Source organism: Ammodytes marinus, assembly GCF_949987685.1.
Source record: "Ammodytes marinus genome assembly, chromosome: 10".
Classification (NCBI taxonomy): Eukaryota; Metazoa; Chordata; class Actinopteri; order Uranoscopiformes; family Ammodytidae; genus Ammodytes; species Ammodytes marinus.
In genome coordinates this window covers 27,437,701-27,673,678 of record NC_137214.1, presented here as the reverse complement: position 1 = coordinate 27,673,678, position 235,978 = coordinate 27,437,701, and the positions used below count along the sequence as shown (strand labels likewise).

Sequence of the window (235,978 nt, the reverse complement as noted above, 5' to 3'; positions counted from 1 at the left end):
CGATGTCTAGTATAATTTGGTTGAGTTTGCATTTGTATTCCTACTGCTACAACCATGTAGTGACTATGTATTCCATTTACAGTAGCAATTGACTAACTGATTTCTATTGTTTATCCATTTTAAACTGTTTATTAATTCATTTTAAGCAGTTTGTTCATCTATGTTTATTCATTACTTTTAGCTAACATATTTAAATGGTTTATTCATTTTCTACTAAAGGCTTGGACTGCAATAAAGCAAAGCTTCACCTAAAATCCTGTACTATTACATATTTTATGTTCAACCAGCTTTGATCAGTGTATCTCAATGCTTCGTATCCACAGTGTACAACTGAACATGTACATTTTTAAAAACCCTTCATTATTGATGTGGAGCTCAGTGATTCCCAACCCAGGCATTCTAAGTAATAAAGAGAAACACAATGTACTAACAACTTAAAAGAACATCTCAACAATAAGGAAGGAAAATACAAGACTGGCTATGATCACATATTTATGAAACTGATTTTTAACCGATCTTAGCACATCAGATATTAACTTGACACAACCCCCGTGGTGAGAAGCATTCCAGCCCTCAGTCTTTGGAGTGCATTCATCGGACTACTCTTTCTGAAACACGAGTTGCCTTTGTAGCTACATCTAAAATATAATATGTTTAAGTAATGGATAAAGAAATTAAATAGTTTGGCCAAAATTATTGCAAAATGACAGCAATCTTTTAGCTTATACCTTGTTAATTCAGCTCACTACCTTTTTTCAAATTGTATTTCTTTAATTAAACCCACCGGCTTACACAGGAATCTCAGTTTCACATTAATAAGACCTTCATATCCCAAAATATTTAGAAAATAATAATTTTAATTTATTCAGCATTTGATTATGTTCCATAAATGTCTTTTAACACTTCCTGGAACAGTCACAGCTGTGAAAAAAGTATTAAAGTTCATTATCTTTTATAGAGACTGTCCTGATACAGATGAAACAGTCTGTGGGTCTGACGTAGGTTCATGATTGCTTTCTTCAAGGCAGGATGGGAAACAGGTCCAACAAACGTTATAGATTCCCAGAGAAAGATCTATGAGAGGCTAATTGTATGAACTGAGAGAACAATGAAGATTTTATAAAAGGCTGTTTAGTGCAAAGGATGTTGTGCAAAGAAAGGGAGATTGCTAAACCAAATTAGCAGTATAATATGGCCATGCAAACAGCTGATCAGAAAGTAAGAAGACTAAAAGGAAAAGTTTGGCATTTTTGGAAATGCTCATTTGCTCTCTGGTCTAGAATTAGATGAGAAGATCAATAACTCTTTCATGTGTGTGAAGTCAGAGCCAGCAGCTGTTTAGCTTAGCAAGCAAAAAGAAATATCTGGCACGTTCCCCTCTTAAACTGGAAAATCTAGTTGTACACAAATTTGCAAGTCAGACCTTTGATATCCTTTAGGATTATAAAGTCACAAATTTAGAAGCAAAAAAAGAAAATTGGCAAAATTGGTATTTTTTTTTGTCAAGGAGCCATGTAGCATCTGTGTTTTACGCCTGCAGTGGACCACCTGATCAAATTCAACTTTGCAATGGGATTTAGCAAAAAGAAAATACTTTGATTTTAGCTCAGACTCACATATTATCATAAGTGTGGCTCAAAGCGGTTTTATAAGGAAAGTTTGCACATGCGCTTCAAGGTAAGCACAACTCGTTAGAAAAAATAATCCCTCTCTCCTTAATTGAACTGAGTTAATGTTGAAGTAGAAACTCATCACATTGAATGCACACATTTAAAGCTATAGTGTGTAACTTTTTCATATTAATGAATGGCGGTTACAATCAAGCCATTGCCAAATGATTGACACAAAGATGATGAAGCCTATCAGCTTCACAAAACTCTATCTGGTTTTCTCAGTATGGCAGCGTTTACAAACTGGTGTCCCCCCCCCCCCCCCCCCCCTCGGACACTGGTGCAGGAGTTAAGAAGATTCCGAAGAAATGTTGTAGTAGTAGTTGATTCTACTGCTAGGAAAAAACTGGACGTACAGCAGGAGGCATAACATTCATGCACAATCAACGAAAGGCTTACCTCGTGTAGATGCGCCGACATTGTTGTTGTAATTACTCAGAATTACTTATGGGGGCAAAATAAGGTACTCACTATAGCTTTATAAACGGGGTCTGATTTTACTGCAGCCTATGTGTTCGAAATGATTCATAAAGAATAAGAAATGCAGCAGAGATTGAAGCAACAGTTTGGGTGTCATTTGAACATCTTGAGCTATTTCTGTGCACAACAGGGAAAAAATGATTATGACAGAAAAAGTGTTACAGACAAAAAGTAGTGAACAGGCACTACATGACTACAAAGGGGGATATGTGACATTAGACGTGTAGCTATTCACCCAGATGTGTGGAGGGTGTAACAACACACACCCCATGCTCTCAGCTGCGGTGTATATCTCCTGTTATCCTGGTCAGATCCATCATATTTCTGTCTCAACCTACTTCCTGATGTCATCTTCAGCCGAAGGGTCGCTAGGTGATGGATGACTCCTCTACACTCTCCTGTCCTCCCTTCCCTTGGGCTCTGGCTCTTCACACTATCCCCACCATTTTTCTTTAATTCTCTCCCTCTTGCTGTCCCTCTCTCTCTCTCTTTCTCTCTCTCTCTCTCTTCCTCTTTATCTGTCTCTCTCTGTCTCTCTTTATCTCTTTCCCTCCCTCTCTTTCTCCTCAGTAACCGGTAAAAATAGAGCGTCATAAATCATACATCTTCTTCTCTCAAACAAGCGCGTATCAGCCAGAGAAATACATGTCGAGAGGGCTACAGTTTAGTTCAGTTTAATAAGGTCCCCATTCACTTCTTAGTAAACATCAATATATGATATCAAAGTTGGGTGTCTTGAAAAGCTTCTAAAAAAAATCGGATTGAAAATAAGTGTTCATGAATGAATATTCTCAAGTTTCACACTGTCTAGTATAGTCAGCATATATAAATAGTGTTCTACAGTTCTATTTCTTGAGTAAATAAATACAATTTTCAATTTTTATGAAAATATATTTGATCACTTTCTGAAATACCGTACTTTTCGGCCTTCAAGCCGCGACTTTTTCCCCCGTTTTTCGACCTTGTTATTACACAGCACGGTATATATTCTGTAGCTACTAGGGATGGGCGTTAGTAATCGAGTACTCGAGTACTCCTCGTTTCAAATGATCTCGATTGGTGGATGAGGAAAATCGTTTTTTTTTTTTTTTTAGTGTTTTGTAGTCTGTAGGCCGGCCGGCGGGCCGCCCCTATTTTAAAATGTTATATATGTGTACAAAACGGCACAAAACGGATATAAAGTTTAACAAAATTAAATATTTTGATCCAAGTTAAATAAACTAAGCGTTGTGTCAAACAGAAACCGCAAATAACTGCCACCTCCGTGCAGCGCAGCCAGTGTGTGGTCTCCACAGCACCGCGGAGCTGAATGCGGTGCTGGAAAACTTGGAAAGTCACGTAAAGAAGCCAGGTTGACTTCGGGCACATTCGAGCAAACGACATTTAAGAAGCCTTTATTATGGAATATAGGATTGAGATTCAAAAGCCGACCGGTGTAATGTTCCGTTAACGAGGAATTAGTCGCGGTAATTAGTCACGGACAGGAGTGAGCATTCCGCGGTTGGATATACTACTAGCCTACTTCTACTGCTTTGGTGAGTTATTTAGCCTATCTATGTGTTTAAATTGTAGGACAATAATTTTATTGTATTTGCTGCCCTTCTTATTTTAAATGTCTATTTTGATTGTTAGCCAACTACAGCCCATGCTTTTTTTCTCTCTCTTTTTTCTCTCTCCACCGCAGACCTACTCGATCGCTTTAAATTGTGGCCCGCTTATTTAATTACTTTCAGTTAGGAAAATGTGTTTTAAACTTGTGGAAATAAATCCTTAATATCATATGGCAACTGTGACTGTTTGACATAAGCATTGAGCGCTTTATTGCGGTCAACCGTTGTTCTGTAGACAGATGCGTTGCGTTCTAAAAATAGAAAAAAGTTTAACGAGGAATCGATTGATCCTCGAGGAATGCAAGCGATCACACGAGTAGCGAAAACACTCGTGCCCATCCCTAATAGCTACTATTGCACAAAATGGTAACAGGTTATGCAAATATGCAACTTGTTTGTTGAAATGTTAATATATGGGAGCTTCCTCAAGCAGCCATCTCTTTCCCGACAATCCCCTCTGTGCACAAACTCTTACATATGGTAATTAAACATTATAACACCTGCGGCTTATTGTCCAGTGCGGCATATAGTACGGAAAGTACGGTACTTAACTTATGTAATGAATTCCATGCCACTATTTCTCGATAATGCATTGTCCTTTGTATTTAACTAGTTCTACCGGGAAGCAACAGAAAACTATTCTCTGATGGCTGAGGGGTGAATGAGAGAGAGAGCGAGAGAGAAAGAGAGAGAGAGAGAGAGAGAGAAAGAGAGAGAGAGAGAGAGAGAGAGAGTGAGAGCGAGAGAGAGAGAGAAAGAGAGAGAAGGATTGTTGAGAATGACATGTGGAGAGATGGAACTGAATGACATCATCAAACTCCAGGAGAACGGTGGGAGGTTGTCATGGGGGATAGATAGTAGCTGCGGGGATCTTGGCTGGATCTCTCTGCCTCTCTGAACATTGGTTGATTCACACCGGAGTCGCACCGCACGGAGGAAATTAACGTTAACATGCCAGAGAGCAGAGGGCTAGTGAAGGAGAGTGGCCATCTTTAAGACAGCAAAGTAACATGTTGTGAGTCCACAGAGAAAAGGAGAAGACTGTCCCTGTGTTCCAATCCCCATACTTCCCTGATATTTTCTATGGTATAGAAAAATATTTAGGATGTCCAAATTCTTGTGGTCAGATGCAGCATGCTTAATATACCCAACTGCCTATACTACATCCGGTAGGGATTTTTAAGTGTGGAAATCAGCAACTTTTTGGGCGATTATGACCCATAATCCCCTGCGCATCAGAAGTGATGCGACGGATATGTAAGCAAGAGGCAAGTTCTAGGTGTGATGATACGATGAAATAAGTACGTAAAAGTATGTACCAATTGTAAGCCTACTGTATCTAACTATATTATTTATTTATTTATTATGAAAATATGTAGTATGTAGAAAAGATAAAAGAATGAGTATGCGATCTGGAACGCAGCCTTTGTTTTGAGAGGTGGGGAAGGGCACAAATACAGGGGGTTTGTGGGTCCTAAGTGAGACAAATATGTTCGATTAGAATCCCATTTCTTGCATTTCTATGTACACATAGGGACTATAGTGGAACATATCCAGGAAGTAATAAAGTTGGTCTTCATGATACATTTTGCCAGAAAGAATAGCACTAAAGTATAGGTATGTATAAGAGAAAGCTTTCTAACTAATGAATGTTAACATGCCAGGGATGTAGAGTGGTCATTTTTAACCCAGCAGAATAACATGTTGCTAGGCCACGGAGAAGAGAAAAGATGTCTCTCTCTCTCTCTCTCTCTCTCTCTCTCGCTAACCTTCTCTCACTCTGTCCCTCTGTCCCTCTCTCTCTCTTTGTCTGTCTCTCTCTCTCTCTCTCTCTCTATCTCTCTCTCACACCTCCAGAACTCTAGACTCGACCCGTTTGTCACGCTCAGTAACTGTTGGTCTCTCACTGGAGGGGAGGTGAGAGCAACCAACCAAGCACGGCTACAGCTCTAACAAGCACATTTAACCACAGAACAACACATAGGTTGTGTTCAAAACCGCCTCCTAACATAAGAATCATATATGACATCAACTTGAGAATGTGGTGCTTAGAAGGTGAGTTTTGTCTTACTAATCTTGATGTATTTTCCTTTGTTTTTACTATCTCTTAAAAGCAATTTCTAATGTCTAATCTTGATGTATTTTTATGCCCCTGTATAGCACTTTGAATTGCCTTGTGTCTGAATTGTGCTATAGGCCTATAAATAAACGGCCTTCCCTTGCCTTACCATACCTACTTAACCACCCCAGAATGCATTGCATCTCTTCAGAGTATTGTTCATAGATCCATTATGTTCCTGTCAAGTGTCAATGAAAGAACGCTCAAGGTTTTCACTCACCGCTACATGTTGACGACTCGAAGACAAGCTAGAACCAGACAACTGTTTAAGTGAACAAGTCAAACACACTTTACCATTTAGCATTTGCCCCAGTAAAAATGTCTATGGTGCCATTACCAGTATATAAACACATTCACATTCAAGTTGTAGCAACTTCTCATTGTAGACAGTATATTTGGTCAATTGCTATACCATATACTCAACAATAAATGAACAACACAGCACCAGCTGTACCTATGACAACAATACATTCCACATCACAAAAGTGTTGCACAGATACTGACTGTGGTAAAACACCATGAAACTATGTTGCACAATCTCTAAATCTCTAATCTCTAAAAAGGATTTGTTTCATTGAAATGAATACATGCAACCATTTTTCACTGTCTAGGATTTCTGACTTGGGCGCCCCCTTCTGGTGATGACGAAAATGACTCGACATCACATTAACAGATGCGAGTACTTCAGGCTTAGTGGTGACTGATTTGACCACAGATCTCCAAATGACGGAATGGAATATACATTTATTGTGATTCAGTGACTGGACAATCTACAGTGAAACATGAAAAAACACCGCAGTAGTCCTTTAATCCCTCAGTTTATTCACAGGACTCTCTGAAGTGGTTATATTGAGGTGAAGTAATCAGGTGTTGTCTAATTATGGGCCAGCTCCCATTTCTCCTGAGACAAAATTAGCCTTTAGGGAAACGATGCGTCTGCCCCTTCAATGACACCGGTGACTGAGCAAGGAGTGTGTGTGTGTGTGTGTGAGTGAGATTACATTCAAACACACACACACACACACACACACTCACACACTTGTCACAGTGCTGAACAATACAATAGCGAAGCAGCTTTCATCCCATTTAGTGGAACCAGAGTCAGAGCCCAAAATACAGTCTGAAGTCTAAAGTAATCTGTGGAGGCTGGAACTGCAGACTTAAGGGACAAACTGCAGGTGAATAGGGTAACACGTTTTCGTATAACTGCTTCTTCAGAAATGCTTGAATAAATATGCCAATTTGGTAATATTAAGTGCAATGATATAAACAAATAAACAACAAAATGTATCTTAAATCAAACAATAAACAATATATGAAAGAAGCCTTATGTCATAACCTTCAGAATAGTGCTTGGAATGATTAAGTTGATGTAATTGCTTGTCAAGTTGAGATTTTTGGTTCAGAGTATTAAGAAAAAATAATGTTTAGATATTGGCAGTTTAAGATGGTTGTATAGGAGAAAAATACGCAAAAAAGCAGTGTCTAGTAAATGGAAGAATACATGTTATGGAAGCAAAACAGCCAAAAATCTCCCAAAATTGACCAGAACTTGAAAAAAATATGTTTTTGCCTGCAGGTTCTCACCTTAAATAAGCCCACACAGGACTTATTAATTCTGGATAAAGATTTATCTCTCTCTCTCTCTCTCACTCACACACACACACACACACACACACACACAGCAATTTCCCCAAAGGCAGCGCCTCATGCATATACAACCACGCCCTCATGCTGTAGAGTAAGTGAGGTCAACCTGTGTGTTAATAAATTATGGGTTCTGAGTGGAAACCTGCTCACCGCGGGGATTCGGGGTGTGAGAGTGAAAAGTTCAGCAGAAGCAAAATCACCATCCAAGCTCCTGCTCTCTCTCTCTCTCGCTCTCTCTATCTATCCCTGCCTCTCTCTGCCTCTCTCTTTCTCCTGCTCTCTCTCTCTCCCCCTCTCTCCATCTCTCCATTTTTCATGAGGCCTTCTCCCTCACTTCACATGTGGGCTACGAATAAAGTTGACGGTTTTATCGGCGTAGTTGAAACACCCACACATAGCAGGTCAACACTGCCGAGGAGTGAGAGACTAGAGAGGTGTGCTCTCTGTCTGGCTTCCAGAGAAAATACAAGCTTCTCTCTCCTGTCCATTGCTTTAATGCATCCCATCTCCAGTCACTTAGACTGTGGGGGAATGCTCGCTGCGAAATAACGTGTTGTAGGTCAGTTGTAGCGGCGTCTAGTTGAGTGTGTGTGAATTTTTATTACAAGGTGAGGTGAAGAAAGGTAGCCTGGAACACTTATCGTCAAATACAAACCTATCCTACCCAGCCCTCACTCAGTAAAAGCATTTGAACCGCATTTGAACTTTGTAAGAATGTGATATTTCTGTCATTTAAGGGTTCCACCACGATGTTAGCCACACACCACATCGTAAAATGTTTGCTTTTATATTAATTTCAATGAGACCGCTGTGTTGGCAATGCGATGGTGCTGACAAAGAGTAATACAATCTGGAAATATATCACTCGACTAAAGGTTCCTCTTAAAGGTGCAGTATGTAACAGAGGTGTATTTTGGTGGCAACGATAGGGGGAAAAGTTACAGAGTGCAATGCTCCATTTCAACCCCTCCAGTTCAGAGAATTTACTGAAGCTATATACGGTGGCCTTCAAGGACAAGAAACTAGTTACTAAAGATGGCATCATCCACCACTGCCTCAAGTCTTTCCACAATATGAAGTGATGAGGTGAAGATGTACTGTATGTATCTATTTTATAGTACTTCTTCTTCCAACAGGTGCATTTCTCCAGGACACCCACTATGTTTGAAAACACATAAGGCCGTTAAGTTTGTCCTTTCTGTGCTACTGTAGAAACATGGCGGTGCAACATGGCAGCACGCCATGCTCCAATGTTGATATAAAACACCAATCCTCAGGTAAAAAAAACAGCAATGCCTTCTACAAACTGAACCTTTAATAAGACATGCTCCCATAGACAAATAATTAGTGAACTTTTGGTAGGAATCTTTGAGACTTTAACTACACTTTCCTGGAAGTTTACTCACATTAGTTTATGTCGCTAAACTTTCTTTCCGTCGAAATACACTCAAACTGTCCAACTGCAAAAGGGATGTTATAAAATTCTGGATGAAAAGATAAATATTGAGCATCACACAAGAAAATTAATTGCACTGCAGTGTGTTGCCGCAGTCTACAGTCTAGTGGTGTAATTTTGTACTTAACAAAAGGTGATGAGACAGCGTTGGAATAATGACCCTTTTTTATTTCCAAACACAATGCATCACTGAGCGCGTTTCTACCGCATGACTGTGTGTAAAGGAGCTCGTCCGTACCTATGGGAACAGAGCTGAGCGGTGCAGTAATTTTGGTTTAGTTCAAACTCGATTAAACTTTATTGTCTGTCGACTCGCATTCAACGAAACATAGCCTTGTCATTCTAAAATAGTGCAACCTGTTAAAAAGCTATTAGGTCCAATAAAAATGAAAAGGCCAAAGAGGGATATCAGTGGATTATGTGTGTGTGGGAAGTCAGCAATCCTTTGTCCGTCTTTTCAGCCAGAGAAGGGGGATGTAATGCTCATGTTATATTGGCTAAAGAACACGCAAATACTTAATTAGCTATTGTAGCCGGTAAACAACCTTGAAACACACAATTCAGTTCTTTTCACACACACATGAGTTTGCCCAAGAACGAAGAAGGAAAAATACTGGACAAAAAAATTGAGTACAAACTCACTCAAGCTGGACTTCCTTCAGGGGATATTTTAATTGTCTCTCCAATGTAGCCCCTTGTATTTGTTTTAGGGAGAGAGTCTATACAGTCTGATACCCACTCACTGAGTGTGAAATAGGGCTGCACAATTAAATCGAAATATAATCAAAATCACCGTATGACCTATTGCCTTTTTTCAGAATCGCAGGAAGGTGCAGTATTTATTAAATGTGACTAAATACCATTTTAGATGGACTATGGCCTTTCCTGCCTATACGTCATATTCTACAAACTTAAGAAAGCATCGTTGTTGTTGTTGTTTGTACAGAATCCTGAAAAATCCCACTGAAATCATTTGAATATGTTTTCCAAAGAAAATGGGAATAATCATGTAAAATGTATCATTCCCTCTAATATCTAAAATCATATCGCAATGTAAATATCAGTCACAAGAATCTAAATAAGTAAAATTTTCTAAATCGTGTGTGTGCGTGTGTGTGTGTGTGTGTGTGTGTGTGTATGTGTGCATGTGTGTGTGTGTGTGTGTGCGTTTGTGCTTGTACTCACCAGTGCAGTGAGGCGTGTGCGTGCGTTCACCGCGTGCTTCAGAGCCAGTTTGATCATAGCAGGCAGCCTGAGCACCACAGCCTCCATGTCCTGCTCTCCTCTCATGCCGCCCGCCAGCCTCCCCAACCCGTCTACGTAGCTCCTCCAGTGGGGCTGCACCTCGGCCGCGCCCCCTAGACATCCACCCATCACCGCCTGACAGAAGCCCTTACAGGCGGGGGGTCCCAACATGCCTTGGCAGTGTGGGCAGTACCATAACCTTAACAGGGCTTTGCTACAGTCCCGGTTAGGCCTAAGGTGGTCGGTTGTGTTGATCACTTCGATTCCTAAGTTTAGTGCTTGGAGAAAGACCCTAGTGGCCAAAAGCGAACGGGACAGATGGGTCATCATGAGTTTGGGATACGGCCCGAAAGCTCCCGAATCTTTCCAGGCCCCTCTGACACACTCCTCGGACACAGAGGAGGCGCTACCCCCTCCCAGAAGGCGGCGGTAGGCCAGGGGGAAGAGGCGGCCGTACAGCAGGGTCACCATATGGTCCACGCTGGAGTCTGATCCCAGGATGTAGAGGGACATGTCCAGGAAGAGCTGTCCCACGGAGCTCTGAGCCGCCCCGCCCAGACCAGGGAACTCTGCCTTCAGCATGGACAGAGTGGAGTTACGGCCATGACGCAGCACCAGGTCAAAGGCCTCTGCAACAAAGAGCAAAGAAGAATGAATATTTTGTTTATCTGTCTGGATATTTACATGACCCTTCCCACATTGAATTATACAAACACATTAAAGTGGCTATGAGGATCTTCTGGTTTTGTTGATTGTATAAAACAAAAGCGGAAATGTTTGTACGAAAAATAGCGTTTTTTTCACTGATGGTCTCGTTTGAGGATTGAGAGAGGAACAACTGAAGAGTCAGTTGAGGTGATAGTTGGGCAACCTTTCCAAGAGCTACTGCATTGCATTCAGCAGGTGATAATATCCATCTGTAATCACACCAACTATGCTGAACTGTCAAATAATAGGAAGCAATTTAGTTAAAAAAACACGAAACATGGATGGATGATTAGCCCCACATGGTGGACTAAACATCAATCCACCAGCACAGAGCAGCACAGTCAAAGGCCTCTGCAAGAAAAGCAAAGAAGAATATGATTGAATAAATATTTTATTTTCATGTCTGGTAACTGGAAGTGACTGCACGGTTGTAGCACTTTAACACACTGTGCCACATCAGACTTTTAACCTATTCTTGATTGTTGTCATTTTGATCTGTGGTACAGTAAAGGGCTGGGGGGAACCATATGATGTTTTATTTATATACGCAAATGCACAAGAAAATGACAACTGAATGAATCTTGAGTCGTACACTTAACCCATTCGACAGTCTTTTCAGTAAATTATACTTCAATTAATTTTCACAAATGTAATATTTTTTATATATACAATAAGTTCTTCTCAGTTTTGTCTTTTGGCAGATTTCTTTCCATTAGTTTTTTGAAAATAATTTTGTAGAAAGTCCACATTCTATTAGGAAATACAATTCTGTATTTCAGATGCCTATTCAGTACTAATAGAGGAGAGAGGAATAATAAAAAGAGTCAAACGAGGTGATAGTTATAGGCAACCTTTCAGAGAGCTATTGCGTTGCATTCAGCAGGTGATGATATGCCTCTGTAATCACAACAACTACGCCGAGCTGTCAAAAAATATGAAGCAATTTAGTTCAAAAACACTCAACACTCAAAGAGACGCAAACATCCAACCCATCGCTAACGATCACAGTCAGGGGAATCTTCCCACGCACTGCACTCTAGTTCACTTCTCCCAGTGTTTCTACATCTGTTATTTTCTCTAATGGGACTGCTCACACACACACACACACACACACACACACACACACACACACACACGTTTGTACAGCTATACTTGTGAGGACCTAAACATAATTATATCCTGAACCTTAAAACCTTGTCTCAACCCTCAACCAGCCCTTTAAAGGCCCGTCCCGAAGTGAGAAAAATCCTCACTCAAAACTCAAATTGGTTCTCACGAAAAAGTTGTAGAAGTACACACGTACACACACACACACACACACATAGGGACCCAATAAAAGGCAATTATTTGGGATATAAAGAGAGCAAATCTTCAGCAACACTTAAAAAGAATTGGGGTTTGACCTTTCAACACAGCTAAAGAGCAGACTACTAAAAAAGCAGAATACTTTCTTTTACTTTTTTAAAAATGTAAATAGGCCCTTTAACAGAGCGTTTTAATCTAATACATTAGTTAACATGGAGAAACGCCGCTGTGGGGATGTCAGCAGGAGGGGAGGGCTGCGTGGACGATTTGAGGAGTGAAAATAATCGTCTGCGTTTCAAGGCGCACACACAGTGAAGTCTTATCAACAAGGTGGCACAAGACGCCAGCGCTCTATCATCGACCCGCTAGCTAGCAGCAATGAGTGGGTCACCCCGACAACAGAGGGGATTTAAAGCTCCATTACTGAACTTAGCAGGGGTGCTGAGAGTCAGTGAAATGAAGCCTTAGACAGGCGATACCAAAAATCCCATTTATAGCGCCGCTAGTCCACTACATCACTTTGTTAGAGAGTGATAGCTATAACTGCTTTGTGGGGGGGAGGGGGAGGGGGGAGGGGGCTCTGGGGGAAAATCACTGGTTTAGGAGACATTAAGGGGGACGTTATTATTATTATTCTCGCACTACAGAAAGATAGCCATTTCATTTTTTGTTATTTGATTTTTCCCGCTTGGATGGTTTAATTTCTTTTTTCTCTTCATGCTTCTCTGAGGTCGACTGAGGCGCCGGGTTTATTCGGACGGCGCTGAGAAACGATGTGACGGCTGTGTCTCTTCTGTGCAGAACGAATAATGTTTTTCTAATGTTTTTTTCTGTGTGGCAATTTCCTCGCCCATAAAAGGAGGTCCCTGTGAAAATATGAAAATATCTGAGCAAAAGGAAATGAACATCAGTCCCTCTCTTAGAATAGCTGCTGCTGCTTGTGAGCATTATTCACAAACTGTTTTATTTAAATTACAAGATTTATAAGAAAAAATAACTTTATTCAGTTGATTTGAACTAGGGTTTTTACTGCTACAGCCTTGGTCTGATGTGACCACATGCTGCTAACCAAATAAATATATTACCGACTGTAATTTACATTACTGAGTCTCTTACATTGATGTTACAGTTATAGGCAATTCAAATCAATAAATAGCAGCAGGAGGGCATGGACATACACACGTTCATTCAGTTTGGTGGGAATTGAGGTGAAGGCAAGGCAAGTTTATTTATATAGCTCAGTTCAGACACAAGGCCATTCAAAGTGCTTTACAGGGGCAAGATTAAAATACATCAAGTATAAAAATACACATTAGAAAAGCAAATTAAAAATATGAATAGACACATCTGTGCGAGCTGAAACTCTTTCAACTTGAGAGAAAATTGCAATTCATGACCCGAGTGATGTTTTGCAGTAACACTCTACAGACCTACTAATCTGTTCTATCTATTCTGAACTCACCTTGAAATAAATCTGCTTTTCATGTTCAGTCACTTTATTATGTAAAGTGCTCATGCATTTATTTAAAGTGCTTTTTCTTTGTCTTCCAACAGGTGCATTTCCCCAGGACGCCCAAACCTGCAAGGCCGTTAAGTTTGTCCATTCCGTGCTACTACAAACATGCTGGTGCCCTCGCTCCTACGTAGATTCATAGGCCTCATGCTCATTCTAAGGAAAAAAACTAACTAAAATTACTTTTTCACGCTACTATACATTAATCGAAACGTCCTTATGAATATTATATTCCAAAAACGCCAAGTCCCATTACACACTGCACCTTTAAATGATAATGCATTTAAATCAACTATCAAATCTTGGGACAGTAGACCAAACTGGATCTACTATTAACCTTTGATCCCAACATGGGGCCACATTGGCTGCCTCTATAAAGTCTCGCTCTAAGCAAGTGATTTATCCCAGAACTACATCAGTGGTAAACATTAGCAGGCCGCAGAGGCTATAAATATGAATTAGTGTGTGTGTGTGTGTGTGTGTGTGTGTGTGTGTGTGTGTGTGTGTGTGTGTGTGTGTGTGTGTGTGTGTGTGAGTGTGTGCGTGTGCGTGTGCGTGTGTGTGTGTGTTAGTATGATGGAACAGGGTGGGAAAACAGCATGCTAGCTTGGGGATAGAGTTGCTGGGTGGATAGAGGTTGAGGAAAACATTTGAGGCTGTTACTGATCGAAAGTAAAAGGTGGAGTCAGTGATTTTGGAGAATGCTTGTTGTCAAAATCAATTTTTGTCAATATCAGTGAGTATCTCCTCATGATGCGCTACCTGTCTGTACTCTGTGTGCGCTGAAAAGAAATACAGTGTTAATACACAGCCCAGGCTCTGTAAACTAGCAGGCCTATGACAACTAAAGGGGTCCCACTAATAGCTAGTAACATACCCATTTACAGAGCCTAGGCTGTTTAATAACACTGCATTTGTTTCCAGAGCACACACAGTACGCGGATCATGAGGAGATATTCACTGATTTTGACAACAAGCATTCTCCAGAATCGCTGACTGCACCTTTAAAAGCATAGAGCAAATGCACCACCTCAAGGCCATACAGTATATTTGCTTTCTCCTTTTTCTTGGTTTTCTGTAAAAGCCTCTTCAATCAAACTGTGTAATTCAGCTGCTACCTGTAGTATCTCTTACACCACAAAGACGAGAGCCACTTTGTAACAGTAAAAGGAAAGACTAGAGGGCTCTCAGTAAATGCATTTCAACGGCTCTAATGTAAGTAGCAGGGGTCATGGTTAGAACCGTCGGGAGCCCATTTCGAGCGCTTTCTTTCATCGGTAAAAAGCTTGTGCGTAGGATCAAGTATCATCTAATGGAGGAGAGAGGGGCAGTACGTCAACGACCCTGTGACATCCAAGCACACATTACTGGATAGCAGCCCACAGAAAAACATACCGGGTCACGCTTAAAATTAGTAATAGCATTTATTTTGTCTGTGTCACATGGATGGAGGCATGCGGGCTGGCTGCTAGCTGCCTCCCCCGAGACGGAAGGCTTTTTGCAGACACTTCAACACGGACGGAAATGTCTCCTTTGCCTCTTTCCACCTATTTCACCAGCCAGATCATGTTTACTCTAAAGGGTTTTGGGGCATATCAGATTCACAGAGAGAAAGAGAGAAATATGGATATCCACTTAATAAGTCCAATATTCAACAGGCTCTCAATGAGAATAGTAGATGGAATAGTGGATTTTGTTACATCCTGAACGCTTTTTTTTATAATACCAACTTTTTTTGCATGTCACGTCTAGGGCTGTGCAATCTGTCATTTAATTTTATGCAATATTGTTTATTTTGTTGTGTCGTAAATCACACTCTTTGGTTGTATTTTTCATAATTTGGACAACAATTGCGTTTTTTTTACCATGTTGTCATTTTGGGCCTATGTTTATTTTATTTTCAGATTATCATGAATGTGAGCTTTATTTTGTATAGCTAAAACTGGTAAATGTGGTATTTTATACACCAAAATTTATGTTAGACCCATAGATTGTATATAATATGGATGTAGTATCCGTGCTGACCTCAGTTATTCACATGGCATCCAATAATCCTGGTTAAAGCGTGTCGCCATCTTGTGAGATTTTTACTCCGCCTCACGTCGGGCGGAGGGAGATACGCCCATCGAGCTGACGTATACCTCCGAGGCAAAGTGAGGGAAAACGGGCGGAGAGCTGTCACTCAAGAGATCGCGCCAATACATTTTAACCTCCAAAAGAATAAAAACTAGCCTACTAGAAAAAAATTCACCCCCCTCAGTGTTGTCTTTCAGATATTAACTAAACATACAGACTAGAATGGTTTTGTGGACCAGGCTGTAAATAGGTTTAATAAGACTTTGAAAACGGCCTGTCTAACAAGTGAGTCAAAGAAAATTTGCTCAGTCTTGGTACCACCCCCAGTGGCCACCGGAAGGTACTACAATTTTGGTCACTTCCTTATTGGATGCTGGTAAAAATCTGAGGTTTGGGGCTTGGTTACACCATGTTTTATTTGTTTTCTTATACAGTTGAAAAGGGCTTCCATTTTAACCTTTCCATGTGTCATGGTATACAAAATAATTATTCTTATCAATTTACAGAAAATGTGCCGTATCGTGATATGTATCGGTATATAAGATCTCTGGTCATATCACCCAGCCCTAATCACATCATTAATCAAAGCCTCCAACTAAACTGTGATCAAACCCCCCCGATTTCAGTTAGTTTAAGGTATGAAAAAAATTCGAATAAATCTGTGTCAAAGTTTGGTCACTTACTTCTGACACCTTAATGCTCTCCCAGTGACTCCAGCTCCGACATAAAACAGACTTCAGACTTTTCACATAATCTATGAACGGCCCGTCGAGTGAGAACATATTTGATGTTCATGAGGCCGTCCGTCTGGGTGTTACATAAGTCAAACTCCGAGGCTTCAGAACGCTCCAGACTGATTGAGTGACCGCTGACTGTGGTTTGACACACACACACACACACACACGCTGGGAAGACAGACATGTGCCGTACGACCTCATCAATCAGAGGCACACACACCTATTATCCCCAGCAGAGGAAAAACATCAATAAATTACCGGGCCAATGAGACTAATCCATCCCAGGTTGATGGCGTGTCACCTCTAGCCGCCATGGAGACCGATAGAGATGCTTTCTGCCACCTGGTCCCAGTGACATAAAGGTATTCAGGCAGGAGGGAGGGACGATCACAAAGACACATGACAGTACTGGGTGTAAAAACCTTATATCTCTAAAGTGTGATTTTGATGTAAGCAAGAGAAAGAGCCATATTTTTTAGGTTTCTGACTTTGGAATTTAGACTTTTTGGGGTGAATTCCATTAATATTATTCACTGATTTTGACCGAAAGTTAATTTTTCAACAAGCATTCTCCATAATCGCTGATTCCATCTCCAAAGAACGTTTGTAAAATGTTTACACAAACCGCGGCGAGAACGTCTGGATGTTTCGGCGAGTGGCCTGGACAAGCCGTCCCCGAAACGTTGATCCCTGACTTACTAGTTGACTGCTGGCTATGATCCAGGCTTTTGGATAGCCGTTTACGGAGCTGCAGCTGTGTATACACTACACAACAGACAGATGGTGAGTAGACATTAACTCTTTTTTGATAAAATCAGCTAAATGTGCCTTTAAGCCAACATTGGTCAAAAAGTATCTTGATGAATTTGCATTAAAAACCTGCAAATCCCTAAAATCTGGCGCTATAAGGTTTCCACATGAGCACAGGCTGACACATGCACAAACCTCCCAGCAGGCTTTGCATTCATTGACTGTAAACAATATGCTGTTTTCCCAGACACACTTCACTCTGATAAACCCACTAAACGACCTGTTGCAGGTAACAAGAGAGCGGCGCGTAAAGGTGGGGTCAATTGAGTCCGGTTGTCGCAGCCACGAGGTTAGGGCGGGGCAGAGCAAGGAGTGTGTGTAGGAGTGTGTGTGTGTGTGTGTGTGTGTGTGTGTGTGTGTGTGTGTGTGTGTGTGTGTGTGTATGGGGGGTGGGCTGATTCCAGGAACAAAGCAGACAGACAGGATGCTGGTAAGGCCGCGATAGCATCAGCAGCCGACCGTGAGGGCCAATGGACAGCGGGGCAGAAATGAGACACGTATCGGGTTACTCCATCTGCTAGAGAGCAAACACACACACACACACACACACACACACACACACACGCATACACAATGCATACACACACACGTACACAAAGCAATCACACAGCGCGCAGCAGTGGCCAGGTGGGCGAACATTTGGCAAACCGTAGTGGGAGGGCAAGGTGTGAGTCAGGTGCAAGGACTAGGGCCACACACCCACACACACAAACACACAGATACACACGCACACACACAAACACACACACCCACACCCACACACACACACACAGATACACAAACACACACACAAATACACGGTAGCAGATTTTCCCTCTCATTCATTACCTGCCTCCCTGTGAGTTTCTGGAAAATGTTTCCCCGCCGCTAGACGAAATAAGAAACAATAAGAATTCATCTTCTCGTCTTATTACCGCCGTCTGCTCCCCGTAAACAAATTAACCAAAGATGGAGTTCTGTTACTCTCACACAGGGAGTCTGTCATATTTTGAAACTACAAATACTTTGGTGTATTTTGAATTGATGGGTTTTGAAATGAAAAACGGTGCACAAGGTATAAGTTAATTTTTCAGAGTTTAGTTTAGTTTAATAACTGACTATATACAATAGCGTTCTTTTTGCAGATGGTCTCATTTACTGTTACAGGTCATTTACAATCATCAGGTTAAAATGTTTTAAATTATAAATTTACGAGGTTCCATATTTGAAACATTTAAAAGTTTCTCATAGTCTCTTTAATTTATATTGTATATTAAAATACATCCTCTCATTGTCAGTGATTGTAAAATTGTAAAGAATGTAAGATCTCCCATCCACTTCTGTCTTAATGAAAGCCAAGAAGCCCTGGACATGCACACAGACCGATATTCTGCCAGACTGTTTCATCCGCCTCAATACTCCTGTCTTTCTCCATTGACTTACATTGATCTCCGGGCGCTGCTGCCTTCACTAAAGGTCAAAGTTTGATCGTGCTCCGTTTCAGGGACACTGTGTACATACAGTACGTACGGCAGGAGAGAGGACAATAATCACATTGAGTTTGGAAACATCGTGCATTTACTAACTTGTATTTGACATTTTTGGAAAAGCTTTCTTTTTTAACAGTGAATTTCTTGGAATTCTTAAATATAGTACTTCCTCTGTAAAACAAAAAAAAAAAAATAACACATGACCTGGTTCAAGGGCTTGACCTGACTAAAAAACACATTATCTTGTAAAAAGTTGTTCAGATTATTTTCGTATTTTTTTTAAAAACTATATTTTAACTGCAGTCAGAATTGAACTACTTGCACATATTACACACCTCACCCTACATTAGTGAGGTTGGGAAGGACATGAGGGCCAAAATGAACTTGAAAACCCCAGTACAGAGCCGTAGGGGAGGTGGAGTGGGTTGGAGTGGGTCGGCGAACTGTTGCCAGAACGTGTGGAGAGAGAGAGAGAGAAGCATTCATCGCGCTTTAGGCTTTGAAGCTTTGAAGCCGCATTCAAAGGCAGCAGAGAGTCAAGCTGCCAGGGCTGTGGGACACACCGCACACCTCTCGCCAAAACTCTGCCACGGGTTCAGAGGGATTGGACACCCCAATCAAAAGCTGGACCACGCACATGAAATACACATACAGTAGTTACATGTTATGACTCTGAGGACTAGTACTAGTTATAAGTTAAAGGCTATTCCATTTATTTATCTATTTATTTATTTTTGCAACCAAACCACCCAGTGCAACACTGTGTTTTATTTTCTATATGTTTTTTTTTCTATAATTTTTGGACATCATATAAGGTCAAAAAATAACATAAGAACTTCAGCAGCGTTCTCCTTTAATGGTATCCGCTGAGTGTGGTCTGCGATAGACCAAGTATGCATGTGACATTTAGTTTAATATCTATTTTGTCAACGTGTTCGTGGTTAACTTAGACTGACCAAGCGAAAGATATTACCCTGAATCAAAATGCATTGGTATTTAAACATGTATGGTACACTCTGTTCGGTAAAAGTGGCTCATCCTTGTCAATTCACACACCGATTCAAACCTCAGAGTTGCAATATCTTTGAAAGGCTATTCCAATAATAATGGATTCATTCCCGGCACACAAGCCAAGAGGACATATGAACACTTTAATCAGACAGACACACACACACACACACACACACACACACACACACACACACACACACACACACACACACACACACACATATTACGCTCTTGTTGCTCTCCAGGGTTGTGATTTGAGGACAGAGATAAAAAGCCCTCGGCCGTGTCTCTAGAGTGGAGAAAGTTTGAGTGGAGATGAGAGAGGTCAGCTCGAGTATTCCACTCCAAAAATTCAAGCCTCCGAGCAACATTAACCCAATATGCATCGCTAAGTAGATCCTGTGGTTTTAAGATGAATACACTCTCTCCCACTCATTCTGCCCCTAGTCTATCCTTCAATGCCTGCTACAAATCATACCCATGCACCGGCGTAATCATGCATACATCGACAAAATGCCAAGTGAAAGTGAACTTAGTAAGATTTCTAGAAATAAGATGCAATATTTATGCCTTCCAAGATTGAATATACCTTGAAATTGGCCAGGATAACTCATTTTGAGGCATATTTTACTAGTATTATGAAGTGTTATGGATCATAATAAGCCTGGTATGCTCAAAATCAGTATTCTTCCCCCGGACTTGTCAATGTCTTTCTCTTCATTTCAAGTGTAATTTCACTTATTCTAAGTAATACATTAGTGGCACTGTTCTAGATTGAAGATAATCACCTACTTGAAACAAGATTATTAAGTGATATTTTAGCATTTTGCAAGATGAGATATATGTTGAAGTTAGCTAGAATACTCATATTGAGCATTTGTCACTATAATTGGAAGAGTTTTTGTGTCATGGTAAGCCAGCCTTGTAATTCAAGTGTATTTAACTTATAAGTTCACTAAAATGTTGTGCTTGTTGTAAGGTGATTGTGTCTTATATTAAGTGTTGTGAGGTAGTTTGAGTAAAAATTAGACCATAATATACTTGGTAGGATTTAGAATTTTTCGCAGTGTACCACCAGCTCGTTTTTTTTTTAGACAGAAACAAATGTTATGGGAGCTAAATTTGCTTTGAAATGTCATAAAGAACTCAATATTAAAAGGGAAATGATATTCTTTTTCTTTTTGAAGTCGGGCTCATGGACATAAAAGAGCGATGGACTGAGCTGGAGTGAACTTATGCAAAGGGGGAAAATCAGCGAGGGGGTACGGAGTGTTTTTGAAGTTTTGGAGCCAGATGGGTGCACAGTGTGAGGCACGAGGAAGTGTGAGGGATGGAGGGAAACAGCAATGGAGAGAGAGGGATGGATGGAGGGAAAGAGGGAGGGATGGAGGGATGAGTGGACGGACAGCTGCTGCCAAATGCTGCATGCCTATTTACATTGGAAGTTGGAGGTCAGAACTGGGAGTGACGTCACCTTTGAGTTGCCTGTCAAAAAAATTGATTCTTCGTTTGTAGCCACCTGACATTTTTTTTAAGTATGATGCGTTCCAGACAAGTCGAATATAGAAAATTGTCCAGTTTGTAGTTTCATATTTCTGACCTCAAAGTCTTCCAAGACTTCCAAGTGCGACTGAAACGCAGCATTAAATATGATCCTGGAGCTGCAGAGTCGTTACAAGACCAAAACACTTTTGTTGGATAAAAGAAAAAATCTGTTAAAACTATCAAGTCAGATTTTTCTCCCCTGTGTCGAGGCTCCGGTGCTCAACAATGTTGTTTAAGCCAAAGTGACCTCAGAATATCTGAGGTTAATGTTAAAACACAAGTTTCATTACACTCATTAAGTCTCACTCTACCCCCTCGATGGTTGCCTCTGTGTGTGTGTGTGTGTGTGTGTGTGTGTGTGTGTGTGTGTGTGTGTGTGTGTGTGTGTGTGTGTGCGTGTGTGTGTGTGCATGTGTGTGTGCAGGGTTGAGATGAGAGCAAAAACCACCTTCCTTCCTAATTAATACAAGATGAATTTAATAAAAGATTATAAAGGCCAGTGCCTCGCTGTTTAAATAATTCATTGTGAGTTCTATAGTGACCCTTTTCTTTTATAATGAAGAACAGTATGTGAGATGAACTGGGAATGTACCGCTACATATCTGTACTGCAAGAATACTGGGAGATGACTTCTCCTTGTCATGAGATCAAATAGAATGTGTGTGTGTGTGTGTGTGTGTGTGTGTGTGTGTGTGTGTGTGTGTGTGTGTGTGTGTGTGTGTGTGTGTGTGTGTGTGTGTGTGTGTGTGTGTGTGTGTGGGTGCATCATGCGTGTGCCTGTATGTGTGTGTGTTTCCGCGTCTAGTGTGCATGTGTGTTTTTATGTGTGCGTGAGTACATTGTGTGTGTGGGTGCATCATGCGTGTGCCTGTATGTGTGTGTGTTTCCGCGTCTAGTGTGCGTGTGTGTGTTTATGTGTGCGTAAGTACATTGTGTGTGTGTGTGTGTGTGTGTGTGTGTGTGTGTGTGTGTTGCTGTGTGATTGGGTTTGTAATTGACTGCCCGATTCCATGAGGGGTTGAAGGACATCAATGACAGTTTCATTTCAGAGCCGCAGTATAAAACAGCCGCAGTGTTTACTGGATCCCTTCCTTGAGACAAAATGGGCTCAAAACATTGAATCAGTGTGTGTGTGTGTGTGTGTGTGTGAGAGAGAGAGAATGAGAGAGAGAGAGAAAGAGAGAGAAAGAGAGCGAGAGAGAGTAATGGACCACTGTTTGGTACCATGGAAAGAAAGGTATACAAATTAACAAACCATTTTTCTATGCAGGAAATATTTCAACTTTATGAAAGAGAAGACTGGAAGGATGGATGGCCTCGGGGAGAAATGAAATGCCGATGGGAAAATGAAAACGCAGAGATTTTTACCAGCAGCAGTTCAAAAGAAACGGTGGAGGACGAAGCTTTAAAGTAACCTTAGCAGTAGCTTTGAAATAATAGAAAATGGTGGACCATTCTGTTCGCCAAAAAAAATGCAGCGTGCAGTTTTATTGGAATAATGTCATTTAGTGGGAAGGTATCCGGACTGAATTGCAAGGCCAGGAGGGCACAGGGGTCAGAGGAAAGAAGAAAAGATCAGCGGAAAATAAATGAAATAGTCCCAAGGCCGCTATAAAGAGGGATTGATTTATGCTGATTTAGAAACTGTTTGACAGATCGACTGAGAACACTCAGTAAAAATTGGAAAGACACAAAGCCGAGAGCTGTGGAGTTGTGGAGGAAAAGGAGGCAGCTGTCTCGGGATATGACTTTGTTTCGATTCGATTCAGGGGCTTGCGATCGATATGAGACGATGTAATATGCCCATTTAACACAACCTGTTACATTTATATATAAAAAACAGCTAAAATATGAATTTTATTTTTGAGATGTTCCATCTTTTAAAATGAGAAGCAATCCATTATTTTAGTGTAAAGTAGTGTTATGCACAGATGTGCAGGGAGATTGTCGAAAAAAGCATACTGTACATAAAAAATGGCGATATACATCAATGTTGGGGCGTTGCATCTATACAGTTCGATATTTCACCAATAAATTGATATATGGATCTATATTGATGGGCGGATGAAAACACTCAGTTAACCTTGGAAAGTAACAAGGGTAAAGCTGTGCAATGCTGGAAAAAGTATTCAACCCCAGTTCAAAAGTATAGATACTCCTGGTCAAATATGACTCAAATACAAGTATTTCCTTTTATAAATACTTGAGTATTCAAAAGTACAGAATGTAGATTACGGTAGGACTCGAACAAGGGGATCAAATTGAGGAGTGAAGTGACAAATATTTCGCACAAATTATGATATTATAAAATGACATCGTATAAACCTACACATTTTTGGAGTATTCAAAATGTACTTAAAAGTTCTACAAGGAACTTTCAGTTTGTGTCCATTGTAGCCGCCCTTTTGGACAAAAGCGGTAGTGTTGTTCCTGGGTGAGCGTACCCAGACAAAGGCATTAAGAAAAACTTAAGAAATGCATGATTAAACGAGGAAAAATATGACTGTTTAACAAATATTGAAAAGTTCCTTGCAGCTTTAATTCAGTACTCAAGTAAATGTACTGTGCTACTGTCCACCACTGGTAAAGGCACAGAGCAGAGAGCTTTGGACTTTGTGAGAAGGAGGCAGCTGTCTCAAAGAATATTAAAAAATATTGTGAAATGGCAACAAGTGAAAAAAAGGATAAAAGACAGCCGAGCTAGCCGGGCTTCAGAAGATGACAGAGAATGAATCAGTGTTCTGCTGTTTAAAGTGTAAACTGAAAGAATCCCTGCAACAAAGAGGGAAGAACCAGCTAACACAGCCATTCACAAAACCCTCATTTAATATTTATAAAATCATTCGTCACTTATACGCCTCTTCACGGGGGCGAATTAAGTGAATCTAAAGTGGAGTTAACAGAACATATTTGGCAGTATACTACCTTCTGACAGCCCCATCAGCCCGCTACTGATCCTGTCTTCTCTCTCATGATCACACACACTATATTCCCTGTACCTTTCTCTTCTTACCCGCGTGTATATCTTGTATCTTTCAACTCTGTATATCAAGGCGTTTTTCAACTTTGGGGTAAAGGTGACGCAACACTGAAGTTTAGGGTGAAATGTACAAGTTAAAAAGAAGTTTCTGTGGCCATAAATGTTCTATAAAAGTCATCAAACAGACAATGATAAAAACTGCAAGAGAAAGTGTTTGACAATTTAACAAAGTGAATGGTGTTTTTTTTAAGGGGGAGAAACAAACCTCACACGTGATAATTATTCAAGAAACCAGACACAAAATGATGAGATTCTGCTCAGCCGTGTCTGCTGCAGACGTGGCAATGACCAACAGAAACTGAAAATATGAGGCGCTCGTGGTGTAGTGGTTTTTTTTGGAACCTTGACAGAGTAGGTACCAAAAAAGAAGGAACCACCAGGTACTGTTACATAGTCGAAAACTAAAAAATGTAGTAGAGTCGGTGCTATGTAATGGAAAAACGATATGACAACGTCTTCCATTGCAATGCCTAATAGGCCTTTCACACCGCCGCAAAATCGGCGCTAGTTCTGGGCTTGTTCGGAGTTAGAGCCAGTGTTTTGGTTTCACACCGCCAGAGAGCCTGCTCCGGGCCGTAAAAACCGGGGGAACTCATACCCCAGGATTGAGCAGGGTTTGATAAGAACTGCTTGCGCCAGCGGCTGGGGGAGGGATTATCCTGACCAACCAGAGCAACTCAAACCTCATGCCCGCCATATTTAAAAACACCGCTACTACGAGACGTAAACATAACATAATTACCGAACGTAGCGATCAAATTGACCGGCGAGAATACGCTATATGGGTCCTGTTTGCTTAAGAAAGCAAAGCGAGAGCCAACAATTGTAAAAATAAGACGTATTCGCCGCTGTTGTTGAGCTTAAAGCTAGCGGTAGCTTTAGCGTTAGCCACAAGAGCAGCGGCGTCGGGTGACGTACACACACGTTTACAGTGACGTCATGACGTTGCTCTCTTGCCGGCTCCATTGCTGTCTCCAGTCGATGTGAAACCAACCGGTTCATAACTGGGATAAGGCTGTAACCAGTTTTGAACTGACCCCAGCACCAGCCTGGAACTGACTCTTGGTTCATTTTGGTGTGAAAGGCCTATTAGATGTGAGTTTTAGTTGTGAACCAATGTGAAGAATTTCTCTACCAAGTTGACCTTGGGAACATGCATTTTCAGTCAAGACTGAGGCATAATATACTTATATATTTTCATCTTCAAGAGCAACGGCAACCGTACTGATAGTGATATATGAAATGACACTGCAGTGGCCAGATACACAACTCCACTGGGACGCTCATGCAGCTCTGCTCAATGCTGCATTTTAAAGTGGGCACCTGTTTTTGCTAAACCAATGGTATACAGCATGTGTGTGTGTGTGTGTGTGTGTGTGTGTGTGTGTGTGTGTGTGTGTGTGTGTGTGTGTGTGTGTGTGTGTGTGTGTGTGTGTGTGTGTGTAATGACATGTTGTAAGAGCATAAAGTAAATAAGTGGCAGTACAAACTCCCTTTACGTGAAAATATGATGGTTTTAAGGTCATAACATAAAATGAAATCCTATCATTAAAACGTCGTCCTCTAGCTATACCTCCTGGAGTGCAATGTCACCAATTATACATCTCATGTGAAATTAATGGTGTTTATCAAATAAAATTGAGAGCCATAAAAACATTTACAACTGTTTGACTCTCTGTAATACGAAATTGTGATCACAAGCAGTGACCATTGGGATCAATTATTCTGAGTCATCTGAAGCTAAAATCAACAAATTGGCTTCGGTTGCCATGGCGGCATGTTATTGTTGGACGCAACGGAACAAAGTATTTATTTTTTCCAACACTGTTTTACTACGCCGTACTAAAATATTGATATGGCACCATCCCCATTAAACTGTTTTAACAACGTCCCAGGAGTCTTCTGCTACTAGCAACACAGATGTCCTGGGATTTGTAGGATTATGTTAGTTAATGAAACAGAAGAGAGAAACAATAAATCTTTTAGACAGAAATTCAGATCAATGTCTGATTAACAAAAGAAATGACTTTGCCTGCCAATAAAGCCCCGTCAATCTGGAAGCACATTTTCCGTGGCACAGTGTCAAAGGGAAATTAATAATGATTAAGCAGCGAATTTACACTGATCAAGGCAGTGGAAGCTCTGTACACAAGCATGACTGGCATCAAAATCAATCAGCTAAACTAACACAGCCGAGATCCCCCATGTTGGATTATTTTGAGATCTGAAAAATGCATTTGGCTCAGTGGCCTATACCTCCACCAAGCACAAATATAATTTTTCAAACAGACATAAAAAGAAATATGGCTAAAGCCTTCTTTCATAGGACATTGAAATTACTGCTGTAATTTACCGCAACATTGCATCTCCTGAAAATTGTTATTACAGCGCGTTGGCACACATAAGCTCTCCCTTTTAATATTGTGTAACGTGATGAAGGAATGAAGGAATTCATTTGGAAAGACATCAAGGGAATCCAGCACATTGTATAACTAAGGGCAGCTAAAGAGGATCAGGATTAGGTAAACAAAAGCAAAAACCCCATACGACGATAGCAGGGAATTTGAGACGTAGGCTATACTTGGAACAGTGTGAAACAGGCTCACACATGAAGATATTAACCACCTATGTAGGAGCCATGTTTTTGATGTGTGTTTAAATCTAATATTACTCCGAGCATTAGTAGGTGTTTGGGAAGAGGCTGACCACAGAAATGATAGTCCATGCCAGTAATCACATGTGTTGTTTACAACTCCGGAAAAAAAATTAAGAGACCACTCTGGATTTTTCTTGAATCTTCATCTCTACATTACTTATTGAAAATGCTCTTAATGACAGAAAATGTATTGAAATTTGGTAGAAATGTTGTCAGTTGTTCATATTATAAAACCAAAATGTACATTCTACTCAAACATATGCCTATAAAAAGTAAAATGAGAGACACTGAACATTTGGAGTGGCCTCTTAATTGTTTCCAGAGCTGTATGTTACTCTGGCAAACAATCAAGACAACAGCATATGGATGTTTTGGTTAAACATTGTGTCTGCGGTCTCTCTTTCACTCGCTTCCTAAACAGTGCTGGCACGCGCTAAGAAAAGATCTTTAGGACAGCAGGTGCCAGTGTCGTAACAACAATATTCCGCTTATGTCCAAAGGGCGAAAAACCTCCTCATTGTCACTTTTCATTGTAATTTTGTGAATAAGCATCCGCCACATCCGTCCATAATTGCATTAGTTTGCATCAAGCAGCACTAGATTTGTTTCCCTTGTTCGTCTGTCTGCCTTTGTTTTTTCTTTTTCCCTTTGTAACTTGGGATCACAGTAGAAAACAGAATTCACTGAAAAACAACAATAATGATCTTCCCTTTCTTTTCCCCACAGAACTCAAACTTCCTGGCCTGCGAGTTACAACACTTCTCCTGCTGTCAGATCACTACAATACAGCGGAGTCTCTCGTGTTTGCTCACAACAGATGAGTTTCCCGAACCTTGTTTACTTCACAGAGTGTGTTGGTAAATAACTCCCTAATTAAATGATGCTGCAAAAGAGTTTGGCACTTCTCAACCTGCGCTAGCTTTACTATAAATAGGTGAGAGTTAAAGAAAAAAGGGGTTATTGTACATGATGGAGAAAGGGTGGGAGATAGAGAGTAGAAAAAGCCCTCTCGGAGCGGCTTTGTTGTTTGTGTGAGAGTGGAGATGAAAGACAAAACGCCTACGCTGCTTGAATGGCTCAGACACACCTCACCCGCCCCTACTCACCTCTTTCTACCCCACGCCACACACACACACACACCATCCACACACCTTTCTCTTCTTCAATGCCTCCTTTTCTCGCGTCTCTCTCATCCAGCAAGTTGAAAGGGACTGTCTTGTTTGCCCCACACTCACACACATGATGCCAGTTTGGTGTTGTGTTGTGTGAGGTGTGAGCTTCAGTCACCATCAGAACATAAAATGAGACACACATGAAGGGCACAAATGGGGCTCGGGATAACTCACAAAAACAGCGTGACAAGTTCCTGGTTTTGAAGGCCGACACACACACGCACGCACTCACTCCGATGGTTAAAAACTTGAATTGATCCTCACACGCACACACACCCTTGATGCACAGTTTGTCTGTCTTCTCCATCTGTCTGTATTCTCTCCTTTTTGTCTCCATTAATTAGAGCTGTTCTAACCTTCGCGGCTGCCCTCCCCTTCCACACTCCCCGGCCTTCATCCATCTACTGTGAAAAAGACATCTGTGAAAGAATAAAAAATGATTGTGGGCTGTATTTTGTCTTTTCTGGTTAGGGGGGGGAACAATGGAGACAGTCCCTTTGCTGCGCTACGTTAGGTTATTTATCTCCAGGTATAAAGATGTGCCTCATCCCTTACTTCCTTACTTCCCTTCTACCTTTCCTAATAATCTTATTCTCACACTGCAGGCCCCGGTGCTCCTCCCTAGAGAGCCGCCTCAGAAATCCATATATTACAATCTGGACCTTTGGAAAAACCAGCGAAACGGTAGCAACACGTTTACATTTTTAATCACGGGCCTTGGTCAGTCGGGACGTGGCTTTTTCCGCTCCCCTTCTCCCACTACTTTTCTCTCACCTTCACTTCTACTCTCTCTCTCTTTGTCTCTCTCCCACTCTCTCTCTCTCTCTCCCTCTCTCTCTGTTTCTCTCTCTCTCTCTCTACTCTCTCGTACTCTAACTCGCCCACGCACCCTTTCCCAAAGTCACAGTGATGAATGGGGCGATCGCTGCCGTCTCTGTGCCCACCAGCGAGAGGCAGAGGCCGGACTAACACGGCCCAGACGCTCCCAGGGATAGCAGGCGCGGAGGAGAGTAATTAATCCAGTGTAGGATGGGGAGGCAGGACATATACTGTGAGCTTTAGGACATAGTGTGTGTGTGTGTGTGTGTGGGTGTGTGTGTGTGTGTGTGTGTGTGTGTGGGTGTGTTTATGTGTGTGTATGTGTGTCGGAAACACCAGATAGAGTTCTTATCTTCTTGAACTGAGGTGATGTGTTTCGGATCACAAGGTTAGGTCAACGTGTGTGCACCTGTGTGTGTGTGTGTGTGTGTGTGTGTGTGTGTGTATGTGTGTGTGTGTGTGTGTGTGTGTGTGTGTGTGTGTGTGTGTGTGTGTTTGCGCGTGTGTGTGTGGGTGTTTGCGCGTGTGTGTGTGTGTGTGGGTGTGTGTGTATGTGTGTGTGTGTGTGTGTGTGTGTGTGTGTGTTTGCGCGTGTGTGTGTGTGTGTGTTTGCGCGTGTGTGTGTGTGTGGGTGTGTGTGTATGTGTGTGTGTGTGTGTGTGTGTGTGTGTTTGCGCGTGTGTGTGTGTGGGTGTGTGTGTATGTGTGTGTGGGTAGATGGACTCCTTAAATAAACACCACATGGGTACAGACAGGAGCAGCCAGAGGCAGCACAATACAAGACTGTCCTTGAACTCAAGGGTCAGACACACTAAAACAGTCACCTTCTCTCTCACACACACACACACACACACAAACCACAATGAATTCTTACATCAGTGGTGTCTGGAGAACGAGGCTGGGGGGTGAGTGCCTTTTCAAAACAGTAAAGTGGGTGTGAGTGTGAGCCATTATTTCACGTCTTTTGTTTGAGTAAATGCTTTGTCTCTACAGCACTATACACTCAGAATAATCAATAAACTCTAATTGTCTTCGGAAGGCAGGGAAGGGACTCAGCTACTACATTAAAATGGCTTCCACATCTCCTAGACAACTAGGATTCAAATGAAAGATGTGTGAAGGGGTTGTTATAGATAAACAGGTGTGCTCTCCGTCAGATCGCCATGTTAATTGGGCCGATCCATTCCCTGCCTCTTGACGTGTGTAATGTTTCGGGGGATGAGCGATTAGTGCAGCATGGGGCGAACGTAGACAAGCGCCCGGCCGGTTCCTTCTGGTCTGTGACGTCTAACCAGAGGGCTACAGCGCCACGCATCATTAGTCCTGGCCCGGCCCGCATACCAATCACACGTCCCCAAAGCCTAATGGGATAACTGAGGGGGAAATGGGAGGAAATGGGCTCACACACACACACACACACACACACACACACACACACACACACAGACACACACACACACGGACACAGACACAGACACAGACACACAGAGACACTGACACACACACATTCTTGTACTACTATCTTTGTGAGGACACCCATTGACATAATGCATTCCCTAGCCCTTTACCCCAACTTGGACCATCAGAAATAAACGCCTATCCCGGACCCTCACACCCACCCTAACCTTAACCTAATTCTAACATGAACCTTAAAACCAAATCATAACCCTCAGACAGGCCTTTGAAGGAGTGTGGACCGGGAAAAATGTATACACTTTCCAAAAATGCCCTCATTCCAATGGTCAAAAGCCATCAAAAGTCCTCACAAAGATGGCTATACAAGAACACACACACACACACACGCGCGTACGCACACGCGCACACACACACACACACACACACACACACACGCACACACACACACACACACACACACACACACACACACACACACACAATGCTGTAGAGCTGCTTTGAGAGTGTATTCTCTCCCGGGTTTTTGTGAGTGTGTTTTAATGGACAAGGCCCGAGCAATTATGGCACAAATGAAGCTGGATAGGAAATGTGTCAACCTTCCGGGATTGAATGGAATGCGGCCGAGAAATATTGGATTTTTTGCAGCAAACAAAAAAACACGTTGAGGGTGTGTGAGTGCACAGGGAGGGGGAGGGGCACTGACCATACACACACACAGGCTTTGAGGAGACTGGAAACTGTGATAGGATGCTTCTGTGTACAAGTTTTCATAATTTCTCTGGTACACAGCAGCCAGTGAAGACTTTTATCTAAAGTTTAGAAAATTTTAAAACAGGACAGTAAGCCCTGAACAGTACAGTCGGTTTGGTTCGCTATGGTTTGGTCCGGAAAGTAACCGTAACGATTCTGTCAACCAATCAACGGACTGCACTGTGTGTAGCTCCACCCACTTCGGACCCTTTAGGACGGCTTGGTATACCCAATCGAAAGGGTGACAAAAATAGGTATCGTACCGTTATTCTGGTACCCTTCCTATCTTTTGACGGTTGAAACTCAAATAAATGCTTGCCATACCAAACCAAACTGTACCGCTACCGTGGAAACAAGGCTTTAGACACATTGACGCTTTGAGCTATAGGCTAACAAGCTCACAATGAAATTGCTTACATGCTGTTTAACAAGCATAATGTTTTACTTATTTAGTATTCTAACATTTGCTAATTAGCACTAAATAGAGTGCAGATGAGGATAATGTGTATAGTCTAGATACTAGAGGAAAACTCAGGGGATCCCCAAAGAAAAGCCACAAGGATAGATACGTCATATGGAACAAAAAATGTCTGCAAAAGAGTTTTACGTTTTTCTGGAGCGCCCTCCTTGTCTCAGTACACACACACACACACACACAAATGACAGGAGAGGACCCTCCTGAATCCAGGTAGAAGTGTCGCGCTGCAGCCCTCAGAAACGTGACCCATTTTTGAGGGAAAGGAGGAGCAATCAGCAGCACAGCCGAGGGGTGCCAGAGAAAGCCAGCACACACACACGCACACAGCACACACACTCACACACAAACACACTCTTAGACACACACACACACACACACACACACACACACACTGTCACGCTCTCTCTCGCACACACACACACACACACAGTCCCATAGGACAGACAGCTATTACAGCACAGGAAATACAATCATCCAGCAGCCTAGAGGCTAAATGTAAGATTCTGCAACAGCGCAGAAGGAGGAGTCAGGTACTTCTTAACTCCCACCGGCTCATACTGTAAATGTGTTTGAGCTGCTTGAAGATTTGATCAAAGATCTTTGTCCACCAATCAAGGACAATCGTTGACGCACAGAAAGGTATAATAGCAGAATTTGGGTTACTTTTCTTCATGGTTTAACAGATTGAAAGCTAACGTATGTAACTTCTGTCGCCCCATGAGGAATTCTGAGTAACAACAACACTGTCAGCGCATCTACATGAGGTATCCTTCGGTGATCGCACATGGATTTTGTTCCCGCTGTACGTCCATGTTTTTGTGTCAACTCCTTTGGCGATGGCTTGAATGTAACCGACATTCATTTATATGAAAAAAGTTACACACTATAGCTTTAACTGGAGATTATGAGACAATTTAAAGTAGCAAGTGTGTAGCTGCTGGTTTCCAGTACGGGAGGAACCAAGGGAGTGGAAAGAGGGAGAGGAGAAACGAGAGATGAGTGGAGATGAGAGTTCACGACAGAGACGAGGGAGTCGACTGACAGATATGGAAATCTAGTCAGGAGGGAGACACAAAGAGATACCAACTTTTCCTTCAATTCTTCTTTGTATTTACCCTTCAAAAAATGAGAGAGTATGAGGCCTAATAAAACATTTATCATTCCAGGAAGGCTCTTTAATGTCGATGACACTGAAAGGTTGAAAGGAGGGATAGAGAGATGAAGAGAGGGAGAGAGAGAGAGAGAGAGAGAGAGGGTGTGTAGCGTAGCTCAGTGTGGTTGGTGTGACGGGTTTCGGGGAAGCAGAGGACAGATATCAGAGGCAAAAGGTGTGAAAGCAAATAAGTGAAAGGTGAGTGCAGGAGTTTGAAGGGGTGAATTATAGCCGTTTAAGCGAGTCTGGAAACGAAAAGCAAATCTGACAAAGAACTGAATGCAGGAAAAAAATGACTGTGAGACAGGATTAAAGGAGAAATTCTTGGTAAATTCAGTCCTAGACATTGGACAATATACAAATTTAATTCCATTATTATTGATTCTCCTGGTAAGAATATTTGCATTCATGATATTATCCTGATAATAATTAAAATATTATTCTGTAATCTCCTAAAATGGCTCTAACACATATTGGAATACTTTTTTCCCCTCTTACTATGCGAGTCAATATCTGACCACTCTCTGCATGTATACATCTTTATATGAATGAAATTAGTGTGAATAACTTGTGGTACCCATTTCCCCCTTTTTTCTTTTGATTTTTTCTTTTTTTTGTCAGTTAATTTGTTGTTGTTTGTTCAGTTAAAAAAATGCGATTGTAATACATTTTTATTCTGATGATACAGATGCAACAGATGCGTTGACTTGCTTTCCATAAAATGAAGCCTATATTAAAGGGGTAGTTCAGGATTTTAGACATAGGGCCTTATTCCCAAGTTAGCCTTGGTGTTCTTTATCAGTGGAGACAGTTTTCAACACATTTAATTCAGTCCTTATAGTTGCAGAGTGCGCTCGTGCTAAGCTAGCGCACGGCATCGGGGGGGATATCTAGCTTGCAACTAAAACAGTCTTACCCACTCCACAGTACACCCGAGGCCAATCAATTATAACGCCAGACTATCGATGTAAATGTCTGTGTTGATAGAATAATTTTAGAAATAAAACCAACCTCGCATATTGCATTTTGAGGGACTTTATTCCTTGTAGGCTGCGGCAGCGGCGGACTAATACCTAGGTTACAGGCTCTATAATAGTTTGTTTACCTGCTGCTGCCCGTACCTGTACGAGCCGGAATACACTGATGAAGAATTGAGAGGGATGCTCAAAGGGCAGAAAGAGAAAGAGCGTCTGTAGAGACAGCCCCCGCTGGAGCTGCAGCAGAGAACCGGGACAGAATGACGGTAGACTGGTGGCAGTGCAGTTTCAGTTTCTGTCCCACGCTGCTCTGTTTACTTTCTGCTGTAGTGATTCGGTTACACAGCAAAGTAAAAGTCCGCTGCTGCTAAGAAAGTAGTCCCTCAAAATGCGATAATTCATGCGATGCGAGGTTGGTTTTATTTCTAAAATTATTCTATCAACACAGACATTTACATCGATAGTCTGGCGTTATAATTGATTGGCCTCGGGTGTACTGTGGAGTGGGTAAGACTGTTTTAGTAGCAGGCTAGGTATTCCCCCGATGCCGTGCGCTAGCTTAGCACGAGCGCACTCTGCAACTAGAAGGACTGAATTAAATGTGTTGAAAACTGTCTCCAATGATAAAGAACACCAAGGCTAATTTGGGAATAAGGCCCTATGTCTAAAATCCTGAACTACCCCTTTAAATTATAGTGAGTAATAATTACAGTGAGAATAACACATCATATTCAGACAGTGTATAGCAGGGGTGGCCAACCCGCGGCTCACGAGCCGCATGCGGCTCTTTGCCCAGCTTCTTGCGGCTCTTCAGTTCATATCAAATTATGTAATTATAATTTTTTTTTTTTTTTTTTTTAATACTTTTTTTTTGTGTGGGCCTATGTGTGTGCATGTTCGCAAACGTTTCATGCGGCTCTTACGTTCGTTTTACATGTTGTCTATTATTTCATTTTTTATTTTATTAATGTGTAGGCCCTATGTGTATGCCTGTTCGCAAATGTTTAATTGAGGACGCAACATAACGTTCGCAAACGTTTGGTGCGGACTCAACATAAAACTGCCCGCTCAGCTTGGAGGGAGGTTTTCCGTGAGTAAACTATTTGTGTCAAGTTCGCTCCGAAACAGAGTGGGAGAGTTAATATTTTTTGTTGAACGTTATGCCAAGCCATTCTGCCTTATATGCCAGGTGTCATTTGCGCATTTCAAGGCTTCAAATCTTCAGCGCCACTTCAGCTCTCTCCATGCTAAAAGTAAGTCCCACAAAGCAACATGCATAGTAAGAGAAAAACGCTATTTTAAATTGTTATATTTTTGTTTGTGGACTTGGTTGAACTGAGAGTTTGTGTGTGAGGCAGTGCACACAATGTTCATTGTTGAAAATGACTGCCCTGTCATCTTTAGTCCAGTCCTGTCATTATCACAGGGGCGGCCTTAACGATCTGGGGGCCCGTTTCAAGTCATAGTGTGGGGCCCCCCTTTTTTTTTTTTTTTAAATAAATAATGCTTGTGCATGCATGTGCAAGCTCCCCGCGAAAATAAAAACGCCCTCCCCCCCCCCCCCCTGAAATCTTACTGGCCACCCCAGTGCCCCCCCCCCCCCCCCCCCAGTTCAAATGTTATTTTTTATTTTAATTTTATTTTTTTAATTACATTTTTTTCCTGATATGTATCCTAGTTCAGAGATGATATGTATTTTTTTTTCTTTCTTAACTTTTTTTGATAGGTAGTTGCCAAGTTCATCACACAAACACTCCAATCCACTGATATGAGATCAGTTTGCAATTTTCAATTACTAAATTAATGGTAGGACTGTGGCCACTAGAACTGGTCTCTGGTCAGCAAAGGTCTTGAAAACAGCATAAGTGTGCTTGTGACATGCGTGCCACCCATGCATGTGTATGGGCACGTGTCCCAGCAGATTTTTGAAATCTGAATAAAAAAATTAAAGTTTGTAGTTAGCGAGTGTAACATGTTCTTAGCAAGGGCAGACTTTCATAAATAAAGGTTTATTTTTTTAGCAAGATATTTGGTCAAAAGCTAGTGGTCATCCGTCCCTCTGTCCAGTTGTTAGGCATCTGGCTGCTGGCAAGTTATGTTGTCTTGCTAATTTTACTATTCATCTGAGCTGAAATAAATATTGACTTTTTCCTTTATTATCTTCGCGAGAATGCACCAGAATGCTTAGATTACATGTTAAAAACACAAAAAAATCTTCTGGGGGGGATGCCCCCAGACCCCCCTTCAGGGGTTTAGTTTTCTGACAAACATTACAATGGATACTAACATGATTTGGGCATTTGGGATTATAAATCATCTTTGAATTGGTTGTACAGCATATCACATGCTATTCATTCAGGTGTGTGATGGCCACCCCACTCTAACTCTGTGGCCCACCTTGGCCACCCCCAGTCAAAATTTCCTGGAATCGCCACTGTGTGTACCCGTGTGTACGATGTGGCTCTTTGCAGTAACACAGTAAAAAATGTGGCTCTTTGGCTCTGACTGGTTGGCCACCCCTGGTGTATAGCTACATAATAAAATATATATTATTCAGATGTCTTTCCCCTTTGACATAAATAAGAAGGAACACAAGCACTGACATAGAAATACTCAATCTGATATTCACCCAAATAAGTCTGCTTTCAGTTGCAGAAACGTCAGGATGATAAGCGAGGAAAAAAACTCAGCTTTTTCCGCCCCTATTTGTTTGTATCACTATCTACAAAATCAGCAATTGTCAGATATCTGTCTCTCTACTTTATAGTTCTGAAAATGCGCAGTTGTATTTCACAAAGAGTGCTTGAAAGAGTGTGAGATTATGATAGGGATATTTGTGCGTTCTGTTTTTGTAGTGCTTTCTCTGAAATATGTGTCTGAAGTGATATGTGAGAGGAGGAGATGGAGCCTACACTGACAAATTGAGACAAATAGATGAAAGTGAGGAAGAGAAAACAGATGGAAGAATGTGTAAATAAACATCATGGCTACGTGAGGAATTACTCGACTAGATTTGATTTACAGGTTTACTTCTTCCCACTCCTTTTCGAGGTAGTTTGTAATTCAAATGCTAAAGTGTTTGTCAATTAAGGACTGCATAGTGCTTTCTATTTGTGTAGAATTGTATTTTTTTTTTTTTACATTTTCAAAATGAAAATGAATCAATTCAAATCAAATCAGGCTTCATGATTGGTTGTGTTGGCAACACTTGATCATCAACAGCAGCAAAGACAATAATCAATCCTGATTGGATGCTGTTCTTACTGCAAGTGTACATACAAACTGCCACCTACATAGAATAAAATGAGTTTCCTTAGCAGCCGTAATAATGCTATCTGAACCTCCCCATCATGTTTAAGGATTATTGATGTCAATTTCTGCACACTATAAACAAGATAAAGCATACCCTTTCATTTTACTGTACTAAATAGTAATACTAACGCATGCTGGTTTCCATACTACAAAATGTAATTGGATGTTTTAGGGCACCTGGATATTTTTGGCATACTGCATGTATTGGGATATCCTAAGTATTTTTTCAGGGACACTAAATAGTATGGTATAGTATGGGTATTGGAACACTGGTTGTGAACGTATCACTTCTTCTACAGTAGGCTACGTGTATTATTCACTACTAAAAGATGAATATACAGGTACAGTACACACACACACACACACACACACACACACACACAGAAAACATCAACATCCATTTGTCAGTCATGACAGGCGCTGTGGTGTGTGTCACCATTGATTGGCAGGCTGAAGGCAGCAGCTTGGTGGACATGTTTCCATGTTTCAAACTGTGAGGTATATTTTAAATGGGTCAACAAGAAGAATTCAGGCAAAATATCAAAACCCGTGACATAAAGAAAAAAATCCAAGACACTATTTTGAAAAAAAAAAAGTCAAATACGAAATGTAAAAAAAATTACAAAAAAAGTTACATTGGAAAGCGTACAGGTTGGGCTCGAATTACAATGGAAAGCAACCCTGATGACTAACGTAGTAAAAGGAGTTAAAACTGTGCGTCCCTATTGGAATCAGCGTGGGAAATGCCACATATTACTGGGCAAGTCTGCTAATACAAGTGCTTTCATCAGTGGGTCATGCTCATCACCATTATTTTACCTCACTCTTTTTTTTAAGATTATTTTTTCGGCATTTTCAAGCTTTATTTGTGGAGACAGAGCGAGAGGGGGGATGACCTGCAGTGAAGGTCCACGGGTCGTACTTGAACCCTCGACCACTGCGAAGGCCGAAGCCAATACGGTAAGCCCTCTATCCCCTACGGCAGTGGCGAAGTCGGTAGGGAGAATGCCTCTTGAGTGCAGGGTCGGAGGTTCGATCCCCCGTCTCCCCGCCACATGTCGAAGTGTCCCTGAGCAAGACACTGAACCCCAAATTGCTCCCGATGGTTCAGAGAGCGCCTTGCATGGCAGCTTCTACCATCGGTGTATGAGTGTGTGTATGAATGGGTGAATGTGGTAAGATATGTAAAGCGCTTTGGGGCTGAGAAAATCGGCTAGAAAGCGCTATATAAGTCAAGTCCATTTACCCTACACCACCGAAGTGCCCGTTTTACCACACTCTTTGATACATACTGTAGTAACTTAACAGTAAATAAACTAGATAGAAATCTTACGCACTACATCTTTAACAAGTTAAGAAGAATTAGGATAAGGAGTAGGTGAATCATCTTACTTTAAATTGAGTCATTCGGTTCACCTGAAACATTCAAATCCACAGAATTTGCAAAAACATTGTTTGCACTGGACAGCAACAAATGTTTTACAAATTTCAGTCACACAGTTATTTATCATTATACCTCATGTCTTATTTTGAAGTCTGTGTTCCTTCTTAGTCTTCCGTCTCTCTCAGTGACACAAACTGAGGTATCCATTCTTTATGTGATGAATATGCAAATCTGTGTTTGTCCACCTGCTTCTTACGAGCGCTCCCATCTGTTTGCTGAAGAAAACCCGTTCACTTATAAACTTCCTCTCCTCATCCCACTAGATTCAAATTCAAACAACCGTCAAAAGAAACTGTTGTCAACTTTGCACTTAAGAGTTGATGACTTTACACGAGTGAGCAAACTCCTTATGCCCGACCCACAATCATCCAAGTGGGGGTATAGCGCCGAAGCACAAATAGGCAATAATCATTAACATTAACTATGCACGAAAACAACAGTCGCAGCAGATTCAGCCCAGTGAACGTAAGGCTATATAGCAGAAAGCTCTGTGTGCACTTTTCAATGCTCTCTCTCTCTCTCTCTCTCTCTCTGATATGAGGCTTCGTCTCACACACAAGTCGATTGGCTTTTTAGGGAATGATCAAAGGGAACGGTCCTGCTAGGGCAAACGGGGATAGTGAGAGAATTGTGCTGAGCTTAACACACGCTCAATCTGTCCGTCATATACACACGGACAGGCTGGATGGTTGAGCTGGAACGTCCTTTTAAATTCCTTTAAATTCCACACACACACACACACACACACACACACACACACACATCGCCCTGACGATGAGATGATTGTGAAAGTTATGATCGTCAAACATACGTCGTTTCCAGATGTTATTTTAATGAATAGCAGTTGTTAGCAATCCACGCTTCTGAATCATCTCATATCCTGAATGTATTTCATTTTGTGAGACGGTCATTGAGATCTACTGCATGCTTTGATAGTTACAGAAGGTCAAAAATTGGAGAAGGCAGCTAGAAAATACAGTGAAGTTAAGTTATTTACTTTATTAGTCAATGGTTACAATGAAATTTGTATTTCCGCATAAGTTACCACACTTTAGAGGGGGTCAGAGCGGTATAAAGAACAGTACAAAGTTCATCTTCTTATATTGCTCACTACTATCCAAACATTGCAGTGCAGTGGCACCAAACTAGTAGGTATTAACAAATATATAATATTTACTTTTTGAGTAAAGTATAATTGTAAATGTAGTTGGTGATACTGATGGACGTGTACTTGTGATAAATGTATTCCTGAAAACGATTTTGCTTTAACTCGAGTGTGTATTTTACGTAACTATACAGGTTGAAATCCAATGCAGTTCTCATATCACTGCATGGCTTTCCATAAGAATGTGGGACATCTGCAGTAAATAGTATGATATGGTGTCAATCTGTTCAAGTCACTGCTATGTACTGCATGACAACTTCATGGCAAAAAAAAGAAAGAAAAAAAGCCATTTTTGCACAGTCTAATCATGCTAAAAACATCAAAATAATGTCTTTTGATCCAGTATTTTCAGTTAAATAAGTCAAGTGTATTTAAAGCAACAGCGTAGTCCCACCTGAGAGGAACATATAGAGGTCCTTCCTGCTCTGAATATGATCACAGAGCCGAGGGACTTAAGAGTAGCCGATGCTGACAGCCACTGGGCCTGAGCCATGAGGGCCGAGAGTTCAGCTCTCACTGGGAGGTCCCGTCACATTCTGCCTGTGTTAAGTAGCTCAGGCACAGGCTGGATTATACTGTATATATGCATGCAGACACACACACACACACACACACAGACACACAGACACACATTCCTACTGGGCCTTGTTCTTGCCATTGCTACGGTCTGCCGTGGGCTGCCACAGAAGGCAGTTTGTCTGTCACGCAGTCACACACACACACACACACACACACACACACACACACACACACACACACACACACACACACACACACACACACACACACACACACACACTGTCTGTCACACAGTCTGTTATGCGCCTGGCAGTCAGACCCCGGGGAGGCACTGAGGCAGACGGCCCCAGACACTCAGTGAAACCAGAGCTGGGAGGTGAACGCTGCAGTGTTCCACTTTAAGCTGAGTGAAGTGACACACACACCCACCTTCATGTCTTTAGATTGTTACAGCATTTCATCTGAACCTTATACTTCAAATTACATGTTTTTTACTTTTAAATTCAAATCCTGAACACAGATCCCATTGAAAGACATCAGACTCATTTGGATTAACTGCGTTAAACAAAAGGAAAACATATTTTCACAGATGATAGAAATTATTTGCATTATCATGAATCTCTGATGCACATTTCTCCACAACTCCTTTTACACAAATATTCAATCTGCTATCAATCTCCACCTATAGAAGATGACATTTATGTGCCATAAACATGGATCAAAGAGGCTCATAAAAGAAGATTGTTTTTCTATATTTCCACCAAGAAGTTTACATTTTCTGAGTTCAACCGGTTTTCATACAACCTCTGTATTATTCCACAGCTCTCACAGCGCCTTGTGTCAGCGTCTGTTCCAATCTGTTCCAGGGATGTGGAGCACAAAATGTAAAAAAAATAAAAAAACCTGTCTTCCTCAGGTCAGTGTGAACAACAACTGGAACAAACAACAGCATCCGGTGGAGCAGTCGGGCTTACAGCATGAGAAATGATGCTTCATTAATAAACACAAACAGATGTCGTCCTACCCCAGAACACGCTCAGCCTAGTTTTTAAATCAAAAATAAACAATATGAATACATTAAAAACATGTTAGTGCCAAGATATTAATGTCACACCTCACATGGGGATTCAGCCTAGACACTAAAACAACACACAGGTCATGAACTATGAGTCATGGTAAATACGAACAAACATTATCCCAGGACCTCCTCCGCACTCCATATGTGACGGAAAAAGTTAACTAAGTTTGATGAACCTTATGTGGCCCTTGCAACAAGCTGCTTACAAGGCCAGGATTTTTCAAATACCGACATCAACAATGGCCGACCCTCCAAATGACTGCTCTCCTGTCTAAATCACTGATACATAATTGATATTATAAAGTAGGGTCATTCTTATAAAAAAGACACTATATGTTCAAACACTCTTGCAATTTCTAACCATCATCACTGTGCTCTCGTCTCATTGCGAAGTCAGATGCATGCAACTACTGTCGGTGTCAAGTTACGCTGCGTTAATGCAGGGATGATTGCTTCGCCAGCTTTATTTTCATGTAATAAATGAAACAAAACCTCAAGGAAAAACATTTCAGAGGACATGACCTCTGTGTCCTCAATGGTATATGGGTGGAAGGCATCCAAAGATGAAAGTATCCACTAGGCCCTCAGTGCATAAGCCAAACCTTTACATATTGTAACTATTGCTTTCATATGTCATGTGCCCGCGGACACATTTCAGTTATAGTTCTAAAAAGCACTCGACTGTAAATGGCAAAACCTCTACTTCATTTATGTTCATTCTCATTTCTATCTTAAGGTTTCTGCTGTGGCCTCGGGGTGCAGGAGCAAAGCTTAACGACAGCGCTGACATTTAGAAAGAACAACATTGAATAATCCGTTATGTTCATATGTCACAATAACAACAGCATAAGCAAGAGAACAAGAATGTCAGGTTGACCAAGAAGAAATCAATTGTTTCGTTTTCGTAATCAACACCCACAGAAAGTGAAACGATATCATACGGTTTCACACTACAGTGACTGACACACAGACACACAGAAAGACATGAGTTTTCCCCTTCAGGAGAAACAAGCGGAGAACGTCAGCAGTGATTTGGTTCAGTGAGTTCCATATATACACTGGGTTTTTCTCGTCACACTCCACATGCTATGCTTATGCCACTCTTTTGATTCTCCAGGTCATGCCAATCAAACACTTTCCATATCTTCATACTGTGTGTGTGTGTGTGTGTGTGTGTGTGTGTGTGTGTGTGTGTGTGTGTGTGTGTGAGTAAAATGTATATTCATCGAGACAATGCCTTCACTCTACTACAGTGCAGTTATTCGTCGAGCTTAGAGGACGTCCATTTTCAGTGAAAAAATTGGGTTGTAGCAAAGATTTATCGTTTATGTTTTAACAACGTTTTGCTTATGACTTATAGATCCCAGAAGTTCAAGTCAGTCGATATCCTTCTTTACCACAGTCTTGAACGGTTGAGTTTATTCACAACATTGTTTTTTGTCTTTTTTCTCAAAGTGCATAATGAAAAAAACATTTTATTTTTTCATTACCATGGGCCTGATACTCATACTGTGAGATGCAGAGTTCATGCCTACCTGCAGAAACAAAAGGTTAACAGATGGTTGAGCTCAGATTTATAAACCTTCTGCCTTTCTTTTCTAAATAATATTTGATGAAGGTAGGAACATTGTTATCAAGAGAAATGCCACTGCTTGAGTTTTGTCCACCTGAGGCACTTACTATTAAAGCTTTATATCTCACATTATATCCTGGTATTTTATTAATTGTGTTTTGCCCAAAAACTTCTAAAAGCAATTTTCTGGTCACAGTTGGAAATCTTTTTAACGCGCATATCTCTATGAGACAAAAAAAAAACACAAAAACCTAATCAGACTGAGTCAAGGTTTGCCGGCGAGTCCCGTGGAGTTGAATCAAAATCAAATCAAGCCCCTTTTTTATTTGATGAAGTGATCAGTCTTATCGCCCGTTGTGTAGTTTTAGATAAATGTGGCTGGAATGCAGTTAGTTAAGAGACTTCAAAGAGTGGCTTTGAAACGAGGCCATGGAAATACCAGAGCACATGGTGGAGCGCACGTCTGTCCTTTTTAAGTTTTGCTCTCGGCTTCCTGGGCTCGGGTGCGTGTTTAATGATGAACAGATAAAATATTCAACCGAGTGGCAAGTTGAATTACTCTTCATGCTGTCAGCCTAAACACCCTGTGAACACATGCACACACAACACAAGGCATTATATTTTATATTATATACTCACTGATAGTTTTTGTTTGTTTATAGATATATTTATTAGTATCATATTTTTTTCCGGCTTCAGTTTCTAAAAAAAAAAAAAAATCATCTTTGGATCTTTGCTTGTTAATTTATGATTAGACCTCATTTGAGTTTACGTATGTCATGTATGTGTTCTGTTTTTTTTTTGTTTATGGTCTGTGGAAAGTCTTACTCATTTGTGGAATTAAAGAAACAAATAGACACATTTAAAGAATGTATTTAAAAATAAAATTTAATCTGGCTGGTCTCGGACAGCGACCACCCAGCTGTTTTTATTTAGAACTGAAAACTACAGGATGATTTGGGGACCCTCAGATGTACTAAAAGAGAGTAGCGTTACCTAGATGTCAAAATGTTTAAATTATCAAGTTAATATACCCTTCAAATGCAGATTGTAAACCAGTCTGTTTTAAATTGGCAATATTTCTCCAGGGAGAGCAGTTAGACAGGGGACGCCATGTTGGCTACGAAAGCTTCTTGGGGTTAGCAACAGTAACTAAGGGGGCGTGGCTTAGCAAACGGTTAATTCTGTGCCTGTGTTGTTTAGCATTCTAATGTTCCTTTGATCTTGTATGATTCCTTTGATGTATTAGAACTCTGCAGTGTCATCATCCTAAACTGATCACAGTTTCTAGACCAGCAAACAGAACCTGGTCAGTTAAGTTCCGGTATCCTTCAGAGTAAGTGCATAGGTGAATCTACTGTACACCTACTCAACTCTTGGATAGAATTTGGAATAATTTTTCTGCAAAAATGGTTAAGGAAAACGGAAAGGAGGAGACAGCAGCTGTACCATATGACGTACAAGTATATGAAGTGATCTGCAGCACGTCTACACACTACCGTGTATTGAGCTTCATTGGGGAAGGAAGTTTTGGCAAAGTAGCAAAGTGTGTTGATTTAAAAACAGCCAAAACAGCAGCCATCAAGATCCACAAAAATTGTGAAGATCATGAAATTCAAGGAGAAGTGGCAATGCTAGAGAGACTTAGGGCTGTGGACCCAGATAGGTACAACTTGGTGAGATTCTTAGACAGTTTCATGTTTAGAGACCTGTCTTGCCTCGCCTTTGAGATGCTGGACAAGAGCCTCTGGGACCTTATGAGTGAGAGAGAGACAGGATTGCACCTCAATGAAATCCGCCCGATTGCACATCAGCTACTTGTCGCATTTGAGGCCCTGAAGGCAATTGGCATCGTTCACACGGACCTCAAACCAGACAATGTCATGCTGGTCAACCAAAGGGATGAGCCCTTCAGGGTGAAGTTAATTGACTTTGGTTGTTCCTTTCCAGTGTCCGAAGTACAGACTGGAATGTTGTTGCAACCTGTTGCATACAGGGCTCCTGAGGTCAACTTGGGTCTCCCCCTAAGTGAAGCCATGGACATGTGGGGATTGGGATGTGTCTTGGCACTTCTATATTTTAGGGACGATCTCTTTCCTGGGCAGTGCGAATACTACATGATGCAAGCAGTGTGCCATTTGTTGGGTCAGCCAGGCGACCACGTGCTGGATGCTGGGGAATTCACCTGGCATTATTTCAACAGGGGCGAATGTGATCCAAGATGGATACTGAAGACCCCACAGCAGTACACAAGGGCAACCTGTTATAAGCCCCAACCTTCAGAGTGGGGTTTTAAGGGGGTAGTAGATTTCAGGGAAGCCGTAGTGACCCACGGTTATAAAAATCGCAGTGGCCGGCTTGTAGACAGGAGAGCATTTGCACAGCTACTTATTAGGTTGCTGAATGTAGATGCTGAAAAGAGGATCACTCCAGAAGCAGCTCTAAGATATTGTTTCGTTACAATGAAACACCTCCGGAAGAACATCAACAATTCTGCAGATGATGCCTTGGAGTTGATGAAATTTGCCTCCGAGGATTATTTTAAAAGATTTGTTAATTCTCCGAGTGACTCCAAATCAGTAACGCAGTCAACCGACTCGGGAGTCTCAAGCAAAGACTTTTCCGGTTGGGAAGATATAGTCCCTGGAGTCACATATGACAATCCTCCTTCATCACCAGCTCTCAGCATTGAAAACGAAGAGAGATCCAGTCAGATAGAGATTGTCACCCCCATCTCCCACGATTCCAGTTCCCTTGAGGAGAATGATATAGAGCCAAGTGATGAAAAGGCATCAGCTGGCATTGACTCCGATGGAACATCTAACACTGACAGTCACAGTGAGGGAGAGCTGGTATCTTCTAGATCCAAAGAGGATTCAGCCACATGTGGGGATGACAAGACCAGCTCTATAAGAGAATCACCTGGTGTCATTGAGAAAGATCCTCTCCCTGACAGCTCAAGTGATGGACATTCAGACTCCAGCAGTGAAGACTTGGACACTGATGGAGCTGAATACAAAACACCCTCTACTCCTGAGAGCGCCGACATATCTACAGTCACCAGCTCTTCAGAAGACAGTGCTCTAGTTCAGCTGAGTTCCCCAGAACATTGTTATTATAATCCTCTTCCAACATCAGCTCTCAGTACTGACAGCCTAACAAATGCCAGTTACTGGGACATTTCCTGGGATTATTCTAACAAAGAGAGATCCAGTGATATAGAGAAGTTCGACTGGCCATCGGCTGGCCAGGACTCTTATGGGACCTCAGACACTGACAGTTACAGTGAGGGAGAGCTGGTATCCTCTAGATCCAAAGACTATTCAGTCACATCTAGGGATGTAATTCCAGGCAACACCAGCTCTAAGACAGAATCACCTGGTGTCATTGAGAAAGATCCTCTCCCAGAGATCTCGAGTGATGGACATGCGGACTCCAGCACGGAAGGATTGGACGCTGATGGAGCCGGACACAAAGCACCATCCACTCCTGAGATCGCTGACAGGTCAACGGTCACCAGCCCTTCAGAAGACCTTGCTCCAGTTCAGCGGAGTTCTTCAGAACAAACGGAGACAACAGAAGAGATGCTCCAAGCAATGAAGGCTCAAAGGCAACTTCAAGCTGAAGCCATTATAAAGGCAGTTTTGGAGAAAGCTTTTTTAACAACTGGCAATGCTGGGGGCGCTCGTGGTGTAGTGGTTAGAACGCCCGCCCATAGAGGCTCAGTGCTCAGAAGCAGCAGACCACAGGTTCCAATCCGTCCCGAAACTCTACCCGATTCCATATCTGTCTCTCCAATCTATCAGATAAGGAACATAAATGGCAAAAACACACCTGCCAATGTCATACACGATGACTTGGAAGACAGAGCTCCAGCCAATCATGGTGCTGCAGCAGCCATTACATCTGTTGATCTGGAGAATCAGCACAACGGCCCAGGTAGAGCCATGCAGACGAAACCATTTGACAGGATCGTCAAATTGGCACGCCGGATAAAGAGTGCAGTGGTTTCCGTCTTCAGACATCGAAACAGGGTTCAACCTTATGTTCATGCAGCCCCAGGCCACTAAAGTTATATGCAGGGCAAGTTGATTGGCAAGTCACTAAAACGCTAATCTACAGTTGGGACATTTTTTTATGTTGAACCCTGGATTTATTTAGATTCACTTAAAAAAACAAAAAAAAACATTGACCTTAGTTGGGTAGGCACAGTGGTGCAGTGTTTAGCTTAGCATTGCTACCTCAGAGCCTGCGTGGGTTTTCTCCGGGGGCTCCGGTTTCCTCCCACAGTTAAAGATATGCAGAAAACTTATTGAAATCTGAACATTTTCTTTAAAAGTGAAAGTAATTATTGATATGTCTCTATGTGTTGGCCCCATAACACCGAAAGGACTCTGCGGCATGTCGAACCTCTCTCTACTCCATTTCATCTAGTCTCTCAGAACTGTCACATAAATAATTCCCCAAAATAATCTTCACAACAAAAAGATTAGGACCCAGATATACAGTAACACCAATGACCTTAGTTGGGTAGGCACAGTGGTGCAGTGTTTAGCTTAGCACTGCTACCTCACAGCAACATGTTCTGGGCTTCTTCCTGAGTGGAGTTTGTTCTCCCTGTGCCTGCGTGGGTTTTCTCTGGGGGCTCTGGTTTCCTCCCACAGTTAAAGATATGCAGATAACTTAATGACGTCTGTATATTGTCTTTAAAAGTGATTATTGATATATTATAGTCCGTCTTCTCCTGTTGAATAACAACATTTCCTTGACTCTGTTTCTAAGATAAAAAAAATAAACCTTTAAGAAATATGAAATACTTTGTCATAAAAATTATTTGTTAATACATGATTTAAGTTTACACCTCCCTCACACAGTTTGATGTTGTCTATAATAGATTTTGTTTTATTTTGTCACGTTACACCTCGTTTCCACATACGTATGTCAACCGTGTCCGTGCCTCCGTTAATTTTCATACGGTCTCTCCGTAATCCACGGCAAAAGTTACATTTTTGGAAAGTATATAACGGACATACCGGACAGAAATATTACGGAGGGGAGGTGTTCTGGCACCTGAGCGCGTAGCGATGCAAACATTACCAGACAGCTAAACACTTTTCCCACGAAACCTGAGGACAGGATAAATAATGAAAGACTTAAATGATGTCGTCGACATGCACTTGTATGTCCATTTATTGAAGGTTGTTGAACAAGTTGTTTGTAGCAGGTTTAGAAGTGTGAAACTGAAAATGAACCAATATGCAAATTGGTTATAAAAATGTACTTATAAAGTTGAGAAATACAATGAAATATGAACATAACACATGTATGAATTAAGTTACTCACAAACAAAGCTTCTCCAAGGCTTACACGGATGGATGACGTGAGATAAAAAAAGAGATGTTTCACCGTGTGGATCTCTGGCTCAAATGAGAGATCAAAATGGCTGCCGAAATAATGACCAATCACATGACTAACAGAATGTGATTCTTATCAGCCAATGAGAATGAACACATATTAATTAACTACAAAAAGACTGCATACTAGTAATGCCCTACAGGGGGCTCTAAAATGCCCAATACAAACTCAAAACGTCTAACATAACAGGAGGTGTTTCGGAGGCAAAACAGACATTACGGAGATTCACATAGGTATAAATGGACTTCTGGTCGGATCGCATTCGAAAATGAACGTATGTGGAAACGAGTCTGTCCTTTTTAAGTTTTGCTCTCGGCTTCCTGCCCTCGGGTGCGTGTTAATGATGAACAGATAAAATATTCAACCGAGTGGCAAGTTGAATTACTCTGCAGCAGTAGCTGTCAGCCTAAACCCTCTGTGAACACATGCACACTAAACACAAGGCTTTATATTTTATATTATATTATTATCACTGATAGTTTTTGTTTGTTTAGATGTATATTTATTCGTATCATATTTGTCTGTCTGTGTGTCTGTCTGTCTGTGGCTCGCATATCGCTCTGAGTTTTAGTCAGATCGACATGAGATTCCGGATATTGCTTGCGCACGGCACAAAGGTGTGCATCCTTCATTGTGAAGTTTTTAGAAGTACGAAGGTGTGCACCATTCATTCTTCATTGTGAAGTTTTTAGAAGTACGTGCGCATACTGAAGGCCACAGTGAGCACAGTGAGAACGGAGCATGAAGTAATCTCCACAGATCGACACAGCCTATTGTTACTTCCTCAACAACTCCTCACCTGCTCCACCTGTCCGCTTTAGTGGTAAAGACTGCACTTTACGCAATTTTCACTGTAATAATACAGCAAGGTCTCGAATGCTTCCACAAAATGTTTTATATCCGTTTAAAAGCTAAACCGAAAGCCCGTGCGCGCCCACGCACGCACACAAGTCACACACAAACACACACAGCTGACTGCTACTGACACGTTAACGTTAATTGACAGTTATCCAAACTCTGTCTTATCTTTCAAATACCTAACAGTAATGGTAATGGGGTTGACAATGTTGTCATGGCATGCAGCATAGACTCCTTTAATACACAGTGCAGCCAATTACTATATAAGCAACTGATTGTAAGTTTGAGTGCATTGTGCAGTATGGATGGCAGTTTGCAGGGTACCATAATATCATATTGTATAACACATGTACAGCTCGATTCTTCTTTAGCCTTCAACACTTAATTAATTAACACATTTTGTGTTTAATTTAAATGAACAAAACACATGGAATTAGTTTGTGGTTATCTTTACACAATACACTAAGGAATGTTGCCCTACTCAATAGCCAACTTCTACAAAGTAAGTTACTGATACTAACCTTCAACAGTGTAAAATTAGCCATCAATGATAGCATCCAAATGTACTGTCTAATATCTTTCTTTGTTTACCTGCTTCCTACGGGCACTGCACTAGTCCTTCAAATGCAGAGTGTAAACCAGTCTGTTTGAAACAAGCCCAAACCACAGCGAGTTCTACCAGCATCCAATAAGGAAGTGACAAACATTGTAGTACCTTCCGTGGCCACGAGGACGTGGTACCAAGACTGAGCAATTTTTCTTTGACTCACTTGTTAAACAGACCGTTTTCACAGTCTCATTAAAACTATTTACGGCCTGGTCCAAAAAAAACATTGTAGTCTGTATCTTTAATTCATATCTCAAAGACAACACTGAGGGGGGTGAATTTTTTTCTAGCAGGCTAGTTTTTATTCTTTTGGAGGTTAAAATGTATTGGCGCGATCTCTTGAGTGACAGCTCTCCGCCCGTTGTCCCTCACTTTGCCTCGGAGGTATACATCGGCTAGATGGGTGTATCTCCCTCCCCCCGACGTGAGGCGGAGTAAAGCCAGGAGAATTGGATGCCGTGTGTATAACTGAGGTCAGCCAGGACGCTACATCCATTTTAATATACTATCTAAGGTTTGAAATGTCTCTAATTTTTCTAAATAAATTGGAAATATTTCTCCAGGGAGAGCAGTTAAGAGACAGGGGACGCCATGTTGGCTATGAAAGCTTGTCGCCGTTAGCAACTGTAACTAAGGGGGCGTGGCTTAGTTTTGTTTAGCATTCTAATGTTCCTTTGATCTTGTATGATTCCTTTGATGTATTAGAACTCTGCAGTGTCATCATTCTAAGCTGCTCACAGTTTCTAGACCAGCAAACAGAACCTGGTCAGTTAAGTTCCGGTATCCTTCAGAGTAAGTTCATAGGTGAATCTACTGTACACCTACTCAATTCTTGGATAGTATTTGGAATATTTTTTCTGCAAAAATGGTTAAGGAAAACGGAAAGGAGGAGACAGCAGCTGTACCATATGACGTACAAGTGTATGACGTGATCTGCAGCACGTCTACACACTACCGTGTATTGAGCTTCATTGGGGAAGGAAGTTTTGGCAAAGTAGCAAAGTGTGTTGATTTAAAAACAGCCAAAACAGCAGCCATCAAGATCCACAAAAATTGTGAAGATCATGAAATTCAAGGAGAAGTGGCAATGCTAGAGAGACTTAGGGCTGTGGACCCAGATAGGAGCAACTTGGTGAGATTCTTAGACAGTTTCATGTTTAGAGACCTGTCTTGCCTCGCCTTTGAGATGTTGGACAAGAGCCTCTGGGACCTTATGAGTGAGAGAGAGACAGGATTGCACCTCAATGAAATCCGCCCGATTGCACATCAGCTACTTGTCGCATTTGAGGCCCTGAAGGCAATTGGCATCGTTCACACGGACCTCAAACCAGACAATGTCATGCTGGTCAACCAAAGGGATGAGCCCTTCAGGGTGAAGTTAATTGACTTTGGTTGTTCCTTTCCAGTGTCCGAAGTACAGACTGGAATGTTGTTGCAACCTGTTGCATACAGGGCTCCTGAGGTCAACTTGGGTCTCCCCCTAAGTGAAGCCATGGACATGTGGGGATTGGGATGTGTCTTGGCACTTCTATATTTTAGGGACGATCTCTTTCCTGGGCAATGCGAATACTACATGATGCAAGCAGTGTGCCATTTGTTGGGTCAGCCAGGCGACCACGTGCTGGATGCTGGGGAATTCACCTGGCATTATTTCAACAGGGGCGAATGTGATCCAAGATGGATACTGAAGACCCCACAGCAGTACACAAGGGCAACCTGTTTTAAGCCCCAACCTTCAGAGTGGGGTTTTAAGGGGGTAGTAGATTTCAGGGAAGCCGTAGTGACCCACGGTTATAAAAATCGCAGTGGCCGGCTTGTAGACAGGAGAGCATTTGCACAGCTACTTATTAGGTTGCTGAATGTAGATGCTGAAAAGAGGATCACTCCAGAAGCAGCTCTAAGATATTGTTTCGTTACAATGAAACACCTCCGGAAGAACATCAACAATTCTGCAGATGATGCCTTGGAGTTGATGAAATTTGCCTCCGAGGATTATTTTAAAAGATTTGTTAATTCTCCGAGTGACTCCAAATCAGTAACGCAGTCAACTGACGCGGGAGCCTCAAGCAAAGGCTTTTCCGGTTGGGAAGATATAGTCCCTGGAGTCACATATGACAATCCTCCTTCATCACCAGCTCTCAGCATTGAAAACGAAGAGAGATCCAGTCAGATAGAGATTGTCACCCCCATCTCCCACGATTCCAGTTCCCTTGAGGAGAATGATATAGAGCCAAGTGATGACAAGGCATCAGCTGGCATTGACTCCGATGGAACATCTAACACTGACAGTTACAGTGAGGGAGAGCTGGTATCTTCTAGATCCAAAGAGGATTCAGCCACATGTGGGGATGACACGACCAGCTCTATAAGAGAATCACCTGGTGTCATTGAGAAAGATCCTCTCCCTGAGAGCTCAAGTGATGGACATTCAGACTCCAGCAGTGAAGACTTGGACACTGATGGAGCTGAATACAAAACACCCTCCGCTCCTGAGAGCGCCGACATATCTACAGTCACCAGCTCTTTAGAAGACAGTGCTCTAGTTCAGCTGAGTTCCCCAGAACATTGTTATTATAATCCTCTTCCAACATCAGCTCTTAGTACTGACAGCCTAACAAATGCCAGTTACTGGGACATTTCCTGGGATTATTCTAACAAAGAGAGATCCAGTGATATAGAGATGTTCGACTGGCCATCGGCTGGCCTGGACTCTTATGGGACCTCAGACACTGACAGTTACAGTGAGGGAGAGCTGGTATCCTCTAGATCCAAAGACTATTCAGTCACATCTATGGATGTAATTCCAGGCAACACCAGCTCTAAGACAGAATCACCTGGTGTCATTGAGAAAGATCCTCTCCCTGAGATCTCGAGTGATGGACATGCGGACTCCAGCACTGAAGGATTGGACGCTGATGGAGCCGGACACAAAGCACCATCCACTCCTGAGATCGCTGACAGGTCAACGGTCACCAGCCCTTCAGAAGACCTTGCTCCAGTTCAGCGGAGTTCTTCAGAACAAACGGAGACAACAGAAGAGATGCTCCAAGCAATGAAGGCTCAAAGGCAACTTCAAGCTGAAGCCATTATAAAGGCAGTTTTGGAGAAAGCTTTTTTAACAACTGGCAATGCTGGGGGCGCTCGTGGTGTAGTGGTTAGAACGCCCGCCCATAGAGGCTCAGTGCTCAGAAGCAGCAGACCACAGGTTCCAATCCGTCCCCAAACTCTACCCGATTCCATATCTGTCTCTCCAATCTATCAGATAAGGAACATAAATGGCAAAAACACACCTGCCAATGTCATAAACGATGACTTGGAAGACAGAGCTCCAGCCAATCATGGTGCTGCAGCAGCCATTACATCTGTTGATCTGGAGAATCAGCACAACGGCCCAGGTAGAGCCGGGCAGACGAAACCATTTGACAGGATCGTCAAATTGGCACGCCGGATAAAGAGTGCAGTGGTTTCCGTCTTCAGACATCGAAACAGGGTTCAACCTTATGTTCATGCAGCCCCAGGCCACTAAAGTTATATGCAGGGCAAGTTGATTGGCAAGTCACTAAAACGCTAATCTACAGTTGGGACATTTTTTTATGTTGAACCCTGGATTTATTTAGATTCACTTAAAAAAACAAAAAAAAACATTGACCTTAGTTGGGTAGGCACAGTGGTGCAGTGTTTAGCTTAGCATTGCTACCTCAGAGCCTGCGTGGGTTTTCTCCGGGGGCTCCGGTTTCCTCCCACAGTTAAAGATATGCAGAAAACTTATTGAAATCTGAAAATTTTCTTTAAAAGTGAAAGTTATTATTGGTATGTCTCTATGTGTTGGTCCCATAACACCGAAAGGACTCTGCGGCATGTCGAACCTCTCTCTACTCCATTTCACCTAGTCTCTCAGAACTGTCACACAAACAATTCCCCAAAATAATCTTTACAACAAACAAAAAGATAAGGACCCAGATATACAGTAACACCATTGACCTTAGTTGGGTAGGCACAGTGGTGCAGTGTTTAGCTTAGCATTGCTACCTCACAGCAACATGTTCTGGGCTTCTTCCTGAGTGGAGTTTGTTCTCCCTGTGCCTGCGTGGGTTTTCTCCGGGAGCTCCGGTTTCCTCCCACAGTTAAAAGATATGCAGATAACTTAATGACATCTGTGTATTGTCTTTAAAAGTGATTATTGATATATTATAGTCTGTCTTCTCCTGTTGAATAACATTTCCTTGACTCTGTTTCTAAGATTTAAAAAAATAAACCTTTAAAAAATATGAAATACTTTGTCATAAAAATTATTTGTTAATACATGATTTAAGTTTACACGTCCCTCACACAGTTTGATGTTGTCTATAATAGATTTTGTTTTATGTTGTCATGTTACGCCTCGTTTGCACATAATTGTGTCATTCGTACCCGTGCCTCCGTTAATTTTCATACGGTCTCTCCGTAATCCACGGCAAAAGTTAAATTTTTTGAAAGAATATTACGGACATACCGGACAGAAATATTACGGAGGGGAGGCGTTTCGGAGGCAAAACGGCAATTACGGAGAGCCACATTAGAATCATTAGAAATGTGTTCCATGAAAGTAAACAAACACACTCATTTGTTTATTTACCTTAAGGCTACGGACAACCATTATTTTGAAAAATGTTGACCCCATCGCACCGGAAGTGATGCGTCTTCTGTTGTTGGAAATCAGGAATGCATGTTGTCGGCTTTCCCTGATAAAATACTTCAACGTGGCTTTCTTTCTCCTAAAGTGATTTATTTAGCCGCTGTCAAGCTGCACAGAAACACTATCTGCCTCTAAAAGACTAAATTACTCTTGTCTTCATCTTTCAAGGTAGCGTAATTTATGAAGGAAACATGGTTGGATGTCTTTTGACATAGCTAATGTTAGCATGGTCAGCAATAATAATGTGAATTCTGAGAAATCTGCCACTTGTTTACGTTTGTAGCCCACTTCATTAAAAAATATATATAGGCTTTATAATTTAAAAAAAAATTAAAACACAAAGCATGAAGGTGCCCCCCCGTCCATCTCTCTATCCGTCACTAGCCACCACCAAGCACACAAATGTAACTGATTGTGCTATTTTGCTGCCAAGATAAGAAAGCCTCTGCCGCTGATATGTGGTCTCTGTGGTGTGAGTGTGTGTGAGTGCTGGGCAGCAGCAGTTAGTCTTATCTAGCAGAGGGAAGAGAGTCAGCTGTGTAATTATTTTCCCTGGCTTTGATCCAGAGCGCAGACTCTCACAGACACCTGTTGGCCTCTGGCTCCGACTGAGGCTCGATAATTAGACCAATAGCCACAAGAGCAGGACACACTCAGGGCTGGGCACCAACCACACACACACACGCACACAGACACACACACACACACACACACCATCATCATCATCATGACAATATCCAACTAGCCTAATTATGCATACATTTTCTTCTGTTTAAAAAATTAAAATCTAGATGTTAGATAAATCCCATAACCCCATAATACTCCTATATCCCTATCTTTGTTCATACTCATATTCAATCCAGTCTAACTTCTCCATCAAGTGCAGTATCGCGCTGATTTAGTGACAGCCATCGTCATTCAGATTTCAGTTCTGTGCCGTAGATTAAATGTCTCTGTGTTCTTCATTTCAATGTCTCACTGTGGCTCAAAGCAGCTGCGTCCCAGCTGTCATTCAAACTGTGCACACTTTCAAATGACATTGGCAGTCAGAATCTTTCCTGTCTATCTGTACAGGCAAACTCCATTCAGTCAAATTTCACTCAATGTTTTGTGCGTCTGTGTGTGTGTGTGTGTGTGTGTGTGTGTGTGTGTTTGAGGACACAAGGTTGGACACGCAGATTCCCACCCAAAGGGAAGCGGTCAATAGCATAAATTGCTTTTGGAAAAGTGAATTCTTTAATAAATAATAATTTAGAGAGAAAGTAATTTCCTGGCATGCCTTGTCTCGTCCCTTTCATTCCGGTACCGTCCCAAGGCTGCCTATTATTTTTCAAAGAACAGTAAAGCTTTCGTACTGGATGAAGCAATTGCAAATAAATACAGAGAATAGCTGGCCATGCAGGGCCAATATATCTATCAGACACACACACACACAGACAAAATGAATCCTTATTTTTAGTGGTCAAGTAACAGAACTATTTCTGGCTATGGACATTTTTATGCGTTGAAATTCAACTGCAGTTTATTATAGATGCAGATAATACTTTTGATCTAAATTAATAGCACAGGAATTTAAAAAACCCCATAAGTTAAAAGTTGCAAGACTCTCCTTAACCCTTCCATAACTGCTTTAATTGAGCTGAAGTCTTGTTAAATATTCTGTTTGTTCAGTGTTACTGTTAACGGGGCATTCAGCCAACATGCCCCGTAACAATGCAGTATAAATGTTTCATACACGCCATCCATGAAGTTAAATATTTAATATAATAGTAATAGGCTGCAGTAGGCATTAATTAAATGACTTTGGACTGCCCATTGAAGTCTGTTATGTATGTTGTTAAACTAGAACATTCATTAGCTGCATTTACGTGGACATTTCCATTCAAATTAAAATGGCCCAAACTAATCCACATAAACACCTCCAACGGAATAAAAGGGACAAACAAATGGGTGGTTTAAACTTTTTCGTAAAACAATTAAGATAAAAATTGTAAACAATTCAAGCTAAACACATTCTGGCTCTGTTGTTCTGCACATGCCCCCCTGAAGTGCATGCGTGAATACGAGCAATAAACAATATATAGAAGCTTTAAAAACTAACTGGACCTCATCAGAGACAACAAATTAAATTTAATTCAGACTCTTTTAGATTTTAATATCATTTGACGGTTTGACGGATGAAAATTCAAAACAATGAACTTTCTAAAAGAGATCACAAAAAAATGTTAGAGACTGGCATAGACCAACAACTAAAATGACATACTGCCTTCATGGTCATCTGTCTTCCCCCAAACACACTCAGATGTGAACCACCCAGCCATCATGCATCAAAGCATCCACAATAGCAAATGTCTGTTGCCGCCATAGCCCCACAGCTACATAATAATTACCATATTATTACCTTATAAAACTGTTATGTTAAACGTCTTTAGCAAAGAGCTGCCAGTGGACACGGTCATTTCTCCATCCACTGAAAACATTCTGGGTGAAATTCGCATGCCTTAAACCTGCAGAGCGTGTTTGTTATTACACACGAAACCTTTTAATATTTTATATACAGTAGTTATTTTATGGGCTCCCTCTTACTGGAGAAATATTGATTTGCCCGGCATTAAAATTTAGACTGTCTGTCAGATGGGAAAACATATGTTCGTTCACTCCTTTACTGCCAGCGATTCTCGATTCTATCCTGATTTTCTTTCCTCTTTGCAGCTGCTCGTGTTACCTCGGATGGATGGATGGATGGATGGATGGATGGATGGATGGATGGATGGATGGATGGATGGATGGATGGATGGATGGATGGATGGATGGATGGATGGATGGATGGATGGATGGATGGATGGATGGATGGATGGATGGATGGATGGATGGATGGATGGATGGATGGATGGATGGATGGATGGATGGATGGATGGATGGATGGATGGATGGATGGATGGATGGATGGATGGATGGATGGATGGATGGATGGATGGATGGATGGATGGATAGATAGATAGATAGATAGATAGATAGATAGATAGATAGATAGATAGATAGATAGATAGATAGATAGATAGATAGATAGATGTCATGAATCTAGTGCTTTTAATTTGACAACTACTTTAAATAAAATGTAACATCTTCAAAAGCACTAATAACTCTGCATGTGCTATTCAACCAATTCAACATCAAACCTTCACCTAACATTTGTAACATAAGATTTGTGTGCCCAGTCTCTATCCTACTCTTTGCAGAGCTGCTAGTGAGCGTGTTACCTCCGTGTCCCCCTCATTAGCCCAGCCAGACTGTAACCCTCTTAACCTTACCAGGGGCTTGAGCACTCATACCCGGGCGCTGTAAGGAGATCCAGTCACCGCGAGCACCCTCGGGTCTTGTCTGCAAGTTGCTCTGAAATGTCGTGGTTAAAACCCAACACCTCTCCAGGGGTTTTTATCAGGGTTCGGACAGTTTTTCCTAAAGTGTGTGAGTGTGAGTCTGTGTGTGTGTGTGTGTGTGTGTGTGTGTGTGTGTCGTCTTTACTAACTGCCATCAATAAATACTCTCTGTCCTTCTGAAAAATGCATGAATTAGAGCACTGCAACTTTGTCTTTAGAGCAAAATTCTACCTTTGTAACCCTCTGGAACACTCCATCTAACCCCATCTGTGATAGGTCAGAACACTTTTGTTAAACTATGTAGATGACTTCTCGTCATTTTCAAAATTGCTAGTTTTATAAAATTAAATAAAAATGTTTACAAATCAGTACAGAAAATCAGCAAAAGAAACTATAAAGACTTCATCTCCTATTCATCAAAAACATTAACCGTCCTTCCACCTTTTACATAATGGAAAGTGGAACTGCTTATTCAAACCATTCGTGCATGTATACAAAAAAAAGTCAGGATTTTCTCCTCTTTATGCATGAAAAAAGTGAACTTGAAAACCAATTTTTCAGAAGTAATATAATCTTTTACAAACCAATGAATATATTACAACTAATGGATGGATGGATGGATGGATGGATGGATGGATGGATGGATGGATGGATGGATGGATGGATGGATGGATGGATGGATGGATGGATGGATGGATGGATGGATGGATGGATGGATGGATGGATGGATGGATGGATGGATGGATGGATGGATGGATGGATGGATGGATGGATGGATGGATGGATGGATGGATGGATGGATGGATGGATGGATGGATGGATGGATGGATGGATGGATGGATGGATGGATGGATGGATGGATGGATGGATGGATGGATGGATGGATGGATAGATAGATAGATAGATAGATAGATAGATAGATAGATAGATAGATAGATAGATAGATAGATAGATAGATAGATAGATAGATAGATAGATAGATAGATAGATAGATAGATAGATAGATAGATAATTTTAAGAAAATATGCGTAGTCCATTTTCTCTGATTGATTCGCAACAAAGCACTTCACCAACTATAAAGAGTTGACCATGTCCTTCATTTTAAAACTACTTTCAAAAAGGTGGAACATTTTCAAAAGCAAAAATAACAACGCCCGTGCCATTTAACCAAATCAAAACTTCACCTAACAACATTGTAAACGGTGGCTTTGTCCGCCATAATGCGTCATACATTTGTCTAGGTGGTTTGGAAAAAAGAGAAAGGTAGAGAGACATCTGAAATTCAAGCAAACCTCATAAACTAAGTATCTACACACTCAGACAGACACGTGACCAGCCTATTAAACCTTCCCTGTTGCTTAGGACTACGCAGTTTTGTTCGACAAATAAGCCCACTTAGGGGAAATAAACAAAGCCCGGGCTTCAAACAAAAACACAACAGAAGAGCTAACAGCGTGCTATAAGGTGAGGCAAATTAAAGCCGCGCAAGACAGAGCTCGACAAGAGAGGAAATCTGCACCGGCTCAGGGAAAATGCAGCCCTTTTTCCTTCAATTAACAGTGCGTTTCAAACTTACACATACACACACATACATACACACACACACACACACAGAAACACACGTTCAAACACACACACACACATACCCTTGTACTTCTAGCTTTGTGAGGACAATTATTGACACAATGTATTCCCTATCAAAAACAATAGCCTAACCCAAACCTTCATATTAAACCTAACATTAATTAGGTCTAACCAGAACCTTAAAACCAACCCTTGTCTTAACCCTCAAACAGCACAAATGTCCTCTCTTACCAAAAATGCCTTTACTCTTAAGGTCTAAAACTCAAATAGGTTCTCACAAAAATAGTTGTACAAGTACACACACACACACACACACACACACACACACACACACACACAGACCTAAGTCCATTAGGATTGCTTTCTCTTTGAGCGCATCATGTCTGCCTCCGATACTGAGAAAGCCGAAATTAGCCGGGTTCAAAGCAGGACAGTGAAGCAGCAACCGGAGCATCCTAACTAACACCTGTGACAAATCCTGCTCAACCGAGGGAACAGAAAAGGCCTCTGGATGTTAGAAGAGTTAAACGGGAGAATAGGAAAAAGTGAGACCTGAGCCTGACCTGAAAAGTATTCCAAGCCCCTTTCAAATCTCCTCTTTTTACTGTTCTGTTTACTCGTGTCTGTGTACCAGCTGTGAGAAAATATATAATCAAATATTTGATTCCTTGATTCAGAAGAGAAGATGGATAATATCATACCAGATGGTTACCAATGTTACATCCGTTCACTAAATATGAAGCTTTAAAGTACAGTAACGAGTAGTGTAACTAATTACTAACAATTTCACTAATAAAAATAGTATTACTACAAAATCATTTTTTAAATCATTAAATTTTTTTGAATATTCAGGATATTGTTTGTAACCTAATTGTGTCAAAACTATAACGTGCGACTTAACAAAGTGCATAGGCCCCCAATGGCATCGTGAGAACATTGAATTTTTTCTGGATAATACACCATGAAAACAGTAGTAACCGAAATAACCAAAATAACAATTTTGAACCTGAAAATGAGCATAATATGAGACCTAGTCTTTAATGCTTATAGGTTCTCTACTCTCTAGCAACCCCAGTCAGTGTATGTAGAATATGTCGTTAGGGTCAAAAGTTTAAAACAGCGTGAACTATGTCACATCTGCTTGAATAATACAGACTGAAATGAATTGTGGCTCAAAACCTTCAAAATTAAAGTTGCATGAACCCCTGAACTCTTGACTTGAGAGCAGAGATACACACACATCAGGGCAAATATGGGTCTGGTAGTGGCACGGCCCTGCACGGGTGAATGCTTTGTTATCATCTTTAAAAATGGCGGAGGAGGTAGTTTGGTCATAACAGCCATTAATCCATAAAAACAAGCGGTCGCCTTGTACTGTGACACATTGGCAAGATCTCAACGGAGCAGATCACTGATACAGATGTGTTAACAAATTGAAAGGGAGACGCATGGAGGGGAAAAAAACAATGGAATCATTCACTGAGCGAGCGCCTGTGCACTTACATCGCATAACACGGTCTCACAAATGAAAAATAATGACAGTCGCTACAGAGGTTGACAGGTGGGAAGCCATTGGGATTGTGATGGATGAAGTGTGTGTGTGTGTGTGTGTGAGTGTGTGTGTGTGGGGCGGGGGGGGGGGGGGGTTGTAGTGCGGGACAGGTAGCAGTAGTAGCATGTAGTATAGCACCCATGGGAGATTGAGGGTTGGGGTGGGGTGTAGGGCGAGTAAAAAGTGAGTGACAGAGGTGGCGCTGTCAGCTCCTGTGTGGCTTGCTCTTGAGGGGAGCCCTGGAGCGTGTTCTGTTAAGTAAACAGCTGCAGCGACGAGAGATACTCAAATATTAATGGCGGAGCGATCCCCTCAACTCTCTCAACCCCCTTGTTCAAAACTGACATTCCCTGAAGTGGACTGCGGAAAGAAGAGCTGGAAAAAAACTGGCTGCCTGTAAACTCACCGTGGGCCCGCCTAGAGCACCCATCACACTTGACAGAGAAGGGTATCAATCCAGTTACAAAAAGGGTAATCCCAATAGGCTGATACACACACACACACACACTCCCCCGTGGCTCGTTATTATCTCTGTGCCATCACGAGAAAACATTTCAGACCGCTAACGAAAACATGCTAAAACACACACTTCATCCCCACCCCTCCACAGACAGCCATCCGTGCCCACATCAGACCGAGATGAATTATAAATGAAAGGGTGCTCAATCTCAGAGGATCGATACTAACAAGCTCCAAGTTAGCCATGACAGTTCCTCTGCTTTTTCTGTTTCTACCTCCCGTCTTTCCGCTACTCTCACCACTACCAGCAGTAATATTTATATGTAAATATATTTTGGGTGTGGCTCTACATAAGCCTGTACAGGTTTCTGCCACACTCACACATGTATTTTAAATTTGTTTTCTACTACATGTTTTTTTAAATCGATTTGTATGTGGAATAAATAAACTAAACTAATAAATTGTTGAATGTTAAATTCCCTTTAAACCCAAATCCAAAAAAATCCTTCTAACTTTGTAATATGGGGAGTTAGTTGCATGATAGTAAAGCATCTGAAAAGAGTAAGGCATATTTATTTGGTTTAGATGAAGCGGGCTATGCTCATGGTTTTTATTACACCATAAATATTTTGAACCAATCACGGAAGTTCTCTGCCTGAATTATCCATGAAAACAATAACTGTTGCCACGCCCACACAGTCCTATCAAACGGTCTAGACAGTAAAAAAAAGTCATCAGATTTTTTTAAGAGCTTATTGAATCTCATAACTTTGATATCATATATTGGTTTGAATCATTTTAGACCATGGTTTCCAGAGGCTTTAAAAAGTCAAGCTAACAGGGCAGAATTAACGACTCTTCCACTATATTGCATTGTTACGAAGTTACTAAGAAAGCTGTAAATCTAATCTTGCCCCTGTAAAGCACTTTGAGTGGCCTTGTGTCTGAATTGTGCTATATAAATAAACTTGCCTTGCCTTGCCTTGCCTTGTAAAACTGATAAGGGAGCTGGTAAATAAATGAGACTCCTGTCTAGTCTGCCTCCTTTTAATCGACCCAACCCTTCCCCATCACACTCACACTCACACTCAAACACACACACCTCACCACTGACAGGCGGACCGAGGGAATTTTCTGAGGAGAAATAATGGAGCTTGTCGGAGAAAGCTCCCTGCTTCACACCACTTAGCCTCTCGCTCGTCCTAGCTAGGGCGATAGGAGATGTAGGGATGTATGGGTATGGGTGTGTGTGTGTGTGTGTGTGTGTGTGTGTGTGTGTGTGTGTGTGTGTGTGTGTGTGTGTGTGTGTGTGTGTGTGTGTGTTTATGGGGGGTAGGGGGATTGGATTGAAAGGTGCACTAGTGATGCGTCTCCTCCGTTGGGACTCGGAGCAGACTCCTCACCACCCAAACATTTCTCCTCACATCAGTCACGCCATGTGGGCAGGGGAGCGTGCAGTCTCTCTCTCCCTCTTCCTCTCTCTCCCTTTCTGTCTTTCTCTCTCCATGTCTCTCTCACTCTCTCTCCCTACCTACCTCTCTCTCTCTCCCTGTCTCTCACTCCCTGTGTCTCCCTCTCTCTATCCCTCTCCCTTCCTCCATCTCTCTCCTTCATTAAGGCCGTTCATCCCTCTCTCGCCCTTCGGCTACACGGTGCCCCCTTCACACACCCCTGCTGGGCCAACACAGTGTCCTGCCACATCAATAATTCCCAGGATCAGTCACTTTAATACGGGCCAATTCATTTAGCTTCTGTGTTGTTTTAGGGGAGAGGATGTGAAAAGTCTGAATAAACCATGTGAGAGAAAAGGTTTTATGGCATCAGCCCCAAACTTTAAAGACAGAGAAAATAATTATATATATTTATATACTTTTCCAAGATCAATCCCTGTGCCTCTGTGTTAGATTGTATTGATTTTATTTAATTTAAATTGTATGTGTCTTACAAGTACTTATTGTGCATAACTACTCTTCCATTATCCCTTTAGCTATTCTCTGCTCATGAAAGGGGTCTGCTGATTGGGATTGATTTGAGGGAAATCTATCTGGGTTTAAGATTTTTTTTTAGAAAAATTAAAGGTTCATCTCTTGGTATTAAATGTAAACATGTTTTGAGTGGTTTACATCAATATCTCTTTTGATCTTTGTATAAAACACCCTGAAAATGATATATAATATTATTAATCCAGTTTGACATGAGATTGCAATCATAAAGCTGCACTTGACCATTAATAACATATAAAGTACCACAGAGAAAAGCAGATAAATCTTCAAATCATTTTTAGATTAACATACATCTGTTATTATAGAGCAGAAACCTTTGGGATTAATTCAAATGTTGGAACAACAATGAATTATTACCTAATATTATACAGCATTTATATTTTAAAGATAAATGTTTGTTTTTTTCATCTGGCCTTGAAATGCCATGGTCCTGGGAGCTTAACAGCAGCTACAAACTAAAACATTTAGATCATTTTTCTGTATACTTTTACCATCCTTGCTGTCACTTTTTGCTCCTGATCATACCACAAAGAAAAGTAGATACATTAGCTAACCATTCATAGCTTAGTAAGCAAATGGTGTCCTATTGAATTAAACAATATTATGTTCTTATGTGAACACACTGGTAGAGGCTTGCTCACTCCATGGGCACCAATCAGCCGAGTGCCCTGGTACAATTGCAGTATATGCCTTAGAACACGCACAACATCATCAGCATGTTAGCGGCGTCTCCGTTAGCGTGCTGGCATCATGCGCTTAGGTCAAAGCACAACAAGGGGTCATTGTAGTTGTGAGAACAGATAAATGACAAAGCTGTTTCCATTCATGTGAAGACAGTGACCCCTCGTAAACCAAGAAGTTAAATTTGTTTAATTGTTGTTGCATATTTATGTTGTTGTAAATAAGCCATGAGATGCTAAAGACGTAGCATCAGCCCTGCCCTGACACAGCTGTTGTTATCTCTGCATGGCTGATGAAGCACACATGTTGCGTAAGCGCTTCAATATTTGATAGGTATGAAAAATGCATTTCTTTGAACTATAAGTGCATCGCGGTTTGAGTGGGAGGAAGAGGGCAAGTCGGTGAGGTCACCAGGTGATGGAAGAACAGTGAAAATACAGAAATGAGCAGAAAGAAATGGGTCGCTGTGACAGACTTTAAAGCCTCTGGAAACCTGGTCTAAAATAGCACAGATCAATATATTATATCAAAGTTTGGTGTCTCAATAAGCTTGTACAAAAACCTGATTGAAAATAAATGTTCATAAATGTTATAAAACGTAGTTTGAAAAAAAGCTTGTTTTTTACTGTCTGGACTGTTTGACAGGACTGAATGGGCGTGGCCATATGAAACAGCCTCAATGGCAACAGTCATTTTTTTTGTAGAATGTTGGGACAGAAATCTGCCGTGATTGGTTCAAAATACTTATTGTGTAATAAGAACCAGAGCATAACCCGCCTCATCTGAACTGAATTTCTGTAAAGTTTATCAAACTTAAATGACATTATCGTTAATTTGGTTTGACAAATATGCCTAACTCTTTTCGGATGCTTACTAACTATCAGACAATAACTCCCTGAAATGACATTTATGGATTTGAGTTTGCAAGGGCTTTAAAAACGTACTGTTTTGAGAGATGTTATGTCTTAAACTAGAAAAAATGAGGTACTCGCTTCGGCATTCCAGTGCAGAGTTTCAAAAAGCATGGGGACCCTTTATGGGCTCATTCCAGGCTTTGTGAACTGGCAGTGATTTGGGAGGGATTATTTTTGGGTATTTTTTTTTATTTTTTATTGTTTGTTTCAGTGGCATAAGTTGTTTTTCATCTATTATTTTCATTTCAACTGTATGTAACAAAATAACAACTTGGCACTTTGTAACACCATAAAACCAAATAAAAAGATTTTTATAAAAAAAAAAAAACTTACTGTTTGAAGGAGGGCAAACTGTGTGCTGTTATTATGAGACTTGCCAACTCAGATATGTGAACAGGGGTCGCTTTTTATAAACAAAGTCATCTCAAGATTAATTCTGGTGCCGGTGTCCCCTGTCACAACCTGCCAAACGCCTCGCAAAAAGAAATAGATTGACAAGCAAACACCTCCAGGTCTAGATAGGGTTAGCCCCCACAGAGCCACACTCAAACAACTTGAATCCTAATTTATACCGAGCACACCCCTAGAGTGAGGATGAATGTAAACAAAGTGACATCCAAGAATAGGCTCCATTTGGCTTAAAATGAAGACAAATGTGTTGCTTTCTCAGACATGTCTCGTTAATAGATGTGGCTGCTCAAATGTGATCTCGCATTTGCATTGATTTAGCTCAGAGAAACGGCTTTGATTAAATAGAACTGTGGACATTTCTGAAGAGCAGATCTGTATCATCCATTAACTGGGGAGAGAAAGTCTGGCATGATGCATGAAGAGGCCGGGTGATTCATTTAAAGGAGCTCATTAGCTCGGTTAGAGATGTGTTCACGTCAATATGCGGGTTCAACTCTTCACCCTCTCTTCTCCTCCTCATTTCCTTTTCTTTGCGCTCCCCTTGTACCCTTTCCACACCAAAATAAGCATGTAGACAGGTTGTTTTAACACAGATAATCCTGCTTAAAATAGGTTATTGCCCAATTTGACATTAGAAGTAAAACTGGGTCTGCAGTATCACCTGCAGAAGATGCTGTGCAACATGTTTGATGTCATGATGTTGGTGATGTCACGAACACGCCGGAAAAAGTTGTAGCAAACAACGGAACAAGAAGCATGGAAGTCATGTTTGTTTCTCAATCGACAGCGCAATGCTATGACAGATGCGCAGATTAGCGTGTTGATCCGGGTGTGATGTTCAAATCATTGCCGATCGAAGGTGAAGTAAATAAATATCCATGCCTACTGCAAAGTCATTTGACCCGGAACTGAATGTCTACTGTGGTTGTGTTGTTGTTTTTAAATCTTAAGCTTCTTTTCTTTTTTAGATCATATTTTTGTGGCATTTTTGCAGATAGATAGGAAACAGGGAAGGTTAGGGGATGGAACCCAGGCTCCTGTGACAAGAACTTGGCCTAAATGGTTAAGTATGCACTCTACCACTGAGCCAGTGGTGCCCCCCAAAATGTTGATTTTAGCTAGTTTAAGCATTTGTTTGCGAAAGAAGCTTTAATTTCCTTCCCTTTACTCTCATCATCGTTTCCTTTCTACTCCTTTATTCATTTCCTCTCCATTCCCTTTCATCCCTCTCTCCCTCTCCTCCTCCTCTCCTCCTCTCCTCTCCTCCCTCCATCATCAGACCCTGAAAAGACACAAAGACCGTTCATTCGTTCATACATTCGTTCATTGGTTCTCTCAGCTGGAGCTGTCAGTCGCTTCAGCTCCGTTTGATGATAACATTTCAAATGACACTTTGATCCTCACTGCGCACTGTTTGTTTTTTCCTCAATGATGAAATTCAGCTGGAGAGGCGTGCAACAGGGCGCATCATTAAAATAAGGCTCAATGCTTTGTCCCTCGAAAGCCACTCGTGACACATCAGTGTTAAGAACACGACATTGAAGTTGTATCGGGTCGAACAGAAGTCGTGTGCTTCCTCTGAAGATAGCGCTCCATCGCTAGCAGTGACGCCAAAGCGGAATCAAAAACTCGGGTCTAATTATCTAAAGCCGTGAGTACTCATAAGAAATGTCCATCTAAGGGCTTATGTAGTGTTATATTGTGTATGTGTATGCTTCTTTTTGTGATTTCTCATTTTAATTTATTTTCTATTTATTATTCCAACCTCTATAGGAGATTGCTGTAATGTGTTTTTTTGTGTCTGTTCTGAAAACTTAATAAAGTATTATATATAGGGGAAGGTGGGGTGATTTGTGCAACTTTTTACTCAAAGTGATTTTAAAGTGAGGCCTTGACAGTTATGTCTCCAACTCAAATATGTACATATATTTCAGGATGTTGTGCATCCCTGGCAATAAAAACTTTGGATCTGGAATAAACTGTTTAAGAAATATAGCTTTCGGAAAAAAAGTTGTCTTGTCGCACAAATCACCCCACAAAGTCACCATCATCATCTTTCTGGCCATCTGAACTCTCATCAGTGGTGTCGTTAAGTGGAATTGAGATGTCACTCTCTTCTGAGCTACTGTAGACAATCACTTTCTTTTGGTGACCAGCGTATACAGCCATGCCACTGGCACAACTCTCAGAAATGTACTTTGCACTAGTTGCTCCGTGCTTGTGGAACCAACTGCCACCTGACAAATGTGATTCCCCCTACATTTCTGCCTTTAAATCAAGGCTCAAAACCCATATGTACACCCTGGTGTTTCCTCCCCATTAACTATCTTACCTCTGCACTACTATCTGTGTTTATGTGGATGTATGGGCTTTACGTCTTTTATTTTGGTTATTGTTATTGTACCTTCATTGTTTACCTACTGAATGCACTATGTACAGCACTTTGGACAGTGCAAACTGTCATAAATGTGCTTTTATAAATACATTTTACTTACTTACTTACTTATAACTCACCCAGGCCCTTGCGCACAAATCACCCCATCCCCAGAATTTTGGATAATAGGCATGATGCAGCAATTTAGGGTTGACATTGTGCTAACTATATAGACTCAAAGTGTAGCATACCAAAGCACTAAAACATGTGTCAAATGTTTTCAAACGTGTCTATAATTGTTCAGACACAATAATCAAAAAACCTTGATCATGGAAATTTTACTTTGAAAGGCAAAACACAGTTTTTTGAGCTTAAACGTGCTTATATCTTATTCCTTGTGTCTCCCTTCTTTACAGGATGAGTCAAATGGACGGCTCTTCTTAAATATGTGGTCACATTTCCAATTTCTTCCACGGTTTTCTAGAAACAAGGGGTTTTGCAACTTCCAAAATGCACAAATCACCCCACCTTCCCCTACTGTATATGTATAAAAAAATACTTTCTGTAAAGACTAAATGAGAATAAATTAATTGAATGAGCCATGAAGTGTGAAGTATGTGTTCTGTAAAGAGCATAGAACAATCTTTTGCCTTTGAGATGTAGAAAATAAAAGGGTTGAGTATATACAGTAGGACAATGCAAAAACTGTATGAAAGGTTTTTCTTTGTCGACTAAGACATTGTTGTTCATCAGAAAACATTCAAGGAGGGGGCACCCTTAGCTCAGTTGGTAGGGACCCCCATGGGCCTCGGCCAGCAGCGGACCCGGGTTCGATTCCAGCCCGCGGTCGTTCTCTGCATGTCACTCCCCTCTCTGCCCTATTTCAACTCTGTCTCTACACTATCAATAAAGCATAAAAATGCCCAAAAAATATATTTGAAAAAAAATAAGAAAACATTCAAGGACACACCATAGAACAAGCACCGACAAAAGATATTCACATATTTTAAAGGGTTATACGCCGTTCTTTCTACTCCCTCAGAAGCCTTAAATCAAAAGGTAAATTATCCTCCTCTTCACAGGATTTCCCAGAATTCATTTTTAACAGCACAGATGGCTATTAATCTAACAGAGAAATCAGCCTTTGTTTAAGAATAATGGGTCGGAAAATGTGTAGTAAAAGGAACAGCCCAAAGAATAAAAATTTGAAAGAGTTGGCGTTGGCTTCTTTTTCGCTTAGTCTTTTTTTCCGCGGGTGATAATTCTGCTATTGAAGATTTCCCAGAGGCACAGCTGAAACATTATGCAGATATCCTACCCCATGTGGTGCCGGCCCGCTGACGTACTATCAGCACAGACACAGGCGTAGATTATTTTGAGGGGGGGGGGGGAGTTAGTTTCGAGTGCAATGAAATGACGGAGGATGCTCGATTCAAATAGGTGTGTGTAGTGAAACAGGGCCAGACAAACGGGGGCACTTTTTAAACAGGATGCGAGCTCTGTTGGGGATGGGACGCTGCTGAGGCGCCCCCTGTGGAGACCGCAGCGCTAGGAAACCTCCTGTACCTGCAGAGATTATACAATGTTTGGAGAAAGGCAAACAATGGCAAATGAAAGCTTGTAAAAAATGAGAAACAAGAGGTTTATATTTGGGTAAAGCAATAGTAAAATGGTTCCAATGGCCTCCTATTCTACACCTGATCTCGTGGGTTAAAGAAAGACAACTACAGCGATTTTTTTCTCAAATAGTTTTTCTTTAGTTTCCTCAGGTGAGTTAAGCTCTGCAGCTCCTGTGATATTTTTCGGAGCGAGTTTCTGAACCCTGGGGTTAGAACATATTCAGTAGGACTAGGGAGTCGCTTGACATTTAGAAGAGTTCTAGGGAGATCTTTCACGCTGACGTATTGGATTTTATTTGATGCATTGCTACTAAAAAATAAGTTTAAAATGTGGTTTTATATATTTGAATTGCACAGCACCATTACACAACCATACAGAAGCCTCACAAAGGGAAATTAGCACGTGATTTGTTTCCAGTTAGGAGTGACTAAGGTATAAATCTGATAATAGCTTCATAGCTTCACTCAAACTAGTCATTGTTCTGTCACTTCTGTTATGAAGAGGAGGATTTGTGTCAAAAGTCACCAACATGAAACCACTCAGGGCTGTCGACTTTTATTCAAATTCACACAATTCAAACATGGGCAAAACATGCAGTATTCATTCTTCAATAATCCATTTGAATTCAAATTCCTCAGTGTTTAAGACTTGCACAAATATTCTACTCCAGTCCAGCTAAGACTTGTAAACTCTTCTGAGATTGTTCATTGTCATCCTCGCTATTCCAAAAAAATTACAATTTGGAAAAGTAGAGTGTGAAAGCTCTTTCTTTCGCTTCAACAGCATAGACACATTAAGGGGTTAAAGGTAAGATGTTTGCTGTGTTTTCAAAATGTCAATCCAGTTAGTGTATCACTTAAATGAGACAGAGAAGGTACCGCAAATGAACGGGAAAAATTTTACTTCGTATTTTAGGATAGACTGTGTGTGTTACTATAATAAAACATTACTTTTAATATTATCTTGAACTTTTTTGTGACAGTCCTTTTGTCCGTTGAGCTGAAAGATTGTGCTTAAGTCCACAAAGATAAAAAAAAAAAACAGAGAGCCTATTCAGATAATATCAATACCTCACAGCCTTCAACTTTACACATAAGTAAGACTACAGCAAATGAAAGAGGGATGAGGAAGGGGCAGCATAAAAAAAGATAATCACCGTGCTTTATACACCAGATCGCTTAGTCAATGTTGTATCTAAAAAATATAATATGTATGTATAAAAATGTTCCTTACAAAGATATTTAAAAAAAGGCTTATATTGACTGAAACTCCTGCCTCAATAGCACTTCAAGAGAATACTAAGAATTCTGAACCAAACAAATCAATTCAAACGAGAATTCAAATGACTGCTGGCATAAAATAACATCTAAGACAATTTATTAGCCTATTCTCTTGCTATATTTTCTTTCAGAGCAGTGACTTTTTTTAACATAATTTGTTTATGTTTGACAATAAAAAACTACGTTTTAACACATTTGCATAATCTGCTTCCACATGTTCTAGTTCAATATTTAAAAAAAGACATGAGACGCAGCAGGAGACTTTGTTTTGAAGTTTTTTGTAAGGAGCTACACAGAGGGATCAGGCCTGACACACACACACACACACACACACACACACACACACACACACACACACACACACACACACACACACAGGGGGATATCTGTGACACAAAAACACGTATTAGATTCATATGCACACGAGCCACGTCATGTTAATTCAGTGGCAAACTGCACCCAAACATCTACTTTGTATTTGCCTCGAGTGTAATACGGTCTCCACACTCAACAGAGAAAATAATGAGAGGAATCACTATGGTGCGTTTGCTGTATCTGGATATTTTTCGTGCTTATATGTTTCACAAACACAGAACTGTTCTCTCGGGCACTTTACTGCAAAACTGCTTTTTTCTCTTCCTTGGAGAAACCTCGGAGCTCACACACTAACAGACAATGTAACACTATTTTATTAAACACCAATTTGTAGCACGGTTTGCCAAGCCTAGCAGAGGTCCTCAAAAGGGAGAATCTCATCTCACACGGCAGCAAAGACGTGACACATAACTACGAAACAAAAGCAATTAAGTTAAAATCAAATTAGGAGTTGTATAGAAGTAGAAGTGGTAATGGCTGGTATATTCCCCCCATTGCGGTTGGTAAACGACGCTCTAAGGGGCCCATTGGACATAGAGAAACTGCCTCTCCCCATCATTAAGTTATTAGATTTGCCCGGGGGCAGCGTACAGCGTACAGCGAACAACTTCAGACATCTCACAGCAGGCACACATCCCACCAGTACACACTGTTATTGGATCATTTCAGGAAGATTTATCAAAAGGGAAAAAAATGGTTCCATGGAGAGCGAGTGAGAGCCTGTGTATGATTATTGGTGAGCACATGATGGGGAGACCTGAAGGAAAAGGCCTGGACTAAGGAAGCATTTATACAGAATTTCAGAACTGGTAGCGACGTCACATCTGTGTTGACTGCGTTCTTCCAATTGAAACAAAAGTAGGAAATTACAAAAAAAGCATGTTATGAAAGTACACCTTAGCAATCACCTCTGGCTAGCCATTGTTAGCCAAACCAGTTGATAACAATGCTCTACGTTATATTTTGTGCTTACAAATATCGTAGCAACATATTTACAGATAGAAAACGAGCAGTACCCACCCAGTTCCAACTACAGTTACTGTTTGTGGTTTCAGTTTTTTTCTGTTGTATTTTGTGATTCATCATTGTATAGTGTTTCCTCTAGGATTGAGACATAGCAGTGGGGCTCTCGGGTGCGCTAGGATTTCTGAAAAATTCACAAATGAGCCCTGACAACGTTTCGAATGTGTGTGTGTCTATCTGCCTATAGTTATAGGAATTATGTCTTCAGGTGAAAACATTCCGACTGGGAACTTTTTAAAACTTTGAAACTCCGACTTTCCTGGACAGCGGTTCGACAACTTGAACGCAGCATTTTGCACTGAGCGAACGGCTAACGAGAAGGAGAAGGGGATGCTTAAAGCAGCGAGATCTGATTTTGATTATTGGCAGCAGGACAGACAGAGAGAGAGAGAGAGGCAGAGACAGAGAGAGAGAGAGTAAGAAAGAGAGAGAGAGAGAGAGAGAGAGAGAGGCAGGACAGCTCGGGCCCCGTGCCAGGTTCCTGCAACGTCTGCCTCCTGCCACATCTCGTTTGGGTTACTGCCACGGCAACCGCACTGCCACGACAACCGTCCACTCAGCACTATCCCAAGACGAATGAGGGCAGAGCAGCTCTGAAGGTCAACAACCACCTCTGCCGCGCAGGCCACAGGGGGGCTGCCATTCTAATGCCTGATACACTCAGAGTAATTAAAACCCATCCAGGAGGAGCAAGTCGATGGAATATTTTGGAGACTGCTAATGAGATGCTAATTTGTTAGCCCCGACAGGAATGAGGTATGAGGGAGCTCAAGGACACACAAAAGGAAGAAGATTTATTCACACTTCTGTTGAGTAAAACTTTTTCAATTATGACCAGTGTATGTGTGTGTGTGTGTGTGTGTGGGGGGGGGGGGGTACCTTTGGCCCTGAACTACAAATCAAGACAAAGCATCTTTGCCTAAAGGCTGATGCTTTCATCTACATCAATTTAAACAAAGCATTTAAACTTTTAAACTCTTTAATTGGGCTTACCTAATTATTTCACCACAACGTTTTTAACCAGCCTACTACTACTACTTGTCATTTGTTAAGGCTATATTATTGGCTATGTATTTATGTTCAATAAAATAGAATTTTCTAGAATTTTGAACAAAGCTCGATATGTAAAATTATCCTCTGTTCATCATTGTGCAAAATGTAGTTTATACTCAAGCCTCAAGAGCCATTGACAGATAGACACACACATTTGAAACATTCTGTCAGGACGCATTTGTGAATTTTCAAAAAAATCCTAGCTCACCTGAGAGCCACTGCTATTTCTCAATCCTAGAAGAAACACTACACAACGACAAATCACAAAATACAACAGCAAAAAACAGAAACCACAAACATTAAGCAGAAAGAAATTGTGTTTTTTTGAATTGTTGTTGTCTTTTTCCTATGTGCCGTTTTGATTTGCACTTCAGGGCCACCGTACAAAGGCCCTCTTAGATATTGTGAGAGTTTGTTGAGCAGCGCACACCGCGGGTCGCCCAGAGTCTGCGTGTTTGATAAAAATCCATGAGCATTTCTTTCATTTTATTGTTATTGTGTTTTCCTATTTGCCGTTTTTGATGTGTACTTCAGGGCCACCATACTAGAGTCCTAGTGCATATCATGCGGTGTCTATGTGTTTGAAAAACATTTTAGCATTTCTCCCAAGCGACTTCGAATAGTCCCAATCATTCGCCCCAGAGAGGAAAGCCATCACCACCAACGCACGCACACACACACACACACACACACACACACACACCATAGGATGAAGCCACATACAGAACGCCCTCATGCTGCTTGAATCTAGTCCAAGTCCGACCTGTTTTCGACGCCCTACTGTGCCACAGACTGCTATGGACTCATTGAGTCATTCCAGGAGCACCAGGCTGGATGGCCCACTTTTTTTTCTGCTGAAATCCCCACAACACTCTGATACACACACACACACACACACACACACACACACACACACACACACACTTGACTCCATAAGCAATCGGGCCAATCGTGTCCTCTCATGTTTATTAATTGGGTTTGCTCTTTGGACTAGTGAGTGCCCCCCCTCCAAACCCCCCCCCCCGGGGTGAAGCTGTTCTTCAGGCTCAGAGGAGCACTGAGCTGTGGTGACACCGTGCAGACAGCAGTGTGCTCATGTTCCCTTCTCCCAATAACACTTTGGACAGGAAAAGCTTTTAAGTATTTTCTGTTGTACTGAGAACCATATTAAAGCATTTCTACTAACTTGGTGAACAAAGTGTCATTTTCCTTTTGTTTGCTTACTGCTGTGCTCCTATGTAAAGCGCTTTGAGTGCGAGAAAAGCGCTATATAAATTAAATATATTATTATTATTATTATTATTATTATTATTTGTGTGGGGGGAGAAGCCCAGATTTCATGATTTTTACTCTCTAGATTAAAGAAAAGCTGTCTCCTACACTTCCAAAATCAATAGACTCTCATTGTATGACCCTAAATCTTAACCTAGACCCTAAGTCATTGAAATTTCACGGCAAATGCTTTCTGGTAAATGCAAAAAAAAAATGACAAGTATGGGAAAGTAATGTAATTAGTATCTATTTAATCAATAATTGCCAAATCAATATGTAATAACTGTTGAGTAATGGATAACACTGGTATAACGGCCCTCTAAGTAATCTGATCTTAATGTGTAAAATCAGCGTAGTGGCCCTTTAATGCTCTTATGTCACAGGTTATCATGGCCCATTCACTTCAGCATTGACTCAAACATGCATTAGATTGAATGTATCAACTCATTTGCAGGCTACTCAATGACGTGCTACACATACTAACACAGTCTTCTTCAGAGATATTGTGTCCTCCATCATTTATTTTCTCAATTAAATTCTCAGCATGCGCCAGATCAGCATCTCATTCTGAAAGATTAGATTGAACATCAGGCGCAGGTTTTTTGCAGATACTCGTCTGAGGCTAAATTGACAACAAGCAGGCCATTGAGTTGGAGGCAATCAAGGCAGGCAATGGGGAAAATATGCTGTTATGATCCCGCTAATGTGAACCAAAATGAAATCCAAGAGACTGTCTGGTTTGCAGAGTGGGTTCTGCAGTTTATCCATTACATATTTCCCTGGTAGTACACTATAAAGAGGGCAGCTAAGGCTCATTACATTTTCAAATGGCATATTATGTACACGAGGCACGCATCATTAGAAACGCCTAATGCCTTATACCTATTTCCTTGTATGGATTCTCTAGGAGAAGCCTAATGTTAAAGCAGCCTCTCATCTTACCGCTTTTAAAAGACAATGATAGAAAGAGCCATTACTTTTTTCAATTGTTTGGAGAAGTTGACTTCAAAAGGCGGCGAAAAACCTCTGGTGTAGTGTGAAGCTTGGGAAAAGCGTATAGCGGAGCAGGTGGATGAAGGGAGACAGAGAGAGAGGGATGGGAGAGAGAGAGAGAGATGAGAGAGAGAGACAGATGAGCGAGCGATAGAAAGAGAGGGAGAGAGAGAGGGATGAGAGAGAGGAGGAAGCCCTTTGATCTGTGGCAGGAGCGAGCGTTGAAAGAAAGAGAGACAGAAAGCCGCTGCAAAGACGATTGCAAACAAGGCATGCACTCAATTCCCAGTAGTAGCAGGAGAGCGCGCGAGAGAGGGAAAGAGACAGATGGAAAGAAAGAAAGAAAGAGGAAAAAAAGTCAAGTAAATTGAGCAAGACAGCGATGGAGAGAGAGGATGAAACTGCAGTAAAGGGAAACAGATAAGACTAGGATGTTAAAAGGATTTGGGTCCAGGGCTGTTTGGGGAGTTCTCTAAAGCCCTATGCTAAAGCAATTAGTATTGAGCCCCTTCTAGGAAAGTGCAGTCCAAACCACAGCGCACAGGCAGCCTCTAACGTAGTTAGTGTGTAACAACCAGCGTCAAGAAGCAAACCCCACGGTCCCCATTACAGACCCTAGTTTTAATTGGCATGTCAGGAGGATGCTGCTGCCTTTCTCAACCAATGTGAGTGTGTGTTTTCTCTTCTATCTATCTATCTATCTATCTTTCTTTTAAAAAAGAAAACTAAAAATATTGGGCCTCGGGACAGTAAACAACAGAGCTGCCGAGCAGGATTGAAAAGGCCTCTGTGAGTGTGTGCGTGCGCGCATGCGAGCGTGTGTGTGTGTGTGTGTAGCCCCAATAACAAAAGCCCAAAATTTTTTGTGTTTCCAATATATGGCTGCAGCTGTGGGAGAAAAGTTTTGCACCAATTTGTAGTTCAGTTCTTTAACATGACTACCAGGAGCTTTTAGTTTCTCTTTGGAGAAAAGCGGTTCTGTTTTTTTACGGAAAACGTTTACAGAAATTCTCAACCGTTACACTGCATTTGAGATTACACTATATACGTATACTGTAAAGGGGACAGCTGCCACTTAACACTGACGTGACGACCACTTCAGTCCGAATCTGTGATGAGGAAGGTAAAGCAGACATACCTGTGCTTCATAACTTTGCCTCCAGAGCAGTTTGAAGTTCTTTAAAGCGACATCTCAGCCCAGAAAATGCTGATTCGACAGAGTCACATACTTGCTGCTGACTTACATATCTGCCTCTACCATTTTTATACCAGCTGTCACTCTACTGTTCACCCATTCACTTTCAGCAGCCTCCTGCACCTTCATTTTCATCCTTTTAACCGCACATTTTTCACATCAAAGTCGCACTGAGCGGTTATTTGAATATATGTGTTCGCTCAAACTAGTCGCTCTTCTCCGCCAGCGCGTTCCAATACCAATACTGACTTTTTTTGTTATAACAGCCATCACTGACTTACAGCGCTCCAAAAACCTCAGGGGACTGTCACTTCCAGTACAAATATGTCTGACACCGACAACGCTGCTACATCTAAAGTCACTCTAACCACATGTCAGCCATTTTAACATTTAGCGGAGCAGCAGTTGAAACTCTCATCCCCGTCTGCGTGCATTATGCTCCTGCTTTATTTATACGTGACACACTGTCTGGCGGAGTACGCTGCTGGTGGAACAGGCCAAAAGAAATTAAAGCGGAGCTGTCAAACTATGAGTTGGAAAGGTGCATTTATGATGGGTGTTTAACGTTATTCCGGTATTGAACCCTTCATAACAGTCAGGTACATTAGCTAAAGCAATATTTTAGCATTTTTGAGTATTCAACCTTGATTATTAAAGATAAGTAATGCTACACTTGACTTTATAGTAGTGATAACTGCTCATAAATAACATCAGCATGTGAACACGAAAAAGTTCGGAAGAGCGACTTCCCAATTCGGAAACTCAGACCATTCGAGAAGCACATGAATGCAGCTTTAAATGAGAAGGCACCTCACTCTCATCGTTTATCCTGTCCATGTTACAACAGGTCTGGACAAAAACTTAATTCACACAAAAACACACTGTGTTCAGCCCTTACCTTGGAAGATGGCAGCGTTCTGGATGATGATGTGTTTGAGTTGCGCGCTGACGACCTGCAGCCCAGACTCCATGTGGCTGCGTGCGGCCACCTGGTAGCGCTCCTCCATCTTCTTGGAGCAGCAGCTCGGTCCTTTGGACTGACACACCTGAAGGTCTGCACCTGGAGGGAAGACAGGGAGAGACAGACAGATAGAGACAGGGAGAGACAGGGAGAGACAGACAGAGAGAGACAAGGAGAGACAGGGAGAGACAGACAGAGAGAGACAGGGAGAGACAGGGAGAGACAGGGAGAGACAGGAAAAGGGGAGAATGGATGAGCTGCAAAGATACTCTTGTTTCATTTTCACAGAACAGAAGTCTCTTCCCTTCACACAAACACAGACACACACGCGCACGCAGACACACACATACACACACACAAACACTGTCGCGCGCGCGCGCACACGCACACACACACACACACACACACACACAAATTTGTGCAGCTACACTTGTGAAGATATTCATTGACATAATGTACATTCCCTAACCATTCAAACTAAATACCTTACACCAACCCTTACACTAACCTTAATCTAAACTAAATTCATACCTGGACCTATTCTTAGCCCTCAAACAGTTCCTTTTAAGGCCTGTCCCAAAGTGAGAACAAAAAATGTCTTCACTCCTAATGTCTAAAACTCAAATTGGTTCTCCCAAAAATAGTTGAACAAGTACACACACACACAGACACACACACACGCAAAGACACACTCACACACAGAAAGGAATCAGCTGTGTCTTCTGCATGCTAAGCAGAGAGGAAAAGCATTTACAGCAGCAGACTCCGCAGCCCTAATGAGCGTATGATCATTATGTAGAGTTATTTAGCACGGCTGGAGTCAAAAATAAATCTTAACTAAAAATTAGTAATTTATTTTTTGGGCACATTTTCAAGCAATACACACCAAAGCTATGTACTGTATGTTGTTTTTCTCCTCCAATATGACCAATGTATCACCACTGCAGGCTACACTTTAAACACAGAGGATCAAAACATGTATTTTATAGGTCTAAATACTACAGCCAGGAGCAGTTAAGAGTGTCGACAAACAAAACAGGATTTTTCAGGATGCTTTCACTATGACAATTTTTTTTAGATCAAATTTGATGAAAAAACTAAATTTCTACACCTCGACACTGACATTAAAAAGTTGTTCACACAGATGAGAAATAATTGGATTTCCCGGAGCTCGGTGCAGCAAGTTTGAGTCAGTGAAGGCAAAACCAAGATGACAAGGATGTATTATTGGGGAGACGTAGCCTCACACACACCAAACCAAAGAAATTAATTCCATTTGAAAATATCACAGCAAGGAGGACGGAGTAAAAGACTTGGAAGGTTAGCATTCATTCAGATGGAGGATAAAGAAGCTCCCTTGTGTACTATAGCTTTTATTTTACGACGCGTACAAGGACATCCCTTTACAAAGACACATTCTTCATGTTTTAATACATGGACCATAACACTACTATCACTACGTCTCAAGTAACTCTTTGAGAAAGCATAAAAACTCATTCTCTAAGTTTGATTTGAAAAGATTTATACCGTAGTTCCGTAGGTCAGACAACTCGCGCTTAAAGAAATAGTATTCATTTCCACACACGGTTCTTCTTCTTTCACTTTTCTTGTTCAATTATTCCCTTTGAAAACCTTATGAAAGAGTCAATCAATTCGCCATTGAACTTGAGTGAAATTTAATTCTGATATTGTAGGCTACTTTTGAATCTCATGCATAGAAGCAGTTCAAAACAGATGAGGATTTTTTTTGTATAATTTTCTGCTCTTTTAATTAGAAGTTCTGTGTGTTTTGATAGAGCCTCAGTAAAACACACAGTAACCTTACACATAATACCAAAAAAATAGGACAGTGATGATAATACTATTGAATTAAAAAAGTGCTGGTATCGGTTTGTCGTTCGTACTGTAGTGATGCCTCAAAGAGGAAACTACACACATTTATGTTGAAGTTTCTACCATTCTGTGTCAAAAGTAGTGATAGAGAAAGGTCCAGTGGAATAAAGACTAAAGCCGTACATTTCCAGCCCTTTCCCGAAACCCAATGCACACACAACCCATCACAAAGACATAAATAGGGCACAACCATCTCTGATGTATATGTACAAAGAGGAGTTCCCTTCTTCTTTCTCTCTCTCCCTCTCCATCTGTCCCTCCTCTCTCTCTCTATCTCTCTCTCCCCCTCTCCCTCCCATCTCTCTGTCACTCCCTCTCCCTCCCTCTCTCTCTCTCTCTCCCTGTCTCTCCATCTGTCCCCCCTCCCTCTCTCTCTCTCCCTCTCTCCCCCTCCCTCCCTCTCTCTCGCTCTCTCTCTCTCTCTCCCTCCTCTCTCTCCCTCCTCCCTCCCTCTCTCTCTCTCCCCCTCTCTCTCTCCCTCTCCCTCCTCCTCTCTCCCCCCTCCCTCTCTCTCCCTCCTCCCTCCCTCTCTCTCTCTCCCCCTCTCTCTCTCTCTCCCTCCTCCCTCCCTCCCTCCCTCTCTCTCCCTCTGTCCCATGTGGCCGTTGAAAGGTTTCGGTGGCTTTATCCTCAGCATGCAGAGGGAAGATACGGACGTGGAGAGATTAATTTAGCAGGAGGGCTCGTATATTAAAGCTATAGTACGTAACTTTTTCCTGAATTAATTTTGTATACATTCAAGACATTGCCCAACGAGTTGACACAAAGTGTATTAAGCCTATCAGCTCCACAAAACTCTCTCTGTATTTCTCAGTATTGCAGCGTTTATGTCAACCCTCGATTAAGGCTTACCTCATGTAGATGCGGCGACAGTGTTGTTGTAATTACTCAGAATTCCTTATGGGAGCGACAGAAGTTACACACTATAGCTTTAAAAGGCCTATATATTGATATCAGAAAAGTCTGGATAACGACTAAGCATGTAAAAGAACCAGAGGGAAAGGATTTTGTGGAGACGGAGGCTTTGTCTTAAAAATGAAAAGTGAAAAGTGAGTATTTCTTTCTCTATTGGTTTGAGGCTTTTGTTTCTTTGAGATCTTCAAACAATGGAATCTTTAGAGCGGGCGCGGAGCACAGTGGGAAGTTAAACTAGCAGGAGATGCAACAGAGTGACATCTTGGATAATTAATAAGAACTCAGGAGTCTAACTGAGAAGCGCTCCAGCTAACTCGTGACGGGGTTTTGAAGGTGTGTGTGTGTGTGTGTGTGTGTGTGTGTGTGTGTGTGTGTGTGTGTGTGTGTGTGTGTGTGTGTGTGTGTGTGTGTGTATGTGTGTGTGTGTGTGTGTGTAGGCCTAGAGAGTGTAATGAGTGAAGCAGGCAATAAAACTGTCACGCGGGGGCCTTCCGTATGCATACTGACAGGCTTAATATCCTAAATCAATAAGGACAAAGGACTCCTGACAGATAAGATCAAGTTAATTTCAGAGCTGCGGGGGCTAAAATTATTAAGCTGTCAATACAGCGCCGCAGGTGAGGCGAGGGCGGAATGAGAGAAAAGCGAAACAGGGGGTTTAGGCAATTATCTCAAAACAGACCGTTTGGTAAATGCACGTTTGTCGTTTTGTGGATGATAGATGCGTTTCATTAAAGGAGAAAGTTCTACAGCGGCGGCTGGTCGGTTGGCGAGGAACTAGTAAAGGATTCGGAAGCAAAGAGAATCACACATAATAATATCAAACCGTCTAAATAAAACTGCCTTTTTCTGACTGACAGATCACCTGGGAATTAGCTTCCTGCTTTAGGCTCATATCTCTCTCTCTATCCCTCTGTCTCCCTCTGTCTCTCTCTCTCTCTCCCTCTGTATCTGTCTCTCAAATTCAAATACCTTTACTGGCATGACTATTGTAGTTAACAGAATTGCCAAAGCATTGACACAATTACAAATATTACAAACAACAAATGAGAACAATCACATTAATACTGTATTATATGAAAACTAATAACCACTCTACTCCCTCTCTCTCTTTCTCTCTCTCTCTCCTCCTTGTCATCCACTACATTCTTTTCTTCTGAGCTTGTTCCACTTCACCTACCTCGAGCCCCTAATAGCTATCAGGCAGCGAGAGCACCTTTCTACCTTTCTATCCGTCTGTTATTGGCTAATTAGTGGATGTGTGTGTCGTGGTGGCCCATTCATTCTCTCACACCAAATGAAGAAGGACAAGGTGCAGGGGCCCGGGAGCAATTTAGATGCAAATTTCCCACACAATCTCTGTCCAAGGTGACGCCTTTTCAATCATTACGTGCTTTTCGATCAATAACCTGTAGTGTGTGTGTGTGTGTGTGTGTGTGTGTGTGTGTGTGTGTGTGTGTGTGTGTGTGTGTGTGTGTGTGTGTGTGTGTGTGTGTGTGTGTGTGTGTGTGTGAGTGTGTGTGTATGGTAGGGGTTGGGGGGGCATGACAATCGGACATGCAGTACTCTGCCGTTTCATGAGCGTCAAGGTCTTTGAGTGCGTCACTATTTATTTATTATTATTATTTTTTTAACACATTGACCTTATCAGACAGTCCTTAGCTGCCTCTCTTTCACAACAGAAAGTTTGAAATTTCCCGAGGGCGAATACTCCAGCTGTGCTTTCAAACAGTCCCGTGTAGGCTACACCCAAAGGAAACGTACAATCTATCCCCCATACACCACCGTCAAATCTTTAACAAGCTCTGGGACTCTATGCCAAGGGAATGGGGACATCCACAAATACAGCGTGCACGACGTCTTTCGGTTTTCCCGGCACCAATTAGGAAGCTATAACTATGCAAGTTTAATGATGGATACCGTGGGGGGAAAACAAGTTGTATAAAGATATAGAATATGTTAAAAGCCGTTCATTTTTAAGCATAAATTAAACATCAACTACAAGCGTTGAGTCGTAAAGTGTGTGGGACTCCTTTGCTGACTCTCCGGGGCAAAATAAGCCAGTGTCACTTTGTTGAGACAATAAAGGAAATGGAAATTTACACCCAACCTAAGGAATATAATAATATCATTAGCTACTGGGGGATTAGGATTGTTTAATGTATTTTCGGTGCTATGCTCACTGCTGCTCTACTTTTAGCTTGTTTGATGAAGAAATCATTTGTAAGCTGGAAGCTTGAATGTTAAGGAGCGCGATTTGTTATTTTTTAAGCCACAACATCAAGACAGCAAGTCACAAGTGCCCTACGTTAGAGAGAGATGCAAGCGAAATAAACTGAATAAACAAAACACAAACAGGTACTTAAAGGTGGAGTCAGCAATTTAGAATGCGTGTTGTCAAAATCACTTCTTGTCATAATCATCAACCTGTCCGTACTGTGTATGTACGCTGAAAAATATCCAGTGTTAATACACAGGATAGGCTCTGTAAACTCTCATGTTTCTAGCTATTGGACACTCTTTTTTAACACACCCTTTGTTAACGTCTACAGAGCCTAGGCTGTGTATCAAAACCAGATCTATTTTCACCGCACACACAGGTAGCAGATTGTGAGGAGATATTCACTGATTATGACAAAAAAGCGAGTTTGACCACAAGCGTTCTCTAGAATCACTGACTCCACCTTTAAAGAGACAGAAGGACCTGTCGCAGCAGGTCAAGTTGATCTGATTGATCAGCCGATGTCTTTCAAACAGCACAGAGCTTTTTGTTCTTTGTTCTTCATGATGTTTAACAACACAATCTGACCCCAAAGCTAATCGCTGACAACTCCACATCTGCAAATTTGTGTTGAAAGACGGCCACTCAGGGAGCCTATACGCAACCTCTCAGCCCCAGGGCCTAATGGCAGGTTGAGGCGGGCCTGGCAATATGGGTTCATGCAGTTATGCAAGGTACACCAACTTATATTGTATGTATAAAGAATGATCGATATTTGTTTAAATAAATATATGTTTTTCATTTTTATAGTAGTATCTTCTGGACTTGGTCATTTTAAAAGTAGCTCACAAGCTGAAAAAGTGTGGGCTCCCCTGATCTACAGTAGAGCATTGCTCTTACATTTGTTGAGAATATGTTGCTCATGGATGTAGATAGATAGATAGATAGATAGATAGATAGATAGATAGATAGATAGATAGATAGATAGATAGATAGATAGATAGATAGATAGATAGATAGATAGATAGATAGATAGATAGATAGATAGATAGATAGATAGATAGATAGATAGATAGATAGATAGATAGATAGATAGATAGATACACATAGTCAGTGAACAGGCGGTACTGTATAATTGACAAACAACCTCATGAATCAGGTCATGTACCGCTGTCAGAGTTCCACCATATCCTCCGCTCACTCACTGACGCAGCTGCCTTCACGCTCTCATGTCCTGCGGTACGAGCTCAAACTCCCGCACACATGTGACGCCACAGTGGAGTGAACTGAACCCACAGAACCAGCCACTACAAAGAGTGGTGTACTACTCCTACGGCACCATTGTGTGTGTGTGTGTGTGTGTGTGTGTGTGTGTGTGTGTGTGTGTGTGTGTGTGTGTGTGTGTGTGTGTGTGTTCTCTGCTCTCGCTCCTTTTGAATTGTGCCGATGGAGAGAGAGAGAGAGAGAAAAGTTAAGCTTTTGTGTTTCTGTGTTTTTGCCTCTTGGCACAACATGCAACATTATTAGATTCCCCGCTCTGCCTTCCTGAGGACATCTCTCGATTCAGACGCCTACACAAGGCTTCACCATATCAATACAACTTCATGCCTTCCCATCACCACTGTTGGGGAGTAGTGAAATACATGTAGGCCAACTTAAACTAGGGTTTTTTAACATTTTGTGTAGTTAGTTACACTATACTAATACTTTTACTGTTGTGCTCCTATATGTAAAGCGCTTTGAGTGCGAGAAAAAGCTCTATACATTGAATATATTATTGTTATTATTATTACAAGCTACAAACATTTCCGGGCCATAAAAGCAAAGGAATTCATTTTTTTATAGTGCATTCTAATTGAACCCTCATTTACGAGCCCCTAGGGTAGCTTTGTTGAAGTTGTTCAATTGTGAAGTCATTGGTAGTAATTATTGGATAACCATGTCAATCACACACACAGACAGAAAGACACATGCACGCACACACACACACACACACACACACACACACACACACACACACAGAAAGTGATATTCCCCTGGTCAAATCACAGCAAGCCATCCTTAACATGTAATTTCATCAATCTTTTATTCGCTGTACGCCTCAACGAAGGGCTCGTGTTGCATTAGCCCAGCGCTCTCTCTCTTTCTACAAAAGTTCAGAACTCCTACAGAATGAGTGCTAGAAAACCTTCAACTTATGCTGTATAAATTAATCACTAAGATGTATTATGGATGAGGCATAGCTGAAAAATAAAAATGAAAAAATATGACCGAAAAATCTCCTAAATGTATGAAAAAAAGATATTCTCAGAAATGTAAAATAAAAAATAAAAAAAGGACAGGTCATTAAGACGAAAGAGGAAGAGTCTGGATTTATGGAAATCCTACCTGAAGTACAAAGCCTAGAGCCATAACTCAGTCTCATTCAGAATATTGCTTTTGAATGTTTGATGTATTGCTTAAATATTGTCTAGAATGAGGACAGACATGTCAATGTCAGCGCCGGATATGAAGGACGGTATAAAAATACTGGAAAAATGCCCGGAAAAGTTTAATATGTCAGGATTGTTAAATAGAAAGCAGTGGGAGGAGAATAAGAATATAGAACATATCATATATGTGGGAATATAAAATGACTTTACGTTTCAAAGTTGCTGAGAATGATGAAACATTTTGTCATAGTTACTTTTTCCCACTTTTTTTGTGTTTTATTGTTGAGTTAAACGGCTAATTTGACATGTGGACAGCAGTAGAAAATTAGCCTTTTTACAGTGATGCTGATAAATGTGCATCGTACCTGCAAATGAATCAATAATGAATAAATGTATGAGGATATGTGGATCTACACAGAGAAATACTCCACGGGAAACTGAATATATTAGTGGTGCGTGTGAATGAGTAAAAGCCGTGAATGTGATTATTGTTGATGATGTAATGTTTGGTAATGCAACTATTTCTGCACAATAAGTTAAAAAAACTCAACAATAAATCAATGTATGATAATGCCAGTGGTTCCCAACCTAAGGTTCAGGACCCCTACGCAGTCTCAAGAGAAATCTGGAGGGTCTCGAGATGGTAAAGAGAATAGGAAAGCAGAAAATACATATGTGTGCAAGCTTGTATCACTTTGTTGCAGCTGTAAGCCCTGAAATCACACCTCATTATTTCTATGTATATTTCACTGCAGTATAGACCGTCCCAAAGTGGGATCCTGAGCTCCCTGTGGGACTGTTAGGGGTTTAGGAAGTCTGCAGTAGGCTATATCAGGACTCTTTCATCCTTTATTTCTGCATTATGTCATTCCAAAAGCTAACTGTTGACAGTTGGGAATGAAAGAGAAATAAAAAAAAATCTCACTGTTACTGGTTCAGTCATGTCATTCAGAATCAAGAATATGAAAATACATTGGGGAAAAAAATAGAAAAGCAATACCTTTCTTTTTGCTCAAATTCAAAGATCTAAGACTTTTTCTACACACAAAATGCCAATCTCTCTCAAATGATTTTCACACATTGTGTTTTAGTCTGTGTTAGTGAGCAATTCTCCTTGGAAGAAATAATACATCCACCTGACAGGTGAGGCATCTCAAGACGCTAAGGTGTCACAATTAAGCAGTTCTATATATTTCAGTTGTGTGTAAGTTGTGTTTGTTTAGCTGTTAAAAGAGGATTAGGTATAGCCAGAACAGAACATAAATCTAAAAAAATCCGACATTTACAACACATGTATAATTCAGTTCTTTACCATCAGTCACTTATTACACAACCAACTCAATTAAGAAAACCAGCAATTAATCTACACGGAGCAGGCAGTGGCGCCGTGGGAGCGTGTAAACCAAGCTCCCTCCTAACAGGCCTGGATGAATAGTCTGTCGGCCGCCTGGCTGCTGAATTGATTTCCAGAGTAAGTAATGGTTTGAGAGCTGCCTGGTGTGTGCAGGGCCAACTGACGCGCTGCGCTGCTCTGCTCTGCCCTCACATTTTGGGGGAAAGCTAAATATTTCTCTTGGCCCGCGTCAGTGACTTCTACCCTCAAACACTCTCCCCTATTATTTGGCTGGGGGGATAACATGCTTGATGGCTTATAGGTGGTTGAGGGTGTGTGATTATAGATGGATGGATGGATGGATAGATGGATGGAGGGATGGATGGATGGATAGATGGATAGATAGATAGATGCATGATTTGTAGGCCTCAGAAGGTGGAGTGGATCTTTATGCACCCACATATACTGGAGATTTAAAACGATGGTACAGGGAGCGTGACAGAGTATGTTTCAAATTTCTTCGCATATCTCTTTGAGTTGGAGGGTTCTGTGATTCGTTGCAGTCTTTAGATGTTCACAGAATATGCATTATTACTCGGTAAACATCTCTGAGGAAAATGTATTTTCAGAACTGTATCTATTTATGTGTTCAGTTGGCTTTTACTTTTACTTTCACATGCAAACATCACAACCAGACACTAAAACTGAAGCGTTTTGAAAACTACGGCTAAAGTGGAGATTTCGGAAAATTGTGTATTTCTGTATTTATAGGGACAGGGATTCCAGGTGTTTTTTTTTCAGACGCACTGGGGTCATGACCTCAATTTGCACATGGCAAATGTTGCTTACATCTACCGAGCATGCATCACCTCCGCTCAAGAAGACGCTCAATGTGCACGCTAACAATGTTCTTCTATGGTGTTTGACTTGACATACTATCGCTACCTACTGGCCTGCATGATTATGACAACAGTGATTTCGATATTATTTTTTTGAGTACGTACAGAGATATTCAAAACAATATTGTGTCTGTGTAATATGCCTTTTTTTTTAAATATCCGTGTACGCATGGACATTGCCTGAGTCCGCTGGGAGTGAGGTGTGTGAGAGGTTGCATGGTTAAAAAAACAGAAAGAAAAAGCACTTAACCGGGGGCTCTTGCCAGCGCTGACATGACACTAAAACACCCAATTAACATCTGCCACAGGAGAGGGATATCCATTTACATAGTGAATCAGAATGCATTCAACAGGCCCCAGCAGCAGCAGTACATCAACGTGTTGTGTTCTACAAAATAGGATAAGGGAGTGTGTGTGTGTGTGTGTGTGTGTGTGTGTGTGTGTGTGTGTGTGTGTGTGTGTGTGTGTGTGTGTGTGTATAAGACCTAAATTATTTCCTCATCAGCTCAGTTTGTTTTTCAATAAGTCAAGTCACTCTTTCCCCAAGACGCGTTCCCATTCCCCACTCCGCGCCAGAGGCAGTGGCATTTTGAGCACCAGGGAACCATAATTATACAGTTTGGATAATTACCATCAATTTGTTTTTGGGGTGGCCGCAATTTATATCACACACACACACACACACCACTAATCTGTATTCTGTGTCAACGTTGCGGTGGAAAAGCTGCCAAGAGACCGAAGTACCGAACATGACTATTAATCAACTCTCATACATAAAGAGTGCTGATCTTTCTCTTTGTGTGCAATCCATTATCATCTATAGAACGAAACAAAAAAAAACTCTTAAACGTATAGCAGAAGGTTCAAAGCCACATAACAGACGCCTGCAAACAGATTTAGCAGAAAAAGGAGGTTTCGTTTAAACAGTGGGGATTGACAGTGGGGTGCTTAACCAAAAGTCAAATAGGCATTTTCCAAAAAGAATAAAGAAAAAGTAGCACATCTCCAGTTCCCAATTTAAGAAAGACTAAATATTCAGTCATTTCACTTACTGATTAGGCTCAAATCACAATAGATCAGCGCTGTCGTGTTTCCGTACAAAGAGCCTTCTACAGAGCATTTGAAAAGGTTTGATTCAGTAATGTATACAAATAAGGGCAGAGTCAATACAGCTGGGAGTTGGCCCCTAATTATTCAACAACCAATCAAATCATCCCGTCGTGTTGAGCTAGTAACTATTCACAGCAGGTTCACAGCCAAATCAGATTCAAACACCATTACAACATGAAGTTTCACTGCACACATGTCTGGCCATTCAGACCAAACGTTCACTTTAAAGGGACATATATAGGCTATTCCAAACAGTACTATCCTAAAAAAGCATTTCACTTAGTTTCTAACCTGTTTCAATTTGCACAACTTACATTCAGACACTGCTGTATTGTTGTCGCCTAATAGTTTAAGGTTTGTAAGGTTTTAACTTCACAGGGTTGTTTTTACATTGTTAGTATGTGCAACTGGATGGAAGAATTTCCCTTGGGATCAACACTTCATCTATCTATCTATCTATCTATCTATCTATCTATCTATCTATCTATCTCTCTAATATATAAGTGAAATGATAGTATTGTGTCCTCCTTGACCTGGGAACTTGAGATGTGTGCTATCTCTTCTATACTTTTCGGAGCCGGCAAAAAGATTTTATTTCATATCTGCAAAAGTACTGACAGAATCAAAGGTGCAGGAGTAATAAAGTCTGTATGATTGTTATCCAACTGCACACACGCGTGCACACGCACACACACAATCTTTAACGTGGTCGAATGATGTGTTTCAGAGCAGGTTGGTTAAAGGCCTACTTCACTGGTTGGAATATGAAGGTGTATTGAACTCGGAGATCCTATTTAGTATAAATGTGCAAAAAAAAATGAAATCGGATCATCTTAGCCTGAGAAAAGGCAGAAAGAGTGTTTTATGGTCTCACTGTCTAACCCTACAGTTTCCTTCTTGTGACATCACAGTAAGGGTTAGGATTAACAGGACAGCTGGGCCAAGGGAAGACTAAGAGAAGACTGAGGGAAGAAAAACCTCATTCATTATATTATAATAGTTATTTTATAATGATAGAACGCTGGTTCCGTATGGGTGAAGTATTCCTTTAAGTGTTTAGCCAGAGCCATGGAGAGTGTGTGTGGGTTGGCTTTGATTGACAACAGCCTTGAAAAAAGGGGTTTGATTGCCTTAGAAAACGGTTATTATGGTAATGTCTGTCTGTGTATGTGTGTGGGTGTGTATGTGTGTGTTTGTCTGAACAGTGAAAATAAATCAGTGTTTACAGTCGAGGCTGGAATAAATATTAAATTTAGAGAAATGCAGTCAACAGTCAAAGATTATTTCACCATAGGCTACGTCAAGTGCGTAAAAACCTGCAGCTAAATGTAAAGTAGTGTCACTTGCATACAGAATTAAACGAAAGGCTGTTTCTCACCACTTATCCTTCCAAACAGTGTTGAAAGGCAATAAACAGACAGACATTTTTGGTTTAGGTGTTGGATATCAAGAGTTTCCTTGTAAGGTAGCCTAACTGTCTCTAAGTCGGTGATTATAGGCTATATTTACCTGACACGGGGTTTTCGGGGACCCACTTGGAGCCTGGATGAAGCGAGTGAAAGACGGTGTGCGCCTCCTGGCAGTTCGGCACCTGTCCGCCCGGTAGAGAGAACAGCGTGAGGAAGACGCACAGAAAGAGCGCGAGGTGGACCGTTGGAGAAGACATGGCACGCGAGCGGCAGTTAAACCAAAACGGTTAGAATAGAATAGCACGCGACGTACAACTGACATAAACTTCAACGCATTTAAAAGTTACAAGAGGATCCCGCGGTTGCTCAGAAGGGGAGAAACTGCAGCTCCCATCGCTTCTTGGATCAGCATCCTTCCGTTTTTTTGATTTTTTTTTACTCAAATATTTTTCCCTAAACGGTCCGTCCGTCTTAAAAGCCTCTATCGAGCCGATATTTGAGGCTCCTCCGATGCGGTGAACTTCAGAGTCCCACTTCACTCTCCTCACTGACTCCGAAAGGTAACTGCACGAGAGAGAAGCAGCTTCGTTCGTTCGAATACATGCGCGCGCTCGTCTTCACCAAGCGCGCGCCACGTCACAACCTGCAGCGCGTATGAACAGATCGCATCTCTGGTGTAATGGCCATAGACTATGGTAACAGCTGACACACACACACACACACACACACACACACACACACACACACACACACACACACACACACACACACACACACACACACACACACACACACACCATCGGCCCCTGTGTCTGCAGGAGAGGAGATATCAGCGGGATTCAAGCTGCGCACGAGCTGTTGTCGTGTAAGATGAATGGTGATGGATATTTCAGGATGCAAGTGGGGCAACAGAGGCGCGTAATGTGGACTGAAGATGCACATTTATGATAAATTACAGTTAAAATGACACATAAAAGTTGGATCTGATCCTAAAATTTGCTTTTATTCGGCTATTAAACCACATGGAGATACAGCAAGTACAAACAAAAGAAAAGTCAAGATGGAGCCTCTTATTCAATAATGACACAAATCCAATAAAATAACATATAACTTCCACTGATTATTTTTGTCATCTTGAATGGACAGTTATTTTACATCCACGAAGGTCCAAGCAGCCAATTATGTTGAGATGGTGCCACCTAGTGTTCAGTCTGTAGAGAGGCAGCATGCGCAATTCATCATTTGTAAATAAAAGCTTTATTTAGGTAGACATGCATTGTAATGAGAATAAAATCGTAATTTCCTAGTTTCGAAATGCCCCCACATATTTTTAACAATTAATTGTTTTAACAAATGCATATTACCAAAAAGTTCCACAAATTTTTGACTGTAAAATAATTATTAAACAGTAAAAATTGTTTACACAAGTGTTTGAACTATATTAAATGGATGAAATGTAATCGGCCGCTATATCGTTTATCACATCGGCCCCAAAACATCCTTACCAATCGGCCCTGACAAAAACCCATCTATTGTAACAGTTTCTCTGTCTCTAGTATAACTATCTATGGTATAAAACCTAATGAATGTGTAGCTGCTCACAACATCTGGCGGATTGCAGATGGATACTGTGCAATTTCTTCCATTTTGTCAAGTATTGAAATTGTGAAGTCATCCACCTGCAAACAGCCAGACAAACCGCAATAGACCCATCGAATAAAATTAATGTTATAAGATTCTTTATGAGAGCAAAAAGGTGAGACATTGTGCACGACTTAAATATGATTTTATAGTCTTTTCAAATGCTCATTTAAGCTTAAAACAACAGTAAAAAACAATATCTCTTCCTTATTTGGTGGTGTGTCTGAGCGACAGAGAGCTTTGCATGGATTTGCACAGCAGAGACAGAAGCTGAGCGCAAACCAACAAAACTCGCTGTCAAACTCAGTAGAATTTTCACAGGAAAGGAATGGGGAAAATAATGGCTGAAGAACGATGAAAGTTGACCAGCGATACCTGAAGTGCACAAACTGCAGTAGGCCATGTGTGTACTAACTGCACTGTGAGCACTTTGGAACCGCAGAGTCCAGTCATCGCAGTAAGGGGCCGAGAATCACTGAGAAATGTCTAAAGGAAACACTGATGAACATGATACACAACGACAGCAATTTATACACAAGCCTTCTCTTTTTTTAAGGTTATGTTTTGGCATTTTCAAGCTATATTAGACAGTAGAGAGTTGAAATGGGGAGACAGAGAGAGAGAGAGAGGTGGGATGACCTGCAGTAAAGGTCCACGGGTCGGATTTGAACCCGCGACCACTGCAACGAAAGCCAGAGCCAATATGGTACACGCTCTATCCACTACGCCACCAGAGCGCCCGACAGATGCCTTTTTTTTTTTATAACAGGAGATATTTTTCCACTTTAAAACATTTTATTCATATTTTCTTTTTACATATATCTTCTGAGTCTGCACATTATTATGTCTTTATATTACACTCTTTTTCTTAACCTTTCTATACCGTTTGGTTTTGCCTGGCTTTTTGCACTATAAAGAATTTATTTATTGTATATTATATACAATGCTATACTTTTTTCATCCTTTGTACTTATGGCACAGTGGGTCCGAAATACACCTATTTCAGATTCCTCTGTACGTCGGCACATATTGCAGAAATTGACAATAAAGTTGACTTGATTTGAGATAACACACATTTTTTGAAAATTTTCATTTTTTCATTTTCATTTAACTTTTATTTATCCTCGAGAGACCAATTGAGGGGTGATCCTCATTTTCAATGGTGTCGAGTTCAAACAAATTCCAAGGAAAAACAACAATGCATACACAATATTCAATGCAAATACATCAAATACACAACAACAGGTGAAGAGAAGAAAAAAACAAAAAAACAATTGAAACATTTACATAGTGGTGAAGAGTGGCAGCAATTAAAATGAAATTAAATGGGTGAAAGTACAATATAGCCTAAAAATAAATGAATAAATATAGTGTAACAAAGAAACAGTAGTTATTTTCCGAGAGAATGTAGTAAGAAATATACCAGCTCCTGAATAAGGACCAGCCCTCCAGCCAGAAGGAGCAACTAGGGCAGTATATTGAACTATTTCACTAACTACACTAGATGCACCTTAGCTGGAGAACCAGAAAAGTTGAAGGCCGGATCCACTGGAGTACTTCAAATCTCCAGCAGGCAAGAAGACACTTCCACACTGGACCATCTGAAACAGAAAAAAATCTATTAAAAAAATCAGTTTTAACCAAAACCGATTAGTCATTAATGAAGGATAAATACATGGTGTGGTAATTCATTATAACTTGTACAAACTTTTACCCAAATTTTTCAGAAAATTGGCGTACTGAATTTAAACAAAAAGGAGAATTTATTTTGTGCTTGGTGTAGGGATTGTTTTTCCTGCAGTGCATGAATGCCGACACAAAATGTTGTTCCAAGTAAAATAATATAAATTTCTATTTGGACTTTTACAGAGATGTGTGGCAAAAACAAAAGCATCTTAGTAATACACACATGTACAATTACTTAATCACATGGAACACCCCTGCACTTTCACATTTTTACTTAACTAAAAGCACAGAAGTAAGCTCAGCAAAAATGTATTCAGAATTCACTATAGAAAAATTATCGTTACAAAATTATGTTATTTTCAGATAACTATAACCTATGAAATGTTAAAGAAAAGCCTATGCACACAGCACCTGCAAATTGTGCTGAAGTTCATGATTAAATGTACTGAGGTAGTGTCCACCATTGAAAGCTTATGCCAAAAATGAATAAGTTCTTAAAATGTTGTGGAAAAACATAATTTCCCTTAAAGGTGCAGTGTGTAATATGACATCATCAAGTAAGTTATAGAAAGTTCTAGAATGCAACGCTCCCTGGGTAACCCCACCCCTTTCGAATAATAACAGAAGCTACAGTGGCCTTCAAGGACAAGAACAATTCTAAATTTTAAACAATGCACCTGATGACATTCCAGCTATGACACTTCCAAAATGGCGGTGACAAGGCCTTGGTCCAAAGTATGGAGAAATATGGACATATATGAGTCCCTTTCTAAGGAAAGTAATTATAATTCTAAAAAAAAAATCAGGTTTAAACCTAAAAAAATAAATAATATTGTTGACAAAACTGAAACTGTGATATAACTAAACATGTTGTTCCTTCTATTCTTCCAGTGTGTATCAGATTATTAAGTTGAATAAATTCACATCATATTTCATGTGTGTGATAACTCCACAGGTTTCACAGGCTGCGCATGCTCAGATCACAGGAGTGGGAGGTTTTAAACTTAAGAGGCTCCATATTCAAAAACTATAAGCGAACCAAAACTGACTAGTTTACATAATAAAATAAAGAAACAGATCAATTTAATGCTGTTAAGTCTTACGCATGAGCCGTTCTCTTTCACTGTAGGCTATGTAACGTTATCTGATGACTTTTGGCGCTATTTGTATCTGCAGCTTTAATAAATTGGCGCCAACTGAGTCTTGTGATGTGACGATGAGCGCGTGTCAACTCGCATCAATTAAAAAATGCATCACAATGGAAATCACACCCGCCTTTGTTCAATTACGTAACTAAGACACACACACGCCAGCTGGTGAGCAGAGGGTGGATGAATTAGGAGGATTATAAAAATAGAGCCCGCACGTGTTCATACATGTAAATACACCTATAACAAAGACTCGAGCAAATCAACTTTAACTTAAACATCCAAGCCAGTGCAAAAGTAGGCAAACTTAATACATCCGTCTAAAATTTTAACAATGGTCTAACATTAAATACATTGAATAAAGATTACGCCTGTTGTAAGACATGTGTAGAGCACGCTTCCACATGTTATTTTAAAGACTGAGCAGCCACATAAAACGGAATACCCAAAACAATAATCCAAAAGATTATTAAACTTGAAAATGAAAAACACTGAAACACTGCGCTGAAACTATCCTACCTCGTGCGTGAATCTGTTGATGCAGCCGTCCTACCTTCGGTCCGTGTGTAGTTCTGTATTGAGCTGAATGCATATTGTTAGTCCCCATGCAGGAAACTCCCATAATATCGCTATAGGCTACTACTACTACGTACCTTATCCTCGCAGATGTTGTCCCCTCCGCTGCAGCAGACCCTCTTTGCGCTAAACAAAAAGTTCTGTCATGCATGAAATTGTGAGAGCATCTTTTCTTGTTGTTTTTCTCTTTGTGGGGGTTGGGGGTTCAGAGGAGAACAGGCAGGCAGGCGGCGCAATCTTATTTTGGCGGATGTCGTCCTCAAATCCGCTCCCATATTCTTCGTAAAGGGGCATCTATGTACAGACTACTCTTTTCTGGTGCTACAGCTTAATGAAAACTTTTCCTAAGGTTGCAAATCGCGTAATTGTAAGCCTGGACTGTGCATAGTTAGTTTGATTCACCCCCATCTCGCGCATCCATTCGGCGCTTTGCCGGTCAAAGGAACCCAGGAGGCTTGTGACCTCTAACCCCGTGTAAACCCCACTGCCCTGCCCCCACATAGACGAGTCTCCTGCTCCGTCTCTTTCACCAGCCCGCCTTAGGTGTAGGCCACACAAATGTAGCTCATATAGCCTACTACGACCAACGTTGTTTTAATGCAACCAGTGATCCAGGGCATCCCATATTGAGATATAGAGGCTTTGTAGAGGGAGTGCGGCGTGCTTGCATTGTAGCACTTCCTCCACTGTGGGAAACAGCGTCTCTCTGCGTGCCTTATTCCCTGATTGAACTTTAACCTAGTTTCCCATACCGAGTTTTTTTCTCTCTCTCTCCCCCTCTCTGATTCTACAGCATGGACCTATTATAAAAGTCTACAGGCCTGAGATGACTGTCGAGTTTAAAAAAAAGGAGAAGAAAAATTGCAGCTGCCCCATTTTGACGTTACTCTTTCACCCAGTAGGCCTAATACTGCAGAGGAAGAGGGTTCAGTGTTGAGCTTATGTGCCGAAAAATCAGGGTTAGTCAAAGGAATGGGCCATTTTGCATCGGGATACATATAAACCTTTTATATACTATCTATCTATGATATAAACTCAATAGAGTGAAGCTGCATTAACCTCTGCCTCACATGAAAAATCTTGGATGGGCCCCAACTCTATAGCAATGATTAAAAATAAGCTTAAGACTTTGATGTTTAAAACTGCTTTAAGGAGAGACACTGCAGGCAAACCAATAGTTTTTTCAAGCACTGGTCAATATTTTCTTTTATACAAGTGTAAATTAAAGGTCCAAATTGTACATTTAGGTGTTTATTTGACTAATCCTTGTCTGTTTGGATGTTTATTTCACCTATACAACCATCTCTAACAACCATTATCACAGCATTAGTTTTTTTCAATTTTCTGAACCAACTAAATCTAAAGCACTTTACTATACTTTACATAATCATTCTTAGCACTATTCTGAAGGTTGTTACAGAAGGCTTTGGTCATTTTAACGACCTCGTAGTATTTTTTTAATATATTATTATATAATATATATTTATTTTTTAAAGGAAGGCTGTATCCAAAATCAAAGCCCTTTTGAATTGCCTTGGTGTATGAAATTTACATAAATTATATTTGCTTTTCTTTTGTTTGGTGGAGTCATAACTGTTATTTCTTTCGAGGGAGCTTTAAAAAGTGCATGAATTATAGTCGCTCTCCACACAGACAATAGACTGGCGGCCTATTGAGGAAAGGCCTCATGTGGGATATGCCTCCTGGTAGGAAGGAATGTGTCCCAGTGTTTTCAACTGGCCGGACCTTACTGCTTTACTTACAACTGAACCGGGATGCTTCAGCGATATTCATTCGCACCAGCGGATAAATGAGTTTGACAACATGGAAGCTGTGACTGACTTTGATAAGGGGAAGTTCTGGATTATAAAGCGACAATACAATGAATATATAAGATCACCATAGATCAAATAATGTTTGAGGCTTGGTTATGAGTGTATAGTCAGAGATGAACGTAGCCATATTGACCATTTACATTGATGCTTTAAGAATAATTGTGGAGATTTTCAGTGGGTGGACCTATACATTAAGAATTTTTTGTTATGTAGGCTACACTGTTTATTTTAAACACTAATTAACAGTGACTCCTGTGAATAAACATCCAATGCTTATTGTTTGAGCACTAGTTATACCAATGGAGGGTTCAGCACTTGCGTTACATTTGAATAGATATTGTGGTTTGTTCCACTTTTTCCCCATTAAAGGTATTTTTAGAGAGGGGGGGGGGGGATTCTGGATGCCCAATATTGAACAGATGGTAGTTGTTGATTGTGATACTGGGCTGGGCAATTTTACTACATAGGCTGCTGTTTTTATGAATTATAAATGTATAACAGTGCAGTTTTTAGCCCATAGCCAAATGTATTCAAGCACATCATAATTGCAATTGCACATGTTGAACTCATGTATAGAAACAGTTGAAAACAGTTACAGGATGTTCCTTCTAAACTCACTCATCATTGTACAATGTATGAATTGCAAAGTTGGCCTTCTCTATCATCAAGAACACATCAACATTGGCTGCAATTTGTTTTGAAATGTATTCACTTCAATTAGAAGTGTGTGTGTGTGTGTGTGTGTGTGTGTGTGTGTCTTGTGTTGCTATTTATTTTTTGTTTTGTTGTTTACCTTTGTGCGTTAAGAAATTAGTTCTAAATATGTTGTACTTTCATGTTGTTGAGGAACCCCTTGAAAACGGGAAAGGTTAATCTCAAGGGGCTTTTCCTTATAAAGAATTGTAGTTATTTAGGTGTAAACAGACACAACAAAACTCATTGAGAAAACGTCAGCAAAGTAATCTGTGGAAGAGACACAAAAATAAATTGCCATAAAGTTTTATTTCATGAATGCTTTCACACTTTTATCCTTTTATAAAGTTATGTACAGATTCACTCCCATGGTAAATAAAGAAAAAATATCCAAAGTGTGGAAAGAGAAAGGGAAGAAAGGAAGAAGGCAACATAGTAATAAAATAAAAAAAGTAAAGCACAACAAATATTTAAACAGAAAGCTCTAAATCATGAACTATATAGTATTGATCATAAGGAAATTGTGTTGACGTCTACATAATATTGCCAGTGATTTATATATTCAGAATTAAGAGGTAGGGTTATAGAAACATGAAATGCTTTCTTTTGTTTGTACAACTAATACAAAAAGGTGCCAATTGTTGCTTACAGCGCCCTCCGATGGGCCGACTGCGTAATGCACGTCCTCCCCAAAGTGCACGTCATGACTGGATTCAAATTTCAAGAACGTTTTTGCATGCACATTTAGTCTGTATGTACAGCCACTTTAAAAAAGAGAAGAAAAAATCTGGATTATTTCTTTGATAAAAAAATGGACGTCATTTGGTTACACAACAGCCCAGTAATCTTGAATGTTATGACAGAGGACAACCCTGTTATGTAACTTCAGTTTGTCAGCAAGCTGCAAGTTTGTTTGTAGTCGTCATAGTGATGTTAGTAATAATGACGGCTGTGTCTATGTGGGTTAAGTTAAGTAAGTCCACTCTGCTTTTTAATGTGGCTTTGGAAAAAATTGTGCTTTTCAATCAATAAATAACAACAAAAAAGCAAGTTGAAAAAAAAGTTGGTCACCATCAGGAAAAACTCAAACACACTTTTTCAGACAGACTTTCTTTCATAAACAGATGACATTACGGGGCACTGTGTGCAGGACTTCAGTCTGTCGATGCATAATGTGCCACATTCACAGCAGTTATTCCCAATTTACTGTATGGATCTGCTGACCATGTGACTGGCTATCTGGTGCAGTGTACCAAATAGTGATTTTAAGAACCACGACTGAGAAGCGACCGAGTGTAGTTGATCTCGTAATAAAAATATATTTACACTCACAGGATCACATTGGAGCAGATGGTGATGAATCTACACTACACTATTTGTGGCTCTGATAGTTTAACTACTTATGCATTTTAGGACTTGAAATGTACATGTTTTTACCCTTTTCATATTGACTTTGGTTTTAAAAACAAATTAAGAGGTTTGGAATCTTTTTTCTTTTTTTTAACATCATCATCATAACGATTCATTAAATGTCTTTAAATAAGGCAACATTCATTACAAGGTACCACACTGCAATTCATTATGAATTAACGTTTTGTGTGGCACCACCCAATGAAATATTTAAGTTTAAAAATTCTAGTTTTCCATTGTGAAAACCAGGTCGCAGTCGAACTGTTCAAGTTTGAACATACATATCAAGTTTTTAGGCGCGCATACAAACCACTGTTGTGTATTTTTTTTAAGCTGTCAAATAAAATATCTATTCTCGGAAGGAAAAAAGGAAAAGAGAACACAGCATTTGCAAACTCAAATCCCATGAGGTATATAACTAGAAGACTGTGCGCACAGACAAAACATTTTGTTTTTAACTTGAAATCCCCTAATATGCCATTTTTAGCCACAACGGCAGAAGTAAGGCAATCATTTCAACAGAAGTCTTTTTTAAGAAAATAGAGTTAATCAGTGACGCATGTGAGGAATTCAATAAATTCAGTGCTCGTCATCCAAAACACACTCATTCTTGGTTGTTTTTTTAACAGTGCATGTGGTTACTATCGGACAGGATGTGCTTTAGGATGCGTCACAGGCATGTTACAGTGTTATTCCATTAATATGTATTATTGTTATCGTATCAGGAAAGCGATAAACAAAGACATGACGTTTAAAATCATGACTAGGGGGTTTGTAGCATCTTCAAACTTATTTTCTGTTTGTGTTGTTGGGTGTTAAAGCCCCTGTAAGTCCTGCCAAATGGTCTAGACAGTAAAACAGCTGTTTTTTAACTAGTTTATAATATTTATAACAATGTATAGTCAACTAAGATTTTTATAAAAGCTTATTGAGACACCAAATTTTGATATCATATTTTGACTTTTACTATTTTAGACCAGGTTTACAGCGGCTAACTGTGTAGATGGGAGAAGCAAGTTTTAACGAAACACTCAAGTTGGAAAAAAAATTCCCTTAACTGCCTAAAGCTCAAATCCAGTGTAGCAGTTGTTCGATATATGTGAAATGGACAAGGAAATTATTATTATTATATAAGAAAAATCAATCCCTTACACATCATGCTTTATATGAATAAAACTACAGTGTAACATACCTATGATGCATCCTTGTTATGAGCAACATCTCCAGTAAAAAATGCTAAATAATTACTTGTGTTACAAAGCAGTTCTAATGCGGTAAAAGGAGAAATGCCTGTTAAGTCGGCATCTACATCAAGTATTTCTACACGGCTTGAATTAATAGTTAGTGACATCACTGTTTTTTTTTGTGAGTGTGTGTGTGTGTGTGTGTGTGTGTGTGTGTGTGTGTGTGTGTGTGTGTGTGTGTCTGTCTGTCTGTGACTGTAGAATGTAATGGAGTGCTCCCAGTGAGATCAATTGGAATATCCTGGCCAGTCTATGGCTGGTACCCTGCAGCATTTATCTGATGCCTCGTTTCTATTTCAGTCGCGTAAGCCCTCGCCGAGTAAGCGCAGACTTTAAAAAAAAATAAAATAAAAAATCACAGCACAATTAATTGATTCCTCTATGGTTTAGATTTTCTCTTCCTGTGCCAGCGAAAGCATCGGCAGGCAAACAGCACTGCAGGATCATTTCTGACCTTCCGTAACCTCCACTCATGCAACCAAAGGCGTTATATTAGAACTACACATTTCAATCACCGAAAAAAAATATTACTGTGTGCTGACCTGGCCGATATGATCCAACCTGTCACTCCGTCCAAAGCCGTAATTTTCTAAATTTTTCTAAAGATTATTTAAGTCCCTGTACAACACAACAGCTTACGATAAGGCAATAATAAACCAAAGCAATGCAATTAGTTAGACTAAACATTGTTCAGAGAGAAGAGTTAATTTAACCTGTTTTACCATCAAGATGTATTAGAAAAATAATATATTTACTCCTTCTCAGCTTTTGAATTTTTCTTTCTCTAAAATATAGTTTTTTGAGACGGGGTGACGTCGTGTCTTGTCATATTTTAAGGTCTCTGCCAGCGACAAAGTATGTGGAAGAAGGGTAACAGTTTAAGGTCCAACATTACAAGAACGGACTAAATGCATTTCATCATCATCACTAAAGAAGAAGCACTATGGTTTAAATAACAGTTCTTGGCCCACTCAAGTTGTTGGATGGAAATCACCTCCACATCCACACAAAAAAAAAAAAAAACAGAAAGTGAAGTAAGTTTTTTTCCTATATTTTGTTAATATTACATTTTAAATGAAGTCAGTTAGACTCTCTTTGCTCCAGCCAGCACGTTAACCCTCTCTAGCACCTTGTAGTTTAGGCTTCCTCTGGTGCGGCGGGCCTCTTCAGGTCGCGGATCTGCTTTATCAGATAGTTCTTCTCGTCACAGAACTGCTCGTCCTCCGACCGGTCCGTCTGGAAGTGGCTCAGGAACTCCACCAGCTTGGTCTGGTTCTTCAGCAGGATGTCCAGCACGGGCTGAGTCTTGTTCGGGTTCGCAACAAATACCTAGTTAAATAAAAGGACAGAAGTTAATCAAAAAAGTGCTTTGGGTCTGTGAAAAACCAGGGGGAAAAACGCTATATATATATATATATATCGTTTTTTCCCCCTGGTTTTTCATATACACACATATATATATATATATATATATATATACATACATATCTATAGATCGATCGATCTATCTATCTATATATGTGGAGTAAATTTACCATTTAAATGGATCATTTGGAAAGTTTCCTCCTTCAAAATAAGATGGTTAAATCATTGCAAACTTCTCTTTAAAATGATATAGTGTGTAATTTCGGAGCATTTAGCAGCATCTAGTGGTGAGATTCTAGATTGCAGCGATCCATTGCTAACCTCTCCGTTTTGGAGAATTTACAGCAGCTCAAGGACAAGAAGCTAATTACTAAAGATGACATCAACTACTGCCTCAAGTCTTTCCACAATATCAAGTGATGAAGTGAAGATGTATTTAGTTATTTATTCTAATCTATAGTACTTCTTCTTCGTCTTCTAACAGCTGCATTTCCCCAGGACGACCACTATACTGTATATAAAAACCCGTAAGGCTGTTCTATGCCACTGTAGAAACATGAAGGTGCAACATGCTGGCATGCCCTGCTCCTATGTAGAAATCAAAGGCCCGTTCTCAGGTAAAACAAAATAAAACATACTTGTGAATATTATATTCCATTTCTACCAAGACTTTTCTGACAGATGCCAAATAATCTACACACTACACCTTTAAAAAAAACCTTTTCAATACATCACAGGCTAACAGAGCAGTAGCAGAAAGTTGTTGCACTAATGATACATGTTTTGTGCGCACCTTGAAGACATGGAACGCCTCAAACTGGATGTTTCGGCTGTTGTCTCTCAGCATGTTCATCATCAGCTTCAAGTTCTCGGCCCGACTGATGTATTTGGTCATGACAGTGAAGTTGTGTCTGTCCAGGAGAAGTTCCCCAAGGAGCTGGAAAAAAAAAGGATAGCGTGAAATGTCATTCAATACCCAACTGTCAACTACAGTAAATGTGCATGTGTCAGTTACATTGAATCAGTTAAAACAGTGATTTTGATTTGTCAGAGCATTAGGAGTGCTTACCTTCAAGGACTGTCGTTTGGTCACGTAGTTGTCAGAATGCAGGAGTTTCTCGTATTCTGTAAAAATCTAATAAAAAAAACCCGAATAAATAAAAATAAAAAAGTTAGTTACAGATTTAACTTTATTCAAGTTCAAGAAAAAAATCCTCAATAGAAAGCTCACCCTGTCGTAATTGTTCTCCAGGAAATCCCCGCACATAATCTTGTGTCTTGTGAGGAGATCCTAAAATGGAGAAAAATACACCAAGATTTTCATACAAGAACTTTATTTTGAAAATCCAGGAAACAGAAAATAAAGAGTGGTGCACAAATTGACCGCCCAGGTAAACCAACTTTCTATATGAAAAGATCTGCAGTGCTTAAGTTAGGCTTCTGCTACTGCAACATTAACAGTTCCTACAGCTGCACATTTAAAAGCCTTTAACTAGCAAAATCTGTTAACTAGCGAAATCTGAGTTGACTTTGAACAACATAGAAAGGTTCCTATTATGTTTGTGTATGCTGTGAAATATAGTTCTAAGGTGGGGGGGGGGGGGGTGCAAATTTGGGATTGGCAGGTAAGTCTCCTTATAAAAATGGCAATTGGGATGGGTCAAGAGAATTGCAATGGGTGCAAATATTTTGGTAGGTCATTCAAAGTAAATCTTAAAGCACCTTGAACGAGGCGAAAGCGTCCGAGGCGATGTCGAAGGTGGAGAGCTCCACGTAACCGAAGAAGCAGTAGAAGTCCTCAGAGAACAGCACCGTCCGGGCCAGGGGCTCGTGACGCAGACACTCTCTCAGCATCATGCCACAGTTCAGAGCCGTCTCTGCACTCTCATATCTGCACAGGGTAATATACACATGTCAGGTCAGGATATTTACCATGTACACCAGGGCTGCACAATTTATGGAAATGTGATTGAAATCGCAATATGATGATAGGAAGGTGCAATACTTGTTAAGGGCTAAATGTGTCGCAAAACCATTTTAAATTAAATTTGGCCACCCTGCAGAGATCATGTCCTGTCTACATATCATATTCTACATACTTAGGAAAACATCTTTGTTTGGTACAGATTCCCACAAAAATCACAATGATCCAGTTATGTAAAAGTGATTATATCTTCTGATATCGCAAATTAAAAATCTTCATTACGATATCAGCCACAATACAAGATCTTTTTTTCTAAATCGTTCAGCCGTAAAGACATGTAACAAAAACCAAATAAAACCAGCAAATAATCAAAGTCTTAATCAATTTTAGGAATATACACCAAACACTTTCAACATGGTACATCTACCTTTAAATCTCTTAATAAACTACATTTCCAAGCCTTATTCTCCACAGCGAGGTATTTCTGTTGAGCCTGAATTCTGCGATTCACTTTGCAGCTACAAAGGAATTTATTAGCAAAAAGAATCATCTCACTGTTACATGAAGTGCTAGATTCTAACACGTGGGCGTTAAATGTCAGGTTTTGATGTCAATCTCTGACAATCAAACTGCGCCGGCCTCTTTTATAGACATGACATTTTGGAACAGCTGAAAAGCACAGCGGGACAAATTCATTGCAGAAGTGGCAATTGGCAAAAGATCCAGCGACAGACAGACAGTAGCTTCAATAGACAGAGACGTGATGTGGCTCTTTGTAGGTAGATTGACTCGGTTATTTAGAGCAGCACAATCAGCGGGCGTCTACTATCAACTCTCTACATCTACATGTGTAACCCTCAGCTGAATGTGACAAGCTCACGCTCGTTCCTCTGGGAGTTGTTCAAACACATACTGGGTGATGTAGAAAAATCCCAAGGCATGTTCAGGGACATTAAGTTTAACATAACAAGTTTTTAAAAAGTACCTACAACTAGGGGTGGGCTGTATCCAATTTACTGTTCTCAAATTCTACCCTTGTATAAGGTATGACCATTGGATAATAATACCTATTTGTACATCAGCTGTAGCCTGTTTGTTTCAGTTTCTCACCTAACGCTACATTTTACAGGATTACATTGAACTAATCACGATGAAGTCACCTTCGCCAAATACTCTGATACTAGTAAATATTACTGCACAGCGCTTGAACACAACACAACTCAATACAAATGTCAATACATAAAGGGAACTTGGTATTTTTTTAAGTAACTACAAGTAAATCATTTGGAGCATCTATGGATTGATCTGGTTTATGGAACTGTACATGATTGCTTGATTGATTGATTGATTGATTCTTTATTTACGCGTCATGCCACTACGCCGCCCATCACATACAGAATGATATGACGCACACATACAAACAACATTTCAGCTATAGATTCTGGAACAATATCAGTAAACAACACATTCTAATTTGCAAAAGGGAAGACAACAATAACACATTCCAGCATTTACACTATGTTAGTGTATCTCATAAATGGTCTAAAAACTAGAACTACCATCTCACACATAAAATAAAACTATTGGCACTAAACACAGACAGAAGTTAATCATATATATAACGCATATATATATATATATATATATAACGCATATATATATATATATATATATATAACGCATATATATATATATATATATATATATATATATATATATATATATATATATATATATATATATATATATATATATATATATATATATATAATAATTTCTTTAAAAAAAACATTTGTACATACTGTGTATTATATGCATATTAGTGTGTCAACATACTGATTTCGTGCAACATCTAACTAGCTGAACTCACCCTTTGAAAACATGATGAAAAGTTGTTATTTAAATTAGTGCTTTAGAGTATTAAAAAAAAAAAAAAAGGTAATGCAATATTTCACATAGGGGAATCAAAATACTGAGTTCCTGTAGCCTTACACCAGCTGCTCTTACCCTTTGAGAAGCATGAAGAGGATCTCTGGGTGTGAGGAGATGTATTCTACCGTGGGTGTGCGGGTGCCGATCTGACGCCTCACGATATTGCTGAACAGATGAACCACATCCTTCTTCCCCTGGTAAGAAAAACAGCAAGAAAACAAAACTGTCAGACATACAATTCGGTTGACTGGGTTTCAATAATACGCAAAGACAGTTTTGCTGTGGGCATAGATGTTCTCACTCACACACACACACAGTCTCTGGGTCCCTCCCAAACGTCAATACTTTTCTGATTGACTTCAACATGTACATGGACACTTTTATTTTTGACAAACCAAAAAAAGAAAAGTGAACGCAGAGTTGTTATATTGACTTTAATAATGTTATGATTTATTTATTAGCTTAGAAACTTATATATAAAACATATATATAAATCAATGTATTGTTTCTATTTTGTTTAATGGATGTTGGTTTTCATTGACCCAGCTAAATGTCTGATCCGTTCTGAATGCATGATGTTAAAACTGTCAATAAAGAGTTGACACACACACACAAGTTGATGTCTGTACAAAGTCATCAATAATATTTTTTCTACATTCATAGAGTACAGTTATATGAATGTCTGATGATTTCGGAAAGTATGTTCAAATTGTCAATACAATTCTTTTTTTAAACACACACACACAAACACACACACACACACACACACACACACACACACACACACACACACACACACACACACACACACACACACACACACACACACACACACACAGATGTCATCAATACTATTTTTCTACATCCATAGAGTACATGTCCCCGCCCACCTCGAAGTCGATCCTCTGCAGGTTGGCAATGAGAGAGATGAGCAGGTTGGTGTTGTAGAGCTCCTGGGCCAGTTGGGCCACAGCTTCAGTCTGAGGCTCCTTGTCCCCTGTCCCACTCAGAATCTCCTTCAACGAGGCCAGGTTTTTGGAAGCCTCCTCCGCAATCTTTTATTGTGAAAGGGGAAGAAAATGTTTTAATATCAAAGACCAATGAGTTGGTTAGTAATATTTTGAGTATCTTTTTAGCCTAAAAATAATTATTTCAAATAGTGGCAAATTAAAATGTATAGTGTTTCCTTTTCCTAGCATAATACAATATTATCTATTATCAGGTCTGTCTATTCTTTTTCCTGTGGTACTGCTACGGGCTGGGGGTTACGATACATTGATTTTTTTTGTTATGTACGCAGGAGCACAGGAAAAAATGACAAATAAATAAATCTTGAATCTTAGTTTTTCAGAATAAAAGACATTTGGGAAATAAAAGCCGACCTTTTCACACTTTTTGCTGTCTCCAGCGTCCAGCTTCTCCATGTTAGCCACATTCTCCTTCAGGCTCCGCACTATTTCAGCCGGACTCTTCTGAGACTTCCCAAAAGGAAAAGGCATGGCTCCACTCTGGTATTCCAAACCCCAAGATACCCTGGTGAAAATAAGAAATTGTGTAAAGTATGATTTGTAAATAAAGCAACTTCCTGTACATTTTGTTTGCATCAGGTAATGGCTGCAAAGCTCTCACCTGAAGGATATGGTTAAGTTACTGAAATGGTTAAGTTGCTGAAAAATGGCATGACAACAAGAACAGATAGCCAACATTGTTGAATTAACATAAGTTTTCAAAGATTATGTACAATGTACATTAGCACAAACGTAACACAGGGTTCCTTCCAAGACCAATTTTACCAAAAAGAAATTGAGGACATCGACATCAAGTCATTTGGGTTATAAACAATGTTTGCATAAAAGATGACAACTAGACTAAAAAAGATCTACATCAAATGTTGAAAAAAATATATTTTTTAATTTTATTTGGTAGTTCGTTATTTTTTCTCAGGTCATTCAAAATACAAAACTTAAAAGCCCAAATAATGTGTCATTTAAAAGTTAAATGTCGCAATGTGTTCATATCGGATCATGTCATACATTTGAAAATTGTTTCAAAAATGTTTTTTGCTACCAATTAATATGTCATTTGGATTAAAATGTCAACAAAGAATTACCATTTTGCCTTTGAAAGATTGATTGAACACATTCCAAAACCAATTAAAGCCTTACTTATTTAGATTAAAATATTCAATGCCAATCAAGACCTTTAAGTGTCACTCCGAATACATTTAAAGACACACTGTACACACAAGAAAAAACTATTGAGAAAAACATAAATAACTTTGGGATAGTGTCAATTTTGCATAAGACATGACTTTTTGATCCAGTGAAAATGTCAAAAGTTCCACTTCAAATGTTGAAAAACGTGTTTGTTTTGTTTTAAATTTGGTATGTCATTATTCTATTCCAGGTCATTCAAAATCCCATTCCTCATGCGTTACCATTTATAAGACTTTTAAACCATTGAGTCAAGACATTTTAATACCAACTTAGGCCTTATTCTTTAGATTAATGAATTCAATGCCTTTTAAAACTTTAAAAGGTTCTTTAGGAAACCCGGTAACATTATTAGCCGGTTGTGCTGTAGGTTTTATCCAAGTTAACACCAGCCCAGACGAATGACTAACCAACTTTCTTGCCAAAAAGAGGATTTAACGTTAAAATCCATCCACATTAAGTAGCAAAGTTGAGCTGGATGTGACCTAGTTAGCTGTAGCAAAGTCCCAAGCCAACTAAACGTTAGTACACACACGAAAACACACGTAAAACACTGCAGAAATATTCAGTTTCAGGCTGTCAAGACTCACCGACGAGTGAACTCTGCTTTTGGGAAGAAAAAAGAGAAAAAAAGCTGAAGGTGGCTAAAGGTTAGCTTGCAAGCTAGCAGCAAGTTGTCTCCACTTTTTTCTTTTTCGCCCACTGTAACTACACAAAACGGCTGTAACGTAATGTGTTACGGGTGTAGCTGACGTCTCTCTAACGCTTAGTTACGTGTAGCTACAAGTTGCTCACGCCGACGACCTTCATAGCTGTGATATTTGATGTAAATGGTCGGTCACCTAACTTGCTAGCTTTGCCTAGTTGTAAAGGGAGAGTTGCTGCTGGGCTGGCCTGTCTGACAACTTCATTTCCCTGTTCTGTTGTGCGGCGCCTCCCGTCCTCTCCTCGTCACGGGGACACTGGGCGGGGATGATTTTGCTCCGCCGAAATGACTGACACTTATGTAAACCAATCGCTTTCAGACCGATGCCTTTAGAAGTGGAAACTCCCTCTGTGGGGTTCGCAGTTCTCGTGTGGGCGGAGAGATGACAGGCGGCACAGGAAACCCCGCCTCTGCCGGACTGCCCCTAGCTCTAATCAAGTGCATCTAAATTCTCGATAAACGACGGAGAGAGGAAGTTTAGTTCAGAAATATGTAAGCTTCGAGATAGACAGATATTTCCATCGTGTTTAAGGAATGTTACTTTAGTAAACAATCTTAGAAGTATACTCCTTAGCATAAGGGGTTATGGGTAGTTTGTTTGATTGGTTTGTTTTACATTGTGCTGGATAGATAGATAGATAGATAGATAGATAGATAGATAGATAGATAGATAGATAGATAGATAGATAGATAGATAGATAGATAGATAGATAGATAGATAGATAGGCAGGCAGGCAGGCAGGCAGACAGACAGACAGACAGACAGACAGACAGACAGACAGACAGACAGACAGACAGATAGATAGATAGATAGATAGATAGATAGATAGATAGATAGATAGATAGATAGATAATACATTTGAAATAGCTTTATAAGGTAGGCTTTAATATATAATAGGCCTACCTATTAGCCTAGCATTATAGGGTTATTAGTATGTATCCTAGATACAGTAGATGGATGGATGGATGGATGGATGGATGGATGGATGGATAGATAGATAGATAGATAGATAGATAGATAGATAGATAGATAGATAGATAGATAGATAGATAGATAGATAGATAGATAGATAGATAGATAGATAGATAGATAGATAGATAGATAGATAGATAGATAATACATTTGAAATAGCTTTACAAGGTAGGCTTTAATATAGGCTACAATAGGCCTACCTATTAGCCTAGCATTATAGGGTTATTAGTATGTATCCTAGATACAGTAGATGGATGGATGGATAGATAGATAGATAGATAGATAGATAGATAGATAGATAGATAGATAGATAGATAGATAGATAGATAGATAGATAGATAGATAGATAGATAGATAGAGATAGATAGATAGATAGATAGATAGATAGATAGATGGATCACTTGCTATTCCAAAAAAATCTATCAGACAGCTTCAGCTAATTCAGAACGCTGCTGCTCGAGTCCTCACTAGGACCAAAAAAGTAGATCACATTACCCCAGTTCTGAGGTCTTTACACTGGCTTCCAGTCACTCAAAGAATTGATTTCAAAATACTGATGTTGGTTTATAAAGCACTAAATGGTTTAGGGCCAAAATACATTACTGATCTGCTGATACGTTATGAACCGTCCAGAGCCCTTAGGTCATCTGGGACAGGTCTACTTACAGTCCCTAGAGTTAGGACTAAACAAGGAGAAGCAGCTTTTAGTTATTATGCACCAAAAATCTGGAACAAACTCCCAGAGAACTTGAGGTCTGCTGCAACTCTCAGTTCTTTTAAATCGAGTCTGAAGACTTTTTTGTTTCCATTTTAACCTGCAATTTTCATTTTATTTGCTTCTTTTATTCGCTTTTAAATGTTTTATAATGTGTTTTATGTATTCTAATCTTGCCCCTGTAAAGCACTTTGAGTGGCTTTGTGTCTGAATTGTGCTATATAAATAAACTTGCCTTGCCTTGCCTTGCCTTGCTATAATGCAACGGAACTCATTTAGTGAAGAAACACCATCACCAAAGATATATTGCTCAAAATCATTTGCAGGCCCATGCATACTTGTTCTGTTTTAGAGTCTACTGTGGTCCTACATACTATGCTAAATGGTAGACTACATCTCCCTACAACAGTTGATAAATAATACATTGTGGGTTAAAATCCCCTTCAGGCATTTTTTGAACATGCTGTGGAACAATAAAAGAAAAGGCATCAGGACCTCTGTGATCATAACGTTACATTATGCATCTTTTTGTCTGTCTGTCTGTCTGTCTGTCTGTCTGTCTGTCTGTCTGTCTGTCTGTCTGTCTGTCTGTCTGTCTGTCTGTCTGTCTGTCTGTCTGTCTGTCTGTCTGTCTGTCTGTCTGTCTATCTATCTATCTATCTATCTATCTATCTATCTATCTATCTATCTATCTCTAGCTCATTCTTTGGGGACTTGGATTGGGAACCAGAGGTTGCTGGCTCAGGTCCAGAAAGGGACCAGTCTTGGTTTGAGGTCACTGTGACCCTTGAGCAAGGCACCAAACCCCAACGGCTCGTAGTGCCATATCTATGAGGCAGGCAGTTCAGATCTATCCAGACATTAGGCCTATACAGGCTTGTGCATGTGTGAAACCTATACATGCACATCTAAGTGTATGTGGTATATGCAAATGAATAAGTCCTGTTTGGGCCTGTGTGTGTGTGAGAGTAAAAACTGTTAATAAATAATAATCAATACATTTTATCTTAATCTATCTACAGATATTAACATAATGTTACAGTTTAATGCTATTATCTGCCTTTTGGATATTGATAGGGCTACTTTGAATCATCATGAATTCATGCCTGGCTTCATGCAGGTAGAACTTTCTCACGCATGACTTAATGCAGGAACAATAGGCATGAATACATCAGATAAGGCATTCCAAAAGGTTCAGTCATGATATTTATGAGTTATAACTGATGATCATGTTTTCTTCATGGGTAAGTCAGAAGTTAAATTGACAGGCCAATTTCACATACGCGTGAGGTCTGTTGAATACCAAGTGTTGAAACCATGATTAACTATACATTTTTCATGACTTTATCATGTTTGCAGTCCTAATTTCACTTGGGAAATATTATGAATGAGCTATCATGAATGGCTTGAAGAAGTACCAGGCAGTACACACTTTAATAAGGGCCAGGGCCACCCATATGGGGTAGGAAGTGGAAAAGCCGGGGGGCGCTCGTGGTGTAGTGGTTAGAGCGTCCCCCCCATAGAGGCTCAGTCCTCAGAAGCAGCAGACCAGGGTTTCAAATCCGGCCTGTGGTCGTTCTCTGCATGTCATTCTCCTCTCTGCCCCATTTCATCTCTGTCTCTCCAACCTGACTAATAAAAAGCATAACATTTGTACAAAAGAAAGTGGGAAAGTCTTTTAGGGCCCAGCCACTTGGTGGGGGCCCATGGTCTTTGGAGGCCCAAGAACTTAACTACGCTAAACTTTATAAAATATTTTAGATTGAGCACAGTGGTGTGTAACTGTTTCAAACATCATCAGACACATCCTATAAACCATGTGTGTGCCATATGGTGACAACATTGGGTTTTGTTATATTGTTGTACAGTTTTGGCATATGGATTATTTTACTTGAGTCGTTCTGCTAATTGTGTCTGGGTGTCGTTCTATTGTAAAGTATCTGGACCCCATTGAAAAAAAAACAAGTTGGTACCTTCTGTAGTTCTACTTCATTCTTATAAAGAGGACAGGTTAATTACTCTGTGTCTACAAACCCTGAGTCTACAAACAGGTTTAAATCATCTCTTTCCATAACGTATACATTTTGTGATAAAGAATTTCCCTTTGGGGACAATAACGTCTTCATGTTGACACATGTCTTCAGATTGACAGGATCAGCAGATACAATATGCAAATGTTCCATGAGCTGAATGTCACATACTGAACATACTGTATAGATCAGACCCAGGTGTCACACTGCACCAGTTTTCTTCGAGCAGCTTCAACATGTTTGGTTTGATTATGGCCGTTACCACCAAGGTCAATGATTTAGCTTGTCAATGAAAAAAAATAGACCTAACAAGTTCTTAATGCAGAGAAGGATAAAAGGCACAAATAAGTTAATAACAAAAGGAAAATGGGAAAATGGAAATTATAGGAACCGATTTGTGTTCAAAGTTTATCTACTTATTTATGTATTTGTATTGATTTCAGTTGATGTATTTTTGCATTTTCTCAATAAACATGTTCAGTATTTATGCTGTATTTTTTTCTCCAGTAAAATTAACAAAATAAGTTTGCGATGATGAGAGCAGAATGAATTCAGCCTGCATGTTGCAACTAATCATAGGCCAACTTTGTAGTCTGGAGGATAGGTTGGTTATTCATATAGAGAACCGCCTTTTTCAGTTTTGTGTGAAGAATGTTTGTTGATTTTGAAGTGTTATTTATAGTTCAATAGATTTTAAAGGATTTATTGTCATGTGTAGAAATAAAACAAAATTATGAGTGCACTTTTTGAAACTATGTCCCTCTTCCTGGTGCAGTCAGTTAGTGTAAATAGGTAAATATAGCCTATACCAGAAACTAGTAGAAAACGTGCAAATTGTGAAAAAAAACTGTTATCTTTGTTGTTGCCTGCTCCTGTAATAAACCCAGTGAATACTAAATCAAACTATTGTGTGAAACTTTGTAGAGATCGGTTGAGTATTAAACAATTGAGTGTAAGGGTAGGCCTATTGTTAAGGGCCATAAACATGATGAAGTCATGAAAATGAATAGGTCTACTTAGTTAATCATGATTTCAACAGTAAGCTATTCAACTAAACACATGTGTGTATTGGTGTGACGGTTCATGATGATTCATGTACCCTTAATATAAAGTGTTACCAACATTTCACGATATATATTTTTTCGTAAAGCCCTTTATGTTTCGTACACAATGTGACCTCCTGCATCTTTTCACGTTTGAAACATTTCGAGCTGGGTTTGTAGGGCGGACTCTTACTTTGAAAAGCCACAGCGGAACCTCGCTGTAGCCAGCTGAGCTTTGGTGCTAGCTCGAAAAGCCCACGATCACTTTCTTGAAGGACGGAAAGAAACACAGGCGCTGCTCTGAAACACTTTTAGGTGTTTTCCCCCCCATTTGGCCGATATAAGCGTCCCATAGCAGGTAAGATGGGAACCGTATCTATGGCGACTTGGCGGTTAACGTTGGTCTTTTTTGGCCTATTATTATTGTGGCTCTAGGCCGAGCTCTTTTTCGTAGGGGGAGAGACATCACGTATGGCGCTCTTTACTTCGAAACCCTTTGCAAAGACCCGCGCCTGTCATGATAATATCCCCACATTTAAAGGGGAAATAATCGCACGTCTGGTTCTTGTTTCAAGCCCAAAAATCACGTCCAAGTGCCATATTTCTCCTACAATCGTCCTTTTATTTCCCTTTATGAAAATAGGCCTTGGGAGAGATTTCGGGGCGTAGAGATGTCTACATTGGAAATTAGTTTTCTGTTTAGTTTATACCAGCTTTTGGTGGAGAGAACACGACACACACACCCCCTTTAATTCAAAAGTTTGAGAAGAATTTTTGGCACTTTTTTATTTTTTATTTCTTTTTACATTTTTTCTTTCTCGTCGACCAAAGTATCGCCATGTATCGCTGGATTGTGATGTGTGAAAGCGTTTCGCTGTGAGAAAATAAAAGATATTTGGTGTTATTTTGAAACGCAGAGGATAGTGAGTGTGTGTGTGTGTTGCACGCTGCTGTGCTGTAGCCGCCGCCGCAGTGAAAGCCTGGCCCTGCTATCATGGCTGTAATGGCTCTATCAAGGCGTCGCAGAACATTCGCTATTGTGATTTTAAGAAACAAAAACATCCACTCGTTTGTTGATCTTTGTGATCCTTTTAATATATGATTGTAATAAACGCATCTGCAGGGTATTATTGACTGCATCGTGCAAGACTGTATCTGCAAATGACAGCACACATTTGAAGGTTTGATCTCATCTACTTAGTGATGAGGTTTTGCCTCTATCCTGGCATTAGTATTATTTTAAGAAAATGTTGATTAATGCAAAATGCAAATGTTTAATTAAATTGCAGCTGATACACTAAAAATACTTCTATAAAATAACCCCAAGCTCCTGGTAATGTGTGTCTGCAGCACTGCTTATTACAACCTATTTAGTAGCTATATACAAGACTATTTAAGGTATATTCTTGGTATTTGACCTTTTTTCATTGCTCTGTCTCTATGTAAATTTAAAGGGAGCCGACAATGTAATATCTAGGTTGGTGTAGTAAGCTAAGGCCTACACCTTTTCGTCCCTGTTTTTGTTTCTTGTTTGTATTTTTGTTTCAATGCTACTAGACAGGTATTAACTTAATGTTTATCATTGTTTATCTTTAATAAGTCTATATATAATATATATATATAAGGCTATTGTCTATATGTTGGAAAATGACCGATATAAACATACCTAAACTAAACTAAAACAACAAGCAATACAGTCCTAAAACTGCACATTTCCACTGAATAAATGATCTTTTCTTAGAGATTGGGAAAGACGTGGTAAACAAATTGGAAACATGTTGCATCATTTGCACAGTGTGTGTGTAATGAAATCAAAAGTGCATGTGCTCCTATGTGTTAGGTAGACTGGGTTGCATCAACTGATTCTGTCAGAAAAATATATTTCTAAATGTAATGATGTTATAGCCCCCTCATTAATTTGCATTTACCCATATAATAAGTCCTACTGCTTGTCTATCTTTACCTAACTTTAGATCAGAGATGACTGCTAAATGCCCCATTAATTGCAGCCTGTGTCATCATGACCAATTCTGTCTGCTATGTCAATAAAACAAATACAAAATCATCAAATACCTTTTTTCACAAAAACGGGCATTCGTCAGCAATTTTTTAGTAACCACTTATTCTTAGGATTGTAGCGTTCATACATACAACAGGACATAGTAAAACATTCTCCTCTGTCAAGTAAATGTAACCAGGTTTAGAAGATGAAAGAATTGTCAAAGGAGTGTTTGGCCCCTCCATGTGTCATCCATCAGACACTGCTCTTTCTAGGACACACTGTCTTTTCCTATGTGACTTTCCTTTGCTCTGTTTTGGGAGTTACTAGCAGCAGTGGTTGAGTTGAGTGAGTCAAAGTTTTCTTTCCAGTTCTTTCTGGGCAGGAGTTTTAGTAATGGCTCCGTTCCAGACCAGTTTTTATTCATTATTTATTTCCGAATGCTCACATTAAGTTGGTGAAAGCAACGGTTGACTCTTCAATAACTGAATCTGTAATACATAGAGGTTTTTGAGACGGTCACTACTATGAACAGAGGAGCAGATTTACCAGCTATGAATACATATCTAACTGAACAACTACAAACTCTTTTTTTTTAAATCATATTATTGTTAATATGTGATATATCATTTGTAATATTAATGTTGTGTGTTCATTTTCCTCACCTACATAATGTATAGTGGTGTAATGCATTTAGTTTTGAATCAGTGTGAGCAATGTTTTGAAGAATGCGTTAATATGTAATTGTGTATGAAAGCTGTTATTAGCATATTGAAGTGGGCATGGCAACTGGGCAGTGTTACCCGATGATTGAGTGAATTGGATAATGCTTGAGTAATAATGGTTATGATTATATGGCTGAAATCCACTCAGCAGTTCAAATAAATGGGCTGGAATACCTTTCAACATCTCTGCTCTTTTCAATTAGAATTGCTGTGTTGCTTTAGCTTTTATAACCCTACAAAATCAATAAAATAACTATGATGTCAGACAGTATGGGTATCAGCTGATATCCACAACCCAGATATCGGAATCAGATTGGAACTGTAACATAGTTTATCGGTGCATCTCTATGTATGCATATCTATTTAAACAGATCCACCAGCTTATGCAATGTTATCTTGTCATTTTCACCTAAACATATTTGTGTGGTATTTTTGTTTGTTTTTATCAGAAACTTGGAGAAAACGGTGAAGTGGTTTAATCATGTCGGGACAGAGGAAAGGGACTGCAGCCAAGCAGCCGAGCCCTAAATGTGCCTTCTGCAGAACCAGCCGGGACAAGGAGTGTGGCCAGCTGTTGGTGTCGGACAGCCAGAAGGTGGCAGCCCACCATAAGTGCATGGTGAGTGAGGAGAGCACTGTTCTCAACCTCTTCAGTCTGTGGTCCCCCAGGGCAAAGTCAGCCTTACTCACAAGCTGCAACCTACATGTTCAGAAAAGTAAACAGTTTATTCAACATTACTTGTGGGATTTGCTATGTTATTGTTTTATGTTGTTTATATAAAAAAATCCTGCATTTCATAAAGCGAAATGAAGGAAATCTATTGTTAAAAACAACTAGATGAGGCACCGCAGGTGAAAAGGGTGACATTTTGAACTCATAGATATCATCATGAAATTCTGCCAGTTGATATTTTACATTAAAACAATACTTTCTTGTATTACAATGTTTCAGAAATGTTTAAATAAATATGCAAATTTGGCCATTTCTCACCAATTATCTGTATCTTGTATCTTTTAAAAAACAAAAATCTAGACTTTGGATAAGGCCAGAGCTAAAAATCTTTATTTCATTTTCGACAACATATATAGTGTCCAGAGTTTTTACTGAACAGGTTTTGGATACAGCCTTGGGATGCAGGATTTTACGAGATCTCTGTGAAATCAGTTGTGATGCCAGTAGAACACGTTAACCCAGATTGTAGTGCGGAGAATGATCATTGAATTGATTATTAGTTATCAGGAGAAGGCGACATTTCAGATATTGTACTCATCATCATCATGTTATCAAAAGACAATCCAAACTTATTAATGTATTATTTTTTAAACGTCCTTGGCAGCTTTTCTCCTCTGCGTTGGTCACGTCTCACTCAGAACGTGAAAACATCGGGGGATTCTCCGTTGAAGATGTGAAGAAGGAGATCAAGAGAGGGAATAAATTGGTAAGTTCGCTCACATCTTACCCTTCTCAGAGCAGCATCGATGAAAAGGAAGGGGTGTTATAAGACCGTAAGCTTATGTGATATGGAACATTTATCGTTACATACATTTAAATGGCTACATAACATTTTACTGCCTATATTAATGTAAAGCTTTGTTTGCTGATTTTGCTACTTTAAGAAAAATCCTATTGTTTGATTGCTTTTAAGATGTATTCTCTTCCCTGCTGAATGTCATTTGGTTTTTCTCCTGCAAATTCTTATATTCCTCTCAGGGACGACAGACAGTTGAGTCTGTGATTGTCAGAAATTATTATTCAGATCCACATCATGAAATCACATTTCACATTTACTAATCAAGATTATGAAAGATGGAGGCCTGTAGTTTATAAATAAATAAACAGACAATTGCACATCTCAGATTATTTTATTGTATTTTTTAAGATGCCTTTGTTATATTCTCTAGTTCTATGTAAATTCTATGCTCATTGTGTGTGTGTGTGGTGTAACTACTGCAAATTCCTCGTATGTGGGAACTTACTTGGCAATAAACGATTCTGATTCTGTGTCTTTTCCTTTCAGATGTGTTCGTCGTGTCACCGACCGGGCGCCACTATCGGCTGTGAAGTGAAGACGTGCCGGAGGACGTATCACTACTACTGCGCCCTGAAGGACAAAGCCCAGCTCAAAGAGAATACATCACAAGGGATTTACCTGTAAGTATCCATGCGTTCCAAATCACATACTTTTTCTTTTTTCTACACTACATACTAAAGTATAGAATAGTTTTAGGGACACAGGAGAGAGAAAAAAAATCAGATAAGGAAGATTTTGTTTTCATTTTGTTGAGAAATGTCAAGAATAAAGATGAATTCTCCAAAATGCTATTGGAGTTAGTGGGGCATTTATGTATTTTCAGCATACTACAATTGACGTGCATGTATTGGGACATCCTAAATCTTTTTCTGGCATACTAAATAGTAGGGAAGTATGGGTATTGGAACACAGGGTATCTTTTAGTTAGGGATCTTCTGCACATTCAAAATACAATAAATCAAGATGTTTGTCACTTACGTTGAAATAAAATATATTTCCTTTTGCTCTGGAACAAAGTCTTTACTGTCGCAAACACCGGGATGCCTCTGAGGACGACCTTGAAGGTAAAGTAGGATTTCACATCTGTTATAGCATGTTGCTACGCTACATGGATAATTGGCTATACATCTTTTCTTTAGCCTGGTGAGACCAGCCTGATCACGGGCAAGCGTCACATTCGTTTGTCTTTTTAACCCGCACATCAGTCTGGCCTTTCTCGAATCTTCGTTGGGAAGAGCCCTGTCCGTAAGTTAGTGGAAGGCAGCCCCTGATTGGTTCATGTAATCGTTGACGTCAACATGGATTGACGAATAAGCTCGTGAGATATGGCTGGTCTCACAAGGCTAGATTGATGACTACACGAACCAATCAGAAGCTGCCTTCCACTATAAGGGACCAACATTAGGTCAGAACGTGGACTCTTATTGGTTATTTTTTGACCGGACACCTCCCCACTCAGTGGCGCAAAAAGTGGGTATGCGCTATATGCGACGCATAGGGGCGCCGCACTAGAGGGGCGCCAAAGCGATTGGGGGGAAATTATTTGGAGTCGGCATTTTTCTGTATTTAACAGCGTTTGTGTAAATGATATGATCAATAACAGAGGCACGTCACTGATAAGGCGCCCCCCGCTCCTTTGCCTCCTCCTCCCCACACTAGGCGCTCCAGTGTGCGCCCCCTCGAGCACGCGCTGGAGCGCGAGAGCTTTCATTTGAATCGTGTTGTCATTTGGTGACAGGGACCTACAGATGGAGAGGCAGAAAAGAAAGCTCTCGGGGGCACAAAACAGAAAACGGGAAGATTGAGAAGGAGAAAGATTGCGGGGATGATAAAAAGCTTTTGTTTTATATGGCCGATTGTATTGATTAATGCACACTGATTATCGGCCGCCACTCGCGGATTGTCACTGCAGATCTACGTGTCACCTCAAGTTTTTGACTATATCTGTTTTCACAGTTTTTGAATGGTAGTGTAGTGATTTAATTAGCCTATAGCAGGTCAGCGCCAAAACAACACACTCACCTGTTTCCCACTATTATCATATTTTGCACCATTCCAGCGCACGACTGAGTTGTGTGTGTGTGTGTGTGAGTGTGAGTGAGTGAGTGTGAGAGAGTGAGTGTGTGAGAGAGAGGGAGAGAGTAAGGTCTCCTTACAGAGGCAATGTGCCAGACTCACAATTTCATTTGATTAAAATGTATAAATAACTTAACATGAAAAGACTGAGGTTAAGTTTGTCTTAGTTTCTGTTTCCAATTCACTGAACAAGATGATGGATTCGCTTGGATGCATCTCAGTCTAAAGAGATGTTTTAAGGTCCTGATCAGACAGTAGATAAGATTCCCAGGTAGTGTATGCCCAACTAGAACAGTAGGTTTTTCTTTGGAGCTATGAGTGTAACGACAAAAAAATGTTTCTGAGGAAATGTTTTCTGCGGGTGAGCAGCAGGGCTTATGTACATGTATAGTGTTTGAAGTATGTTGTACAATGCTAAGTATAATGTACAATGCTAAGGAAGGGTGGGGGGTGGGGGGCACCACAATTCAGAATCCCCCAAAGCATTACAATTCAGGATCGGTTTGAATAGTGTGTAAGTTACACATACAGTATTACAGGAAGCATGAAGAACAATACCTTTAAAGAAGCTTTTATTTTTTTTGTCAGGAAAGAGTGATTTTAAAAATCTGTGTGGAAAATGGCTCTGGAATGTAACATCTCACACTAGAGGAAACAAGCAACTATAAAGCAATGGCACATTTCTGCCTACTCCATTACTGTCATGAAAAGCATCCCGGGCACCCACTGGATCAACCTGCAAAGCAGCATCCGGGTGCAACATTTCAGACATACAAGGGGGCTGGAATCTTTTACATGCAGATACTGTACCTGCCTGCCTGACTCTGAGAGAGAGAGAGAGAGAGAGAGAGAGAGAGAGAGAGAGAGAGAGAGAGAGAGAGAGAGAGAGAGAGAGATAATAGTATATGATAGTTTATTGTAAGGGACAGGGTTCGACATAACGTATAGCCCGATGGCCCGGGGCCAGTAAAATCATATGCAGGGCAAGTTGATTGGCCAGTCACTGTCCCGCCCGGGCCAGTGACTGGCCAATCACAGTTCAGTATCTTTTTGTAGACTACATCATGGTTCATTGAAATGCGCGTTGAGAGTCGGAATGAAAGCAGTGTTTATTTAAGACTCAATATAATAAACCTAATATAAAATATATTTTTTAATGAAAGGCCAGTGGACAACCGATGCGTGGGCAGACAGGCGGAGCAACAAGCGGGTGCACTCTCGCTCCGTTGGCAGAGCTGCCTACCGTCCGCCTGCGAGTCGACAAATCAATCGACTTGCTTTGCCTCCTTTCTTTCTTCCCACAGCAGAGGTTGAGGTGCAGAAAATGATAACTGCGCTTTTCCTTTATCTGCCGACGTAATGTTACAGTATTTGCATGCAAGCCCCAATGGTAATACAAATGAGAGGCGTTATTTAAACGCTGTGAATGCGTCTCCGGTGATTGTGTCGGTTGTAGACAGAAACGAACGGAGGGACTCCGCTCACTGTACAGTTCCTATAGTCGCGCAGTTTGGCACTGTGTTTTCAGGCTCGAGACATTCAATCAGATCGCGGAAGTCTTTCCCATTGAAATCGCTAACGGGGAGAATATCCCCGGTTATTATTTTAGCCACAAACCACAGTTCATCTGCGTGGCGGCTCACTCGCTGGCGAGATCACACGGTGAAACGCTGCTGTGATCGGACGAAGGCATTGTGTGTTTCTAAGGTGATTTAACGTCATAGTCTTAGACGAGCGTTTAACTTATGCTGCATATTTTGCACTGCATTGTTTTTTATCAATAGTTTGAAAAAATGGTCCCACACCGGACTCTTATGTGAAGCTGACACTTCATGGAGAAGTGACACTCCTGCAGCGCGCTCACGACCAGACGTGAACTCACATACACGGTGAAATCTCCCATCAAAAAAACGGCATAACCCACTGATTTTCGGATTTCTATTCTATTTTTGAAGTCAACTTGAGCGCAAGTGGAAAACCGGTCATTCGGTCGACACATTCACATCCCTAATGCATATAGAGAAAGTAATAAAAACAGCCTACCACACATGACTTCTGCAGGTGAACTATTCATTAAACTACCCAAATTCAAGAATAAAAACAACCATCAAACTACTTGACTTTAAAATACTGGCCGACTCTTTCAACATACTTTCAGTTGTAGGCTTCTAATTCAATATGTTTGCCTGGTTTTATATTATGTGTATGAGCAATATCAACATTTCATATAATTAACTAAAAGAAAAATAACCAAATCTAAAGGGAATATCTATACTGTTACAGTATAGATATTCCCTTTGAATCTGGTTATCTTTCTTTATTTTTCTAATACAGGTATTATAATTATTGACACTAAATTATGAAGAAAAAAAAAGTGTGTGCAGGGCCAGTGAAAATATACAAGGGGCCAGTAAAACTCGGATCCACTGGCCCGGCGGGCCAGTAGGAAAAAAAAGTTATGTTGAACCCTGAGGGAATTTGGTGCGATAGATTGGTGGCTCTAAGTTTTTTTGTCTTATTTAATGCCTTTTCTCTCATTCACTTGAAAACAAAGTTTTATCAACAAGGTTTTTCCAATTTAACCGTTTTTCTGAGCTGTTTTTTTAACGTTTTTCTTAGTAAATACCTTCACACGTTGTATGGGTAAAGTCAAGAAGGTTGGCTGACTAATTTGTTTGGCTCATTTTACTATTCATTTGAACTGAAATAAAAGTTTTCTTTGTCTTTAATTCTCTTCACCAGAGTACACCAAATTGCTTATTTTACATGTTCAAATCACAAAAAATTCTAGGAAACCCCAGACCAGGGGTTTGTTTTCAGATATGTCACCTTTTTCATGTCTTATGAGTTTGCATGCCTGACACTAGTGAGGCCACAAAAACCTAAATGCCCAGTATGGTTTTAATTTTTTGCTGACCAACCTGTTCTTCACTGTGTCCTTTACTTTTGGGGAAATCAGTGCAGGCAGACATGACATGGTTGAGCCGATCACCTGCTCTAATATGTAATTTAAAATGGAAGTCTGTAATTCGGGGGTGGGGGGCGCCTGCTAAGTGTCTGCATACCCCCCAGAAAGTGGGTAGTTGCGCCCCTGTCCCCACTGATATTGGAAGAAGGCCACGCTGATCTGTGTGTGTGAAATATATGTGAAGCTTGTGAGATCAGGCTGCTCTCAACAGGCTAACATGTTTTCACTCTTACGAATACAAACGATTACTATGAATTTGAGTTGTTCTTAAATGATGTTTTAAAGGTGACAATTGTCTATTTGTGAGTCTTGTTGTAATGATACACTCTTAACACAATAGATGAAGAGGAGGCTGTGGCCAATGATTCGGACTCATCGCCCCCTCAGAGTCGAGGCAGAGGGAGGTTTGAGAAAGGCAGGACCAAGGTTTCATCTCGTAACCAGTCAGACGACAGCCGCTCCTCGCAGGCTGCAGACGAGGAGAGCTCCTCACATGTAAGGCAACATGTACACTCACATGTCCTTGTGTTTTTCTTGTAACGTCTTAGAGAGCGTTTTTAGCATTATTATTATTATTTATTTTTTTTATCTATCCCTGCGTTCCAAATCACATACTCTTTTTTTTAAATATTCTACATACTACATCTGACCATAAAAGGAATCTAGTTAGCATGCAGTAGGCTTACCATTGGGACATGCTTTTACTTATTTATTTCATCATAACATTGCGCCTTGATCTAGCCTCTTGCTATTATATCCGTCACATTGCTGGTTGTTTTTTCATTCGGAAGCTCCGTCGATGTGACGTCATTTCCGGGGCGCAGTGGATTGTGGGTCAGAATCACCCACATAGCATTCTGATTTCAACACTAAAAACCTTGGACGAATATAGTAGACATCTGGGTATTTTTAAGCATACTTAATCTGACCGCAAGAATTAGGTCATCCTAAATCTGTTTTCTACCATAAATAGCAGAAACTCTGGGTATTGGATGCAGCCCTATGCTTAATGCACCTTCAGTTTGAACTCCACATTTCATTGTATAGGATACTATAGGTGACTGTACAATGACAATAAAGGCTATCTTATCTTATCTTATCAATTCAATCTGTAGTACTGTGTGTATATGGGCTGTTGTGTGTCTGACTGCCCTGCGTGTGTGTGTGTGTGTTGTAGCGGGACAGGTCTCCTCTGCGGGCCAGTCCCGGAGACGGGGGCCAGCGCTGTGGCTTCTGTCACGCTGGTGAAGAGGAGAACGAGACCAGGGGAATGCTCCATAGCGATAACGCCAAAAAAGTGGCTGCACACTACAGGTGTATGGTAAGAATGTCTGAATGCTGGTTATGTGCATTTCACTGTTCATTTTTAGGCAGCATTTTTCGATTAAAGGAATACTTCGCCCATACAGAACCAGCGTTCTTTCATTATAAAATTCCTTTTATAATATAATGAATGAGGTTTTTCTTCCCTCAGTTTGTCCTCAGTCTTCCCTTGGCCCAGCTGTCGTGTTAATCCTAACCCTACATTTTACCACGTGTGATGTCAAACATGGGAAAATGTAGGGTTAGACAGTGAGACCATAAAACACTCTTTCTGCCTTTTCTCAGACTAGGATGAACCGATTTCTAAAATGTTTGCACATTTATACTACATAGGATCTCAGAGTTCAATACTCCTTCATATTTCCACCGTAGAAGTAGGTCTTTAAGTCTGATTAGATAGACAAACATATCACATCCACTGACGGTACAATTGGATATAAAGTTTTTAACAGAAGAGCTGAGGGGGGAAATAAAAAGTCTGCAGCAGTTTGGCCTCATTCAATTGTGTTGATATACATGTGACATAACTGTGAAATAATTGGAAACGCTTGAATACTTTGAATTAGAAATAGAGTGGACGATCCTTCAATTTATTGTTTTCTCTCTATAAACAATTTCAAAAAGGGATTTTTACTGCATCCACTTCATCAGCAATTGCTTCTCTCATCTGCTTTGAGGGAACAACTTGTCTCAAACAAGCCAAATGATTTTAACAGACGGACTACACACATAATTGAGAGAAAAAAAAATTGTGCATTTTGAATGTCTGATAGCCGACCACTAACATTTTAGACCAATCTCCTCAACAAAAACGAAACATAGATTTCGTCATAGCTATCATGATCAGAGATCTATTTTTAGCTTGTCAAGGCCTCTTCTTCTTTGTCATGAAAAAAGATTGTTGATCATTTGTTTTTTGCTAACAAAAAGAACCGTAGTGCATTTACAGTACTACCACTTACCCTTCTTTTTATAATCTATGATCCCCTCCAGCTGTTTTCGTCGGGCACGGTGCAGCTGACCACTTCATCACGTGCTGAATTTGGAAACTTTGACGTGAAAACGGTCATCCAGGAAATCAAGAGGGGGAAAAGAATGGTGAGAAGATCAGTCTAGGTTTAGTTTATGAATGAATTAAAAACTACATTTTCAGTTTTTGAATTTAAAAAGTGGTTTTCTTTTGTTGTCATTCCAGAAATGCACGCTCTGCACTCAGCTGGGCGCTACCATCGGCTGTGAGATTAAGGCGTGTGTGAAGACCTACCACTATCACTGCGGCCTGCAGGACAAGGCAAAATACATTGAAAACATGGCGCGCGGCATCTACAAGTGAGCCCAGCTTATACAGAAACACATTTTCATTTCAAAATAAACTGCTTTCACAACATAATTTTTCTACATTATTATATAATATATTTGTGCATGTAGATTTTCCCTTTTATATTTAAATTTAGATAATTTGCACTATGAGTTTTCCATATGAAGATCACCGGGAAAGTTGCTTGAATTATCCCTTGGAGGCCATTTTAAAGCCTTTCTTGATTTCTAATAAGTTGAAATGTATACATTTGAAACTATGATAGAGGCTTAACTTGAACACCTGAAGTAAACCAGGTCATCTTACGCTGGACCACAAAGCTATTTAATGCCGTTCAGAGAATGCTTTTGTCAGAATATTTTTCATTTCATCAATTTTAGTTTGTAAGCGCATATTCTTGTTTGTATAAGTTATAGAACTGGCCTTTACCTCACCACAACTGACAATCCTAAATCATCCCACCATTTTCCTCTCTATGGTCCAATCAGAACTGAGCACGAGAGAGAGGGAATAAGCAGTTAGTTCAATATAGATTCAGTTTTACTGTAGCTCCAGTCCAAGCCTTTATTTACACTTTCACTGAACCACATCATACTTTGAAAGTAAACACTGGTTTGCTTTAGATCTGTGCAGAAAATCTAAGCATGTGTTTGCAGCTACTGTAATTTGTGTGTGTGTGTGTGTGTGTGTGTGTGTGTGTGTGTGTGTGTGTGTGTGTGTGTGTGTGTGTGTGTGTGTGTGTGTGTGTGTGTGTGTGTGTGTGTGTGTGTGTGTGTGTGTGTGTGTGTGTGTGTTGCTTTTAGACTATACTGTAAGAACCACAGCGGTAACGAGGAGAGGGACGAGGAAGACGAGGAACGAGAGAACCGTAGTAGAGAGAGAGAGAGAGCAGCGATCGACCACGGAGGAACACCGGCAACGCAAGTCAACGGCAACTAGGTGTGTTATTAATGGTGTTATAACGTCACATTTAAGGCGGGAAAAGGCAATCCATTTATTTTTATTTTTTCAAGCATTGCTCAATTTTGAGATGTGTCTATTTTGCTTCCTGGTCTCAAACATACATTTAGGTGTTTATTTAGCTTAAGCTTGTCTCTTTGCGTCTGTATATTTCTCCTGTACAACCATCTTTAACAGCCATTATCTCAACCTAAGTCTTTTCAATACTCTAAACCAAAAATCTCAACCTCTCAAGACATTAACTAAACTTTACATAATGATCCTTAGCACTATTCTGAAGGTTATTACAGAAGGATTTGTTCATATTGTAACAGGAAGTCTGCCTGTTGAAGAAAACCTCACCCAGGTCAAATATAAAAACTAATCTTTACATAGTTTCAAAAGATAATACAGATGATTAAGATCAACATTCATACATTGAGAGGATACCACAGCATCCTACTCAGATTAATGCTTTTTAAACTATAAATCTTTATAAAACAAAGTCTTCCTTATACCTAGTGGTTGACATTACAAAGTGGCGGGAAGACTAACAATGGACTGATAGCTGTCTGTCTCTTGACGACTCAATGCTAAATCAAATCAGGGGGTAGCCATGATGATGCAAATGATAAGGTGGATTTATATTGAACCCCTCAGGAAGTCCCCGGGTGTCGCCACACACCTATGGTGTCGACCCCCCATCGGGCTGATTCCAATCACAGCAAGAGTGCAGACAGAGGGAACACACTCACACAATGATCAAAGGATGAATGTAGAGACAGGAGTAAAACAAAACAATATTAAATCGCTTCCGAGATATGTTGTTAATTGCCAGATTGATGCTACATTTTCTTAAAAACAAGACCTGTACATAGTATTTTTTTTTATTCATAAAATGGAAAAAAGGGGCCATGAACATACCAGTTGTACCACATTGAGTGTCACATATGAAGTGGCAGTGTTTCATTAACAACCCTTCTTTTACAGGTCAGCCTGCTGGATGAGACGTCGGGGCTGAAAACACAGAAGAACTCAAAGACGAGGGAGACATATTTTTTTACACTGAATCTTAGCCTTCTTACAATGTCGTGGTCTAAAATGGCTGCCCACTAGATCTTCACACGGCTTCTTCCAGTTAAAAGACGCGATGTGATGTCCCAATGTGCAACCAAGAAGTCTTCTCCTCCGTGAAAAACCCCATTTTGAGTTGGTGTGGTCACACACTGGCGGTACTCTGAAGACTGGACTGCTGCAGCATCATGAAATGTCACTCAATTTCTACTACATGTATTATTATTGCTGTGTATAAAGAATGATGGAATGATATTTTGATTGTCACTCACTGCCCATTTCCCCCAAAATACATGACCCACACTTGCTGAAATCTTTACATTCTTGCTCTTCCTTAGTTTCCAAAGGACTCACTTTTAAGAATGGGTCCGTTTGTTACTAGTCTCTCAAGTTGTGCTGTTTTTGATTACTTTGTTCCTGTAATCATGTCTTAAAGCATAGTCTTTTGATGTTAGCCTTTCTTCCTCGATATGTAATATTTTGCTACTGTTTTATCATCAGGAGTCATTTGGAATATTTGGATTTCAGACGGTCACAGTTAACAGGTTTTGCCAGCATGCCTTGTGGCATCTTTTATTATTATTTGGCTGCTAAGGGGCTAACTAGAGCCCTTTAGATGAGTTGGCTTGACTTTGTTTGATGTACCGTTTACTTGTATCTCTACAAATGTACCCATGAATGATTGGAAAATAGATAATATTTTATTTTACACATTTACTAAGTGAATTGAGTAATTTTTTTAAAATTGGAAATGTGTCCATGGAGTAGTAAGCACACACACGGCAGCAATCATTGTCTGGTTGCAGGGTTAAAGTTGAAGATTTCTGGGTTGAAAAGTGAGGAATGTCACACTAGCACCATGTCATGTCAGATCACGCAGGTATGCAAAGCTACAGCTCTACATTCAAAGGCCTGTTGCTGAGGTTACCAGTAAGTGTTGAGTATCAGGGTGCCCCCTCAATATCCCAGGTAAATTTAAATATTTTGAATTCCCTTTTTAATGCCACTAAAAAATAAATGCAATGCAAACATCAGGGCAATGCTGGCTTTAAATAAATAAATATAAACTAATTGATATACTGTAACAATAGCTTTGTGAAGTGAGTGTACCATATACTCAAAATAGCTCTCCAAGTATTTAAAAGGGCAATCAAAAATAGGTAAGACCTTTGCAAAGTAAGTTCAATATGCTCATTGAAATACAATACTTTTAAGGCCTTACTTTGAGAAAATTAAATTGCTAAATAAATGTTTGCTAAATGCTTTTTTTAATGCTTTCAAGACCCTGCAGGGACACTGTGTACAGATCATAGATAGTATATAAAAGGTACCGATACAGTTGTGCATTAAATGTAAACGTACAAATATAATGCATGTGAATTAAGAACACACTGTAGTAACTGTTACACTGTGATCCTAATCCACATGCCTTATATTTGTAAACACATTTGGTATTCATTGCATTGTAAAATCTAGTCCTTCAATTTATCTTTAATCATTCAGAAGAATTAGGTACGCTATCAAAAGATTCCCGAGGCTTCCAAATAGTATTTAATCCATTCTACTTTGAAGGTAGGCTACACACATGGACATAAAGAAAGGCTACACATGTCTGAAGTCTGCTACTACAAACCACGTTACTTTTTCCCGCCATGCAGAAAGCTCTTGTTGCTGTGCTGGCCTTTATATTTCGAAGTTAAATGTATCAATATGTTATTTATACCTTTAAAGAGCAGTTGTTGGATAAAAAGGGCAGGCTTATCCTGGTTTTATCACGATATTCCCACTGCTTTACTCCAAAAGAACAATGCCTAGCCACGTTTAGAATATATTTAAGGGTGGGTTTAAATTCTAGACATTTGGAAACGTGACTTTCAAATAGAATTTATCAATGTATAATTTCGTTTTAAAGAGCTGTCGATTAAAATATGTTTAACATTATTCCCTATTCTTTAAGAACTCTAGAATATGGTTTTGGGTTTAAAATCCAATAAGACCTTTGCAAACGTGCATTCTACCATATCAAATTGATGTATTTCTTTTAAATGTTGTATAAAACCAGTAGGTTTAAGAGATTTCCTTAGCTTAATTTGAAACTGCCAAGCCACGTGTAGAATATATCAGTTAAGGTTTGAGATTTAAATTCCTAGAACACTTTTGGGAATGTGGAAGGCATTTCGTAATTTTAACTCGAATGTAATTGCACAACCTGCTTTCGTCTCAATTAACTTTATTGAAAAAATATATAAAAACATACATATAAGAGAGCACTCGATTTAGTTTTTTTTCCACCGTATGTTTAATAGGTTCCATGAAGCAAAACTGACAAAGAAAAAGTGTTGATCATACAAAGAACAAAGTACAAAAATGTTCCCGGTTGAGATATTACTTTGGGGAAACAGAAGTTACATTTTTCGATCACTTAAACAAGATTAGTCCATTTTCCTTTACATGAAAAAAAGCTCCATCGGATATTTCAATGTAAAAACAAACAAAAGAAAAAAGCAAGGAATCAAAAATCAGGAAAAACTTTAACGTGCTGGATAAAGTCTACAGCAATGGAAATGGCTGTTCAACAAAAGGCCACGTGGAGAGCTAAGATGTGCTAATCGTGCTAATGTGATCCCCAAAAATGGGTCTTAAAAGTATTAACCAGATTACACAAGTGACTTTTGGTTAAACGACATTTGAGGAATAAAGATGCCCAATCAAGCAAGATGTTCTTGAAGAGTCTGGAAATGTTAATTTTTCGAGGATTGAAAGGAATGACCAAAACGCAGGGCTCCATTTTTCTAGGCCCCAATTTTAAGATGCTAGCTTGAGCTACTAGCCTACAACAGAATTACAAAACTAAGGTCAGCAATAATAACACGTGGACATTTTTCTTGAGGAACTTCGGATAATACAGCCCGCCGAGTGATGATCTTGAATCAGGGAGTTGGATTTTACTCGTGGCTATCGTATCCACCACGGTATCCGCCTGAGCCGCCATATCCACCACCACGAGAGCCTCTACTGTCTCTGTTGTATCCGCCGCCGCCGCCACCGCCTCCGTAGCCGCCACCCCCACTTCTGTAGCCGCCACCGCTGCCGCCGCCGCTTCCATAGCTTCTCTCTCCGCCGCCGCCGCCGTAGGATCGGTCTCCGCCATAACTTCTATCTCCACCGTATCCTCCGCCGCCACGGCCTCGGCCGCCACTGTAGCCTCCTCCGCCGCCTCCTCCCCTGGCACGCCCGTTGCCGGCTGCGTCCACGCGGATGTTGCGGCCGTCGAGCTCCTGGTTGTTCATGGCCTGCATAGCATCTTTAGCATCTTCGGCGTTGTCGTACTTCACGAAGCCGAAGCCGCGGGAGTTGCCGGTCTCTCTGTCTCGGATCACGTCGACTTTCTCGATGGTTCCATATTTACCGAAGGCCTCGTGCAGAGTCTCTTCGTTGGTGTCGAAGCTCAACCCCCCGATGAACAATTTTCCTTCGTCCGACATCTTGGGTGTAGCTAAGCAGTAGCAGGGACAGGACTGATCACGAGCGGAGCTGCGGGTCGAATGGAATGAGGTGCCGCCAACCGTCTCTTTTGATTTGGCCGCCGTGCTGACGTCACAACGCGCGCACTAGCGGAACCCGGAACCTTTGCGACGCCACGCCTCTTCTCCCCCTCCCCTCTGGTAGCCTACGGTAGCTAGCTACCTCCATGTGTGTGCTGCTGCCCCTGTCACAAGGCTGAAGAGTCCACGAAACCAAATCCAAGATCACATTTGTATTGTCTTCTCCATTTGAAAACTTAAATAACACGGTACGGGACCGATACAGACATGGCAGCCCCCAGCTCTTGTATTGTGGTAAGTGTCCCCCCCCCCCCCCCCTCCCACCTATTTTATCTACCCCCAGACCCTTAGCAACAGGAGATAAATGAGAGATTCACGGTTGTCGTAGATTACTGCTTCATTGCCATCTTGTTTGTTTGCTGTAAAGTTTACAATATTGTAGCTTGAAACGAGGCGAATGAGACAGACACGCGCTCTCCACGGACGGTTTATTTGACGCAAAAGAGTGGGCGATTTTTTGAGAGACATATTCAACCTACATGTGGACAGATTTTAACAGTAGCCTACAAATACACATTTTCACACAATTAAACTACCTCAGCCTGAATGTAATGCACGATCTGCATACCGGTTCTACCAGCAGGTTTCCCTATACACATCCTTGAAAAGTCTTCTATAATATATATATATATATATATTTTTTTTTTAAATATACATAGCATTTAAAGTAGACCTTCTTACTTTTTAGGTATCCTGGTGCAATGACCAATTCAAATGTAGATCGTTATGTTTAAAAGATGTGTGTTATTGACCTCGTGTGTATTAAAAGTAGGGCCTGTTAAAAACGAAGAAAAAAAGCTGGGTTCTTGATGGTTTTGTGTGCAGTATCTGTGTCTTTTACAATTCAGTATCTGTGTCTTTTCTTTCAAGGTTTCCCAATCTCAACAACACCAGCCTATTGTACTGTGGCCTCTTTACTAGAGTTAGTAGATAACAGAATGTGCTGTGTTTTCCATGAGCATTTACAAAATTTCACAATCTTTTTTTCTATGATCTGGCCTGCTCACTCACTGCTACACCCATTTCCATACATTGCAATTAAAAAAACTACATTTTGATCAAAGCTTTTTTTTTTTTTAAACAGTGACTTATCCTGTCTTATGTCACATTTCAAGTTGAGTTAACAGCCAGCAAAGTACAACTATCTCGACCAAACATGGACTTTGTTAGCTCAAACTTCAAGGTAGCTCCTCGTTCGAACTTGGGGTAGTTCATATCAGTGGATTGTTTTTCGTGTTTTAATTTGTAAACTTTGTTGCTTAAATAAGGGACAACAGGCCTGTGAGTAACGGTGGAAAATACTCCCACAGATCATGTTTCCACGAGGACATCTGCTCACTATCACTCATTATTATTTTGAACTGAAAGGGTGTAGCCCAAACAGATGGGACAAGTTGTACAGTTTTTTCTTTACATTATAGTGGGTAAAAGAGGAAATGCTTAATGCTAATTCAACCACATATGGTGAGGTGAGGGGAGGGGGTGGGCACACTGGGCACTACTTTGCAAATCCACTGAGAAGTAAAGCAGTGAGATGTTGTTGACTAAATTGGGAGGATCCAGATTAGGCCCCATAGTCTGTTACAATCACTGTGTGTGAGCTCACGGCCACTCACATCGTTCCCACAGCTCCGCGGGCTCTGCAACAGCTGTCACATGATACCAGTCATGCCGAAATCTGGCTTCAAGTGGCATGCAGTTTGACCCGAGACAGTTAATTTGATTTTACAAAAAAAATAAAATACAGAGACATTTATATAATTAGGCATAATATGGAATTCTTGGAAAGCCGTTGGGCATGCTCATTGGGCATTCGGTATTGCTTTTGCGCTTTGGAAAACTTGTTTACTAAGAAGACAGTAGAAGCAATGGGATAGGATTCACAGGCACTGGCAATATGACTATACTGTAAAATATTAATATTTTTTGAAAATGTGCCATGATATAGTGATTGTCCCTTGACCTTTTGTATACTTTTTTCTGTGTGTTTGTATTTTTTGTCCTCTTAACTGTTTGTATAAATTGAATAATGTGAAAAATATACACAAATAAAACATTTAAACAATCAGTACAGAATCAGACCTTCTCCTATGTGGCAGCAAAACTGTCGAAGCCGGAAAAAGTATGGAGGGAGCGGGTGGGAAACGTTGAGCACCTCTAACCTCACGCTAAGACCCCTTCACCTCGTGCCAACCTGTATCAGATGGATACCCCGTGGCCCATGTTAGGTAACACCACAGAGATTCTGTTTTAACCCTTCTGTGACTGTCCATGTTATATTTCAGATCAGTGATGATGAGCAGGGCTACGACTTGGACCTTTTCTGCATACCAAAGCATTACGCCTCCGACCTGGACAGGGTCTACATTCCACATGGACTCATCTTGGACAGGTGGGTTACAATAATGGCTAAAATAGGTCTTTATTGAAGACACCAAAGTTTCAATATTTCCGGAATCGCAACTAGAATTGTTTAAAGGTCACATATTATGCTAAATGCACTTTTTAAATGTGTTCTAACATATCCATGGGTCCACGGTGTAACCAATAACAATCTCTCCTTTTCTCACTCTTCCCCTTTCTGAAACCCCCACCCCTCCCCCCCAATATACTCTAGTCAGAATTCTCCTCGTTTCTGACCTCAAAAACTGGAAAGCCAGAAGCTTCCACTGTGCAGCCCACACCCCTATTTCTTATTGGTCCACGGCCCTGACAGACAGAGGGCGAGGCGTATCTGGCTTCGCTTCCGGACAGCCGACGGGGGGAGCTCAAAGATTGTATATTTACGAGGGGAGCTGCAGCTCTTTATAAAAAATAGGCCATTGAGAGATAAGCTGAACATCAGCATTGTACAATAAATTATCTGAAAGTTTTTTCAGCAAACAATTAAAGAAAAACTTATTAGGGACCACTAAGACCATATAATATGGTGTATAATAGAACCGAAAAGTGTATAATATGGGAGCTTTAAATTCAAACGATACCCAACCCTATCTTTGGTGTTATTATACCCGGGAGTGCTCTAGTAATGACAGATATGCCTGTTGACACGAACAGAAAGGATACAGGAACTACTGCTGACTGTTGCAGAAAACTGAGCCGACTATTCCCCCCATCTCTCCCCCTTCTCTCTCTCTTTCTATCAATTCAAATAGCTCTATTGGCATGGCTTTTGTGGTGTCAGTGTTGACAAAGCATTACAGATATTACAAATAATAACAATCGTTCTCTCTCTCTCTCTCACACACACACACACACACACACACACACACACACACACACACACACACACACACACACACACACACACACACAGGACAGAGAGGCTGGCCCGTGAGATCATGAAGGAGATGGGAGGGCATCACATCGTAGCGCTCTGTGTGCTCAAAGGCGGCTACAAGTTCTTTGCCGACCTGCTGGACTACATCAAGGCCCTGAACAGGAACAGTGACCGCTCCATCCCCATGACAGTCGACTTCATCCGCCTCAAGAGCTACTGTGTAAATCAATCATTTTATCCAATTGATAAAAGCATCTTTTATAAAAGCAGTTACTTGATAATACATTTCGCTATGTAAACAAAGGGTATGTTAACAAAGGGGGCCCACCACAGCTAGCAACATGCCCTTTTACAGAGCATAACACTGGATTTTTGTTCGCACACACAGTACAGACAGGTAATGGATCGTGAGGAGATATTCACTGATTTTGACAACAAGCATTCTCCAGAATCACTGACTCAACCTTTAAAAGATTTGAAGTTTTGTGGGGCATTGCTTTGCCAAGTATTTCCCTTTTTAGTTTGTATGGAGAATGCAAATCCACATCTCCACGCATGAGCGAGCAGTACACGTTCTTGCACATAATTTCACACTCGCTTACTACTGATCAAAATATGGTGGTGCTGAAAATCATAGCAATGTTCCAGCAAAGGCAGGGAAGAATGCATTCCTTTTAATTGTAATGTTTCAATCCAAACACATGTATTAGCCAAATTATGAGACAGTTTGCAAAATAAGAATGAACGTGCGTTTCTCTCCACTGCCATTTTGTGAATATCAGGTTTTGAGTATATTGAAATGAACGATGAATGGGACCTCTCATAAACCCACTCACATCATGACCATCAGGAGCAATTCAAGGTTTATTGTCTTGATCAAGGACGAATTAAAAATGAACATATAAACAGGTGAATGGTTCAGCTCTTAGTGATCCACAAAATGGGTTGAGTGAGAAATACTGAATGGAAACATAATTTTGTTCACTGGATTGTTACATGTTGATGCATTTAAATCTAACAAACTATATATTGTGCAACAAAGACAGTTTTTTGCATTAACAGAACCACCATGTTAATGTTACTTGACACATTTTCTGCAATAAAATGTTAATTCTGTCTGTTTTCTTCTTGCCCTCACAGAACGACCAGTCGACTGGTGAAATCAAAGTAATTGGTGGAGACGATCTCTCTACGTTGACAGGAAAGGTAAGAAGTGTTGAGGTCGCCATGGTTATGATTATTTAAACATGGCTTGATAATTATGACAAAATCCATTCTTTTATATGATTTAGGGAAATTGTCTGGACTGTGTTTTGAGACAAATACGTCATGTGATTAACTGTAGAAAACACACATTTGTTTCTCTGTCTGCTGCCAAATCTTTATCTGTAAAAAGAAAAATCTTTCCTGCTCCACTTATACTTCGCTCATTATGGCTCCCTTAGCTTCCTTCTCAAAGATGCAATGTTAACTTCCTGGGTAACTGTACTGAAAAGGCCACACATGTCACATTTCTTCTTTGGCAAGCTCCACTGTTATTCTAATATAATTGATATTTTCTTTTCACACAGAATGTCTTGATTGTGGAGGTACGTACCAAAGTTTTCTTCCACTATAAATTAGAAACTGTTTTATATTCCAAGACGGCTGTTTTGAACTTCTCTCATGATGTGATTCAAGGATATCATCGACACTGGGAAGACCATGAAGACATTACTGGAACTCCTCAAGCAGTTTAAACCCAAAATGGTTAAAGTAGCGAGGTAATTTGATCCCTTTGCTATCAAACCACTGCTATCTTGTGATCATGTTTGTCTGGTCTGTTGGAATGTTTTCCACTGAAAGGCTTTATATTTAGACTGATGTGTTTCTAAGCAGTTTTTGTGTGACTGTGTTTTTGAAGTATTATGATTGATGATGGGCTTGATTTTTGTCCTCAGTTTGTTGGTGAAGAGAACACCCAGAAGTGTTGGCTACAGACCAGACTGTGAGTTCAAGATAATATATGTTTTTAGCAGATTGTTTGTGAAATGTGTTGTTAGCGTAATGTACTGTATAGTTGCCAATAAGTGTTCTAATAATAATAATAAAGCCCTGCATACTTTCATTTTAGTGTTAAGAATTTGCCACAACAAAGGCTAGTAACTGATTTTATCCACTTGTTTCTTTCAGTTGTAGGATTCGAGGTACCCGACAAGTTTGTGGTGGGCTACGCACTAGACTACAACGAGTACTTTAGAGATCTAAATGTAAGTATTTTGGAAATGTATATATTTTTTTAACTTATGATAGTTCTGAGTAGAGTTGGTACGGATTGTGTTAACAGTGTGTTGCCAGGTCTGACGTTGCAAATCCATAATATGTTGCAATACTCATTGATCCTTTCTCTCTTTCAGCACATCTGCGTCATAAGCGAAACGGGGAAGGAGAAGTACAAGGCATGAAGAGCAGCTCGAAACAATTTTCAAATAACTGGTCATATCTTTTCCTTATGCGATTCCTTTGATGTTTTTATTTCTTCATTATTTGTATCCCACAAATACTCAGCCTGCTTAAGGGTCCCTGAGGATACACTGATGGCGTTATAATCCTTATAAACCGCTGCATTGCCTGTTTTAGCCACGAAACACACACACACACACACACACACACACACACACACACACACACACACACACACACACACACACACACACACACACACACCTTAGATAGAACCACGTCTGGGTTAAACAGCATGGAACCCAGCTTTGCCTGAAATGAGTACCACGCTTTTATGCCCCCACACTGAATTATTGTTTTTATTTTTTTAAACAATGGAGTAATTTATTCAGCAACGCTGCTAGCTTTAAATATGAAAATTGTGCTACAATAAGAATTTAATTAGAAACCTTATATTTAGTAAAATATTGTTTTTATTGTAATAATTATACTTATACCGGGAACTATCAATAGCTGTTTTTAAAGAGGATGTTACGTTTTCTTTAAATGTATATTTTGGGACCGAACACTGCGTTGTGTGATGAGATACACAGCGTAGAAAAGTAATAAGCAAGTTTATTGTTGTCCCTGAATAAGCACATGAGCATGCTGAAGATAAAATGTCCTCTGAATTATGAGTGATAATGAAATCTTTGTTTGAACAAAATCATCCATGCATTTGATTTCTTTGTGTAACATAAAAAACAAAGATCCTTTTTTTATGCTGGAAAATATATATAGTTTACAGATGTGTAAATGCTCAATTGATGGTTAAAGATAATCAATCATATTTTTGAAGTACTTAATCTGTATGTAAGGGTCGTTGAATTCGACATCATTGAATTATTTCTGTTTACTTTTCAAAATGCTCTTGTTCATCGCTGTGAACCATTGTCAACTGAATTTTGCTTGACCACAATCCATTAAATGTTCATACCCCTCCTGTGACTAGTGCATTCTATTACATAGCTTTTTTTCACAATATATGACACCAAACACTTATATTTATATTCAATATTACCCAATATTCAAGCAACAAATAATACATTTCATAATGTTTAATTTTTTATCTCTGAGTTACCATGAGGATATTTTATTTGTCAAAGCTAAGTTAACATCTTATTTTTTCTTTTAATGGTTGAATTTAGCTTCCATACATTTTAACTCTGGTGTGATGAGACATTTTACGTTTCAACGGCACTAGTTGCAGGTGGAAGAGGTTTATCCGGGGATACTCGGAGGAGTGGTTCGGCCTAAGCGAGCACGCGCCGTGGAGGCGGAGCGATATGATTGGTCCGGCCTGCTGGTGACGTTACAAAGGGGCGTGACGTTTGATGCTAGCTGCTAGCTACTGTGTGATCATCTGGGATCAGCTTCATTCTTGGCGGCAATCTCAAGAAAAACGAAAAAAAAGAAAGGCAATGATATAGCTTAGATTATTTATAGCAGTTTTAGTGTAGTTCTGTGAACTGTAGCAGCTTCCAGGCCGATGGACAGGGGCAAGTAGTGAAGTGGTCACCCGGCCTCCCTCTCTCCTCTCTGGACATGGCATTGTGGCTACAGGCGTTAATGCTAACTTAGCTAGTGTAGCCTATCAGGCTAGGTCACAATAAGTGCAGCAGTATTAGCTTAAATTAGCTACTTACAGTGTTATAGCTGGTAGGTTAACTCCCGTTAAGAATTTCACTTAACCTGCCGCATCGTTCGATTAACGTCAACCACGTTAAACCAAAGTTAACAGCTGTTTGAATTGGCTAACGGGAGCTAACATGCACCAGCAAACAAACAGGTCGCTGGCTAACTGTTACCGGGCATTGTGCGGTATGTAGCCATGGCGTGCTAGCCATCCATCAGGGGAAAGTTGGTGACTCCTAATAACGTCTGCATAGGCCTTTTCTGGCTAATCATATAGTTGTGATGGAAAGGATTGATAGGATAACGTTGTTGTGAGTGATAGCAAACGTTTAGTTGCTCAAAAACACGACTAGGCCTTCCATATATCCTGTGAGTAAACTGCGTTGCGTTAGCTGGGTTGTCTCACTTGCCCTAATTGATTATGAGTCTGCAAAACATCTAAGAGTTTGGAGAGCAACAATGTAACACCACCACTTAGCTGGCTGGACGTTTTTAAAAAGCGTATGAATTTGTGATCAGAGTCAGTTAGCTAAGGAAACCATGAGCAACTCGGGGGTTATGCCACAAGAAACGATGGAGCTGGATCTGGAAATCTCATCGTTAGCCCAGGGCGATGGACAGTTGAGGAGATCCAACAGTGCACCCATGATAAATGGCTTAAGGTTCTATATTATGGAATAGTTACATTTCATAAATTTACTAAATAATAATAATAATAATCTGAAAGTTAATTGTTTCAGACACATTGAAGTAACTACATTACACTGACCTCATGGGCAGGAGACACATGGCCTATATATTAATATGTGAATTTGTCATTCCAGTGATAACGCCCCAGTGTTCCAAAGAGAGGTTCTGCGTAGCCGGAGAAATAGCACTACAGTTGTGAACAGGCCCAACATGGTACAAGACTGTTATTGAAAAAAAAAAAAAAACATTTACCAAAGTAAATTTGTGTCTTGAATTATTTGGTATTGAATGTTCTCTCCACACGCGTCCCTCTCCACAGGTCCCTTCGTCACCTGTTCGTGTCCCCAGCACCAGACTCCATCAGATCAAACAAGTAAGAAAGGGGCGACCACGTTTGAAAATGTTTCATGTTAAAAAAGGAGAATGTCAGACATGTTGCAGTACTTCAGATTTCTCGCCAAAAGATTAACCGAGTTAGGCTTCAATCTGTTACAATGTAACTTTGTCTCTAAACCCTGATCTCAAAATATAACATGCTCGAGTTACACATCGCAGGGCCGTCGATCTTATAGAAATGATCGTTTGATGATAACCGACTCAAACAGATCACTGGCTTAATTAAAAATGGTTAAGGTTTGCTTTTAACATGAGATTGGGGATGTACAATACCATTTTCTAAGTTCGAATGAGGCCTCACTGCAATGACTTTAGATAGAATAATGTTGGTGTGGCATTTTGAAATCAGATTTTAAGAATTTGTTATTCAGAAAAGTTAAGAAAGGGGTGACTGTTAGGAAATGTTTCTTGTTGATAAGGAAGCTTGTCACACCACAAACTGTCTCCCTCGGTTGCCATAGGGGATGATGGAGTAAAAAAAAAAAGAACACATGAGAGTAACACTTTCTGGAGCTAATAATCGGTTTAATAAAGTTGATGATTTGCTGGTATCGGTTTCCCACAGAGGTGCTGTCACTCACTGGCTGGAGTTATTTAACTAGCTGAAATGAAAAAAAAAGTTTTGGATGTGTTTTTAGAATCACATTTGAATAATTAATTTCATTTAGAAGAAAAGTTAAAACTAAGATGACGTGTTAAAGCCTTTTTATAACCATTCCTCTTGTGTGTTTTGCAGGAAGAGGGTATAGATGTGATGAACAGAGAAACTGCTCATGAGCGGTAAGCTACGTTTTTATTGGTGCAGTTGGTGGATGAGGGGATTTTCTTGAACTGTTACCTTGTTGTCTGTAAACTGCAAATAATCATTAACTTGTTGTCTGTTCTTCTATTTGTATACACAGGGAAGTTCAAGCCGCCATGCAGATGAGTCAGTCCTGGGAGGAAAGCCTAAGTCTGGTAAAGAATGACACTACATTGCAGTTTGTCCAGCAGCCCCCATCAGTGTTTGTTGACATGTTTATGCTTCTCTTAGTCCCTGAACGTCAGCCTCTGTTGAACTTTACCACTGCATGTTTTTGCCCTGGGCCCGTGTTGGCCCTTGGCAGGTGTGTGCCTCTCTTGAATCATGTGGAGAGAAGGCACAAGTACAAACATGCTAGATTATTACACTGGGTGTTAACAGGGCCGCCAGTCTATCAAGGTCAGGCTGAGTGGTAGTATAAGACGCCCACATTAATTTGATACATATACATTTTATGCTATACGTACAGTAATGTTAAGATGTGACGTAATATGAAACTGCCACCAATGTGTTTTGAAAATTGTGTTTCCTCAGAGCGACAATGATTTGGAGAAGTCGGCCTCTTCGTCTCCAAAGCGAGTCGACTTTGTGCCCGTGTCGCCCGCACCGTCCCCGACCAGAGGGATCGGAAAAAAGGTACAACTGATCTCAGTGTTTCCACGTAACCTGATTATACTGCGAGTAAACGGAGGACCGTAGTACGCTAAACTGATTTAGCAATCAAATGACATGCAATCAAATTAGTGAGTAGAAGTCTACAGGAAGAGATAGGTTAGCAACAGCAAAACAAACTCGGTTCCTATTGAGTTTGATGCAGTCTAAAAATACTCTTGCATTTTTCTTTCTTCACTTTGACCTCCTTTTAACAAAGATAGCTTATTTTAATACACTAACACATCATAAACAATATAGTTTTGCTTTAATCTGCTACCAGCCAAATTATGATTGTATAGTCATATCCTGATAACATCTTAGACTTCATTGACATCTTGTCTTTTTCTCTTTCTTGCGAGCAGCAGTGTTTCTCTCCTTCACTACAAATCCTCGTGAGCAGCAACGGCCTGACGCCTAGCCCAGTACCCAGCCCCACACGCCGCTTCAGGTGAGCGCTAACTGTTTGAGTTAATAACTACAGTTCATAACTTGATAATGTACCAGTGTGCCTTAACTCTTGTTCTAAATTAAGGACTACTTGACTCACATCTGTTTGCTGTGAGACTACAGTAGCACCAGCTGGCTCCAATTTGACTAATTTCTACTAGTGGCATTAAATGGGTTCCCTTTGGAAAAGAGCCCATTTTTATGCACTTCACAAATATTTACAATGACATATCTTACAGGTGCATTTGTAACTAACTGATGGTGACTTCTTGTGGCAAAATTTCAAATTATATTGTTTTAAAAGTGTATTTATTTCTGTATTCTTTAGCCGACGGAGTCAAAGCCCAATCAACTGCATCAGAGCCAGCATACTTGGTCCAATGAAACGCAAAGGTGAGACAGCAAACAGGCCATAAAAAAAATCCGTAATGTTTTCATAATCCTTGTCTCCTGAACTTTTTAAACCTCTACTACAAGACACACTTAATAATGTATGGAAAATACTTGAGGTTGAACTTTACCACTGCATGTTTTTGCCCTGGGCCTGTGTTGGCCCTTGGCAGGTGTGTGCCTCTCTCGATTCATGTGGAGAGAAGGCACAAGTACAAACATGCTAGATTATTACACTGGGTGTTAACAGGGCCGCCAGTCTATCAAGGTCAGGCTGAGTGGTAGTATAAGACGCCCACATTACTTTTTCATATATTTTCTTTTTATTACATCATGCTGTAGAGATGTGACATAAGATGAAGCTTAAAGGCAACACAGGAATATATACATCTTACGGGTTGATGCGATCCTGATTGTAAGTCATCAATCGTTCGAAATGCCTTTTTGAAATCATTGAATCCACCTTAACTCGGGGTCATGTTCGCAGGAGTGCCAACTGCCAATAGGGTAAAATAATGTAATTAAACACTGTATTTCATCCAAATGTCCTGTTTTTAAATCAGCCACAGACTGTATTGTATTGTATTGTGAGATTACTAAACATGTGGTTCCCTTTCCTCTTTAGGAGGTGAGATGGAGATTGAGTCTCAGCCGAAGAGACTGTTCCAGGGAACCACCACCATGCTGTCCTCAGACGTCTCCAACCTGTCAGATCTCAGTTCATGGTAAGAATACTGTTCACATAATGAGCCTCATGTGAACGCTCCACAGTGGGACAGGAAGAGTTACTTAGGATTCATTGGCTGTGTTAGATTTGAGGCAATTCATCCAGCGTAGGGTTGTTTATCATGATATTTATTGGGGGAAAAATAGCTTCTCACAACACAATATATTTACTTTAGCTACCTACTAAGGTTTCCCATACTGTTGAGCTATTGCCCTTTTTTAAATATTACACTTTCACTACTCGTACTCTGCCAAATGCTGTAGAGTTGTTGTGAATATCAGCTCACAGTGTCATAAATTGTCTTTTGACTAATTGATCACATGATTGGCTATGTATTATTAGTTTTCTAAACGGACTATCTTACTGAGTGACTCCCTTTTATCACACACAGCTATTAGAAATGGGTGTAATAGTCGTTAGGTTTGGGAGAGTTTTGCGTGAATGTATTTTGTGTTCATTTTCCAATTGGAGTGACTAGAATCAACTGAGATCTTTTATAGACTCAGATTGTGATGCAGGAGATTTTTTAAATTTAAGTAAAATGTATTTATATAGCGCTTTCCACAGACAGGGTCACAAAGTGCTTTACAATGTGCATAGGAAATAAAAGCATAGTAAAATACTAGTAAATATGTCTCTAAGAATAAAAATAATTATTAAACACAACAGATAAAATTAGCAACATTTAAAAGACAGAAGTTATCCAAAAGCTGAACTTGTGTTAAAGGCCAATGCAACAAAAAAAAGTGAGTCTTAAACTGGTCCACTTAACAACTTTCAACTTTATTTCCTCCCAGTCATTCTCCAGACCTGCTGGACGGCAGCCTGAGCAGCGTCTGCTCGTCCACCGACTCCCCGGGCAAGATGGAGGGAGTGTCGCCCTCCTCGTCCAGCAACTCGCCCTTCGCTTCCATCCAGGACCTTTCCCCAAAGTGAGACCGGCCCGGGACGATGCACACTATTAAGGCCTTTCTCCGGGGAACAAACCTCCCTCTCAGACCCTCCCATCTCACCTAAAACTAGATTTGGTTTAAGTGGATCTTTCCTCCATGTTTTAAAAAAAAATTGCTACATCTCGAAGGGTTAAGATATGTTTGAATTAAGGAAATGAAAGCCATGCATCGGGGTTATTTGTGTGCAAGAGGTAAAGCCTAGTGTAACTAGGAGAGACTGCAGACACTGAGCACCAGCTGCTAGTAGAGGATCGTGGATGGTGCATTGCTTTCATAGTGGTATTGTGTTCAGAAATGGATTTGCTTCAACTCGTATTCCTACCAGTTTCCCTTTAACTGGAGAGAGACATTAAGCACTGGACAAACGTGTTAAAAAAAGACTATTGGATGTGTACATTTCCCTGTTTTTGTGCTGGCAAACTTATGACCACAAGCTGTTTTGTATGTATGCAAGGGGCAGATTTTGTAAGAAAAAGATTTAACTTATTGTTTTCCTGCTTTGTTTGTTTGTAATTATGTATATATGAACCTTGTCAAAATGTCATACATAGTTTTAAGTTTTGGGGACTGGCTGTGTTTGAATATGGACAAATGTCTTCAACAGCAAAAGGTTTTCTTTGTAAAAGAATATAAAACTACTTGTGGGGTACAAACTATTGACATTTCCTTACTGTTATATTGTAAGAAAAGTTTTCAGCAGATATTCTTAATATTTTTATGGACGGAGGCTGTGAACTGTGGTGAATTGTTTCAGTTTGGCTTTTATGCCCCAAGAATTGCTGCAACTTGAATTGCCTAGTGTGAGCAATTTAATGCAACTAGCAGTTAGTAAGATGGTCGCCACTGTTGGGCTTTCAACACTAAAAGGATCCTCTTTATGCTGTGTTTACGTTGGGATATTTTTTTTGTAGATAAGCAGAGTATAGAAATTATTCAGTTGTCTGTCTTCTGAAGAAATGTTCTTATTTATGGATGGAGAGAAAATGTTTATTAAAAAAAAAAAAAAAAATATGGATGGTGATAGCTTTTTATCCCTATTTACTGTTGAAGTGTACCATTTGTGTTACCGTTACCGACACCAAATCAACCGACTGTTGGGTCCATGGGCACGCGCAGCGAAAAAACAAAATGGCACCATCCCATTGTGAGTAATGTAAAGAGACTGCTGTTCCTGCTGTGGTTACATTTATTAAAATAAGCTTTTTTTTTGCACAGGAGATTTGGATCCTGTAATTGTTTTTTTTTTTTTAGCCTGTGTGTTGACGGGGGAAGACGTTAAAAAAACTTGACTTCATCGTTAAAGTAAAAATATACAGTATGTTAGAGGTAAAGCCTGTACTGTGATATTTGCACCTAAACTTTGCTTTAAACTGTCGTGGACCCTCCTCGTGTCCAGTTACCCCCTGTGATGTAACGTCCTCGTGTCTCTGTAGCCTTCCATGCGTTTGTACAAAACAGGAAGTGGTTGTAAATCATTTTATGGAAGTGTGGTTGCAGTTTATTTACTGAGTGTTCCCCTTTGATACGAATAAGAAAATGGGGGTTAGATGTGTCAAGATATTTTTTTCCTTCCCTATGTCATCTTATGAAGTGTTCAGAGCATGAATTTAGCAAATATTAAACTGTTACTGTATGTCTGTAATATTACTGTATGTCTAATAGGCTAACACCTCGCCTATGCGTGTGTCTTTTGTGATTGCAATCGTTGAGACATCGGGACTAAATAAATTATTTCTTTATTACTTTTATGTGCGTGTGTAGCTTTTTTAAATATTCCGAAACCTACATGATGTAAAACCTTTTCGCTGCATCCAGGGCACTACTAAGACCACATGGTTTCTAAAACCGTATTCACACCATAGATAGTATATAAAAGATTCACACAACATGGACCTATTATAAAAGATTCACAACGGTGGAGCAGTAGGAGTGCCAAATAAAAAAAAATTCTAGAATAAGGAAATAGAACTGGAAATATAAAAAGGGAATTCCCCTTTAGACATGCAAAAGGTAATGACAACAACAAAGAGGGTTTGTGTGGGAATACAAATGGCAATACGGGCAAGGCAAATGCAATCTGGCTTTACATTTACACAATACATTCCTCTTCATATTTACACTTTCATTTTCTTAATCTTTTAGACATTTATTTATTTAAATTTGGCACTCCTGCTCATAGCAAATGGAAGACTACAAGCAGGTGGCAAATCATTTTTTTCAGAAGCACAGCCCGAGCATCATTACAAAGCTAACAGAAGCATTATGTTTTTTGATTCTTAACCCATCCTGACCAATAAAACCTGATTTGTTATATGAACATCATACCACACAGCTGAAATTATGCTTTATTTAACATTTGACGGAGCATTTGATACCACAGAGAAGAAAAGCATTGTCTTCAAAAGAAGCTCTCTCCTTTGTTGACATGCAAAAGTATCTCACTGGTGGGAAGCTCCTTCGGACCGGTTCTCCCCCACACATGCAAATAACTGCATTTAGTCCTCAATAGTCTACACCAAAAAAAAAAATATTAAAAACATCAATACAATGAGGGTTACAGGTGAATACCGTAACAAAAGTTTAATGGCTTTATATACATGTAACATGTTTGCAAGTCCTTCACACTCGAGTTAACCGTACACCGTCACATGAAGGCAAAAGAAAGTACAAACACGGGTAAAAATTAGACCAAACAACACTTTGAATGGCCTCATATTTCTTCACAGGCCCTGCGTGGGGGACAGCTCCCCTCAAACACACACTACCACTGCTTTCGACCTACTACACTGGACATCACCGCCATTTGCATTAGTTGAGTATTGTGTCAACGTACGTATTATTAACACAACTATGTGGATTTTGAAAACAAGTATACTTTAAATGTATTTTTCTTTTTCAGAGGACGGGGTGGATTGTATAAGCGCCCCGTCCGCTAACAGCTGGACTCATTGAAGCCTAGTAGTGCCTCTGGTTCGAGAGCGTTCCCCTGGTCTTTCGATCATTTTCCCCTCCTCCTTTCAGCACTTCATGTGCGCAGGATGACCATTGTAAGAAGACCTAAAATATGACAACAGGGAATACAACAGATCAACATGTTATTGTACACTTCAGTACTTTAAACACATGAAGAATATTTGTAAACTTGTTCATTCATTGAGACTTGTATTTCAAATGGTTGTATCAACTCCCAAGAACCCAGAATGTTTCTCAACCCCCAAAGTCAGTCCCTATTGTGTCTCAGGTGTTGCATTTCTCACTTGTGTTTTTTTCTTATTGCAATGTTAAGATCTAATACTATACTATCTACTATCTATGGTTAAGATGAGCCTGAAGCCTAAGAATTGCATTGCCAATGACTGCTGCGGTGATTGTTGTGCATATGACATGTTAAACCTCTTGAATCTTGAGTCTCATCCCCCCCAGGAGAACAAAGGTGGCCCCCATAGTATCGACACCCCCCACAGTTCAGTGCCTAGCCGAGGTGTCCTTCTCTGCAGCCATTGGTCAAAGTCTCATCTTGTGTTATTCAAAGCAGCAATGCGCATTTCATTCTTTCTTTTCCCTCTCAACACACCCTTTCTTTATAGGTCCATGGACACATCCCCCTGCTTGGCTCCTCCTGCAGGCCATGTGCTCTTGTGAGGGCAGCTAGTTAGCGTTAGCACACCACATGGCTTTGATAAAGATTATTTCACCTGAAATGTATATTCACTTCTTAGGACAGTTCATGTTTGTTGATGTTTTGTATTTGGGTTGTTATTATACATACAACCGGACCCTCCTGAACTACTTTGGGAACCAAAGTAGATCCCATTTTTGTCACATTAATTGTAATGAAAGTCTCCCTGATCAATATGGGAGATCATGTTGCACAGTAATTTAGGATGCCTCATCATTTGATAGCTATTGTTTCTGTTTCATTAAAGGTTGACTATGCAACATTTTCATTAAAATTAAATTATAGAGTCACACAAAAACAATCCCTCTCAATTATCACTTGTGCCTCACTAGAATGTCTGGTGATGTGTTTGGGTGGGCCTGCGAAGTGGGGGGTGGTAGCCATGAACCTATAAAGAAAGGTGGTAGCGCGAAGTAGCAGAGGACCTTGGGTGGAGCTTAATCCTGAATCTTCTGTTTACAAAACAATACCAACAAATGTTACTATGTAAAATACATCCAGAGAGAGGATGATTATGCAGATAAACACATCAACATATATTCTAGAGGGGCAGAAGTGGTCATTGAGAGGGATTCTTTTTGTATGTGTCGTTTATTTTTTCATTCAAATGTTGTATTGTATGCCTTTAAACTATCTGTTTTATTGTGACTTTAAGGATCCCCCTTGAAATCAAGATGGAAAATCTCAAGGGGTTATTCCCAATAAAACATATCCATATTATGTCTCTGCCATTTGCATTGGCTTGTGTGATTCTGTCCCTACTCACCGAGAACGTAAGCAGCTACAAGTTTCTTGTTAACACTTAAGTGGAGGTAGAGAGGCACAGTAGATTCTTCGTCCCCCAGCGTCGGGAGCATCAGGGCGGCCACACACACCAGGCCAAGCAGCACCGTCAGCAGACTGGGGCCTCCAGCGGCAGGACGGTTCTCTGTGGGGCACACACACACACGCACGCACGCACGCACGCACGCACGCACGCACGCACGCACGCACGCACGCACGCACGCACGCACACACACACACACACACACACACACACACACACACACACACACACACACACACACACACACACACACACACACACACACACACACACACACACACACACACACACACACACACACACACACACACACACACGCTGAGATTAGATACATAACTCAGAATGGTCAATAAGTGATTAAAAATATGTATTTAATGGTGTTAAAAAAAAGCCGAAACCAACCATGTCTGAGTTTTCTTTAAAAACTCTCTGTCTGTGGGTCTTAGCCCTGAGCTTATTGTTACTACTAAAGATATACATGTGTAATAATGATTTAGGAATATATACTTTAATTTAAAATAAGGTAGGATTATGTCCTCAAACAGCTGTAAATAGTGCATTTGTTGGGGACTATTTTCTCTCTACAGAGTATTCACAACAGCAGGGCAGGGTATGTTCCTGCAAAGCTAGTGGCTTACTGATGTGCTTTTAATAGTTTTTTTTTACAAGCTTGATTATCTTGTGTACTTGGTTTGCTGTCCTCTCATGGTAACACACATGAATACAACTTTTTGATTTAAAATGCCTTTAGCCACAAGGTTTTACCAAAGTTTAATTGATTTTATAAAAACCTTTCTCCCTCTCCTTCCTCCTACCCTCCTCACTTGGCTTAAAAGTGAGCTGTCCCGCTAGTATGGCTTTCCGAACACAGCCTATGTATTTTACCATGTCCTGCCCCACGTGAAATTCTTTGGCTTTTGAATTTGGCTATTTACAGCATGGGGCAGAGTATGTCCATGCACAGCTAGTGACTCACAAATATGCGTTTAACAGTTTTTCCGACAACGATGGAGGAGGGAGATAGGAACAATGTATATCAGACTTCGATTGTACCATGTCCTGTCCCACATGTGAGTTATTTTGTCTCTTGCATTTGGCTCCATCTAGTGGTAGCACCACACAACAGCTCTTCATCAAAATGAACTGAACAGGAAGCAGTTGAACATGGTATCAGATAAAACACACACTCATGCACCTCCCTATCTAGGTACACATTCAAAAGTTAATCTGGAGAACATTATAACCATTATTATGTTCCAATAACCATACTATGTTTGAGATTCATTAGCTTTCTATTAGAAGTTTACAGACCAAACAAAGCAAATGTAAGGTACCATGTTCTGGCCTATATATGAGTTTTCTTTAGCATGTGGCTCCACCTAGTGGTAGCACCTCCACTCAACATCTCTTGGTCCTACCTGTCTGAATTGCAGTTTGTTCAAAGAACTCGCTCTCTGCAAACTGCTCCTTGATCCTGCGCTCCTCGTCTTGGGGCCGGGGGCTGGGCGGCTCCTGGGCGGCCGAGGGTCGCAGCGTGGCCGTCACCTCTTTACGACCCAGAGCCTTACGCTGGCTCTGCTCCGACACCTGCAGGCGGAACTTATCGTACACGCCGTAGTGACACGGCCGCACATCTTTGAGTCTGATCACTCTGTGGGGGTGAAGACAATGAGATGGAACGTTTTACTTGACAAGATGGGGGAAGTGCGCTGCATATACAACCATCTGACTTAAGACAGGGTTCAAGGTTGCACAACAAAAAACAGAAGACAAAAATCACAAAGGTGCTCTCGCAAGACATTGCATTGCACATGACAGCAGTGACCATAAAACTATGAAACTTTTAAAAATCCCCAGAGCTAGGACTAAACAGGGAGAGGCGGCATTCAGCGTTTATGCGCCCAATGTCTGGAACGGACTGCCAGAGAGTCTGAGGTCCGCTGAGACTCTCAGCTCTTTTAAATCGGGTCTCAAAACGTTCTTGTTTCCCTTTTAACCTGTAATTTTTTTTTTTTTTTGGTAAAATGTTTTAATTCTTTTATTTAAATGTTGTATTTTTATCCATGTTTTAAATTTGTTCCTTTTTTTTTTTTTTTTTTTTTGTATTTGTATTCTTTATTTGATTTTAACCCTGTGAAGCACCTTGAGTGGCCCTGTGCCTGAAATGTGCTCTATAAATAAAATTGCCTTGCCTTGCCTATGAGGAGCCATTGAATTTTGCAATGCTTGTACTTTAGTGTGCAATATGGTTTGTCCCTATCACAGTCTATCTATACTTTATATGAGGCACTGTTTCTTAGTATTTATCTTACACTTTGTATTTCTATAACACATATTCGGTTTTGGTTTGTATAACACTTTCATGATTTTATATGCCACTTGTTTTGTATCTTTTCTTTCTTCTGTAATTTTGGAGCAACCTGGCAAAACAATTTCCTTGGGGAAGAATACAGTTCTATCTAATCTTATCTTATATTTAGATAAGTAAGCAATTTATTTAGTATGTTTTGTACTATTTACCACCGCAAGAAAAAATTATTTGTCAGAAATAAACTCACATGTCGACACAACACTGTGGCTTTACGGCTCCGGTGGCATCGACCACAGTGTACTTGTTTGGCGCTGTGCACAGCACTGATAGAGAGGAAAAAGAAAAATACAGATTATTTGGACAATCTATGTATATATATGGACACCTAAATCAACTTCAAATGTATTCATGTCCCCGTAGCGCAATTTGTAATTAATAAAACACGACAAACACAAATGAACATACAGGGAATAGACATACAAAGCAATCAGGGGTGGGGGCGAGAGAATACAGTTTGCCAAAGTAATACACATATGAATGCAGTTATCAACAGTGAAGAATATGAAATGACCCAATCTATAAAGCCTATATAAATATAGATAGATAGATAGATAGATAGATAGATAGATAGATAGATAGATAGATAGATAGATAGATAGATAGATAGATAGATAGATAGATAGATAGATAGATAGATAGATAGATAGATAGATAGATAGATAGATGTAAGTGTCCACTAACCTTTGAACTTGAGAGCGAACTCATAGGGGTTGTAGAGGGTGAGCACCTGCTTGTGGGACGTCTGCTCATCGGCGTAGAAGACGAGGTCCGTGGGGAAGACGAACACGGGCAGACTTCCTTCCACCAGCTCAGGCTGTCGGTGCTGCTGCTGCATTGGCCCCAGCTGAGCTCTCCTCCGGCCCCCGTCCACCGTCGGCCTGGGCCCCCCACCCCTCTCTCTCTCCACTCACTGGCAAGCTGGCTACGAGGAGGCACTTCCAGCTCGCATCGCCTCAGGGCCGGGGCATGGTACTGTGAAAAAGACACACAGGTTATGAATTATAAAGGACATTTTATTCACTAGAGAGGCGCTGGCAATGCCACTAATGCCATTTTAGATTTTTATATAGACGGAATGCTGCATCTCCCATTTAATGTATGCATCCAAGAGCTCCTTTTGTCTACTTACTTTGCACTTAAATATGTATGTGACAACCCTATACGAGGTTGCAAGTAGCAACTACTGAGTCAAGCTGTTAGTGAATTTTCAAGGGCCATCACCAATATCGACCGTTGTGATCCTTAAATGTAAATTTAAAAACAGCATATAAGCTAATGATTAAAATCTATGTTTTCCAATCCACCTCATGTGTATGTTTTGGGAATTCTATAATAACAAGGTTCTACCAGTTGATATATATCGGCTAATATGATAGTTCTGGTTTAAACTATTCAGAAGTACATGAAGCAGTTACAAGTTGTACATCTAATTTAAATGCTGCTTACACAAGCTACTCTATAGGCTAACAGACTCAACTCTAAAAGTGATCATTGTTCAAAACTGCACAGTTATTTAAAAAATAAATGTCTTTAATTTAATTTTACATACAGGATTTTAATGGGATTATAGGAGTAAAGGGCCAAGCAAATTAAATCATGCAACTAATTCAAGTTTAAACAACAACAAAGCAGACTGCACCTGCCTCCATGTGGCCGGTCACGTGCCTTCGTGTGTTTATGTGGTCACTGTAGAGCTCGAGGAACAGGCTCGCGGTGTCGCAACACTTTTGTTCTCCACTACTCACTAAAACACGATTAATTCTTCATATTTGCAGCAGTTTCAGTGTTTCGTTGGTTTTTACGTTGGGTACGATAGCCTACAAATTAGCATAAAACATGACTTATTTTGGTCAAGTAAAAAAGTAAAATAGTTTACTTCAAATGTTAAAAAATATGTTTTGTATTTGGTCTGTCTGTAAATGATTGACAGATAGCATCCTGATGCCCAGGTTTTAGCAGTTTGAACACTTAAAAAGACAGTTTTCATATATTTTAATATAATTTAGTTGTAGATGAACTTGTTCAATGTCTTATAAGACCCTTTAAGGATATGTATGAATCCTCTATTATGTGATGATTAAAGTATCAAATCGACTTTAAATCGGTATTTAGATTGTGTTTGATCCTAAAAAGTAACCTGCCTTTAAACTACAGTTTAATCATAAGTGACAGAAGCAAGAAATACATCTTTAAACAAACGATTGCTTATAAATGTCAGCAGCAGAGTGATTAAGAAAACATCTACCATACTTATAGTTTATATAGCTACAGTTTGAAGGCATTGTCTTGCTGTGACAGTGTAATAACACATCGGTATACTTTAATGCTAACGCTTAGCTTACTGTAAGAACAAACCCAGATGTTAGCTGATAGCCACTAAACGATGTGTCATTGCAGACAAATAAAACACAGAGTTGTTTAATTATGTGTAAACTTCTGTATAAAAGTGTGTTTTTACCTCGTTGTGAACAGCACGGGGGTTCGTGTAACGTTAACGCTGTCAGTAGGGGCTTTTGGCAGCTTGAGATCCCACCCTGTTGTTGTTGTTTCTCTCTTGCCTTTTTTTGCTTCCTTTGTCAATAATATACTGCAGACCTCGCAGTGCATTCTGGGAAGGCTGAGGGGGAAAGAGAACGTGCAAGACGTCAACAAAGCGGACGTAACCACGTAACGACGTAGGGCCGTTCCAAACAAGGAACTATACACATTTACTTTTAATCCAGAAATTTTTAACACATTACTGTCAAATTTAACACAATTCTACCTTTTATGTGCATTATTATTACAACTGCAAGCTATCTATCCATCTATCTAACTAAACTATCGGCCTAAAAGAGATGGACATATGCCTTCAACATGCAATTAGTTACACATTTGGGATCCTTTGAGGTGTTTAACTTTCCTAAATTAATACATCCTGAAAATCATATAAAGTATAGCTCAAAATGATGCTCAAATACTTTGTGTGATTATAAATTTAAGTTGATTAATTAAGGTATATTACTGTTTACCAGACTATTTCACCATACTAGAGGTGACTATTTTCAGACTGCAGTTTGGTTACATAGTACACTGTGTAACATATCGAGGTCTTGCCACATGTTGGTTTATATTTGGGGGCTGGCTACAATGACTTTCCACTGACCTTAAAATCTATGAGGTACTTTTTGTCTTTTGATATAAAGCCTGAACTTGTAATACACCCTTTTTTGTTGTAAATGTGTGATTTAATGGTGAGGTGTTAAAGTGTTAAAAGGACACACCATGCCCTTTAATGTAGCAGCAGTGCTGCCTTCAAGTGCTGTCAGATTGATGAGAACTCTGGGAGCACATGTGGGCTACCACATGCAGTAATAGGCTCCTTTGGATGGTACGATGGTGAAAGTGACACTGATATATTTACAATACGTGTTTTTGGTGATATAGTTTGGTGTAAGTGTGTCCTATTTCTATTCAATTTTTTTTCTAAATGTAATGTGCATTTTATCTTTATTATGCCATTGTTGCATATTATGTGAACACTGTACGTTGGACACTTGATTAACAGATTTAAACAATTTCTACATTCTCATATTTTTGTCATTACTATGTTGGGTCATGTAACTGCACGTGTTATTGTTGTGTTATGTTCGAAAGGAGGGACCTTTGTAGGCGTCATGAACGCAGCAGAATAGAGAGAGAGAGAGAGAGAGAGAGAGAGAGAGAGAGAGAGAGAGAGAGAGAGAGAGAGAGAGAGAGAGAGAGAGAGAGAGAGAGAGAGAGAGAGAGAGAGACAGGAGAGAGAATCCCACGAGAGAATCAAGTGAGAGGTGGTGCATTTGAGGGGGGCGGGATCGCGACGGTTTGGCAAGAAATGGCATTAGGCCTATATGAAATTATCCATAAAGCTGCAATTATCAATTTTGTTGCTTCCTTGCCAGGCTTAAGTTATGGCAAAGACAACTTATTGCCTATAGCCTATACATATTCACTGCAGAGCTATAAACTAGCTCACTTCACCACCCATTTACCATCTATGCCATTTACACACAACCCCCTTCCCATAACTCTTTATGGAAACTTGAATATTACAATATAAACAATAGTGGCATAGTGCAAACGTTAACATTTCTTACCTAGACAACATACAAACTCATAGGGGTTTTCTGCAAGTTTAAGATCATATTCCAATGTACAATCCGTCAAAGCTTTCGTCTTCACCATTAATTTCAGAGATCATGAGGAGTAGCCATAGGGAGTAGCCTAGCCTAGAACAGTAAATGTGGCTGTATTTTCAATAATCTATTTATATTGAGGAACAATAATTACGATAACTGCTAAAACATGCGTTCAATATTTTAATAAAGACACACATAAACACACTTTGTTTTAGTTTATAGCCTACATACAAGTTAAACAGTAGGCGGATGTATTGTACGCTAGAGTTTCGACCTCATTATAAATTGAAGAGGGGGCGTGGTCAGTGGAATCCCGCTCAGCCAATGGCGTCGCAGTGGAATGAGCGGGGCGTTCCATTCGGTTAGGAGCAGAAGTTGAACAGCGCGAGCCGAGACATAGCGCTGTAGAAAGGCAGATAGAGAGACAAGCGGAGGCAGCAGCCCTCTTCTGGAGGGAGAGGGGGGGCTTATTATAACAAATATACACACATGTGTGAACAGTTTGGCCGCACCGTAGGTCATATGTGGACAACAGGTATTTTAGACAAGCATACAACGGCGGCGTTACATTTAAAATGCCTATTTTACTTTTCCTGTTAGACACGTCCGCTTCTATGAATCAGCGCACTTATTTGGGTACGACATATCTGGACGTTGCTAAAGGCGCGGTTGAGGTCTTTATGAAGGTAACGAATGATTTTACCCCGACTTTTTTCCAGCTTTTGGAGAGCTTTAGGGTTTCCGTTTTGGGGGGGCAAGGTTGGTCGATATTAATGTTGTTTTGGTTTGCTTTTTTTTGACAGCTGCGTGCCCGAGACCCGGCTAGTAGAGGCGACAGGTACATGCTAGTTACATTCGATGATCCACCATACGGAGTGAAGGTAATAAGCAACTGATGCCATTTTTTTTTTTACATTAAATAATAAGTCGAGCGTATTTTTCTATCAGTGAGATTTTATTGTCCTTCTGGTTTGAAGTCAGTGTTGGGCGGCTTCCCAGTCGCTTGCAGAAAAAAAACAGCAATATATTTGCTCCAAAATACCCGCAGAGTGAGACCCGGAGCTGCACTACCTCCGACCGCATCCAGCGGACATTTTGCTTTTGTGTCGAGAAAAGTCTCGGGCGTTGAGATGGAGGAGGAGAGATCTATTATCTGCTATGACGTAGCCCTTTTTTTTGGAAATGGGATGTGTTGATTGGTCAAAGAGCCCGCCAATCATTCCCTACTCCTCCTCGTGCACCATCCCAGCATTGCCATTGGCCAATCCCAGCCTGGAAGTTGATAAACCCCCTTTTTCGTCATGTTTTTAAAAAAATGTATTATGCGAGTTCGCTAGAAGAAAATTATCGTTATTCATATGATAATTATTTGTCAAACCGACACTGTCTGAATTATGTCCCAGCATACAAATAGGCCTTCTCTAATATATTTATACACACATGGGAATCACTCTAATAATTTCAAGGGTTTCATGTCAGCAAAGCTATCCTCACCACCAATCTATTGACTTGTTTTTATAGGCTGGCACACATCTCTCACTGAGCTTTTCATGCCCAATAAAAAGCAATCTTCAGTGCCCACATGAACCCCTGAGGTCCCTGATCCGCTTCAGTGGCTATTCTGTATTACAGAGTCACTTGGCTTGCAAACCACACTGTCAACAAACCACACACTGCTACTCTCTACTTAACTGTATCTCATGCAATTATTACTTTAAGACATCCATAACACATTTATAATATATACAATTGCATTTGTTTGCATGCCTCATGACTAAATTACAAGATATCAAAGCTGGAAAGTGAATAATTACTTCATCTTTGATAGTTGTTGCTGGTTTGAGGTTTAGAGGACGGACATGGATACATTATGCACATGTTATAAATCAAAGTGCAAGTCGAAAGTACTTGAAACAGGAAAGGTAAATTCCATATTTCCCGTTTTTACAAGAAAATGTCTGTGTATTTAGTTGCACCATTTTAACAGCTGTATTTTTTTTAATGTGCACAAGAACAAAAGCGACCGCATTGCTATCTCATAATGATTAAATACAGACTCTATAATATTCTACACACTCAGTTTAAATCCCAAGGTGTTAGTGGTGCACTTCTAATTATCAAGCAAGCAACAAAGAGAAAAAGGAAGTGTTTGAATAATTAAACATATGCAGGACAATATACTCAAATGGTATTTTAAACGAACAGCATGTATTAATACATTTAGTGTATTGTCAGCACTCAATTCTACTAACCTTCACATTTTGTTTAGATAAAACTACACAGATTAATTGGAAGTGTAAAGTGACTTTTTTAAATTAATCTAATGAACAGTCTTGCTTAGTGTTCATTTTGTATTTTATCTGCAAGAAGAAAAATAGCTGTCTTAGGCTTTATCTTGCTCTTTATTGGCCTCAGCAAGGCCTACTTTGAGTGCACTTAAAACATACAGTTTCTATTTTCTTTTTTGTGTGGGACTCTTGATTAAATGTTATGAGTGGATGCGGTCATGTGATGCTTCCTCCTTCATCCGGTCATTGACCTTGCAGTTTTCACCACAAGTCTCTAGACCGTTGCTTCATCATGTGTCCCTCCAACATCTCAACCAAACAATCCATCATGTCATCGCCCTCCCTCACACACAAATCATCCAGTTGCTGCTAGTAATCACATCAAAACATCTTCTAGGGATGTGTAGAATTTTAAAGATCACAACTAGAATTTGCACACAGATCATGGTAGGTACCGATACGTGAAATTCTGGGTCTCGGCCCACGGACTGAATAGGGGGGACCCAGAGTTTTTGCAAAATGTGGTTAGAAAACATTCAGATCATTCTATTCCATCTATATGGGGCTGGGGGTACTGAATGTCTGATATTACATGGAATTGCTTAGTGTCTCTCCAAATAAATCATGATACATATTGTGGTATAAATATATATTATACTGTTAAATTAATTTAAAAAAAAATTAACTCAATTAACTCTTAGTGTGCATGAATGGTAGACTACATCGAATTAAATACATTATTTACCCAAGTGGAGTAGACAAACTGCTGGTGTTTCAGCCTCTTTGTCTGGTATGGAAAAAATGTAAGCCAATGCCGCAAATGAGAATATGGATATATTACCAGTAAAAAAAACATGATTTTTTTTATCAGTCAACTAAAGGCAAGAAATGCTCGCTCAGATTTGGCAATGTAAATTCTTAATCGGGGGCAACCTTAGTTGCTGTGGTCTCTAGTGCTTCTCCGCTGTAGTAAAGTCTGTCCTCCTCAACTCAGAGGATTATGAGGAAAGGACAAGGTTATACTGAATGGTGCTGCTTTGATTGCACATTTACAGGGACAATAAATTGTTGATGCAGAGGGAGAGAGAGAGAGATAGAGAAGGAAAATAGAAATATACTGTAGTCTGAATTATTGAGTGCAAGCTAAGCCTTACATCTCTACTGGCATAGTCAAGGGATCTATATCTCGGATATAACTTTGCTACAAGCAGCGTGAATGCATTTCCACCTTTTAATAATAATAATAGCTTTGTTTTATATAGCGCCTCTCAAGAAACCCAAGGACGCTTAACAAGTGTAGTTTAGCCTCAGCTGCTGCTCACTGATGTTGCACGTATCATATTTTCTTTCATCATTCATGTAACGCTCTGAGCTTTCCTAGAAATTCCACCCAAATCATGGCTTTGAAAATGATAGCCCACGATAATCCAAAAAATCTACCCACTGACCCGATTCAGAGCATACATGTTGATACTAGGAGCTTAAGGCTTTTTCACTCTCTTGCCCTTCATCACTCTCTCCTCTCTCTCTCTCTCCCTCTCTTGTTCTCTCTCTCTCTCCCCCTCCCTCTCTCTCTTTGTCACTCTCTCTCTCTCTGTGCGTCTTTAGGAAGTGGTAATCTTGCAGGTCATGTTTAGATTAAGCATGAAGCTGCAGCAGGAAGGTACTTGACCCTGCCGGAGAAAAGTCTAATAGCAGTTACACACACACACACACACACACACACACACACACACACACACACACACACACACACACACACACACACACACTATCCTGTGGGAGTATATCTCCGTCGCTAAGGATCAGCCGCAGTGGGAAGTGTATTATTTTTGGATGCTTGTCATGTATGAAATTAGACCTTTTCTTCAACAGCACCAAATGTGGGCCTGCATCATTTCAACAATATTATCATCTATTTCCAGAGCTTGACATAATCTGATCTCGTTTCATGGTTACTATTGTGGCAGTTAATCGCTTGATGTTATTCAGTCGGTGGTTGTCAGTGAACAACCTTCGTTCTGTTTTTCTTTGTGATTACATAGCGTGGGTGTGTGGATTTATTTTGGTTTGTGGCTTTTCACCATGTGCTGTGACTTTGAGGTGGAGTCAGCGATTCTGGAGAATGCTTGTTGTCAAAATAACTTTTAGTCTAAATCTGTTAATATCTCCTCACGATCCGCTACCTGTCTGTATTGTGTGTGTGCTGGTGTTAATACTCAGCCTAGGCTCTGTAAAATGGTATTCAAACAATGGGACCCACTGTAGCTAGCAACATGCCCCTTTACAGAGCCTAGGCTGTGTATCAACATTATTTTTTTTTTGTCAGTGTACGCACAGTACTTACAGGTAGTGGATCGTCAGGAGATATTCACTGAATTTGCCAAAAAAAATTATTTTGACAACAAGCATTCTTCAGAATCACTGACTCCATCTTTAATGCCTCTTCTGTTACTGTGTTGTACAGTATAGCTGTTACATTACGTTGAAGAAATGTTTTTATTTTGTTGCCTGACCTTCAATATAATGACAATGTCTAGTCTTCCTGGGGTCCACACAAAAAGCGACAATTAAAACAAACAATAATACAATGTCACACTATTTCATTAAAACAAGAACAAAACGAACAATAAAACAAATCCAATAAACAAATATGGCCAAATAAAATTAACACTGAAATAAATGAAACCACATCTAACGAACAATAGGAACTAATAGTAATCCACAAGCACTCTTACTAATGATCTAAATGAACCCCATTTAGATCGTTCGTTTTTTTTTCAACAGGTGTTTTTTCAGCAGATATTTAAAAGAACGTCTGCTTTTTGGCCAGTCTAACTTGATACAGTGGTTTGATCATTCTGTCCCTGTGTGTGTCCCAGGCCGGCTGGAAGGAGAATCATGCCACGTTCATGTGCGAGCTGAAGAACCTTCAGGCGTCCGGTCTGACTACATTAGGTCACGCTCTGAGAACAGCCTTCGACCTGCTTAATCTCAACCGCCTCGTCTCAGGCATAGACAACTATGGACAGGTGAGTGACAGAGAAATGAACGTCAATACCTTTGGGGTTTTGGACTGTTAGACAATAGTCAGGCATTAAAATAAGTAATTTCATTGCATCACTTTGTAGTTTAGGAAAAATGTTTCACTATAATTTGACATTTTATATATCAAGGGTTTAATAGATTAGTCGAGGAACATACAGAATAATGAAAAAAATTATTACTATGACTATAAAAAACGAATTAATCCCTTTTTAGTTGCTATAGGAAGCATGAGATTAGGTACTAATTTTATACCCTATATACACACACAGATTATCATGATTTTGTTATCAATGAATGGTGGACTGGTTGTGTAAATAAAACGCTATTAGTAATACCATCACAGTGATCGTCAATAATGTGTATTTTGATATGTATTTTCTTGCCTTGTGTCAGTCAGGTGGACATTTTTCTCAAAGCTCTGAAGCTCTTTTCAAAATCCCACAGTCTCGATAAGCTGAAGAAATTGACTTCTGACACACCAGCAAGCAAATGAGTTTGACAAGGCTTCTTTGATAGAGTTAACACATCCAGTTGATTACGTGGACTCTCCCTGGATGAATGAAGGTTTTGATAATGGTTGTAACAAAGACTAGCACTGCTTTATTCCTTTACCTGGAGACAAAGACAATAATATTGATTTAAGATTGCAGCTTAATCCACTCTCTTTTGCCTCAGTTAGCGCTGTCATCCACTTTTCTCACACACGCACGCGCACACACACACACACACACACACACACACACACACACACACACACACACACACACACACACACACACACACACACACGTCTTTCCCTTTTGCAGACAAAGATAAATCACCACAGTTATGTAGTGATTGCATTGTGTGGGTGTACATCTACTTAGGAATTCTGTGTGTGTTTTAATTAGACAAGGCGACCTCTACAACATGGCGGTAAAGACGTCTGTCTTTAACGAGTAACAAGGACATTCTGCAGCTTACAGCTACAAGATTACAAGCTGCAATATTAATATCCAGAGCGTTGATGATAATACCAAACTAATTACAGTGTTTAAGATGACCTCTGTGCAATACACTATAAGTGCATTTTGCTATTACTTAAAGCACAAGACACCATTTTACATTTTGTGTTTTTGGAGATGGGATCCTTGTTGAGACACAGATCCCAGAATGTAAAGAAAAGAAAGCAGACTAGTGAGAATAAACAGGGTCACTTAATAGTCAGGGGGGTATGACATTCTGCGCTAATAGCTAAGAATGGTATGACAGACTTATTCCAAACAGCGGTATACCTGTAAACCGACTGTACTTGTATTTCATTTTTGAATGTTACTGTTTCTATTAGGGCCGTAACCCTTTCTTCCTGGAGCCTTCTGTGATCATCACCATCACTGATGGGAACAAGCTCACACACAGCTCCGGGGTGCCAGACGAGGTGAGAGCTTTAACTAATGCAGGAGGGCTACTTTGTACACTTCATAATCTATAAATTGATTAATTGATATTAACACGCTTCCACATGATAAAAAATGCCTAATTAACGTTCAAACAGTTTGCGATATTTCTAAACATTAAGTGCTTTTCTTAAAGTTTAGCATTGAAACATTTAGCAGTCACACACCTGCTTTGCAGTGACATGTTTGTTAAACTGTCCAGTCCCTGAGCGATGCCAGTTTTCACATATTAACTCCTATCCCATCTTCCTCTGTCCCTCTTCCCCCTGTGTGTGGTGTAGCTGCACCTGCCTCTGAACTCCCCTCTGGCGGGCAGTGAACTGACCAAAGAGCCGTTCCGGTGGGACCAGCGTCTGTTTGCGTTGGTGCTGCGTCTGCCGGGAGCCGCAGCCCCAGACACTGAGCAGCTCGGCAGCGTCCCCACAGACGAGTCCTCCATCACACAGATGTGTGAAGTCACTGGAGGTTTGGCAATGTTCTTATTTTGGTGTCCCATTGTGGGTCCCTATCTTAAAGGTGGCAATTCTGGAGGAAGCTTGTTGACAAAATCACTTCTTGTCAAAATCATTGAATATCTCTTTGTCAGGTGTGAATACAAAGCCTAGGCTATGCAAAGGAGGCCCACCGTAACTAGCAACATGCCAGTTTGCAGAGTCTAGGCTGTGTTAAATACTGGATTTTCAGCATATCTGAATACGATCGTGAGAAGATATTCACTGATTTTGACAAAATAAGATTTTTGACAACAAGCATTCTCCAGAATTGCTGACTCCACCTTGTATTTGGCTGCACTCTTTTTTGTTGTGCTATCATATTTAATAGTAATGCATTGTGTTTTCCTCTCAGGGCGATCGTACTGTGTGCGGACTCAGAGGATGTTAAACCAGTGTCTGGAGTCTCTGGTCCAGAAGGTTCAGATGGGGGTCGTCATTAACTTTGAGAAGACGGGGCCAGATCCTGTGGAAGGTGAGGCAACAACTTTATCTCTCTGCAAATCCTCCTGTCTTTAGAACAGTTATGGACAAATTGCTGACATTTATTTTTATTTTGTTTTATTAATGGCACATAAGAAAAATACATGATAGATCAGTAAAATAGGAGGGAACAGGATATATACAGTATAGTGATTGGGATGTCAACAAATAGGCCCTACTAATGGTAGACATTCAACATAAAGACAAACAAAGTGTGACACAAAAATGTGTGACACAGCTAAAGAAAAGGCATAATTAATTGAGAACCAAAATATGAATGGTGAATAAATTATGACAGAGAATGATAACGATGTTGCATTGCTCAACTGGGACCAATTAAAAAAGGATGGTTTGATGAATGAATGAATTATGACCAGTTCAGTTTCGAAACTGTCTAAACAGCATTAAAAAAAGAAATGCAGTGATTCCATACAGTACAAAATGTTTCACCGCACAACACACAAATCAAATGGCTCCTGGACTCTTAAAGAAGAAGTGAGTTTCCGAGCACATTATCTCGTCACATTTCATCAGAGCAGAGATCTTGTGGGCGGTAAAACAAGTGAAACCAGAAGAGATTCAACACAGTGTAGTTTTACATTGAAAGGAGAACTGATTGTATTTTCTAGATAAGTCAAAAGTACGAAAGTCTAAAAATGTAGTCTGTATAAATTTAGTTGCTGAGATAATCTGACTCACACTGATTCTTAAACCAGTTTTTACTTGTATAAACAAGCTTTTAAAAAAACACGTTAGATACTTGGGAGACCTTTAAAAAAACGTATTCATACAAATGAGTCATGTTTAGTTGCTTTCAAATTACAAATATGTTTTCTGTGTTTGACAGCATTTGTTTTAAGAAATGTTTTCTCCAACATATTAGACCTTTCTTGTTTTACAGAGAACTCAGTGGAGGCGAGTCGTGCTGTGTCATCCTTCAGCCCACAGGCGTGGCACAGTTGTCACAAACTGATCTACGTGCGACCCAACCCAAAGACGGGGGTTCCTGTCGGGCATTGGCCCATTCCAGAGTCCTTCTGGCCGGACCAGAACTCTCCTACGCTGGTGAGCAGAGACAGACAGCGTTAGCGAGTTGTTATGAAGGTTATCTCTGAAAATACATGATATTTAATTAGGTTTTGTTAATGTGCGTGTTGATTAGGCTTGTTCTGGCCATCAGATCGTTTATCAGCGATTGATGGGATAGAAAACAATTGTTTTTTCCAAAGACAATAGGATCGCCTATTAAAGCAAATTTAACTAACTTAATATCATAAGATGTTATAAAAAAAAATCTATATAATTTGCACCCCACTTAGGAGAGATTTCTTGTGCTAGTTCTATGGTATTTAATTAGGTTTTCCTTATGCACTTGTAGACCAGTGTACACTACATACATAATATATCGACACTTTGAGCTGTCTTTGACATTACACTGTTCGTCCTCTATTATTCATAGTGTCCGTGTGAATCTCCGTAGATGTAATTTTCTTAGGCGAGGCACATTCACACAGACTTTCTCTTTTACTTTCACCATTTCCTTGGCAGTACTATTTTTTTTCTCAAACATGAGTCTGAGACTTTGACATTTAGCAAGAACAACCTGCGTAGTGTTCAACTCTGTCTGTGAGATCCATTATCTTTTCAGGTTTATCTAGTTAAAACAGGTGAATTGCATATTGATGAACATGTGTCTGTCGTGACAGAAAATCTTCTTAGGTGACTTAACATACAGTACAAAACAATTCGGACAATCAAAGTGTTCCAAAAAAGAAAAGAAAAAAGAAGCAGGATTGTAGCCTGTAGCGAATTTCCATCTATAGTCCCTTTGGCAGGTTGATGCTGGATAAACAAGTTAAAATGCATCTCAACACAATCAATAAGTCAAGACATTACGTGTCCACACGCCACAGATAAATATGTCTAACAGTTTATTTTCCTCTCCACAGCCACCTCGCAGTGCACATCCTGTTGTGCGTTTTTCGTGTGTTGACTGTGAGCCGATGGTGATAGAGAAACTTCCCTTTGACAAGTATGAACTGGAGCCATCCCCACTCACCCAGTACATCTTGGAGAGGAAGTCTCCGCACATGTGCTGGCAGGTATGGCAAATATTCCCACACCCAACCAACCGCACTGTTGGCATGGTTATACTGTCGCTGGTGTTGCCTTAAGGGGATTTCTCTGAATTCCTGAAATGATGACTTCATTTAGAATATGTTTTTAGCTGTTGGTAGTTGTGAATTACCGGTAGTTATGCCTCTCACTCATAAAGCTGGTACACTTTGGTGGAAATGTGTCTTTGGCGTCTCACAATGAACACAAATAAACACATAGCACAACACAACTTTAAAACATACAAATACACATAAGAGACTAAATGTAACAGCAAATAAGTGAAATACATAGTAAGCTTGGTCATTAGACAGCTTTAGCTTTAACTTTACATTTTCCCCGTTGTCCTCAGGTGTTTGTCAGCAGCAGTGTGAAGCAGAACGACATTGGCCAGCCCTTTGGCTACCTTAAAGCCAGCACCACGCTCACCTGTGTCAACCTGTTTGTCATGCCTTACAACTTCCCAGTCCTTCTCCCACTACTAGGTAAGACATATGGCAGCAAAACAGTTTTATTTTTATTTTTTTATGCAGTGGCCTCAAAACTTCTGGGTCAGTAAGTCTGAGCTGATATTACAATGAAAAAGCTGTTCTCTTTTTCTGGGCCAAACCATTATCTGCAATCTTTTTTACCTCCCACTCCCCCAATCATCACCAACCTAATCACAAGAAACTGGCTTATGACAGAGCAACTTAATACACAGTTCATCTTTAATAATATTGTCATCAAATAGATATTTTTGGGGTAATGGGGTGTGGTACTGGACTGGTAGTGTTTGTTCTCTTGCATGTTAGAGGTGCACTATGCCTTTTCAGGGTAGGGGGCTGCACTACCGTCAAAAATCAAAAACTTAATTATTTTGCAGAACCTGGAACCAAACGTAAAACTAGAATGTTTGTAATAAAAAAAAATGTGTGGGCCCTGATGCTATAAATAGTATTGAAACAGAAACTTTTCAGGTAGTTTTTCAACTTCAAACCGTGTTCCAGGGATCCAATTTTACTGTGAGGAAAGTTTGTTTATTCAGTCATGAGAATATACCTTAGAAAAATGTTCACTTCTCTGACACACCCAAAGTCACGTACTGTAGTGCACCTTTAAAGTCTCAGCACTTGAATATTGATGCTTTCGTACAACAGTCATTCCTGCAGCAGCGTTATTCTCATAGTTCTGATTTCTTTCTTTCAGATGATTTGTTCAAAGTGCACAAACTAAAACCAAACCTCAAGTGGCGACAGTCTTTTGAGATGTACCTGAAGACAATGCCTCCATACTACCTCATGGTAAGTTATGCTGCTGCCCTTATTGAAAGTTCAGCACATGGATTTAATGTATATTGTTTGGACGTATAACTTAACATTCACACTTTGCTCTTGCTATCCTGTGACAGCCCTTAAAGAAGGCTCTGAGGATGATGGGTGCTCCTAACCTCATAGCAGACACCATCGACTGTGGCCTGAGCTACAGTGTTATCTCCTATCTGAAGAAGCTCAGCCAGCAGGTAAGCACTCAAGTATTTCTGTCTATCTATTTAAATAAATAGATAGACATAGAATACTTTTTTTTTAAGGGAATCAACATATAAACGTTTATCCCAAAAGGTTTCCATGTGTCTTTTCTCTAAACAATATACGACACCAGGATCTAATTTCAGTTTGAGGTGAAGTGAAGCACCTGACCATCCGTAAAATGTTTCTTTACCTGATATATATTTATTTTTCTCTCTAAAGGCAAAGATGGAATCGGATCGTCTGATAGTGTCTGTGGGTAAGAAGGCTCCTGTAGAAACCGGTATAAAGGTGAAGAACCACGCCAGCACTCTGTCTCTGGCCCACCGGAGGGACTTCAAGCAGCTGCTGCAGGGCATCACCGGGGAGGGGCCGCTACGCATGGGCGACATGAACTTCAAAGAGTTCGCTGGATTCCAGATCGCATTGCTCAACAAGGTAGATTTAATAATAAATATTGTATTTACATTGTATTTATAAAGTGGCTATCTAGAAACTCAATCACATCTAGGATGGAAAGGACTCTCACTTTTCTGAAAAGTATATTTGACACACTGCACTGTCCTGTGTGTAATATGAAAATCTACAAATAAAGTACTTCAAAACTAATACAAATATATGCTGATGTGTTCACAGGATTTAAAACCTCAAGCTTATCGGAACGCTTACGACATCCCGCGGCGGAACCTTCTGGATCAACTGACTAGAATGCGTTCCAATCTGCTACGGTCGCAAAAACTGATCCGAGGGCAAGATGAAGGTATGAATATGTTAATGTTAACAGGCAAGGCAAGACAATTTTATTTATATAGCACCATTCAGACACGAAGCAATTCAAAGTGCGCTACTGGGTCAAACAATACTTTAAAATAGAACATTAGAAGGGCACCTGTGCAGTTACTACAGTATATTGCCAATACTAATGACATTTCCTGTTGTTTTTCAGACTATCTGCACAGTATCCCAGTGGCTCAGATGGGAAACTATCAGGAATATCTGAAGATGATGCCGTCTCCTCTGAGAGAGATCGACCCGGACCAACCCAAACGCCTGCATACGTTTGGGAATCCATTCAAGCAGGATAAGAAGGTAAAAACATGTCAACACAGAATGAAAAATGTGTTAAAGAGATGTCTTCATTCAGTATTCAGTCCTTAAAGGGGCACTATTTAACGTTGGCTGATAGAAGTCAACATTTCTAAGGTATATTCTCAAAAATGAATTAACAAACGTTCCTCGCAAGAAAATTAGATCCCTGGAACACTGTTTGAAGTTAGGAAGCTACCTGAAAAGTTACTATTCATTTTTGTTTACAGCAGCAGGGCCCACAGTTTAGTTTACACACATGGTTCTAGGTGCCTCAAAATAATACAATTTTGATGTATAATGATGCAATTATTCGTAGAGTAAATATGTATTGTGAACTAACTGCAGGCTCTTCAAATGTAAACAAATCTCCCTCCCCGGAAACTGCCTAGTGCACCTTTTGAATGTTTTGTTTTCTCATTTGTTTATCTCAGGGGATGATGATCGACGAGGCAGACGAGTTTGTCGCCGGCCCTCAGAATAAGAAGCGAGGTCATTCCAACGATTCCAACTCGGTCTCTACGATGAAGAGAAGGCGGAGTATGTCTCCGTTACTACGCCGACCACAGACGCCAACAGGAAGCAACAACCACGTGCTGCTGGGGAAAAGTCCAGCAGCAGGTCAGGGGCTGAACAACATTGTCAAACCCCTCCCAACTAACAAAGGTAAGATTTAGTTGTAGCTTAGGTTCAGGCAGTAACTATCCAATTTTTGATATACCTTTAAACCTTCCCCCATCATAATTACTGTCAGGTAATACCGATTTCTTCTTCAACTTTATCCTATTTGTTTTAGTTTCTCGCCTAACACCACATTTTACAAGATTACATTGAACTAATCACGATAAAGTTACCTTGGCCATATACAAACCCTTTTACCCTTTTAACAGTGCTTGAACACATCACACTGTAACTTGATACAACCTATGTTTTACTGGATTACCGCTCAGCCCTACTGTACCTAGAATATGAACATCACACAGACTATCTATGAAGAAATGATTGGAAAACGTTGCACAAATGTAACTGAATAGTTGTTTTTTTACCCCCAAAGGAGTGGATGGCAACAACATTTCAGTGGAAGGCAACAACATAGCGGTCGCTGAGAGTAACGGTGACGGGGTTCTTGGGCCCGAGTCGGGGGAGCTGTGGCCCAATGAGACGGAAGCTACTGAAGGGAATGCCCTCCCACCAGACATACGTAAGTTTGACTCCCTTTCTACCTTCAATTCCCATTTCAAAACACATCTTGTTAAACTGGCATGCTCGGTCTAATTGTTACTCATCATCACCAACTTCATCCAACTAATTCCTCACTTTTTAAGGATTTTGAAACACTGTAAATTTGTCTTGTTAATTGTTATTATTGTATTTTCTTTAACTCTGCCTTGGGAGGTGACTTTGAGTGATTTTGAAAGGTGCCTATAAATAAAATGTATTTATTTTTAAACACTTTGTTTATAGATTTTTCCAGATGACGATCTAGCGACAGCAGTACATCGACATATGGCTCAAATAATTAATTCTTGTTCTTATTATTTTTTAAGGGAGCCCGTCCCCTGTGAGCCTAGAGGAGAAGCCCGATCTCGAGACTCCAGATCGGGAAGAAGACGTCAACATGACAGAGGAAAAAATGGTAGAAGAAGTTTTTATGGATGAACCAAAGCAGCAGGATTCTCCATCGGAGGACGAGAGAGAGCACTATGAGTCGCTGAGTCCAACCAGCCAATCAGAAGACAGTGAAGGTGAACCCGTAACCCTGGAGATCATATACATCGCTCCGTTAGATGGAAGCCAAACAGAGCTGAGGAGTCGGATCATTAAGGAGGTCCGAAAACCAGGGAGAAGTGAGTATGAGACTGTGCCATATATCACATCATTTACGTTTTTATTTCATTATTCTTATACTGGAGATATCTGTTTGTCTTATCAGTTAAAAAAAAAATCAATAGCTTTATGGGGTTAGGGTTCGTTAGTGAAGTTTCTTAATCTTTATCTGTGTTTTTTTTATGTCCTCAGACTTCGAGTCGGTTCGCAGACTACTGCAGCAGGTGAAAGGACCAGTAAATGTTCAAAAGTATTTCATCCAACATGCCATGAAAGAGGCTTTAAGGTAAGAAGCAATGACTCAGTGTTGACTTATTATACTAAAAGGGTTAAGTGGATGAGTTTGATTGATTCTGTCTCAGCTTTGAACAACAGCTTAGTTTCAACTGAGCGTTAGCGTTCGGCTCGGTATTGTACGGCTCGCAAATATTTGCATTTTCACTGTCCAAAGTTGGGAAGGGTTACAAAATTAACTTACGGTACCTTACTGAACCTATTTAACTAAGTCACTGTTTTGTTGGGGATCAATTGTTCAAACACAAATAGTTTTTTTGGGCAGTTTGCCTTATTCCCTGATAATTAAAAATTTCCCTTCTCTCTCTGTCAGGTTCAAGAAGCGAGTTCTGATCCAGCAGTTGGAGACGGCCCTCGCTGAAGTCGAGGCAAAACACGCAACGTCATCACAGCTTACCAACGACCATGGCAGTTAGTGACGAGTCTACAGACACAAACTTTGCTTTGCTACGGAATAAAAACGCAATAAAGCTCCTCCAATATGCCCGTTTGATTCACCACCGTACAAGACATTTCCTTGTTGAGTAGTCTGGACTAAATGGGGGAAAAAAGACAAATGCACTGATCGCTACCACTGTCCCCGTGCTGTTACATCACTTCCTGTTATAGGCAGAGGGGTGAAGGGTTAAAATGGCCGCCTGGCCTTCAAGACAGATCCACTGGGGATTAGTAAAAAGACTTTAAAGCATAATCCTACTCACTGTATATGACAGCTGCCTTATTCATCCATATGGCTTTTGTCTGTATCGGCACATGGTTCAATAGGCACACACACACACACACACACACACACACTCACTCCGTTAGACAGAGAAACAGTAAGCCGTCGGATCCTCAAATGGCAGAGCAAGAGATATACAGGGTTATTCTTCTTATTGTTATTCTTTTAAAACAGATATTTTTTCAGCTGGTCTGAAAAGAGTTTGTAAAATGTAAACTATTGTTTCAATGAGAATGAAAATGTCATGAACTCATGTAGATTTATGTCTAATAGGAGAAATCCGGTCCACCAAAGGTTCACCTCATATTCGGAGAGTGTTTCATCTGCCAGAAAATGATACTGATGTGTATTTGCTTTCGGGATGGGTGATATGGCTTAAAATCTGAGCACGTATGTGGTTCTATGTTGCAGTAGCAATGTTATTTGGAAAGCCTTTCAAATATATAATAACTAAATGGAAATGTCTACATTTGGCTGATCCAGTCAATCCTGACGAATCAAGGAATTACAACACATTGATTCAAAGCTCCTGTACAGTATATGACAAAGAAAACTTGGGAGCATTAACTCTTTTTTTTATGTTAATTAACCTACTGTCCCACTGTCATTGTTACTAATTTGACACATTTGTTGACATGATCCTGAAGACAGACATGATACAATACTCAATTTTAAAACTGAAGTGTATGAACACCAATAGTACACATAGATGTATCAGTGTGAAGGACAGGAAATTGACTCATCACGTCCATGAAATGTGTAACTGTTTATTGATTGGTCATCATTATCCTCTTATCTGCCATTAAGGAACACACACACACACACACGCACACACACACAAACGCCACAAACACTCCATTGATTCCTAGAACTACAACGTTATTCAGAGGAATTTGTGCATCTGTCCGGGCCCAGTCGACAGTAACTTGTTGTCAAACTTTTAACAGCCAGTATTCTGCCCTCTGCTGCTTTTTTTACATGAACCCAAACTCAGCACTCCTTTGTTTTCCTTGTTTTTATGACTGATGTACATGACTTTTTAATGTTCATAAGGAATATAGATTATTTTTGTGAATTTGTTTATTTCAGAGTATAAGAAATATTTTGAATGAAATGTTTAAAGCCAATTTTTGTAAGCTGTTACATACGTATATGAAATGGAAGATTTTATGAACCTACTCCTCTTTTTAAAAAATTAAAAAATAAACCACTGGTAGAATGGTTGCTCCTTGTCAAAGTGTCTATTTCTACTCGTTATGTTTAATGGCCTCCAATGCCAAAATAATTTTCCATCATAGATATATAACCTTTCAAGCAGAATTTATGTTATTTATAGAGATGAATCCTTGATTAACAAATCAACATGTTTTTATGCACAGAGGTGTTATCAGAAAAGGACAGATATCTAGAGAGAAAAACAGCTATTTCTATTTGACAAAGAAATGTAATTATATTTTGTGTCTTATTTTGTTAAATCCTTATTAAAAAAAGTGTCTGTCTGCTTCAGGTATGGAATGTGTTCAAATGTTAATCCACATTCAGCTGAAATTGACAGAGGAGAATCAGAAATAACACATTCTGTGCTTCAGTTTTTTTTTTTTGAGTTTGTATTTCTTGCTTTGGTGCATCTCAGGCTTTAAATTCAGCTTCCACTGCCCCCTAGAGGCGAACACGAGTAACTGATCTTAACGAGATGGTCATGCAGCAATCCAATGCCAAGGTCACAGCAGGTTTATCTGTGCACTGTCAACACAACAAAGGATTAGGATCCCTGATACCATTAGCATGTATTACAGATCCATCCACAGAGATTAAGGTACATGGCAGGATGGTATGATGCTTTCCCGATTTGAGGCCTTTTGTCTTGTGAAAAAAAAAATCCAGCAAAAAAAATTTAAAAAATAAAATAAACTCTGATTCTCATTATTTTCACTGATACTGCAATTGCGATATGATTTGCGATAGTTGAGGGAATGATCAATAAACATTTAAATGTGTGTGTGTAAGTATTACGACCTTTGTGGGAATCTGTACAAATTTTTTTTTTTTTTAAGTCTATATAATATAATCTACAGGCAGGACATCTATACAGCATGACAATATTTAATTTAAATGGTATTTTTTTTTAACACACATTTAGCCTTTGATAAATACTGCTCCTTCCTCATATAACGATTTCCATAAAATTCAAATTCATTGTGCAGCAATAATTTCCAGCGACTTAATATGAGATATACGGACAAAAACAGATCGATACGTTTTAAAATCAGTATGCATTTTATTAAATTAAAAACATTTCTTGTAAAATGAAGGAAAAAAAGACAAACGTCACCCAAACAATGGTACCATCACGTTATAGTTCACCTTAGTGTTCACAGTATCATTAGAGCGGCTGCCTAATGTCTGCTGCTCTCACATCTCATCTCCACTTAAATCCCTGTAAATCATAATCTCTTGAATGCATACAGGAAGTCATCAAAGAAATAAAAAAAATGGCTCCTCATTCATAAGACAACATTTTCTTCAGTCAGGAGAAGTTTTGCCCCAGACAGCTACAAGAAGACCGATGGATGTGTGGTTGAAATGAAACAGTAGATAAAACAGGCTTTTTTTCTTTTTCAAATGCCCCTCATACAAAGGATTTACAAAGGACAGCAAAATCCCCAAATTCAGTTCAGACAGGACAAAAAAGGGAGTAGACGTCTCTGTATCTTTAAGACTCCAAAGCGATTGTTACATACTGGTATTTATATATACAAACAATTCTGCTTGAAAAATTGAAGGGGTTGGCACAGTCAGTGTAGAGTATTGGTGGAGGTGGTGACCAGAGATGCACATGTTCGAACAGCATATTAGTTTTATGTACAAATACAAATTAAATTGAAGAAAATCAAATTCTCCCTCATTCTAACATAACAAAAAAAAAACTAATCTTAGCTGACGTTTGATGATGATGGTACAGGCAGGTAAAGGCCAGTCTCAGTGCAAATGCTCCAGCTTGCGTAGTCGTATGGGGTTGGGAATGGCTTGCTGGTTGCGTACAGATGACGCTTCCTCCTCTGGTGAACGGAAAAGCATCCTGCCTCGGTGATTGAAAAGGTAAAAGGATGGGTGGTTCCTCAGCGTATCGAACGTTCTGGTGGGGAGAATAAGGATAAACAGAGGTTTAGTTTAAAAAATACTACACTGATGTTGTTGCTTTAAAAAGAGACCAACAGGCAGTTATGCAAATGTTGGAAACCTACTGTAATGCATGTGTCATACAGGAGTAACTCATTCATTTTATCTACCATTTTAAAACATCCCTTTAGAGCAGTGAGCAATGCATATGCTTTTGTTTTTGAGCATTGATCAGTTTTGAGTTTTTTGGCTATTTTGCCTCATCGTAGTACAATTAAAAGTTCTTTAGTGTACATTTAGTTGTTAATTTTACCAAAACTTGTCTGTTTGCATCTCCTATACACCATCTTCAAATTATTATTTTTCATCTTCTAGACGAGCACTTCCATCAACTAAACGATGTTCCATAAATGTAATTTATGTGTTTTGGGGCAATATGAATAAAACTGACTTCCTGCGTTGCCCTGCTATGCTTCATGTAGAAAAAAAAAGAAAGATGGTGTGTCTATGGTGCAAAGTTACATCTAGCCTTCATAACAAAACAAACCGATACAACAGCATTTCAGACGGATGTTCAATGTGTGTCTGTGGGAATTGATTCAGTGCATTGTTACTATAAATGCAGCCGAGGTGAACAACATGCCTTCTCCCTCGTGGCAAAAGACACAAACAACCACATTATCGAGGGAGGAGCGGGGGATGGGTAACTGCAACAAATCCTTTACTTTGCCGTCTCTCCAGGAACCTGAAGCATAGAAAGAGTGACTGACCCTCTCTCAGGACGGACACAAACTATTTAAGAAACTCTCTTTTAGGAGGAGGTTTGCGATCCGGACAGGATCAAGACTGATAATTACAAAATATTCCACTTTGTATAATTATTCTATTGTACATTTTCTAATTTATATTCTTTGACATCAGGCCTTCCCTTATGTTCTCGTTTAGTGTATGTACCATTAGAGAACATTTTATTTTATTCAATTTAACCTTTATTTAAACTCGAGAGATCAACTGAGGGGTGACCCTCATTTGCAATGTCATAAACAATATACAATGCAAATCAAATACACAACAACTGATAGAGAGAAAAAACATTGAAACATTTAGCCAGTGATGTAGAATGTTACAAAATTAGAATGTGAAGAAACATAAAACATTCCTTGTATGCAGAACATATGTGGCAATGAATGATTAAACAGAAAGACTTACTTGTTTTTCAGCTCTGAGGAAGCGTCCATGTCTCTGAACTCTCCAGCAATGTGGACGATGCCATAACAGGTCATCACAAACGATAACAAAGTCTGTAATACAATCTGCAAAAGACAAAACATACATAATAGTATAGACAACTCTTTGGGTTTGCAGAAAGAACCGAAATGTGCACATATTTCTTTTTTATTATATAATCTATTTTTGATTTACTTTTGAATATCTTGTATTAGCTTACTGTGTACACCAACAAACCAGAGCAAATGAATTGTTTGTGTACAATAATTCATTGGCAGGGAACTGATTCTGATGGTTGTTAATGGAAACAATGGAAGACTGGAAATACTTTTTATGATTCAACTCTGAATTTAATTAAGACATTTTTTCAAAAATTATATCAGAAAACAACATCAGTTACTTTGGGTCAGGGACAGTTTTGCATAAAAAATTTACTTCGTAGGTCCAGTGAAAAAGTAAGAATTTGGCGTGTCAATATTTTTATTTTTATTTTAATTCAGGTTATTCAAAATCCCTTGGCCCGATGTCTAGGCAATTCAATACTTTGAAAACAAAAATAAAGGCGAATACATTTTGATAACAATTAAGGCCGTCATTTCTTAGATACACGTATTCAATGACTTTTAAGACTTTGTATGGATCCTTAGGAACTGTTATCTGTGTGAACTTATTTGGAAATAATCCAATATTTAATTTTACTGAAAATAAAGTGCATTAGGATGAAAACATCACTTACATCAATTGGTAGCGTCTCGTCCTCCTTCTCTGTCAGTCGCATATATGATCGATCTGATGAATGGGGAAACACATTCAAATTGAAAACAATATTATACAATCATAACAATATGGCAAAGGCAGCTAATGTGTATTAATCCGTCATTAAAATGTAACACCACGCAAGTTATGACAAATGTTGGTGATATATTTTAACATTAATAGCAGGTGCATAGTTGAGTCTGTCATCCTAAATGCTAAGCTGCGTTGGGTATAGTTAGCTTAGCCGATGAACGGAAAAGGCCCGACCTGCATTTGAATCGCTTTATACGGTGATAAGGGAGCCTGCAAGAGACATATGAACATGTCGAGATATGTGTGTTTTTGTCCCGTGATTTCACTTACGCTGTGCCGCGGAGAAAGCCGCGTGAGCTAAGGCAAAGAGTCCGATGCCGACAACACCTTTCCAAAACGACGAGGCCATCTTGAACACACAGGGCGAAGAGGAACCGAGCAGCGTGTCGTAAATCAGTGTCGTGAAACGGTGTCGTAAAAAAAGGAGTGTTTCGTCGAGTTTTGCACCATTGTTTACAGTCTATGGTTTTAAACTTCTATAAAGAACCATGTATAGAATAGTTCACTGTCTTCAAATCTTATATAACATTTGCTTTATCCATGTAACATACGAATTTCCAAATATTGCTGAAATACATCTAGGCCTAGATCATAATTGCACCTTTAGTAATACTGAGCCAGAAATGATTATGCATTAGTTTTGTCACTGCCCCTGGCCTCTACATCTGTGTTTTGGGACATATTGAGAGATGTAGGCCTAAACATCACAACACATTTCATTAGGATTATAACTAAGTTTGAATGTGAAAACGAAGCTATAGATTACATCTTATAATTGTAGATGTATAAATAGTGAACTGTTATATTCAACATTTCTTCAAAAGGGTTGTATTAAGCACTTTGTGTTACATTTGATTGTAAGAAAAGTGTTATAGAAATTAAGTTTGATTGATTGATTGATTGATTGATTCATTGTAGAATATTTGATCTGATAAATTGTAGTTTTGTAAAATTGCATCAATAAAATTCTTGAAAAATGCCTTATAATGCATCCATGCATTGCTCCCATGGACCTATTATGATTGCTCCCTGCAGATAATCACATTTCCTTCAGCTCAACATAGAGATATTTTTTTGTCTTATGAGGGAACATTTTTTGGATGAATGCCATGTTTTCCTAATTAATCTTTGATTCCTTTTTGGTAAACGTTGTAGCCATAAATTATTCTTAAATCTCCAAATAAACCAAACAGTGTGTAGGCCTAAGCTTAATTCTGAAGAGGTGGATTTATTAATGTGTAGACAAAACTTTGTAAAAAATGTTTTATAAAATGGAATCGACGAAAATACATTTAAATAAATGTCTTGATGTGTTTTTAATGTTTGTGTAATTATTTATCTATTTATTTGTACAGTAGGCTATTTGTGATCATGTTTCTTTTTTAATCCTCGGTGGGGCTCTTACTTTGAAGGGATCAGCTAACTAACATCCGCCTTAGCCGCTGCCCTTTCCGGTTAGCTAACGTGTAGCATTTCATGTCACAGCACATTTAGCTTCCATTAAATATCTCTCTTTCATAATTATTTACTCAGTTTGTACTATCTTTTACCCCTCAACCAAACGCAGACATGGCAGAAGCCATTCAGAAGAAGTTGAAAGCGGAAGTAGAAAAATACACACAGATGCAGAAAGGTAGGTGCCAGTTAGCATTGCATGGTTTGTCATAACGTGCCATGTTGTCACGAGCTAATAACCATATTAGGAAATATTGTCACACCATAAATGATGTTCTGTGCATTTAAAAGTGTGTTAATGGTTTCGACAATATTGTTATTTGCCATTTCATTGTTAAAAAATAGACAGATACCGTTACTCATCAATGGCAATGCGAATGTATGTATAACTACCTTCCTCGTTTACTGAATAGGCTTAAATCGAAGCTACATTAAGTCAATACTAATAAAAAGAGAAGTTTATTAGTTGATAAACTAATAAACTCAGGCCCATTGTGTCCATAACTGTGATGGAGATGGTCATACACATCGTAGTCATGGGAGTATATGAAAATGTCATGTCACGTTTATCCTGGCCAAAATAATTCACGATATTACCCACATAATCATCAAAATATACTTACAAAAATTAAAATAGCTCTGCATAAATCATACTGCAATCACTTTACCTTACATGTTGTTAAGAATATAAAATTTGTATTGCATCACAGATAGGATACACATGTTTTGTGTTGTGTTTGTTTTCTTTTCGGTGGGGGATACACTGGGCTAGCTGCGCTTTCAGCCTGTCCACTTCTGTGCTTTAAAAGCAGCTAAAGACGTTATATATTATACAGCTCAATACCCATATATTCATATTATCTATTGTTTCACTGGTTTTGTTTATTTTAGTTTTTTTGATATGGAAGTTTTCATTTGTCTGTATGTTTTTAAAAAAATGTGAAGCACTTTCTGGCATCTGCTGCTCATGAAAGGTGCTATTATATACAAATAATCATATTATATTTAATTTATTGTTTAGATGTTAGCAAGAGCATGGGAGCCAGACAGAAGCTGGAGACGCAGCTGACAGAAAACAACATTGTCAAAGAGGTAACGAACAGCTCGCTTTCATTTATTAAAAGCTTATTTTCTCCACTGGTGTTAACGTAAAGTATTTAACATATAGTATGTCTCTATCTCTCTCCCCCCCTCTCTCTCTCCCCCCCCCCACTCCCTCCCTCTCTCTCTCTGTACAGGAGCTTGATCTGATGAGCAGCGATAACACTGTTTATAAACTCATCGGCCCAGTATTAGTGAAGCAGGACCTGGATGAGGCCAAAGCCACGGTCACGAAAAGGCTGGAGTACATCAACGGAGAAATGTGAGTCCCTAAAGCGGTGGTCTAATGTCTAGTCTAATGGTGGTCTCTGACATACTGCATTGGACAGTGTACTGGGATTCATTGGGAACCAGAACATTTGTTTATAAACAAGTCCATACATCTATAAGTCCAGTTTGGTTTTAGTTGATTTTGGTCAGTTATGCTCCTTACTTTGAGACCCTTACCCCAAGTCTACCGCCAAGCGTCTTGTGAATGTGATGTTGGCATGACGACAGTGTCGACATGTCACTGAAGCAACTGTTTATACCGGTTCCGTCAAGCTGAGGCAGAAGCCTCACTGAGCCGGTGCAGACGGCTGTATAGAGTAAAATAAAAGTGTTTGTGTTGCGTGAGATGCACAAGTAAACAACATGATTGAAAAGGTCTAGACAGGGGCTCAGTCAGTGTGCTGAGAAGGTGAACATGCTAAGGTGATGATGGATGAAAAGAGGGAAGAATTTACCTCCAGAAATCTATCACTTTTCTGGCCTGAGCCCTTTCAATTCCAACAATTTTCGCTTCTACACGTTAACGCATAACATGGTATGATCCATTAGAATGACCAACCAGTCAGGCAATATGGGCTGATCAAAGTTGGCCTTTATTCTTACCCACCCACCCTAAAGACACAGATATCTACTTCACAAATAAACATAACAATATGTTTTTTATAAAACTTATGAACTTCTTTGGTTCAAAATATATAAATGTGCAAATCATGTTCTAGTTCACCCTGAATATAGCTTCCTGTTGTTTATCATAATATGAGTGGAATAATTTGTTCCTCAAAATATCACAAGAACTTAAAATATTATGTCTAAATCTCTTCTATTTGAGTTGATTTACAATTACTCCTTCTGTTGGATAAACACATGGTCTTTTAAATTAGTATTATGATATTACACCGACTAAATTTCCACATATTTGCAGTCTTAACTTACTGCAAATTCATCAAATAAAACTGACTACTTATCAAGCTAAATGCTGTGGGTGTCTTAGGTGTGTTATGACTTTCACTCACCTGTAGAGGGCAGTGACGAGTTTGGTGGATCGATAATAATCTATTCTCCTTGACTCACTCTGCCACTGTGAAAACAGGAGCATCGAAAACAGTGTGCAAAACTATACATAGCTCATCACAAAATGATACAATCGTCCAACTAACGCAGCGCCCTTTCTCTAATTTTAAAGTACCATGGCATGGAGTGGGGGAAATGTATATGTGCTTAATTATGGTTTTCATTTAACCATAAAAATTAATCTCACATTTTTTCATCCTTTTATAATTTTTCTTCCTGTTACAGTCAAAGGTATGAGACGCTCCTAAAAGACATGGAGAAGAAATCTGACGCGCACAGAGAAGTCTTGTCCAGTTTACAGCAGGAGTATCAGAAAGCTCAAGGCATGGCCGTCGGAAAAGTCTGAACAAGAGATCCAGCTACACACACACAAACACAAACACACACACACACACATACAACAGTAGAAGGGGTTAGTCATTATATGTAAACCTATAACATAAGGCTGAGTAAATTCTGCTTGTATCTTGTCATTAATATGCAGCGTTATTATTGTGACTTTTCCTCTTGATACAAATAAACATGTTTTTCATGAAAGGTCATTAACTTCTGATTCAGTTTTGTGCCACACACACACAAACACACACACACACACACACACACACACGCTTGTATGGCTATAGGCTAATTGTGAGGACACTCATGGACATAATGCATTATCAACCCTAACCATCAAAACTAGATGCATAACCCCAAAACTAACACTTAAACTAAATCTTTCTGTTTTCACGGTGTCCAAAGGGCCTAACCTAAACCTTATTCTAACCTTAAACCTATAAGTCATGACCCTCAAACAGCCCTTTAAAGGCCTGTCCCGAAGTGATAATCCACCAAAATGTCCTCAGTTGAAAATGATTTTAATTTATCGTTTCAAAATGATGTTATGGATTGTTATCCCAGCGAACACTGTGTGTGTGTGTGTGTGTGTGTGTGTGTGTGTGTGTGTGTGTGTGTGTGTTTGTGTGTGTGTGTGTGTGTGTGTGTGTGTGTGTGTGTGTGTGTGTGTGTGTGTGTGTGTGTGTGTGTGTGTGTGTGTGTGTGTGTGTGTGTGTGTGTGTGTGTGTGTGTGTGTGTGTGTGTGTGTGTGTGTGTGTGTGTGTGTGTGTGTGTGTGTGTGTGTGTGTGTGTTCCTTACTGTTGGTACATTTGCTGTAATTGCTGGGGCAGGCTGGTGGCCACCCGAGCAGCTGTTGTCCAGTCCGTCACCCGCCCCACACCTCACTCACACCCGCAGTGTGTAGGAGGACGCAGCGGTGCAGCATTGTTCCCATGAATGAATGTGCTTTCCCCCGCCGTCTACCACCAGCAGAGGATTTAACCGACATGAATAATCTAAAACAAAGTCTTAAACAGTCTTAAGCATCAAAAACCTTCTTACTAACAAACAGCGGGATATCTAGAATCGCTTTACGTTTACAGTTGGAATACGCCTGTCTGCGTAATGATACATTGCGCCGGTCTTGGCTAAATTGTTACATCATATTTAGGCTATCGAAGAATTTGTGCAATACTTGTAGAAGACAGCATTTACACAAAGCCTATCATACGTTTTTGATACATATTTAAATGCAGGAATTCAAAAACCTATTACTAACTTAAAATTGTAAATATATTATTGAGACTTTCTTGTTCTGGGTCTGCACAGAAACCCAACAGCATGCATTGTATTTGGTTTGGGTTACAAAAATACCTAACCGCACACATGCGCAAACATAACACTTCACCACAGAAAAAACAAGTCTGCGTTCGTGCCATTGTTTGTGCTCGAGCCTGTCACCTCTGGCGCGTGGGAAGCAGCAAACCCATTAACACCCTGAGGTGCGCTGTTATTTTTTAAACGTCCAGACCGTGGCTGCATAGCTTGGCCGACACGTGGACACCGGTGCATCTACTAGGTCTGCACATTTTATGATATAAAATATATGCTCAAGGATAAAATAATCTATTAGTTCCCTTATATTTGAGCTGTGGCCACTTCGGTTTACTCACCAGAATCATTATGTGTGATTCACCACGTCTATAGGCTAACATTCATAGGGATGCAACTTTAAATGTAACTTCGAATGCCCCAAACAGCATAAACAAATAATTCAAGACTTAAGATATCTCTATATGGTTTATGAGCTAGTTTCCATCATCGTGAACTGATGACCTGTGATCATATGGTCCGTTATAATGAGGCCAAAAGGTGATTTGCGTTTATTGCGCTCGCGCTGCTGTGGTAAAAACCAACACTTTAGCCGTCAGAAACAACTGCTGACTGAGGTGTTTAGTTTCTCATGCTACGATTTTTCTAAAACTGCTCTTTGAAACTTAAGTTTAAAAGTCGAAATTCAACACAGCTTTTATGGGGACCTATGCGTTTCCGTCTTTTCTGCCCTATACATGTAGCCCAGTCATAATGTTGGATAGTCATGTTAAAAGATAAGTGTCAAATAATGAGGTAAATGCATGTGGAAAAAAAAGTAAAAACATCCGCATTGGACTCAACTTCATCTAGGCCTATTTTAATCGGACAATAACTTTTGCCACTTGACCCGTTTAATCTTCATTGAGCAGACGTCCCTTTTGGATGAAATCCCTAATCTGATTCCAACTTTAATTGATTTACTTAGTCCTGCATCTTTTCACCGAGAGGTTTAAGCTTTAAGACGCACAAAAGAGCATCCTGTCGTTCAGCGCAGCGGGACTAATACCTGCTTTGATTGGCCTAAAGGAGGGTTTCAAACAGACTTTGAAAGAATGTGCAACCACCAAAAGACAGTCATGCGATAAACTCTTCAGAAAATAATTTAAATTTAATATTTACAGTCAGTTTACGTTGTTTTAGGGGCTCACAGGACAAACATATTTGATTTAAAGTTTGCTCTAGCAGTTTGATTGTGACATGCCCCTAAATTGTATAATTTCTTTTAATTTATTTTTTTAGATATTTTTTGGGCATTTTTATGCTTTATTGATAGTGCAGAGAGACAGAGGTGAAATGGGGCAGAGAGGGGAGTGACATGCAGAGAACGACCGCGGGTGGGAATCGAACCCGGGTCTGCTGGTGGGCCCGGCCCGGGAGGGGGACGCCTTACCAACTGAGCTATCATTTTTTTTTTTTTTTTTTTTTCCATAAACGATTTTTATTGAAAATGTTCTTTTTCTTTTTAACAGACATACAAAACATTTAGAACCCCATCCACCCACACCCCAAACAATCCTTGGAAAGACAAAAAAAGGACAAAAAAAACACTAAAAACAGTTACAAAAGAGACAACTACATGCAGTGTGTAATATGACATCATCAAGAAAGTTCTATAATGCAACACTCCCCGGGCAACCCCACCCCCACAGACAACAACAGAAGTACAGTGGCCCTTAAACCTGCCTGCTCAATGTACAAAATGTAATATTAATATTTGTAATTCTTCGCTCAGGAGGATAATTCAGATAATTGGCAGAGGTGATTTTACACCAATGAGGACATATATATGAATGAGGATATTGATTTTAGCTAATAAATTACTTAAAATGTTACTCAGTGTCCCCCCAAGGACAAGAACAATTCCAAATTCCAAACAATGCACCTGAAGACATTCCAACCATGACGCCTCAAACAAGGGGGCGCATAGGCTGTGACACATGATATGGAGAAAAATATTGAGACATACTGTAAGAGATCCTTTCTAAGGGGGAAAAAACAAAACAAAAATAATAAAATTTATAAAAAACATACTTTGTAAATATTACTGTGATGTCACAGTAAAAGACATCACAGTAATATTTACAAAGTAAGTTTTTTTTAACCCTATATTTCTCTTTCTGTGATGTCACGAGAAAGAGAAATATAGGGTTAAAAAAAACACTCTTTCTGCCTTTTCTCAGGCTAGGATGAACCGATTTCATTTTTTTTTGCACATTTATACTACATAGGATCTCAGAATTCAATACACCTTCATATTCAAACCGGTGAAGTAGGCCTTTAAGTTTATTAAAATGAGAAATGAAGGGGCGCCACCTATGATCGAATTTGTACAGAGAGCCTCTGTATCATTTATTTTGACTGTCTTTAAACTTTTGTGTCACTTAGAAGTTGAAGAACTGACTCTTGTGCATTTCATTCTAGGCTGTAAATAAAGGTCTCGACTGCGGCATCCGAATCATCATCTAAATTCAACGATTAGATTTAGCCTTCAAAGGTAAAACTGTAACCACCCATCCACCCTCAATAACAAGTAGGCAATCTTCTCCAAAATGTAAATTTTAGAAGCGCATTGAAACGAGCTGCATTCACTTGCATTTCCAATAAATGGCAGATCTGTGTGGGACACTTAGCTCTCGATGGTGAACAGTTGAGAAACCCTCTAGTGCTTATTGGTATGTAAAAAAAGCGAACGACGGTGCGCATCAACAAACTGTCCACACTCTCCAGCATCCGGACACTTAAATCCTAAGCAAAAACGGAAACTTTGAATTTGGGCTTTAGCTATTTTTAATTTGATTTTCGCATTAGGTGTTCCAATTACGCGTAATCCGACTGCCATCAAAACATAATCTCTCACTACTATATGCAGTGTTTCTTGCTCTTTATGAATAAATATAAAGATTGAATTGTACACTGAAGGTCTTCCCCCATCACTAAAAGACAGCTGCTGTCTGTCTCTGACCTCTCTGTGGCTCTTCCAACAAAAACATTGTTAATTCTGCACTTGGAGAACGTGTCTGGGTTGTAAAAGGCGCGTGCAACGGGTCAGCCAAAAGGCTCTGCACCTTAAAAATATACTACCGTTTGTTTTAAAGTAACAAGTAATGGCCCGTGTCCACAGGACGAGCTTTTTGCTCTGCCTGCGTGCATGTCAAAATGGTCACTGCATCATTAATATTCTTTATACGTTAGATGTATAGCAGTACACGGGGAGATTTAACTTTAAACTGGATAAAACTGGATTTGTTTTGCACTGTGTTGGGTCAGTAAATGCTCCACACACTACTGTTCCAAAACCGGATTTTGTAGATTGGAATCAGCTCAAGTAGTCTGGGATGCTGGACAGTGTGTGAACGACCACTCTCGTTTTCCTTTTACATTTGAAAAACTGCACTTGAGATCACAGAAACCACCGGGTACTAACATCAACATCTCAATGGATAAAAATGTGTCATAACTGTTCAGGCTGGCTGGAAGTATGTGCTAACTGTCCTGTGGATGTCTCTCCCCATTCTCTCAAAAGTGCAGCTCAAGTACAAGCCATTCACACAGTAAAGAGGCCAATCGAAGGTTCTGGAGTGATCAGGAAATTGTACTTTTATTGCGAATGGGAACAGGGAATTCAACAAAGCACAAATATAAAATAGATTTCATTATGATGTCTCAAATATTTACATCTCAGATCAAGAAAAACCTGCATGGAACAAGCATCAATCCAGTGGAAGCCCAAGCAGATACGGCGATGTTACGCACGCGTAAAAGGAACACCAACATGATTTTACGCATGCATAAAAGTAACAACAAAATAACCAAGAATCCATAGCCTATTGCTACTGCAGTGTTTAAAAAAATCTGTGGACACTGCCACCTAAAAATACCACTTATTGCAGCTAAAAGAATATATACAAAATAAAAAATATATGATGCAATCCACTGGAAAGTAAATGGTGAAAAAGGTGAGACATGTAACATAGGCTATCTGTACACAAGGATCCAGACTGTACAACAAAAAAACATCTATACAGTCTGTTGGAATCCTAAATTCATATCCAAAATAAAAATCTATGTCGTCATCAGTCTGGGTCACTGAGGCCAGGGCCTCCACACAGGGTCGTTTAGGTTCATAAGGGCTGCAGAGGGAGAAAGCAGATTGCTAGAGTCACCATGGAGATCAGCAGGAGTTTGGGAAAGGTATGGATGAGGCGGGGTCCCATGACCAGCAGCCAAGTTACCGGGAGTAGCGGGCATCATAGCCCCGTGAACGTGTCCAGGAGAGGGGGAGGCAGGTGTAGAGTGGGTATGGGGCTCATTGGAGGTAACCGAAGCCTGATCTGTCTGTCTGTTGCTGGCTATGTAGTGACTGACCCTCATCAGACACGACCTCATGCCGTCTTGGTAGCTGTGCTGGCGGCCACGGGTCGGTCTCTGCGCCCTGGGCGAAACAGCCATCCGGTTCACGGCCTTATCCTCCATAAGGAAATGGACCACACTCTCCAAGATCTCTGCCTTCTCCACTTTAGGATTCTTCAGTTTCTGAATGGAGAAATAAATACAAATTTAAAATCACAGCCTACGAAATAAGATCGCCATTGGCACATTAATACATTTGATTTCGTCAGGAAATCGCCCAAAACATGTATATCAAAAGTAAATACCTCATCGTTGGTGTTGTCCAGCATCAGAAGTCGAATTGTCTCCAAGCTGTGGTTGATACGCTCCCGTCTGCGTTTCTCCATCAGAGGTTTAGAAGGCTAGGGATTTAACGTAAAACATTACAACCAAACAACACTGATAACCGACATTTAGACTAATAGTTTTCCATTAAAAAAACCCTTTATACGGTCAGAGTTCAGTGACTTACACGTCTGGATGTCCTTGGGCGAGGAGAGCCGTCTGGTGAAGATAGAGCCTTCATGGTGAAAGTTGGATGATTTGTGTCCGTGTTGTGAAACGAAAACAGCACGTTCATCAAACCCTCAGAACATTATGTTCACGTGCGCGCAGGTATAACCACGCCCCCAGGCGACACGCCCCTCTTTCATTCAGAAGTAAGCGGCCTTGACACTGAAGATTATTAAAATTTATTCAAATCCAACCCTTTTATTTTTTCTTTCAAGACAAAAGGTGTAGTCTAAAATACTGGAGTGTGCCATGTGTAACTTGTGTATACAGTTTCGTTTCTTAATCCGTTAAAGGAAAGGTCTAAATTCACCCATATCATTATATTAAAGAGTTTTACTTAGCCTACCTAAAGTTAAAAAAGTTTTTATGGAGTCAGATACAGTCGTTTCAGTCTGATGTAATCACAAACATGTATTTCGCCTAATGGATTTGTCTTAGTGCAAAACAAGAAAGATATAAGAAAAGAGCAATACTGCCAAATTAAAGAGCTATTCATTGAGAATAGAAACAAATACAATAAGAATCAAGAGTAGCAAAAACCTTTTTTTTAATGAAATAGAATAGTTTTAACAGGAATGTGTACAAGTTCACAGTATAAAAAAGTGAGAATTTGTGCAAGGTTCAAAGGGTAATTGAGATGATTTTATTTATGTGGTTTATTTTACTTTAACTCCATTTTAAAGGAGATTATAGTGCATACAATTAGGCTACCCTACATAAGAAATGTAGAAATAGTGTTTTCACTGCCAGAAGTAGCTTCTTTCCCCATGTATAGCCTACATCGACAATTAAAGTCACATTCCTGAGTTTCCCTCCCCAATCCAACTATCAATCAAATAGGATGAACTGAAGATGGAGACTAACTGGTGAGGCCATTTATTTTTGCATACTGATCTGGAACCACCCTTCACCCCCCAAACCTGATGCTGTATTGGGCCAAACTGCAGCTCATTCACACCTTGGACGTCTGCATTGTGTTTATCTACAGATGGGTGTGCTAAGGTTGGGATGTTTTGGGAATGCACAAGCCCTGTCTGCACGATCTTGTGTTGCAGCTAAACGTTTAACAATTTTGTTGAAGATCAATTTCTTAATATATATCATGTGTATCATTTCACAGAAGGCTACATAAAGTTACATTGCCATTTATTAACAGGTCTATGCATTGCACATTTCTTAACGCTGTTGCAAACTTGGAGGATTTTTTTCATTTCAGACTTTTGTGTGTGTGCAAAAAAAAAAAAAGTGTAAAAAGTTTTTGGGAGTTTTAGGGGGTTGGGGTTGTCCCTATAGCTTTCTCCGCACTGCATTTATGGTCACCCTGATCCCCTATAATAGGCTCAAGCGAGGAGATAACACTGGGATGATCGGATCAGGGGGATCCCATAGATTAACTGGCTTTTCAGAGGCAATGATACTTCCGTTTACAATCAAAGCGAGAGGGCGATTAGTATAGGCTCACTGACCACTCTGGGGTAACTATGGAAACGCTCTTTAGATATTATGTAGGTTCGAACACAGCCTGCAACTACGAGGCCTTTATTTGGCATTTACCTAGGGGGCAAAACCCCCTTTTTTTTTAAAAACAGACATGGAGCGTTGTAAAAGGTTGTTCAACAAAAATGATATCCAGGACCTTCCAGGATCCCAACCTGGGTGGACAACCTGGTCAACTAGCTGCTGGAAAGCTACAGCGGGCCGACATGGAGCAAATCAGAACCACTGTTTAAGCGAATGGGGGTGGGCTAATAGGGAATTTTTTAAACTTATAGATATCATTATGAAACTTTGCAAGTTGATTACTGACATTAAAACAACAACTTTTTGTATTACAGTATTTTCCAAAAAGTTTGAATAAATATGAAAAATCATCAATAACTTACTAATGATGCGTAAATTTGCATATCTGCAAAGCCCCAAAATCTAGATGTTGGACAAAAGCAGGGTCAATTTGTTTTTAAATTTTAAAAACAAAACAAGTGTCCAACTGCCTGAAGCTTTTCCTAATCACAGTTCAAATTTGATCAATAACCCATAGAAAATGAATTTTTTGCACTGTTTTTTCCAAGGGAATGTCTAGCCGTTTCCTAAAATACCAGCTGGAGACTCCAAAAGGACACTTTTGGTCCATGGCACATGAAATGTAACTGTGTAAAAAAAAAAAATTCTATGGGTTATTGATCAAATTTGAACTGTGATTAGGAAAGGCTTCAGGCAGTTGGACACTTGTTTTGTTTTCAAAATTTTAAAACAAATTGACTTTGTTTTCTTCCAACATCTAGATTTTGGGGCTTTGCAGATATGCAAATTTACGGATCATTAGTAAGATATTGATGATTTTTCATATTTATTTAAACATTTTGGAAAATACTGTAATACAAAAAGTTTTTGTTTTAATGTCAGTAATCAACTGGCCAAGTTTCATAATGATATCTATAAGTTCAAAAAATTGCCCATTAGCCCATCCCCATTCACCCCCATTCACTTAAACAGTGGTTCTGATTTGCTATGTCGGCCCGCTGTAGCTTTCCAGCAGCTTGTTGACAAGGTTGTCCACCCAGGTTGTGATCGTGGAAGGTCCTAGATGTCATTTTTGGTGAACAACCTTTTACAACGCTCCATGTCCATAAAATCACTTTGCCCCCTGGGTAATTCTTCTTCTTCTAGGAATATGATATTTAGAAAGAAAATAAAAAAAACTTTTATAGCTGATAACAGAGTGTGTGACTTAAGCCACGTAGACCCGCCCATTGAACGAGTCCTATTTTGTGCTCGCCTGAGCCTGTGATGGAAACTAATTAGTGGGAAGATGTGCCCATGGTGGCAGGGAAATCGACCGCGAACTCCTAATATCGTGACTCGTCGGGTGTATCGGCCACACTGCTGACAAAAGAGCGTGCAGAGAGGGAGGCAACAGCTGGTTAGACTATGTGTGTGTGTGTGTGTGTGTGTGTGTGTGTGTGTGTGTGTGTGTTTGTGTGTGTGTGTGTGTGTGTGTGTGTGTGTGTGTGTGTGTGTGTGTGTGTGTGTGTGTGTGTGTGTGTGTGTGTGTGTGTGTGTGTGAGAGAGAGAGAGACAGCGAGAGAGGGAGTGTGTGTGTGTGGAGTGCAAACATCAGGTGAAGCTGACCCGAGCCCGAGGGTCGCGCACACTTAACACTCAGGTGTAATAATCATCATCACACTTGACCACATAAACGTGAGCGGCTCCCTTTTGTCTCTCTGTCCCCCCAAGACAAGTTATTTAGTCAGTGCAATATGTTTTTATATCATTTTACGCACATAACTCCAAATGCGTAAAGGTAGATAGTATAGTTTTGTTTTCTTGTTTTATTTTGCAGTTTCGAGCTTATTAATTTGGTCACTCATTTGGCTCTTTTTCATCACTTAATGTGAAGTGGCGATATCTCACACGTCATAAAATAGTCCCTTATAGCTGCTCAATTTCTCACTTTAGTTTCTGTTCCCACGAGAATGGAACGAGGGAGAGAGCAAAAAAGACGTTCCCATGGTCTCACTTTGGAGGCGTCAACAGAAATCACACACTTCTGCGTTTAGCCTAATGAAATTAATAAATGGTGCATTACAATAAGTCTCTATTTTAGATATTTCAGAACGAGGTAACGTGTTTTAAACGTAATCAGGCAATGCTATAATGTCCTTGATTGATGGTGAAAGTATACCAGTTTGATACGTTTATATGATGATTTCATTATCCTTCAGTATTTGTTAAAAGAAAAAACAAAAAAAGGGGAAAAAATCACATAGGCCTGTAGCTTACGTTATTGATAAATGTGTTTATATTTTATTAGTTGTTGTTTAGGTTATATAGATACCCCCACTTACCTTGATACACTGTTTGTTAATTAAGTTTCGATTTATAATCCTTTGCCTCATAATAAACTTTGCATACTGTAGCTGGGAGCCTGGGACCATTTTTTGGTGAAGTGTCGTCACTCACACCTGCCAGCCAATCAGAGGCGGCACGAGCTCTACTAATAGTCGCACACGAGCCGCAAGAGCCTGCTTATCGAACTGTTGCAGCTTTGGACAGTAGGCCTACACGACAACATGACAAGGAGAATACATCAAACTATGGAGGATGGAAGGACTAGAAAAAGGGTAAGAACTTTACTTTTTTTACGTCACTTTCTACCATCCTTTAATTCTATTTACATAAATGTTACAAAGTGTTTTAAGTTTAAACTAAAGATCAATTAATGTTGGTGAATCGATAATCCTTAATTTAGGCTACTTCACACTAAATATTGATCATTCCTCAAACGCCTTTGATGAGAACAATGTTTAATTAGCTATAGATTTATTAACTAATTAACTAAAGTAATGAAGTTTAAAGTAATACAACTGCAGGCATGATCACCAAAACGTTTTCACAACCTGGCAACACAGGAGTTGTTCTGTATACAATATGGTTTATAACGGATTTATACAGAATTACTAACCATTCATTGAAGCATCATTTATAACTGATAAACTCTTAAGGATAATTGCCTACATAGAAAGTGTTCATCTTTTTTTTATCATTTATTCTTAATTTTCCCTTTTTATTTAATTTTTTACTTATATCCTTTGTTTTCCATTAAACCTTTTACCCTATCTGATTTAGCATATTTTATCTTATATTACTTTTAAACTTGTTGTCACTGCAAATGAGGGAAGTCCTTGAGTAGAAATATAGGTTAATTGATTGATTTATAGATATATGTGTATATTTATATGTGTGGATGTAACTGGTAATTTCTAAAATGTATATAATGACTATAATAAGTATAATATATTAATACATATTTGCTTCTATCTCTTTCCAGGTTCTTAAACCAGTTGTGGAGAAGAAGAGAAGAGATCGAATCAATCAAAGTCTGGCTGAGCTGAGACTACTGCTGTTGAATCACACGTCTGATCCAGTGAGTCACGTTAAGGAAATCCCCACCAGCCTTCACACGTATTTAAAGGGATCACAACCTTAAAAATGATGAAATGTATTTCTCTTCATAAATAGCGGCTGCAGAATCCTAAAATAGAAAAGGCTGAGATTCTGGACTTGGCCGTGGAACATCTTCAAAGAAACTTTAGCAACGGTAAGTAAAAAAAAACACTTTTTGTCAAAATCAGTGACTATAACACTGTAAATGTGCACGTTTCTTTACATAGCCTTTGTTTACATGCCTGTCTGTCATAGCCTAGGCTGTGTATTAACACTGGATTTGTTTCTGTGCACACACAGTCATGAGGAATGATTCACTGATTTTGATGTTGACAACAAGCATCCTCAAGCATCGCTGACTCTACTTTTAACTTGCTAAAATGTATAAACTTTTTCATCAATATACAAAACAAAATCGGTGTTCTAATCTTTACAGTCCTGTCTCATTCAGTTGTGTCAGACTCTACAAACAGCCACATGAAGACTCAAGCTCCAGTGGTCAACCTCCATCACTCAGAATCCAATATCCCCACTCACGTCACCATGGAGACTGCAGGATTCCAACAGTGTGTGTCCCAACTCAGCAGCTACATGACCAGAATAACTCCTTCACAGAGAGCCAACCTTATCGAGGGGCTTAAACATCACTCCTCGGGGAAACAGCGAACAAACAACAAATCAAAGCCAGAATTCTGCGAGAGAACTTCCGAGACCTCCACCACCAAAGGGCCCCACCACCAGCACCATCACTACAACGCAACATCTGTAGACGCAATTTGCACATCTGAGCCGAGAAGCCAAGACTCTCCCGTGTTGTCGTTTGCGTCTCTCTCGCCGTTTCCGCCACACTCCTGCTCCACACCTCACCACGACTACCTCTCTCCCCCTCCCTCCCCCTGGCTCTCTCCCTCTTTCTCCTCATACGCCTCTTCACCTCCGTTCCCGTCATTTACTTCTCACTTCTCCTTCCCCCCGAGCCTGTCACCTACATACTCTAACACCTCCTTCTTCAGTTTCTCACCCACACACTCTGGACCTCCTGGCCTCCACTACCCCCCCTTCACCACGCTCTGGTCACCCCCACACCTATCACCTAGGGAGGGGTCGCCACCAAACACTTCTACGCCCATGTGGAGGCCTTGGTTTTAAAATGGGACCGGAATAAGAAAAGACTTATAGAACAAACTGAGAACAGCTGCAGAGCCAGTGGGAGCTGACTGCATATCAGATACAGGGTTATGTATAGTGTAAATATCATTAAAAATGGTCTATATTTTGTATTTGTCTTGTAAGAATAAAACTTGTACTAGAAACTTTATCAGTCTCAGTTTGCTCTTTTATTGCTCCAATTTATTGCAGGTTTTGTCTTCACAGATATCTTAATCTAAAACTAGACACTGCATTTTAGGAAGCATGTTAAACATTACATAAAAATATTAGAATTGCTAATAAGCTCTGAGTGCAAATAACTAATTAAAATGTTGTAAAAAGTCCTCTTAAGACTGAATTTTCCAGGTTATATACTGTAGAAAGATTGCATATGTCTGCATGCATATTAGAAATTTGTGCTGTGGTAGGGCTGAATGGTTAAGTTATAGCTATTATTAACATTAACGTATTAAGATAAATCAAAACAACCTCCCTTTCATCAACAAGCAGTTTATTTCCTCTGAGCAGCTGCAGAACTGGGAACCTGTCACACGCTGGTTTCCATGGCCCTGCTGAAGGTAAAGTCCAAACAAATGCTCTTTAACGAGCCATTAGCGTCACACCTGTAGATAGTGTGTGTACAAATGACATGTTCCCTGTCAGTTCCACCAACATAATACAAATGTTATATATTATTAATCGTGCACTACTCATGCATGATTACTAGAGTAAGGCCCAATCTACATGTCTCATAATCAGCAGTGGTGCAAAGTACCTAGGTCCATACTCAAGTAAAGCAGGAAGTATACTTGTACTTACTAGTATTAACATGTTCTGCTACGTTATATTTCTACCTCACTACATTTCTGAGGCATATATTGCACTTTTTACTCCACTGTTTATTTGATAACTTAAGTTACTTTGCAGATACTGAATTGAAAAATCTATATATAAAATCAACATTTTTTTTAAATAATTTTATACTTTAGACACATTGGGGTGAAATTTGCAAGCTCCCAGCAGTGAATAAAGAAATTGCAATTAGCTCCAACCATACCACCTGCAACATTAAAGTAACAAACATGTCAATGCATAAATAATTACGATTCAGTAATATAATATGTGTTATTCTGAAATGGACAATACTGCATAAGGAGTACTCTTACATTTAAAGATGCAGTGTGTAATATTGGAGTATTTAGCAGCATCTAGTGGCCAGATTATAGATTGCAATGTTCCTCGTTTTTTGAGAATTAACAGAAGCTACGTGGCCTTCAAGGACAAGAAGCTACAGATGGCATCATCCAGCACTGCCGTAAGTATTTCCACAATATAAAGTGATGAGGTGAAGATGTATTTAGTTATGTATTCTATTGTACTACTTGGTCTTTAAACAGGCCCAGGACACCCACTCTATAAAAACTCTTTAGGCTTTTGAGTAGAAACATGGTGGCGCGCTGCACTCCTATATTGATATAAAACTTATTATGCTATCTATGTTTAAACGCTCTTTCTACCTTATATAAAAACAACTTTTATTTTGAAGTGATCATACACATATTAAAACATACTATTTCTACCAAGTCTGTTCTGAAAAAGGACAATAATTTCTACAGACTGTACCTTTAGTTTCTTTTAATGCTAATCCTTTTAAGTACACTATTGAATGCATGACCTCTCTCTGTAGAGTAGGCTATTTCTTCAATGTGGTATTGGTTTCATTTACTTACAGAGCAAGACTTAAAACGGACACACTATATTTTTTCAAAGATCAAAAGTGAAGCAAGAATCACCCAAAGTAGCAACTACAATGAACATAGTTTAGAAGATGTTTTAACTTCTAACCAGCAGAGGGCAGCATTGGCACAGCGTAGTGGTGAAGCAAAGTAGGTGATCCGCATCCCTCCCTAACCTCTCCACATGAGGATACTAATATGGGGCTGTCATTTGGGCTAAACGTAGAAGGATGTCATTGAGATATTCCATCATCATGTAGCCCAAGAAGTATGACCATCATTCTTCCAGTCATCTGTCTCTCAATGCTAAACCCAATGATCAAATCGTCATTACAAGCTCTGGATATTTTGCTTGAGAAAACACAATTTATCACATGATAGAACATGTCTTTAGATAATGGTTATTTTCCTCCTGTCTTTGCTGCCCTTTGCACTGCAGACTATTTGTGTGTGTGTGTTTGTTTGTGTAAGTGTGTGTCTGTGCGTGTGTTGGTAATTATCAGTGCCATTAGTTATTGTTCTTTGTCAGAGAAATGAGAGGGCAGAGGCACATCACCGGTAGCTGGATTCCTCCACACGGATTCTCTCCTAAAATGTTTTGACCATTTTTCGACTAGACACTTGAAAGCAGAGAAGGTCTCTCTCTCTCTCTCTCTCTCTCTCTCTCTCTCTCTCTCTCTCTCTCTCTCTCTCTCTCTCTCTCTCTCTCTCTCTCTCTCTCTCTCACGCTGGTTAGGACGGCAGCGTAGTCGTCGGCACGGCAACATAATTAATAGGCAAAGAGATCAACCTCTCGGAGTGACCTGACAATGGTTTGAAAACTCCTTGGCATGTTACTCAGGACACGCTGATTGGGGCTGATCCTGTTTCACTCTTTAATCACTGTTTTTGTTTGCCCGTGAACGCACCCATCCATGCATTCCTGATTTGGGAGAAAACGGGAGAAGTTGTTGCTGTGTGTGTGTGTGTGTGTGTGTGTGTGTGTGTGTGTGTGTGTGTGTGTGTGGAGATACCATGGGTTTGTCGTGGCCTGCTGAGGAATACCTTCGTGTTGGTGCATTGCTAAAGAATCAAATCACACGCAAAAGCATGCAACGCAAACGGAAAGAGCGTGCACACTATTAGTGGACAGGTGCTCATCATGACTGTCTGTGCACGAAAGATCCACAGGGAAATCTGCCAGTCCAATGCCAGGCCCCCTATAAAGTCTTTTTAAATGGTCTTATTTTATGCTTTTGAATGCTTATCATCATTTAGTTGATAATATTATCTAAGTCAGTCAACTGTTGCAGTCTACATCAATAAATCTAAATTTCCTCTGAAGTTTTGCAAAATAAATTTAAGTGAGATTGCCGGCTTCTCTTCCTCATTCCACAGGCCCTACCCAGTTTGTATTTAAGTCCCAAAGTAGAGGATGATGTTACAAAGAGGGCATTACTAACCTTGTCTATCCAACATTTACATAAGTGCACCTATACGAGACCATTTGAGACTGATTTACTGATTCAGACACGGAAAACTGTTCACATTCAGTGTTACAATCTTGAATAACACTAAGCACATTGTCCTTTATAGCTTCTAATGTGTCAAGTGTGAACCGCTGGATGACTAACTGTTTAACAGAGTGATTTTATAAACCATGACATAATAAAATTAACATTTAACTGCCTGCTCTGTTTGTGTAGGAGTGACTGTGAATTCTTTTGGAGTCAATTTGTTTGACTAAGCTAAGCTATTAGCTGGAGGACACATTGGGTTTTTATCAGTTGGATTTAAAGGTGGAGTCAGTAATTCTTCAGACTGTTATTGTCAAAATCAATGAATATCTCCTCCAGACCGGCTACCTGTCCATACTGTGTGTGCACTGAAAGAAAATCCAGTGTTAACACACAGCCTAGGCTCTGTAAACGGGCATGTTGCGAGCTACAGTGATCCCTTTGTTTACATACCTTTTGTTTACATACCAGTTTACAGAGCCTAGGCTGTGTATTAACTCCCCTTTTAGGGACTGCTTTTATATCAGCTGGATTCAAGGACTGCAGCAGCCTCAGTCAGCATCCTCGAGAGTAGGAGGAGGACTTGGCCTACTCCCTCAGATCGCATGTCAATAGTCAAGAATGTAGATCTGTCACTACCCACAACTAAATATCATTTTTCCTCCCCTTTCATTTCTCTCTCTTTGCCTCTCTTTGAAGTAATAGTGAAAGGATCCCAGACTGTAGCAAATTACCTGCGGACTGAAACATTTTTGACATAAGTCCTGAGAGACGGGGCGAGCCACTTTTCCTGGCGGCTCCTTTGGCGTTTTTAATCTGGGGCTGAGGGAGACAGCCGCGCTGACAGAATGATGGGACAGCTGGACATGCTTCCAGGCCGGCCGGGGAACAGCCAGGGGAAAGGGCCACTGCAGGGGTCTCACCAGCGGGACAATGACTCAGGACAGCACAGCAGGGCAGCATGGAGGGTGTAGAGACATACACCTATTCCATCTTGACTTAAAGGTGGAGTCAGGGATTCTGAAAAATCCTTGGCTCCTCATGATCCCCTACCTGTCCATACATAAATACACAGCCTAGGCTCTGTAAACGGGCATGTTGATAGCTACGTTGGGCCCCCTTTGTTTACATACCAGTTTACAGAGCCTACGCTGTGTATTAACGTTGACTCCACCTTTCACAGTTTACATCTCCAGTCATGGATGATGGAATGATTTTGGTGCTACTTGTGGTATAGCTGCATATTTAAGAGTAATTCTCTAAAAGTTGACCTTTAAGGTTTGAAACCAAGTCTTCTGGCAGTTTAAGCAAGACAATGGCATTAAAAACCTGAAATGAGAAGTCATTAAATTGAGCTCTTTGGTGGAAAAATACTTTGGGACATCCCAGCATCTCTGCAGGAGCTTGATTGTCCTGACAAAATGCTTAAAGCAGGCAGGAAGTGTAATACGAGCCAAACAGGAGGGAATCAAATCAGACATCGCTAGCTTGTTTCTCAGGGCAGGACAATTATATTTGACATAAGGCGCTTTTCACTCCTGCATCAGTGCTCTCCACTTTCATGGGCTGCTATCACGTTGGTCCAGTCAGTTCTTTTTTCTCTCAATTTTACAAAGTCATTTTGTTGGAGATGATGAACAATGGCTGCCTTTTCAGAGATCCTATAACCTTTCTCCTCCTGAGGGACCCTGATGCAATCAAGTATGCCGGAGTGTTTTGTCATTGCCTTTGCTTGCGCTGTCCAAAATGTAATCTGTCCTGCCAAGGATTAAAGATATCTTTGGATTTGGATTGAAATAACTTTTAATAGTCAGCATGATCCAACCTGAAAGTGGGTCTGTAATATTGAGTCTCTTCACACATTGTAATGAATGAAGCTAGTGTTTATTTACACACACACACACACACACACACACACACACACACACACACACACACACACACACACACACACACACACACACACACACACACACACACACACACACACACACACACACACACACACACACACACACACACACACACACACAGAGCCAAGGTGGCCATCGATTCACAAATTCTGCATTTTGAAATCTCATTTTATCTCATTTCATCTCTCATCTTGAAAGCGATTTATTTTCCATTGTATAGATTCCTTTGACCACTGATTTAACTTTGAGTATTACCGAAAACTATCCAGAATCCAGCCTTTCTGTCAGTGCTTTCCTGTGTTTTGTGTTTGGGCTGTGGAGCTTTGTTCTACTTTGTGTCTGGGAACATGCATATCCTGCCCCTCTCTCTCCTCCCCCCCCCCGTGGGTGGGCTGTGACCCTCACTAGCCTGCAGCTACCGCGGGTTACAAACTCTCACCCTGGGACGCTTGTAATCCCCGGGATGTACTTGGGTACACTTTATGCTCTTTGCCCCTTTCTTTAAATTCACCAAGGTCACAGGTCATCGCACCAAACAGAAGCTGCAGATAAAAATAGCCACTGATACACATTCGGGTCATCTAAAAATACTTGCTCCTGTCCACTCTCATTTAGAGAATACTCTGTTTTTTTTGGGGAACTTGTGACATTCTGTCCAATAGTGAGAAGGCGTTTTGTTCACAGCAAAAGGGCGGCTTGATGATGTAGATGTCTTTTTCCCTCGTATGTAACCTCATACCGCTGAGAAAATGTCAGAGTGCACGAGAGAGAGTGTGTGGACATCAGATTCTCGGGGCCTTTAAGGGGCCCCTTGCACTGACAAATAGTGCCGTCTGTCCTTATCTCTACCATGTAAGAATTCCACCTCTTGCTGCTTGCAGGGGACTGCAGAGTCCGAAGCAAAGATTTAGAACAATGTGGGGCAAACATTTCAAAAATTTGTCTCATTAGCAGTTTTCGTTTGATTTTGTATAATGCTTTATATGTGCTTTAGACGTTGAGATTTCTGGTACAGACTCTGAGTATTGGAAAACAAACTAATGTTGGGATAATGTCCTCTAAAGATGGTTGTATAGGAGAAATATAGAAGCAAACAGACAAGGTTTAGTAAAATAAACACCTACATTTTGGAGCTTTTATTCATACAAAAGAAGACATGTTATGGAAGCAAAATGTCAATGTCCTTGCCTGCTGTGTCTTGCCTTACGTTGTTGCATTTTATTTAATGGTGAATTGGAGATCAAAGAGGTGTGATAAAAGAAGACACATTGTTCCAAATTGAGCAAACCAGGACCAATCGGAAACTGATGTTCTTTTTAGAAAAAGAAATCTGAACTATGAATGAATAAACAAATCAGGCATTCAGGTTATTTATGGTATTCTCACTCTAACATTACCAGCATGGAAAAAATGCTTTTTTTTATGACTGTGTCGCAAGTTGACACCTGGCCGCGCCGCTGCAGGTGAGCAGAGTGTTCTGTGTCTTGGGAAGTCGGGGTTTCCCGCTGCAGCTCCGTGCAGGGACAGGCTCTGAGCGAGAGATACGGAGAAAAAGGAAATTACAGACTTTCACTGCCAAATACCTGCACCCTTCACTGTGGTGTTAGCATATAAACTGTTTATAAAGGGTGCTAGTTATTATTAGCAGTGCAGTGAAGTACTATAGAGTAAATATAACTAAATACATCTTCACCTCATCACTTGATATTGTGGAAAGACTTGAGGCAGTGGTGGATGATGCCGTCTTTAGTAACTAGCTTCTTGTCCTTGAAGGCCACCGTAGCTTCTGTAAATTCTCCCAAAGGGCAAGGGAGCATCTCACCACTAGATGCCGCTAAATACTCCGATATTACACACTCTCAGCCTGTGAACACGGTAGAGTAAATGCTATTCTAGCTTAACATCATATGTGTGTGTGTCTCCATGTAAGCGCATATCTCCACTGCCTAGCATTGCTGTGTAGACTCTTAGTCGTGTGGATGTGGATTTAATCTTATTTTTTGACGGATTAGGATTGTTCTTTATCACACAGACTGGCTCCTTGTAGCCTACTTAACACCACACAGTCCATACCACACACACACACACACACACACACACACACACACACACACACACACACACACACACACACACACACAGGCACGCACACACACACACACACACACACACACACACACACACACACATCACACTCTCTAAACTCACTGAAGGCCTGCGCATGTTAACGTCTGCCTGGCTGAGTGTGATATACATCTGGTGACGTCTGAAAGCATCATAGCAGAAAATGCTGACGGGCCCATTTTTTTCTGGCCCATACAATGTTAGTTTCATCTCAGTATGTTCTACGTCACAGCCACACTGTTAAGTCAACCGCTGAGGTATAGGCCTAAGTGTATCTGTCATAATGTTTATTTTTCTCCTATGTGTTGACGTGTACATGTTAGAAAAATGCCCACCAGGAAGTCTATGCAGCCCTCTTATAGCTTTGAGGACATTTAAGAGAGATGAGCACGCTATCTCCTCGTGAGAAGTGTCGCGTGAGACTGTGTGTGTGTTGTTTATCAGACCCTTTTGTCTCTCCCTTTTCATCCAGCCTTGTATTTGCAAACTCGTAAAAAAAATTAAAAAAAATCTCTACTTGAATAAGAGTCGACTTATCTTGTCATTCAGACCCCTCTTCTTCTTTGGCTGTGGTCTAAACGCGCGGCGGCGGACCACCAACCAATGCTCCCATCTCCCTCACTGAGGAGGACTACAGTCAGGGAGATATGATGAAACAGATGAGATTGGGCTCAGAGCTAGGGGACCTGGTGGTACTTTGTCTTGCCCATCTAGATGGCTCTGATAGGACGTCCCGATAAGTAACATGAAAGTACCCTGTCATCAGCTTTTTTCTTCTCCTCTCTGCCGCCCCACATCACCACAGCTGGGAGAAAAACCTTTGTGATGCAGGGAACAGACAACGCTTTTTACATGTTACTGCTTTTTTCTAGTGCCAAAATAGATGTTGGCTTTAACGACCGCATACAAGTCTTCATTCATAAGTATCTCCCCCATTGGCTTAAGGTTGTCATATTCATCCTAACCTTGACATGTGCATATTCTCCCTTACAAAATACAATCATTATTAATGCCTTTGCAACGGCGGGTCAGATTTTTCCCAGGAACTTAGACAAAAAGATTTACAGAGGGCAGACTGGAACACCCTGGGGTTCACAAACGGTAATAAATCAAAGTTTTCATTGCTTCACCATTGTCACATTATCATTATTTATCTGACATAGTCATATGTAAAAATATAACCTCATTGATATGCATCCTGCGGTCTATTTCCAATTGCTTTATAAACAAAGCACTACCGCGTTTGTCCAAAGGGGGCGCTAGAATCAACAAAAACTGAAAATTCCCCGTAGCTACTTAAATGTTTTATTATTGTTCTAATGCTCTACCTGAACACAGCTGGTTCTTGGTGGTACACATTTTCACTGCCAGGCTGGAGCTGCGGGCCTCCCAAGCTTTGATTTGTGAGGCAGCATCCGGCAGATTTACTCTTCTCTGCATCTTCACCCATAAAACAACATTTCCTAAGAGTTGGCTAATCTCACGTTATCTGCTGAAAACAATGGCGGCCCCACTGTCAGGCCAAGCTGTTCCGATTGCAAATGTACTTTCCCTTAGTGGTTCCTTCCAATAAATCAAACTTTCTTTTATGTTTTTTTTTTCAATTACTTATACCTGTCTACAGAATACCTGCCTCTGAGATGTTGGCCTGATAATGAAAATGAATGGAATTTTGTTTGTGGTGCCTGAAACATGGAAACAAATCACAAAACTGTCAACTGAAACCACTTTGTACCAAGTAAATATTCCAGAGTAAGTGAGGCATTGTTTTTGGAAAAACACATTCCGGTTGAACATACCGAACACTTTTTCAAAGCTTCACCATTTTAATGTGGGGGAAATATTTGTCTTCCACTGGAGCCAGTGGCTGCAAGTGGTTAAGCACACTTGTTTTATCCAAAACATTCCATTTTTATATTGACAACGGATCATATCACTTTTTGGAAAGTAATGAACCCACAGACAATTATCCTGAGTCACAGTTCTTACCGCTGTCATCAAACTCTTTTCAAGCTGCAGCATGAAGCAATTTTTTTTCAGAGTGAAAAAACATTGTGTAAACCCACTGTTCAATACCTGGGCCAGCAACAAACACCAGACAGGCAAAGTTAGTGGCAAGCTGAAGAGCCAACTATTTCCTTCAGAAGTTGGTGGAGATCAAAACAGAGCTAAAAGAATAGTGAATACTTGACTTACATTAACTCAAATGCTGCTAATTTCTGCTAGATGCAGAATATCCAACTGTTTGCTAATATTTTAGCCATATACAACTACATTCGTGATCAATGTTGTAGGCTATTACATCCTGTTGCGTTGACCCCAAGTGGCCGAAACAAAACCATTTTTTTTCAAAGTATACTGTACAACTACATATGTACTATATCATTCAAATGACCTCAAACAACCTCATAAAGCTCAGAAACGGGCCATTCTGCACAATGCATATTTTACATCCAATACAATCTTGCAGATAATATTTCAGTAATTTTGCATCAGTAAAAATATTGACAACTCAAACTTGTAACTTTTTAAACACATGAATACTTCTTCTGCCACTGGCCACTTCTGCATGGCGAGATGCCATCAGATGTATGTGATCTTTTAAAAAAAAATTCTTATTAATTTGGTTGTGCTGACCCTTTAACACTGTTCTGTCCAGGTGTAGCAGCCATGACGGATAGAGGGAACACAATAAGTTCTTTCTCAGAGCAGTCACCTCTCTCTCTCTCTCTCTCTCTCTGTCCTCAGGGGCCTGGCACCAACGTTCCCCTTTGGCTGCACCTTCACTCTCACCAAAAAACAACCTCTTCCTACTAAACGTCGCTATGGAGAAAAAGAACATTTTAAGAAAAACTCTAGCATTCTTGGAGTTTTACCTTTGAATATTTACAAGCCCTAAAATTAAGATAACATCTCCAGTTCACGGGGATGACAGGCTGCTTGTTGACACAGCACAACTGAGTGAATGAATGTGTGTAACGTCTGTAGGACTTTTTAAAAACAGGCTCCTATCAATGCGGCTATGATTATACACTGCATCCTTCCAAGGGTTCAGACCAAAGGAATGAGGTGGTCCCTTTGAAAATAAACATTAACCGGCGAGTATGTATGACACCCGATTGTAAAACATCCAGCAATGACAACATAAACCCTCACCTATCTTCCCTTAGGGGCTCGGGGATTGTAACTGCTATTGTGATTGGTCACCACACAGGTGAGGCATGTAGAGGAAGCTGCATGCCTTTCTCCCACTAGAAATCTGTCTTTGTTTGCATTTGACAGCGGGAATGTTGGGCTAAGCATCTAGGTGGCACTTTGAGCGCTTCAAATGGGTCCCCTGTATTTTTCTAATGTGCAAAGAGAATAGGGCTTTGATCCTCTTGAGCAAGGTGGGTGTCAACTATCACAGGAGTCAAGGTAACTTCAAATAATTTTTTTTTTACCGATGCAAGTAACGTAAAGTAAAAGAGCCTTGAACAAATATAAAACAATCAATAAGACACACAGACATACACGTGCATGGCGCGCACATACACACACGCACACAGAGACAGGCATACACACACGCACTCACATGCACGCGCGCGCACACACACACTGACGTGCACGCACACACACACACACACACACACACACACACACACACACACACACACACACACACACACACACACACACACACACACACACACACACACACACACACACACACACACAAAGTACCTTTCAACTTATGACTATGTATCATAAAAAATTCAAGTAAAAAAGACATACTTTTCTCCAACAAATGTTGCTGGTTTTATTACAAGCATAAGGGTTGTCGTGCCCAGTTGGCAACGGGTCGCTGATCACTTCACAGATAAGTTTGAATCCAATAAAAACACACCTGGGTTAGTGAAGGCCCAGTGCCAACCAGACAGTATAATGTGAGTGGGACCGGCCTATTAGAAAAAACACAGTAAACATTATTATGGGAATAAATCCACCTTAACGACTCCACAAACTAAATTCTGTTGCAGGGCCTCGAGGCTTTTTGAAGCCCAATTTTCTGCCCAGTGGAGCGGACAATACTGACATCTTCTTGTGTGAGGCATGGGAAATGAAGTTGTGGGGGGCACAGGTGAAACTCTAGAAAGCTTGAATATGATATTTCCTGTGTGTGGAGCTACTCTATTCTTGGCCAGATCTGTCTGATGATTAGTTACTGGGACGTGAAGAGGAATGCCTATGAGCAGGAGAGAAAGAGATGGAGAGAGGGAGAGAGAGAGATGGAGAGAGAGAGAGAGAGAGGGAGAGAGATGGAGAGATAGGGAGGGAGAGAGAGATGGAGAGAGGGAGAGAGAGAGAGATAGAGAGAGAGAGGGAGGGAGGGAGGGAGGGAGAGAGGATGAGAAGCATAATCGAAAACCCTCCTGTGTCTGACAACTGATAATCTAAGGATTCTTGTTAAACTAGGTAGTGGACTGTGAAGGTTTTTGAAATATGCAAAGGATACTTCTTGTCTCTATATAGACCATTGACTGGGCCTAATACTTCAGTCCTTCAATAGAAATCACGTTTAGAAACAATTTCTACTACTTAAGTTGCAGAGATTCTGTCCCAAAATGAAGCAACATTTTATCCAAAACATTCAATTAACTTTTATCTTCCAAATGTACTTGTTCATGCAAACCAATGTATAGCCATCTAGCGACATATGTTTTGTTCCAGTTACCAAATATTAACATGCTAATACGCTAAACTAAGACAGTGAACAATCCCTGCTTATTAACAACACAATGTTAGCATTGAGCTCAATCAGTGGGAATTGACTATGCACATTTCAAATTTGATTCGCTACTGCAACAATACAATTTCCCTTCCTGGATGAATAAAAGTATTTATGGATCTGTCTATTAATTACATGAGAAGTATGAGAAGTACTAGCCTTACCCTTGTGAATTTACCATTCATCTTGACAGAAGCGTGAGTACCTAACATTTTCCTTTGAAGGGTGAATCTTCTCCCAGTCTTGTTGAACCTTTGCAGCTTATCACCTGCTACAGCCTCTTGCTCTGGGTTTTCATGTTGCCTTTGATACTGTGGGGAAATGCAGGCTCTGGCAAAACAAAGGCCTGTTGGAGGCGCGACTGATTAACCTCCGAATCTACGATCGTAAGCAGCACGCAGGGATGAGTGAGTCCATGTTGCACCGCCATGTTTCTACAGTAGCACAAAACGGACAAACATAATGACCTTGAATGTTTTTACATATAGTGGGTGTCCTGGGGTGATTCACTAGTTGAAATACAAAGAAGAAGTACTATAGAATAAATAACTAACTACATCTTCATCTCATCACTTGATATTGTGGAAAGACTTGAGACAGTGGTCAAGCCTCTTGTCCTTGAAGGCCACCGTAGCTTCTGTAAATTCTCCGAAAGGGAGGGGTCATAGCAAGGGAGCATTGCAATCTAGAATCTCACCACTAGATGCAGCTAAATCCACCACTATTACACCATGTACCTTTAAAGCTAAATATAATCAGTCCTATTTAGATGTCTTTTACAGTTTTTTTCGATTGCTAAACCACAGTGGGCACAACTGGAGCGACATGTGAAAAACTCTAACAACACTATGCACAGCAGCAGTTCATGTGGACCAAACTCTAGCCCATTTTTCATTGCTAAAACACAATTTTCAAAACTCTACACACTTATCTCATGGCTTAACCACAACCTGCACAACACTGTGGATTTCCAGCACTTTTTTCAAATGCTAACACACTGCTGCCACAACTGTAAACCACATATTCAAAACAGAATAGATTTCAGCCTAGTGCATTTCAAACACTGCGGATTGCAATTTCAACTGAAACACTAAGAAGGTGTCTTGTTTTATATATAGGGAAAGCTCAACAATATATATTTTTGGGAAATGGACCAATGAAGACAGGTTGTTAGAGGGAGAAGAGTGGCAGTGAGAGTGTGGATATGTGGAGGAAGACCCAGAAGATACAGAGCTGTAATTTCTGATGAAATGATCAAATAGATTATACGCCGTTCCTTTTATTTGGTGATTTTTACGGGACATCAGGCCGCCGTGATTAATGTTAAACACACGTCCTTCAACTGCTAACATGGTCGCATGTTTAGAACGTAGGCCATGGAACGTCAAACGCCCCCCTGTTCCGCAACAACAAGCTGGAGTATTTAAACAGAGAGGCGGAACTGATTGTGTCGGGAATCTTACTACCCCCCGAGGTAGTAAAATTCCCGGAACAATCACTCGCACCTTTCTTCCCTCGTTCCGCAACGGTCGCATTTAAACAGCAGGGCGGAGGGCCGAAAGGCCGGCATATTCCCGGCTTTCACTGGCTGTGTAAAAGGGGCTAGTGTCTCTCATTGAGAGAAGCAGGGTTGAGAGTGAAACCAAATCCGCAAAGATCTAAAGTTGCATCTGTAATACGAATTTTCCAGCAAACAAACAGGTGAGAGTTGAATCCTTACAGTAAATGACAACATTATGAGAAAAACTGTAAATTAGCATATGGACCCTGGTAGAGTCCAGTAGTTTGGTGTATGCTTATTTCAAGGTGTGTTAACCCGCCCGGCTGGCTGCCTGTGTAGTGGAGTGATGTGGGGATTTCCTCCTTCCAGAAGCACTCAAGGTTATTACTGCGGAGGAGGATCTGAGCTCTGCTGCCTGCTACGCCTGTTTGAAGTTCCCCTCAGCAGTTTGCCCTAAGAACACTCCCACAGATCAGAGCAGAGAGCTTATACACACACACACACACACGCACGCACGCACACAGGCACACGCACGCGCACGCGCACGCACACGCACACACACACACTAAAAACTAATTCAATATTTCTCTGATAAAAGTCCATTATAATAATTTGACCTACCATTATCATGACATAGCCTATAGACTGTTCAAATCAACTACATTTACATCACACACACGCACACGCACACACACACGCACACGCACACACACACACACACACACACAATAAAAACCTTCTGAATTAGTGACATAATCATAGATTGAATGTAGAGTAACAGAATATCTCTATTGATCATTGATTCTTGTGAAGTCGCTTTCTTTCTCCGAAACAACTCACACCCTTGGATCACTTTGTGCCTGGTAACTCGCCGAGGCTTGCCCATGTGTAGCCCTGCGATTTATAAAGTGTACCTATCTAAGAGCTGGAGATTAATGTATAACACTTTACAATAAGGTACACAAAATCGTAGTACCTACTACATAGATATGTGTTACCTACTACATACGTTTTTTTTGTGTTACCTACTACATAGGGTTTTTTTTTGTGCTACCTAACACATAGGGTTTTTTTTGGTGTGTTACTTACTACATAGGTTTTTTTTTTGTGCTACCTAACACATAGGTTAATTCTCTAAACTGCAGCCTAAGATAAGTCAGGATGGTGAATCTTATGTTAGGTAGCACACAAAAAAAAACCTATGTAGTAGGTAACACAACAAAAAAAAACCCTATGTGTTAGGTAGCACAAAAAATTAAAAACTTATGTGTTAGGTAGCACAAAAAAAAACGTATGTAGTAGGTAACACACCAAAAAAAACGCTATGTGTTAGGTAGCACAAAAAAAACCCTATGTGTTAGGTAGCACACAAAAAAAACCCCTATGTAGTAGGTAACAAAAAAAAACTATGTAGTAGGTAACACATATCTATGTAGTAGGTACTACAATTTTGTGTACCTTATTGTAAAGTGTTACCGAAAGGGTAACATCTATGTAGTAGGTACTACAATTTTGTGTACCTTATTGTAAAGTGTTACCGAAAGTGGAATTAATTAGCTTTGAGCGCATCCTTAAGCCCCTTTCAAACACCTAGCTTATACCTGCTAACATCATTTTTTTTCTGTAGTGTGAATGGGCGCAATCGGCACAAAGGTATAGTGCCTAACTTCTGTCGCCCCCATGAGGAATTCTGAATAATGACATTCACTCCCGGGTCAAATTACTTTGCAGTAGACACGGGTACTTATCGACCTCCTATGATCGGCATGAATTTGAACATCACACCCGGATAAACACGCTAATATTCGCGATGATGCGTGGCACCAATCTCTGCAAGTCATATCTTTGTGCTGTCAACTGAGGAACTAACATTGTTTGTGGCTTATACGTGCGACAGTGACTTTGTGCTTTAGGAACAAAAGTACACGATATGATAAAGTACTTCCTGCGTTCTGCTTTCATTATCCTGTAACCACTGCCTGTGGCCACATGGGGCGCTGTCCTGCAAAGCTAACTTTAACTTCAACTTGAAACTCTGAATATTTATGTATTTACCTTTTTGCTGCAGTAATCTTGTTAGATCTTCTGCTGTTAACAAAACTCCAATCAAATTGCATTTGACAAAAAAGTATTTAAGCATGAAAAGTTATTTGCATGACTTGACGTCAGCCTTTTTTGCACAATATCTTTCACCAAAGAAAAAATAAATAAGACTATTTGTCTTTGATATCGAATTATATTAATCTATCGCAAACTCAAATGAGTGACTTGAAAACCGAATCACTTTTTGTTTGTTGCTGTCTTTGATGTTCTATGTGCACTACTGCAGCCTCGGAGTCTCTGTGTGGGATTAAGCCAGCAGTCACTCAAGCTGTGGAAAAGTTTTGTTAAGTGTTTCTGTTATTACCTTTGATTCAGGCGGTTACCGTTTTCACCGAGAGGATAACAAACACAATCCTTTTGAGCCCGGTAAGAATGCTCTGCGGTCTGCAGCGGGAGTAATTAGTGGTATTCTCCAGAATTTGGACTTTGGCCAAAAACACTGGCATTTCAACCCGCCACTGTTATAGCTAAATGTATACTACTGGGGTTCAAATGAGCTGAAATGGGCAAATAAGACGTGCAAGGTTTCACGGTTAAATTCTTCTCGCGTATCGTTTTTCTCTTGCCCCTGTCTTTAAGGTGCTAGCTCCCTAAGCCCTAGCTCTTTCTTTCTCTCTTTCTCTTGTTATTTTTACCTGTGGAGGTGCAGGTGTGAAAGGGTGAGGCCCATGGAAAAACATTTGATTCTGTAAGCTTGTCATGAAGGAATCCAGTGACTGACCTCTTGCATCTTGGCACACAATGACAAATGGCTTTGCAATTTTCCGCCTCACTGAGGGGCAACAAAGCACATTTCCACTTTCCCCCGTGTAGGCAGCGAGAGTACAGTCTTCCTCTGACGAGCTCTTTGACCAAGAAGAGAGAGCGTTTCACATAGCTGGGCTCTTTACTTTGGAGATTGTAGCTTCTACATACTGTTAAAGTTGACAATAACACTTGGAATGACAAACATGGTTTAAGTGAAAGCCTGACTTCACACAGTGAGGTAATATGTTGATGAAGAAGGTGGCTTGTTTTTCTTGCACAAAATTCTCAATATTACTCCTACATTTTGAGAATCTCTTATATTTAATGTAGAATATAATACAGCTTTTCCTTTTTTGTCTTTTTTACATCGTTGATTGTCATAAATCTTTGGCATTTAAACGGTTAAGCATGTCATATGTGTGCATCTAAGCCAAATGAACATTTACACATATTACCTGATCTGAGAACAGTTTTGAAGGGAAGAACCAGGAGGATGGGTAAAACAATATTTCAGCTTTGAAACTTGAAGACAACATGTGATATTTTCTGTTTTTGTGTGATTTCAGGTGCAGTTTTGACATATTTTCTAAAGTCTTGCTTATGATCTGTCTTTTATTAACTGATCTTGTTATTTAGTCGCTAAATAGTGGATGAATATATTGTGTAGTGAAGAGGCTAGGTCCTAAAAATGTGGATTCACACAAACGGTTAATAGGCATTCCTTATTCTCTTTATTTTTATATGAAATAATAATATGTAAATAAGTCTGTCATCTCCCCAAACAATAGCAAACCTCACACTTACATATGTTAATAATGTTCTCAGCCTGATTCTGTTCTGAGTAAATATTACATCGATTAAATCTAATCTTACGGCGCTGCACACAGTTTATGTTGCCTTTCTCTGTGGGATACATCCATCTAGTTTACGAGCTCGCCGCATCGTTAACGACGTCTGGTATAATTCCACATTGCTAACCAGTGTTTTCACTGCTGATTGAATTGCTTCCAAAGCCCAAAAGAATGTTTAAAGTAGAAGTCTATGGAAATGAACCAATTGACCTCTGTTCTGACCCCAGAGATCCCAGCGCCCTGTGGGAGCACAAACTGTCAGGCGGCACCAGAGTCTGGAAATCAAAGGGATCCGTGATGCTGTTATTAGTGCGGTGGCACCCTGAGACCCACTGCCACTCCTCTACACACACACATATACACACACACACACACACACACACACACACACACACACACACACACACACACACACACACACACACACACACACACACACACACACACACACACACACATACACAGACAGACAGACAAATATGACACAACATGCATGCACACAAACACATTATAATACAAATCTCAAACTATTCATAGAACATAATGGCACATTACGGCCTGTTTTGCTACTAAAAATGAACCAGTGAGCTATACATTGTGTGTGTGGGAATGTGTGTGTTGCGTGTGTCCGGCCGAGGAGTCCAGCCGAGCGATTATGTCCTGTAGGGATAACCTGTCATGGCGCTGAGAGCCTAATTGATGCCTCATGCTTTGGGCGCAATTATAGCGCCCAAATGTCAAGACCTAATTTGTGCCTCTGTAATGTGGACACATGGGCCAGAGTAAAGGGGTGACACGGCCGCTCCGGAGGGACTCACACGCTGGTTTGGTCAGCAGATGTGAGGGGGCCAGGGGGGGTTACAGCAAGGAGAGATGGAGAAAAACCTAAAGTGAGTTTCCTGATTACTAGAGGCAGTTTCTTAATAATGAATGTGACTTTTTTTCTTTATTTGGCATATTAATGAGTTTAAAATGGTAACATTAGTACATTTTCGTGGATTCTTCTCATTGGTGGCAGAAGCGGTATTCAGATCTCCTACAATTTTCCTGCTTTGAAAATTTGTATTGTTAGAAATTGTACTGGGTAATCAAAACTTGACCGGTAAACATATTCATTATGCCTTTTTCTTGCATAAAAACTATCTTCACTGATCGAGGATAAAAACTGTTATGCTTTTAATGAAACATTGTCATAACTGTTATCCAAATAAGTGGATGTCACGGTACATCATATTACTTCTATAAATAGAACCATATCTCATTGGCAGTACCTCTTGTGGACCTGTCATTGTACCTGTGTGCTGTATTATATGCTACTGATGTCAGCTGTGTGTTTGTTTCTTCAACTCAGCCTCCCCCCGGTAGCCTACGCCGTTAGTTAAACAAAACACTGTCAGTCACTGGCGCGGCGGTGTTGTTCACCATGTTTTACCCCTTCAGAAGTGAGAGACGAAACTCTGCAGAAATGACAGTCTTCTTCCTCTTCGTTTTTATTCCCAACACGAAAACGCAAACATGGTTGTTTCCTCCTCGCGTCTCCATGGAGATGCAAACAGAGGAGCATGTTTTCCATTGCTAGCTGACAGCTTGCGATGTGGAGTGTCAGTAAAAATCAGGTATGTCGGCCCTAATTGCTGCTGGAGGAAGGCAGACCGCAAAGAAAATCCTCTTAGTTGTATGACACTAAAAGTGGTGGAACTCAAAACGCAGCACAATGTTTTTTGGTGTCTTTCCAAGGGCAAAAGAGCATTTAACGATGGAAGGATGGATGATATTTGTAAGTACTTTCCAAAATGTTTCCAGTATGCCTCTCTCTCCCTCTCTCTCTGTCTCTCTCTCTGTCTCTCTGTCTCTCTCTCCCTCTCTCTCTGTCTCTCTCTCTCTCCCTCTCTCTCTCTCTCTGTGTACTCTGATAAAATCCCAAAAGTATCAAGTGGATAACGCTATATACTTACACTTCTGCTGTAATCCTATATAAACACACATGCAGCTCATAATTTGTCGCGCACGGCAATTTAACTAAGTTATCAACAAACAACAAAGAGCCTTAAATCAATAGTTGCAGGATTCAAATGACACAAAGCTGCAGACAGCAACTTTATGCACACACACACACACACACACACACACACACACACACACACACACACACACACACACACACACACACACACACACACACACACACACACACACACACACACACACACACAGGTGAGCTTCCCGGCACCTCCCCAACACAGCCTAGTAAATATAGAAATTATGCAAAGCCATAGCTATACTTCCACCCTCCTACTATTGCTTCTGCTAAGTCATAGCCCCAGCTGACGAACAGCAGACCTGAGATCAGAGTGTGTGAAGCTTGGTTGCTGTGGGAACACCTGCGCTGTCTGGACTGTGAAGATAGACACAGAAGATCACTGATTTCCACACCTGCCAGTGGACACACACACACACACACACACACACACACACACACACACACACACACACACACACACACACACACACACACACACACACACACACACACACACACACACACTTGATTGGGTTTCCTAGAGGACCCTTTAAGGTGATGAAAGTCAGCGAGTGTCCATTAAGCGTGTGAGTCTGGTGCGGATGAGGGGTTTAAGTGTTTTCAGTGAGGAGCCACAGACCACCTGGAGGAAGGTGGGAGTGTGTGTGTGTGTGTGTGTGTGTGTGTGTGTGTGTGTGTGTGTGTGTGTGTGTGTGTGTGTGTGCTGTGGGACAAAAGCCTCTGTCATAGGGCCATGCAAGACTCCAAAAACATTGGTTAAACAAGTGCCAAATAGCACTTCTGGGCATCAGGTATCTCACAGGTCAGGATTTCCAACGTGAGCAGGAACGAGACGACCTTCAAAATGTCAAAAGAGGGCACGGGACAGGGGAGGGGGTCAATCTCTTGGATACGCAAAAGCCTGCTTTTCATGGTGACAAATGTGGCACCACACTCTTTAGCTCTGAAATGTGGGAAATGGTAAATTCCTATTGGTAGCGTTTTTTTTCAGACTCAACGAGCTTTACATTAGTTTGCCTCATTCACCCTCATAAACCGATAGCAGCAGCTAACCACGTATGGTGCAATCTAATTTGGGAGCAATTGGGAGCAATTTGGGCTTCCGTGTCTTGCTAGGGGACTCTTGGAAACGTGGAAGGAGGTGGGGGGTCGACCTGAAGTGAATAAAGCACGCCATGTCCATCATCTTCACGCCTGTTACATTTCCTATGAAGCTACAGAAAGACAAGTGGTGACAGCATTTCCCCCCAAAAATCAAAGAAAAACAAGCTCCAGAATGCTTTTTTTTCAACTAGTAATGAGGCCTTGCGTGTGTTTACTTGGCAGAATGGGGATGTCCAGTATTGCACGCAGGTTATAATACACTCCTGGATGCTGTCATTAATCGACGACAGAAGCCCGTTGATGTTCAAGGTGTGAATTTGGGAAAGTCCCAAAGTATCGCGCTGTAGAAAGGTGAGAGAGAGAGAGAGAGTTGGCAGCAGGTTTGACTCCCTTTGTGTCGAGACACCCCCACTGACTCGCCACACACACACACACACACACACACACACACACACACACACACACACACACACACACACACACACACACACACACACACACACACACACACACACACACACACACACACACACACACACACACACACACACACACATGCTTAGATCACAGGCTGGGCTTTCATGCTTCAACACAGATCTTTCCTCAACCGTGGAGGAAACCGTGCAGATATGAGATAGTGGAGCCTCCTCTCTGTGAGTTATTCTGCTTTTTAAAAAGGCATAAAAAAATTTATTTCCATTTTTAACACAAAGCAACAGAATGGAAGAGTACAAGGCATTGCATAGAACCGTCTTGTCCGCCTTGACTTCCATACTTTAATGAGATATTTCAACAGATTTCAAGTACTTAATCCTTATCGCGCCGACCTCCACTTTTATACAGCAGCTAAAGTTGCTATAGGTCCCAAGCTAAAGGTCACATTTTATTTGGCCGTGATCGTGTTGTTTTGCGGCCTCCCCATCCAGAGGACTAAGGGCCGAGGCTTTGAAGTTTTAATGCGTGCATCAGTTCAACGACTCCCCTCTCGGCATAATGGGCTCCATAAAGAAAGACAACATTGGTCTCGTAAGCGACTTTTATATGTTTAAACTCTGCACGACTAAAGCAACCAGTAAACTATGCTTCTTTTAAAAAATAGCCCTTAAAAAAGTGGGTTATTGTAGGTGACTAACAAAATAAAATACCTCGGAAAAATAAGCGATTTTGATCACATTTTGAGCAATTTATTGTTCAGATTGTCAGTTTGTTGACTTCAGATTCTGTTCTGCAACACATGTAACAGTAGTTTGGTGAGAATTGATATGCCAACATTACAAAGATTTGTTTTGAATGGATTCACAGTTGCCATATTTTGATATAAAATGCATTTCAGACGTGGGGATCTTTTCCAAAATGTCGCCAATATGTTTCATAGTTTTTGGTCATTCTACAGTATATCACTACAGCTGAGCTTTAGCTTTTCAAAATAAAGGACATAACGGTACAGTGTTTCAGTCTTTATATAATCGATACAGTTTCTAGTGGTTTCTCTATATTGCGTGTTTATCTAACTGGAAAAATATATTCTCAAATAAATAAATATATAACATAAATATATGTATCTAAAAATGAATAAATAGTTACAATTTGTTGCTCTTTTCAAACAGGTATAGACACAGGTAAAGAAAAACAAACAGAATTCCTTCAAAGTCCTTCTGAACAAACTACTGGTCTCTCTGGCACAAGATAAAAGTTCCATTTCGTGACAGTACATATTCCCACACAGTCTCCACGTTAACTGACGTCCTTGTCCTGTGTCCAACCATTGTAGATACTCCATTTCCCATTCATATCCTATTCCGCACAGGTACTTTTCAGGGTCGAAATATACGCCCCTCCACCCCCGATTCTGCAGACATTCTAGTCTGTCTGGCCGACCCGCTGAGAGACGTCCCGTGCATTCCTACAAGAGGCCCGGTGCGTGTATCCGTGCTAGCATAGGCTGCTGTCCACCACACGCAAAGGCTACATCCCCATTGCCTAATACGTCCATCTTCCATTGTCTTCTGCCTGCATAACTGCCAGGGCTTTTTTTAAGTTTTCGCAGCTATTCCTGAACTGGACCAGGCCTCCCAAAAGTCTCAGCTGTGTCCCAGGATGTCTCTGTAAAGCTCGGGCACACGATCGGGGTCCACAGGCCTAGGCAAGAAGTGAGTGAATTTCTGGTGCCGTCTAGATTTAGTCCCGTCCCTAGGCGTCCCGTCTTTGTTTAAAGCCACAAAGTATCGCGTCCCTCTGTCTCCGTGCTTGTAGAGGTTGGAGGAGTATGTGTTGTACCAGTTCTCCTCAAACTGCTCCCTGAACACACACTCGGCTGAGAGCTTGTCCTGAAATCAAAAGGGTATGACATGAGAAAAAAGCATGGCGTATGATGCAGATATAGGAAAACATAGATAGATAGATAGATAGATAGATAGATAGATAGATAGATAGATAGATAGATAGATAGATAGATAGATAGATAGATAGATGGATAGATAGATAGATAGATAGATAGATAGATATATAGATAGATAGAGATACATAGATAACTTTATTGTCAACCAGCTTTACATAAAACAATTGTACATTTAAACTAAATTTCGTTCACATTATTATAGAAGAACAGCTCACTTCTTACTAGATATAGATTCCTGAAAATCAAAATATCTACAAATATGAGAATTGAAAAAATCAGTCAGCACAGGTGATAAAATTTAATTTGGGAAAACGTGAATGGTACTTACAGATCCATACAGCTCTCCTTTGTCGTTCATCCCCAGATACAGTCCACTGTCCACTCCTCGAATGCTTATCAACCCAACAGCCAGGCTTATGAATTCCAAAATACCTGCAGAAGAAGAATAACACAACTGTTCGATATGGGCTTGGTTGAAGATGAAAGAATATTATCAAAGAATATAATTCAAATCTGAGAAGCTGCCTACTTCTAAAATTATCACATTTTAATAAGCAGAATTAATAATTCTTAACTGTTATACTTGTTGCTGCTTGGTTTGACAGATAGTATTTTGTTGAGCTATATTGCAATATATTAATTGCATATCCAAGGCAAGTTTGTAGCACATTCAGACTCAAGGCAATTCAAAGTGCTTTTAAGAAGCATAATAATACATTGGAAATAAGAGATAAGAAAATATTGAAATTGCACTTAAAATCAAATTATATTATTTATCATTGTTTCACTTTTAATCTCGCTTAAATTTGCCATTGTTTATTCTGTTATAACTGTGTTGCAACGTAGGCTATAATGGCTTTACATTCATGAAAACTGTGTCAAAAATAGTAATTTCAGAATTTACCAAATCGACTGTGGTCCTTCCTCGTCCCTTGCACCGCGCCATCCGGAAGTATCTCCAGATGGAACCCCGTTCTGCAGTACAACTGTCTCCTCCTGAGGATCCCTTTGAGGTGCGTTAAATCCCCCATGGTGCTCCGGGACCCCCCCAGCCGGCTGTCCCCCGGTATGAGGAGGTGCTCGCCCCCAAAATGCAGCGTGGGACTGTCACCAAGAGGACTCAGGAAGAAATGGGACCCGACCTGAGACACACCGTCTATACTGCCGTGCATGAAGCTTCCAACTTCACCCAGAGTAGCAGCACCACCGCCGGCCATCGCGTTGAAATCTCAGCGGTTAAAGTTCAGTTCAGGAGGTCCGAAAGGGAGCGCTCTGGCGTAGTAGAATACCTGGCTTGAGCTTGTCACTTATTGCATGTTTACGTCCACCTCATCCAGTTCTTAGTACGTTTACAAGGACGCACGGATTTCCCCCAAAATGACGTACAACTCACCAAATATCCACTTCTATCTGCACCGATTTCTTCTTATTTGTTCTCCCTTTTCTTGTATTTATAGCGATGTGTCGTCATCAGCTGGAGCTCGTCTGCAGTTATCCCTCATGTTGCATACCTGTTCAGTCATAGCGCACGAGTTGACGGTGATGGAGAAGAGCCAGTGGCAGCAGTGATAGTAGAGAGGATAATTCAGTAGTGAGGGCTTGAACAAACGCTGCAGTGCAGGTAACAGGAGCTCCTGGTTAGGGCTTTGCGCTCAGAGTAGAGTGGCACTACTGGGCTGGTGAGGCAGGTGCAAAACCACAGGACTAGTAAATGGGGCGGGGCTGTCACAGCTCAGACGTGCCCTGGCAGGGATTTTTTTCCTTGTCCTGAGGCATTAAAATAAGAGAAACAGTGGGAGGTAGAGAGTTGTTGTGGGTTGTGGGCTTAAAGTAAACACTTATAAAATACAAAAAAATCAGTACAAATAAAATATACGTCACTTATAATGAAATGAAAATTATATATATATATATATATTTGTCTGTTATCTAAATATTCAAACATTTACTACACTGTACTGAATTGGAAGCCCTTTAATCCCAGAGCGACTTGAAATACCCACGGTATATCTCGCGAGCTCGCAGCAGCACTCGGTCTCGAGCTGCTCTGAGCTCTGAGTTGAGCTGTGTGTGTGTATGTGTGTAAATACGACACACCACAGTGTGTAAACAGCCATGGCCGCCCTGCGCAGGCTTATCAACCCTTTACTCACTCACAGCTCCAAAACAACGAGGACATTCACGTCGCGAGCTCAGCAGCAAACCTTCTCGAGAGCGACAAAAGCGTTTAAAGTTATAGCTGCCGGCGCGTGCGTAGGTGCTGCATACTATTACGGCCGCTCGTTCGTCGACCGGCGATCCGGTCTGAAGAGCCATGTCGAGGCAAGACTCCTTCATCTGGCGCTGCCGTCGGTCTCCGCCACCGACAAGGTAAAGTGGGACATTTAAGGGCTTCAGTGGGACAATATGTAGCCTAGCTCACGTACAGTTTGACAAATAAGACAGTCAGTTGGTGAAAATGCTTACATTTCACTTTCAGTCGGCTAATGTTCACGTGAACGCAGCAGTAATGACTGGAGCATCTGCCGTTTCTAAAGATAATTGGCAGACCTCATAGTGCACGTGAGGCTACTGTAACGTTAATGTGTCGTCACCATAAGGAGCTATCCGCGACCTTTGGTGCTGAAATGGCAAAATGGTCAAAGGCAGTGCTTGTATCACGTGACGTAATTGCTGTCACGACTGAGAGGGTTTTCAGTCACGTGCTTTTTTAATTGTATTTTTTTTTCATAGATGTCCATGCTTTGCATTATCATATGTATTTGGTCTAGACTCTTTTCCCTGTGTGTTGTGTTTTTATAACACTTTAATTGTTGTTTTTACTTTTCTGTATTTCTTGTATTCTGTGTGTGAAGCACTTAGTAACTGTAGCTACGTTTTAAAAAGTGCTTTATAAAAATGTCTTACTTTACTTAATAATATGACTCAGAAAAATGAAGAGAAGATATATATTCTCATGCTTACACTACAGTGTTTACATGTTTTAGAGGGTGAACAAAATAACAAGAACACCAGACTATGTGAATTAATCCAATTGGAAATTAGTTCTAGCGTTGGGAATATGTTAATGTTTTTCCCACTCAATGAGAGTTTTCGATTAAATGAATTGGCAACTATTTAGATGACTCACCAATTCCTTAAGTCTTCACCAAGCAATAATGCCAAACGTTGGCTGGCTCTAGCTTCTTTTTCTCCACTTCACATCATTGCAGATTAAAAATGTGCAGTGAGTTTGGACTGCGGGCTGTAAGAAAACACAGCAGGAATTTCTGGCACAATGTCACCACCTTCAAAGGTGCAGGAGTAAAGATAAAAAGTGTCAAAACTGCAGAATCACTTTTTTTTTATACCAATGCATGTGTGGCCTTCACCCGGTTTATCATACAAACACCTGGATGGCATAGAACATTTAGCAACATTTAGACAACACAAAATATTTGAAAACTTCTAGGAGTATTGGCACTTCAAAAAACATTGATACAGTATTAAAAATAGTCATCGGTCGCCATACAAGGGAGTGCTGGCTTCCGGAATGTGTTGTTGATGTATTCTCTTTCAGTTGATGAATCCAACACTAATAATTATCTCTACACAAGTTTTTGTACACTGTAAACAGACTGTCTTAAAAATAACAAACAAAACCAAGTCGGTCAAAATGTTGATTCAAACATCAAACAGTGTTGAAACTGTCAGAAAATAATTCTGAATGAAAAAAATTTATTAAATTGGCATAACTTTTACTTTTTGAAAGTCATGTAGGCTACAACTCAAAAGTTGAAGTTACATTACATATGAATTATAAGATATCTCCACAAAAGATAATTAGTTGGATAAAAAGTTGGCAGTTTTCCTTAAAACCTACGAGTTCGGTTGGCCTCAAAACTCAAAAATCTAGTGAAAATAGTTGCCTAGAATTTTTGAGTTTGTTCATTTTTACAATCTCTTTTGTTTGCACTATATCAGATGTTCATATTAATTTGTCCACCCCTTGCATTATGTGTATTTGGCCCTATATTAGCCTGACATACCAACCCTTCTACAGTTAGTCTCTTTAACTCAGGCTTGTGCTGCTGACATTGTTGACAGGATTTTCTTGGATCTTAGTGGATGTAAACAAACATCTAAAGCATGTTGTGAACCAGGTCCAGGCAAGTTTGCAGTTCGCACACTTTCAGCTACAGAAGATTCCTTGTTCCATATCTACGTAAACCTTGACTGGTGTCCACACAGTTCGCAGAATTCCAGGGACACAGGAAACTGGACACTGGGACTTGGCGGAGGGGCTGACATTTGATGAGTGGGGGTGCGGGGTGGGCGGGTTAGAGGGGGTTTTAATGGTGACCCAGAGGGGGGCAAACATTCCCTGGGTGCTTTTTGCTTTGCTTGCTCCGTGCCCAGTGGACCTGCTTGGCACTGTGCCACCGGACGGAGAGATCCACTCTGTCCTCACCAGGCCAGCCTTCTGATCTGGCTGCTGGTTGGAGCAGTTGTAGGGACATTATCTGGTGTGCTGGATGAAAAATACCCCCGGGCTCACTGACATAACATGCGGGTCATTACTGAATTAAAGCACGGGCCGCTTTGTTGTTCCGTGTGAGCCAGGCTGTTCATGACAATGAAAGCTGGATTCAGAAGTAGATTTTATGAAACACATCTTTCAGAAAGTATTATCACTGCTGATAACATTTGCAATGTTGTCCAGCGATTCTGGAGAATGCCTGTTGTCAGAATCACTTTTTGTCGAAATCAGTGAATATTTCCAACACTGCTTCTGTGAAAGCACGGGATTCTTTGTTGTTTCATGTGAGAGAGGCTGTTTGTGACAAGAAAGGCATTATGTGGTGGATTCCGTGAAACACATCTTTCAGACGTTGTTATCATTACTTTTGATGTGATTTGCAATGTTTCATGTGTGTGTGTGTGTGTGTGCATGTGTTTCTACAGGCCAAGCCATATGGTCTGGACGATGGAGATGTGTACATCTCGCCATTTGAAAACAGATTTCGCCAGTTCAGTTCTGTGGAGTGCGACGGCCAACTCTACATGACGCCTCTCAACTTCATCGAGTCCATCACTTTGAATGAACCCAGGAGTGAGTGAACCTCGGTTTCTACCAAATATATCAATACCAAACATCAGGAATCATTATTGATCTTTAGGGCTTAAGAAATAAGTCCATTGAGGAAATTTTAATGAACAACACATTTGTCAATAACTTCTTCTATGTTTCATAATTGTAAATCGAATGATTTTTGTTGATGTCATCATGAGATTTGTAAGTGAGGTTTTGCTTTTTTCCCCATATTTTTTTTTTAGATCAAACATTTAACCAATTAGGGGGCGCCCTTAGCTCAGTTGGTAAGGCGTCCCCCCCATGGGTCTCGGCCAGCAGTGGACCCGGGTTCGATTCCAGCCCGCGGTCGTTCTCTGCATGTCACTCCCCTCTCTGCCCCATTTCAACTCTGTCTCTACACTGTCAATAAAGCATAAAAATGCCAAAAAAATATCTTAAAAAAAAAAAAAAAAAAAAACATTTAATCAATTGATCATGAAGATAATCAAATGCATGCCGTCAAATCTACTACTTTTAAACCTTTGGCCCAATAGTTCCTGGAACTATTTAGTCACAGGAACAAATCACTAGAACTTAATTAGGAACCAACTAAAGCACCTGAAGTTTTTCATTTTCCCCTACTATAAGCTGGACTACAAGTTGGCTGTATAACTATATTTAGAAAATGGCTAAAATCTGTTTCTTAGTAAATTTTTCTTTAAGAGGGGATGGCAGCCCATTTTCTTTCATTGAGACTTATACTGACACATTATACTGATAGTGTGCTGTGCTGCAGGTGCTACACTGCCTATAATGTTGCAGCTCTTTGGAGAAATCCTTTAGCCTACAGCAGCCATGGCACTTACACCAAGTCATCAGATAAGATCCCTGCTCCTTCATCCTCCTTTTAGAGTGTGTGTTGTTTCCTGGAACATGGCTTGTTAGTGAGGGCCTGTGAAGTGTCATCGGACAATAAGTTGCAGTGTGAAGCGCTTCAGTCATAACACCTGCATAAAGATAGACATCTTTACCAGCAACCCACTTTTTATGGCTCATTTATGTGGCAACAAACTCGCCCCAGACCCGGAGAGACCAAACAACTTAGTATGGTAGCCATAAATATAACGATAAGACTTTCTGATTACTGAGATTGATTATGATTTAAGGTGAGAGGCCTCCTGTAATGTTTTGGATATGCCTTCACATGCATCTAATGAAGAAGGTAAACAAAGAGTGCTAGTGTATATAATAACACACCTGTATCAATGTTCTCTGGTGGCTAATGTGTTGCAAAATAGTATAATCATGGTGTTTTATGGCTGTATTGTAGCTGTAAAATGAGATATGTTTTGGTCGTTTCTTTTGAATGCTCATACCATTTTAAATCAGCTATTGTCAGATGTTTTCTTGGAGCCAATTGGAAGCGAACCATTTCCAAGAATCCAAACTTAAAGTGCTGTCATCTAAATTATTCATATCGTATCCATATGCTTTGCTGGTCATGAAACATTAATATAAAGCATCAAATATGTGCCTAAAATGCTCGTGGTGTAGTGGTTAGAGCCTCCCCCCTTGTCCTCCCCTTCCTACCCCATTTCAACTCTGTCTCTCCAAATCTGTCTAATAAAGCGTAAAACGGCAAAAAGATTTGAAAAAAAAAATGTTTTCAAAAAACGTGCCTACCTTGAGGACAATATCTTTTTCTTCAAATACTCATTCTCAGACGCCTCACATGGAGGTCATTATCCCAGTTTTAGACACAGGCTTTAAAATGTGTCAGTCGAGTGTTATTGTCACTGTTATCGATGTGATTTTCCAGACAGTTTTTTACGACTCCTCCGTCTTATCTTCTGCTTTATTGGCCATCGGAATGTGTTCACAGAGATACACAGCTTTTGTTTCTATCCACATAAACCACTGTTTTCACTTTTGTTTGCTGTTTCTATATTCAAAATTAAAGCTATAGTGCGTAACTTTTTAATATAAATGAATGTTGGTGACATTCAAGCCAAACAATTTGACACAAAGTTGATTAAGCCCATCAGCTCCACAACATTTGCTCTGTTTTTCTCAGTATGGCACCATTTAAAAACTGGTGTCGCCTCCCGACACTGGCGTAGGAGCTCAAGAAGCGCCCAAAACATGTTTCTTTTGTTGATTCTATTGCTAAGAAAAAACCTGGACGTACAGCAGAAGGAAAAAAAAATCCATGCGCAATCACAGAAGGCTTTATCTCATGTAGTCTAGTTGTAATTATTCAGAATTCTTCATGGAGGCGACCGAAGTTACAGTTATAAGTTATACTATAGCTTTAAAACCTATTTTTATAACAATGCAGAAGATGTATAATCCACTTAATGCTTACCTTCATTCTGTTTAGGTAGGAGAGTGTGGAAGGCCCTCACAAAAAAGGTGAGTTTTTTTCCCCTTCATCAAAGCACTTCTAGCTTCATCCGTGTTAACCCTGTAATTACTGTAAAGCCAACACACATTGTATTGTGTTGTGATTGCTTAGAAATGAATGAGTGATTTGGGATTTACTTCTGTCCTCTCAGGAGTTAGACAAGATGCTGGCTGATACCCCGCCTGTTTGGAAAGGATCATCCAATTTGTTTAGAAATCTTCGTGAACGAGGTAAAGTAACCCACTCTAAACAATCCATTGATTTTTTTTTTTTTCATTGGTCGAAAAAATCATGCAAATTCAAAGATTACCCATAATGCTCTGGGACATTGTGATGGATGGATGTGACATTAGATACGCAAAAAACTATCAAAGTAATGGTGAGTTGTAGCACTAAACATTTCGACAGACCTATTAGGCCATGTATCCTTCATGCTTATAGTCAGAAAATCCTGACCGCTTTTTGAAAAGCAAGCAGTAAAACTTGAGACTTTAAGGACTTTCCAATCTGTCACTGTGTCAATTGACATTAACTGCACATACTTCTGAAGATTATAATTCCATAAGAAATGCACTTGGAGTCTCCAGGAGAATCTCATTCCCTTGCAAATCCTCTGCACTCTTCCCTTGCAAAACCTCAAGTCACACATCGTTACATTGAATTGAAATTAAAAAAACAAAGTTGTCGGCATGTGAGTGAAGATCTTTATTTAATGATTCGCCACCTGGGCCTGCACACTCGTGCTGCAGTAGGTCATAGCATGAGATCTCACTGTTCCCCCCCCCTCTCTCTCTCTCTCTCTCTCTCTCTCTCTCTCTCTCTCTCTCTCTCTGTTGCTTTAGCTAAGTGGCAATGCCTGGATTTGGGTCTTTTAATCCTGCTGTTAAACGTTGCGGCTTTGTCAGTAGAAAAAAGCACTGGATTGATCTGTGAACAAAGCGTTGCTGTAGAGAATGAGGGAGCTGTTTGAACCTTAGCTGTGTCGAGACATGTCCCACTGGCCACCCCCCTCTGCCCCCCACCCCCTCCCTGATCACTGCGGACATTATGAAGACTAAGAAGGGCATTGGATTACATCTCCGGGACTGCCACTCTGTATGAAGTGTTTCTGTGGAATTCTTTGTATTGTCTAACAACATCTACTTGAGCTCAGAGGTTTAGAAAGAGGAGGTGTGTGTGTGTGTGTGTGTGTGTGTGTGTGTGTGTGTGTGTGTGTGTGTGGAGGGGGGTGGGGGGGGGGGGGGGGTCGACTCCCTCCAGGAGTAAAGGTGTGTGGTATATAGGTGAAACATGGCTGGAATCTTAAAAGTTTTTTTCTTCAAACCATTTAAGCTTTAAAGGCTTTGAAGCTAGAGATCTGTTGTCATTATAGGGTCGTACCTGCCAAGAAGGGGTAGAGAGAGAGAGAGAGAAAGAGAGAGATAGAGAGATGCTTGGCTGAAAAGATGGAGCATTTTCTCGTGGGGATTTTTTCTGAGGAAATTTGTCTAATTCTCACATTTTTTATTCTATTTTCACACCTCAGTTTGTTTCACTCTGAATCAATTTCTAAGCAGCATAGCTCAAGCCGAAGTCAACTATAGGTTCCGTAATTACTACCCCCCTTAAACTTTGCCCTATGTCCATTTTGTCCGTATTCGTGCACTTTTTTTTGGATGCTTCCGAATACGGATGATATGGAGAAGTTGGCCTATCCCCACAATAATAATTGTACGCAAGACCTGAGAATGCAAGTGAGAAAGTGAGAAAAAGGAGTTCTATGGATGCGTTCACACCAAATCAGGCGGTGTGCTGTTTGCCACAGTGTTATGTGGCAGTGGGAGTTTCCCTAATTAACACAACAGTAAACCCTTTAACACCTTTACGTATGGTACGATCGGTAGCTGGGAGACGCTCCCGCGCTGCGATTAACTGCCGCAGCATCACGTAGGGATGCGATTCTCCAAAAGTTGAGCAGATTTCTTCTTTGAAAACAGAGACACCAATTTTTTCCCTCCTTTAAAAGTGAGGGAAAAATATATTTTTTAAAATATTTATTTACATTTTTTCTATGATTATTTTTCTGAGTTACTTTTTGTTCATCTGTTAGAATACATCAAAAGCAGCTGAAATTCTTTATTTTATTATTAATCTGAGGGAACATAGAAATGCTCTCGTCCATCCTTTAGACGAAATGCAGCAGCAGGGTATAACTGTCAACTCGGTTTAGAAGTTTATTTTTTTTCTTCTCTTTTCTGGAATAATCTCCCTGCAGCAGCAAAACCCCGTGTATACCTGAGTTCTTTTCCCATAACAGCAGGAGCGCTCACCCAGAACTATCTGTGCTGGATTCTCTATCTTCCCGAGCAAACAAAAGCTTGGGAATGCTTTCAGAGGGCGAGGGGCAGAAGCCTCCCGAGTCGGCGGAGATGCCTCCTGACACTTACTCTTCCCTTCTCCGTGTCACACAACAAAGGGAGCTGAAGGACACGACACAAAAACCTGGAATCGGCCATTCTCAAATCAGTGACAGATCACTTGAGAGTGTATTACACCTTGTTACCCAAACACGATCAGAAGCCGTGGGCCTTAAATTTGTTTGGGTTTGTGTCCAGATAGGTCAGCTCAGTTGTAAAGCCTGTTTGTGTGAGGGGGGAACACCATGCTTGAAGTAAAAAAAAAAGAGCACCTTTTAAGATTGTTATCAGTGAGCGCGAGAAGATTACCCTTGTCTCAAGGCGTGCACGGTTTTCTATGGGTGGCTTACTCATCCCCTGGGCGCATGACTTTGAACATCTGTAAACACCGCCAGCTCACTGGTTAATGCTGTTTGACGCTGAAAAGGGAACATTTAGGTTTTTGTTTCACATCTTGACAATTGACAATTCTTTCTTCTGTGTTTTCTTTTGTTACCCTGTCCAGGTGCCATCAGTTACACAGAGTACCTCTTCCTGCTCTGCATTCTAACAAGTACGTATATGTTTTAAACTGGCTCAAGCAGAATTATCTTGAAAATGATTTCTAAATAAAAAGTTGATTGTTCAACATTATTTGTTTTTGTGTCATTTCAGAGCCCCTTGCAGGCTTCAAGATCGCCTTCAACATGTTTGATGCCGATGGGAATGAAATGGTTGACAAAAAGGAATTCTTGGTGGTACGAGACCTTGTCCTGATAATCAGAAATAATTAAATGCATTTGATCTGTTACGTCACATACTGCATAATAACTTGTCTTCCTTTCACCAGCTAGAAGAAATTTTCCGTCAGAAGAAAGACAGAAAGGAAGTCACTGAAGATGTGAGGGACCGCTTTGATCAGCAGGTATGAGTCCATCTTAGTGCCTGTTAATGTTTTCTAAAGGGGCTATAATAATCTTTTTTAAAACAATCGACCAAAGGACTATTCGTAAGGTGTTGCTGGTAATTATTGACACACTGAGGTTTACCTTCAACTTTGCGTTATTATTATTTATTTTTTAGCTTTTTAGCCATTGTTTTGCTTTTGCACTCAGACTAAAAGATTTATGGCAGCCAGGCAGACTGGGAAAAATATTGACCTGGATCCTAAATGTGCACTAACGTCTTAAATTACATGGTTTCTGCTTGCAACACTGGCCTCGTTCCTCGAGAGAACAGAGTTTGCACGGAGGTGACTGTGGTCGTACAGGGTAAAACTTGCCTGAGACTTTCATCTCAGTAGGGCTGCCCGAAGCCGCATGCAGGTGGATGTAAACAGGCAGAGCTGAATGGCCCGATAAGAGCGACTCTTTGAGGTCTTATCGCACAAACACAACATGGAGGAGCTTACTCTTCTGCCGGGGACAAACGTTAGCATCTTTTTGGACAGTCTTGAATTAATCTGAGGCCCGTATAAGCATCAAAAAGATCATTAGAATGGGCACTCTAGATTGGGAAATATAATGATGGCTTTGCGAGAAGACAAGGATGAGACACGGGGTGCATTCACTTAACAAGCTTAAAGGTAGAGTCAGCGATTCTGGAGAACAATCAGTGAATATCTCCTCAGGATGACCCTACCTGTTCGTAATGTGTGTGCACTGAAAAATAAATCTGGTGTTAATACACAGCCTAGGCTTTGTAAACGGGCAATCAGTTATGTTGCTAGCTATGGTGGGCCATAAAAAGTAATTTCCCACGATCTTCCTGCTCTTAAATACTTTATGAATTACTTTTTTTTCTTCTATTCCAGAGCATGCAGCTGTACGGCCATCACAAATCCCAGCCGCACAGTGTATGTATTGTTCTCTCTCCCTGAAGGAAAGTTTCTGCTTGTTGCTTGTTGCATGTGTTTTTGGCATAGGCTCCTCCTAACCTGAAAAATGTCTCTGTATAGTGAGACACACATCATGTATCTGAAGGGCTTACACCACCCGTATGTGTGTGTGTTAACACCAGATAACCTCACATTGAGGAGACATTATCTGACATATTGTCTTTGTGTGTGTGTGTGTGTATGTATGTATGTGTGTGTGTGTGTGCATGTGTGTGTGTATGTGGGGGGTAGTGCAGGTGATTTATGTACCCTTTTGTCAGCGTTAGGCGAGAGATTCCACTTCAAAAAAAGCTCTTACCTGAAGACTGACACTTTTCGCCCGGACCCCCATGTTTTATTTTTACAGTTTCTTGAGTGGTGGTATTTGGGCTCCGGTTACCTTTTGTGAGGGGTCTGACCATGAAGATGCTCGTCAAAGAGTAGACGTAGCCCTCTGTGAAAGGCACTCATCATACACACACACACACACACACACACACACACACACACACACACACACACACACACACACACACACACACACACAAACACGCACGCACACACACACACACACACACACACACACACACACACACACACACACACACACACACACACACACACACAAACACACACACACACACACACACACACACACACACACACACACACACACACACACACACACACACACACACACACACACACACACACACACACACACACACAGAAGAGCCTACAGCTAACACAGAGGGGACAAACCCATCTCTTCAGAGCATTTTACCTCCGGGTGTGACTCTTTTTTTCTGTTGTTTTCTTCTGCTGTACTGTAGGTATCTTTCCAGCGAGAAGTTCAAAAGTCAAACCTCTTCAAAAACACGTCGGCTTCAGTGCTGCGGTTGGGCTTTTCCCCGGCATTTTCCTAATTACAAGTGTATCAGGATCTTTTCATGGGACGAGAGGAGGAGCCGCGCGGTGCCTTAAAGACTTGTTCCGTAATTAGCTGTGGGATCATGTCGTAAATCGCCCTCTCTAGCGACTAGGCAAAGACCAAGAGCTGTTTTATCAGCTGGCTCACTTTCACCCCCAGGCTACACGCAGATAATAAAAAAAAAGACAATAATATAAATAAATATTATGAAATAAAGCAAGGCACGTGTCGGCAGCGACTTGGTTGTTTCCAGGTTGGTTTGTGTGTGTGTGTGTGTGTGTGTGTGCTGATGTTGTCTTTCACCGAGGTGATGTTGGGACTTGAGAAACTATCTTCCAGACTGAATGAATGATAGGTTGTTAAAAAACTAAAACTAAAAATAGAATGACTTGGTCTGGATTTAGAGTTTTCTTAACTACTCTTTAGACAGATTTCCTGTGATCTTCTCGCTGCACTTGACACCAATTACAAGAAGATTGTTGTTGACGGTTGTGTTTCAGTGAAGCTGTAGTTATATATAGTTATAGTATAGTTAGGAGAGCGAAGGGAGCGATGTAAACAGTAATAACGATAACGATTGGTTAATCCCACATCGGGAGCATGACCTCATCAAGATAAATAGCCAAGATTGGCTACTTCGTTCCAAGAAAGACTAGGCAGAAAATGTGTTAAAACTGTTATAATCTGCACTATATTTAGACTTATTTTAATTTAAAGGTGGATTCAGAAAATCGGGCGAATGCTTCAAAAGTCAAAATCAGTGAATATCTCTCAAATGATTTGCTACCTGTCCTTACTATGTGTGTAGTAAAAGGTAAAATTCAGTGTTCATTCACAGCCTAGTCTGTAACAGGCTTGTTTGTAGCCACGGTGGGCCCCCTTTGTTAAAATACTAGTTTACATAGTCTAGGCTGTGTATGTGTTTTTTAACACACATACACACAATAGGAACAGGTAGCGGATCTTGAGAAGATCTTTTGACAAGCATTCTCCAGAATCACTAACTCCACCTTTAAGCCTATTTAAAATCCGATCCTATTACACAACAGTAGATAAAAGGCGGCCGTCTGATAACCTGCATTGACCTCACAGCACAGCGTCAAATAATGATGTATTGGTTGTGTTCAGTTACACAGTGAACCTGGTATGAATCACCCTTCATTCAGGTCTCACGCCCTGCATGCTCTGGACATGTGTTAGCTGTGTTGGCTCAACGTCCTGCCAGCAGTCTGCATGCATCGCTGCATCGCCGGCTCACGTCAGGGCGGATCGGCCTCTTAGATCCACCGCTATGTTGCTGCCAGTTTGAGTGTGGGTGGATGTCAGTATATGTCTATTAGTTTTTCAGCCTTTTGAAGGTTTTTAAAGGTTCAGTGTATAGAATTTTTGGGCATTTTTCTGAATGTATTAAGTATAAGTATGTTTTACTTAGTTTATAATCATTTGAAAATAAAAGTTCAAAATTACGATGAGGTGGGGCCTTTTATATCTACAGAGGAGCGCCGTATGCCACCATGTTGCAATGCCAGGTTTGTACAGTAGCACAGAACCGAAAAACTTAAACGGCTTTACACAATTTTATAAATAGTGTTGTCCACCGGCAATCCACCTGTTGGCAGACGAAGAAGTACTACAGAATAAATAACTAGATACATCTTCACATCATCACTTGATACAAAAGACTTGAGGCAGTGGTGGATGATGCCATCTTTAGTATAGCTTGAAGGCTATCGTAGCTTCTGTAAATTCTCCCAAAGGGAGGGGTTAGCAAGGGAGCATTGCACATCTGGAATCTTACCACTAGATGCCACTAAATACTCCTATATATCACCCTGAACCTTTAAGTCTACTGCTTATTGTGCCTGTGTCTGTGTGCATTTGTCCATGTTTGCATGTCCATCTTCCCTATTTTCCCTTATCTCTTTAACATTTGTGAGATGTATTTTGCCTTCTAACAGCTGTGCTTCAACTGCTGCCACAGGTTCTTAAAAAAGAGAGTCAGCATGCGGAGACCCGGGGCATGTGGGATGTTCTCAGACGCGGCACGAGTCAAGTTCTGTTTTCTGATCTCACTGAGGTAGCTGTGCCCTCGTTAAGATACTTCTTCAATACATCAGTCGTACAGTAATACAGTAATACAATGCATAAGGCTCTGGCTGTCCTTACTCCTGTCTTTCTCATGGAAACTCCTGTAAGTTTTGTGTTGGTGGAACAAGTTCTCGATTACGATATGTTAAGATATTCTTTTATTAGTCCCTCAGGAGGGGAATTGACATTGGTATTGCAGCAAAGGGCTCAGTGCAACTTATAACTAAATAAGTACAAATTGTAAAGTAAAATTGTAAACAATGTAAGTAACAATGTATAAAAGATAATTAACATTCAGTTAAATAAGTAAACAGGTGTGCAAAAGTAAGTGCATTAATAAATATGTACAAAAATAGCACAGTGGTATTGCACTAGATTAATGCACTACATTAAACAGCGATATGCATCTTCCTGTTAGTTTGAAGAGTTTATACTAAGAGTGAAATCCCCCTAATGTTTTCCTCCGTAGCATGTTGCATGGCACGGGGTTCCTACCGTGCAGAAATGAGAATCGTGGCCCACTGTTTGGTTTCAGGAATTCAGGCAAAGTGAAAACCATTAACCATTAACTTATTCAGTAATTATTCAATCGCAGAATCATGGTATGACATGGTTAAATAAAAGGCATCGTTAATGTTTACCTGGTGTTACCAAGATACACTGGAGATTCTGAACAAATGTGCTCAATGTTGGGCTGAATCATTGCTGTAGTCTGGTGTATGCACTGTGGTCTTTCTCTGTTTATTTGACTGTATATAGAATATATCACGGCTATGTAGAGTTATAATGTATTCACTTGTTCTCCCCCTTGACAGCATGTGGATGAGAAAACACAGACAACGCTGCTGGTGCATTTCTTCGGAAAGAAAGGCAAAGCCGAGTTGAAATTTGAAGATTTTTACCAGTGAGTTTGAACACCTTTGGTCTGCTTTTTGACAAATCATGATGTCCCCATGAGAAGTGTATTATCTCATTGTGTAATATATATAACCATTAATCCTTTGTATACCACATTAAAACACCAACAGCTAAACCATTCAAGATTGTGTGTGTAACTGGGTTAAAGGTGCATGCAGCGATAATGGAGAATGCTTGTTGTCGAAATCACTTTCTGTCAAAATCAGTGAATATCCCCTGGTGTTAATACACAGCCTAGACTCTGTAAACTGGCATATAAACAAAGGGTATGTAAATAAAGGGGGCATATATATATATATATATATATATATATATATATATATATATATATATATATATATATAGCTAGCTACACAACAAAAACATTTCAGCGCACACACAGTATGGACAGGTAGCGGATTGTGAGGTCTAAACATCTTTTAAGTGTTCCTTTGTGCATGTGAGTTTGTGGTTTGTGGTGGTGTCATTTCCTGTCATCGGTTGCCGTGACGTCTGTGTTCTGTGGCGGCTCCAGGTTCATGGACAACCTGCAGACGGAGGTGCTAGAGATAGAGTTCCTGTCCTACTCCAAAGGCCTGCCCACCATCAGCGAGGAGGACTTTGCCCGGATCCTGCTGCGCTACACCAACGTGGACGACGTCAGCGGCTATCTGGACAACGTGAGACAATGCCTGCCCGACGAAAAGGTGGGTTGGTTATTTCTGTCATAACACTTTTACTTCTGACAGCTCGCACTCCTCACCATAAAGTACAAAGGGTAGACACAATAACAGTAACACCTTACAGTATGATGTAATATTATGTAAAAGGAATATCTCTATATTTTGGGAAATATGCTTATTAGCTTTGTGTCCGAGAGTGAGATGAAAAGATCAATATCAATCTCATGTCTGTGCACTAAGCTTGACCCCAGAGGTGATTAGCTTAGCTTAGCACGAAGATAGAAACAGAGAGGCTATCAAAATGTGCTCATCATAACCTCTAAAGCTGTCTAATTCACTAAATATATAAAATAGAAATTATTAGTTTTGCTCCTCCATAAATTTAAATTTAAATAAAAAATAACGTCCAGCTATATTTCGGATGTGCAAAATGTGTGTACTCGCTGATACCACATCTGGCAGACTGATTGTGGCGATAAGACTCGAGGAAGACACTTTACCAGCCAAGAAATAGTTGCAACATGTCACTCTCAGAAAAATCAGTGCTTTAGAAGATTTTCTTTTCTTTTCGTATTCATTTTTTAACTTAAAAGGGAGTTGGCCTGTTTCCAGCCTTCTCTACTAAGCTAACCTAACTCACTGCCTGTTGCTTCACATTTACCGACTAGAATTGTATCAATCTTCTAACCCAACTCTCAGAAACAAAGTGAATAAATGTTTTTCACAAAATGTAAAACTTTTGCTTAAAATATATTAGTTGGCTTCTCAATCACTTTGAAGTTTAAGGAAAGTTTAGGAACTTAATTATTTACTCCACATTTTTTGTCTCGGAACGGCAGCAACTAAACCAACAGCTTAATGCACAATGTAAATACAGCAATGTGGCTTAAGGGTCTGTTTTTTCTAAAAAATAAACTAGTTTGTAACTCATTTGTTTGCCATAGAGACGTTCACATTTAAGGTTAACTGCACACATTAACACCTTCCAGAAGTCTCTCAGGGAAGGTGGTCCTACTGTAGTGTTTGGTGTGAGTACGGGACCATTTCAGTCCTTCTGTTTCTTTAGTGAATTACCCGTTGAGTGAAACATCCTCATTTTAGCTTTAATTTGTTTTTGCTCTTGGCACACCTGACCCTCCTGGAGTAGCCTGTTGCTAGATCTCCATTGATTATGAAGTGGGTCTCCTCGTTTAGGCTAAGCGATATTTTATGGCCCTCACCTTGTTAAAACAGCAAGGCGTCACAGATTAGTCATTACTGCGTTTGTTCGGCCCGTGTGTGTTGCCTTGTTTTGGGGGGGCCTCCGGTGAGAGAAGGAGCTGGTAGCCACGGGACGGTTGAGTGGACATCAATGGGCTCACTGTTTGAGTCATCAGCCAAGCCTGAGATGTTTGGGGATTCATCACTTTTGTTGTTTTTGTTTATTCAAGTATCGGGTTAATCTGCCTTAGAAAAAGTCTAGCAAAACGGCCTGACCTCTCCCCAAAAGCTACAGTCCCTCCCCCCGCTGCTGACAGCTCGGCGTGTCCATACCGCGCAGGGAAAATCCAGCAATGTATACTTTGTCTGTTTGGGTGTGTTATCTATCTGATGGCTTCAAGGTCCCACACACACAAGCACAAGCACAAACACGCATGCACGCACACACACATAGAGCCACGCACGCACGCACGCACGCACACACACTAACAGACACAGTCATGCACGCACGCACACACGCGCACACACACACACACACACACACACACTAACAGACGCACTCATGCGCACACACACACACACACACACACACACACACACACACACACACACACACACACACACACACACACACACACACACACACACACACACACACACACACACACACACACACACACACACACACACACACACACACACACTAAAGGATTCCCCCCAGCAGGATGAAAGGAGGCAGATTATGTGTTGTGTGAATTGTAGCGCTATCCTCTTGCTTCAGTGTTGACTCATGCAGCCGTTCGCTTTATGAGACACTTTGTCATTTCTCATGTTGCGTTTCACAAGTTTCATGTTTCGAGAATAAAAAGTGATTGTTTTATTGTTGGCGTCTGTTTGCAGGGAATCACCTTTGAGGAGTTCAGGTCCTTCTTCCAGTTCCTTAACAACCTGGAGGATTTTGCCATCGCCATGCAAATGTACAACTTTGCACACCGCTCCATCGGTCAAGGTAAAGGCTCAGCTTTCGTAATCACAGACTAGATGTACAACACTTGAACTTGAGTCGCTGGGAGTTTTACTGTTTATTTCTTTTTATTATGTGACAAATTCTTAGCTATTTTCTTATGTCTCTGTTTGAAGTTAAGTTGGTTACATTAATGGTTATCAAGGCGAATTGCCAAAATGACTAGCTGGAATAAACATCTTGTAATTTACCTGCTGGATTTATAAAGGCGTCATTATTATGAATAAATAAAATAAAATGCTTTTTGGAAAATGTTTTGATGTACTTTTCTTGGTATTATACACATGTCTCATGTAGGAACCAAAAGTGAGAGGCCAAAAAGTGTGTTACCCATTTAGGGTGGTCAAACATTTAGACACATTGTCTGCCTTATGACACAGCAGTTTGTGTTTAAATAGCGTTTTGCTTATGAGCTGTTGATCCGGGAAGTTCAAATCTGTCAACAAATATCTTTCCGCAGTCTAGAACTGTTGAGTTTATTATCGCCATTTCAACTTTTTTCTCAATGTGCATTATGGCCTTTAAAAATATTTTTTTTTAAGTTAAGTTACTTCATTGGTCAATGGTTACATTGAAATTTGTCTTTCTGCATATCCCCTCTCAAATTACCACACTTTGGAGGGCTAAGAGTAAAGGGTCAGACGGAGCAGTTAAGGGGAGAAGTGTTTTGCTCAAGGACACAATGTTAGAGATGGTGGCCACCGTAGAAGTAATACCATAGCTTTACATCGAACCAGCAACCTTATGGTTACAGGTCGGCCACCTTTCCTCTAGGCCTTCCTACCACCCCTACCACATCTCCCCTGATCACCTGTCTTTCTCCTTCCAGATGAGTTCACCAGGGCCGTGTACGTGGCCACTGGCATCAAACTGACCCGTCACCTGGTCAACACGGTTTTCAAGATCTTTGACGAGGATCACGATGACAAACTGAGTCACAAGGAGTTTGTGGGCGTCATGAAGGACCGGCTGCACCGTAGAGGAGGGGTGAGTGAGAGCATTCAAATACTTATTACATCTTTAGTTTAGGACTCTGAAGAGAGAGTGGTTGGGGCGATTGTGGCTCAGGTGGTAGAGATGGTCGGACAATGATCAAAGAGTTGGCGGTTCGATTCCCGCCCTGGCACTTGTGTCATGGTTGTTGTGTCCTTGGGCAAGACACTTCACCCACCTTGCCTCGTGTGAATGTCGATAGTTAGCCTGCTATGTGTGTGTGAATGGTAACGTGGGAATGGGAACAGCCAGGTCTCCCTTGCAAAAGAGACTCCGGTCTCAATGGGATTTACGTGTATAAATAAAGGTTAAAAAAAAAAAAAAAAAAGAGACAGAAGAAGTGCCAACTCTCCTCCTGCCTTGTATGTTTTGGGGGAGCTGCTTCTCAGGGGATATACATCACAGCAGCAGTGGCTGATGGGAAAGATACCGGTGTTGTCTTTGAATCCAGAATCGCTGACTTCACCTTTAACAGGATGGCAGACAAGATAACAGTAGTATGGGTCCATGCTGAGCAAAGAAACCCGTGCTTATGTTCAAAACAGAAGACTGTTTCACAATTAGTCCTTCTTAAGCAACTATTAGCAACAGAAACACCACCTTTCCTGTGTAATCACAACTCCCTGTAAAATCAATTATTATGGGTTTTTTTTTCTTTAGGAAGTGGTACTTAAATACTTAAGTAAAGTTAAGTTAAGTTGCTTTATTTGTAAATTAACACAATGTAAGTTTACACAAAGAACACTCACATAAGGCTACATTGAAATTTGTCCTCAATACCATTATATCTCAATGACCTTCCTGACACTTTATTACTGAAACAATTCTCAACTCAAGGTTAGTGAAGTTATACTGCCATCTAGTGGGACATAGAAAAATTGTTTTTCTTATATATTTTTTGTTTCTCTCACTCACAGGGCGTCAGAGTGGAGGAGAAGTTCACCTCGTTTAAGTCGTGCATGAAGAAGGAACTCTCGCACAAATAGGTAAAATATCTCCACACACTGTCAGCATTCTCTGTTCAAATAACACAACAACGAAAATATACTAACAACATAAAATCCAGCTATTTTTTTCAACTGTGAAAGAGTGTACCAGGTTCACTGTCCCAACACATACATAGTCTTTTCAGATGTGTGTTTTTGAGGCCCACACTCTGCCTGCTTGAAGCATTGGGTTACACTGTAATATTAACGCCTGATCAACTGCCACCAGACACCAGCTTAACTCTGCATACATGAGCAGCGAGCAGTGCAGTTTAGAGACGTATAAATGTTTCAAAGGAAATGCACCTCCTGGGAGAGAAGGCTTGATAGGCTTATGTTCGCTGATAAATCTTTGCAAAGGACTTACTGGATGTTTTAGTTTTTTTTATCAACATTTTCTACTGTTATGTTTAGGAGACGAGTACTACAGTCGTGACAATACTCAAATTCAAATCTATTTATGCAATAAAAGAAAAGTAAATGACAATAAATAAATAAAGATAATTAAAATAATGTATTTGTTAGTTTTCCAAACAGTGCAGTGATGTAAAAATGCCTATTTTTTGTTAAATTTGAAAGAAAAGAGAAAAATTGCCATCATTTAGCCTAATTATTGTGAGATTTTGATCTGTATATAGGCACAGTGAAAATGTATTATTTGTGTTATTATTCCATTTACTGCCAAGAGTTAGATGGGAAGATCAATACCATAGTCGTATCTGTCAGGTAAATAAACGGCCTGTTAGCTTAGCTTAGCACAAAGAGTGGAATCTAGGGCAACAGCTAGCATGACTCCAAAGTCCACCTAAATATTTTTTAATCCACCCAAATATCTCAGTGTAAAAACTGAAAGTTATGATTTTAGGGGAATTATATGCCTAGGCCTAACATTTAATTTTTAAATGCTGGTAATTGCACACATCCAAACCAACATCTGTGCTGCCAGTGGTTCCCAAGGTATTTTGAAATGAAATGAAATGAAATGAGGGAAATCTGTAGAGAAACTATTGGTGTTTGCTGAAAATCTACAGCTATGACGCAGTTTTTTTTTGTTGCTCGCTTGCAGAACTACAGTACTGCTGCATTCGTGCTCCATGTCTGTTTGATGAAGTGCAGTAAGGGGTTTTTGTTTCTGCCATGTAATAAACAAGAAATAATTAAAGAGAGACACTGCAGGTGAATATGGTAAACTAATTATGAATACATTTGCATATCTTTAACAGTAAGAATCTAGACTTTGGATACCGCCTTTTGTATGTATGTATACTGTATACAGATCTTAAAAATGCCTTTTCGGCATGTTTTTAAGATCAAAATGTATTATAAATCAGACAATTAACATAACAAAAAACGATGTTTTATCTTGGAATGTATCGCCTTAACTGCAACTCTAATGTAAGAGCGATCAGTTAAATTATCATGTCGTGTCAAACTGGTCTAGTATTTATCATTTTCTCTCTCTGTCCTGTCCCTAGGTGAAGGTCCCGTCACCACCAGTGCATGTCTGATGAACTGGACGAGCTTGTGCCTCCTCTGTCTCTTGTCCCGGGACAGAAGGGTTAATGCATTAATGCATG

General features: G+C 40.3%; 14 protein-coding genes across 14 annotated transcripts in view; 7 read left to right on the top strand and 7 right to left on the bottom strand.

Moving 5' to 3' along the window:
• Nucleotides 1–90,110, bottom strand: part of gpc3 (glypican 3) — a gene marked incomplete at both ends in the record, with an annotated part of 146,622 nt that extends 56,512 nt beyond the window's left edge. Inside the window, 3 exons of the mRNA XM_080036106.1 lie at nucleotides 10,171–10,859; nucleotides 77,579–77,740; nucleotides 89,954–90,110. Coding sequence (XP_079892232.1) covers nucleotides 10,171–10,859; nucleotides 77,579–77,740; nucleotides 89,954–90,110 — 1,008 coding nt within the window. The remainder of the gene's footprint in view (nucleotides 1–10,170; nucleotides 10,860–77,578; nucleotides 77,741–89,953) is intronic.
• A 7,623-nt stretch (nucleotides 90,111–97,733) lies between these two features.
• cab39l1 (calcium binding protein 39, like 1) lies at nucleotides 97,734–108,430 on the bottom strand. Its single transcript, XM_080035570.1, has 9 exons — nucleotides 108,111–108,430; nucleotides 106,690–106,840; nucleotides 106,198–106,362; nucleotides 105,383–105,501; nucleotides 103,174–103,342; nucleotides 102,683–102,742; nucleotides 102,521–102,586; nucleotides 102,245–102,388; nucleotides 97,734–101,415 (listed from the first exon to the last, which is right to left on the bottom strand). The coding sequence occupies exons 2-9, from the start codon at nucleotides 106,804–106,806 to the stop codon at nucleotides 101,224–101,226; spliced, it is 1,032 nt and encodes a 343-aa protein (XP_079891696.1). The 5' UTR covers nucleotides 106,807–106,840; nucleotides 108,111–108,430; the 3' UTR covers nucleotides 97,734–101,223.
• A 4,807-nt stretch (nucleotides 108,431–113,237) lies between these two features.
• phf6 (PHD finger protein 6) lies at nucleotides 113,238–127,609 on the top strand. Its single transcript, XM_080035029.1, has 11 exons — nucleotides 113,238–113,345; nucleotides 116,161–116,330; nucleotides 117,049–117,150; nucleotides 117,730–117,863; nucleotides 118,261–118,307; nucleotides 122,628–122,782; nucleotides 123,465–123,608; nucleotides 124,604–124,708; nucleotides 124,806–124,939; nucleotides 125,732–125,867; nucleotides 126,858–127,609. The coding sequence occupies exons 2-10, from the start codon at nucleotides 116,193–116,195 to the stop codon at nucleotides 125,865–125,867; spliced, it is 1,095 nt and encodes a 364-aa protein (XP_079891155.1). The 5' UTR covers nucleotides 113,238–113,345; nucleotides 116,161–116,192; the 3' UTR covers nucleotides 126,858–127,609.
• A 1,545-nt stretch (nucleotides 127,610–129,154) lies between these two features.
• On the bottom strand, nucleotides 129,155–130,499 carry LOC307256541 (uncharacterized protein). Its single transcript, XM_080035560.1, has one exon. The coding sequence runs from the start codon at nucleotides 130,424–130,426 to the stop codon at nucleotides 129,887–129,889; it is 540 nt and encodes a 179-aa protein (XP_079891686.1). The 5' UTR covers nucleotides 130,427–130,499; the 3' UTR covers nucleotides 129,155–129,886.
• Nucleotides 130,500–130,596: 97 nt separating this feature from the next.
• On the top strand, nucleotides 130,597–137,255 carry hprt1 (hypoxanthine phosphoribosyltransferase 1). The gene is made up of 9 exons (XM_080035559.1): nucleotides 130,597–130,780; nucleotides 132,832–132,938; nucleotides 133,863–134,046; nucleotides 134,967–135,032; nucleotides 135,398–135,415; nucleotides 135,507–135,589; nucleotides 135,767–135,813; nucleotides 135,999–136,075; nucleotides 136,223–137,255. Exons 1-9 carry the CDS (start codon nucleotides 130,754–130,756, stop codon nucleotides 136,268–136,270), a joined length of 657 nt encoding a protein of 218 aa, XP_079891685.1. The 5' UTR covers nucleotides 130,597–130,753; the 3' UTR covers nucleotides 136,271–137,255.
• Nucleotides 137,256–137,649: 394 nt separating this feature from the next.
• pabir2 (PABIR family member 2) lies at nucleotides 137,650–144,653 on the top strand. Its single transcript, XM_080035299.1, has 10 exons — nucleotides 137,650–138,604; nucleotides 138,767–138,845; nucleotides 138,952–139,005; nucleotides 139,765–139,808; nucleotides 139,931–139,985; nucleotides 140,365–140,466; nucleotides 140,847–140,932; nucleotides 141,260–141,324; nucleotides 141,947–142,046; nucleotides 142,846–144,653. Exons 1-10 carry the CDS (start codon nucleotides 138,483–138,485, stop codon nucleotides 142,982–142,984), a joined length of 846 nt encoding a protein of 281 aa, XP_079891425.1. The 5' UTR covers nucleotides 137,650–138,482; the 3' UTR covers nucleotides 142,985–144,653.
• Nucleotides 144,654–145,346: 693 nt separating this feature from the next.
• mospd1 (motile sperm domain containing 1) lies at nucleotides 145,347–152,470 on the bottom strand. The gene is made up of 6 exons (XM_080035151.1): nucleotides 152,336–152,470; nucleotides 150,559–150,849; nucleotides 150,065–150,140; nucleotides 148,925–149,157; nucleotides 147,447–147,608; nucleotides 145,347–146,058 (listed from the first exon to the last, which is right to left on the bottom strand). Exons 2-6 carry the CDS (start codon nucleotides 150,710–150,712, stop codon nucleotides 146,027–146,029), a joined length of 657 nt encoding a protein of 218 aa, XP_079891277.1. The 5' UTR covers nucleotides 150,713–150,849; nucleotides 152,336–152,470; the 3' UTR covers nucleotides 145,347–146,026.
• Nucleotides 152,471–154,451: 1,981 nt separating this feature from the next.
• On the top strand, nucleotides 154,452–170,538 carry ints6l (integrator complex subunit 6 like). The gene is made up of 19 exons (XM_080034958.1): nucleotides 154,452–154,720; nucleotides 154,838–154,915; nucleotides 159,205–159,354; nucleotides 160,698–160,787; nucleotides 161,088–161,271; nucleotides 161,653–161,772; nucleotides 162,682–162,845; nucleotides 163,730–163,882; nucleotides 164,248–164,380; nucleotides 165,084–165,178; nucleotides 165,286–165,396; nucleotides 165,626–165,841; nucleotides 166,040–166,163; nucleotides 166,350–166,492; nucleotides 166,924–167,155; nucleotides 167,544–167,690; nucleotides 168,037–168,336; nucleotides 168,509–168,602; nucleotides 168,924–170,538. The coding sequence occupies exons 1-19, from the start codon at nucleotides 154,610–154,612 to the stop codon at nucleotides 169,024–169,026; spliced, it is 2,748 nt and encodes a 915-aa protein (XP_079891084.1). The 5' UTR covers nucleotides 154,452–154,609; the 3' UTR covers nucleotides 169,027–170,538.
• Nucleotides 170,539–171,595: 1,057 nt separating this feature from the next.
• Nucleotides 171,596–174,890, bottom strand: mmgt1 (membrane magnesium transporter 1). The gene is made up of 4 exons (XM_080035732.1): nucleotides 174,798–174,890; nucleotides 174,415–174,467; nucleotides 173,661–173,764; nucleotides 171,596–172,467 (listed from the first exon to the last, which is right to left on the bottom strand). The coding sequence occupies exons 1-4, from the start codon at nucleotides 174,874–174,876 to the stop codon at nucleotides 172,311–172,313; spliced, it is 393 nt and encodes a 130-aa protein (XP_079891858.1). The 5' UTR covers nucleotides 174,877–174,890; the 3' UTR covers nucleotides 171,596–172,310.
• A 1,081-nt stretch (nucleotides 174,891–175,971) lies between these two features.
• On the top strand, nucleotides 175,972–178,966 carry pfdn6 (prefoldin subunit 6). The gene is made up of 4 exons (XM_080036193.1): nucleotides 175,972–176,160; nucleotides 177,004–177,074; nucleotides 177,221–177,345; nucleotides 178,650–178,966. The coding sequence occupies exons 1-4, from the start codon at nucleotides 176,097–176,099 to the stop codon at nucleotides 178,768–178,770; spliced, it is 381 nt and encodes a 126-aa protein (XP_079892319.1). The 5' UTR covers nucleotides 175,972–176,096; the 3' UTR covers nucleotides 178,771–178,966.
• Nucleotides 178,967–183,838: 4,872 nt separating this feature from the next.
• Nucleotides 183,839–185,066, bottom strand: her5 (hairy-related 5). The gene is made up of 3 exons (XM_080036150.1): nucleotides 184,976–185,066; nucleotides 184,770–184,865; nucleotides 183,839–184,647 (listed from the first exon to the last, which is right to left on the bottom strand). Exons 1-3 carry the CDS (start codon nucleotides 185,027–185,029, stop codon nucleotides 184,198–184,200), a joined length of 600 nt encoding a protein of 199 aa, XP_079892276.1. The 5' UTR covers nucleotides 185,030–185,066; the 3' UTR covers nucleotides 183,839–184,197.
• Nucleotides 185,067–189,086: 4,020 nt separating this feature from the next.
• On the top strand, nucleotides 189,087–191,109 carry her11 (hairy-related 11; the record flags this gene model as incomplete). The annotated part of the gene is made up of 4 exons (XM_080036105.1): nucleotides 189,087–189,137; nucleotides 189,845–189,940; nucleotides 190,036–190,114; nucleotides 190,412–191,109. The coding sequence occupies 4 exons, from the start codon at nucleotides 189,087–189,089 to the stop codon at nucleotides 191,107–191,109; spliced, it is 924 nt and encodes a 307-aa protein (XP_079892231.1).
• A 22,465-nt stretch (nucleotides 191,110–213,574) lies between these two features.
• On the bottom strand, nucleotides 213,575–215,108 carry fgf20b (fibroblast growth factor 20b; the record flags this gene model as incomplete). Its single annotated transcript, XM_080035257.1, has 3 exons — nucleotides 213,575–213,820; nucleotides 214,220–214,323; nucleotides 214,796–215,108. 3 exons carry the CDS (start codon nucleotides 215,106–215,108, stop codon nucleotides 213,575–213,577), a joined length of 663 nt encoding a protein of 220 aa, XP_079891383.1.
• An 898-nt stretch (nucleotides 215,109–216,006) lies between these two features.
• On the top strand, nucleotides 216,007–234,401 carry micu3b (mitochondrial calcium uptake family, member 3b; the record flags this gene model as incomplete). The annotated part of the gene is made up of 14 exons (XM_080035825.1): nucleotides 216,007–216,261; nucleotides 218,836–218,983; nucleotides 221,325–221,356; nucleotides 221,500–221,578; nucleotides 224,250–224,297; nucleotides 224,399–224,481; nucleotides 224,574–224,648; nucleotides 225,537–225,578; nucleotides 228,512–228,607; nucleotides 229,434–229,522; nucleotides 230,051–230,222; nucleotides 232,299–232,407; nucleotides 233,252–233,409; nucleotides 234,333–234,401. The coding sequence occupies 14 exons, from the start codon at nucleotides 216,007–216,009 to the stop codon at nucleotides 234,399–234,401; spliced, it is 1,455 nt and encodes a 484-aa protein (XP_079891951.1).
• Between the last annotated feature and the right edge of the window lie 1,577 nt (nucleotides 234,402–235,978).

Coding starts and splice junctions, on each gene's coding strand:
- cab39l1 (XM_080035570.1), bottom strand. CDS start 106,806: ATGCCTTTTCCTTTTGGGAAGTCTCAGAAGAGTCCGGCTGAAATAGTG. Junction 102,587..102,682: donor TGGAGAACAATTACGACAGG/GTGAGCTTTCTA, acceptor TTTTTTTATTAG/ATTTTTACAGAATACGAGAA. Junction 102,389..102,520: donor CCAAACGACAGTCCTTGAAG/GTAAGCACTCCT, acceptor TTTTTTTTCCAG/CTCCTTGGGGAACTTCTCCT.
- hprt1 (XM_080035559.1), top strand. CDS start 130,754: ATGGCAGCCCCCAGCTCTTGTATTGTG. Junction 135,590..135,766: donor AAAATGGTTAAAGTAGCGAG/GTAATTTGATCC, acceptor TTTTGTCCTCAG/TTTGTTGGTGAAGAGAACAC. Junction 136,076..136,222: donor AGTACTTTAGAGATCTAAAT/GTAAGTATTTTG, acceptor TCTCTCTTTCAG/CACATCTGCGTCATAAGCGA.
- phf6 (XM_080035029.1), top strand. CDS start 116,193: ATGTCGGGACAGAGGAAAGGGACTGCAGCCAAGCAGCCGAGCCCTAAA. Junction 116,331..117,048: donor CAGCCCACCATAAGTGCATG/GTGAGTGAGGAG, acceptor CGTCCTTGGCAG/CTTTTCTCCTCTGCGTTGGT. Junction 123,609..124,603: donor CTGCACACTACAGGTGTATG/GTAAGAATGTCT, acceptor GATCCCCTCCAG/CTGTTTTCGTCGGGCACGGT.
- pabir2 (XM_080035299.1), top strand. CDS start 138,483: ATGAGCAACTCGGGGGTTATGCCACAAGAAACGATGGAGCTGGATCTG. Junction 138,846..138,951: donor TTGTGAACAGGCCCAACATG/GTACAAGACTGT, acceptor CCCTCTCCACAG/GTCCCTTCGTCACCTGTTCG. Junction 139,986..140,364: donor GGGAGGAAAGCCTAAGTCTG/GTAAAGAATGAC, acceptor GTGTTTCCTCAG/AGCGACAATGATTTGGAGAA.
- mmgt1 (XM_080035732.1), bottom strand. CDS start 174,876: ATGGCCTCGTCGTTTTGGAAAGGTGTTGTCGGCATCGGACTCTTTGCC. Junction 174,468..174,797: donor GGCTTTCTCCGCGGCACAGC/GTAAGTGAAATC, acceptor CCCATTCATCAG/ATCGATCATATATGCGACTG. Junction 172,468..173,660: donor TCCTCAGAGCTGAAAAACAA/GTAAGTCTTTCT, acceptor TCTCCCCACCAG/AACGTTCGATACGCTGAGGA.
- pfdn6 (XM_080036193.1), top strand. CDS start 176,097: ATGGCAGAAGCCATTCAGAAGAAGTTGAAAGCGGAAGTAGAAAAATAC. Junction 177,075..177,220: donor AAAACAACATTGTCAAAGAG/GTAACGAACAGC, acceptor CTCTCTGTACAG/GAGCTTGATCTGATGAGCAG. Junction 177,346..178,649: donor GAGTACATCAACGGAGAAAT/GTGAGTCCCTAA, acceptor TTCCTGTTACAG/TCAAAGGTATGAGACGCTCC.
- LOC307256541 (XM_080035560.1), bottom strand. CDS start 130,426: ATGTCGGACGAAGGAAAATTGTTCATCGGGGGGTTGAGCTTCGACACC.
- mospd1 (XM_080035151.1), bottom strand. CDS start 150,712: ATGCAGCAGCAGCACCGACAGCCTGAGCTGGTGGAAGGAAGTCTGCCC. Junction 150,141..150,558: donor GTTCGCTCTCAAGTTCAAAG/GTTAGTGGACAC, acceptor CCTCTCTATCAG/TGCTGTGCACAGCGCCAAAC. Junction 146,059..147,446: donor TGTAGCTGCTTACGTTCTCG/GTGAGTAGGGAC, acceptor GTCATATTTTAG/GTCTTCTTACAATGGTCATC.
- ints6l (XM_080034958.1), top strand. CDS start 154,610: ATGCCTATTTTACTTTTCCTGTTAGACACGTCCGCTTCTATGAATCAG. Junction 165,842..166,039: donor AGATCGCATTGCTCAACAAG/GTAGATTTAATA, acceptor ATGTGTTCACAG/GATTTAAAACCTCAAGCTTA. Junction 167,691..168,036: donor TGCCCTCCCACCAGACATAC/GTAAGTTTGACT, acceptor TTATTTTTTAAG/GGAGCCCGTCCCCTGTGAGC.
- her5 (XM_080036150.1), bottom strand. CDS start 185,029: ATGAAGGCTCTATCTTCACCAGACGGCTCTCCTCGCCCAAGGACATCC. Junction 184,866..184,975: donor GCCCAAGGACATCCAGACGT/GTAAGTCACTGA, acceptor TTAAATCCCTAG/CCTTCTAAACCTCTGATGGA. Junction 184,648..184,769: donor TGGACAACACCAACGATGAG/GTATTTACTTTT, acceptor TTCTCCATTCAG/AAACTGAAGAATCCTAAAGT.